General features: G+C 43.2%; 1 protein-coding gene across 1 annotated transcript; it reads right to left on the bottom strand.

The window, feature by feature from the left end:
• Window positions 1–67,355: 67,355 nt before the first annotated feature.
• On the bottom strand, window positions 67,356–212,345 carry LOC126209942 (cytochrome P450 4C1-like). Its single transcript, XM_049939058.1, has 5 exons — window positions 212,196–212,345; window positions 182,193–182,394; window positions 175,141–175,365; window positions 91,836–92,036; window positions 67,356–67,793 (listed from the first exon to the last, which is right to left on the bottom strand). The coding sequence occupies exons 1-5, from the start codon at window positions 212,252–212,254 to the stop codon at window positions 67,356–67,358; spliced, it is 1,125 nt and encodes a 374-aa protein (XP_049795015.1). The 5' UTR covers window positions 212,255–212,345.
• Between the last annotated feature and the right edge of the window lie 76,013 nt (window positions 212,346–288,358).

Raw genomic sequence — 288,358 nt, 5'->3', positions numbered from 1 at the left:
AAAATGTGTGATGGAATGGCACTGATCAGGTTCAAGTCTGAAATAGTACTCTGCTGTAATTCACAGCTTGACTTGTCTTCAAATATCTGAAACTCCATAATACACAGGAGACGTACTTGTGTTGGAGATAGATGCTATTTAAGCCTGTGGATCTCTTCATATGTTGGGTGAACTGTGAGGTGACGAATTTGATACCCTTCATGGTGAGAAAATCATTGCAGATGGTGATAGTGGAGAGAATGAAATCGAGATTTCCATTACGTGTTGACAGCCTGTTCCACGTGGTAGCAGTTGACAGTTTCAGCTGTCGACTCTATTTACGTAGTTGCTCGCTTAACAACCGCAAATAAGAACACACTTCATAAGCATTACAACTCCGCTCGCTATAGGGGCTGATTCAGCTGCCCCTACATATGGATTTATGCAACCCAAAGTGTCTTCAGATACTACTTGCACGATTTTCACATTCTTTATTTCGCTATGTGCAACCTGGTAGTCCCACAATAAAAGCGATAAAGACCTTTTTGTAAGAAATTGATTGCAGTTAAGTTCCTAATCAGGGGCAAATTATTTAGTTTCACCTGAGTGCTTTGGTAGTTAGGTTTTTGAACATCTGCTTATTACTGGGCACAGTTCGTACGTTTTCGTCAGGGTCTACAGTAGATTTGCGCAGCACGTGCTGTTAGTCCGTTTATCTGCATAGTTTAGTTTCCCACGGTCTTTAGTATGGACAGGGACTGCGATTGTTGTGCGCTGATCCGAGCCGAATTGGTGACAGTTCGCTCTCGGCTTCAGGCTGTGATGGCTTCGATTACACACCTTGAGGCTGCAGTGGATGGGCACCACTGTTGTGGGCCGACCTTGGGGATCCAACGGACGTCCAGCACGTCAGAGTCCTCCGATCGGTCCTCACCAATGGCAAACCCAGTTATTGCTCGCACTAACGCTGACCCCTCACCTGTAGTCGAGAGGGAGGTCGCCCCAGGGCGTGGCAGGCGGCGAAAGACTTCGCAGGTGGCCGCACGTAAGGCTCCCCGGTTTGTCTGACAAACAAGTTCCAGGTGCTGTCTGTGACTGACACTGTGGCTCAGCCAGCTGCTGTCGCCTGTCCTGTTTCAGAGGAAACCACTCAGTCTGCAAGATCCGGGCAATCACACAGGGCAGGATTATTTGTAGTTGGGAGCTCCAACGTTAGGCGCGCTTGGGGCCCCTTAGGTTTTTGGCTGACAAGGAGGATAAGAAAACCAATGTGCACTCCGTCTGCATACCGGGTGTAGTCATTCCAGATGTGGAAAAGGTCCTCCTGGAAGCCATGAACAGCACAGGGTGCAGCCGGCTGCAGGTGGTTGCTCACGTCGGTACCAATGATGTGTGTCACTTTGGATCAGAAGAGATTCTCTCTGGTTTAGAGCCGCTAAGAAGTGGTAAAGGTTGCCAGTCTTGCTTGCAAGATGAAAGCAGAGCAGACCATTTGATACATACTCGACAGGACCGATTTCGAACTGGTACAGAGCCGAGTGGGGGGTCAGAGGCTCAGACGAATCTGCAACCGTGTAGGCTGCAGATTCCTCGACTTGCGCCAAAGGGTGGTTGGGTTTCGGGTTCCGCTGAATAGGTCAGACGTCCACTATACGCAGGAAGGGGCTAACGGGTAGCAGGGGCATTGTGGCGTGGACTGGGCGGATTTTTAGGTTAGAGGGTCTCGGGAAGACACAAGAAGGGCTTCAGTCACAAAGGGTGCAGGCAGCACACAGGAAGAAAGTGGGTACAGGAACCATTGGTATATGTTGTTGTTGTTGTGGTCTTCAGTCCTGAGACTGGTTTGATGCAGCTCTCCATGCTACTCTATCCTGTGCAAGCTTCTTCATCTCCAAGTACCTACTGCAGCCTACATCCTTCTGAATCTGCTTAGTGTATTCCTCTCTTGGTCACCCTCTACGTTTTTTGCCATCCACGGTGCCCTCCAATACCAAATTGGTGATACCTCGATGCCTCAGAACATGTCCTACCAACCGATCCCTTCTTCTAGTCAAGTTGTGCCACAAGCTCCTCTTCTCTCCAATTCTATTCAATACCTCCTCATTAGTTATGGGATCTACCCATCTAATCTTCAGTATTCTTCTGTAGCAACACATTTCGAAAGCTTCTATTCTCTTCTTGTCTAAGCTATTTATCGTCCATGTTTCACTTCCATACATGGCTACACTCCATACAAATACTTTCAGAAACGACTTCCTGACTCTTAAATCTATACTGGATGTTAACAAATTTTTCTTCTTCAGAAACGCTTTCCTTGCAATTGCCAGTGTACATTTTATATCCTGTCTACTTCGGCCATCATCAGTAATTTTGCTCCCCAAATAGCAAAACTCCTTTACTACTTGAAGTGTCTCATTTCCTAATCTAATTCGCTTAGCATCACCCAACTCAATTCGACTACATTTCGCTATCCTCGTTTTGCTTTTTTTCATGTTCATCTTATTCCCTCCTTTCAAGACACTGTCCATTCCGTTCAACTGCTCTTCCAAGTCTTTAGCTGTCTCTTACAGAATTACAATGTCATCGGTGAACCTCAAGTTTTTATTTCTTCTCCATGGATTTTAATACCTACACCGAAAGTTTCTTTTGTGGCCTTTATTGCTTGCTCAATATACAGATTGAATAACATCAGGGAGAGGCTACAATCCTGTCTCACTACCTTCCCAACCACTGCTTCCGTTTCATACCCCTCCACTCTTATAACTGCCATCTACTTTCTGTACAAATTGTAAATAGCCTTTCGCACTCTGTATTTCACCCCTGCCACCTTCAGAATTTGGAAGAGAGTATTCCAATCAACATTGTCAAACCTTTCTCTAAGTCTACAAATGCTAGAAACGTAGGTTTGCCTTTCCTTAATCTTTCTTCTAAGATAAGTCGTAGAGTCAGTATTGCCTCACATGTTCCATAATTTCTACGGAATCCAAACTGACCTTCCCCGAGGTCGGCTTCTACCAGTTTTTAATTTTTGAGACGTTTGTATTCCTTTTTGCCTGCTTCATTTACTGCATTTTTATATTTTCTCCTTTCATCATAAATTCAATATTTCTTCTGTTACCCAAGGGTTTCTACTAGCCCTCATCTTTTTACCTATTTGATCCTCTGCTGCCTTCATTATTTCATCCCTCAAAGCTACCCATTCTTCTTCTACTGTATTTCTTTCCCCCATTACTGTCAATTGTTCCCTTATGCTGTCCCAAAACTCTGTACAACGTCTGGTTTAGACAGTTTATCCACGTCCCATCTCCTTAAATTCCCACCTTTCTGCAGTTTCTTTAGTTTTAATCTACAGTTGATAACCAACAGATTGTGGTCAGAGTCCACATCTGCCCCTGGAAATGTCTTACAATTTAAAACCTGGTTCCTAAATCTGTGTCTTACCAGTATGTAATCTATCTGATACCTTTTAGTATCTCCAGGGTTCTTCCATGTATACAACCTTCTTTCATGATTCTTAAAGCGTTAGCTATGGCCGGCCGAAGTGGCCTTGCGGTTAAAGGCGCTGCAGTCTGGAACCGCAAGGCCGCTACGGTCGCAGGTTCGAATCCTGCCTCGGGCATGGATGTTTGTGATGTCCTTAGGTTAGTTAGGTTTAACTAGTTCTAAGTTCTAGGGGACTAATGACCTCAGCAGTTGAGTCCCATAGTGCTCAGAGCCATTTGAACCATTTTTTTGTTAGCTATGGTTAAGTTATGCTCTGCGCAAAATTCTACCAGGCGTTCTATGGATCGGAGGGTGTAATGTCAGATCCCTTCATCGGGCAGGTAGGTTAGAAAATTTAAAATGGGAAATGGATAGGTTGAAGTTAGATATAGTGGGAATTAGTGAAGTTCGGTGGCAGGAGGAATAAGACTTTTGGTCAGGTGAATACAGGGTTATAAATACAAAATCGAATAGGAGTAATGCAGGAGTAGGTTTAATAATGAATAAAAAATAGGAGTACGGGTAAGCTACTACAAACAGCATATTGAACGCATTATGTAGGGAAAGAGGAAACCATTGGTATAAGAGTTGTAAATTGTCGTAGCTGTGTTGGGAATGTACCAGAGCTCCAAGCGCTAACAGAAAGCACTGATTGTCAAATCGTTATAGGCACTGAAAGCTGGCTAAAGCCGGATATAAGCTCAGCCGAAATTTTTGCGAATTGTTCCGAAAGGATAGCCTAAACACGGTTGGCGGTGGCGTGTTTGTTACTGTCAGAAGTAGTTTATCTTGTCACGAGATTGAAATAGATAGTTCCTGTGAGTTAGTATGGGCAGAGGTAATTTTTAACAACCGGAATAAAATAATAATTGGATCCTTTTGCCGACCTCCCAATTCAGGTGATACAGTTTCTGAAAGGTTCAAAGAAAACTTGACTCATACGATAATACTTGGTGGTGACTTTAATTTACCCTCGATATGTTGGCGAAAATAATGTGTAATTCCGGAGGTACGCATTCTCTGAACATTATTTCGGGCAGTTATTTCATGTACCCACGCGAATAGTAAAAGCACACGTGACCTCTTAGCAACAAAAAATACTGAGTTAATAATGAGCATCAAAACCGATTCAGGGATTAGTGAACACAGGTTGTCGTAGCGAGACTGAATATTGCAATCCCCAAATACTCGAAAAATAAGCTAAACATTTACCTATTCAAAAAAGATGATAAAAATTCACTTGACGCCTTCCTGAGAGACAATCTCCAGTCCTTCCAAATTAGTAATATAAGTGTAGACCAGATGTGGCTTAAATACAAAGAAATAGTTTCGGCAGGAGTTGAGTGATTTATACCAAATAAATTAACAAACGACGGAGCTGATCCTCCTTGGTTCACAAATCGGGTTAGAACACAGTTGCAGAAACAACGACGCAAAATCCCCAAGATTGGCGATCTTTTACAGAAGCTAAATTAGCACGGACTTTAATACGAGACTCTTATAACAGTTTCTACAACGAAACTTTGTCTCGAAACCTGACAGAAAAATCCAAAGAGATTCTGGTCGTATGTGAAGTAGGTTAGCGGCAAGAAACAATCAATGCCTTTTCTGCGCGATAGCAGTGGAGATACTATCGAAGACAGTACTGCCAAAGCAGAGTTACTAAACACAGCCTTCCGAAATGCCTTCATAAAAGAAGACGAAGTAAATATTCCAGAATTCGAACCGAGAACTGCTGTCAATATGAGTAACATAGAAGTAAATATCCTCGGAGTAGTGAAGCAACTCAAATCACTTAATAAAATCTAGTCTTCTGGTCCAGACTGTAAACCAATTAGGTTCCTTTCGGAGTATGCTGATGCATTAGCTCCATACTTAACAATCATATACAACCGTTCGCTCGACGAAAGATCCGTACCCTAAGACTGGAAAGTTGCACATGTCACAAGAATATTCTACAAAGGTAGTATGAGTAATCCACTAAATTGCAGGCCCATATCGTTAACGTCGATATGCAGCAGGATTTTAGAACATATATTGTGTTCGAATATTATGAATTACCTCGAAGGAAACGGTCTGTTGACACACAGTCAACATGGGTTTAGAAAGCATCGTTCCTGTGAAACATAACTAGTTCTCTACTCACGTGAAGTGCTGAGTGCTATTGACAAGGGATTTCAGATCGATTGCGTATTCCTGGATTTCCGGAAAGCTTTTGACACTGTACCACACAAGCGGCTCGTACTGAATTTCGTGATTATGGAATATCGTCTCAGTTATGTGACTGGATTTGCGATTTCCTGTCAGAGAGGTCATCGAGTAAAACAGAAGTGATTTCTGGCGTTCCCCAAGGTAGTGTTATAGGCCCTTTGCTGTTCCTTATCTATATAAACGATTTGAGAGACAATCTGAGCAGTCGTCTTCGGTTTTTTACATATGACGCTGTGGTTTATCGACTAGTAAAGTCATCAGGAGATCAAAACAAACTGTCACCGATTTAGAAAAAATCTGAATGGTGCGAAAAGTGGCAGTTGACTCTAAATAACGAAAAGTGTGAGATCATCCACATGAGTGCTAAAAGGAACTCGTTCAACTTCGGTTACACGATAAATCAGTCTAAACTAAAAGCTGTAAATTCAACTAATTACCTAGGTATTACAATTACGAACAACTTAAATTGGAAAGAACACATAGAAAATGTTGTGGGGAAGTCTAACCAAAGACTGCGTTTTATTGGAAGGACACTTAGAAAAGGTAACAGACCTACTAAGGAGACTGCCTACACTACGCCTGTCCGTTCTCTTTTAGAATACTGCTGCACGGTGTGGGATCCTTAACAGATAGGACTGACGGAGTACATCGAAAAAGTTCAAAGAAGGGCAGCACGTTTTGTATTATCGCGAAATATGGGAGAGAGTGTCACAGAAATGATACAGTATTTGGGCTGGAAATCATTAAAAGAAAGGCATTCTTCGTTGCGACGGAACCTTCTTACGAAATTCCAATCACCAACTTTCTTCTCCGAATGCGAAAATATTTTTTTGACACCGACCTACATAGGGCGAAACTATCACCACGATAAAATAAGGGAAAACAGAGCTCGTACGGAAATATATTGGTGTGCACCGTTTCCGCGCGCTATACGAGATTGGAATAATAGAGAATTGTGAAGGTGGTTCGATGAACCCTCTGCCAGGCACTTAAATGTGATTTGCAGAGTATTCATGTAGGTGTAGATGTAGATGTATGGGGACACATTTTTGCAAAAGCCTATTTTTTTCGAGTTATTCAAAATGTGTTTGAAGAGCACTTTTGTACGTGTTTCTCGAATAATTCGAAAACTGCAGCCCTTAGCGAAAACGTATTCCAGAACAAAATTTATGCACGATAAATTTGCTACAAAAAGATCATGTTCGCGTTTACTGTAGGTCTAATTGCTTGCGCATAGTGAGCAAGAGAATATGTAAATCGTGCACGTGGTAGTAGAAAGCGTTGCAGGTTGTATAAAACCCCTCAGGTAGGAGCTGCTAAATAATTGAGTAATACAATGACTGGATGTCATTGTAGCTGATGTGTCTTCCTGGCTGTGCAGCCTGGTTAATGAAACTTGTCGGTTCCTGACGTTTCACCCACATCTCAATGGCGGTGTTGAGTCTGGGCAACTGAAGGGTAGGATGTCGAAGAGGAACATAGTACTGTGTAAAGTGGGCGCGATCGAGTTTGTGCGTGAACAGGAAAGATAATCCTTTTCAGAGATAAAAGGTAACTACCGACTGTCACCTGTCAAAGCCACTGTCCATGCTTCTTCTTTTATGTTAAAATTATGCTTACATACGAGGGTTTTTCGGAAACTAGGTTCCGATCGGTCATGAGGTGGAAACCACTGTGAAAATAAGAAGTTTTATTTGCAACTGTTAGCTACACCTTCTAGCTACTTCTTTACATGATCACCATCCGAGTTACCTTTGTTCTGGCGTTGCACCAACTTTCCAGTACCCTCGACAAAGGAGGCAGTCGCCTGTGCTTTCCCCCAATTCTCTACGCTGGTCTGCAATTCGTTGTCTGTACCAAAAATGTTGTCTTCATAGCCAGCGCTTCAAGTGAGCAGAGATGAAACTCAGGGAGATTCAATTACGAGCTGTATTGTGGGTGATCACTTTCCATGGAAAACGCTGCAGAAGTATCTTCGTTGCCTCTTCACTGTGCGGCCGAGAATTGTCACGAACAAGAAACCGCATTGCATTTATGTTATGTGGGCTGCATAACATCAGGCGGCATCTCTCACCAGGCCCTCATACTTCCTGGGAGACACTATTTTCTAGAGATATTTGCGCACTCGCCATGCACTCAGAACTAAGAAGAGCGACGTGACGCAATTGACGGGCATACTAGAGACACTGCCCAACACATATGTGCAAAGCTTCATCGGATTTTTCGACCGATTAAAAATAACTTTCCGAATAGCCCACATATTTAGATGACTTCTCTACATAGTTGCTGATAATAGTTTTAGTAGACAATTCTTTTTTTCGGAGATCTTCACTTCATGATTTCCTGACTGAAGAGCATGCTGTGCATCAGCTCATTTTTCCATTTTCCTCAGTCGGCAAAGGCTTCTGTGTGCTTTCAGTCTTGTATTCAGCCTTTTCTCCAAGGTCTGACTAGTCAGCCGGCAAGACTCAGTGCCATCAAGAGCACCTCCAAGGATGTGCAGCGCAGTTCTGGACAAAACGTCAGGAACCAAAACATTTCTTGCGGTTGTAGGGGATGCACCAGAAGAAACGGTTACTGGAGAATATGGGTTTGGAACCAGGAGTGAGAAAGGAGAGAGACTAATTTTCTTTAATAAATTTGAACTAGTAATAGCGAATATTCTACTTAGGACTCACAAAAGGAAGAGGTACGTTTGGAAAACGCCAGGAGATATGGTAAGGTTTCAATTACATTGTATTATGGTGAGGCAGAGATTCCGAAGTCATGTACTGGATTGTAACGCGAACCCAGCATCTTCATCTCCCAGTACCTACTGCAGCCTACATCCTTCTGAATCTGCTTAGTGTATTCCTCTATTGGTCTCCCTCTACGATTTTTACCCTCCACGCTGTCCTCAAATACCAAATTGGTGATGCCTCAGAACATGTCCTACCAACTTTTACCTTCTTCTAGTCAAGTTGTGCCACAAACTTCTCTTCTCCCCAATCCTGTTCAATACGTCCTCATTAGTTATGTGATCTACCCACCTAATCTTCAGCATTCTTCCATAACACCACATTTCGAAAGCTTCTATTCTCTTCTTGTCCAAACTATTTATCGTCCATGTTTCACTTCCATACATGGCTACACTCCATACAAATACATTCAGAAACGACTTCCTGACACCTAAATCTATACTCGATGTTAACAAATTTCTCTTCTTCAGAAATTCTTTCCTTTCCATTGCCAGTCTACATTTTATATCCTCTCTACTTCGACCGCCATACAGCGGAAGGGGTCGAAATGGCCCCTGTCTTACGTTTTTCGTTCATTGTCATATCCAATGTATTTACTTCGTTAATGAAATTATATGACCTTTTCTCATTTTATCTCCTCTTTCTCAAGATCTTTTAGAATTTACAAAATATTTTAATTTTTTTTGCCATTTCATTCAGTATACCTAGAACGGCGGAAGGGGTCAATTTGACACCACTGTAATATCTCTTCTAAATATGAGTAAAATATCTAACAATACAGTGGCAACACTGGTCAGTAACACAAAGCAGTTGCTCCTGATTATTGCAACTTGGAACGTGTACATTGCAGTCCGCCACAGCTTATATTATGTCACTCAGGCAGTCTTTGTCCTTAAAACACGTTTTCGAACATTTACCGTCAGCGTGGACTTTCTGATGAAGAAGTGTCACATCTCTCAGAGAATTCCGAAGTTGAATCGGAAATTGACTTCACTAATGAAGATGATGATTATGTACCTGGCACAAGTGAAGATGAAGACATTGTGAACGAGGGGCGATTGGTGGAAGAGGACTCAGATGCTGACATACGGCAATCATCACCTCTTTCACCACTGCAGGGACTGTTGGAAGCGTCTACAAAGGTGATTGCAAGGGATGGAACCGTGTGGGAGATTTAAAGTTATTCATCTTTTGGAAGCTGTCAGCTGTGAATGTTCTGAAGGAGAGATGAGGCCCCACTGCTTATGCTTGCCAACGAGTAGACAGCTCTTTCATCAGTGCCATCCGTCTTATTGTTGATGAAGCAATACTGCATCTCATGAAGAAATACACAGAATGAAGTGCTCGAAAAGTACTCGAAAACAATGACTGGAGTGTGTCACTTGAGGAACAGGAGAAATGGATAGCCATCATGTATGTTCGGGGTGTATTGTGCGCAAAAGGTATGTCTGTGGACGATATGCTCGTACTCTTGCGGGCCTGCTTTTATCAAGGACATTATGCTGAGGGACAGGTTTCAGGAGCTTCTCAGGTTTCTCCGTTTTGATGAAAAATCAACCTGGGCTGAACGCCTGGCAGCCAACAAATTTGCTCTTGTATCTGAAATTTCGGGAAAGTTCATTGAAAACATTATTCGCACTTACCGCCCTGGAGAAAATATGACGAGCAACTGTTACCAAGCAAAGCAAGATGCAGGATTACTCAATTCATGTCAAACAAAGAAGACAAATATGGTCCTAGATTCTGCTTGGCTGTTGATGAAATTACAAAGTATATATGTAATGCTTTACCATACCTCAGCACAGAGGACATGCATAGAGGGAAACAACTGCATCTCATGGAGCCATTTGAAAATCAAGGAAGAAATGTGACCACAGTCAACTTCTTTACGTCTTTTCAAGTTGCTAAAAAACTCAAAGAAGAGAAAACTTCATTAGTTGGAAGAATGAACAAGATCCACAGTTAAATCCCCGATGAAATGAGGAAGCTGAATGCTGAAATACACTCCACCGCAATCAAACAACTGCATCTCATGGAGCCATTTGAAAATCAAGGAAGAAATGTGACCACAGTCAACTTCTTTACGTCTTTCAAGTTGCTAAAAAACTCAAAGAAGAGAAAACTTCATTAGTTGGAAGAATGAACAAGATCCACAGTTAAATCCCCGATGAAATGAGGAAGCTGAATGCTGAAATACACTCCACCGCAATACTGCACCATAGTGGCAACACAGACTGCACCTTGACTGTATATCAAGGAAAGAAGAATAAAAATGTCATTCTTCTGAGTACGCTGCATGCTGAAGTAGCAATAAGCAAGGAAGGAAAAAAAAAACCTGAAACAGTAACGTTCTACAATGCAAAAAAGTATGGGGTGGACGTGGTTGATCAAATGAGCCGTAAATATACTAGGAAGGTTGCATGTAAGAGATGGCCCATGCATATCTTCCACAACAAACTGGGCATGGTAGCAATAAATGCATCGGGCATCTAAAACATAGTAACGAACAAGAAAATGGAATGGAAGGAGTTCGTACATCAACTGGAAAATGAACTTATGGCAACGAAAGAGCAAGAACATCAGGCAAAGCAAGAGGATATGGGACTGAAATCACCTAGAATGCGGAAGAGGTGCCAAATCAGCCTCTGTAAAGGCAACAAGACCAGCGAAGAATTCCCTAAGGACTTCCGAAATGGAATGTTCCTTGCATCTACATCCAACTACCATTCTGTGTTCAAAGCCTGTTAATTTCCGTCGTACGTACATGATACTACAGCCGTGTGTATGTGTAAATATCGATAAATCATCAATTTTGTCATGTAAGTGTATAGCAGTATTTGATGGCTCTACTTTGGAAACGAGCGGTCTGATTGCATGCCAGGATATGGCTCAAGAATGACACATTTTATGGAAACTGGTAGCTAGTGGGGAAAACTAAAAATTGCTGTAGTAGACTAAAACATATATTATTTCTAAAGTGTACTGGCCGGTTTTCCAACAGCCAGTATGTATAGAATATGGGGTCCTACTACGTTGGTCGACAAATGGAAAAGTAGCATGCCTTGCGACCACACGGGCAGCCAGTGGACAGTGGCTCACCTTGATGATGCTCTCCAGCACCCCGAGTCTACCTAGGTCTGCAGGGCTGGGGGCTCGCAGGTAGTCGTCACCCTCGCCGAAGACGTCCTTCAGCTCCTGGTGGGCTGCATCCTGCCACTCAGGGTGGAGGGCTAGCAGTGCCAGAACATAGCTGACAGCCATGGATATCGCCTCTGTGCCGGCTATCAGCAGATTCACGAGCTGTTGGGCATTTCAGTTAGATTAGCTTGTATGTTCTGTTTATTCTATAGGCCCACATCAAGAAATGTTGGAGAATGTGGGAAATCCAGAAAACAACATTAGCCTAAAGCTACCCACGCACAGAGGGATATTGTAAAACAAGTCAGATGATCGAACAGTCCACGGGTGTACTGCCAGTTCATAGCGTTCTACGGGCACAGCACGTCGGCGCTCAGACACCTTGCCTTCGTCAGGTGCGCTGACGACCTGAGCTCCTGAGGGCGCGCTGCCGACCAGTATCCCCTGCCGCCACGGCCAGCTTCGTCCGAGTTCGCGGAGCGCTAGCGTCGGCGTCGGTGGTAGCGTTGATGTACGTTCTCTGTCCGCCCTGGTTGCCAGATCGTTTTGTACGCCGAGAGCCTTCTTAATTAGTGCTGGTTCCTAAGCCTTCCTAAGACTATCATCGCCATCTCGGTTGATGATATCGTCCCTCGTGCGAATTTCTGTGGCCTCTGTCCCAGTACTTGCAAGTCTGTGCCGAGATCCTGAAACGTTCGTACTCCATCGAATGATTCTCGGACGAACTGTGCTCTGCGACCGCTGTTGGTTGGGATTAGTCGAGTGTACCTGTGGTGTTCTCGACAAGGATCTTCGGCAGTGTACACCAGTGGACTGTTAGACCAACAAATACGTTACAAGAAACTGAAGAATGACAATAAATCATATGTTTAAGTTTTATTTGCAAACTAAGAGTTTGAACTGCTATTGTACGAATGTTGTTCAATAAAAAACCCTCGAAATTTTTTTACAGCTGTTAACATATCGGGTTGGTCCATAAGCTCGTATCGTTTCTCCATAAGTTTAGTAAACACAACATACACACGTAACAGAGACTTTAGTCATCAATAATGCATTCTCGTTCACTATTTCTAACAGTCCGTCAATGATGGGATAACTTTTCTATTCTGCGACTGTACAAAATCACACGGTTTTGAGGCGAACATCTTGGCGAGGCTTCTTCGGAGCGCAGTTTTATCCGCGATGCTAGTTCCTTGAAGGTTGTGCGACAGAGAGCTGAAAAGGTGAAATTCTGAGGCCACAAGATCAGAGGAATGTGGTGGCTGCTCAATGATTACCGCATAGTGTTTTTTTGTGAGTCTAGCATGATGTGGTGGGAGGGTGCGGAGTTATCGTGGAGTAGCTTCACTTCACACAGTCTTCCTGTTCTTGGACTGCATCTGGAAGACATCCCAGTTATTGACAATAAATGTCAGCAGGGATGGTTACACCTCGGGAAAGTAAGTCTTAGCAGATCACACCGTCTTCTGTTCCACCAGACACATAACATTATGTTTTGTAGATGTATAAAGGTCTTTGTATAGGGACTAGCTGCTTTTTTTTGGACTCAATCATTCCGGGATTTTAGTTTTGTAAACATAAAGACACCATTTCCCGTCTCCAGTGACGATACACCATAGGAGTGGTCGGTGTTGTTCACAAAACAGTTGGTGACGAGCAAGCGGAGGTGCACATTTGGCAACTCACTGACTTTTGAGAGTTTTGGCTTAAAACATGCGGTACCTATTCACTCAAGTTTTGAACCTCCCCCTCTGCACACAAATATCCCTCACTAGTGGAATGATTGTAGTCCATCACATCTGGCAGTTCTAGAGTACACAGAAGTGGGTCATTGTGGACTAACACGTTTAGACAGTCTTCATCAAACCCTGAAGGTGTTCCTGAACGTGGAGGGCCACTAATATCAAAACGATCCTCCTTAAAACGAGAAAACTGTTTTCATGCCGTGTTCTCCAATGGCATTATCCCCACACGCGCCATACACCTCTACTTCTGTCATCCCTCCACTGAACTCAAGAATATGTCGCAAATGTTCCGATTTCTCCACTTGGCACTCCATTTTTTAGTGTCCACAGCCCCACTCACTATCTCCAAATGACAAAATAATAATATATAAAGTCAAACAGCAACAGTGAACCACAAATAAAAAATTACATTCGATAAATAAACCCATAGCAACCGACATGCGACATGGTGTATCAGGAAGATGCCATTACTGGTGCAGACTGGCGCATTACAACTCGACAATAGTCAGTGCGACCATCAGTGAGTATAGTCTAAGTGTGTGTCCAATGACTGAGACTCTTGGATGTTCGAAGTTCTGCTCCACAAGAAACCACTAGATAAAAGAGCCTCTTCATCTGTATTATTGGAGCAGTCTGAGGGGAAAGGAGAGGCCTCTCTCGGAGCTTCGAATTGAGCCAGAAATGAATATGCAGTCACTGTAGTGGCACCCCATGCATTCACGAAAGGAGACAAAATAAACCCAGCTCTCTCTTGCAGCGGTATTTGTTGTTGTTGTCTCTATCCTATCACAGAGTAGAACCATCCTTCTCTTTCCTCTCCTCCTGCTCCTCTTCCTGCTCTTTTTTCGTCCCCATGTAGCTTATAGAACCAACGGGGTTATATAGCGCTGCAAATACCCAATCGCAACATCACATTCCCGATTGATCAATTTATTGTTTCTGGTAGTTATATTGCGAGCACACATCAGTCCAACCCCTCCCACAAATTCTTTAAGGACACAGCATGTTACTTAGCTGATATTTGAAAATTTCAGTTTCTTCCAGTGTAATAGGCTTCCTAACAAATGACCCAACTGCCCCAGTATCCACAAATAGCAGGCAAGGGGAAAAATACAGTAGGGTTTGGAAACCAGGTGGTTGCAGGATCGAATCCCACCAAACATCCCAGTCCTAGTATGCACCAGCAGGATGCAAGGAAAAACTGTCCCACACAAAAGGAACGAATTTAATGAATTAGTCAATCAATCTGGTACAGTGAGGAAATATTTTTAAGACATGCACAGCTGGTGGTTTACCAGTTAAATATTGCTTTATTTGCTGTTCGGTCCGACCGCGACTGACGTAGCGTGCAGGCCCGGGAGTGGAATGTGAGAGGATGTGGCCATTTGACAGACAGCAGAGGTGGTTTCCCAGGTATCAATAGCAGAGGCTTGCCACCACCTGAAGCTTTTGTTCAGGGGATTAGCAGAGGCTTGCCACCACCTGAAGCTTTTGTTCAGGGGATTAGCGCCGTCTGGCGACTGCTGCGGTGGTGTGAGTCAGTGCCATGTGTAGGCTGGCGGATGGCAGACGGCTCGTGCTTCGTGACTGAAAGATATTTAACAGTGCAATTATATTTGGTGCATTATGTTCACAGAATTCCTTGTGTGATCGGAATAAAAAAAGCGCCGCAATTTCATACTGCCTTGTCAGCTATAAACTGTTTACATAAACAGCATTCCACGCACTGCATTCAGTTTCCTGACAAATTCCTTAAATAAATACGTAAACTATGTCACAAACACTGTGTTTAAATAAACAATACTCCACACATTGCATTGTCTACCTAAAATTATTTAAAAAAATATTCCATACACTGCATTCAATTTTTAATCAAATAGCCAGTCAGCTGTCTTCTTCCCGCCAGTTTCGAGGTGGGGGAGAGGAAAGGAAACATTTGGGAATTTCCCAGAAGAGGACTGGTTGATAATTGATCCATTTAATTAATTACACAATTAATGTGATATCAAGCCAGTACTTGTGTTGGTGAGAGGACTTCGCAGAGGGATGGGGGAGGAGAAGAGGGAGGAAGAGGAGTGATGGGATTTCTTGGAAAGATGGATTATCTATCCCCAGGGAGTCATAATCCACTTAGCAGAACAATAGGTTAAGGACCTGTCAATCAAAAGAGAACAGTTGGTTTGCCCTGAATGTATGCTTGCCCTGATGTAGGCAACCCACACTACAAAATGCACTTGTTCCAGTTTTATTCCACTATTAACCTGTGGTAAATAGCCAAGGAGAATATATTATTGATGACTGAAGTCTCAGTAAGCGTATGTGTTGTTTTTATTAAACTTATGGAATAATGATACCAATTTATGTACCAATCTGATATTTCAGTATTTTCAGTATCGTATACTAGTATGATTACTACCACTACTACTATAACTAGTGCAAAAAATAGCAGATTTTTCTCAATTGTTGTACACTTTTACTGACAACACACAGATATTGTTATCTAAGTGAGGTCCAGACCTGTAGACAATGACATTTGTTGTGAAAAGTCACACCTACTGCTACACATTAATTACATTTCAGCTTTTGGATTAAGTTTAATTCAAAAATTAAAACAATATAAGATCAGGGAGGAATATTCATTGAAAGGAATAAATAGTTTCTTCAAAGTTTCGTAGTATGTGAGTACATTCAAATATTCACAAAGGGTGGAGACAATTCCCCCCTTCTCCTCTTTGTGTTACTATGATTAATTTAGAAGTCTGTGTGTAGACACTAACGATTCGTTTACGACGTTTTAGGTCTGACAGGAACCTTAACGAAATCTCATTCCAACACGATAATGCACGCCCATATCCAAGTGTCACCCTGTGAACACATCCCCAAATAGTTTTCGGCGTCATTGTCTTATAGACCCTATATCACAGAGTTGGCACAGTCGGATTTTCCTCTGCTTTGACCACTTACGAGTTCTGGACATGAAATATATTTGGCACATGGTGAGAACGTAATTCACGCAGTAGGAACATACATATGAGCATAAGATGAGAGCTTTTACCGACAGGGAATACACGCTGTTACAATCACTGACGTAAGCGCATAGGACATGATGGAGACTCTGTATTAAAAGTGCACTGTCACCAAATTCTAGCTGGCCAGGGTGGCCGAGTGGTTATAGGTGCTACAGTCCGGAACCGCGCGACCGCTACAGTCGCAGGTTCTAATCCTGCCTCGGGCATGGGTGTGTGTGATGTCCTTAGGTTAGTTAGGTTTAAGTAGTTCTAAGCTCTAGGGGACTGATGACCTAAGAAGTTAAGTTCCATAGTGCTCAGAGCCTTTGAACCATTTGAACCAAATTCTAACGCCTAAGAATCAAAAAGTTCTCTGAAAAAACTGTGGCGCATTACTTATTGAATGTAATGGAAGTCTTCATGTTTCAAATAGTAACGTTCTTTAAAATTAATGAATAACAACGCATTGGACCCATAAACTCTGACTCATGTTGTCCTCTTCCGTTCTCATTAGAGTGTACAGCCTTCTTGAAATTTAGAACTTAGCGCCATAGTGTCGACGTCTGGAAGCAGCTGCCAGACTACCCACCCCTCGGATTCTTCACAATGTGACTTAAAAACCGTCAGGCATCAACCAGTGCAATATCCAGCACCTTCCTACGACGGAAGAGGTGTGGAACACAATGATGGCTTCAAGACCAATTTTCCTGGAGTTTACTGCTACCTAAAGTGCTATGATAGAAGGAATAGATAAAATTTCTTCGGAATTTCTAAAATCATTGGAGATGCGGCAGCAAAGCAAGAACTTAGGTTGGTATGTAGAATCTGAGAGACTGGGGATACACCACAAGAGTTTCGAACAAACAGCAGCCATACAATGTGGAAAATTGAAGGGCCAGACAAATGTGGGAACTACAACACAATCAGCTTAACAGCTCATACACTCAAGTTGCCGATGAAAATAAACCAGGGAGCCCCTTCTGATGTAGTGATTGATAGTGGAAGCAAAACTTTATAAAAAGCAAGTTATCTCCATAGTATTTCTCGAAGTATAAAAAGCGTTTGACAATTGAAAACGGCTTAAGATCTTCTAAATTCCGGGTAAACAAGCGTATACGTTACAAGCCCCCAAGCTCAGGGGTTGTAATTTGTCAAAACGACTGACTGGTGGTTTGGGAGAGAGGGGTGACTGACGCCAAAGCATGCAGAGAAAACAATTCCATACATTTCTATTAGTAACATTACCAGCTCATACTCTATCTCTTCCTAGTTAGACTTAAATGGCTTTCAACGATACAATCATCTTGTCAATCATCTCATTATTCCTCCTCATATAGTCCTATTTCCTTAGGAGTAGGCCTAACTGAATCAGTCATGAATATTTCTGTTAATCGATTTCTAGTTAAATTGTTAATATAATCAAATGGCTCATTTATATTTATAACCATTAATTTAACAATCTCAAGTAGCGGAGTGTACAGTAAAACAAAGATTCCCTCGTACTCCTTATCTCTAAAATCATCAACTAATTCACAGATCTGTTTTTCTGCTTTATTTACATCATACACTTTATCATGTTAACATACGTAAAATTTTATCTTGTTCGTTGTGTGAAGAACTAAAATTAGAGCTCCTAATAGACAAATCGTCTCTTTTTCCTACTTTAAAATTATCGATTAAAATATACATTTTTGAGGTAGCTATGTGTAAGCATTTTTACTTTTTTGGCTAAGCTCTTCAATTAATATTTTTGTTGTGTCGATTCCCTAAGGTCTCGACACAATGAGTGGCTAGGTGCACGCGAAACTAACGCAGACGGGCGTAAATTCTGAAACAGGAGACTGGATGAAAAACTATAAAGAAAAGAAGAGAGATTGTCATCTACTTAACTTTTAATAATGTTCTTCTTGTTGAAATACATCTCTTGCATAGTAGTAAGCAATTAGCAATGATACACATGGCGCCTTGCTAGGTAGTAGCGATGGACTAGCTGAAGGCTATTTAATATGTCTCTCGGCAAATGAGAGGAAGACGTGATACGTGTGGTCGCAAGCTATGTCGTCCGTACAACTGGGGCGAGGTCATGTCCGTGTCTTGTGACCTGCCCTGTGGTGGCGCTACGTTTGCGAATACCCAGTGGCGACACGCGGGTCCGACATGTACTACAGGACCGCGGCCGATTTAAGTTACCACCTAGCAAGTGTGGTGTCTAGCGGTGACACCACATTCCTCCCCCGCAAATCGGCGAACGGTCGTGAGATAAGGCTTCCGCCCGCCGTGGGGAGGACCCCATGTTGACGTATGCGATGAGGTGGGGAGCCTAACAACAGGCGAGGCTGTGCCACCCGCACCCGGCCATTCGGTCCGAGGGGAGCTAGGAAACGCCTGCAAACCTAGTCCAGGGTGCACGCCAACATGAGGTGTTTGCGCACGTAATGATATAAGAGGAGCCGCGGGGTCGACCTCCATGTGGTCGGAGCACCCGACGGGCGAAGACGACATCTGGTCCGGAGCGGGCAAGAGGTCCATGGCGGAGGACGGCTGGTCACGGGAAGCAAGCGGCGGCGCGTGACCCAGGGAGGCGCGAGGCGGCTGCAGCGAAGCGTCCGCTGCTGGCGGCGCCGGCGGCGGCTGCGGCGGCGCGACGCCATGAGGCAAAATGGAAGGCATCGTCGGTAACACCTGGGGATGAGGCGAGCCAGTAGATGGGTCCCCAAGGCGCTGACCGGACGGCTCCGTCGCTGAAAGCAGACGGGGAGCGGCAGAACCCAGGCGACGACAGAGGCGCAGCTGATTGAGATGCCGACGCACCTCACCAGAGGCCCCCAAAACCAAATACATCGCGCGGCCGAGGCAGCGAAGAATGCGCCCTGCGAGCCAACGCTGTGAACCGCGATAGTTGCGATAATAGACAACGTCGCCAGGAGCAAAAGCAGGAGTCTGCCGCTGCACAGGAACCTGATGTGGCGGATGCAGCAAAGACATCAGAGTTCGATGAGGACGACCATGGAGCAATTCAGCCGGCGAGCGACCATCGCGGGGCTGAGAGCGATATGAGGACAAAAAGAGCAACAAAGCGTCCTCCCGAGAATGCGACTCTTTCAACTTCAACATCTGTGACTTGAAAGTCCGGACCAATCGTTCAGCGGCACCGTTTGACTGAGGCGAAAACGGCGCGGACGTCAGATGTTGAATACCATTGGCCTGGCAGAATGACTGAAATTCTGCGGACATGAATTGTGGGCCATTGTCGGAAACAATAGTCTGCGGAAGACCTTCAATGCAAAAGATAGCAGACAAGGCTTGGATTGTGGCAGAAGACGTCGTGGAAGACATCCGGACAACAAAAGGAAAATTACTGAAAGCATCGACCACAACCAACCATCGAGCATTCCAGAATGGACCAGCAAAATCGATGTGCAAGCGTTGCCAAGGGGAAGTGGCTTTCGGCCATGCAAAGAATTTCCGCGGCGGTGCGGATTGTTGTTCGGCACACGCCACGCAAGAGGAGCACATATTCGCAATCGCAGCATCGATTCCGAACCAAGTACAGTGCTGTCGAGCAAGTTGTTTCGTTCGCACTATACCCCAATGTCCTTGGTGAAGAAGCCGTAAGACAGAGGACTGTAACGAACGTGGGACTACGACTCGGGATTGATCATTATCGGAACGCAACAACAAAACACCACGTCGTACAAAAAGTCTCTCCTTGTGAGCAAAAAAACGGCGAACCAAAGGATCCTCGATCCGTGACTTTGACAAGGGCCATTGCGTAGCAACAAAACGCAAAACGGGAGCAAGGACAGGGTCAGCAGCTGTGGCTGTAGCTACACGACGAAAATCAATCGGAAACGATGCGACCACGTCATCGGCTTCCGAATCAATGAACATGCAAGCAAGTTCGGAAGAATCGAATGCTTTATCCTCAGCAACAGGCAAACGGGACAACGCATCAGCGTTTCCGTGCTTAGCAGTGGACCGATACAAGATATCGTAGCGGTACTGCGAGAGAAAAAGAGACCAGCGAATGAATTTCTGCGCCGTACGTGGAGGTACAGGTTTGTTCGGATGAAAAAGCGATGTCAACGGCTTGTGGTCCGTGATGATGGTAAAGTGACGACCATACAAGAAGTCATGGAACTTGGTAACACCAAACACGAGAGCTAAAGCTTCTTTCTCTATTTGGGAATAATTTCTTTGCGCAGATGAGAGCAATTTTGACGCAAAGGCAATAGGGCGATCATGCGAACCATCTTTGTGCGCAAGCACAGCACCGATCCCGAAATCCGATGCATCGACCATCAACAAAAGGGGTTTTCGGGGATCGAATGGCGTAAGGCAAGTATTTGAAAGTAACGCCGATTTCAACTGGCGAAAGGCGCGTTCGCATTCCGTCGTCCAGACGAACGGAACACCTTTACGGCGTAAGCGATGAAGCGGAGCTGAAATGGAAGAAGCATTGCGCACAAACCGATGATAATAATTTACCTTACCCAGCACACTCTGTAGCTGTTTTAAGTTCTGCGGTGACGGCAAGTCCTGAATGGCACGAAGGTGCTCTGGACTCGGATGTATTCCTTGGGCATTTATGACATGCCCCAGGTACGGTAAGTCACGAGCAAAAAACACACATTTGTCCTTCCTCAAGCGAAGACCATTCCGACGCAAGACCTGAAAGAAGGTCCGGAGATTCTGCAAATGTTCGGCTTCTGTCTTTCCTGAGATCACAATATCGTCCAGATAGTTCGCAGCAGTAGGGACCGACGCACAAATAGTTTGTAAATATTGCTGAAATAAAGCAGGGGCGGATGCACACCCGAATGGCAGTCTTTTGAAGCGATACAAGCCAAGATGCGTGTTAACCACTAAGACGCGCTGGGATTCTTCGTCCACAGGTAGTTGCAAGTACGCATCTGCTAGGTCCAATTTTGAAAAATATTTTCCCGGGCACAGTTTGTCAAAAAGATCTTCCGGGCGGGGCAAAGGAAAAGTAGCAGTCACAAGTTGTGGATTCACAGTGGCCTTGAAGTCCACGCAAAGTCTCAGTTTTCCGGAAGGTTTTGGCAAAATGACTAAGGGTGAGGCCCAGAGAGAAGCCTGCACACGTTCAATTACACCTTGAGATTCTAATTCGGCTAATGTTCGTGCGACCTCATCACGCAATGCGTGGGGAACATTGCGCGCTCTGAAAAATTTCGGTTGCGCGTTGTCTTTCAGTTCCAAATGCGCTTCATAGTTCTTAGCGCAACCAAGGCCCGGTGCAAAAATGTCTGCAAATTCTTCACAAAGACTAGAAACACTGGCGGAAGGCACAGTCTGATTCACTGATAGGACCTGATTTACAATAGACATATTAAACAATTGAAACAAATCTAAACCAAACAAGTTCACTGCACTAGAAGAACGAAGAACATAAAATGACACAAGTTTTGTCTGTCCCTTGTATGTGGCAAGAAGGCTGCACTGTCCTAACACAGGTATATGCTGTCCTGAGTAACTAGTTAACGTAACATTTGCGGCACGCAATGGCGGGGCGCCCAGTTGTTTGTACGTGTCGTGATTGAGCAATGAAACAGCAGCTCCGGTATCGAGCTGGAATGGGATCACTTTTCCTACAAAGTCTAAGTCCACAAAAAGTTTAGTGTCTTGTTGACGACAAGAGGGACTGTCTCGTGCAATGTGAACTGAGACAGGTACAGAAGCACTGGCGACTTTACGGGATTTCCGGCGACGTCGACGCACACTTTGGGTGGGACGAACACAGTCACTGTTAGCTAAAGTGTCACTGGACGGGTGGGAATGAACCACATGGATGTCCATGGGTGAAGGTCCACGATCCTGATTGTCCTGGGTTCGATTCCGGCGCGAAGCAAAAGGCCTGGAATTATTGCGATTGTCTGTTCTAAGCTTTTTCTGGCAAACACTTTGTACATGTCCTTTCTTTTGGCAGTAAAAGCAAATAGCTTGGCGTGACGGGCAATTTTCACGCGAATGTCTAGTGGCACACCGCGGGCAAGATTTCACTGCATTTGCTTGCTTACGCGGCGCACGTGGTTGCAAGCTAGGCTGCCGCTGCGAAGTCGGGCGCGAGGGCCGCTTAGCGTCCCGTGCAGCGGGCCCGGCGGGCCGATTAATGTGACACACTGCTGGCGAAGTTTCAAATGATTCCTGAGCAAAGTCAAGTGTGTCTTGCCTGTCCAATATGTCTATCACTTGTTGCAGGGAGGGATTAACTAGCTTCAAAATCTGTTCCCTTATGCGAACATCAGAAACGTTCTGTGCAATTGCATCACGCACCATAGTATCTGAATATGGGAGGCCACATTCACAGGCAAACGCGCAGTCTCTAGTAAGTCCTTGCAAAGTTGCTACCCACTCCCTATTAGTCTGACCGGCCGTACGTTTTGTACGAAAAAACGTATACCGTTTTGCAACTACATTTACTGTTTCTTTGAAATAGGCATCTAAAGCCGACAAAATTTCCTCGTAGGTCAGAGTTGCTACGTCGCGTCGGGGAAACAATTTCACTATCACACGGTAGGTAGACACACCGACACAAGAAAGCAAAAACGGCTGCCGCTCTTTACCTTGAATTCCATAAGCAGTGAGGTGAAAGTTGAACTGATCGGCCCACTCAGTCCAGCTTTCGGTTGTGGCCTCGAAGGGCCTAAATGGCGGTGCGACAGCGTTGTGTGGCTGCGGTAGCGAAGAAGCGGCTGCCGCCGCATCGGTTTGCAGCGCACGTTGACCCTGGACGAGCTGTCCAAGGGCTTCCAATAACGCCTGCGTCTGCTGATTCTGCAAGCGAAAAAATTCGGACAGTACATCTGGAGATTGCGGCGAAGCCATGACACAAGCAAATTAGAGCAAGTATAACACAAAGACTGCAACGTGGGCGCGGCATCCCATCCTCGTCGCCAAAATATTGTTGTGTCGATTCCCTAAGGTCTCGACACAATGAGTGGCTAGGTGCACGCGAAACTAACGCAGACGGGCGTAAATTCTGAAACAGGAGACTGGATGAAAAACTATAAAGAAAAGAAGAGAGATTGTCATCTACTTAACTTTTAATAATGTTCTTCTTGTTGAAATACATCTCTTGCATAGTAGTAAGCAATTAGCAATGATACACATGGCGCCTTGCTAGGTAGTAGCGATGGACTAGCTGAAGGCTATTTAATATGTCTCTCGGCAAATGAGAGGAAGACGTGATACGTGTGGTCGCAAGCTATGTCGTCCGTACAACTGGGGCGAGGTCATGTCCGTGTCTTGTGACCTGCCCTGTGGTGGCGCTACGTTTGCGAATACCCAGTGGCGACACGCGGGTCCGACATGTACTACAGGACCGCGGCCGATTTAAGTTACCACCTAGCAAGTGTGGTGTCTAGCGGTGACACCACAATTTTCATATTCATATTGAATCGTTCTACCATTTTATTTTCTTCATGTGTGATTTTTAATTGATTTTGAAATTCTATGGCTAGTTTGTTTAGATTTTTCTTTTCTAACAGATGCTATATGTCATAAAAAATCAAAGAACTTTTTTCTTTAAATCGACAATATTTTTATCTGTTTGCACTATTTTGTACAAAACATCATTACTGAGTCTTCAAAATCATCTACTGTTAAGAAAATCCATGTCTTTTGAACATGATTATTTTGTCGTAAAGTTTTAATTTTGTTTGAATATATAAATGTTATAGAGCTGATGGATTATTATCACACATAGTTTTTGTTTCCTTTGAGAAATGTAACATATTCTCATTAAATTAGTGCAGAATTATAGGCAAGGGATTTTTCCACATCTGTAATATCATACAGAAAAGATAATATGTCATTTTTAATCAAAACACTCTTCTCTTCAAACAATGGAAGCCAAATATTTTTATACCAAGCCCCTAAAATGAGTTGATAGTTAATTTGTTAATAAATTCCATTACATCCTTGTATGTTTCTAAAGTAGTGACAACTGCATTAGAAGTATTGGAATTGCTGCTTTTATTAAGAAATAATTTTATTAGATTTTGCAATAGAAATTATGTCTTTTCTAATACTTATTTCAGTGGTCATAATATTAGATTGCTGACATTATTATGTAAGTTATTTGGTGTTATTTTTCAAGGACAAAATGAAATTTGACTTGATTAATTAAGGAAACAAAATTCGGTGTAAGAATTAAAATCCATGGAGAAGAAATTAAAACTTTGAGGTTCGCCGATAACATTGTAATTCTGTCAGAGACAGCAACGGACCAGAAAGAGCAGGTGAACGGAATGGACAGTGTCTTGAATGGAGGCTAATGGGGAGCAAAATAACTGATGATAGTCGAAGTAGAGAGGATATAAAATGTAGACTGGCAATAGCCAGGAAAGCGTTTCTGAAGAAGAAAAATTTGTTAACATCAAGTATAGATTTAAGTATCAGGAAGTCGTTTCTAAAAGTATTTGTGTGGAGTGTAGCCATGTATGGAAGTGAAACATGGATGATAAATAGTTTGGACAAGAAGAGAATAAAAGCTTTTGAAATGTGGTGCAGAAGAATGCTGAAGATGAGATGGGTTGATCACATAACTAATGAGGAGGTATTGAATAGGATTGGGGAGATAGGAAGTTTGTGGCGCAACTTGACTAGAAGAAAGGATCAGTTGGTAGGACATGTTCTGAGGCATCAAGGGATCACCAATTTAGTATTGGAGGGCAGTGTGGAGGGTAAAAATCGTAGAGGGAGACGAAAAGATGAAAACACTAAACAGATTCAGAAGGATGTAGGTTGCAGTAGGTACTGGGAGATGAAGAAGCTTGCACAGGATGCATCAAGCAAGTCTCAGAACTGAAGACCGCAACAACAACAATTAGTTTTTGACTTTTCACTCTGAAGGCCAATAATACCATCACGTGACGCCCCATAATATTATAACAAGCATCTAACTATTTACACACTTGAAAATATTCATAAATAGGGTATAAATTTTCGTTTGTCTAAAGTTTTTAGCAGTCGAATAATTGATCACGACAATGACATATGAACATAATAAAATACTGTTATTGCTTAATTGGATAAAACTTTTAATTTCTGGATTTCGACATAGAAATATGAAGTTAATTCCATATGTTTCAAATATTTTTCAGTCTTCAGCTTCCCATACCCTGAAATAACATATCAAAAAAGTCTAAAATTTTCACAGAGATAACTGGATATCATTGAGAAAAATATTACTTTCCTGATTTTTCATTATTAATCAATATAATCTTTTTCATCTGTCTAATGTCTGAATGGTCTGTGCCCATAGGCCCTCAAATACATGCTTAATGATGTATAAAATATCATTTGTTTAAAATAGTCAGGCAGTAAACACTTATGACATGAAACCCATACCAAAAAAATAAAATAACATCATCAATCGATATAATCTTGTTTCATTTGTTTTATATTTTCAGTTGCCAAATATATAGCTCCTGAAATTCCATACAGGAAAGGTGATAAAAGTTGGAATCAACACACTTTATTCAACATTCCACAGGTCGTTAACTCGACCCCACAATTTTATAAATCTATACGATTGTAGATGATTAAAAGTTTACATATTCTTTTTACAGCTCTAAACAAAATTTATTATTAAATGGCATGTCTAAATAGTCTAAAATTCAATGAATTTAAAGATGTAGCATAACAATTAGGACCTAAAGGTTACTCAGAACTGAGGAAACACTTATTAATAACTATTGTAATGAAGAAATGAGTTACAACAACAGTGAAGCGATAAAGTATACAATATACAAATTGAAAGTTACAGCAAAAGTATTAGGAAGTAATGAATTTCTAAAATGGGAAAGGAAAAACTTGATGCATTGAATAATTATAATTTTGAAAATATAAATTTTAATAAATTATATAAACTGATTCAACAACAATAAAATATATAAATATAAAATTGTTTTGTATATTAAAAATAATGATTCATTTGGTGAATCCGATTGGAAATTCATATCAAGACATCTTGTATTACCTGTAGATGTTGTGGGAGAATTTAAGGACAAATTACACTGGAACCTTATATCAATTGATCAATCATTATCTGAGAGAACTGCAAAATAAATTAATTAGGAAGATAATATCATATTGTAACTTAATCATTAATTTCATGAGAAAATTTCAAGGCAGATTAAATTGGGGAAATATACCACAATCTAAAGTTTCTAAAAATTTCTTCAGAGAATTTCGAGACAAATTAGATTTGAATATTATATCAAAAACGAGATCTTATGTAACAAATTTATAAAAGATTATCAGAATATTTTATGAAAAAGAAATTTATCTGAAGATTTTATGGAATATTTGAAAGCAGAATATACTGGGGTGATATAACATGCCAAAAAATATGTCTGAAAATCAAATTCAGGAATTTCAATATAAATTATATTGGGGATATATACCTACATCTACATCTACATGGTTACTCTGCAATTCACATTTAAGTGCCTGGCAGTGTGTTCATCGAACCATTATCATTCTACTTCTCTACCATTCCACTCTCAATTGGCGTGTGGGATAAAGGAACAGCTAAATCTTTCCGTTCGAGCTCTGATATCTGTTATTTTATTATGATGATCATTTCTCCGTATGTAGGTGCCTGTCAACAAAATATTTTCGCATTTGGAAGAGAAAGTTGGTGATTGAATTTTCGTAAATAGATCTCACCACAAAGAAAACCGCCTTTGTTCCAGTGACTACCACCTCAACTTGTATATCATATCAATGACACTCTCACCCATGCGATAACACGAAATGAGCTGCCATTCTTTGCACTTTTTAGATGTCCACCGTCAATCCTACATGGTAAGGATACCATACTGTGCAGCAATATTCCAGCAGAGGACGGACAAGTGTAATGTAGGATGTTGCTTTAGTAGGTTTGTCGCATCTTCTAAGTGTTCTGCCAACAAAGCGCAGTCTTCGTTTTGCCTTCCCCACAATATTGTCTATGTGGTCTTTCCAATATAAGTGGCTTGTAATTATAATTCCTAGGTATTTAGTCGAATTGACAGCCCTTAGATTAGTGCAATTAATCGTATACCCAAAATTTATGGGATTTCCTTTAGTACCCATGTAGATGACCTCGCACTTTTCTGTGTTTAGTGCTAATTGCCAGTTTTCGCACCATACAGAAATTCTCTCTAGATCATTTTGAAAATGGAATTGATCATCTGATGATCTTACTAAATGGTAAATTACAGTGTCATCTGCAAAAAATCTAGGGAGGTTCCTCAGATTATCACCTAGATCATTTATAGATATCAGGAACTGTAGAGGGTTTACGACACTACCTTCAGAATGCCAGATATCACTTATGTTCTACTCAATGATTTACCATCTATCACCATGAACTGTGACCTCTCTGAGAGGAATTCACGAATCCAGTCACACAACTGTGGACGATACTCCATATGCACACAATTTGATTAATAGTTCCTTGTGAGGAATGGTATCAAAAGCCTCCTGGAAATCTAGGAATATGGAATCGATCTGAGATCCCTTGTCGACAGCACTCATTACTTCATGGGAATAAAGAGCTAGTTTTGTTGCACAAGAACGATATTTTCTGAATCCGTGTTGGTTATGTATCAATAAGTCATTTTTTTAAGTGATTCATAATGTTCGAGTACAGTATACACTCCAAAATCCTACTGCAAATTGAGGTCAGTTATATGGATCTGTAATTCAATGGGTTACTTCTATTTCCTTTCTTGAATATTGGTGTGACTTGTACTACTTTTCAGTCTTTAGGAACAGACCTTTCATCAAGTGAGCAGTTGTATACGATTACTAAGAAAAGCGCTATTGTGTCTACATACTGCGATTGTTATGTCCTGAAGAAAAAAATTTGGAAACAGTTATAAAATATAAAGATGTTTTTAGTGTCCTGTAGTGGTTCACAACATTCGAAAAACAGGGAGTTGAATTAATGGACAGCTGTCAGGGCAATCCAGAAAATTCGTATACAATGAAATATCAGAAACATAAAACAAGTGGCTTCTGTTACTATATTAAATATTTAATAGACATTATGAAGATCATGTTATTTATGAAGCGTCAAATTGTCATAAGAAATTTATTGGATGTATAAAACAAGAAGTAGAAGACATTGGAAGAATGTATTCTGTAATAGGAGAAATGAGACCATAAACTCCTGAAGAATAATCAAGATAGACAAGGTCACAAAAACTTACAGTTTGTGAACACTTTGTCAACAGAAAACTAAAGGTTCGTCATGACCATTGAACTGGAATATTTCTAAATTAATTATGTAATAATCGTAATTTACATTGAAACATCTTACTTATGAACCAATTTATTTCTATAATCTATCAGGATATGATTCGAATTTGTTTGTGAAAGAACTTGGTTATGATAAAAGAGAAATAGATTTAACACCTACTAATTAAGGCAGTTTTTATTGAAACATTTAAATATACGATTTTGTCACTTGACACACTTTCAGAAAATTTGGAAAAGAATCAAATGAAAAACATGAAAAATGTTTTCTCATAAGAGTAAGTCAATCTAGCGATAAGAAAAGGTATATACCCAACTGATCACATGGATTCTTGAAAAACAGGTTGAAGAGACACAGTTACCAGCACAAGAAGAATCTTTTAATAAACTAAAAGACTGTGAAATAAGTGATGAAGGCGCAAAATTAGTCTGGGAAAAATTAAATATGAAAAATGTTGGTGAATCACATGATCTATATCACAAAGCTAATCTGTTGTTATTGGCTGATGTATTTGAAACTTTTAGAAAAACTTATATTAAAGCTTATGATTTATATCCATCTTGGTACTTTACAGCACCAAGTTAATCTTGGGACGCAATGTTGAAAACAAGTAAATAAATACTTGATCATGATATGATTTTAATGGTTGAAAAGGGAATATGGGGAGGTATATAGGAGTGTTGTAAAAGATATGTTAAAGCAAACAATAAATATATGAAGGATTTTGATAGTAAAAAGATTTCAGATTTCTGGTATATTTATATGGGAACAATTTACATAGTAATTCATTGAGTCAATATTTACCATATGGTGGATCTGAATGGGACGAAACAAATAATTTTGATTGTACCAAAATAAGTGAAATGTTAGATACTGCTAAACTTGGATATGTTTTTGAGATGGATTAGAATTTCAAAAAGAATTACATGGTTTATGTAAAGATTTACCATTAGCCCCTGAAAATAAAGTGGTGCCAGGAGAACAAAGTAAGCAAGTTGTTGACTACTCTGAATGATAAAAATAAATATTTAGTTCATTATAGAAATCGGAAACAATATATTTCATTAGGATGGAAACTACAAATATTCATTGAGTGTTAAATTTTACACAATCAGAGTGGTTGAAGAAGTATATAGATTTAAAATACAGCACTGAGAACTAAAGTTAAAAATTATTTTGAAAATGATTTCTATAGATTGATAATAATTCAATGTTTGGAAAAACTATGGGAAACATAAGAAGGAGAGTGAATATAAAATTAGTGTTACATGGAGATAAATGTGATAAACTAATAACTTCACCAAACTTCAAAGAACTATATTTAAAGAAAATCTTGTTGCTATTCACTTGAATAAAACAAAAACTGAGTTTAATAAACCAACTATATTGGTATCAGTATACCTGATTTAGCTAAAGAACTGATGTATAATTTTCACTATAGAATAATGAAACCGAATTATGGAGGAAATATTGAGTTGTGTTAGCAAGATACAGACAGTTCTACCTAGAATATAAAAATTGAAGTTTTCTGTGAAGTCATTAAATCGATAATTGATTACTTTGATACCAGTCATTATCCTGAAGATAATATTTATGGTATTCCAAAAGTAAACAAGAATGTTTTAGGGAAAATGAAAGATGAATGCCATGGAAAAATAATGGAGAACTTTGTGGTTTGAGAGCAAAAGTATATATATATAATGTTGATGATAAAATAGAGAAAAATCTAAAGGAGTCAAGAAATGTACTGCTAAAATAGAAAAGCTTGGAAGTACATGTTTCAAAGTAAAAAGGGTATACAGTTGAAATAAACAAGAAAGCTCTGTGTCCTTATGATGACAAAAGATACATTTTGGAAAATAAAGTAGAGACCATACAGACATTACAAATTACAAAAAGTGGTACTAAAAATTTTTTTCTATATAAATAAAGCCTCTAATCAAGTAGGTCACCAACGGAAGTATCTCGAAGGAGATTAAAAATTAAGTGAATTAGAGATAAATTTTACATAATGTACTCGATATGAATATTTAAATACTAGACATGGAGAAAAAATTTGCATTGAAGTTAATAATGAGTTTATAGTTATTTTGGCAAATAGATATTAAAATTTAATTACTTATTGGGATTTACACTTAACTGAAAGAGAACAGACGAAACTGAAACATAAGGGAACTAAGAAACTTTAAAATGGAATTAATTAATGTCATGATCTGGAATTCACTCTGTGAAACTTTTTAAAAAATTTTATTTTTCGTATTAAATTTTTAGCTTTTAAATAGGCAAGCCGAAACAGATAAAGCAGTTTAGTAATTGTGCAGATGGAAACAATATTGAAGAATTTTATAAAACTATCAAAAAGATGGATATCGTAATATAAGTAAGGAATGCTATAAAGAATACCTGAAAATTAAAGTTACATACGAATTAGGTAGAACTCTAGTCAAGGATCAACTCAAAAAACATTTGCAAACAACTGTTTATAAAAGTATTATGGCTGCTCAAGAAGAAAGAATTCTGAAAAATTTAGATAAGGAATGGATTTCTTAAGTACTTATTTTTTTACATTCACCTTTCTTAAAAAATATATTAAATTTATTTTCTTACATTACTTATTTTTTTACATTCACCTTTCTTAAAAAATATATTAAATTTATTTTCTTACATTCATCTTTTGTGAGAAAAAAATTAATTTATAATGAATGTTTGTGACAATAAATATTCATTTTTATAAGTGTTTCTAAGTTGTTTAATATAAAACAGGTTTTTTTAAATGACCTAAAATTTAGGGTGTAGTAGAAGTATTGTGTAGGTCATGACTAACTTTTCTACATTAGAGTGAACATTTTTTACTCACAAAGTAAGTAAAAAGATGACCTAGCTTGGGAGAAAGTGAGCCAGAACCTACACAATGGTTCTACTCTTGTGCCATATTACAGTCTACAGGAACTGCCTCTCAACGACTGAAGCAATCCCATTTGCTTTTAACAGTGGCTTTCGCTGCTGGTGCTTTTCACCCTTCCCACCTCAACACTCAAATGCCCGGTGGCCCACTATACCACAGGCATAGCACTCTGACTGCTTACACTGTTTCCTTACATGCCACTTCCAATCACATCTATAACACTTCAGAAACAAACATGCAGTGGTCCACTCTCTGGCTTGTGACCATATCCACCTTCTCTATGAGTGTTGCGATCCTAAGTGATGAGCTACGTCCTCTGGGTTCTCCTTGTAAAACATTTCAGTGGGTATCCACGCAAAAACCATCCACCACTCTATTTTATGCCTCCTGTAACAGTACTCTACTCGCTTCTGCATCCTTGGTCTGTACATATGAATTTGCATTTAGCTAATGGATTCTATCTGAGAATGCTCCCACAGACTCGTTGCGCTGCATCAAAAACGTACTTATTTTCTTCCAAGAAAACGGCGTCCTTTCTGCTTCTGGTACTGCTGGCACAATCCAGAGGCCCTCTCCGGGAACGTATGTGCTTTACTAAATGTCTCGTATAGACAACATATGATATGCCCGATAAACCCACTAGGCAGAACAGGTAATTAGGATTGTGGAAAGGACCAACTAAGGTTGGGGTCAGTTTCACCTTCTAATTGTATGTTGTTGTTGTGGTCTTCAGTCCTGAGACTGGTTTGATGCAGCTCTCCACGCTACTCTATCCTGTGCAAGCCTCTTCATCTCCCGGTACCTACGGCAACCTACATCCTTCTGAATCTGCTTTGTGTATTCATCTCTTGGTCTCCCTCTACGATTTTTACCCTCCACGCTGCCCTCCAATACTAAATTGGTGATCCCTTGATGCCTCAGAACATGTCCTACCAAACGATCCCTTCTTCTAGTCAAGTTGTGCCACAAACTTCTCTTCTCCCCAATCCTATTCAATACTCCCTCATTAGTTATGTGATCTACCCATCTAATCTTCAGCATTCTTCTGTAGCACCACATTTCGAAAACTTCTATTCTCTTCTTGTCCAAACTATTTATCGTCTATGTTTCACTTCCATACATGGCTACACTCCATACAAATACTTCCTGACACTTAAATCTATACTCGATGTTAACAAATGTCTCTTCTTCAGAAACGATTTCCTTGCCATTGCCAGTCTACATTTTATATCCTCTCTACTTCGACCATCATCAGTTATTTTGCTCCCCAAATAGCAAAACTCATTTACTACCTTGTCTCATTTCCTAATCTAATTCCCTCAGGATCACCTGATTTAATTCGACTACATTCCATTATCCTCGTTTTGCTTTTGTTGATGTTCATCTTATATCCTCCTTTCAAGACACTATCCATTCCATTCAACTGCTCTTCCAAGTCCTTTGCCGTCTCTGACAGAATTACAATGTCATCGGCAAACCTCAAAGTTTTTATTTCTTTTCCATAGATTTTAATACCTACTCCGAATTTTTCTTTTGTTTTCTTCACTGCTTGCTCAATATACAGATTGAATAACATCAGGGATAGGTTACAGCCCTGTCTCACTCTCTTCGCAACCACTGCTTCTCTTTCATGCCCCTCGATTCTTATAACTGCCATCTGGTTTCTGTACTAATTGTAAATAGCCTTTCGCTCCCTGTATTTTACCCCAGCCACCTTCAGAATTTGAAAGAGAGTATTCCAGTCAACATTGTCAAAAGCTTTCTCCAAGTCTACAAATGCTAGAAGCGTAGGTTTGCCTTTCTTTAATCTAGCTTCTAAAATGACCCGTAGGGTCAGTCTTGCCTCACGCGTTCCAATATTTCTACGGAATCCAAACTGATCTTCCCCGAGGTCGGCTTCTACTAGTTTTTCCATTCTTCTGTAACGAATTCGCGTTAGTATTTTGCAGCTGTGGCTTATTAAACTGATAGTTCGGTAATTTTCACATCTGTCAACACCTGCTTTCTTTGGGTTGGAATTATTATATTCTTCTTGAGGTCTGAGGGTATTTCGCCTGTTTCATACATCTTGCTCAACAGATGGTAGAGTTTTGTCAGGACTGGCTCTCCCAAGGCCATCAGTAGTTCCAACGGAATGTTGTCTACTACAGGGGCCTTGTTTCGACTCAGGTCTTTCAGTGCTCTGTCAAACTCTTCACGCAGTATCGTATCTCCCATTTCATCTTCATCTACATCCTCTTTCATTTCCATAATATTGTCCTCAAGAACATCGCCCTTGTATAGTCCCTCTATATACTCCTTCTACCTTTCTGCTTTCCCTTCTTTGCTTAGAACTGGGTTTCCATTTGAGCTCTTGATGTTCATGCAAATGGTTCTCTTATCTCCAAAGGTCTCTTTAATTCTTTGATCTTCCTGTAGGCAGTATCTATGTTACCCCTAGTGAGATAAGCCTCTAACTCCTTACATTAGTCCTCTAGTCATCCCTGCTTAGCCATTTTGCATTTCCTGTCGATCTCATTTTTGAGACGTTTGTATTCCTTTTTGGCTACTTCATTTACTGCATTTTTATATTTTCTCCTTTCATCAATTAAATTCAATATATCTTCTGTTACGCAAGGATTTCTACTGGCCCTCGTCTTTTTACCTACTTGATCCTCTGCTGTCTTCACTACTTCATCCCTCAAAGCTACCCATTCTTCTTCTACTGTATTTCTTTCCCCCATTACTGTCAATTGTTCCCTTATGCTCTCCCTGAAACTCTCTACAACCTCTGGTTTTTTCAGTTTATCCAGGTCCCATCTCCTTAAATTCGCACCTTTTTGCAGTTTCTTCAGTTTTAATCTACAGGTCGTAACCAATAGATTGTGATCAGAGTCCACATCTGCCCCTGGAAATGTCTTACAATTTTAAACCTGGTTCCTAAATCTCTGTCTTACCATTATATAATCTATCCGATACCTGTCAGTATCTCCATGCTTCTTCTATGTATACGGCCTTCTTTTATGATTCTTGAACCAAGTGTTAGCTATGATTAAGTTGTGCTCTGTGCAAAAGTCTACCAGGCGGCTTCCTCTTTCATTTCTTAGCCCCAATCCATATTCACCTACTACGTTTCCTTCTCTCCCTTTTCCTACTACCGGATTCCAGTCACCCATGACTATTAAATTTTCGTCACCCTTCACTATCTGAACAATTTCTTTTATTTCGTCATACATTTCTTCAATTTCTTCGTCATCTGCAGAGCTAGTTGGCATATAAACTTTTCTAACCTACCTGCCCAATTAAGGGATCTGACATTCCACACTCCGATCTGTAGAACGCCAGTTTTCTTTCTCCTGATATCGACATCCCCTTGAGTAGTCCCCGCCCGGAGATCCGAATGGGGGACTATTTTACCTCCGGAATATTTTACCCAAGAGGACGCCATCATCATTTAATCATACAGTAAAGCTGCATGTCCTCGGGAAAAATTACGGCCGTAGTTTCCCCTTGCTTTCAGCCGTTCGCAGTACCAGCACAGCAAGGCCGTTTTGGTTATTGTTACAAGGCCAGATCAGTCAATCATCCAGACTGTTGCCCCTGCAACTACTGAAAAGGCTGCTGCCCCTCTTCAGGAACCACACGTTTGTCTGGCCTCTCAACAGATACCTCTCCGTTGTGGTTGCACCATACGGTATGGCTATCTGTACCGCTGAGGCACGCAAGCCTCCCCACCAGCAGCAAGGTCCATTTAATTCATTGTAATTTAAAAACACTTTTACAGCCAAAGCAGCACATAGCCAGACCTTTACCGAATGCAACTCTTTCATGGCTAAAGGCCTCCAAAACAAGAAATCTTAACAAATCAACAAGACAAAAAAAATCCAATTAAGATAGCAATAAAAGAATTACCAAAAACATCACAGCAAAGTAGATAGAACAAACATATGCAAGGTGCAATTCCAATTTTTGAAGGCCACGATTAAATTTAAGAATTTTTGAATATATTACCATAATCTTTTAAAAGCAGAAGGCCACAATGTTTAAGCTTGAAAGATAAGCTAAAGAATTGGTTTTGCAAAATTTTTAAGAAAAAGGAAAAAGGAAAAAGGAAAAAATAACCATAGCCTTAAACTTTAAGTAGCTGGAAACAGATAATTCAACATCAGGGCACTCAGAAGCCTCCATGGAGATCGGTCTGCCCTCGTTCACTTAGGCGAGACAGGTAGTGAGTCCAACTGCATTTGATCCGGCGGAGCCCAACCAGGGGACAGCCACGGACCGACGGACACAACGACTTGCTTCCCGCCAGTCAGTACATGAGAACTCAAACAGAAATGCTTACAAACGTGAAAATCCACAATGGAGTATGTATTAGCTGCCAAAATTACTCATCATGTTGGACAGTGACAACAGGCGAGGAAAGGACGCTGCCTGAAATTACGTTAGTTGCCAGGGCAGGTAACTAGAACACTAACAGCCACAAGGCAGAAAATTCCACTGGTGCACTCGAATTGTAGTCAACCAAAATAGTTATTTACACCAGATGGCGGCTAAATTTCAGCAGTAGGAGGACTCGGTGTTGCTCACGGGAAAACCTCCTCAACAGCAAACCACTGAAACGAACCACCACAAAATGAACGGACGTGGCTTGGGTAGTTGAAACCACTACTTAACTTTGACGTCCTGGGTCGGTGATCCACGAAGCTCGTAGCGATCGGACAGCTCCACACACGTTCCGACACTGTGCAGGGACTGCCAGCAGGCCCAGCCGACTGCACTACGCGCAGATAACTTGCCTCGTCCTCAACAACCGACCGATTCACTGCCAGTACGCCGACAACATTTAAAACAAGTTGTCAGTGGAAATGACACCAACTCCACACACAGTTTGACAAACATTCGCAAGAAAAGTTGAACGACACAACGGGAACTAAGCACGCACAAAGACGAATCGGGAGTCGATGCACACACACACACAGCCGACTCAGGAACGATCGGAGAGCCAAAACTCGAGATCCGGTAGGACTACTGACCGACGATCCACCAAGACCGTGGCCGGGCTCAAGTGAAGCGTGGCGGCAATGGTCGGACGAGGCATGTGGACGCAGACCTCACTGCTGCTCCAACCAGACTGCACTAGTGCTGCAGTGCAACTCCCTGACTGGCAGACCTGAAGTCGCGACCTGAACACCCGACGCGAATTGCCTTACAATAGACAACGACGGGGAAGTAATAGTAGTCAAGCAAAGATACTACGAGAGGGGGATTTGTCGATATGCGCTGCTAACGCCGGTCACGATCAGGAAAGGCAGGAACTCAGTGGCAGTAATAATTCAAAATAACTTAGTGAGGTGGAAGTACGTTAAAAACAGGATGTAAAATACGTTATGGCGGGAACACGAGCCACGCATGGCTGAACATATATCTTGGCGTTTCCCACCAAACGCATGTTACCAATATGCAAGATTACTTCACCTGACCACCCATGTGCTTCTGCAGCTTCCCAAGCTTCCTTAAACTAAAATCGTGACCACCACGTGTGTTGGCTGCGCCAGTAGCCCGGGACGCGGCTGGCTGTTTCGTCAAGCGCAATTCGTGGACCCCATGCAGAGCACTGAAGGAAATAGCCGACCGCCATCATTGTAGTGAGCAGTTCCAGTCGTCCGCCCAGTTCAGCTCAGTCCATGACAGATAGCTCTGCACCTTGGAGACCATGAGTTCGAGTCCCTGGACCAACCCCTGTGGATGGTAGCTAGCAGTCTATCTACCTCAGAGCGGTGGCTAGGAGCCCTCTCGCTCCTCACGGCTGTGAAGATCCACAGTGCGGCCCACCCTGCCCCAATTATGGTGTGTCCAAGTACAGGGTTATTACAAATGATTGAAGCGATTTCACAGCTCTACAATAACTTTATTATTTGAGATATTTTCACAATGCTTTGCACACACATACAAAAACTCAAAAAATTTTTTTAGGCATTCACAAATGTTCGATATGTGCCCCTTTAGTGATTCGGCAGACATCAAGCCGATAATCAAGTTCCTCCCACACTCGGCGCAGCATGTCCCCAGCAATGAGTTCGAAAGCATCATTGATGCGAGCTCGCAGTTCTGGCACGTTTCTTGGTAGAGGAGGTTTAAACACTGAATCTTTCACATAACCCCACAGAAAGAAATCGCATGGGGTTAAGTCGGGAGAGCGTGGAGGCCATGACATGAATTGCTGATCATGATCTCCACCACGACCGATCCATCGGTTTTCCAATCTCGTGTTTAAGAAATGCCGAACATCATGATGGAAGTGCGGTGGAGCACCATCCTGTTGAAAGATGAAGTCGGCGCAGTCGGTCTCCAGTTGTGGCATGAGCCAATTTTCCAGCATGTCCAGATACACGTGTCCTTTCTCGGCTCTTGTCGCCATTTTGTCTCACTGCGCTCTCGAGCGCTCTGGCGGCAGAAATCTGAAGTGCGGCTTCAGCCGAACAAAACTTTATGAGTTTTTCTACGTATCTGTAGTGTGTCGTGACCATATCTCAATGAATGGAGCTACAGTGAATTTATGAAATCGCTTCAATCATTTGTAATAGCCCTGTAGTGTAGGTGGGTGATAGTGTTAGTGGGCCAGTTGTCCACTGCTATCCACCATCAGAAAGTCGTCATGGTTGGCATGCAACTTATACAATCCTCTCCAATTCTAGACGCAGACAGAACGGCGACACGACTGCTTGCTTTGAGTCTCCAGCCCCGCTTATTTATACGCTTTTTCCCTACACTTCTTATGTAGGCCTCTGGAGGGGACAAGTGGAGTGCCCTTTAATAATTACAACTTCAGTTTTCCTCAGCGCGCTTCGGCCCCTACAAAGAGGTCACTAGGCGCTGTTGTAACTGCAACGTATGGGTTCTTCACAGCACGTCAGTGCCCTGTGCTGTCCTAATTACTTCACAGCATAAAGAGACCACCCATCACTTCCATTTCTTTCCCATTCTCCGTTTCGTATGAAAGTTTTGGTATGGCTGCCTCTTCCAAACTTATCAGCATTTCTGCGGGAACGCCAGTTACTCCTGAGCCCTTATTTTGGCTTATCTCTTTAAGTGCTCTGTCTCAGTACCATATGTCCCATCTTCTGTGTCTACAACACTGCCTTCAAGTTCATTTCCCTTGTATAAAACCTCCATGTATTCCTTCAATCTTTCAGCTTACCGACCTTTCCTAAGTACTGGTTTTGCGTCTGAGCTCTGGATACTTATACAACTGTGTCCCTTTTCTCCAAACGGCTTTTTAATTTTGTTCTACGAAATATCTATCTTTCTCCTAGTTATACAGGTTTCTACAGATCTACACTTGTCCTCGTGTCATTCCTGCTTATCCACTTTGCACTATCTATTAACCTCGTTTTTTAGCCATTTGGGTTACTTTTCTTCTACTTCATTTGCTGAATTTTTATAGCATCCCTTTTAATCAGTTAAATTCAGTATCACTAAGATATTCAAGGGTATCTACTAGGCCTCGTTTCTTGCCCCTATTTGATCCTCTGCTGTCTTCACTATTCCATAATTCAAAGCTACCCATTCTACTGTATTCGTTTCACTTCTTTTCCTTTAAAACTCCCATCCATTTCTCGTTCTTTTTAGTTTATCTAGGTCCCATCTCCTTACTTTTCTAAGTTTCTGCAAATGATTCAGCTTTATTCTACACTCCCTAACCAATAAATTATGGTCAGAGTCCATAACTTCGCCTGAAACTATCGAATTGTTTAAAATCTGGTTCCAAAATCTCTGTCCTACCATTATTATAATCAATCTCACACCTTCCGGTGTCTACAGGTCTGTTCCACATATACGACCATTTTTTATGATTCCTAAACCAAGTGATAGCGGCGGTTAAATTGTGGTCTTTTAATAATAGTATCAGGCAGCTTCCGCTTTCATTCCTGTCCCCCAGTCCATATTCTCATAATACTTATCCTTGTCTTCCTACTACCGAATTCTAAACACTCGTCACAAACTTTTCTCTTCCTTAACTAACTGGATAAAGTCTTTTCATTCATTATACATGTTTCATGATCTGCAGAGCTATAAGGCATACAAACTTGTACTATTGCGTCGAGTGACTTGGCTACGATAATGCATTCACTATGATACTCATATTAGCAGACCTGCATTCCTATTTTCTTGTTCATTGCTAGCCTACACCTACGTTACCTCTGTTTTTGTATATATGGTCCTGTATTCAGGTGATGAGAAGCTCTATTCATCCTGAGCTTTAGTAATTCTCATTATAGCTTACTTCAACCGATCCATTTCCCTTATTAAACTTTGTAGTCTACGTACGCGGTTAAGGAATCTAACACCACTTCCTATCCATAGAATGGCACTTTTGCTGTCTTGACGACATCCTCCTGAGTAGTCTCCACATGGAGATATAGCTGGGGGACTATTTTGCCTGTGTAATATTTTACTAACACGATGCCTTCATTATTTTACCATACACTAGAGCTGCATCTTTCTCTAATATGTAACATCTGTGGTTTCCCACAGCTTTCAGCTGTTCACAGAACCAGTACGGCAAGCCTGTGATGGCTAACGTTACAAGGCCAGTTAAGTGTCTCATCCAGCATCCAATGTTTCCTTGACGTCTCCACAGATGTTCCTTTGTACAATGTCGCTATCTGTATCGTTGAGGCATTCAGGCCAACCCACATCAGCAATGTATTTGACACATGAGACTGAAGATATAAGACAACAACTGCTGTTGGCCTGTGTGCTGGAGACGTAGTTATTTATGTAGCATTAAGGGATAGATAACATTCCATCATAATTTCTAAAATCATTGGAGGAAGTGGCAACATAACGATTATTCACGTTGGTGTGTAGAATATATGAGTCTGGCGACATACCATCTGACTTTCGGAAAAGCATCATCCACACAATTCCGAAGACGGCAAGAGCTGACAAGTGCGAGGATTATCGCACAATCAGCTTAACAGCTCATGCATCGAAGCTGCTTACAAGAATAATATGCATAAGAATGGAAAAGAAAATTGAGAATGCCCTAGGTGACGATCAGTTTGGCTTTAGGAAAAGTAAAGGGACGAGAGAGGCAATTCTGACGTTACGGCTAATAATGGAAGCAAGGCTAAAGAAAAATCAAGACACTTTCATAGGATTTGTCGACCTGGAAAAAGCGTTCGACAATATAAAATGGTGCAAGCTGTTCGAGATTCTGAAAAAAGTAGGGGTAAGCTATAGGGAGAGACGGGTCATATACAATATATACAACAACCAAGAGGGAATAATAAGAGTGGACGATCAGGAACGAAGTGCTCGTATTAAGAAGGGTGTAAGACAAAGCTGTAGACTTTCTGTGGTGTCACCGCCAGACACCACACTTGTTAGGTGGTAGCTTAAATCGGCCGCGGTCTATTAGTACATGTCGGACCCGCGTGTCGCCACTGTCAGGATCGCAGATCGAGCGACACCACACGGCAGGTCTCGAGAGACTGACTAGCACTCGCCCCAGTTGTACGACGACTTTGCTAGCGACTACACTGACGAAGCCTTTCTCTCATTTGCCGAGAGACAGTAAGAATAGCCTTCAGCTAAGTCCATGGCTACGACCTAGCAAGGCGCCATTTGTAACGTTGCATGTATCTAAAGAGTCTCACTTGTATCGCCACAATCTCCAGATGGCTCATCAAGAACGATGTATACAAAGGATGAATTAAAAGTTAAGTATTCAAGAAGCTACGTACTTTTCTTTATAGCATTCATAACGTATCCTGTTTCAGACCTCACTCCATCCTTCGTGCGTTAGCGCGTGCATCTTGGCCGCCTCTTTCAATTAGTGTGCGTAGTGTTAGCAAGTCTGCCGACACTACACTTTGACACATACTCTTCAATCTGTACATCGAGGAAGCAATGATGGAAATAAAAGAAAGGTTCAGGAATGGAATTAAAATACATGGTGAAAGGATATCAATGATACGATTCGCTGATGACATTGCTATCCTGAGTGAAAGTGAAGAAGAATTAAATGATCTGCTGAACGGAATGAACAGTCTAATGAGTACACAGTATGGTTTGAGAGTAAATCGGAGAAAGACGAAGGTAATGAGAAGTAGTAGAATTGAGAACAGCGAGAAACTTAACATCAGGATTGATGGTCACGAAGTAAATGAAGTTAAGGAATTCTGCTACCTAGGCAGTAAAATAACAAATGACGGACGGAGCAAGGAGGACCTCAAAAGCAGACTCGCTATGGAAAAAAAGGCATTTCTGGCCAAGAGAAGTCTACTAATATCAAATACCGGCCTTAATTTGAGGAAGAAATTTCTGAGGATGTACGTCTGGAGTACAGCATTGTATGGTAGTGAAACATGGACTGTGGGAAAACCGGAACAGAAGAGAATCGAAGCATTTGAGATGTGGTGCTATAGACGAATGTTGAAAATTAGATGGACTGATAAGGTAAGGAATGAGGAGGTTCTACGCAGAATCGGAGAGGAAAGGAATATGTTGAAAACACTGATAAGGAGAAGGGACAGGATGATAGGACATCTGCTAAGACATGAGGGAATGACTTCCATGGTACTAGAGGGAGCTGTAGAGGGCAAAAACTGTAGAGGAAGACAGAGATTGGAATACGTCAAGCAAATAATTGAGGACTTAGGTTGCAAGTGCTACTCTGAGATGAAGAGGTTAGCACAGGAAAGGAATTCGTGGCGGACCGCACCAAAAAAAAAAAAAAAGGGGGGGGGTATCACTGTTGAAATAGGTATTATTTATCGTGAAGCCAGCAATGGTTAGGGTGGGTTTTTGTTGGCATCTCGCTACTCACTGCGCGCCGCTCGCCGGCTTGGCCTGGCGGCAGTAAGGCTGGTATTACACTATCAAATTTCTTTGTCAAAGATTTGATCAAAGATGTGATCCAATATTCCGTCCAATATATTTGACAAAGATCTTTGACGTAGCGCTACAAGGGGTATTACACTGTCATCAAATTTTTCGTCAAAGTTCAAGATGGCTGACAACAACTTGTTATTAACCGCAGCAGTTCTACGTACTCCAATTGCATTGTGTGCACATGCGGAAAAGAAGTGGGGGGAAAAAATGGAACCATACATACGAGGTTGACAGTCTTAAAAGTCCTGGGATTACAACTTGATAATAAATTCAGTTGGGAGGAGCACAGCACAGAACTGCAGAAACGCCTTAACAAATCTGTATTTGCAATTCGAGTGTTAGCAGACATAGGCAACATAAAAATGAAAAAGCTTGCATACTTTCATTCCATAATGTCATATGGGATAATATTTTGGGGTAAATCTTGAAGTCAAACAAAAGTTTTCAAGGTCCAAAAGCGTGTAATACGTATTATTTGTGGAGTAAATTCACGGACCTCCTGCAGAAACCTCTTCAAAGAACTGGGTATACTAACTACTGCCTCTCAGTATATTTACTTCTTAATAAAATTTGTCGTAAATAATATATCTCTTTTTCCAACAAACAACTCAGTTCATACATACAATACCAGGAACAAAAATGATCTGCACAAGTACTTAAAAGCACTTACTTTAGTTCAAAAAGGGGTCCACTACTCAGGAACACTCATCTTCAATAATTTGCCAGGAAACATAAAAAATTCAGTTAGAAATAAAGATCAGTTTACAAGGAGCCTGAAAGACTTACTACTGGCCAACTCCTTCTACTCCATTGGCGAAATTTTTAATAGAAACAAATGATGTATTTATTCATACTATTTGTATTTTTATTTCAGCTTAAAAAAAATCGACATGTTCCACATCCACGAGGATCTCCTCAGCACCGATCTATGGAACGAAAAACTAATCTAATCTGGGTGAAGCCGTGGGTTTTACGACGACACGATAAAAGCATTCAACAAAACTTGTTACGTGAGTTTACAGTGGAAGACGTCAAGTCGTACATCAATTACTTAAGAATGGATGAGCATACATTTCTGTATGTGCTCAATGAAGTGTATCCTAATATCACAAAGCACAATTTTCACTTAAGAACTGCTACATCTTCAGAAGACAGGCTCACTATAACACTCCGATTCCTTGCTACAGGAGAGGGTTATGTTAGGTTAGGTCACCAAACTTCTTAATCTATTTTTGTATTCAGGGTGCCTCACGTTGTAAAGCGCCTCATCAGCTTCAGACATCTCTATTAATTCTGTAGTTGTCGGCACACACCAATTGTATTTACCGGCAATGGTTATAAAAACACTACAGACGACAGAACGCTGCAGCGATGCTAGCGCTCCGCGTGGTAACATATCGCATTGCAGTGAACAGAAGACAAGCGATTTCTTTGATCAAATATACGGCCTCGGCCTAGATTTGATCAAATATTGGACGACATTTGTCAAAGATCCCTATTACACTATCAAATATCTTTGACTAAGATATTGGACAAAGATATTGGACAAAGAAATTTGATAGTGTAATACCGGCCTAAGATAAGCCTGCAGAGTCTAATGCTCGGTTTACACTAGCAAGTTATTGCAGCAATTTACTTGCGCGGAGGAACTTGCCGCGCGATTTGCGAGTATAAACACAGTCTATTATGTTAGACTGTGGTATAAACATATCGCCAAGTCGACTTGCGACTGTAGCAATTTATTGCGGAAGTTACTTGCTGCACGTTTTCCGCTTCCAGTGTGAACACCACGCAAGAAGTATCTGCAAGTAACTTGCAGCTTTTAGGATTTATTTCTATTTCCTGCAAGTAGGAAGCGCAAGTTATAGTAAGTATGTCGTCTGCATAACATTCATATTTAACATTTTACTTAATGTGGTGACTTAATTTTATGCAACCATCTTACGTATTATATGCAAACAAATTTCAGAAATGGAGAAGAAACGGGAAGCAGGATACAGAACATTTTATTGAAGCCGTGGAGAGCTACCCCGAAATACGGAACGTGCATAACCGAGACTTTAAGGATAGAGTGAAGAAGATGAGCGCTTTAAATGAAATCTCGTCGATATTCGACACATCTATAAAAGAAGTACATAGAAAGTAGCATAACTTGGAGACACAACCCCTTTGCCACCTGCATCCACTCGCTTGTTGTTTTAGGAGTCTAGAAAAAGACGATGTGTAATTATTACATGTTCTATTTACTTAGCTATTCACTTTCTATTTTTGAGCATTAGAAAAAAAAAACATTTTTATAAGCATATCATTCTGTAAAATGCAGTTTATTTTAATAAAAATTCAATTTAATTGTTGTGTTTTCACATACCTTCAAATAATTTTCCCTTTTCAAGATTTTAAAAAAGGCTCTACATACATCGGGTACGATCAGAGAAATCGTGCAGACGGGAATATGAAACAAGTACATTAGGGACTTGTATGAGTCTCCTACAAAGAAAATATTTCAAACTTTTTTTGATTGTTTGTTTCACATAAATAAATGAAATGCCTAGTTTATTCGTAGCTCACCTGTAGCTATAAATCATAGAGTGACTAGCAAACGTTCCTTTGCTAAAATAGCAGTACCGAAGTTTGTGTCTCGTTTTGATATGACGGGCGCTATTAACATCAACAAATACTCAGGATCATTTGAGGACATTCTGCAAAAGTATCCATGCTCTCGATACTAAGTTCTTGCAAAAGGTTATTACAGGCACCATTTTGCGATCTTCTCATTATCTACTCTCTAACCAAAATACTTCTCTTTTTGTTTTTCACGTTTTGCATTACAATTACAAGAGCTGCAGCATATCTCACCCGCCTACTTGTCATTTTACACTTCGGTTGACACACGTAGTGGTATTGAAAGCCTATGTAAACAGTATCAGCAAGTTATTGACGCACCCCTCTTATGGGTCTTCTCCATTGGCTTCTTTCCCCCCCTCCCGCCCTTCACTTTTCCTCTCCTCCCCCCCTTTTTTTTCTCCATCATCTGTCCAGTTTCCCCCCCCCACCTGCTCTCGGCTGTGGTATGTCATATTTGTGCAAACTTTTTAGTGCCGTGTTTAATTGAGTGTTCAGTGTTGTGCGTCTTTCCACAGTGTTGCGAACAGAAATCATGCTGTCGCTGGGTGTGCATTTTATATCTTGCGAACAGAAACCAGACTGTCGCCATGTTTTTTTAACTGTCTGTCTGTTATTTTTCTGCTTCTTGTGTATTACCTTAGCATCATAAACCATGTGTTTTATGTTTTAAGTTCTAGAATTTTCTGCCATTTTTTCCTTTAAGTCACCGATTTTATTGCCAACTATTATTTTTTATTATCTTCATCTTTTTAACACAAATTCTGTAGGCTGAAGAGCGGCGTAGTAAGCTGCTGCCAGCCCGCCCCCTTCGGGGGGGGGGGGGGGGGGGGAATTGAAATTCAATAAAGAAAAAAAAAAAAAAAAGTTATTGACGCAGGTTTCTTGCCAAAGAACTTGCGGAAGAATCTTGCTTAATTCTTACGCTGCTGTGTAAACACAGCTGCAAGCGGCTAGCAATAACTTGCAGCAATAACTTCATAACTTCTGCAAGCGACTTGCTAGTGTAAACCCAGCTTAACGGCCCATTTAAACCACAACATCGCTGCTCGCTATTACCCCTCGCCAGCCGCTGACATGAAGATGGTTTGTGTTCCGTGACGCGAACTTTGCACATGTCCTGGAACTTGAGCCGTGATCCGGTTCTTCAGCGTCATCACAGTATTGCCATGTTTGACTCTTCGAACTATGTGAACAGGTGTGGGGTAATTACTCCAGGCGAATAGTGAGCAGGGAAGCTTAAGCGTAGATGTAACAACGCTACTGGCGAGGTGTGATGTGGCTGAGGTGCCAACAGCATGGCTACAACATAAATGTGCCCTCATAATAGGGTGACCAAACGTCCCGGAAAACCGGGATTGTCCCGGTTTTCATCCCTGTATTCCGATGTCCCGAAAATTTGTTTCGGGACGCTCAAAAGTCCCGGAATTCAGTTTTTAAATACATTTCATGAAACTTTCTCAAATTTTTGGGATTTCGCTACATTAAAGGAAATACAACACAAGAAATTACTATATTTTAGCTTATTTGTCTAAAACCTCCATTGTCCCATACTAGTAATCACAGTATCAGTATTGATACACTCAGGCAATAATTTACTTTGAGCAGTACTTTGGCCAGCAAGTAGTAAGTTGTATTATTGTAACAGAGCTATGAAACCGTACGATTGTCGCGCCACTTACTCACACACTCATTGTCAGAACAGTGTAGTAGTTGATGTTTTGTCAGTCAAACTGCAATAGTTTTTCCTGCAGTACTGTGAAACGCAATGCCGAAACGTGCCTGCAAGTTCAGTGACAGTTATTCCAAAGAATGGAATTTCATTAAGAAAGGTCGTTTCGATTACGAAGCAGAGTGTTCCGTATGTAACTGTTTTGTTACGTAGTATAAGTCATGGTGGACGTTCTGACACTGTTGATCACATCAGGTCAAAGAAACACATTAACAGATACAGTCCACCGAGTTGCAGAAACGGGTGGTTCGGGCAATAAGTGGTGTAAGTTTGCTAACCTATTGTCGACCCCTATTCACTAGACTAGATATTTTGACATTGGCTGCTCAATATATATATTCTTTACTGTCGTTTGATGTTAATAATATTAGCTTATCCCAAGAATAAGCAGCTTTCACTCAGTTAATACTCGGCAGAAATCCAACCTGCATTTGGATCGGAATTCCTTAACTCTTCTGCAGAAAAGTGAGCAGTATACTGCTGCATCCGTTTTCATTAAACTACCACAAGAATTCAAAAATCTTAGCAGTAACGCACGCGCTCTCAAATTTGTACTGAAGAGTTTCCTCGTGGGTCACTCCTTCTACTCTGTTGAGGAGTTCATCTACATCTACATACATACACCGCAATCCACCATACGGTGCGTGGCGGAGGATACCCCGTACCACAACTAGCATCTTCTCTCCCTGTTCCACTCCCAAACAGAACGAGGGAAAAATGACTGCCTATATGCCTGTGCGAGCCCTAATCTCTCTTATTTTATCTTTTTGGTCTTTCCGCGAAATGTAAGTTGGTAACAGTAAAATTGTACTGCTGGTTCACTAAATTTCCTCAGCAGCGATTCACGAAAAGAACGCCTCCTTTCCTCTAGAGACTCCCACACGAGTTTCTGAAGCATTTCCGTAACACTCGCGTGATAATCAAACCTACCAGTAACAAATCTAGCAGCCCGCCTCTGAATTGCTTCTATGTCCTCCCTCAATCCCACCTGTTAGGGATCCCAAACGATCGAGCAGTACTCAAGAATAGGTCGTATTAATGTTTTATAAGCGGTCTCCTTAACAGATGAACCACATCTTCCCAAAATTCTACCAATGAACCTAAGACGACTATCCGCCTTCCCCACAACTGCCATTACATGCTTGTCCCACTTCATATCGCTCTGCAAAGTTACACCCAACTATTTAATCGACGTGACTGTGTTAAGCGCTACACCACTAACGGAGTATTGAAACATTACGGGATTCTTTTTCCTATTAATCTGCATTAATTTACATTTATCTATATCTAGAGGTAGCTGTTATTCTTTACACCAATCACAAATCCTGAAGAAGTCATCTTATATCCTCCTATAGTCACTCAACGACGACACCTTCCCGTGCACCACAGCATCATCAGCAAACAGCCGCACATTGCTATCCACCCTATCCAAAAGATCATTTACGTAGATAGAAAACAACAGCGGACCTACCACACTTCCCTGGGGCACTCCACATGATACCCTCACCTCCGATGAACACTCACCATCGAGGACAACGTACTTGGTTCTATTACTTAAAAGTCTTGGAGCCACTCACATATTTGGGAACCAATCTCGTATGCTCGCACCTTAGTTAGGAGTCTGCAGTGGGACACCGAGTCAAATGATTTCCGGAAGTCAAGGAATATGGCATCCGTCTGATACCCTTCATCCATGGTTCACAAGGTATTATGTGAAAAGAGGGCGAGTTGCGTTTCGCAGGAGCGATGCTTTCTAAAGCCGTACTGATACATGGATAGCAACTTCTCTGTCTCAAGGAAATTAATTATATTCGAACTGATAAAATGTTCGAGAATGCTGCAACAAACCGACGTTAAGGATATTGGTCTGTAATTTTGAGGATCCGTCCTTCTATCCTTCTTATATACAGGCGTCACCTGCGCTTTTTTCCAGTCGCTCGGGACTTTACGTTGGGCAAGAGATTCGCGATAAATGCAAGCTAAGTAAGGTGCCAGTGCAGTAGAGTACTCTCTGTAAAACCGAATAGGTATCCCATCAGGACCTGGCGATTTATGTATTTTCAACGCATTCAGATGCTTCACAACCCCAGGGATGTTTATCACTATGTCCTCCATACGGGAATCTGTACGAGACTCAAACGGCGGTATGTTTGTACGATCCTCCTGCGTGAAAGATTTCTCAAATGCTAAATTTACAATTTCAGCTTTCGTTTTGCTGTCTTCCGTTGCCAGGCCAGACTGATCAGTGAGTGACTGGATGGAAGCCTTCGACCCGCTTACCGATTTTACGTAAGACCAGAATTTCCTTGGGTTTTCAGCAAGATCTTTGGCTAAAGTATGACGGTGGTAGTGGTTGAATGCTTCGCGCATCGCTCCTTTTACAGCAGCACGAATCTCTACTAACTTTTGCCTGTCCTCATTCTCCCGATCTTTCTTGTACCGCGAGTGCAACTGCCTTTGCTTCCTGAGCATTCTCCGAATTGCGCTGTTAAACCACGGTGGGTCTTTTCCGTCCGCAACCCACTTTTTCGGCACATACTTGTCCAATGCGTGATTTACAATGAGTTTAAAATGTGTCCATAATTCTTCCACGTCCATCGTACCGGAAGTAAATGAAGTCGATTCATTTACTAAGTGGGATGCTAACAACTGCTTATCTGCTCTTTCTAGTAAGAATACTCTCCTATCCTTCTTGACCGACTTTTTAACTTTCGTAAACATAGTCGAAATGACAACATCATGACACCGTCGATGAGGTCTGGTCTGTTCGTGGCTACCAGATCTAAAATATTTCCAATACGCGTTGGCTGATCAAGACAGTTTTCGGATAATGTGTTCAAAAGTAATTCACACAACGGCTTGTCTGTACCACCTGTAATGAATCCATAGACATCCCAGTCTATACTAGGTAGGTTGAAGTCGCCTCCGATTAATATAGCATGATCCGGGTACTTCTGCGATACAGAGTGTAGACTCTCTTTGAATGATTCTAGAACTGTCACGGTGGAACCTGGTGGCCGGTAATAGCACCCCACAATTAACTTTATTTCCCCTAGCCCTGTTAAACGTGTCCAGATAACTTCACAATCACACTCTACTTCGACCTCAGTAGACACAATATTTTTGTCGACTGCAATGAATACACCACCTCCTACGGTGTCTAATCTGTCTTTCCGATACACGTTCCAACCCTCACTAAATATTTCAGTACTTCCTATCTCAGGATTCAGCCAGGTCTCAGTCCCGAGAATAACATGCACGCCACACGCTTCCGAACACTCTGAAATTTTACTGCTAATATCTTGATAGCTGAAGTGTCTTTGCACTGAGCGCGTCCTGATTTCCCTGCCTGCACGTCGACTGGTGAGTGTTCATCAGGACACCTCGCACTCCTACCTAGCCTAAAAACCCCCCATGTGCACGCCACAAGTACTCTGCTACCCGAGTAGCCGCTTCCTTTGTGTCGTGCACCCCTGACCTGTCTAGGGGCGTCCTACAATTCTCCACCCAATAGCGCAAGTTTACAAACCTGCAGCCAAGACCGTCACAGAGTCGACGAAGCCTCTGGTTGAGACCCTCCACTGGGCTCCAAACCAAAGGACCCCGATCCACTCTGGGAACGATGCTGCAAATAGAGAGCTCTGCTTCCACCCCGCGTGCGAGGCCAGCGGTCTTCACCAAATCGGCCAGCCGCCTGTACGAACTGAGGATCGCCTCAGAACCCAAGCGACAGGCATCATTGGTGCCTACGTGAGCAACTACTTGCAGACGACTGCACCCCGTACGCTCGATAGCCGCAGGCAAGGCCGCTTCCACATCTTGGATGAGGCCCCCCCGGCAGACAAATCGAGTGCAAGTTGGATTTCTTGAAAATTGAGGCCAGACAAACGTGTGGTTCCTGAAGATGGGCAGCAGCCTTTTCAATAGTTGCAGAGGCAACAGTCTGCACGATTGACTGTTCTGGTCTTGTAACACTAACCAAAACGGCCTTGCTGTGCTGGTACTGCGAACGGTTGAAAGCAAGGGGAATCTACAGCCGAAATTTTTCCCGAGGGCATGCAGCTTTACTGTATGGTTATTACCGAACTATCAGTTTAATAAGCCACGGCTGCAAAATACTAACACGAATTCTTTACAGACGAATGGAAAAACTCGTAGAAGCCGACCTCGGGGAAGATCAGTTTGGATTCCGTAGAAATCTTGGAACACGGGAGGCAATACTGACCCTACGACTTATCTTAGAAAATGGACTAAGGAATGGCAAACCTACGTTTCTAGCATTTGTAGTCTTAGAGAAAGCTTTTGACAATGTTGACTGGAATACTCTCTTTTAAATTCTGAAGGTGGCAGGGGTAAAATAAAGGGAGCGAAAGGCTGTTTACAATTTGTACAGAATCCAGATGGCAGTTATAAGAGTCGAGGGGCATGAAAGGGATGCAGTGGTTGGGAAGGGAGTGAGACAGCGTTGTAGCCCACCCGCGATGTTATTCAATCCGTATATTGAACAAGCAGTAAAGGAAACAAAAGAAAAATTTGGAGTAGGAATTAAAATCCATGTAGAAGAAATAAAAATGAGGTTCGCCGATTTCATTGTAATTCTGTCAGAAACAGCAAAGAACCTGGAAGAGCAGCTGAATGTAATGGACAGTGTCTTGAAAGAAGGATATAAGGTGAACACCAGCAAAAGCCAAACGAGGATAATGGAATGTAGTCAAATTAAATAGGGTGATGCTTCGGGAATTAGATCAGGAAATGGGACTCTTAAAGTAGTAAATGAGTTTTGCTATTTGGAGAGCAAAATAACTGATGATGGTCGAAGTAGAAAGGATATAAAATGTAGACTGGCAATGGCAAGGAAAGCGCTTCTGAAGAAGAGAAATTGGTTAACATCTAGTACAGATTTAAGTGTCAGGAAGTCGTTTCTAGAAGTATTTGTATGGAGTGTAGCCATGTATGGAAGTGAAACGTGGACGACAAATAGTTTAGACAAGAAGAGAATAGAAGCATTCGAAATGTGGTGCTACAGAAGATTAGACGGGTAGATCACATAACTAATGAGGAGGTATTCAATAGAATTGCAGAGAAGAGAAATTTGTGGCACAACTTGAGTAGAAGAAGGGATCGGTTGGTAGGGCATATTCTGAGGCATCAAGGGATCACCAATTTAGTGCTGGAGGGCAGCGTGGAGGGTAAAAATCGTAGGGGGAGACCGGAAGATGAATACACTAAACATATTCAGAAGGATGCAGGTTGCAGTAACTACTGGGACATGAAGAAGCTTGCACACGATAAAATAGCATTGAGAGCTGCATCAAACCAGTCTCTGGACTGATGACCACAAGAAAAACAACATCCTCATATACTTCCTATATCTTTCCATTCTCTGCCTGCGGCCTCGGCATATATATCTGGGCTATTGTTGTTGGTGTTTGTTTCTGTTCTCAAGAGAATCAACAGTAGACCAACACCAACACGATAGATGCTGACGTCTAAGCACAGGAGAAGATATAGCGAAAGTAGATGAGGATATTAAACGGGTAATTCAGTAGGTAAATGGAAATGAAAATCCAATAGTCATGGGGGATTGAAATTGTAAGGGAGGGCGTAGAAGGAAAGGTTACGAGAGAAAGAATCAGTGAACAAAGAAGTGGGATATGGACACACTAAGGAATGAAGAACTACGATTGAAGTCCACTGAGCCTCTAGACACTGCGATACTGAATAGCTCTGTAGGCAAATTAGTTGAAGACGAATGGGCATCTCTAAAAAGTTTGATCACAGAAGTTGGAAAGAAAACCGTAGGCACAAAGAAGGTATCTATGAAGAAACCGTGGGTAGCAGAAGAAATACTTCAGTTGATCGATGGAGGAAGAAAATACAAAAATGTTCACGGAAATTCAGGTACTCTGAAATACAAGTCACGTAGGAATGAAATAAAGAGGAACTGCAGGGAAACTAAGGCAAAATGGCTACATGAGGAATGTTAATAAATCGAAAAAGAAATGACTGTTGGAAGGACTGACTCAGCATATACAAAAGTCAAAATAACTTCCGGAAAAATTAAAAGGAAGGGTGGAGGAGGAGGAAATTAGTGTTTAAAGTCCCGTCGACAACTAGGTCATTAGAGACGGAGCACAAGCTCGAATTAGGGAAGGATGACGTAAATCATATACTGAGGAATGGCTAAGTAAATTGAGGATCAGTTAGATGTCAACCAGTTTGGCTTTAAGGAAGGTAGAGGCACCACAGAAGCAGTTATGACTTTGCGGTTGATAATGGAAGCAAGCCTGAATAGAAATCAGGATACACCCATAGGATTTGTCGACCTGGAAAAAGCATTCGACATTTTAATATGACGCAAAATATTCGAAATTCTGAGAAAAATACGGCAAAGTTATATGTAGTACAATATGTACAACAAACAAGAGAGAACAATAAGAATTGAAGAACAAGAAGGAGGCGCTCGGATTAAAAAGGGTGCAAGGCAGGGATGTAGTCTTTCGTTCCTACTGTTAAATCTATGCAAGGAAGAAGCAATGGCAGAAATAAAACAACGGTTCAAGAATGGGATTAAAATTCAAGGTGAGAGGTTATCTGTGATAAAATTCGCTGATGACTTTCCTATCCTCAGTGACAGCGGACAAGACACACACGATGTGTTGCATGGAATGAACAGTCTAATCAGTAAATCGAAGAAAGATTAAAGCAATAAGAAGCTTGCAGCTAAATATGATGTCTGTAAAGCCCGAAATATTACCAGGTTTCAGTTTTTCGGCTTAAAGGCATAAGAATCGGCATAATCCTTGACTGCTGAATGACGTCATAAAGTCCCCATGACACAATTGGGGCAATTATATACGAGAGTACAATTTGGCCTACTAGTACAACGGTGAACCCCTTATTATGACGAAAAGGGGTATTGATAACTTGATATACAAACAAATGTGTTGCGACAAGTCCGCCGAGAAATATTTATGGAAGAATATACATACTATTCGGTATAGTTATTGCTGGTAAACATGTATCTATCGAATGGACAGTCGATGGGTATATTTACAGCACAAGTGGAATCTGGAGCAGACGCCTGTGGAAGTGGATGGACAGGGCTGCACAACATTACCTGGTAGATAACGGTGGGTGCGCCACGTTGTTTGTGGATGGGGCACAAGCAGGTGAGAAATGTCAGAGAATGCTTGCAGAATCTATTGTGTTTGTCCGTAACAGTGGCCATTCAATGAATAAAGCTTTAAGTAGTTACCACACAGGGTGAACTCGAGCACTACGACGCAGCAGTCAGCAACGCCGATTTTCTTCACACATATAAATATCGTTACAGATGTGAACAAAACAGATGGGTATGGCAACGCAGCACTGCACTAGGCTGTCACCTCTGGGAGTGTAGAGTGTATCTCACTCCTCTTAGAAGCAGGTGCAGACGTAGTGGCAAAATCTGATGACGGCTCTGTAGCCCTGCACTTGGCATCGAGGAGTAGCTATGCAGACAGTATGACACTGCTTGTCAGGAGTGGTTCAGACATCAAAGGGCAGAACTGAAATGCTGATACTCCTCTGATTCGTGTGGCAGGCAGTGGCACTTCGAGTCTATGAGGATACTGTTGGATGCTGGCGTAGACGTGTGCACTACTAACAGCCATGGTGATACCGCTCTCTGTATTACAGTGGATGGTGGCGATGCAGAATGTGTTGCGCTGTTGGTAGCTGCAGGTGCAGAAGTCAATGTACGGGACTCGGGGCTTATGACCTGGCGCACACTGCAGCTGTGTCGGGGAGTGGGGAGTGTGTCAAGTTGCTGACATATACTGGTGCAAGTGTCCAAGTAGAGGACAATGCAGGCAACCCGCCTCTCTACTTTTCCGTTGGTATGGGAAACACAAACTGTGTCAGGCTGTTGATCGAGTTGGGTACCAGTGTGCACGAGCAGAACTGTGACAAGGCCACTCGGTAGCATTGTGAGGCAGAAGAGGTTCACGCTAATTGCATAAAACTTCTCATAGATGATGGGTATGATGTGAAGGCAAAGGAGTAATGACGGCTGCATTCCAATGCACTTTACAGCAGAAGGTCGCCATACTGAGTGTGTGAAACTTCTTATACAAAAAGGTACGGCCAAACTTTCAGGAAACATTCCTCACACACAAAAAAGAAAAGATATTATGTGGACATGTGTCCGGAAACGCTTAATTTCCATGTTAGAGCTCATTTTAGTTTGGGCAGTATGTACTGTACTTCCTCGATTCACCGCCAGTTGGCCCAATTGAAGGAAGGTAATGTTGACTTCGGTGCTTGTGTTGACATGTGACTCATTTCTCTCCAGTATTAGCATCAAGCACATCAGTATGTAGCATCTACAGGTTAGTGTTCATCACGAACGTGGTTTTGCAGTCAGTGTAATGTTTACAAATGCGGAGTTGGCAGATGCCCATTTGATGTATGGATTAGCACGGGGCAATAGCCGTGGCGCGGTACGTTTGTATCGAGACAGATTTCTAGAACGAAGGTGTCCCGACAGGAAGACATTCGAAGCAATTGATCGGCATCTTAGGGAGCACGGAACATTCCAGCCTATGACTCGCGACTGGGGAAGACCTAGAACGACGAGGGCATCTGCAATCGACGAGGCCATTATTCGTGCAGTTGACGATAACCCTAATGTCAGTGACAGAGAAGTTGCTGCTGTACAAGGTAACGTTGACCACATCACTGTATGGAGAGTGCTACGGAAGAACCAGTTGTTTCCGTACTATGTACGGCGTGTGCAGGCACTATCAGCAGCTGACTGGCCTTCACGGGTACACTTCTGCGAATGGTTCATCCAACAGTGTGTCAATCCTCATTTCAGTGCAAATTTTCTCTTTGCGGATGAGGCTTCATTCCAACGTGATCAAATTGTAAATTTTCACAATCTACATGTGTGGGCTGACGAGAATCCGCACGCAATTGTGCAATCACGTCATCAACACAGATTTTCTGTGAACGTTTGGGCAGGCATTGTTGGTGATGGCTTGATTGGGCCTCATGTTCTTCCACCTACGCTCAATGGAGCACGTTATCATGATTTCATACGGTATACTCTACCTGTACTGCTAGAACATGTGCCTTTACAAGTACGACACAACACGTGGTTCATGCACGATGGAGCTCCTGCACATTTCAGTCGAAGTGTTCGTACGCTTCTCAACAACAGATTCGGTGACCGATGGATTGGTAGAGTCGGACCAATTCCGTGGCCTCCACGCTCTCCTGCCCTCAACCCTCTTGACTTTCATTTATGGGGGCATTTGACAGCTCTTGTCTACGCAACCCCGGTACCAAATGTAGAGACTCTTCGTGCTCGTATTGTGGACGGCTGTGATACAATACGCCATTCTCCAGGGCTGCATCAGCGCATCAGGGATTCCATGCGACGGAGGGTGGATGCATGTATCCTCGCTAACGGAGGACATTTTGAACATTTCCTGTAACAAAGTGAAGTCACGCTGGTACTTTCTGTTGCTGTGTGTTTCCATTCCATGATTAATGTGATTTGAAGAGAAGTAATAAAATGAGCTCTAACATGAAAAGTAGGCGTTTCCGGACAAATGTCCACATAATATCTTTTCTTTCTTTGTGTGTGAGGAATGTTTCCTGAAAGTTTGGCTGTACCCTTTTGTAACACCCTGTAGATGGCAGCTCTGAGCTGTCTCAGAGTGCTGATGGGTCGACTCCTTTGCACTACACAGCACTGAGTGCTGGCAATGTCGACTGCATGTGCCTCCTGTTGAACGCTGGTGCTAGTCTAGCAATACTGGATGGCGAAGGCTGCACGCAGCTGCACTGTGGAGCAGCCAATGGGAACGTAGAGTGTGCCGACCTGCTGGCGGCTGCTGGCTCAGTCGTCTGTGCATGGGACTCAGACAGCTACACATACAGCACTTTGCTGCAGTGAACGGCAATGCGGAGGGCGCGGACGTGCAGGCTCAGACCGTACATGGTGACATCTCTGTGCACCAGGCGGCTGGTAGAAGTCATGCTGATGTCACCACCCTTCTACTCCGAGCAGGTGCCCCTGTAGGGGTGCAGGTCAGAGCAGGAAAGACGGCCCAGCAAGTATTGCAGGAGGAAGAGAACGTTTGCTGTGTGACATAGCTCCTGCTGCAGGGTGCTGAAGTGGTCGCGGTGGGTGATGATGTCGTCCACTTCAGAGGTACAAATTGTCATACTCGTCAAAATCAAAGGTGGTTGTGTTCACTTTTATAATTTCTGCAGCGTAACTGCAACTACTTTTGCTACAGACAGTCGTTCGTGGAAGCTGATATTCAAATGTTTCAAACATTTTGGGCTGAAACTATTCAGATGAAAGACACTAAAATGAGTGTTTTTAGATGGAGTTTGTTGGGCTATAAATTATACAATGAACACTACCCATGCTGTGTATCTTGGTAAACTGGCTTGCTACTCATAACACAACAACATGCCTACATTTCGAAGTTGCTGTCTTCCTTAATAGTACAGAACTGTGACTACAAAGTTTCACCAGTGGTATTAAGAGTAGCATACTTGTTGTCAAGAAGGCACATTACTCCTCAGGGGAAACTGAAGACAAGTTTGTAATTAATGGTACTATATTATGTGGTATAACTGTACATGCACAACAGGCATGTCATCTCATGTATGTGTGTTTGGAAAATTTTCCATTTAATTAATAGTGGTGTTGTGACAGTATATCGTTTACTATATCTGATATAATTATGTATCTGTGCTCGCTCTGGGCAGTGTACCACTCAATATAACATGTTAATTACACTATATCTGTTCCACATAGCACACAAACATGAAGACTGTTTCTTCACCTGACTGCTTTCTTCTGCTGTCTGTGATAAAGCTTTCTGGGTAGACAGGTTACTACCTTAACATGAACTTGTTGTCAGACAATAAGCAGAACATGAAAGTCTCAAAGACACAGAAATTGTACAACTGTCACAGCTAAATCATTCATCTGATTTGCTTCAATTATGAAAAATGATTTGCTCATGTGGCATGTGTATACATGGTTGTACTATGAGAAAAGTGTGGTGGTATATGGAAATGGTTATAGATTCATTTTAATTGTACAAAACTGATGACAACTCGGTGATTTGATACATTCAAACACTTTTATATATTTTGTACAGGCATTAATGAACAGCTTTCATAAAGGATAGGGACAGCGTCATACAGTACATCGCATTATTTTTTTAGTCAGAATCAGTACATTTGTATCAGATACATTTGTATCAGAGGAGCAGTCAGATCAAAACGAGATAGACAGAAAAAAAGTAAGTAAGCTGTTCATTATTTCAAAAGAAATCGCCACAGCTGTTAATGAACCTGCCCAGATGTCCCCACAATTGTTACGAGTATGCTGCAGAAGTATTCCTGAGAAGCCCTTAGACATCCTCCACATAGACCGATCTGTCCTCATGTGATTTCCATGTTTTAGGAGCCCTGGAGAAATATATTTGTAGCCATCAGTTTGCTTTGGATGAAGAGGTACATGTCTGGGTAAAATCATGTTTCCATACACAACTGAAAACATCTTCCAATTAAGGCATTGACCATTTTGTCTCACAGTGGGATAAATGCATTAACAGTTACGGCGATTACGTTCGAAATAATAAACAGTTGGCTTACATTTTTACATGTGTCTCATTATCATTTGAGTGCCTCGCACACATAATGTGCATACACTGACTGTGCATAGTTCTGATAAAACATTTTTAATCTTGTTCAAATGCATTATACATAGTGTGTCCGTTATACAAAAGATGTAATAATGTTTTACAAGACACTATGTACAGTCAATGCATGCACTTCATGTATAGTTTTTCCCCTTTGGTACAAATAACTGGGAGATGCTCAGTGTATGAGCGAAATAGATTAAAAAATAGTAATAATACACTTCCCAAGCCGTAATTTATATTTTCGAACTAACTACTTTTCTTGACAAGGAGCGAAATTCTTGATCAATAACAGTAACTTCAAAGGTGTAACACTTGACTGATGAAACACAGAAATAAAGTTCTTATTAATTGTATAATAAAAATATAGTTTTTATGACCACATTATATATATGTAACGTTAATAAACATTTGTAATTTCATAGAAATGGAATTTTTTCAATAAAACTGTGTTACTTTTCCAATGTTAACACATGTACACAAACAGTTCTTACCAAAAAAGATTTGTTTCAACCCAATTATCATTCCATTTCTCTGACTCAAAATTTCCTTTGTGCGACTCAATTAATTTGTTTGTCCAAACATATTCCACAAAAGTGAATGTTGAAATGTAACAGTGGTTATTTACAATACATAGTGAATGATGCAGACTGGAGATTCAATGTTGTTCATATGCCTTACAGGTGCAAGTGTAAAGGAGAGAAACAGATTGTAACAGCCATTAGATTGAAGAGTCAGTTTTAGTACTTATACATTGTGTATTGCTGGCCGAAGTGGCCGTGCGGTTAAAGGCGCTGCAGTCTGGAACCGCAAGACCGCTACGGTCACAGGTTCGAATCCCGCCTCGGGCATGGATGTTTGTGATGTCCTTAGGTTAGTTAGGTTTAACTAGTTCTAAGTTCTAGGGGACTAATGACCTCAGCAGTTGAGTCCCATAGTGCTCAGAGCCATTTGAACCATTTTGAGCCATTGTGTTAAAAATTATTCCATGGTGTGAAATACATCTCTTGTACTGCATGCTGTATGCTGTTACAAACGACCTACAGATTCCAGCTAACAAATGAGAACACATTATTCTGCCCTTGTGAAACTTCAGAGATTATAATCTAATTTACTTGCTATTACACTGAACCTGCATTTGTGAGCCATTGCTACAGAGATGTGTGTAGTACGGTGTCCATTATTACTAAGGCATGTTACCATCTGATGTCTTACGGACTTACGCACTTCTGAAAAAGCATTTTGCAAACTTATCAAAACACAAACTGGTTCCATTGGAACTAATGTATGCTCTATATTTATCCCAAACTGTAAATACAATTTACAGTAGCAGCACTAACAGATTTTTACTTCATGCTGTACCCATGGACAGTAACTGAAAAATGAGTCTTTATCTATTTACTGCATTCTGAATCTGAAGAAAAAAAGAGATAATTTAGCAATGGAAAACAAATGTACTGGAGCTGAAGTAACTAAAACAAATAAAAAAATAAATAAATAATAAACGTTTAATCAATTTTTTTTACAGGAAATTTTGCTAAAGAACTAAAAGTTAAACATTTCACAGGCTTTTTATGATTGATTAATTAAAAAATAACCTAAAAATTTGTATATGGTATATTTAATGCAGATTTTTCTGATGATATATTTGTTACTATAAAAGAAATAATAAAAAATAGTTTTTGATTCGTTTGTTGGAAATGCACCAAATAATTAAGAATTAAAAGGGTAAAATTATTAACATTGTAATGTTGGAAGGAAACAAAATCCTGTTGAATTCATTTTGGTCTTTATATGGCCTTGTTACAACTAATAACAGATAATTATAAATATCGATATATTTTAAATTTAATAAATGGACGTTTGTGAACATGAAATAAAAATAATAAATGAAGAATTAAAATAAATCATAAATCATAAATTAATGAGAAGTAGGATTCAGGGAATTAGAATAGAAATTTATTACATATATGATATGGTGGTTAGGGAGAGAGATAATGTGAATTGTATCGATGCTAATGAATGTTTAGCCACACCAGAAGTTAGTAGTAAGTTTAAGTTACCCACTTTCACACAATTCTGTTGCTGAACAGTTAACCATTAGAGATTCATAATTTCACAACTTGATTCAACTAGCAAGGCTGTTGATGTTTCGCGATATTGGCAAAAATGGATTAGGTGATTTCTTGAACTGTCTCCACCTGAGCAGCTTGGTCAGGAAGAAAACAGGCCACTCCATCTTGAACAGTGTTATCTAGCCAATTTAGTAAACAATACTAAGTTTCAGCTTTATGTATTTATTGTGCATCTCTTCAATAACATGTGCTTAAATGGAGTCTGTATTAAAAACCTGTAAGTCCTGAATATGGATACAGGAATGATTTAAATGTGACTGAACTTCTAAGACCTGCAGAAATTAAAACACTGCATACAGCAGAGTTGGTAGTCCAATGCACTGTGCGAACACTGCCTTAACAAAGTGATGTTGCCTTCTCTGGATCAACAGCATATTATCAGAATGTACTGGAGTTGTTTTTTCTTTAAATATGACATTCCACCTAAGCTCCCTTGTCCATGGTGAACAAACACTACAAACACCAAAACAATCTCTTTCCCTATCAACTTCTTTTATTTACAGTAACACCATCTACTAAAAGGACCACTCTATACTAGCTACTGAATGGCAAAGGTCATGGAACTGGAAGTGATAAGGAGCACAGTCAACAACAGGACATTCAAGAATATATATTTTTCTCAATAGCATTTTAACATTGAGTGTATTAACTATTAAGAAGCACTATATAATATTTAACAGATACTACAACGAAATTTTAGAAGTTTGTCGCTTTTTTTTACAAATGATAAATCAATTTTGACAAAATTTGAAATAGGAAAAAAACGGTAATTAAGGCTTGAGACACATATATCTAGTCATTAAACAGACGTGAAGACAAGGTCTCCAGCCTGAAATTAGACCAGAGTCTCTTGAATACACAGACAAATCTAAAACGATAACAGAAATTAACTGTAATATGCACAACAATAAATCTCATAAAGTCCTTTGAAGTTCGACATGTAGGTTTTCAAAAGAGGAATTCTTTCAGAGATTAACTTCTTTCAAATTTTAACATATGGGTCTTTAAACGAAAATTTAAGACATTAATTTCTTGTTACCAAATAAATACTGAAATGAAACTTTCACAAAACCACATACACTAAAATTTAGATTGTGTTTGCCTTTAAAAGTAAGTTAAAATTACTCAACCTTGGTAGCCTGGAATGCTGATCCACACTGAGGGACGAAGATCAAAATAACGGACGTTACTGAAAGCCAGACAGGGTTGCAGGCGAGAAAAAAAAACTGTTTCTGTAGCAAGAGTCAGTCAAAGCGCAATACACACTTTATTCACACGTAACATAATGTACTCACCGTTTTTATTTCCATTCCAGTTCTAGGCTGAATACTAAATATTGCCAACTCAGCAACCACCAACCAAAGAAATTGTAACAAGAAATGTACCCATTCTGGAGACAGAAACCCACTATTTGAGACCAGAGGAATACAGTAATTTTACATATTTGGCAGGCACACTTTCCTCAGACATCCAGAACACAACAAAACAGCTCTCAGTGCTCGTTAATCAACCCAAGGTTTTGTGCCAAACAGTTGGCACTCACTGAGACCATGAGGGAATGTATGTGTTTGGCCAGCAGACACATGTCCTCTCTCAGCATGCTTGTGATACAGTCGCTAGAATACCACGAACATTAAGAAGACTTAATGAGTGGTAGGTATCGATTGTAACGCAGTCATGGCTCAAAATTAAAATTGAGTACCAGGCTGGGTGTAGGATTGGAGACGTCTGCCTTTTGTGATCAAATGCTCTAACGACTGTGCTATCCAAGCCGTACCGAGAAGCCATCATCACAGCTTTACTTCCGCCAGTATCTCTTCTGGTGCCTTACGAACTTTACAGAGTTTCTCCAACAAACCAGAGGAAGTACCATTCTTGAAGGAATTGATACTCTGTAGAAATGGCTAGTACCGCATTTATTCCATTTTAAAGTGTTTAATTTAGGCATTTTGCATTCATATGATCTTGCCTGACTTCCATAAAACTGATCTGTGTTTGTTTAGAATCTGTGATCTGGCGCTCATCAGACATCAAAGACACTGACATGACAGCAATATAATCAGTGTGTAGCTTATGTAGTCGATATGTTACAAGGAATGATGTATGCTATCATTGTTTTAATATGCGAAGCTTCAATTTTTTGTGTTATGGTTTTACAGGTAGAGACTGAAGTACTTTCCTGAAGATGACAAATGATGGTGTTATCCTCATTTCTACAATTAAAGGTATTCATGTAAACTAATGTAGTTATCATCGAAAGGAAGGTGGAAGTACTGCGGATGCTAAGTAATTCAAGGAATTACAGTCTGCATTTGTTTGCAGCTCAGCACCGTTAGTTTCAGTTTTTTATTTGGAGGAAGAGGGGCAGTTGTGAAAAACTATGACCAGTATGATGTGGCCCACCGTGATTTCCTTTTCTGTGTCAATATCTTCATCTCAGAGATGCACCTAATTCAATATTCTAGTCTTTGTGTTCAGCTACAATTTTAACGTTTTACATTCTCTTATTTCTGATTGCATATTACGTCACCTGTCCCATTTGAAATGTAATGTTTTCGTCACACTCCTGGCCTCATCGATTATGCACAGAATCTCTTCATTTCTTATCTTATAAGAACAGATGTTTGTTTACATGAGAACGCTGAAAATTGTTCCAGCATCTTCCCGATACGTATCTGTTCCTTCGATTCTCTTGTTTCCCAGTGTCATGCAAATGTAAGTAAATGTCCCTCACTGTAGGAGCAGAACCAACTGTGATTTAGGTGTTAGTTGTTAATTTTTCAGACGTTATCGTTTGCAGAGGCATTCAGTGTAATCTTCCCCCCAATCCACTGTCTCCTCATTTCATTCCTAAGTGACTTGTATTTCAGTATACCTGAAGTTCTGTGAATATTTTTCTATTTCCTTCTTTCATCTAACAACTGAGGTATTTCTTCTGTTACCCATGATTTCTTCACAGTTATCTTCTTTGTCCCTGTGATTTTCTTTCCTACTTCTCTGATCAGACTTTTCAGAGATGCCCATTCCTCTTCAACTAATTTGCCTACTGAGCTATTCAGTATCGCAGTGTCTAGAGCGTCAGTGCACTCTAACCATATTTTTTCATTCCTTAGTACGTCCATACCCCACTTCTTTGTTCACTGATTCTTTCTCTCATAATCTCTCCTTCTTCTCCCTCCCTTACAATTGCATTCCAATCCCCCGTGACTATTGGCTTTTCATCTCCCTTCATCTACTGAATTACCCGTTCAGTATCCTCATATACTTTCGCTATATCTTCATTCTGTGCTTACGACGTGAGCATCTATTGTTGTCGGTGTTGGTCTACTGTTGATTCTCTTGATAACAGCTATCAACGCAGACACAAATAGTTCAGATATATATGCCGACGTCGCAGGCAGAAGACCGGAAGATATAGAAAGCATATCATGATAGTAAATGGGTAATCCACTGCAAGCAATTAGTAGTACAGGCATCAAATAATGAAACAGCGTCGGATATTTTTTTCTACGACCTATCTACGGAATTTGACAGTGTAACTCACAGTATTCTCCTAAACAGATTTGAGGTTTGTGGGATTATTGTACAGCCAACCAATCGATAATATCATATTTAGCCAAATTAAAGCAAGGACTCATACTTAGTAAGTCAGTCAATGTCTTCTGGGGAAATTAATCTGACTAGAGAAAAAGTTTGAGGTCTACTATTGCTCCTCACATATGTAAAGCATCTTCCATCTATTACACAAAATGCAGAGTTAGTTTTTTTGTGGATAACATTGGAATCAACACAAGCATACAAACAGAAACCAAATAAATGGTAAACAATGTTACTAAAAGTACCACTGACTGGTTTCACCCTCAATTTTAAAAAGTCAGAACATATTCATTTCTGCACATCTATGGGTGCTAGACAAATGATAAGAGTAACACATGGTAAGGGAATAATTAATAGGGTGGATACAAATCCTTAAGTGATATCGTTGATGAGAATTTGAACTTCAAAAAGCACATATGGGAATGGCTAAAACAATTTAGTTCAGCCACAATTGCTGCAAATCTTTGAGAGATACAAATCAGTAAGCTGACATATTTTTTTATATTGTCGTGTGAAACCATGTTCTGGAGTACCTAATCTTTAAGAAAGAAAGTGTTCATTACTAAAAAACGTGCTGTAAGAGTGACATGTGGTGCTCACCCACGACAATCTTGTTGACATCTTTGTAAGGAGTTGTGCAGTCTGACTATCGTTTTGCACTATATTTATTCCCTTATGAAGTTTGTTGTAAACCATAAATGGCACTTTAAGAGGAACAAACATGTACGAGGTTACAATGCGACAAGGAAAATTAACATTCATCACTCCACATTAACATCGTCTTTGGCACACTAAGCATAGTACAGTGCTACAACTAAAACTTTGGCAACCTGTATTCGCTTTACCTGTAGTGTAAGATTTGCGTGATGACTCCATAGAACATTGTCTGGCTACATGTCATGCCAGAAACTGAACAGCAAATTGAAAACATTGCTACAGATCATGAGGTTTCAGTGGCTGCACCATCTGTATCTTGTACACGTACCAATGTAAAATAGATCGCAAAAGTTTCCATATTGTTGACCATGGGGGTAGATAATTCTCGTGACACTGTGCGAAAACTAGCACTACCCAGGGCACTTGCTACATGGTGAGTTACAGCAACAGCAACCTCATCAATGTCTTCCACCGCCTTTCCCTTCCAGGTGCCACACAAAACACACACATGTTTTCGAACTTCAGTATTATCATCTTTAACTTTTTAATGACATCGGACCTTTCCTCAGTCCTTTCGGCAATACTCTCTCAATGCAGTACTGTAATTACTGCCATTCACATAACACACTTTCACTAACAGCACCGGGTCTCTCTCCTCTATAGCTGTACTGTTCACTCACGTTATGGCATGTCAAATGAGACGCCATGACGATATACAAACTGTGTACATCGCCATATTTGCACCTGGTGCGTACAATCGGAAATAATTTGTTCTCCAGCGTAAATTGGTTCTGCATTAACGCGATAGTATATCTACCACGTTTCGCTGCCGTAAGATAACCTAGCCCACACTGGACTCTCCGTGAGTAGCTGTAGTTTTATTATAAACACCTGGTATGTAGAACGAAGGCGAGGAAACCTCAGGATATTAGACCTACTAGCTCCAAAAGTGTGGAGGGAGATCCCATGTGCTGAGATATCGTGCAGCCACAAAGAAACCCTGATCAGCTGGGTGGTATGTTGGTTGTGGGGAGCTTGTTCTCCAGGACCTCTCAGCAGCTATGTGGGAGAAAGTGGGGAAAATGTGGGATATGAAACAGGAGGACTTGTCTTGTCCCTCAACGTCATCCAGCATGTGTGCTGTGCAGAAACACCCTCACGACGTTCACGTAGAGCACCTTCAGTTTCAGCAGTCTGAAGGGTGGTCCTATGAGCTGAGGTCATCAACAGGCAGAAAAAAAAATACATTTGCAACCTGATGATATGTAGTGTGGTGGACAGTGGACTGTCCTCCAGGCACTCCCTGTGACCTAAGGATGTTGGCCAGGCGGACGTTACTGGTCAGCAGTGCTGAGGCCCAGCAGGGGCAGGCAGGAGGCTGATCATCTGAGTGGTGTATAGGCCGGTGGTGAGGTCATTGTCCTCAAGCTCCTCCCAGGAGCTGTGCAGCAGCAAACAAAAACATATCGGTATATTGGCTAGAAAATCTTTCAGCTTCAGCAATGTGAAGGTAGTTCTTACGTGCTGGATCTGTGCACAGGGGGACAGGAGACATCAGAACCACTTTGGAATATTTGCCAGAAAGTCTTTCAGTACTACAGAGAGTGGTTCTATATGCTGGAATCCTGCGCAGAGGACCTAAAAGTCTGGACGGTGTGTGGCTGATAGAGACTGCATTGCTTTCCAGGTTCTCACAGTAGCAATCTGGGGAAAAAGTGAAAGCACCACAGAACAATGTTGTGAAGTCCTATAGATCCAGGAGTGTGGTGTATGATCATATTTCCTAGGATCCAGCAGAGGCACTTGGCTTTTTTTGAGATCAATGCAATCCTTTTAATTAAATATCTTTATTTTTATAAGACAGTAGCACATCTCCAAAAAAAAAAAAATTACTGGCTGCCAGCAACTACCTCTGCAACCTCCAAAATTTGAACTTACAAAAACAGAAAGATAAAAATGTTCTCAAGTTAGCAGACCTTTACAAAGCCAACAGACATGTCGTCGACCATACTTCACTGTATGCACGATCTTGCAAGTAGTTACGACTAAAGTTACTGGAACGCACAAAAAACAACAACTTATTAGAGGTTACTAATTTATTTAGTGTGTCATTTTGATTTTAATGTTAGTATAAGTTCAGTCTTTCGAGGTGAATGACTAAGGTGATAGTTGTAGGTGGGCATGCAGATTTAGGAGTTTCAGATGCATTTGTAGACAGATGTACTATACCATGGAAAATATCAATGAAGCTACAGACCATTAAGCTTTCTAGACTTAATGGTCTGTAGCCTGACGGAGAACACATTGAGTCATGCCAGTGGTTGTGCAGCAGGAAGGTGAAGTGTCTCAGGATAACGGCCTGGTTAATCTTAATTTTGAGGGTGGCCAAATGTGCTGGAACCATACAGAAACTTGAAGGAGACAGGGTGTTCACTGACAGAGTGAGTGTTGTCATTCTCAGGAGTTTTGTGCCACGAATGAAAACCGTCTCAGACTTTGGCCAATATGATTATCAGCAATGCTGAGAGTGGTCCTATGTGCTAGGGCCACCCAGAGGCATGCACGACACTCTGATTGGTTTGATGGGGTTTAGGCTCAAGGAGAGCGCGCAGTTCTCCAGGTCCTCCCGCCGGCTACATGGCAGGAAGCGGAAGCGCCTCAGTATGTCTGCCAGGTAGACTTTGAGCTCCAGTCGGCTATACTGGTAGCCCACACAGTTGCGCGCGCCCAATCCAAATGGCAGGTAGCTGCATGTATGCTCTTTGCCAACACGGTCCTCCAAGAAGCGTGATGGGTCGAACCGCTGTGGGTCCGGGAAGAACTGTGGCAGGCGGTGTGTGAGGAAGGGCATCACGAAAAGCAGTGCACCTTTAGGAACCAACACACTCGCTGGAGACCCTCCAGACAGCCAGAGGTCCTCTGTGGCCACCCGAGGGAGTATCGGGACCGTTGGAAACAGCCGCAGTGTCTCCTGCAGGTCACACCAGAAGACAGTTAAGGTACACTGATCCAAAAAAGTCGCAATGCAAAAAAGTATTTATGTAGAGTAATGAAATTTATTGAATACATTTGTCTAGGTAATACATTTAAGTGATTAACATTGCTAGATCCCAGATTAATCTAAGCACTAGATGAGCCATTGCAAATGTGAAATGCTGATATATTAATAATAGACTTAATGGTATGTAGTGTGATGGTGAGCACATTGTCGCCTGAGACAGCCAGAATGTTGAATGCAAGTATGCAAACGTGCACGCGTTGTATTACAGATGCCAAATTTAAATTTTGGGTTAGATTTTCATGTTTGATGCACTTCGACGGTCAATACAGATATGGTTAATGCTGGTTGTGGATAACGTTGTAGATCTTGTCCGATGATGTCACATATGTGATCGATTGCAGACACATCTCGTGAATGAGGAGGCCAAGGCAACATGTAGACATTCCGTAGAGCATACTGGGTTACAACAGCTGTATGAGGGCGAGTATTATCCTGTTGGAAAACGTCTCTGGGAATGCTGTTCATTAATGGCAGCAGAACAGATCGAATCATTATGACGCACATATTTGGAGTCAGGTTGCGTATGATAACCTTGTGAGTGCTAATGGTGTCCCATGAACATGCACTGCAGACCGTAACTCCAAGTATAGGTCAGTGCGTCTATCACTCTAATAGGTTGGTTGCAGGCCCTTAACTAGCCTCCTCCTATCCAATACACGGCCATCAGTGGCATCAAGGCAGAACCATCTTTCATTAGAAAATACAACAGACGTCTAGCATGCTGTTCAACACCATTGAAGTCGAAAAATGACGGAGGTTTGTTGCAAGGGGAATGGACACTGCAGGTAGTCTGGGTCGGAGTTATCCTGGAAGTATAACATTTCTAACAGTTGCGACAAAATCGTTGTCAACTGCTGTTCAAATTGCTGTTTTTCAGATTCAGTATGATACTCCAGAGCTATACGCTGAACACGATGGTCTTTCCTCTCAGTAGTGCCACGTGGCTGTCCAGAGGGCCGGTCTTCTTGCGACTGTACGTTCTCGTGTCCACCGCTGCTAGTAATGAACTACCGTTGGTACATCCCTGTCCAGCCTTCAACCAATATCGCAGAAGGAACGCCGACCTTGTCATATCCCTATTAGTCGACGTCATTCACAGTATGTTTACAATGCCATCTTATTCGCCTGAAAGGCGTTCTTGACTGGCATCACCTCACTACGTCCAATCTCAACGACAAGTAGCTCTCACGACCCTTTCAGCGTTTATTTAAAGTGAACCTGAGTTTTAGCCTCATAGTGGCCGTACTGGTGCCACACTGATGCGACTGGAGCAAAATTTTAATACACACTGTATTTGAGATGTTGAAACACACATACCAACTTTCGTTTATGTCGCATAACTTTTTCTTCGAGCTGCAGTTTTTTTTCCATCATTGTAGATGAAGAAATTCCTTAGTTTTGGATGGAATACAAGTCTTTAGCTGCAAGTGCGTTAAATACGAGTATTAAGTTAGTCGCTAGATTATGTCGTGCAGTTACGACGATGTTCTGTGGGTACAAAAGCCCAATACAGCTGCCGACTGCTGCAGCAGCAGCTGAGACGATTACCTGTCAGCAGTGCGATGCGACGGGAGGAGGGGTGGGGGTGGACCGTCCTTCACCTCTCTCCCTGCTCCTTTCTGCTCCAGAGCTGCCCATGGTGTGTTGTTGGCTATCCGAAACAGTTGCCTTCCTAGTACAGTTCTGTGCCACGCTTTATGTGTTTCGTTGTCGCCCTGTCTGTGTGGTTGCCAGTCTCCATTTGTCTTTCATTTACAACTTCAACGGCAAAGTGGGAGATTCTTGTGAAACACGTATTCAGACATAATGTCCCGTTAATAAACATGAAGAAATCTGGAAACCCCTGCCACTGACGATGTTTTAAAGCAAAAAAAATAAACACATTTTAGGTATTTTACATATGGTATCAATAGTAATAGCCCACACGTGTGGCAGATCCTGAAACCATAGTCACACAAATGATGAACATAATCTCTATTATTCGTGAAGAGTTAGTACGCTGAAAACCTGTGATAATTTAGTGTATTTACATCACTCGAATGTCATCAACAGAGTTACAATGTCGACATAACTGGCTACATGAGAAACTTTCTATAATAATGTGTATTAATCTGCACTAGAGTGCATCGATATGTATAGCTGACTCTCTGCTGCATTTCTGTTGCACGTACGCCTCTCAGCAGTGGACACTATTCATCATCATCAGATTCACATTGTGACCAATATTCGTGGCTGCACGCGGATATAGGTGCTGCAAGTACACGGTGTTTCAGAAAGAATTACCTGACGTCAATACTCCATACTTTGAACATGGGATGAATTATAAAATACACAAAAAAGTTTGAAGTTACAGTTATCCTATTACAAATGCTGCATGTGTGCATCAGCAGTAACATTAACAACATCTAGACGAGAGCTAAATTGGACATAAACTTTACATAATGTATCTGTTTCTTACAGAAGTTGTGGTAAATGTAATTCTGTTCATTACTTCTTCATTGTCATGAGCTAAAGTGGAGATGAACACACTTTCCGTCACATATCCCCACACGACAATATAATGGGGTCATGTTTGGTACCTTGAGGCCAAGAACACAGAACAGTGGCTCGGGGTTCCCTCTAGATGTTGATGCTCCTTCCGGTGGATAAATAGAGCGTTTGTTACAGCATAGGTAAAAGAAAAGGTTTTTTCGAATATTTTGAAATTCATCCGATGTTTGTAGTGTCCACAGCTCGTGGTCTCCCGGTAGCGTTCTCGCTTCCCCAGCACGGGGTCCCGGGTTCTATTCCCGACGGGGTTGCGATTTCACCTGCCTCGAGATGACTGGTGTTGTTTTGTTGTCTTCATTATCATCATTCATCCCCATTACGGCCGGAGGAAGGCAATGGCAAACCACTTCCACCAGGACCTTGCCTCCCAAATCGTTCCCCTATGCTCTGACAAGGAGTATGGGATTTCATCATCATCATCATATTTGTATTGTGATATTATCAATAAACATGGAGTTTTAAAAGCAGGTCATTCTTTTTGATATACCTGTATAACGCGTAGTGTTGTAGTTTCCTATCTTAAATAATTTCAAGCTTTTTTTGCTTCATTTATCGCACTATTGTGTATTATTGATACTCCTGGCCTAAAAGATGGTGTTTCGCTTGCTTCCACAAGATAATCGGCTGGCTCTTGGATCAGGGTGTCACGGTGCCCTTTTAAAATCTTGATTTATGGTTTGAAAAAAATGATGCAAAAGGAACAAATAATGATAAGAAATTATCATACAGAAGAAACAATACTTTTTAGGAAAGACTGTTCGTAACAAACGATCACCATGAGTATACCAGGATGTCAGAAACAACGAGGTGCAAGTGAGATTTCCCATATAAATGTGATAAGTACATCTACAGCATGATAAGGCATCTAAAATTGTTGTGGCAAAGGGATACAAGTGAAATACCACTCTTTGCTGCTCACTGGTGATCAAAAAGGAAACTAGTTACAAGATCTCACGAAACAGCTACGTTGATACAGGCCTATACTGAATTTTGATATGGCGTGTTATTCAAATCTTTTTATGATACATGAGAGATGGTAGTGACCCAGACGATAAATATTTTCAGTAGTGGGATAACGCAGTAAACAGTACTCTTTCTTATTCTGTTTCACTATAGTAAGCCACAAAAGGCATGGTATTCACATAGCATTACTAAAACGTTTTGTTATAGCTCTAAAAACTATTTTTATGATGACTGAATTGATAAAAACCTATGATAAAGCATTAGAGATAAAACTTAAATCACGTTCTTCTTAAATCACAATATTCTGGGAACAATGGGATGCAAGTGCATATAAACTATTACAGTTTATGATCCAAAACTGATGATTTATGTTAACCTGTTACTCCAACATGCTATAAAGTATTTTTGTGTCAAATATACACAAAAAATAGAACTTCCATTTTGCAGTCTCAATCTCCGAGACCTTGTGACCATTAACTGAAGTTCTTTCTAAACTAGAAGAAGTGTACTCATACTCCTTTGTTTCTGACCCACTCCTATAAATTAAAAGAGTAAATAGAATTCAGTGAGAGTTGGCTACGACACGTGTTCAGTTTCACAGTGTTCTTACAGTTTCTAAAATATCTTCAAAAACACGTCATCAACATACAAAACGCAATCTTAATGTCAAGAGTCACAATGTTATCTACCATCGCCTCGCTGCTAAGAAGTCGTCAGCTGATGCAGTGTGAAACAAAGCGACCGTGAGGTAGCTTGTTGTCGTAAAATGTATACCTGTGTGTGTGTGTGTGTGTGTGTGTGTGTGTGTGTGTGTGTGTGTGTGTGTGTGTGTGTGTGTGTGTGAATGAGTGTTTCTGTGTACTGATCATTTTGGAAAAATCAAGGCACTAATGGGCTAAACATGAAGGACACAAAGTTTGATTTCACTTAATCTTTTAGTGCAAATGCAAATAAAAAGCAATATCAGGCTGGTAATAACACCGATTACATTTTCTAGTGTACAATATGATGCATCATTATCTCTTTTGCCCCGGCCCCCTCCAAATGATACTTACTAAGCTGAAACATTACTTAAGAACTTGTGAAAGCACTGGATAACGACTGTTTGTTATATGAACCACCATTTCTTCAGTTGGAAATGTCGACATGCTTAGTTCTTAGAGGTTGCATCTTACAGTAGATCAATAGCCACCTTCCATCTACTGTTACTGAGAACAAATCTCCTGTTGTAATCTGCCTGTTACTTCATGAGAGAGAATTTAAAGAAATGGAAGACCTACAGAAAAGCGTGGATAGCTTCTGGTACTATCATGCAGATATACGATTCGAATTCTTATGAATTAATGATATAGTTCATGAAATTTCGAAATTCAAAAATCGAAGACGACAGCACCCATGTGACAAGCGAGCCTCCTTTAAATATCATGTGACGTGCCACACCCCTCCATTCCCTTCCCTCCACTCTCCAGTCAATGTGAGCATAGTTTCGAAACGACACAGTGAAGCAAAGCGTATTATTTTAGTGCCAATTAAAATGAAATCGCGGTGTAGTACCAGAGCAGGCATATTGACTATGCTCAAAAGTATCTGAGCGAGCTAAATTTTTGCGTCATGTTCAAAAGTATTTATCCAAAAAATTACGTAAATGCAGTATCTTGAAGTATTTCCACAGCTAAAATACGTCAGCACCACATACACAAACCAATTTTTTTTTTTTTGGGGGGGGGGGGCGAAAGATATAATGATGCATCATATTATACACTAGAAAATGTAATCGGTGTTATTACCAGCCTGATATTGCTTTTTATTTGCATTTGAACGAAAAGATTAAGTGAAATCGGACTTTTGAGGAATACTGCAATGATTACTAAATGGTGCTACAGTACCAAGGGCTTCTAAGACGTTTAAAGTTGTTACGCAAAAACCACACACGCAACACAACCAAGAGGGAAACGAATGATGAAACACGGTTTTAGGTAGGAAGGAAGAGAGAGTTTTGATGACATTTTTTGTAAGCTATAACTTAAACTTTACATCTTTCTAATACACAGGTGAACTACATATCACAAATTGTTCACATTCATTACAGCATGACCAAAGATCGTGGATGTTTGTTCAAAAGATTAAATTCTTTATCATTTCACTCTCTCTCTCTCTCTCTCTCTCTCTCTCTCTCTCTCTCTCTCTCACACACACACACACACACACAGGTACACACCCGCACGCAGGTCCCTTATCGTAATATATAATTACACTCTAAGATGAAATGGCACACAACAAAGAAATTATCCGAATAGGACGGAAATCGGCAGCTGTGATGTAGATGTGTCAACTAAAAAATTATAACAATTTCCGAAAAATTGGATGAGAGCTCCATAACTGCACAAGTCAACAATCCGTTGGTCCAATTCTAGCTCTTGTGCAAAACAGTTATTCGGATTGACATTGGTTGACAAAGTTGTTGGATGTCTTCCTTGGGATACCGCGCCAAATTCTGTCCAACTGGCTCTTTAGATCGTCAAAATCGCTAGGTGGTCTGAGGGCCCTGTCCACAGTACTCCAAATGTTCTCAACTGGGGAGACATCTGGCGATCTTGCTGGTGGAGGTGGGGTTTGACAAGCAAGACCACGTGCAGTATAAACTCTCGCTGCGTACAGTCAGGCATTATTTTGCAGAAGTGTAAGTCCAGGAGTCGACATGGCACAGTGTTTTAAAGGGTGCCGTGGATGACAACCAAAGTGGTCCTGTTACGAAAATAAGTCACTCCTATCACTGCTGGTTATTGAGCTGTATGTCCGACCCCGGTAGCTGAGTGGTCAGCACTACAGAATGTCAATCATAAGGGCCCAGGTTCGATTCCCAGCTGGGTCGGAGATTTTCTCAGCTCAGGGACTGGGTGTTGTGTTGTCCTAATCACCATCACCTCATCGTCATCGACACGCAAATCGCCAAAGTGGCATCAAATCGAAAGACTTGCACTCGGTGAATGGTCTACCCGACAGGAGGCCGTAGTCACATGACATTGGGCTGTATGGCAGGCGAGCCGGCCGCTGTGGCCGAGCGGTTCTAGGTGCTTCAGTCCAGAACCGCGCTGCTGCTACGGTCGCAGGTTCGAACCCTGCCTTGGGCATGGATGTGTGTGATGTCCCTAAGTTAGTTAGGTTTAAGGAGTTCTAAGTCTATGGGCTGATGACCTCAGATGTTAAGTTCCATAGTGCTTAGAGCGAGTTGAACCATTTTTTATAGCAGCCGACAGTCAGGTTGGTGTTCAACAGCTCTCCAGGGCATCTCGAGACAAGTCTTAGCCCTGCAGCCCTGCAGTCTCATTGACTGGAGTATCATTATCTTCTGTGGTGAGTTCCGCTTCAAATTGAGTCCTGTTTGCAAACAAAATTTGGCAGCAAAATAAAATTGTATTATTTCTCAAAATATGGAAGACTTTGAACACAAAACAACTGAGGCAATACTGTCCTAATTTATTATGCTATAAGATTTTAAAAAGTACATATGACTTTCATTTTTGACACTACCCATAAAACTCACTTGTGAAAAGCCAAAGTTCGATTGTTGTACCACACTGTCCAAGCACAGTGGACCTTAAAGTTAAATATTTCCATATATAAATTTGTTTCCATTACTTAAAGAATTACATACTGCTTGCTTGTTAGCATTACTGAAATAAATAACAGATTAGTAGATAAGCATAGTTCGATTTTGTACTGTGCATTAGTACCAGACATGAAATTTATCAAAAATATAGGTTCCATAACAGTACAAAACAGACACGACAAGGACAGCTGATCTACGTTACAGCTTAAAGTGCACTTGTTCATCAGAATTACTGAAATAAGCAATGTCATTCCCACATCTAAATTCGCAAAAAACCCATCTGGTCATCAAACATTGTTGTGACCCATACACAGCGCATTCCGAATTGCGACTCTGTCCTGTGTGAACTCTCATTTTCTGGACGCTGCCTTGTGTCGCTGCCTTTGTATGGAGAATTCCGGTCTGGGACAAAAATGGCGTGCCCTCGCTGCTGGGTAAATAGGTTCACATGTGTTAATGTCACTGATCATGAAGACAGCACGCAAAATTGAGCTGTTTTCACCCATACGACATCGTACTGCAAAGAATCCTCTCTATATTCTCCAAGTGTAGGGAAATATCCGAGGGAGCGCCTGTGTCACGGCCCAGTAACCTGCACTGGCTAAAAAAGGGGGGGGGGGGGGGGAACCAAGGCTGTGCTGCCAGTCTGGGACCGCTGCCTCGACTGCCAGGTGATCTCGACTTGTGCTGCCTGATCAGCAGTCAGGTGGGTGAACCTTGACTAGCGCTGCCGTGTCAGAGGTCATCTGGCAGAGAACCACTGGAGCCCACCGAGCCAGTACGCTCATAGCCAGAGCCAGAACCCTTGTTTCTCCACTGTTCGTCAAGTCGCACACCCGCCAGCAGCCGCAGTGTTGCAGACATGACATGAAACCTCCATTGCCAATTAGCAGGCAGTTTTCTACTTCATATGTTATTTACCGACACATTACTTCATCTGTGGTATTATGTTAAAATAACTGATGGCTGTAACACAAGCAACGATATGGTTATTCAAATCACCACTGTTTCTTGTAATTATTAAATCAACTTATTGTTAGATGCATGTGAAAACATTTAATTTTATTAATGGTCATACTACTCATCAGAAAATTTTTGTAATGCTGACCGGAGTATTTAAAAGTCTTTATTGACTAACACGGATGCACCAAAGTATTTAAAAGTTTTTATTGACTAACACATGTGTAAGATCGTTATATCACAGCAGAACTGATCTCGTATGGTGTGACAGTTATCTTCTTATGGCCAGGTACACCCTTCCTTAGGCAATGTCTGCCTTCCAACTGTAGTTCATTTGAAGAAATTTTGATAAGAAGACAGCAGTAGAAATTTGTTACTTCATAGATCAAACACAAGCCTTGCAGGTTGGGAAATCTAATCCCAATCAAATTAAGGACTTTGGTACCATTCGAGATTTCCTGGTAGACACACGTCTTACTTTGTACGAAAATGTCAGGAATAATATTAAGAAAGATTTTAAGGGAATTGGTAAAATTTCAAACAATGTTTCCCTGCTCTATCTAGGAGAAGACAATAGCTTTGAAATCCACATGAAGTGTAAATTGAAATGAGCAGCTACTTGAAACTTACATTGACTAAGTTGCAGAAAATAAATCTTCGCCGCTGATAAGTTTCTGGTTAAGCTTAAAGACAGAAATTCCAATGCTACTGAATGAAGCAATAATAAGTTTATTACCTGTCTCGTACACATATCTGTGTGAACAGGCTTTTCCTTCTTACATGTACATAAAAAATAAATCCAGAAATAAACTTGACACTGAAAGTAATTCGAAACTTTCCTTCCGTGGTTCCTGATTTCAAAATTATGTCAACTGCAAAGCAGGTGGATCCTTCTCATCGAATTCCAAGGATGGGCTGAGCCAGTCAGTTCCATAATGAAAACTTTGTGATTAACAGAACGGTGTAAGATACTTCCAACAGTGTAAGATACCTATTTCACAGGCGAGATAATGCTATGCTGTGCTCACATCAACCCTCTGTCCATAATTATGTTGTATAAATGGAGACGATGTTTTAACTACTGAAGACGCCTTTGGCACAATTGTTTTATGTATCTCCAGTGCAGGATGTGATTTTAGTGTATTTTACTTCTGATGAAGGTATATTTAGATACACTCCTGGAAATTGAAATAAGAACACCGTGAATTCATTGTCCCAGGAAGGGGAAACTTTATTGACACATTCCTGGGGTCAGATACATCACATGATCACACTGACAGAACCACAGGCACATAGACACAGGCAACAGAGCATGCACAATGTCGGCACTTGTACAGTGTATATCCACCTTTCGCAGCAATGCAGGCTGCTATTCTCCCATGGAGACGATCGTAGAGATGCTGGATGTAGTCCTGTGGAACGGCTTGCCATGCCATTTCCACCTGGCGCCTCAGTTGGACCAGCGTTCGTGCTGGACGTGCAGACCGCGTGAGACGACGCTTCATCCAATCCCAAACATGCTCAATGGGGGACAGATCCGGAGATCTTGCTGGCCAGGGTAGTTGACTTACACCTTCTAGAGCACGTTGGGTGGCACGGGATACATGCGGACGTGCATTGTCCTGTTGGAACAGCAAGTTCCCTTGCCGGTCTAGGAATGGTAGAACGATGGGTTCGATGACGGTTTGGATGTACCGTGCACTATTCAGTGTCCCCTCGACGATCACCAGTGGTGTACGGCCAGTGTAGGAGATCGCTCCCCACACCATGATGCCGGGTGTTGGCCCTGTGTGCCTCGGTCGTATGCAGTCCTCATTGTGGCGCTCACCTGCACGGCGCCAAACACGCATACGACCATCATTGGCACCAAGGCAGAAGCGACTCTCATCGCTGAAGACGACACGTCTCCATTCGTCCCTCCATTCACGCGTGTCGCGACACCACTGGAGGCGGGCTGCACGATGTTGGGGCGTGAGCGGAAGACGGCCTAACGGTGTGCGGGACCGTAGCCCAGCTTCATGGAGACGGTTGCGAATGGTCCTCGCCGATACCCCAGGAGCAACAGTGTCCCTAATTTGCTGGGAAGTGGCGGTGCAGTCCCCTACGGCACTGCGTAGGATCCTACGGTCTTGGCGTGCATCCGTGCGTCGCTGCGGTCCGGTCCCAGGTCGACGGGCACGTGCACCTTCCGCCGACCACTGGCGACAACATCGATGTACTGTGGAGACCTCACGCCCCACGTGTTGAGCAATTCGGCGGTACGTCCACCCGGCCTCCCGCATGCCCACTATACGCCCTCGCTCAAAGTCCGTCAACTGCACATACGGTTCACGTCCACGCTGTCGCGGCATGCTACCAGTGTTAAAGACTGCGATGGAGCTCCGTATGCCACGGCAAACTGGCTGACACTGACGGCGGCGGTGCACAAATGCTGCGCAGCTAGCGCCATTCGACGGCCAACACCGCGGTTCCTGGTGTGTCCGCTGTGCCGTGCGTGTGATCATTGCTTGTACAGCCCTCTCGCAGTGTCCGGAGCAAGTATGGTGGGTCTGACACAACGGTGTCAATGTGTTCTTTTTTCCATTTCCAGGAGTGTATATCGAAACCGTGGTCAATAATTTTAATAAATCTTTATCCTGCAACTGTTTGGCTGTTGTCATTTACCGTGAAGAATTTGCTTTAATTACCTCCACCCCAAGATCCTGTATCATTTCAGTGACATTCTCTCGCCTATTTGCGATAATACAAAACGTGCTGCCCTTCTTTGAACTTTTTCGATGTACTCTATCAATCCTATCTGTTAAGGATCCCACACCGTGCACCAGTATTCCAGAAAAGCATGGACAAGCGTAGTGTAGGCACTCTCTTTAGTAGATTTGTTACGTTTTCTAAGTGTCCTGCCTATAAAACGCAGTCTTTGGTTAGCCTTCCCCACAACATTTTCTGTTTCTTGAATATTGGTGCGACCTGTGCAACTTTCCAGTCTTTGGGTACGGATCTGTCGTCGAGTGAACGGTTGTATGTGATTGTTAAGTGTGGAGCTACTGTACTAGCATACTCTGAAAGGAACCAAACTGGTATACAGTATGGACCTCAGGACTTTCTTTTGTTAAGTGATTTAAGTTGCTTCACTACTCTGACGATATCTTCGTCTACGTTACTCATGTTGGCAGCTGTACTTGATTCGAATTCTAGAATACTTACTTCGTTTTCTTTGGTGAAGGAACTTCAGGAGGATATGTTTAGTAACTCAGCTTTTACAGCACTGTCGTCGATAGGATTTTCATTACTATCTCGCAGAGAAGGCATTGACTGTGTCTTTCCGATATTATACTTAACATACGACCAGAATGTCCTTGGATTTTCTGCCAGGTTTCGAGACAAAGTTTCGTTGTGGAAATTATTATAAGCATCTCTCATTGAGGTCCTCGCTACATTCAGAACTTCTGTGAAAGTCGCTAATCTCGAAGACTCTGCGTCCGTTTAAATTTGGCATGTTTTTTCCGTTCCTTCTGCAATAGCGTTCCGACCCGTTTTGTGAACCGAGGTGGATTAGCTCCGTTGTTTGTTAATTTATTTCATATAAATCTCTCAATCGCTGCCATACTATTTCTTTGAATTCAAGCCCCATCTGATATAGACTTACGTTGTTGATTTCGAAGGAGTGGAGGTTATCTCTCAGGAAGCCGTCAAGTGGATTTCTATCTGCTTTTTTTGAATAGGTTTATTTTTCATTTATTTTTGAAAGACTTGGCGTTATAATATTCAGTATCGCTACGACAACCCTGTGTTCATTAATCCCTATATCCACTTTGATACTCGTTATTACCTCAGGATTATTTGTTGCTGAGATGTCTGCCGGCCGGAGTGGCCGTGCGGTATTTGGCGCTACAGTCTGGAACCGAGCTACCGCTACTGTCGCAGGTTCGAATCCAGCCTCGGGCATGCATGTGTGTGATGTCCTTAGGTTAGTTAGGTTTAATTAGTTCTAAGTTCTAGGCGACTGATGACCTCAGACGTTAAGTCACATAGTGCTCAGAGCCAAGTGAACCATTTTTGTTAAGATGTCATAACCTTTTACTGTTCATGTAGGCTCATGAACTAACTGCTCGGAATAATTTCGAGAGAATGTGTTTACCACAATTTCGGATGAAGTTTTACACGTACCTCCGGACCTAAACATGTATTTTCGCCAACGTATCGAGGGTAAATTAAAGTCACCACCAAGTATAATTGTATGAGTCAGGTAGGTATTTGCTATTAAATTCAAGTTTTCTTTGAAATTTTCAGCAATTATATCATCTGAATTGGAAAGTCGGTAAAAGGATCCAATTATTAATTTACTGCAGATCGCGAGAATGACGTCTGCCAACATTAACTCACAGGAACGATCTACTTCAATTTCGTGTCGAAGTAAACTACTTCTAACAGCGACAAGCACGCCACCGACAACTCTTTTTAGCCTATCCTTACGAAACGCATTTAGGTTCTTCACAGAAATTTCGGATGAACCTATCCCTGGCTTTAGCCAGCTTACAGTGCCTATAACGATTTGAGCATCAATGATTTATATTAGCTCTTTGAGCTCTGGCACTTTCCCAACACAGCTACAGTTGTAAAACTGTTAACCAATGGTTCCCGTATCTATGCTCTTCCTGTGTTCAGCCTGCACTTGACTGAAGCCCTTCTTGTGGTTTTCCGAGACCCTCTAACCTAAAAAATCGCCCATTCCACGCCACACAGCCCATGTTAACTGCAAAGCCGCCTCCTGCGTATAGTGTACTGAACCCGAAATCCAACCAACCTACGGCGCAAGTCGAGGAATCTGCAGCCTACACGGCTACAGAACGTTGTGAGCCTCTGATTCAGACCCTCCACTCGGCTCTGTACCAGATCACCACAATCGGTCCTGTCGACTATGCTGCAAATTGTGAGCTTTGCTTTTATCTCACAAGAAAGACTGGCAGTCTTTCTCATTTCTGTTAGCAGCTCGAAACCAGAGAGTATCTCTTCTGATCCAAAGTGACACATGCCAGTGGTGCTGACGTGAGCCACCACCTGCTGTTGGCTGCACCCTATGCACATCATGGCGTCCTAAAGGACCCGTTCCATGTCTGGAATGACGCCGCTCAGTATGCAAACAGAGTACACATTGGCTTTCTTCCCCTTCTTGGCATCCATGTCGCTAAGGGGCCCCATAACGCGCCTAACATTGGAGCTCCCAACTATAACAGAGAATAATCCATGAAAATTCTGGAGGATTATAAAATCCCAGTGAGAAGCACTAAATACCATTAAATCACTCCATGGCACAGGCTACGCAGCCCATTACAAAGCTGAGGCAATGGCAAATAATTTTCAGCGCCAGTCCGAGAACACTTTTTTGACTATGACACCGAAAACTATGAAGAGGAAGTCGGGTGATTAGTCAGAAGAGCACATAGAAGAGTATCATAAACGTCAGTTCAGCCAGTCAGTTGTGAAACATTCAGCTCAACCATAAAAGCATTCGTAACTCCAAACCTACTGGTACCGATGGCGTTAGTCCACCTCAACTCAAATATCCTCCACTCTTAGCCATCGTTTACCTCAGCTCCATCTACAACTGGACTGCATTATTTTCCTACAACCTGGAAGCCAAAGTCATCAACCTCCCGGAACGAAATAAAAATTCCCTCTTTCCACAAAACCACAGACCCATATCCTTCCTAAGCTTTCTCAGAAAAGTCCTTAAACGCTTAATTATCACATCATCGCAAACTTTCCTCAACGACAGGCATATCACCATCTCCTAACATTGTGGCTTTCGTGCAGGGCATTGCACAACAACCCAGGCCAGACTGATGGACAAAGAAATGTGCAAGGCCATGGCAGAAGGGCACAGCATGGCATTGGTCTTCTTGGACACCGAGAAGGCCCTCGACCATGTTTAGCACAATGGCATAATACATAAACTTAATTAAATCGAGTGTCTCCTCCACATTATCAAAATTCTGGCATCTTTCTTAAGTAATAGAAATTTTTTTATTAGCTTAGACAAGTACAAAAGCAACATAAAGGCACAGATGCAGGAATACCCCAGTGTTCTGTCCTGGGCCCCGTACTACATAGTATCTATATTAATGACATCCCCACACAAGGCAACAGTCATCCCACACTCTTTGCAGATGATACAGCTGTCTATGCCAGTCACGCGAACACCATTTACACTGTCACTCACCTGCAGCGGCACCTTGAGCAAATTACTTAAACCTGCAACTTCTCGAAGATCAAGACTAATCTCTAAAAAATTCAGCGCCATAATGTTCACAACCAGGAGGAGACCATCCAGTCATCAGCTCTCTCAAGACAGGCAGGATTTCCCACGGCGTGAGTCGGTAAAATATTGATCACAAACTACTTTGGAGCTTGCACATTACTGATGCATCTAATTGGGGTTTCGGGTAGGTTTCATCAGTTTTAATCGATGCTCAAGAGCAATGGGTTGACAACAAAGCCAAACAGTTAATTTGGAAGACCATAATACTTCGAACTAAAGTGTATGGCTGTGAGGTCTGGGGCACAGCTGCTGATACTCACCTGCACAAACTACAAGTGCTTCAAAACAAAGCACTTACAATCATTAGAGATGAACCCTGGTTCATTCTCAATATATACATACCAAGACACAAACATGCCATCCATGCCATCTATCTTACAAAAAAAATGTTATGACACTACAACAAAACAAGCATATCACCATTTCATCTCACCTCATCATTAGGTACAGACCCAAATCACATTAACTATAAAGCATCCTAAGAATATTACCACTAACCAGGTTCGAGTATAACACAAAGTACATAGCGCCAATAGACAATAACGTACTGAACACAAAATTCAGGAATACACAAAAGAAAATACACATTTAATGAAAGCCTCATTCTCAACCTTTACTTTAGACGTAATGTATCAGGCATAGACATCTACAAGTCAGTTACTGACCCCATTGTATGGTAGTGACTTCCTCTTTTTTGGTTTAGATTGTATGTCATCATTTGTTGTTACAAAGTGGAAAGTACGACAATAGCATATTTAACACTTTCACATAAGTAAGAAAAAAAAGTTGCTATGCACTCAAAGTCACCCAACATTATAGTGCTTCCATGTTAGAGTATTAATTTTGTCCTCCACTATAAAACGTTTGACACCTGATGCTGATGATGCTAAGCAGGAAAGGCAGTGATATTTAACACAGACGAATAAGCATTCTGAACAGACATAGTATTCTAAAGGCTCACTACCATTACCCCAGACAAGTTTCTAAATGTTCCAAATAGCTCTAACTATTTCTGTTTCCAACAAGTCACATTGTCACAGTACAGCAAAATTCTAAGTGATTGCAACTCCCCCATATTTTATTGTGTGGGGGCAATGATGATCATTTGACGAAGTGACTGCCACTATTACCCTAGATAGTATTAGACAGGGCAATCATGGTCAGTCGACAAGGTGACTGTCAATACCTTGCATATGCATGTATCTCAACTTTTCGAAATATGACATACTGGAAGATTGCATCAGTGTACATATGCAGATGTCAGCAACTGTAATCATGATGTCTACTAAACATGTTCAGGCTAGTTCTGGGAGGTTGTGAGTTGTTCCAAAAGCAAGAGTTATTATATCTGGAGTCATTGATGTCTCTGATGAAGATTAAGCGCATTCTGTTCACCTGGCATCACACATTTCCTGATAGACAGTGAGTGTTCAGTAGTGTCTTGAACACACTGCTGGCAATGTCATACCCAATGCAAGCATTGAACTTCATTGTAGCAAGTTATTTACTGAATTTTTATTGCAGTTTTTTTGAGCTGTGATGGCTGATGACAGTGGTAAGCTTCCGTACTAAACAAGTGAGGAATTCTACATAAGCGATAGAGAGAGAGAGAGAGAGAGAGAGAGAGAGAGGGTCATGATTTGCAGGACATACATTTCTTCAAATGCATATCCCTTCTATGCAAATGTGACAATTATCACTTTAAACTAATAATACTGCATTCCTCGTTCGTGCCTTGACCTGTGATGACTGCCATTGTGCGTAAATCAGACTATAGTCAGCAAGTCGAGACTTATCAGTCAAGACTTGTTTCCACAGTGCAGTTAGCGTCATCTATTACGGGGCTCAGCTAGTGGAAATACCTGTATTCCTTTGAGTCCCTCTGTAGTGTACTTTAATGTTGCTGCCTCATGAAAGATAGAAATAGAGAGAGGGAGAGGAAATGTACTGTGTTGTATAAATCAGAGAGATTAAACACCAATTATGATGATGATGATGAGATAGATGTGTAAATATTGTACATTTTCAGAACTGTTCAGCAGCTGAATCAGCAAATGTGTCAGTGCGTGCGTGCATGCGTGTGTGTGTGTGTGTGTGTGTGTGTGTGTGTGTGTGTGTGTGTGTGTGTGGGTGGGTGGGTAGGTGCTGGAACATTTTAGTGCAAGACACATCATTTATGTAATATTTTGGATAAATACTTTTGAACATGGTGCAAAAATTCAGTTCGTGCAGACACCTCTGAGAACAGCCAAGATGCCACACACAGTGTGATTCCATTTTAACGCCCACTGAAATACTACACTCTAATTGGCTGCTTCACTTTAATAGTATTCTTGTATTAGCTGGAAAGGGGAGGGGAAGAGCAGAGGAGGAGGAGAGGGAAGTGGTGTGTCACATGATTGATAATGATAGTTTGATCTGTCATGAGACAGAGAAGGTGGGCATGGCTGTCTTCATTTTGGAATTTTGAATTTCTCACCAATGCCAGCGACTGTGGTGCCCAGCAGTACTGTGACTATAGCGGCGACTAGTGGCGAAAATTTGATCTGTGGCTTGGAGTCCCCATAGATATAGTACTCCTCATGTTACAATTTTCACTTCATCGAGCTACGAGTTTGACTTCAGATCTCAATTACTTTTCTGTACAAATAAAAGTCATCGTCACACAAATGTTTTGAGTAAACACTATTATTCATTCCACTTTAATAAAATATATCTTTTCTGTTAAAAATCCTTGAAATGTTGCCTAGAAGTAACGTCAATCTATAGTGACAACTGTAGATTTCTGTGCATTGTTACGTATTACTAGTATACTTTAACGTGAGAGCGTTATAGAACCGCTACTGTTTGCAGCACATATAAACGATTTTTGTAGATAGAGTTGCAAGCCCCATAACGTTGTGGATGATGGTGCTCTATACAGAGAAGCCACTATGCTAGAAAACTGTAGCGGACAGCAAGAAGACCTGCAGAGGATCGACACTATGCAAGGACATGAGATTCCCCGCACATGAACCATGGACCTTGCAATTGGTGGGGAGACTTGCATGCCTGCGTGCCTTAGGGATAGAGACAGCCATGTGGTAGGTGTAACTACAATGGAGGCGTATCTGTTGAGAGGCGAGACAAAGGTGTGGTTCCTGAAGCGGGGCAGCAGGCTTTTAAGTAGTTGCGGGGGCAACTGGGTGAGTGAATGATATGGCCTTGTAACATAACCCAAACCGGCCTTGCTGTGCTGGTGCTGTGAACGGCTGAAAGCAATCGGAAACTATAGTGGAATTTTTCCCAAAGGCATGGAGCTTTACTGTGTGGTTAAATGATGATGGCGTTCCCTTGGGTAAAATATTCCAGAGGTAAAATTGTCCCCCATTTGGATTCCTGGGTGGGGGCTACTCAGGAGGACACGGATTGGAGCGTGAAATGTCAGCTCCCTTAATCTGGCAAGTAGGTTCGAAAATTTAAAAAGGCTAATGGATAGGTTGAAGTCAGATATAGCGGTAATTATTGAAATTTGGAGACTGCAGAACAAGACTTCTGATGAGGTGAATGTAGGATTATAAATATAAAGTCAAACAAGAGTAATGCAGAAGTAGATTTAATGAAAAAAAACAGGAGTGCTGATAAGCTACTACGAACAGCATAGTGAACGCATTATTGTAGCCAAGATAGAGACGAGGCCCACACTTACCACAGTAGTACAAGTTTATAGGCCAACTAATTCCGCAGCTGATGAAGAGATTGAAGAAATGTATGATGTGATAAAAGAAATGAAATTATTCAGATAAGGGAGACGAAAATTTAATAATCGGCGGGGGGGGGGGGGGGGGGCGGGGCTGAAATTAGATATTAGGAAAAGGAAGATAAGGATAACTAGTCGGTGAATATGGACTGTGGGTAAGAAGTGAAAGAGGAAGCCGCCTGGTAGAATTCTGCACAGAGCATAACTTAATCATAGCTAATACTTGGTTTAAGAGGCATGAAAGAAAGTTGTATACATGGTAGAGGCCTGGAGACACTAGAAGGATTCAGATAGATTATATAATGGTGAGACAGAGATTTAGGAACCAGGTTTTAAATTGTGAGACATTTCCAGGGCCAGATGTCGACTCCGAGCACAATTTATTGGTTATGAACTATTGATTAAAACTGAAGAAACTGCATGAAGGGACGTATTTAAGTAGATGGGACCTGGATAAACTGAAAGAACCGGAGGATGTAGAGAGTTTCAGAGAGAGCATTAGGGAACGACTGACAAGAACGGGGGAAAGAAATACAGTGGTAGAAGAATGGGTAGCTTTGATGGATGAAACAGTGAAGGCAGTAGAGGATCAAGTAGGTAAAAAGACGAGGGCTAGTAGAAATCCCTGGGTAACTGAGGACATATTGAATTTAATTGATGAAAGGAGAAAATATAAAAATGCAGTAAATGAAATAGGCAAAAAGGAATACAAACGTCTCAAAAATGAGATCGATGAGGAAGTGTAAAGTGGCTAAGCAGGGATGGCTGGAGGACAAATGTAAGGATGTAGAAGCATATTTTACTAGGGTTAAGATGGATACTGCCTACCGAAAAACTGAAGACACCTTTGGAGAAAAGAAACCACCTGCACGAACATCAAGAGCTCAGATGGAAAACCAGTCCTAAGCAAAGAATGGAAAGTAGAAAAGTGGAAGGAGTATATAGAGCGCTATACAAAGGCGATGGACTTGAGGGCAAAATTGTGGAAATGGAAGAGGAGATAGATGGAAATGAAATGGTTGATATAATACTGTGTGAAGAATTTGACAGCCCACTGAAAGATCTGAGTCGAAACAAGGCCCCGGGAGTAGAAAACATTCCTTTAGAACTACTGATAGCCTTGGGACAAAGCTCTTTCATCTGGTGAGCAAGATGAATGAGACAGGCAAAATGTCCTAAGACTTTAAGAAGAATATAATAACTCCAATTCCAAAGAAAGCAAATGTTGACAAGTGTGAAACTATCAGTTTAATAAGTCACAGTTGCAAAATATTAATGCGAATTCTTCAGGAACAAATGGAAAAATTGTTAGAAGTCGACCTTGGGGAAGATCAGTTTGGATTCCGTAGAAAGTTGGAACACGTGAGGCAATACTAACACTATGGTTTTTCTTAAAACATAGGTTAAGCAAAGGCAAATCTAAGTTTCTAGCATTTATAGACTTAGAGAAAGATTTTGACAATGTTGACTGGGACACTCTCTTTGAAATTCCTAGGTGGCAGGATCAAAGATGCAAAAGGCTATCTACAATTTGTACAGAAACGAGATGGCAGTTATAAGAATCGAGGGGCACGAAAGGGAAGCAGTGACTGATGAGGGAGTGAGACAGGGTTGTAGCCTATCTATGATGTTATTCAATCTGTATATTGAGCAAGCATCAAGGGAAACAAAAGTATTTGTATGTAGTGTAGCCATGTATGGAAGTGAAACACATACGACAAATAGTTTAGACAAGACGAGAATAGAATTTTCGAAATGTGGTGCCACAGAAATATGGTGAAGGTTACGGGGGTAGATCAGGTAACTAATGAGATGGGACTGAATACAAGTGAGGAGAAAGAAATGTTGTGTCACAGCTTGACTAGAAGAAGAAATCTGTTGGTACGACACATTCTGAAGCATCAAGGGATTACCAGTTTAGTATTGGAGGGAAGCGTTGAGGGTAAAAATCGTAGAGGGAGACCAAGAGATGAACAGACTGAGTCAGAAGGCTGTAGGTTGCAGTAGTTACACAGAGATAGAGAGGCCTGCACAGAATAGGGTTGGATGGTGAGCTGCATTAAACCAGGCTCTGGACTGAAGACTACAACAACAACGCATGAGAGTCAGAAGGCGGTAGATACTACAGCTCAGGCAACGCCATGTACTACCACTTCCAGAAGGTGTGCGACACCGTTCGGCACCATTGTTTCATAAACAAAATACGATTTTACGAAATATCAGGTCCTCTTTCTCATGATCTGTAAACTTAATGGCAAACAGAACACAGTGAAATGAGCGTCGGCATTGTGGGCAGGGAGTCACCCAGTCGGGGAAGTTCGGCCACCGAGGGCAGGTACTTATTGCATCTGACGCCACACTGGGCGACTTGCGCATCGCAGGTGGGGATGAAATGATGATGAGGATAACAGTCCCTGAGCGGAGAAAATCTCCTGCCCAGCCGGGAATCGAACCCCGGCCCCTTGGCGTGGCATTCCGCCGTGTTGACCACTCAGCTTACGGGGGCGGACAAGGAACATAGCGTATTATTCTTAAAGGAGAGAAATCTAGAGACACGAAAGATACTTCAGGCTTACCACAAGAGAGCATTATCGAACTGGTACTGCTCGCAGCATAAATAAATAATTTTGTAGATTGTGTTGGAACCCAATGACGTTGAGGATGATGCTACTTTATATAGAGAAGTCTCTATACTAGAAAACTTTAGCGAACTGCAGGAAGACCTGAAGAGGGTGGACACTTGGTGCACGAATTGGCAGCAGGTTGTCAACCCAAAGTTAATTCAATGTATTAGACATACATAAGCAGAAAAAAATCCGATATTGTGCCGTTTCACAGTTTCTGAACACTCACTGGACGCAGCCTACTTTATTAAATATTTTGGGGGATGCTTATGCAGCAATTTAGAGTGCAACGAACACAGTAAACTTGTTGGGGGAAAGTCAGATGCCAAACTGAGATACACTGAAAGAATCCTAGGAAACTGTAGTCTACAAACGAAGGTGATAGGTTAGGATGATACTAAGCTGGGCTGAAATACTCAGGGAGTTCCTCCAACAACAGAGGGTTATAGTGAACACTCTGGAACGTGGTCCATATATAGAACCTCGGGGACATTCTCTCGTAGCCCGCCTTCTGACGGCAGTCTTGGGTAACAGTAGCCTATGTGAGTGACAGCTCAGCTGGATGTCGCTACATAACACTGCCGTCACAACAACACCATAATCATCACCATCAGCATCAACGGCATCACCACGACCACCACCACCAACAACAACATACTTCACTGAAATCCAAAATATGACTGTAGCCTTGGTACACAGTATATTGCGGGTGACTGCTCATGTAGGTGCAGTTATCCAATACAACCAGCAGCACCACCTCCGCCACTACCACTAACAACAAGAACAACCCAAACTGTAGTGCAAAAGATGCATTCACATGGAATATCGGTGGTTTTCTATCATACCGCACCCTAAGACTACAATCTCGGCCCACGGAAGTTTTTGGGAAAATCCTCACTTAGAAGTTGTTAGCCATCACAACTAACATGACCTACAAGAACAACCTAAACTGTAGCTCAAACTTTCTGGTCATCATATGGGGTGTCGGCAGCAGTCTTGCAGTCTGCATGGTATGTGCAGTGGTTGGACACAGCAGATACTAGCAAACATCTCAACTTGCTGGTGTTAAGGTGTCTAACAAAAATCTAAATGGGTCCTGATACGCAAATACTATTGGTATTAGTCTACACCACGCCCGGGTTCCCGGGTTCGATTCCCGGCGGGGTCAGGGATTTTCTCTGCCTCGTGATGGCTGGGTGTTGTGTGATGTCCTTAGGTTAGTTAGGTTTAAGTAGTTCTAAGTTCTAGGGGACTGATGACCATAGATGTTAAGTCCCATAGTGCTCAGAGCCATTTGAACCATTAGTCTACAGTCGCAATTTTTATTTTGGCTATTGGCTACTGGTTTCCTTACACAGTACCTCGTTTGGGCATCCTCTTACATACAGTCGTTAGGATCACTTTCCAAGTGAAGAAAAGTGAGGTGAAGAAAAATCATACCTCCCAATATCGTGCTGGACCTCCTTTCGCCCAGTGTAGTGCAGAAACTCGAGTTGTGTAATGAACTCAACAGGCTATTGGAAGTCCCCTGCAGAAATAGCCATGCTGCGTCTATAGCCATCCATAATTGTGAAGATGTTGCCGGTGCAGGATTTTGGGCATGAACTGATCTCTCGATTATGTTCCATACATGTTCTATGGGATTCATGTCAGGCGACATGGGTGACCAAATCATTCACGTGAATTGTTCAGAATGTTCTACAAACCAATCGAGAAGAAACGTGATCTGGTCAAATGGCGCATTGTCATGCATTAAAATTCGATCATTGTTTGAGAGCAAGTAGCCAAACATCGCCATTTCTAGTTATTGATTCAGTTGGACCATTGTTATATGTTATCACAACCCACACGACCGAGGAGTCACCACTATCTTGCACTATACCATGTTGATAACTTTAGTCCATTACTTCGCGGGCTTTATGCCACACTCTTACCAATTGCGATCGGGGCTCATCAAACAAGAGCACTGTATTCCTGTAGTCTTGCGTCCAACTCATAATAATATAAGCCCAGGAGAGGCATTGCAGGCAATTACATGCTATCATTAAAGGCACTTGCGTCGGTCATCTGCTGTCACAGCCCATTAGCGCCACGTTTCGCCAGTCTGTCGCAGAGGATACATTCATCATACATCCCACATTGATTTTTGCTGTTATTTCGAACAGCGTTACTTGTCTGTTAGCACTGACGACTCTATGCAAACGTCGCTGCTGTCGGTCGTTAAGTGAAGGCTGTTGGGCACTGTTTTATCTGTGGTAAGAGATAATGTCTGAAATTTGGTATGCTCTGGACACTCTTTACACGATGAATCTCGGATTAATGAATTCCCTAACATATTCCGAAATGGATTGTTCAGTGCATCTAACTCCAACTACCATTCTGTGTTCAAAGCCTGTTAATTTTCATTATATGTACGTGAAGCTACCACCATGTGTATGTGTACGAGTGTCACGTTAGTGTATAGCAGTATTTGACGCCTCTACTTTGGAAGCGAGAGGTCTGACTGTATGCCAGGGGATGGTCCAAAGATGACAAATTTTATGGAAACTGGTAGCCAGTTGGCAAAATAAAAAATTGCTGTTGTAGACTGAAACACACATTATTTCTGAAGTGTACTGGCTGGATTTCCAACCGCCAGTATGTACAGAATAGCCCGCCTGGTTGGCCGTGCAGTCTAGCGCGCGGCTTTCCGGGCGGGAAGGAGCACCTCGTCCCCGGCACCAACCCGCCCGGCGGATTTGTGTCGAGGTCCGGTGAACCGGCCTGTCAGTGGATGGTTTTTAGGCGGTTTTCCATCTGCCTCGGCGAATGCGGGCTGGTTCCCCTTATTCCACCTCAGTTACACTATGTCGGCGATCGCTGCACAAACAAGTTTTCCACGTACGCAAACATAGGGGTTACACTCGTCTGGTGTGGGACGTTCCCTGGGGGGTCCACCGGTGGCCGAACCGCACAATAACCCCGGGTTCGGTGTGGGGCGGCGGAGGGGTGAAGTGGACTGCGGTAGTCGTCGTGTGGTTGTGGACCACTGCGGCTGCGGCGGGGACGGAGCCTTTCCATCGTCCCCGGTTAACATACATACATACATACATACATGTACAGAAAATGAGGTCCTATTATGTTGGTCGACATATGGAAAAGTAGCATGCCTTACAAACACAAGAGCAGCCAGTAGACAGTGGCTCACCTTGATGATGCTCTCCAGCACCCTGAGTCTGCCAAGGTCTGCAAGGCTGGGGGCCCGCAGGTAGTCGTCACCCTCGCCGAAGACGTCCTTCAGCTCCTGGTGGGCTGCATCCTGCCACTCAGGGTGGAGGGCCAGCAGTGTCAGTGCATAGCCGACGGTCACGGACACTGTCTCTGTGCCGGCTACCAGCAGATTCATAACCTGTAAGGCATGTCAATTAGATTAGCTTGTATGTTCTGTTTATTCTATAGGTCCACATCAAGAAATGTTGGAGAGTGTGGGAAATCCAGAACACACTATTACCCTAAAACTACCCACACACAGGAACAGAGGAACGGGTATACTGCCAGTTCATAGCGTTGTACGGGCACAGCGCATCGGCGCTCAGACACCTCGCCGTCGTCAGGTGCGCTGGCGACCTGAGCTCCTGAGGGCGCGCGGCCGACCAGTGTCCCGTGCCGCCGCGGGCTGCTCCGTCCGCGGTCCGAGCCCGCAGCCGCTCGTCGCGGAGGCGCTAGCGTTGGCGGTGGTGGTAGCGTTGATGTAAGTTCCCTGTCCGCCCTGGTCACCAGATCGTTTTGTTTGCCGAGAGTCTTCTTAATTAAACTCAGTGTTGGCTCCCAAGTCTTCCTAAAAATATAGGCACAATCTGGGTTCATGAGATCGTCCCTCGTCCGAATTTCTATGGCCTCTGTCCTAGTACTTGGACGCCTGTGCCAAGATCCTGCTATGTTCGTACTCCACCGCATGATTCTCGGACGAGCAGAGCTCTGCGAACACTGACTAGCTGGGATACATTATGCCAGTGCGCCTGTGGCGTTCTCGGCAAGGATCTCCGACAGTGTACACTAGTGGAGCGTTAGACCAACAAATACGCCGGGAGACACTGAACAATCGCGAAGAATCACATGTTCAAGGTTTATTTGTTAGCTATGAGTTTGGAAGTGCTGTTGTACGAGTGTTATTCAATAAATAACCATACAGTTTTTTTCACTGCGCTTTACATATCTGCAATGTCAGTTCAGCACAGTGGGTGAGGGATTTGGGGGAGGGGGGGGGGGGGCGTCACTTCACGCAATCTTCCTGGTCGTCGTTCTTGGATTGCGCCTGCAAGACGTCTCAGTCGTTGACAATACATGTCAGCAGCGATGGTTACACCTCATGGGGAGTAACTCATACTACACCACACCGTCGCTGTTCTACCAAAACTCACAATGACATACAAACACAAACTCACCTATAAAATCACCAACATTTTGAAAAGACAGGGAATAAACATAGCATACACAACAGAAAAATCTATACAAAAATACACCCCAAAACTGACAAAGAACAGAGACATATACCAGAAAGCAGGTATATACCAGTTACAATGTAACACTTGTGAAGGCACTTACATAGGGCAAACAGGGAGAACATTTGATGTCAGATACAAGGAACACATGAGGGCATGGAAATACGGGACAAACCACTCCACATTTGCAGAACACCTAAGAGAAAATGACCACAAGCTATCCACTAGAGAAGATGACATGAAAATAGTTAGAATCAACAATAAAAAGCATCCTCTGACCATGCAAGAAAATTACCACATACATAGAACCAAAGCAGAGGGGAAAGTCCTGTTGAATGACCAAGTACACATGCCAAACAATTCATTAATTACACTAATAGATAAAATAATAGAATAATGTTCGCAAAAAGGATAAATATAAAAACAGTGTTCAATTTAATAATAATAGATCCCAAAATCTTTACACTAACTCATCCATGATCCCTCCCCAGAATATTGAAACGGAAAGTCAAAACAGCTGTCACCAAAGTTTCAGCCACTCGCAAACAGCTAGCACAACCGCCACCACTTCCCCCCCCCCCCCCCCCAAAAAAAAGTTCTATTCCCCCCCCCCCTCTCTCTCTCACTCATACGCACACAGACGGTATAAACAGCATAAACAGAAGTTAGTAACGAACATATACTTCGTTAGGTTGGCGACAAATAGGTAAACATACCAAAGACGATGAAACACGTAATGGAGTCGCAATATTTACGCTGTGAAAAGAAGTGTACGACGAAATAGTTGCATCGAGTGACAGAAGAACGATAGTCCACCACAAGAAAAGAGTGACAAACATGCTGAACAGTGTGTGGATGGCGAAAACACGAAGAGGTGAATATAGAACAGTCATAAAAGTGGTAGTGCGACCTCCAGACCAGATGTGAGGAAACGCAAATCAGCAAATCGTAAGTAATTACATTTTTTTACAAAAAATCGCGAAGTGAACTGTTTGATGATCTAGAACTAACAAAACTATATCATTATAGATCCCAATGATGATGCCTTAAAACAGTAGAAGGCGAAACGCGTGTGGATTAAATAAAATAAATAGCAGCAGGAAAATGTAGTTTCATTTGCAAAACAAGTATTTATATGCTTGCTGCGTAAGATGGCCACACAAACAAACGTGACATAAGTCATCTTTTGTGGATGTACACGGGTCTTCGTATAGGGGGGTTGCAGCTTTGTTTGGGCTCAGTTATTCATGTCTCTTCCTTGTGTGAACATAAAGACACCATTTCCCGTCTCCAGTAACGATACAGGACAGGAGTGGTCGGTTGTGTTCGCGAGACAGTAGATGACGAGCAGAGATGCACATATGTCCACCCGCTGCTTTGTGTAATTTTGGCATAAAACATGCAGTACCCATACACTCGAGTTCTGAATCTCCCACTCTCTAAGCAAATACTGCAAAATGGTGGAATGATCACAGTTCATCACATCTGCCAGTTCCCGAGTAAACAGAAGTGGATCATTGTGGACTAATACGTTTAAACAATCTTCATCAAACCCGGAAGGTTTTCCTGAATGTGGAAGGTCACTAATATCAAAACGATCCTCCTAAAAACGAGAAAACCGTTTTCCTGCTGTGCTCTGCCCAGTGGCATTATCCCCATATGCAGTGTACGCGTTTCTGGCTGCTTTCGCTTCTGTCATCACTCCACTGAATTCGAGCAGAAGAATATGTGGCAAATGTTCCGATTTCTCCACTTGGGACTCCATTTTATAGCGTTCACAACCCCACTAACTGACAAAGTGGCAATATGTAAATTCAAACAGCAACAGTGAACTACAAATAAAAAATTACATTCCGTAAGTGAACCCACAGCAACCGGAATACCAACATACAAAACAAAAATACTGCGAATTTACGCACCAGCAACGTAGTATATAGAGAATGTTACTTTACGTGCTTCAAATTTGATCTTATCAGAAGGTGTGCGGTATGGCGAATCAGGCAGATGCCATTATTCGTGCAGACTGGCGCATGGCAACTCGACAACAGGGACTACGGCTATCAGTGAGCATAGTATAAGTGTGTGCCCAGTGACTGAGACTCTTGTATATTCGCAGCTCTCGTTCACAAGAAACCACAAGACAAAAAAGCCTCTTCATCTGAATTATTGGAGCAGTCTGAGGGGAAAGGAGAGGCCTTTCTGTCACGGATCATTACAGATTATGCAACTTCAGTGCATCACAGTGAGCTAGAAACGAATTGCAGTCACTGAATTGGCACCACCTGCATTCACGAAAGAAGACATGATCATCCCAGTTCCCTCTGCTGACAAAAATCATGGCAATGTTTTGGGATAATGTTGATATCATACACGTGTATTTGTTCCTAAAGCATCAACCACCAATTCTAAAAAACACAAAGTTCGATAACTGTTTTTCAATTTTATTAACAACATACTTTTTAAACGTTTACTGCTTTATAACTACGATCCAGACTATGAAAATATCTCATAGTACTGTCTTCACAAAACCAGCATGTTAGGTTGGTGTATAGGTTCATACCATTTCTGTTTTCATGTTGGTATTCCGGTTACTATGGGTTTATTTACCGACTGTAATTTTTTTATTTTTAGTTCTCTATTGCTATTTTATTTTGAATATAGTCATTTGGAGATAGTGGGCGGAACTGTGGATGCTAGGAAATGGAATGCTAACTGCAGATATAGGAGTTCTTCAAACATATTCTTCAAATTTAGTTCTCTGGTAAGCTGAATAGCCAAATAATAATACTCAGGATGCGTTGGGCTGTCTCAGCGACTGCATGTGTCGCACGCATTCTCAATGGAAAATTGAGCGAATCAATATCGATCTCTGATAAGTGTTGGCGCTGGACGTATTGATAACATCCGAATTCCTACCGCTCCAATCCTCCCTTTATGCCGTCTTTTGCTCAGGGTGATTCATTCGGGCATACCTATGTGTGCCCTGCAGTAACTGATGCTGCACAATCCCCCGACCTGCAGCACCATGAGGTGCGGGATGTACGAATGTTTCAGCGATCGCCGACATCTAGCCATGACATACTATGGACTGGATCTTGGTTTAAGTGTACGTGTATAGTGATTCTCAGTGGACTTCATCTTGCAGCGGTATTTGTTGTTGTTGTCTCAATCCTATCACACAGTAGAACCATGCTCCTCCTCCTCCTCCCCCTCCTCCTCCTCTTCCTGCTCTTTCCTCGTTCTAGTGTAGCTGATAGAACAAACTTAGTGGTTATACAGTGCTGTAAAAATCCAATCACGACATCAAATTCGCGATTGATCAATTTATTGTTTCTGTTAGTTGTATTGCACACAGCCCCTCCCGCAAATTGTTTAGGGACATAGCATGTAAATGAGCTAATTTTTGAAATTTTCAGTTTCTTCCTAGCAGATGACCAAACTGTCCCAGTAACCACCATCAGGAGGCAAAAGAAAAAAATACAGTAGGGTTTCTAAATCCAAGTTAGTGCAGATCGAATCCCAACAAATATTTCAAACCTAGTGTCCACCAATAGGATCCACGGAAAACTGTCTCACACAAAGGGTATCATTTTAATTAATTTATCAATCAATTTGATATGGTGAGGAAATATTTCTAAGGCGTGCACAGCTGGGCGTTTAATAGTTAAGCAGTGCTTTATTTCTAGTTCGGTCCGACCACGACTGGTGGAGCGTGCAGGCCCGGCAGTGGCACGTGATGGGATGTGGCCACTTGAGAGACAGCAGAGGTGGTTTCCCAGGTATCAATAGCTGAGGCTTGCCACCACCTGCAGCTTTTGTTCAGGGGATTAGCAGCGCGACTGCTCACATGCCAGCGATAAAAAAATGTCTCTCACAAGATTACGTCCGCTGAGTACACCCGGCAGAAAAAGGACGTTAAAGAGTTGCAGTCTGGCAACACTGTAACCACATGTACGGTAATTACCTCTGCAGCACCTATTAGTTCTGCTGTACAGTTGGTGCAGTGGATAGAGCTTTGGGTTAGCATGCAACACGTCGACGGGTCGATCACGGATTGAGGCATGTGTTTTGTACATGGTAAATGTAGTCCAGGTGGTACGGTATCTGGCATCTCAATCGTCAACAGCGATTGCAGCGGGTCCTCTAGAAAACATTTGCACTTACATACTACAATTGCAGAAATGGAAGATTGGTCAGCTTTGAAAGACGCCCTTCCTACTTCATCTACAAGATGCGAAACCTCTTTTCTTTGTAACCTTCTCCAATGGTCCCATAAATTAGTGCCAACTATTATTATAGCCTCGTTCAGGTCCATTACATTTCGTTAGGGCCTTACATTACCAGTAGGACCAGCAACGTGCTTTGCGGATAATGTCTAAACTTGGTTACTATTTGAGTGTGTTATCACCATTGTCTGACTAATTATGCCTTTCAGCATTGAGTCTGGTAACCGCATGCTGTTTAGTACGTATCTCAATGCATTATTAATACTATTATTATTATTCTTTACTTTCTCAGACGTTAAGTCTGGTTAAAAATGGAAAGTGACGCGGACCTTGATCAAGCGTCACTTCCTTTTAACTGTATGGTATGTGTTATATTGCATTTAGGAACTTTCGGGTAATTGAACATGTATCAATAATTACTGATTTCTGTAGTTGTATATATAAGTTTGGATGTAGCTGTATTGCATTGATGTACTGGTGGATATTGTGTGGTATGACTCCTGTAGTTGATAGTATAATTGGTATAATGTCAACTTTATCCTGATGCCACATATCCTTGACTTCCTCAGCCAGTTGGATGTATTTTTCAATTTTTTCTCCTGTTTTTTCTTCTGTATATTTGTTGTATTGGGTATGGATATTTCGATTAGTTGTGTTAATTTCTTCTTTTTATTGGTGAGTATGATGTCAGGTTTGTTATGTGGTGTTGTTTTATCTGTTATAATGGTTCTGTTCCAGTATAATTTGAATTCATCATTCTCCAGTACACTTTGTGGTGCATACTTGTATGTGGGAACGTGTTGTTTTATAAGTTTATGTTGTAAGGCAAGCTGTTGATGTATTATTTTGCTACATTGTCATGTCTTCTGGGGTATTCTGTATTTGCTAGTATTGTACATCCGCTTGTGATGTGATCTACTGTTTCTATTTGTTGTTTGCAAAGTCTGCATTTATCTGTTGTGGTATTGGGATCTTTAATAATATGCTTGCTGTAATATCTGGTGTTTATTGTTTGATCCTGTATTGCAATCATGAATCCTTCCGTCTCACTGTATATATTGCCTTTTCTTAGCCATGTGTTGGATGCGTCTTGAGCGATGTGTGGCTGTGTTAAATGATGCGGGTGCTTGCCACGTAGTGTTTTCTTTTTCCAATTTATTTTCTTCGTGTCTGTTGATGTTATGTGATCTAAAGGGTTGTAGAAGTGGTTATGAAACTGCAATGGTGTAGCCGATGTATTTATATGAGTGATTGCTTTGTGTATTTTGCTAGTTTCTGCTCGTTCTATAAAGAATTTTCTTAAATTGTCTACCTGTCCATAATGTAGGTTTTTTATGTCGATAAATCCCCTTCCTCCTTCCTTTCTGCTTAATGTGAATATTTCTGTTGCTGAATGTATGTGATGTATTCTATATTTGTGGCATTGTGATCGTGTAAGTGTATTGAGCGCTTCTAGGTCTGTGTTACTCCATTTCACTACTCCAAATGAGTAGGCCAATATTGGTATAGCATAAGTATTTATAGCTTTTGTCTTGTTTCTTGCTGTCAATTCTGTTTTCAGTATTTTTGTTAGTCTTTGTCTATATTTTTCTTTTAGTTCTACTTTAATATTTGTATTATCTATTCCTATTTTTTGTCTGTATCCTAGATATTTATAGGCATCTGTTTTTTCCATCGCTTCTATGCAGTCGCTGTGGTTATCAAGTATGTAATCTTCTTGTTTAGTGTGTTTTCCCTTGACTATGCTATTTTTCTTACATTTGTCTGTTCCAAAAGCCATATTTATATCATTGATGAATACTTCTGTTATCTTTAGTAATTGGTTGAGATGTTGATTTGTTGCTGCCAGTAGTTTTAGATCATCCATGTATAGCAAATGTGTGATTTTGTGTGGGTATGTTCCAGTAATATTGTATCCATAATTTGTATTATTTAGCATGTTGGATAGTGGGTTCAGGGCAAGGCAGAACCAGAAAGGACTTAATGAGTCTCCTTGGTATATTCCACGCTTAATCTGTATTGGCTGTGATGTGATATTATTTGAATTTGTTTGGATATTAAGTATGGTTTTCCAATTTTTCATTACTATGTTTAGGAACTGTATCAATTTAGGATCTACTTTGTATATTTCCAATATTTGTAGTAACCATGAGTGGGGTACACTATCAAAAGCTTTTTGGTAATCAATGTATGCATAGTGTAGTGACCTTTGTTTAGTTTTAGCTTGATATGTCACCTCTGCATCTATTATCAGTTGCTCTTTACATCCTCGTGCTCCTTTGCAGCAGCCTTTTTGTTCTTCATTTATAATTTTGTTCTGTGTTGTATGTGTCATTAATTTCTGTGTAATGACTGAAGTTATTATTATGGTTATTATTATCATTATTATTATTATTATTATTATTATTCTGGCGATGGTAATGTGAAAACATCACATCTACTACCGTTAGGAAAACAATGTAATTTTAAACCGAACGTTTCATAATTAGCGGTGTCGGGATGAATCATGAAGAACAATACCTGTCAGAGGTGTAATGCACGTTAGGTGGAACAGTACGCAGGACTGACAGCGGCCGGCCGGGGTGGCCTTGCGGTTCTAGGCGCTACAGTCTGGAACCGCGCGACCGCTACGGTCGCAGGTTCGAACCCTGCCTCGGTCATGGATGTGTGTGATGTCCTTAGGTTAGTTAGGCTTAAGTAGTTCTAAGTTCTAGGGGACTGATGACATCAGAAGTTACGTCCCATTAGTACTCAGAGCCATTTGAACCACTTGACTGACAACGTGTTTATACTATATGCGCTGTCCACCAGACAGTGACTAGTTGCGAGTGGAGTAACGCGCCAGTGGCAGACTCCAATGTAGATGCATACATGCATCGAATTCTATCATTGTAAACCAGTGTGGCAGGAATATGGCATACGCAAACGATGAATATGTGGATATGCTTCTGGTCCTTGGTGCATCTGATAACAGGGCTGGTGTTGCCGCTGGTAAATAAGCTTCTAGATATCCTCGTCACCACCATACAGATAAAAATGTGTTCCGCTGTCTGGAGCTGTGCCTTCGAGAGTCAGGTTCTCTCCTGCCACTGCCGCGAGACAGAGGTCGTTCCGGGCTCGCCGTACCCCAGCTACTGAGGAAGCTATTCTGGAAGTCATACACCAAGAACCTCAGCGACGAACACGTGACATAGCAAGGCAGCTGCGTGTCTCGCAACGCACTGTCGTTAACGTGCTGCACAAGATTGGGCTGCACCCCTATCATTAGGCTTTCACACAACATCTGCATCCTGCAGAGCGCCATCAGCGGATGCAATTTTGTGAATGGTTCCAAAGCTGTTTCACAGAGCAAGACTGCACTGTAGTTCCTTCTCTAGATTGTCGCACAGACGACAAAATGGTAGATATCAAAATACATGAAAGAGGGATAGAAAAACAATTATAATCGCTCAAAAGAGGAAAGGCCATTGGACCTGATGGGATACCAGTTCGATTTTACACAGAGTACGAGAAGGAACTTGCCCCCCTTCTTGCAGTGGTGTACCGTAGGTTCCAAAAGATTGGAAAAGGCCACAGGTCATCCCCGTTTTCAAGAAGAGATACCTAAGAGATGTGCAGAACTATAAACCTATATCTCTAACGACGATCAGTTGTAGAATTTTTGAACACGTACATTATTATGTTCGAGCATAATGACTTTTCTGGAGACTAGAAATCTACTCTAGGAATCAGCATGGGTTTCGAAAAAGATTATCGTATGAAACCCAGATTGCGCTATTCGTCCAAGAGACTCAGAGGGCCATAGACACGGGTTCCCAGATAGATGCCGTGTTTCTTGACTTCCGCAAGGCGTTCGATACAGTTCCCCACAGTCGTTTAATGAACAAAGAGCATATGGACTATCAGACCAATTGTGTGATTGGATTGAAGAGTTCCTAGATAACAGAACGCAGCGTGTCATTCTCAATGGAGAGAAGTCTTCCGAAGTAAGAGTGATTCCAGGTGTGCCGCACGGGAGTGTCGTAGGACCGTTGCTATTCACAATATACATAAATAACCTTGTGGATAACATCGGAAGTTCACTGACGCTTTTTGCGGATGATGCTGTAGTACATCGAGAGGTTTTAACAATGGAAACTTGTACTGAAATGTAGGAGGATCTGCAATGAATTGGCGCATGGTGCAGGGAATGGCAATTGAATCTCAATGTAGACAAGTGTAATGTGCTGTGAATACACAGAAAGAAAGATCGTTTATCATTTAGCTACAATGTAGCTAATCAGCAATTGAAAACAGTTAATTCCATAAATTATCTGGGAGTAGGCCTTAGGAGTGATCTAAAATGGAATAACCATGTAAAATTAATCGTCGGTAAATCAGAGGCCAGATTGAGATTCATTGGAAGAATCATAAGGAAATGCTGTCCGAAAATAAAGGAAGTAGGTTACAGAACACTTCTTCGCCCACTGCTTGAATACTACTCACCGGTGTGGAGTCCGTACCGGATAGGGTTGATAGAAGAGATAGAGAAGATCCAACGGAGGGCAGAGAGCTTCGTTTCAGGATCATCTAGTAATCGCGAAAGCGTTCCGGTGATGATAAACTCCAGTGGAAGACTCTGCAAGAGAGACGCTCAGAAGCTCCGTACGGGCTTTTGTTTCGAGAACATACCTTCACCGAGGAGTCAAGCTCCCTCCTACGTATATCTCGCGAAGAGACCATGACGATAAAATCAGAGAGATTAGAGCCCACACAGAGGCATACCGACAATCTCTCTTTCCTCTAACAATATGAGACTGGAATAGAAGGGAGAACCAATGGAGCTACTAAAGGTACCCTCCGCCACACACCGTCAGGCGGCTTGCCAAGTATAGTTGTAGATGTAGATGAAGCCAACGACGACGTCTTGAACCCCATAATATGGTCGGATGAAGCAGTATTCTCTCGTGACGATTTCTTCAATATGTGCAATACCCACCATGGGTATGGGGTTGGCCCACACGTCACCCGCGACCGTGGATATCTACATCTACATCTACATCCATACTCCGCAAGCCACTTGACAGTGTGTGGCGGAGGGTACCTTGAGTACCTCTATCGGTTCTCCCTTCTATTCCAGTCTCGTATTGTTCGTGGAAAGAAGGATTGTCGATGTGCCTCTGTGTGGGCTCTAATCTCTCTGATTTTATCCTCATGGTCTCTTCGCGACAGATAGGTAGGAGGGAGCAATATACCGCTTGACTCCTCGGTGAAGGTATGTTCTCGAAACTTTAACAAAAGCCCGTACCGAGCTACTGAGCGTCTCTCTTGCAGAGTCTTCTACTGGAGTCTATCTATCATCCCCATAACGCTTTCGCGATTACTAAATGAACCTGTAACGAAGCGCGCTGCTCTCCGTCGGATCTTCTCTATCTCTTCTATCAATCCTATCTGGTACGGATCGCACACTGCTGAGTAGTATTCAAGCAGTGGGCGAACAAGCGTACTGTAACCTACTTCCTTTGTTTTCGGATTGCACTTCCTTAGGATTCTTCCAATGAATCTCAGTGTGGCATCTGCTTTACCGACGATCGACTTTATATGAACATTCCATTTTAAATCACTCCTTATGCGTACTCCCGGATAATTTATGGAATTAACTGCTTCCAGTTGCTGACCTGCTATATTGTAGCTAAATGGTAAGGGATCTTTCTTTCTATATATTCGCAGCACATTACACTTGTCTACATTGAGATTCAATTGCCATTCCCTGAACCATGCGTCAATTCGTTGCAGATCTTCCTGCAGGTCAGTACAATTTTCCATTGTTACAACCTCTCGATATACGCCAGTATCATCCGCCAAAAGCCTCAGTGAACTTCCGATGTCATCCACAAGGTCATTTATGTATATTGTGAATAGCAACGGTCCTACGACACTCCCCTGCTGCACACCTGAAATCAATCTTACTTCGGAAGACTTCTCTCCATTGAGAATGACATGCTGCGTTCTGTTATCTAGGAACTCTTCAATCCAATCACACAACTGGTCTGACAGTCCATATGCTCTTACTTTGTTCATTAAACGACTGTGGGGAACTGTATCGAACGCCTTGCGGACGTCAAGTTCGCTTTGGTATCAACGTCTGGGGCGGAATATTGGGCGACCGATGTTTGGCCCCTGCATGTTGCCTGACCGCTTGACTGCACATACGTATGACAAATTTCTCTCCAACTATCTGCCTGGTGCGCGGGAAGATGTTCCACTACATGTTTGGCAGAGGTTCCAACAGAATGGTGCACGTGCACACACAATTAACGTGCGTAAGTATTTAGACAGAACATTTCCACGGAGATTGCTCAGACGTGGGGGTCCAGTTGTAGGGCCACTGCGTTCACCTGACCTAAAACCCCTGGATTTATTCCTGTGGGAACACCTGAAGAAGAACGTGTACTCAACTCTGCCGACGAATGTGGAAGAATAGGTAGTTCGTGTTCATGCTGCTCTTGTTACTGAGAACGCAGCTTTGCTGTGAAGAGTCCAGCGGTGTATAATCCGGCAGGTTGCGCACTGTTTGGACGAGCAGGGAGGTCGCTTTGAGCATCTTTTGTTCTGAGGTGTGGCTCAAATTCAAAGATATAGTAGTAACAGCAATTGAGAGATTCATACCTTATAAATTGGTAAGAGATGAAACTGATTCCCCATGGTACACAAAACAGATCCGAACGTTGTTGCAGAGGCAACGGAAAAAGCATGCGAAGATCAGGAGAACGCGAAATCCCGAAGATTGGCTAAAATTTACAGACGCGCGAAATTTGGCACGGACTTCAATGCGAGATGCCTTTAATAGGTTCCACAACGAAACATTGTCTCGAAATTTGGTAGAAAATCCGAAGACATTCTGGTCGTATGTAAAGTACACAAGCGGCAAGACGCAGTCAATACTTTCGCTGCGCAGTGCCGATGGTACTGTTACCGACGACTGTGCCGCTAAAGCGGAGTTATTGAACGTAGTTTTCCGAAATTCCTTCACCAGGGAAGACGAATGGAATATTCCAGAATTTGAAACACGAACAGCTGTTAGCATGAGTTTCTTAGAAGTAGATACCTTATCGCTTGATACGGGCAAGTCTTCAGGTCCAGATTGTATACCGATTAGGTTCGTTTCAGATTACGCTGATACAGTAGCTCCCTACTTAGCAATCGTATACAACCGCTCGCTCACCGATAGATCTGTACCTACAGATTGAAAATTGCGCAGGTCGCACCAGTGTTTAAGAAGGGTAGTAGGAGTAATCCATCGAACTACAGATCTTTATCATTGACGTCGGTTCGCAGTAGCGTTTTGGATCATATACTGTATTGAAACATTATGAATCACCTCGAAGGGAACGATCTATTGATACGTAATCAGCATGGTTTCAGAAAACATCGTTCTTGTGCAACGCAGCTAGCTCTTTATTCGCACGAAGTAATGGCCGTTATTGACAGGGGATCTCAAGTTGATTCCGTATTTCTAGATTTCCGGAAAGCTTTTGACACCGTTCCTCACAAGCGACTTCTAATCAAGCTGCGGGCCTGTGGGGTATCGTCTTAGTTGTGCGACTGGATTCGTGATTCCTGTCAGGAAGGTCGCAGTTCGTAGTAATAGACGGCAAATCATCGAGTAAAACTGAAGTGATTTCAGATGTTCCCCAGGGAAGCGTCCTGGGACCTCTGCTGTTCCTGATCTATATAAATGACCTGGGTGACAATCTGAGCAGTTCTCTTAGGTTGTTCGCAGATGATGCTGTAATTTACCGTCTAGTAAGGTCATCCGAAGACCAGTATCAGTTGCAAAGCGATTTAGAAAAGATTGCTGTATGGTGTGGCCGGTGGCAGTTGACGCTAAATAACGAAAAGTGTGAGGTGATCCACATGAGTTCCAAAAGAAATCCGTTGGGATTCGATTACTCGATAAATAGTACAATTCTCAAGTCTGTCAATTCAACTAAGTACCTGGGTGTTAAAATTACGAACAACTTCAGTTGGAAAGACCACATAGATAATAATGTGGGGGAGGCGAGCCAAAGGTTGCGTTTCATTGGCAGGACACTTAGAAGATGCAATAAGTTCACTAAAGAGACAGCTTACACTACAGTCGTTCGTCCTCTGTTAGAATATTGCTGCGCGGTGTGGGATCCCTACCAGGTGGGATTGACGGAGGACATCGAAAGGGTGCAAAAAAGGGCAGCTCGTTTTGTATTATCACGTAGTATGGGAGAGAGTGTGGCAGATATGATACGCGAGTTGGGATGGAAGTCATTAAAGCAAAGACGTTTTTCGTCGCGGCGAGGTCTATTTACGAAATTTCAGTCACCAACTCTCTCTTCCGAATGCGAAAATATTTTGTTGAGCCCAACCTACATAGGTACGAATGATCATCAAAATAAAATAAGAGAAATCAGAGCTCGAACAGAAAGGTTTAGGTGTTCGTTTTTCCCGCGCGCTGTTCGGTAGTGGAATGGTAGAGAGATAGTGTGATTGTGGTTCGATGAAGCCCTCTGCCAAGCACTTAAATGTGAATTGCAGAGTAATCATTTAGATGTAGAGAACAACATATTCTGTTGTGAAGGTCATGCGGTCATTAACACAGACATTATTATTGTCACTGCTTGCTAATGTGGGACATCTGGGCGGGCAGTTACATGTAGTACAAATGACAACTAGATGATGTGTTTTTGTACTGTGCTATCATCTTTTGCATCTCGAAATTGATATTTTTTTGTAATTATTCTGTCCTATGACAGGTCATTTGTTTCAACTGTCTGTTTCTTGTTTGTCCAACCGCCTATCTGTTATGTTCTGCACTACAGAATGTTGAGACCTAAGAAACGGTGTATATTACAGTGTGAAATATCAGAATGAAATTAGCAAATGAAAAAATGCACCCCAACCCATTATAGAACCCACGACCTCCCACATTCCTGCATACTACCCCAAAAGTCTAGCTACTGCACCAACTGCGCAGCGTAACTAATGTGGGTTGACAGTGGTAGTTACCATACATGTAGTAACAATGTTGCCAGATTTCCACTCTTTTTCAATGTCCTGTTTCTGCTGGAAGTACTCGACAGACGAAATTTTATGAGAGACGTTTTTTTATCGTTGGCATATGAGGGGTTGTGCTGGGAAGCCAGAGGGCGCGAATTTCGCTTCGCCCTGTATAATGTTTCCTTCGACAAATCGGAATCCACTGAAACCCACGCTATCTTTCCTGTACCTGCGGGTATTTTATCCCGCTGATCGATCTTTACAGAAAACGTAGCAGTTTAGTTGGTCTCATCCCCGTAACAGGTGAACATTGCGCCATTGTCTCAGTTGCAACTGTTCCCAGCGCTGAAACAAAGTCCCACTGAGTCCCAATGTGCATTCGAGACGACCAAACTTAGTTTGATGTTTTCCAAGGAAGTCTAGCCCAAGAATCACTGAATAACCTTCGCCTACGCATGGCAACACCTCCAGGCGTTGGCTGAACTTAGTTTTCCCTACCAAAGACTCAAGAACTGCTGCACCAAACGATTCCACCCTATTATCGCCGACCCCTGTAACCTATACCATGTTGGCCCAAGACTCCTGTTTACCAAGAGATCCACACTGATAATGGACACATTCGCACCTGAGTCCACCAAAATATCTGTTTCCTGCCACCCTACATTCCTACTAGGCCACATTCCGTATGTGCGCCAACTTGTGCCGCATTACACTCTATCGGATCCACCTCCCCACGGTTGAAGCAATCCCATTTCCATTTAATGGCTCCTTCTCTTGCCGGTGCCTTCCACGCTTCCTACTTCTACACTCAAATGCTCGGTGGCCCACTACGCCGCATACATAGCACTCTCGTCGCTTACTCTGCTTTCTTACATGCCTCTCCCGACCACATCTACACTCCTGGAAATGGAAAAAAGAACACATTGACACCGGTGTGTCAGACCCACCATACTTGCTCCGGACACTGCGAGAGGGCTGTACAAGCAATGATCACACGCACGGCACAGCGGACACACCAGGTACCGCGGTGTTGGCCGTCGAATGGCGCTAGCTGCGCAGCATTTGTGCACCGCCGCCGTCAGTGTCAGCCAGTTTGCCGTGGCATACGGAGCTCCATCGCAGTCTTTAACACTGGTAGCATGCCGCGACAGCGTGGACGTGAACCGTATGTGCAGTTGACGGACTTTGAGCGAGGGCGTATAGTGGGCATGCGGGAGGCCGGGTGGACGTACCGCCGAATTGCTCAACACGTGGGGCGTGAGGTCTCCACAGTACATCGATGTTGTCGCCAGTGGTCGGCGGAAGGTGCACGTGCCCGTCGACCTGGGACCGGACCGCAGCGACGCACGGATGCACGCCAAGACCGTAGGATCCTACGCAGTGCCGTAGGGGACCGCACCGCCACTTCCCAGCAAATTAGGGACACTGTTGCTCCTGGGGTATCGGCGAGGACCATTCGCAACCGTCTCCATGAAGCTGGGCTACGGTCCCGCACACCGTTAGGCCGTCTTCCGCTCACGCCCCAACATCGTGCAGCCCGCCTCCAGTGGTGTAGCGACAGGCGTGAATGGAGGGACGAATGGAGACGTGTCGTCTTCAGCGATGAGAGTCGCTTCTGCCTTGGTGCCAATGATGGTCGTATGCGTGTTTGGCGCCGTGCAGGTGAGCGCCACAATCAGGACTGCATACGACCGAGGCACACAGGGCCAACACCCGGCATCATGGTGTGGGGAGCGATCTCCTACACTGGCCGTACACCACTGGTGATCGTCGAGGGGACACTGAATAGTGCACGGTACATCAAAACCGTCATCGAACCCATCGTTCTACCATTCCTAGACCGGCAAGGGAACTTGCTGTTCCAACAGGACAATGCACGTCCGCATGTATCCCGTGCAACCCAACGTGCTCTAGAAGGTGTAAGTCAACTACCCTGGCCAGCAAGATCTCCGGATCTGTCCCCCATTGAGCATGTTTGGGACTGGATGAAGCGTCGTCTCACGCGGTCTGCACGTCCAGCACGAACGCTGGTCCAACTGAGGCGCCAGGTGCAAATGGCATGGCAAGCCGTTCCACAGGACTACATCCAGCATCTCTACGATCGTCTCCATGGGAGAATAGCAGCCTGCATTGCTGCGAAAGGTGGATATACACTGTACTAGTGCCGACATTCTGCATGCTCTGTTGCCTGTGTCTATGTGCCTGTGGTTCTGTCAGTGTGATCATGTGGTGTATCTGACCCCCGGAATGTGTCAATAAAGTTTCCCCTTCCTGGGACAATGAATTCACGGTGTTCTTATTTCAATTTCCAGGAGTGTATAACACTTGACTTCAGAAGCAAACACGCAGTGGTCCACTCCCTGCCGTCTGACCATATCCACCTCCTCTATAACTGTTGCGATCCTAAGAGCTGAATCTAAGTTCTCCATCCGCATCCTCCGTGACATTTCGGCGTGTATACTACGCTAAAAGCCGGCCACAGCACTATCTTCTGCTTCCTGTAACAGTATTAGCATCTTCATTCTGGTTCTGTACACATGTCTTTGCATTTAGCTAATGGATTCTATCCGAGAATGCTTCCACAGACTCGTTGCGCTGCATCGACAACGTACTTCATTTCTCCGGAAAAAACCGCGGACAGATCTGCTTCTGATAATCACAATCCAGCGGCCCATTCCTGGAACGTATGTGCTTTACTAAATGTCTCGTGATAGACGGCATATACTTTGGCGTCTCCTGCCAAACGCATATTGGTACCATACAAGGTTACTTCACCTGTACTTCACCTGTCCCTAACATGCTGGATGAAAACTGTCACGTCCTCCGTTGTCTTTCCCGAGAATGGATTAATCAGTGCGACCACTGCCAGGTCATATGGAACAGAAGGGACTATCAATTCAGATTTGCTTTCCCATGACTCCGATTGCAACTGATCGTGACTGTCATAACGAGCCTCTAACTCACGATGAAGTTCTAAATTTCTCCGTTTCATTCTCTCACACTGCTCTGTTAGTACCTGGCACTTGCTGAGTTAATGCATCAACTACCTCTAATGTAGTAGCATGTGCTTCCACCATTTACATTACCCTACTTGCACCTTAACTGATTTTATTTTTAAAAAAGACACGTAGTCCTATTTAATCCTACCCAAAGAATTTCTTTGGCGAATCATCATCCATCTGCTACAGCTCCAGTAAACGGTGAGTTTGCCCAGATAAACTACAAAATGGACATGTCAGTGGCACCTCCACCAATATCTGTAAACAATGATACGTCCACGGATTCCTGTGGCTTCAAGAAAGTAACTCTGAACTTCGTGTACCCTAGCTCAAACAACTAAGTCTGAGATGGACATAACGTATTGTGTTGGAAAGCAGAATGACCACTTCCTGTCACCAAATTATTACAACCCCCCTGAGCTCAGGGGGGCAGAAAGACACCAGAATGTTTTACATTGACATCTGTTGCATCGAAGGTACATAGCAGCCTTCCACTGACCCTGTTGCTGGCGCCGCCCGGCATGCCATTGCCGATGGCAGAGTCCGGACGTCCATCCCTGCAGACGTGGCGCTCCTACTCACGCCACGGCTAAGTGACCGCTAAGTGAGATCAGGGGGGCAGAAAGACACCAGGAAGTTTTACATTGACATCTGTTGCATCGAAGGTACATAGCAGCCTTCCACTGACCCTGTTGCTGGCGCCGCCCGGCATGCCATTGCCAATGGCAGAGTCCGGACGCCCATCCCTGCAGACGTGGCGCTCCTACTCACGCCACGGCTAAGTGACCGCCATCAGTGTCAGATGCACCGGTAGCCCGGGACATGGTTGGCCGCTCCCTCAAGTATAACTCAGAGACCTCAAGCAGAGCGCCGAAGGGAAACAGCCCACCACCATCGTTGTAGTGAGCCTTGACAGCTCCGGCCGTCCACCCAGTGCAGCTCAGTCCGTGATAAGAGACAGCTCTGCACCTTGGAGGCCACCACGTCGAGCCCCGGACCGGCACCTGTGGATGGCAGCTTGCAGTTTGGCGGCCGATGTTCCCCACAGAGCGGAGGCTAGCAGCCCTCTCGCTCCTCAAGCCTGTGAAGCTCCACAGTGCGGCCAGCCCTGCCCCAATTATCGTGTGTCCAAGCAGTGGAGGTTGGTGGTAGTTTCAGCGGGCCAGTTGTCCACTGATATCCATCATCAGAAGGTCGTCGTGGTTGGGATGCAACTTAAACAGTCGTCATACTCTCCGGCTCTAGACGCAGACAGTGTTGTTCGCTTTGGGCCTCCGGGCCCGCATATTAATACGTCTTTTCCCTACACCTCTGATGTGGTTCCTCTGGACGGGTCATGTGGAATCAAATGGCTCTACGGGACATAACACCTGAGATCATCAGTCCCCTAGACTTAGAACGACTTAATAATGACTAACCTGAGAACTTCACACACAGCCATGCCCGAGTCAGGATTCGAACCTGCGACTGTAGCAGAATCGCGGTTCCGGACTAAAGCGCCTAGGACCGCTCGGCCACAGTGGCCGGCGAGACAAGTGGAGTGCTCTTTAATAATTACAACGTTGGTTTTCCTCAGCCCGCTTCGGCCCCTACACCGAGGTCCCTAAGCGCTGTTGTAACTGCAACTTATGGGTTGTGCCCTGTGCTGCTCTGATTACTTCACAGCATAAAGAGCCCTCCTTGCTGTGCCTTCTCGCCTGAGAGTGATGTTACGACATCGGATGTTGTTATTGTTGTAGTTCTCAGTACGAAGACTGGTTTGATGCATTACACCGTGCAATAACTTGAAAATTTTGGTCACTTGGTGGTCGTGTCCGGATTGCTGAAGTCGTTAAGGCGAACACTGATGAGCAGTGGTATGTCCCACAGTGAGTCCAGGTCTGCCACCAGTTTTCAGCTTTCGCCATTGCATTACCGCAGTGTCCTGTGCGGCTGGGAGTCACGAATCCCCACCCATCCCTTCCCTTTCTTCCCCATTCTCCAATTCGTACGAAAGTTTTGGCATGGCTGCCTCTTCCAAATTTATCAGTAGTACTGAGGGAATATCAGTCACCCCTGAGCCCTTATTTGGGCTTATTTCTTTAAGTACTCTGCCCAATTCGTATCTCAGAATCATATTTACCATCTCTCCTTCATTTAATTCATCTTCCCTGTCTACAATTAATTTCCTTTGTATAAAAACTCCATGTATTTCTTCCATGTTTCAGCTTACCGACCTTTCCTTGGTACTGGTTTTGTATCTGAGCTCTTGATAGTTATACAACTGCTTCCATTTTCTCCAAAAGGATTTTTAATTTTCTTCTAGGCGATATCTATCTTTCTCCAAGTTATACAGGTTTCTACGGACCACCATTTGTCCTCGTGTCATTCCTGCTTATCCACTTCACACTATCTATTAACTTCGCTTTTCAGCCATTTGTGTTCCTTTTCCTCTACTTCATTTACCACATGTTTATAATCTCTCCTTCCATCAATTAAATTCAATATCTAGGTTTTCTACTAGGCCTTTTTTTTTGCCTGTTTGATCCTCTGCTGCCTTCACTATTCCATAATTCTAAGCTACTCATTCTATTGTATTCGTTTCCCTTGTTTCCTTTGACTCTCATCAATTTCTCTTTCTTCGTAACCAATAAATTATGGTTAGAGTACATGACCGTGTCTGGAACTGTCATATAGTTTAAAATCTGGTTCCGGAAATCTCTGTCTTGCCATTATACAATGAACCTGAAACCATCTGGGCCGGCCGGCGCGGCCGAGCGGTTCTAGGCGCTACAGTCTGGAACCGCGTGGCCGCTACGGTCGCAGGTTTGAATCCTGCCTCGGGCATGGATGTGTGTGATGTCCTGAGGTTAGTTAGTTTTAAGTAGTTCTAAGTTCTAGGGGACTGATGACCTCAGCAGTTAAGTCCCATAGTGCTCAGAGCCATTTGAACCATTTTTTTTAAACCTTCTGGTATCTCCAGGTGTGTTCAATATATACGACCATTTTTTGTGATTCTTAAACCCAGTGAGAGCGGCGGTTAAATTGTCGTCTGTTAATAATAGTACCAGACAGCTTCCGCTTTCATTCGTTTCCCAAGTTAAAATTCTTATACTATTCTCCCATGTGTTCCTACTACCGAATTCCAATCTCTTGCGCGGTCCCAGGCGCCTCGTCACGGTCCGTGAGGCTGCCCCCGTCGGAGGTTCGATTCCTCCATCTGGCATGGCTGTGTGTGTTTTCCATAGCGTAAATTAGTTTAAGTTAGATTAAGTAGTGTGTAAGCCTAGGGTCCGATGACCTCAGCAGTTTGATCCCTTAAGACCTTACCACAAATTTACAAATTTTTTCTAACACTTGTTGCAGTTAAATTTTCCTCTTCTTTAACTGTCTGCATAAAGTCTTTTAATTCATCATATATGTCTTTACCATCTACATGCCTGCATGACATACAAACTTGTACTACTGCGTCGAGTACTGTTTTGTTACTATCTGGCTTACCTTGCATAAACTACACCGGCGTCACCTCTCTTTCATTTTGTATTTATAGCCCTGTAACCAAGTGACGAGAAGTCCTATTCATACTGTCACAGAGCTTTACTTACGTTCACCATGTCTTACTTCAACCTATCCATTTCCCTTTTTAAACTTTGTAACCGACCCAGCAGATTAAGGAATCTAACATGAATTCCGATCTGTAGAATGGCACTTCTGTTTTCCTAATGACGACATCCATCTGAGTAGCCCCACCAGGAGATTCAAATAGGGGACCGTTTTACTTCTGGAATATTTTACTAAAAGAGTGGCATCATCATTTTGCCATAAAGTAGAGCTGTATAGTTTTGGGAAATGTAACAGCTGTACTTTCTCATAGCTTTCAGCCGTTCACAGGACCAGCACAGCAAGGCTGTGATGACTAACGTTGCAAGGCCAGACCAGTGTCTCATCCATCGAACAATGTTTGCTTGATGTCTCCACAGATATGTCTCTGTTTTGGTTCCAACTAAAGTATGGCTATCTGTACCGTTGACGCATGCAGGCCACCCCATCTCAGCTATGTATTTGGTTCATGTGACAGAAGACATCAGACAACAGCTTCTTTAGTATTAGTGGGTAGTCTAGAGGGTAAAACCGTAGGTCTGGACAGGGATTGGAATATGCCCAACAAATAATTGAGGACTTAGGTTGCAAATGCTGCTGTGAGATGGTAGAAAGAGAGAAACTGCTGGCTGGCTGCATCAAACCAGTCAATGCACTGAAGACACAAAAGGAAACCAGCGGTGCTGATTTCTACAACTGTCGATCAGAGGATTACTGCAGTTGGCCTATGCGCTGGAGACATGGTAATCTGTGTAACATTTAGGATATTACTATCTACATCTACATCTACATCCATACTCCGCAAGCCACCTGACGCTGTGTAGCGGAGGGTACCTTGAGTACCTCTATCGGTTCTCCCTTCTATTCCAGTCTCGTATTGTTCTTGGAAAGAAGGATTCTCGGTATGCCTCTGTGTGGGCTCTAATCTCTCTGATTTTATCCTCATGGTCTCTTCGCGAGATATACGTAGGAGGGATCAATATACCGCTTGACTCTTCGGTGAAGGTATATTCTCGAAACTTCAACAAAAGCCCGTACCGAGCTACTGAGCGTCTCTCCTGCAGAGTCTTAAACTGCAGTTTATCTCTCATCTCCGTAACACTTTTCGCGATTGCTAAATGATCCTGTAACGAAGCGCGCTGCTCTCCGTTGGATCAACCCTATCTGGTACGGATCCCACACTGCTGAGCAGTATTCAAGCAGCGGGCGAACAAGCGTACTGTAACCTAATTCCTTTGTTTTCGGATTGCATTTCCTTAGGATTCTTCCAATGAATCTCAGCCAGGCATCTGCTTTACCGACGATCAACTTTATATGATCATTCCATTTTAAATCACTCCTAATGCGTACTCCCAGACAATTTATGGCATTAACTGCTTCCAGTTGCTGACCTGCTATATTGTAGCTAAATGACAAGGGATCTTTCTTTCTATGTATTCGCAGTACATTACACTTGTCTACATTGAGATTTAATTGCCATTCCCTGCACCATGCGTCAATTCGCTGCAGATTCTCCTGCATTTCAGTACAATTTTCCATTGTTACAACCTCTCGATATACCACAGCATCATCCGCAAAAAGCTTCAGTGAAATCCGATGTCATCCACAATGTCATTTATGTATATTGTGAATAGCAACGGTCCTATGACACTCCCCTGCGGCACACCTGAAATCACTCTTACTTCGGAAGACTTCTCTCCATTGAGAATGACACGCTGCGTTCTGTTATCTAGGAACTCTTCAATCCAATCACACAATTGGTCTGACAGACCATATGTTCTTACTTTGTTCATTAAACGACTGTGGGGAACTGTATCGAACGCCTTGCGGAAGTCAAGAAACACGGCATCTATCTGGGAACCGGTGTCTATGGCCCTCTGAGTCGTGGACGAATAGCGCGAGCTGGGTTTCACACGATCGTCTTTTTCGAAACCCATGCTGACTCCTACAGAGTAGATTTCTAGTCTCCAGAAAAGTCATTACACTCGAACACAATACGTGTTCCAAAATTCTACAACTGATAGACGTTAGAGATATAGGTCTATAGTTGTGCACATCTGTTCGACGTCCCTTCTTGAAAACGGGGATGAACGGTGCCCATTTCCAATCCTTTGGAACGCTACGCTCTTCTAGAGACCTACGGTTCACCGCTGCATGAAGGGGGGCAAGTTCCTTCGCGTACTCTGTGTAAAATCGAACTGGTATCCCATCACGTCCAGCGGCCTTTCCTCTTTTGAGCGATTTTAATTGTTTCTCTATCTCTCTGTCGTCTATTTCGATGACTACCATTCTGCCATATGTGCGACAATCTAGAGAAGAAACTACAGTGCAGTCTTCCTCTGTGAAACAGCTTTGGAAAAAGACATTTAGTATTTCGACCTTTAGTCTGTCATCCTCTGTTTCAGTACCATTTTGGTCACAGAGTGAGTGGACATTTTGTTTTGGTCCACCTACCGCTTTGACATAAGACCAAAATTTCCTAGGATTTTCTGCCAAGAACTTTATTTTCGAATTCATTGAACGCCTCTCGCATAGCCCTCCTCACACTACATTTCGCTTCGCGTGATTTTTGTTTGTCTGCAAGGCTTTGGCTATGTTTATGTTTGCTGTGAAGTTCCCTTTGCTTCCGCAGCAGTTTTCTAACTGGGTTGTTGTACCACGGTGGCTCTTTTCCATCTCTTACGATCTTGCTTGGCACATACTCATCTAACGCATATTGTACGATGGTTTTGAACTTTGTCCACTGATCCTCAACACTATCTGTACTTGAGACAAAACTTTTGTGTTGAGCCGTCAGGTGCTCTGAAATCTGCTTTTTGTCACTTTTGCTAAACAGGAAAATCTCCTACCGTTTTTAATATTTCTATTTACGGCTGAAATCATCGATGCAGTAACCGCTTTATGATCGCTGATTCCCTGTTCTGCGTTAACTGTTTCAAATAGTCCGGGTCTGTTTGTCACCAGAAGGTCTAATATGTTACCGCCACGAGTCGGTTCTCTCTTTAACTGCTCAAGGTAGTTTTCAGATAAAGAACGTAAAAAAATTTCACTGGATTCTTTGTCCCTGCCACCCGTTATGAACGTTTGAGTCTCCCAGTCTATATCCGGCAAATTAAAATCTCCACCGAGAACTGTAACATGGTGGGGAAATCTACTCGAAATATTTTCCAAATTATCCTTCAGGTGCTCAGCCACAACAGCTGCTGAGCCAGAGGGCCTATAGGGACATCTAATTACCATGTCTGAGCCTCCTTTAACCGTGACCTTCACCCAAACTATTTCACATTTCGGATTTCCGTCAATTTCCTTCGATACTATTGCACTTCTTATCGCTATAAACACGCGTCCCCCTTCACTGTCCAGCCTGTCTCTGCGGTATACATTCCAATCTGAGTTTAGGATTTCATTACTGTTTACGTCTGGTTTCAGCCAAATTTCTGTCCCAAGTACTATGTGGGCATTGTGACCGTTTATTAATGAGAGCAGTTCTGGGACCTTTCTATAGACGCTCCTGCAGTTTACTATTAGCACATTAATATTGTTATTCCCTGTTGCATTTTGCCTACTCCTACCTTGCCGCGTCTCAGGTGGCGTCTTGTCGGGCTTAGGGAGGGAATCCTCTAACCTAAAAAACGCACATGTGCACTCCACACGTACTCCACTACCCTTGTAGCCGCTTCCTGCGTGTAGTGCACGCCTGACCTATTCAGGGGGACCCTACATTTCTCCACCCGATAGCGAATCCTATTGATCGTGGATCCAGCAATGTTTAGGATAGGTTTCTGTTGCCATGTCGCTACTCACTGCTCGATGCTCGCCGGCTTGGCCTGCTGGCAGTAAGATAAGCCTGCAGAGTCTTAACGACCCATTTAAGCCACACCATCTCTGCTCGCTATGACGCTCCGCAGGCGGTGATATGAAGATGGTTTGTGTTTCGCGCCGCGAGCATCGCCACGTGGCCTGGAACTTGATCGGTGGTGGGCTTCTTCAGCGTCACTCCAGCAGTGCCGTGTTTGACTCTGCGAGCAATGTGAACAGTTGCGAGGTAATTACTCCAGGCGAGCAGTGAGCAGGGAGGCTTCAGAGTAGATGTAACAAAAATTCTGGCAAGCAGAGAGGTGTGATGTGCCCGAGGTGCCAGCAGCGTGGCTGCAGCATAAACGTGTAGGTGTGGATCAAGAAATGGGAGCCTCCAGATCGTTATTTCTTGTGAATGGGATAGAAGAACTTGAGGTATGGGAACTCGAGTTTTTCACAATGTGCCCCGTGCACAATCCTAGGATGGATACTGCACTCCATATCTAACGATTCATATTTGTATTACTATTATTCTAATGTAATAGATGAAACAATCACTGTAAAGCTATATGAAAGAGTACATATTTTATTTGCTCTTAATTATGTGAAACGACAGAAATAGGGTGGTAATTGAACGGTGAATTTACTTTCAAAACTTTGTCTTAAGAATTTACTTTATTTACCAGCAATTCATCAAGAACATTAACACATTTAATCACGCTATGTGAGCGTGGAAGTAGTTGCCACAGGGTAACTGATAAAAACAAATCAAATTCCTTTCAACAAATGGAAATTTTATTCCTAATAACTTTTTTTTAAGAAATAGATTTAAAATTATAATCAGAAGGCACCCTCTAAATATCACGTTACAATTTATTCAGAGGAAGAAAGAACAAAGCTTTGACAGTATGAGCTTAAGGGCTGAGAACCTTGCCGCTCCATTTTGACACGGCCGTAGTCACGACCGCTCACAACAACCTCTGAAAGAATACACTGGTGCAAATCTGCAACACACCACATTACTTTAAACTAAAAATTTTAACAACTCACACAAGCACATAAACTATGCATCCCGTAAGAGGGATGGAAATGGTACAAAACACTAACATTAAAAGATTAACTTGCCACCGAAGGTGCAACTTGAATTTGAAAAAAAGGATCTTACGGTGGAAGGGTGGCAACTTTATATACTAAAATGACCATTTAAATGAAAACCCATGAAATGCAGTCTTACATAAAATATACAAGATTGGCCAAACATGCTCTACATTACACATATACCGCCTCTCAAGATGATAGGCAAGATAAAAACATATTTCAGGAATGCGGCCGTTACACTTCAAGCAATAAATTCGTTAACACCGAATCCGACAAACATGACAGAGGTACTTATTAACGTACGGCAGAGCAACAGACAGACAGACACTAACTGCCTAACAAATGCGGAAGGGAGACAGACGAGTAAGCTGGGAACGAGAGACTGACCAAGAAAACAAGTAGAATTTAACAAGTAAATGAAACAACATATCACGAATCACTTCTAATAAACTGCGATGTCTGGCGAAGACCTGGCGCACCACCCCCCAAAACGCTCTCCCGAACCGTCCGCTGCCAGCCGCTTCAATGGACGCAGGAAGGCGCGCCGATCTCTCGTCTCACGGCGTCGCAGCTCGCCCCGGCCAGACAGATGTCGTGGTTTGACTCCTGTCGCTCTCGTGTCGACCGCGAAGCCACTACCCCTCGCTATGCAACGTAGCCCAACGGACTCACGTGGCGACCTCACATGCGCCGACGCTCAAGGCGGACAAGTCATCTTGTGTCTCAGTGCGCGACCGACCAACCGATCGATCCAACCGCCAATCACCGTTGCCTGAGCAACTCGAGCAGACTGGCGGCCTAACACATACTAGCACTCCGGACGACAGACAGACACTGACTGCCCCACACTGACACGGCTGACCGACTGACAATCGCGAGCTTATAGTGCCCCTTAAATGCACGTGAAGAGGCAACCTTTCCCCTTTTCTACCAGAGGGAGACACCAAAGCTGCGTCTGCCACAGCGGCACCACCGCCAGAAACGGAGGGCGACTGCTTCAAACAACGCGCTGCGGAGCGCTCTTCAAAACAGCAATTTTTTCCACGGCTCAGTAATTAATTTACATTAAATATAGAAGATGACAGTCGGTAAAGAATTATGCAAGAACCTATTTTTGTGTTTGTCTTAAGCAGTGTGGCAGATTTCATAGTATGACGTAGGTGCATTCTTTGCATCATCTCCAGTCAATGCTACAGCGGTAAACGTGATTACATGGACTGTATATAAGAGCCAGATGTTTCACATGGGCATTGCAAGTAAACCTGTACTCCTCAGGCACACTTCACAAATGTTCTGTTCACTCATGTTGCATCATCCACAGCTGTGTCCCTTATGCAAAATGTATCACTTGGTCGTAGTTCCATTGATAACGCTGACCTTGACTGCAGTGAGCGTCGCAATGATTTTAACAGTCTTCTGACCGACTGGCAATGCGTATTTTTGAAGGATGCCACAGTATTTTTCATTAATCGCCACTATCCTTATCAAAGGCCATATGAAAATACTTCCACACAATTGAAACAGGATGTAAAGCACTCTCATACCATGTACCTCTTTCTACGCGCATCTTCGCTCAGACTGGCGCCATCCTTTGTGTCAGTCAGGCTGTCTGGGGTTCTCTGTCCTCGAATGCTAGCCAATAAGAGGCCATAAAAGGCCACGTGTCCCTAAGAGAACATGCTCTCGACAGCCAATGGTAGATGAAGAAACGAATTTCTCAGTCGTTTCGCATGATCGTCCATGCATGTCGATGCATGTGTTGCATGAGTCTACACAACATTCTGCGATATTACAGTTTCAGTATACTGTGTTAGTTGTCTTCTGGTAATTATCTCCCAATAAACTAATGTCATATTTGAGACTTTTTAGATAACAAAAGGCAATTAGCCATAAATATTACACCTTTAATCAAGGAGAGACACACAGTCAGCACGTAAATAGGAATGTGGCCACATGTATGGTTTATATGGGCTTCGATAATCTACCAGGTCTGAGTAGGTACACATGTGGTCTACAGAATTATTAAGATGCAGTAAACCAACGAAGACACCCCTCAGGCAAGTGGTGGACTCATGCCTCTGACTTGAATGGGGGTAGAACGAAAAATAGTGCAGTAGAAAATTACAACACTGTAAGGACGTTTGACATGTTCCGTGAACCATTTCCTGGGACACTCGGTGTTCAAATACTTATAGTGCGAGACCCTCGTGACAAAGAAAATATCTTTTACGGAGTGTTATTAGTGTGAATAAGGTTAAGCTCTCGTGTTATATCAAGATAAAATTTCCATAAACTCCATAACTTCATGTAGAAAGCTTAGGGAAGGCATGTTCTGATTATATGGCTTTCCGTATTGGATCTTTCCGAGGTGTCAGGTATAGGCTTTTGTTGCGATATCATTTGCCAAAGAAGAATTTTGACTGAGTCTCCACAGTAAACTGCTTTATTCCATATTTGATTTTGTGCTTGTCAGCAGACTTAACAGTTTCCCTCGCAGAATTAAATTCCCTGCATCATTTTGACGTAATGAAAATGTCACAAGGGGAAAGCAAGCAGCCTTGATGTTGAATGGAACTGATCAGTCGCTCATTTTCGTTATGTTTTGTACTTGACGATGCACACAAACAGTTGGAGTACTCAGCTGGTCCAAGTCCTCGGAGTATAAAGTACGCTAAGATAACCAGATCGCACGATAGACACACTTTTCCGTTTTATAGTACTTACATTCTTGTAAAGTTTACAAATATATTTAAAACTAATAAACATTATTGCCACTATAGTCATATCTATAATTTAGAATGGATAATAATTTGAAAACATTTGTAAAGTACTCGAACAGTACACCCGTGGACTGTTCCAGCAACAAATACGCCGGGAGAAACTGAAGAATCACATTTTTAAAGCAGTTTATTTCCTATGTCTGACTTTCTAGGACTGAGAAAAGCCGATATGTAAACAACAACTTCTGTGTATTGTAAAATTAGTGTTTTTGGTCGCTTTCATATTGTTGTTCTTCTTGACCTAACATGTGTTGGTATGCGTTCATAATTCAAGCCAGATTTGGGCTGCTGTAACATGATGGCTGGAATCTGTTGTAGAGCCTGTTCTGATCTGTTAGAAGCCTTGTGGCTGTAGTTGTTGCATGTTCCTAAACAGTCTTCATGTGAAGATTTTGTACGTAAAAGTTAATTAAAATGATATGAGCACATCAACTAAAGCATACTGAGTGTTCCAATCGAAATAATCAAAACCGGTTCATACTTCATGGAGACCAAGTACTCTTACAGTGAGCCATATTTTTCAGTGAGCCACATTCTCAGTGAAGAGCCACAAGAAACAGATGAGTTTATCATAGCACTATATTTCTTCTTAGTTATTTATTAGCTGCGCTTTAGTAACGTTTCAATAGCTAAAAAAGTGCATTTCACTAGACATTCTGAAATTCGGACAGTTTACATGATTTTTCGTAATAACAGGGGAGGGTCGTTATAAGAGTGTTCCTCTAATAGGCTAAGCAGGTATGTCTGCAGGAAGACTGCCAGCAGCAGTAAAATTAAGCTGAATCGCTAGTTGAGAAAGGAAACCACTTTTTAAAAAAATTATCTCTTTCATAAATAGAGTAATATGGTCTTATGCAGACCTCAATCAAGAGCTGCTTATGCATTAGTTTGGATTTTAATTTACGCGTTCTACATGAGAAAGCCTATTCATATACTGTATACATGGTCAAAAGTCAAGCACTGGAAAGACATGAAGATTACAGTCTTCTGACAACCAACGTGCACCTGCCGTTTGTCTTTTCCTGTACCTTCCAGTGAATAAACTTTTTATGATCACTAACAAGTTCGCTATCATAAACAAACGAAAGAGTTTTTCTGCTTCTATGCTGGTTCTTCTTATTCTAAGTGTTTCATTAATAAACTCAATGTTACTAGATCAAAGAAAAAATTTCCCACAATGCACGGACAGTGTTGCTTAAAGTGGAAAGATGGTTTTATTTACAGACTTTAATAAGCGGCGCATTTTTAATGGAATCTTCTGAGTAAAATGATTACGTGACCAACATAAAGAAATAAATCTGTTTTTTACTTTAAAAACAGACACTCATAAATTGTCAAGCTGAGAATTTTTCTATGTGTCCATTAGTTTCTTAAGGCATATTTATTTGGATACTAAATATGGAGAATAATCGCAAGATGAAGATTTATAAGGGAGAAAAGGAGAGAGGGAAAGAAGGATGAAGAGGGTGAGTAGGACAACAAAGAGAAATGGGATGGGAGGGAGAATGAAAGATGAGAGGAAAAACCCAGAGAAGTCAAAAGATACAGGGAGAGGGAACATAGATGTGGATAAGGACATAAAGGTGTAAATACTATACATAAGAATAGAAGAATAAGATGAAGAAAAAAAAGGAAAGAAGTGGGAGATGAACGTAGAACAAAATGCGTAACAGACAGCAGAGAAAGATGACGATGGGAATAAAGGGAAGGAGGAGGAGAAGAAGAGGGAGGAGAGAACTGGGAGAGGGAAGAGAAAAGGAGGAGAAGAAGGAGAATGTGGGAAAGGGACGAAAATGAAGCAAAAAAACGATGAGAAAAAACTCAAAGTATTATGTGACGGTAGGCTGAAAGAAAAAGATATATGTTGTTGTTGTTGTCTTCAGTCCTGAGACTGCTTTGATGCAGCTCTCCATGCTACTTTATCCTGTGCAAGCTTCTTCATCTCCCAGTAACTACTGCAACCTACATCCTTTTGAATCTGCTTAGTGTATTCATCTCTCGGTCTCACTCTTCGATTTTTACCCTCCACAATGCCCTCCAATACTAAATTGGTAAACCCTTGATGCCTCAGAACATGTCCTACCAACCGATCCCTCCTTCTAGTCAAGTTGTGCCACAAATTTCTCTTCTGCCCAATCCTATTCAATACCTCCTTATTAGTTATGTGATCCACCCATCTAATCTTCAGCATTCTTCTGTAGCACCACATTTAAAAAGCTTCTCTACTCTTCTTGTCCAAACTATTTATCGTCCATGTTTCACTTCCATACATGGCTACACTCCATACAAATACTTTCAGAAACGACTTCCTGACACTTAAATCTATACTCGATGTTAACAAATTTCTCTTCTTCAGAAACGCTTTCCTTGCCGTTGCCAGTCTACATTTTATATCCTCTCTACTTCGACCATCATCAGTTATTTTGCTGCACAAATAACAAAACTCCTTTAGTACTTTAAGTGTCTCATTTCCTAATCTAATTCCCTCAGCATCACACGACTTAATTCGACTACATTCCATTATCCTTGTTTTGCTTTTGTTGATGTTCATCTTATATCCTCCCTTCAAGACACTATCCATTCCGTTCAACTGCTCTTCCAAGTCCTTTGCTGTCTCTGACAGAATTACAATGTCATCGGCAAACCTCAAAGTTGTTATTTCTTCTCCATGGATTTTAATACCTACTCCGAATTTTTCTTTTGTTTCCTTCACTGCTTGTTCAATATACAGAATGAATAACATCGGGGAGAGGCTGCAGCCCTGTCTCACTCCCTTCCCAACCACTGCTTCCCTTTCGTGTCCGTCGACTCTTATAACTGCCATCTGGTTTCTGTACAAATTGTAAATAGCCTTTCGCTCCCTGTATTTTACCCCTGCCATTTTTAGAATTTGAAAGAGAGTATTCCAGTCAACATTGCCAAAAGCTTTCCCTAAGTCTACAAATGCTAGAAACTTAGGTTTGCTTTTCCTTAATCTAGCTTCTAAGATAAATCGTAAGGTCAGTATTGCCTCACGTGTTCCAATATTTCTACAGAATCCATACTGATCTTCCCCCAGATCGGCTTCTACTACTTTTTCCATTCGCCTGTAAAGAATTCGCGTTAGTATTTTGCAGCCGTGGCTTATTAAACTGATAGTTAGGTAATTTTCACATGTGTCAACATCTGCTTCCTTTGGGATTGGAATTATTATATACTTCTTGAAGTCTGAGGGTATTTCGCCTGTCTCGTACATCTTGCTCACCAGATGGTAGAGTTTTGTCAGGACTGGCTCTCCCAAGGCCGTCAGTAGTTCCAAAGGAATGTTGTCTACTCCTGGGGCCTTGTTTCGACTTCCATTTCATCTTCATCTACATCTTCTTCCATTTCCATTATATTGTCCTCAAGTACATCGCCCTTGTGTAGATCCTCTATATACTCCTTCCACCTTTCTGCTTTCCCTTCTTTGCTTAGAATTGGGTTTCCATCTGAACTCTTGATATTCATACAAGTGGGTCTCTTTTCTCCAAAGGTCTCTTTAATTTTCCTGTAGGCATTATCTATCTTACCCCTGGTGAGACAAGCCTCTACATCCTTACATTTGTCCTCTAGCCATCCCTGATTAGCCATTTTGCACTTCCTGTCGATCTCATTTTTGAGACGTTTGTATTCCTTTTAGCCTGCTTCATTTACTGCATTTTTATATTTTCTCCTTTCATCAATTAAGTTCAATATTTCTTCTGTTACCCAAGGATTTCTATTAGCCCTCGTCTTTTTACCTACTTTATCAAATGGCTCTGAGCACTATGGGACTCAACCGCCGTGGTCATAAGTCCCCTAGAACTTAGAACGACTTAAACCTAACTAACCTAAGGACATCACACACATCCATGCCCGAGACAGGATTCGAACCTGCGACCGTAGCGGTCGTGCGGTTCCAGACTGTAGCGCCTTTAACTGCTCGGCCACTCCGGCCGGCACCTACTTTATCCTCTGCTGCCTGCACTACTTCATCCCTCAAAGCTACCCATTCTTCTTCTACTGTATTTCATTCCCCCATTCCTGTCAATTGTTCCCTTATGCTCTCCTTCAAACTCTGTACAACCTCTGGTTCTTTCAGTTTATCCAGGCCCCATCTCCTTCAATTCCCACCTTTTTGCAGTTTCCTCAGTTTTAATCTACAGTTCATAACCAATAGATTGTGGTCAGAGTCCCATCTGCCCCTGGAAATGTCTTACAATTTAAAACCTGGTTCCTAAACCTCTGTCTTACCATTATATAATCTATCTGATACCTTTCAGTATCTCCAGGGTTCTTCCATGTATACAACCTTCTTTTATGATTTTTGAACCAAGTGTTAGCTATGATTAAGTTGTGCTCTGTGCAAAATTCTACCAGGCGGCTTCCTCTTTCATTTCTTGCCCCCAATCCATATTCACCTACTACGTTTCCTTCTCTCCCTTTTCCTACTACCAAATTCCAGTCACCCATGACTACCAAATTTTCGTCTCCCTTCACTATCTGAATAATTTCTTTTATTTCAGCATACATTTCTTCAATTTCTTAGTCATCTGCACAGCTAGTTGGCATATAAACTTGTACTACTGTGGTAGGCGTGGGCTTCGTGTCTATCTTGGCCACAATAATGCGTTCACTATGCTGCTTGTAGTAGCTTACCCGCACTCCTATTTTTTTTATTCATTATTAAATCTACTCCTGCATCACCCCTATTTGATTTTGTATTTATAACCCTGTATTCGCCTGACCAAAAGTCTTGTTCCTCCTGCCACCGAACTTCACTAATTCCCACTATATCTAACTTTAACCTATCCATTTCCCTTTTTAAATTTTCTAACCTACCCGCCCGATTAAGGGATCTGACATTCCACGCTCCGATCCGTAGAACGCCAGTTTTCTTTCTCCTGATAACGACGTCCTCCTGAGTAGTCCCCGCCCGGAGATCCGAATGGGGGACAATTTTACCTACGGAATATTTTACCCAAGAGGACGCCATCACCATTTAACCATACAGTAAAGCTGCATTCCCTCGGGAAAAATTACGGCCGTAGTTTCCCCTTGCTTTCAGCCGTTCGCAGTACCAGCACAGCAAGTCCGTTTTGGTTATGTTACAAGGCCAGATCAGTCAATCATCCAGACTGTTGCCCCTGCAACTTCTGAAAAGGCTGCTGCCCCTCTTCAGGAACCACATGTTTGTCTGGCCTCTCAACAGATACCCCTCCGTTGTGGTTGCAGCTACGGTACGGCTATCTGTATCGCTGAGGCACGCAAGCCTACCCACCAACGGCAAGGTCCATGGTTCATGGGGGGGGGGGGGTATAAAAAGAGGCAAATAAAGATGATACTGAACTAAGGATTGAAAAGAAGAAACAAAGGAGCAAAAGAAGAAAACGGGATGGAAGCAGGAGTGAAAGAAGGTGAAGCGTCAACATGGGGAAGAAGCTGAGGGGAATAAGGTGGAGGTGGGTGGGCAGGTGGAGGAAGATTTGGATGAACTGCACAAGGAAAAATGAAAGAGGAGTAGAACTAGGAGAGGGATAAGGATACAGTGAGGGTGGAGGAAGAGAACTGAAGATGAGAAAAATGAGATGGAAGTTGAGCAGAAGTAGGAGGAGAATGAGACAGTGAAAGATGAACAGGAAGAGGAAGAGGTGGATGACGTGGTGGAGGAAGAATGAAGGAGAAGTAGAAATAATACAATGATGACGTTAAAGTGAAAGAGGAGGTAGAGAAGCGCACATGAGGAAAAGGAGATGTAAGTATAGTAGAAGTGGAAGGAAAGATGTGGGAAAAACAAGCAGGTGGAACGAGAAGAGAGATGAGGACGAGGAGGAGGCTGCAGATGTGGATGAAGTGGAAAGAACATCGTAGCGGAGAATTAACACGAAGAGGAAAACAAAGAGATACTGCAGGACAGACGACTGTCTATGCCTGTGACTCACCTCGCCCTGAACCTCGTCGAGTGGTAACACAGTCTGACCGCCTGGCTTGACCAGAGCTTCCAGCAGGCGCTGCCGTTTCTTGGTAGGTGCGTCCTCTGTGGCTGCCGACCTTATGGCGATGCACTGCATGGCCCAATTCTCCAGCATTTTCACGATCTTTGACACACCACGTCCTTTGGACGTCAGCTGCAGCAGAAATTTGTTCTGCATCCATGGCCGCAGTATCATCTTCTGTAAAAACCGTGTGGCACTCGTCAGTGCTAGTCTCCACCTGGGAGAGAGTGGGGAGGGAGCGGGGGAACAATAGGCCATGAAACACTGTTCTCTGTTAATCAAATCAAATCGCACAAAATTACGAATACGTGTGAAACTCCCTAAATAAAATCAAGAATATAAGAGCCAAAATTTAATTCATGACAGAAATTAAAACATTGATTAAACGTATAAACTATTACACATCTGTTCCTGGCTCCTCCTTCCCGTTAGTGGTAGACGCTATCGTGAACGCTCATGTCGGTAATCCAGTTTCAGGGAAATGGATACTATTCTCCAGCCTGGAGATAACGGATCAGCATTTCCTCTATCTTGCTAACAGATGCTTGTCTGGCCCGACCCTCCTGTTTTCAGAAGCGACTGATTCCCAAAGGAAACCCAGTAAGGAAACTTGTCAGATGATTGACAGAAATAAACACCTTTCAGTAGGTACTATAAGCATTGCCCGGAAATGGTCGAATGAAGTGCCTATACTGATGAGGCAAAACTATTATGACCATCTGCTTACTAGCTTGTTTATCCGTCTTTGGAACACAATAGAGCACTGATTCTGAGTATCATGGGTCCGACAGTTTGTTGGCAGGTTTGTGGAGGTATATGTCATTAGATAGGTCATATAATTCGCGTAAATAACGGAACGCTGGTATGTATACGAAGTGGTGGCGCCCAATAATGACGTAGGTGACTTCCATAGGATTTACATCGCGTGAATCTCGTCGCCGAGACATCAACGTGAGTTCACTGTAATGTTCCTCAAGCCACTGTAGCGCGGTTCTGGCTCCGAGACACGGACAGTTATACAGCTGAGAGATGAGATCGCCTTCTTCGAACACGTCAAGTATGAAGGGATGCAGGTGGTTTACAGCTGTCAGCGTGTCTTCGATTACTGCCACAATTCCAATGCAAGAACAGGAGAATATTTCCCATAGCATAATACTGCTTCCACCAGCCTGCGTAGATGGCGCGCCGTTCGCCCCGAGGACGGCGTTTGTGATTAGATTAGATTGGATTAGTACTTGTTCCGTAGATCATGAATACGACACTTCGTAATGATGTGGAACGTGTTAGGTTAATAAAAGGTGTCCATACAAGATATTACATTAGACAAAATATTACATGACACTCTTTTTTTTTTTTTTTTTTTTTTTGTGGAGGTTGGAAAATTACCCACTTACTATATCCAAAAATTCATCTAATGAGTAGAAGGAGTTGCCATTAAGAAATTCTTTCAATTTCCTTTTAAATGCTATATGGCTATCTGTCAGACTTTTGATGCTATTAGGTAAGTAACCAAAGACTTTTGTGGCAGCATAATTTACCCACTTCTGAGCCAAAGTCAGATTTAACCTTGAGTAGTGAAGATCATCCTTTCTCCTAGTGTTGTAGCCATGTACACTGCTATTACTTTTGAATTCGTTCGGATTATTAATAACAAATTTCAAAAGCGAATATATATATTGTGAGGCTACAGTGAAGATTTCTAGCTCTTTAAATAAGTGTCTGCAGGATGATCTTGGATGAGCTCCAGCAATTATTCTGATTACACGCTTTTGTGCAATGAACACTCTTTTACTCAATGATGAGTTACCCCAGAATATGATGCCATACGAAAGCAGAGAATGAAAATAGGCGTGGTAAGCTAATTTACTCAGATGTATATCGCCAAAATTTGCAATGACCCTAATAGCATAAGTAGCTGAACTCAAACGTTTCAGCAGATCCTCAGTGTGTTTTTTCCAGCTCAACCCCTCATCAATGCATACACCTAGAAATTTTGAATATTCTACCTTAGCTACCGATTTCTGATCAAAGTCTGTATTTATTAATGGGACATTCCATTTACTGTGTGGAACTGTATATACTGTGTTTTTTCAATGTTTAATGAGAGCCCATTTGCAGAGAACCACTCAATGATTTTCTGAAAAACATCGTTTACAATTTCACCGGTTCATTCTTGTCTGTTGGGTGTGATAGTTATACTTGTATCATCGGTAAAAAGTACCAGCTTTGCATCTTCATGAATACAGAATGGCAAGTCATTAATATATATTCGCCCGGAGAGACGAAGCGTTGCCATTGATGGATGGGCGAAGCCCGATGGTGCCGTGCTCACTGCAGTCATAATTGACGATAATGGTTTGGTCAACATGTGAACTGGTAGGTGTGGTCTGCTGTGGAGCTCCATCTTTAACAATGTACGATGACCGGTGTGCCCCGAAACACTTGTGCGTGCACCAGCATTGTGCTCTTCCGGCAGAGTTGCCAAGGTTCACTATCTATCCTATATTATGCAGCAGAAAATCATCCGAAGCCCACTTCCTTTGAAGAGTCATGTACATCTAACCACTTAGCGCCGAGTGGAGGCTTCACTGTTCTTCTACGTCTTCCATATATGATCACGACTGTAGCATGTGAACATTCGACCAACTTCGCCGTTTTCGAGATACTCGTTCACAGGCTCTGCGTAATAATAATCTGCCCTTTATTAAATTCGCGTATCTTAATGGGTTTCCCAATTCTCAGCCCATATCTTCGCTAGGGTGATCTTCTGTTACCACGTCACGTGCCCGCAACGCCGCCAGGTGGCATCGAAAGTCGCGGTGGGCAGTGGCCATAACGTTTTGGCTTATCAGTGTTTATTGCGCTGTGGAAGCTGGTTAATCGAAAGGTCGGCATCTTAAAATAATTTCTTGGAGCAATGTTAGCTGCTCACAAAGTAGAAGAGTCTGCTCACAACTCTCACAAAGGTAGGACGAAAGTCGTGGGCTCTATGAGCTGTGGTTTAAGAATTGCAGTGTAGTTGTTTTCCGGTTTTTGTAAGAACGAGAGCGACATAACAAGCTAGCATTTCCTAGGTGGACACAGCTTTCATATGAGAACATGTAGAAAACAGCTAGCTGGAGGCAGTGTTTGGTAACACCAAGGCAGACTTGGTGAGGTCTTTGGAAGGTGGTAAATTCAGTTTGTTCCGGTAGAAACTTGTGGCGTTTCCGTGTGTGCACTTCTCTCTTTTAACCATAGATTTTCACTGTAAGGGAAAAGGAACCCCCACGTCTCCCCAAAACAATTACCGAGAAAAGTTCCCAACACCAGACAGTCTGCAGCTCGTGGTCGTGCGGTAGCGTTCTCGCTTGACGCGCCCGGGTTCCCGGGTTCGATTCCCGGCGGGGTCAGGGATTTTCTCTGCCTCGTGATGACTGGGTGTTGTATGATGTCCTTAGGTTAGTTAGGTTTAGGTAGTTCTACGTTCTAGGCTGCTGACCCATAGTGCTCAGAGCCATTTCAACCATCTGAACACCAGACAAATAATTAACGTAGAGTTTTTAAATTTTGGTAATACATTTGTCCAGTAAACATATTTAATTTATTAACACTACAGAATCACAGTTTAATGTAAGCGCGAGCTAGGCCATTGCACCGAAACGAGAAATGGTCCAAACGGCTCTGAGCACTATGGGACTTAACTTCTAAGGTCATCAGTCCCCTAGAACTTAGAACTACTTAAACCTAACTAACCTAAGGACGTCACACATATCCATTCCCAAGGCAGGATTCGAACCTGCGACCGTAGCGGTCGCGCGGCTCAAGACTGTAGCGCCTAGAACCGCTCGTCCACAACGGCCGGCGCGCCACGAACTTATAAGTCTTTTGATCACATAGTGTAGGATGTTGAAATTGATTGCAGGCGTACAACCGAGTGATACAACTGGGTGACGTCGGCGGCACTTTTGCCTCGAGAATGATGGGTCGTTTACATCTCGATACATCGGCGATTGTAGGCGAGGTCACCTGGCTGCATTTCCGTAACGTATTTGAACATTGTTTATCCCCAGAGAAACTCAGGTCCCACATTATTTACTTGTGGCTTAAATAATTTTTACACATACATAAGAATATAAAAGTATACTTTCACTTAAGAATTTGAACAGGGAGTTCGTATAATGCTATGAGAGAAAAATCGAACTAAAAAAAGTAGCAAGGTGAGGTTGATAGGTGGAGCAGCAACATACCTCTAGGAACGAATGAGTACGAAGCTAAATCTGAGTGTTGCTCACAACACTGGGAGTGAGTAGTCGTGGTCGTCATTTTGAGATTCCGGTTTTCATCAAAAAAATGGTTCAAATGGCTCTGAGCACTATGGGACTCAACTGCTGTGGTCATAAGTCCCCTAGAACTTAGAACTACTTAAACCTAACTAACCTAAGGACAGCACACAACACCCAGCCATCACGAGGCAGAGAAAATCCCTGACCCCGCCGGGAATCGAACCCGGGAACCCGGGCGTGGGAAGCGAGAACGCTACCGCACGACCACGAGATGCGGGCCCGGTTTTCATGTTACATCTTTGGTTTCGGCACACATCGCAGACGAGGAAGCTAAAATGAGAACATGTACAATATATATCATAGGCCTACATTTCGAAAAGTTAAATGCAGTCAGTGGAACCACGTGGCTGCCGGTTGGAAGGTCTCCAGTGTGCACAACTCGAGCTTGCATATCGCGGACTGCAAATTTCAAATACAAACACAGTACACTGAGGTGACAAAGGTGATGGGGTACCTCCTAATACCTTGTTCGACCTTTCGTCCAGAGTAGTGCAGCAACTCGATATGGGGTGGACTCGACAAATCGTTGGAGGTCCCCTGCAGAAATATTGAGTCATGCTGCCTCTATAGTCGTCCATGTTTGCGAAAGGGTTGCCTGTGCAGGATATTATTCACCAACTTACCTCTCGATTATGTCCCATACTTAAACCTAGCTAACCTAAGGACGTCACACACATCCATTCCCGAGGCAGGATTCGAACCTGCGACCGTAGCGGTCGCGCGGCTCAAGACTGTAGCGCCTAGAACCGCTCGGCCACCCCGGCCGGCCAAACGAGAAATGCTGTTACAGTAATAACCGTTGTAACCACTAGAATGTTGAATGCAAATATGAAATTGTGTATGCATTGCGTTGTACAGGTGCCGCATGTCAGTTTGTGGGATGCCTGTTGCACTTGTCGGTCAATACAGAAACAGATGGTGCAGTTTGTGGATGACGCTGCAGTTGTAGTCTAATGATGTCCCATATGTTCTCGATTGGAGACAGATCTGGCCATCGAGCGGGCCCAGGCAACGTGTCCACACTATGTACACCATGTTGGATTACTCGTACAACAACAGTACGTGGGCGGGCGTTATCCTGTTCTGAATCACCCTCGGAATGCTGTTCATAAAAAGCAGCACAACAGGTCGAATCATGCGACTGAATTACAGTCCTACATGGGATAACCACGAAAGTGCTCCTGGTCCGATACGAAATAGAAACCCGGACCATAACTACAGGTGCAGGTTCAGGCCGTCTAGCAGGTTGGTTGCAGGCCCTCAACTGGCCTCTTTCTAACAAGGGAACCTCCCCATCCCACCCCCCTCAGATTTAGTTGTAATTTGGCACAGTGGATAGGCCTTGAAAAACGACACAGATCAATCGAGAAAACAGGAAGAAGTTGTGTGGAACTATGAAAAAAATAAGCAAAATATACAAACTGAGTAGTCCATGGGCAACATAGGCAACATCAAGGATGATCTGGGCACAGGAGCGCGGTGGTCCCGTGGTTAGCGTGAGCAGCTGCGGAACAAGAGGTCCTTGGTTCAAGTCTTCCCTCCAGTAAAAAGTTTATATTTTTATTTTCAGACAATTATCAGAGTTCAGGCATAATCAATTTCGCTCTCCAAAATTCCAGGACATGTTCATATTTGCTTGAACATATGCAGGATTTGACGGTCTACACACGGAAAAATTTGAAAACGTTGAAAACATATGTTTTGACAGAGCACAGAGAAAACTGTGCGACTACGAAGCTGTTGCATTCATTTGTTGCAGTTTATGTGACACACTCTTATGTTTTCATCACTTTTTTGGGAGTGATTATCACATCCACAAGAAAACCTAAATCGGGCAAGGCAGAAGAATCTTTTTACCCATTCGCCAAGTGTGCAAGTTAGGTGGGTCGACAACATATTCCTGTCATGTGACGCACATGCCGTCACCATTGTCGTATAGAATATATCACACGTGTTTTCCCGGATCAAATGTTTTCGGTTCCCATTGGAGAGGCAAGTCCTTTCGTCTACTAATCGCACGGTTTTGCGGTGCGGTCGCAAAACACAGACACTAAACTTATTACAGTGAACAGAGACGTCAATGAACGAACGGATAGATCATAACTTTGCAAAAATAAAGTAAGTATACTTTTCACTCGAGGGTAGACTTGAACCAAAGACCTCTCGCTCCCGTGATGACTGGGTGTTGTGTGATGTCCTTAGGTTAGTTAGGTTTAAGTAGTTCTAAGTTCTGGGGGACTGATGACCATAGTTGTCCCATAGTGCTCAGAGCCATTTGAGCCTCTCGCTCCGCAGCTGCTCACGCTAACCGCGGAACCACGGCGCTCCTGTGCCCACATCATACTTGATGTTGCCTATGTTGCCCATGGACTACTCAGTTTGTATATATTGCTAATTTTTTCATAGTTTCACACAACTTCTTCCTGTTTTCTAGACTGATCTGTGTTCAGTTTTTCAAGGCCTATCCACTGTGCCAAATTATAAATCTTAGGGGGGTGCGATGGGGAGGTTCCCTTGTAAGCAGCACACGGCCATTACTGGCAGCGAGGCAGAACCAGCTATCATCAGGAAACAATACAGAGCTCCTCGGTGCCCTCCAGTGAGCTCTTGCGTCACACCATTGAAGTCGCAAATGCTTTGGCGTCAGTGAAATGCACGCTACAGGACATCTGGCCCGGAGCTGTCCTTGAAGTAACCGATTTGTAACATTTCGTTGTCACTGTCGTACCAACTGCTGCTCAAAGTGCTGTTGCAGATGCAGTACAATGCGAGAGAGCCGTTCGCCAAACACGACGGTCTTCCCTCTCGGCAGTGCCATGTTGTCGTCCTGAGTCCGATCTTCTTGCGACCGTGCATTCTCGAGATCACCGCACCAAAATTGTCAACAAGGCATTGTGCAAGCTTTATAATGGTGTGGGCCGTGCTTACACGGAATGGTGTTGGTCATCTGGTTCAACTAAACCGATCATTGTCTGGAAATTTTTATGTTCTGCTACTTGGCGACCATTTGCAGCCATTCATGAACTTCATGTTCCCAAACAACTATGGAATTTTCATGGTTGACAAGACGACGTATGACCATGCCACAGTTGTTCTGGATTGGTTTGAAGAACATTCTGGACAATTCGAGGGAATGATCTGGGCACCCAGACCACCCGCCATGAATCTGATCTGACGTTTATGGGAAAATCGAGAGGTCAGTTCGTGAATAATATCCGGCACAGACAACACTCTCGCAAATATGGACGGCTATAGAGGCAACATGGCTCAATATTTCTCCCGGATACTTCCAAAGACTTGTCGAGTCCACCCCATGCCGAGTTGCTGCACTACTCCGGACAAAAGGTCGGACACGATATTAGGAGGTACCTCATGACTTTTGTCTCATGAGTGTACAGTGTTTGAATTTGAAATTTGCAGTCCGATATGTACTGTAATATGTTTACATTTTAGCTTCCTCATCTGTGGTGTGTGCCGAAATTGTACATGTAACACCAAAGCTGGAGCCTCAAAGTAACGACCACGAACACTCACCCCCACTGTTGCATGCGACACTCAGTTTTAGTTTCTTACTCGTTCGCTCCTACAGGTATGTTGCTGCTCCACCTATCGACCTTACCATGCGACTTTTTTTTTTAGCTCGACTTTTCTCTCGTAGTATTACACGAATTCACTGTTCAAATGCCGGTCGGAGTGGCCGGGCGGTTCTAGGCACTACAGTCTGGAACTGCGCGACCGCTACGGTCGCAGGTCGAATCCTGCCTCGGGCATGGAATGTGTGTGATGTCCTTAGGTTAGTTAGGTTTAAGTAACTCTAAGCTCTAGGGGACTGATGACCTCAGATGTTAAGTCCCATAGTGCTTACAGCCATTTGAATCACTGTTCAAATTCTTAAGTGAAAGTATATTTTTACATTCATATGTGTGTGTAAAAATTATTTACACCACAAGTAAACAATATGGGACCTGAGTTTTTCTGGCATAAACAACGTTCAAACACGTTACGGAAATACAGCCGGGTGACCTCGACGACAAATGGTTCAAATGGCTCTGAGCGCTATGGGACTCAACATCTTAGGTCATAAGTCCCCTAGAACTTAGAACTACTGAAACCTAACTAACCCATGCCCGAGGCAGGATTCGAACCTGCGACCGTAGCAGTCCCACGTTTCCGGACTGCAGCGCCAGAACCGCATGGCCACCCCGGCCGGCACCTCGACGACAACCGCCGACACTGCGAGAGGTGAAAACCCTGTCATTTTCAAGGCAAAAGTGCCGACGACATCACACAGTTGTACGCCTGTAATTAATTTGAACATCCTGTATGCAGGGAGAAAGATTTTGCATCATTTACCTCTACGGGAAGCAAATGTGTCTTTGCTTGCGGAGGTGGGATAAACTCCTTAGTAGTAAAGTAAGATTGCGATGTGCGTTGTCGAGGTGTCGTCATCAAAATAGTGTTTCAAAGTTTGCCAAAGTTGCGCATTTCGTTAATTATCTTGAATACGCAGATTTAACCGTGTTACGGAAAAGTTTCAATTTCTAAACAACTCCCATGCGTTTGCCAAAGGTTGATTTTTATTAGATCTATTGAAAAGGCTGTTTTTAAACTACCTTTTGACTCTGCAGAAGAGGTAAGGAGGCAGCCAGGCCGTGTGCTGGCTGGGGAGCGTTCGCCCAAGCGTAATAGGGCTGTGGCTGAGAGGGCTGCCTTACGTTCACTTTGAGTTGATACGGATACTGTTATTTTACCCAAGGGCAAGGGTAATGTTCCTCTGATTCGCTTCGGTTAACTGAGGCGAGGTTTTTTGTGTTGACATCCACTTACTTTTTATTCAGTGACAAGTACTATTAGCAGACAGATGGAGCTGCGATGGGTAGCCCCTTGTCACCTGTTATTGCCAATTTCTTTATGGAAGACTTCGAGGAAACCTGCGTGTATTTTCACATATTTAGACGATACTGTTGTTGATTGGCCTCATAGCGAGAATCTGAACGACCATCTGGAGCAACTTGAGACATAGCAAGTGGGGATCTTATCTATTCGTTATATTTCCTGGTCCGAAGGAAAGCTAAAAATTTTTCGATTTTAGTTTCTCATTCTGTATCTAATGCAGTTGCACACAAAAGAAGTAATCGGTACAGGAACGTATAAAACTTTATTTAGGCAAAATGTCTATTAAACATGTATGTCTGTTCTTAACATTTTTGTTCATGAGTATAATGATGCAGTTGCATTTACTGGGAGCCTGAATAATTAAAAGTCACATCTAATTAAAGTTACAACAGCGTATTATGAGAAAAACATTGTGAGCAAGTAAGCAGCAGAGGAGATATTGTTAACACTCATTCGGAAGCAGATGCTCCCAACGATTCGAGAACGTATTTGGAATCATCTGACGTTGATTAACTTATGAAATATTGAGACTGAAAGCAAGGATCTTCAAAATTTCAGTCACCCATTTTGCTTCAATGACTGCAAAATTCTGAGCATTGACAAAATAATTTTATTGCAGTATCTTTTCTAAATCAGGAAATACCGCTCACTAATTAATACAGTTAGTAACTAATATGTGCAAAAATTTAGAATTATAATATATTTACTTCCAGGTGGACCCAGTATTTGTAAACTGTTGACTGCAGAAAAAACATAAGAATAATACTCTACAGACTTTTGTGCATTACTAACATGAAACATTTCTCATAAACCAAATAATAGTACAGTCTCAGAGACCATGTAAAACAGTAAAATATAACCTAGCCAAATTTCAAAGCATTATGTACTTTCAGAATCCACATCGTGTTCATATGCTTTGTTGTCATTATTATTTTTATTACAAAAATAATTTGTGAAAAAATTCTTTTATAACTGTTACAGCCAACTAAAAAGTAGAATTTACATTAACTTTGTTAACGGCGATAACATAAAAGAAAGTAGACTTATGACAGCCCTTGACTGACAAGTGCTATTTGTGAATGAAACTACATTAATGAGATGGCCATTCTCCAGCACAAGGCACTATAGTGACTCCATAACGTGATTCAGACTGCACAACAATTTTACAAATTAAGAAATGCATAACATTTATTAACCAGCAAGGCTGTTATAACGAATTTTCCCAGTATTAAAAGCTGTATGATCTTAAGACTACGGTTATCAAGGCAAAAGCGCTTTACTCTTCCCGTAGCGCAAAGGAACATATTTTATTAGTTCTTGTTAAGCACTATGAAACCCGAATAGAAACAGTAAGAAGGTGGGTTCAAAATGTGCTCTGAATTTACGTTCAGAAACTCATTTAGGGAATTACAAACACGCAAGGTTACTGTGCTTATCTCGCGTTGCATTCAAGCGGACTAACAATTTCTACCGAAAGAAAGGCAGGAGCGGAACAAATCACCGATTAAATATGTGGTTCTCCTTATAATACAACCGGTCTAACTCCTACTCCAAGTTTTGACGCGAATCTAAACTTGAGTCACACAACGGCAAGCACACACAAACTACAGCGCTGCATTACACAAACAACTGATGGTTCGTCAATGGTGTATAGTCTTGAGGACAGGCAGGTGTGTTGTAACGGCGACCGGAGCGGTCGCGGGGTTTAAGTGACGGAAACGCGGCGGGTCCCGCGGAGCGGCCCGCGAACAACAACACAACGGGAGAGGACGGACACGACCAACGGAGGACGTTACGACACAAGAACAGACAACAGAGTAACGAACCAAACAAGACAACCACGTCCACTGGAATAGAAACACGAAAGTCAATACGCTGTCTGAGGCGATATGTCGTGAGACGCACGCGATGTTAGACTGCCAGCTGAGCGCGAGGCCGGCGCATAAGTAGTATGCTATCGGTGGCGCCGCTATTGGCCGCTGGGACCACGTGTTCCACGGTGGCGCCCTCGCACTAAAAGCGGGCCAGGAGGCGCGCGCCGCCACAGCTTACGGCGCGATGGTGCAGAGACCTCTAGGGGTCTTCGACGTCCATGAAGTCTGGCGCAGATTCCCCTGAAACTTGCGCGTAGGGGCGGAAACGCCCTTGGACGGTGCTGAGATGGGCGGCAGTGGGAAGAGGAACTGGGCGTATCAACCGCAATTGGCGGGGAGGAGGGGACGCCCGAGGTATCCATGACAGCCGATCCAGAGTTCAGGGCAGGGAAGAGAGCCACCGGTCCACCCGGAGAGGGTCGGCGGCAGGTCCGCGGGGAGACGGCTACCGGTGGCTGGGACGGTAACTCGAGGACCACGTCCATACCTGAAGGAGGTAGGGAAAGAGGCGGCGGCGCGAGTCCCGTGGCGGCACGTGGACGGAGCTGATTATGATGGCGGCGCTCCAACCCTTTTGACGTCTGCGACGACGTCACACGCCACCCATGGGCCGCGACAACCGTGGCGGGTGTCTAACCCACCTTGCGCCCGTACTCGCGGGCCCACACGGCCGTGCCAGGGGCATAACGCCGCGAGGTTCGGGAGTGGGGACGAGAGGAGGACGGCATCAGCAAATGGAGCAAGGTGCGCGGCTGTCGCCCATGAAGGAGCTCTGCCGGACTGCGTCCGTCAATGGACGTAGTGCGATAGGTGCCCAAAAACAGGGTGAGGGCCGACATGGTTGGGAATGTGTCGACCACCTTAGTCAACTGGTGTTTAAAAGTGCGGACAACCTTCTCCGCCGCGCCATTGGACGAAGGGTGGAAATGGTAGGCCTACGGATTTGTTTGATACTGGTGGCCTGACAGAAGTCGTGGAAGGAGGATTCTGTGAATTGGGGACCATTATCGGAGACCAACGTGTGGGAAGGCCCTCAATGGCGAGAACCTGGACCAGGGCCGTGAGTGTAGTAGCCTCCGTGTTGGTGGATGCCAGTCGAACAACATAGGGGTATTTGGAGTAGGCATCAACGATGAGTAACCACATGGACCCCAAAAACGGGCCCGCAAAATCGATATGAATGCGATCCCAGGGCTGGGAGCCACAGGCCAGGGTGCAAACGACTGAGAGGGGCTCGCCTGGTGACTCACACAGACAGTGTACCCACCCACCAGGCTCTTAATATCGCCATCAATGCCAGGCCAGTACACATGCTGGCGGGCCAAAACTTTCATACGGGACATACCCCAGTGCCCAAGGTGTAACAAACTGAGCACCTAAAGCCGCAATTCTGCAGGGATGACCACCCGGTGGGCATCCGACTCCGTGGCCAACAGAAGGACATCATCGACCACAGAGAGCCTGTGGGACAGGTGGCGCCAGGGGCTAAAATCGGACTTCATCCGACGAGTAACATAGGACGGCAACCCGTGGACCACATAGTTGAGAACCTGCCGCAAGACAGGGTCGCCATAAGACAGTCCAGCGCATCCTGGCGGGCGGAATCAATGTGAAAGCAGAGGACCTTCTGTTGGTCAAAGGCAGGATTGGGGCCTGCTGGGAGACGTGACAAAGCGTCTGCATTAGCATGCTGGGCGGTGGGCTTATACCTGATGGTATAATTACGTAAAAACAATGCCCAGCGCTGGAGACGTTGAGCCGTCCACTCGGGAAGGTGAGAGTGGGGCCCGAAAAGTGTAACCAAGGGTTTATGGTCCGTCAGGAGGGTAAACTTTGCCTCAAAGAGATAGGTGTGAAATTTTTGGACGGCGAACACTATCGCCAGGGCTTTCTTTTCAATCTGGGAGTAGTTCCGTTGTGCTGGGGTCAACGTCTCAGAGGCATAAGCGATGGGCTGTTCAGAGCCACTGGCATCCTGGTGCGCGAGGATGGCCCCAATGCTGTATGCCGACGCATCAGCTGCCACAACCAAGGGGCGGTCCAGAGAGAAGGGAGTAAGGAAAGGGGCCGACTTCAGCATCGCCTTTAAATGGAGAAAAGCCTGGTCACAGGCAGGAGTCTAAACAAAAGGTACCCCTTTGCGATGCAACTGATTGAGGGGTTGAGCAACGGAGGCAGCCTGTGGCAAGAACTTTCAGTAATAATTAACCTTGCCCAAAACCACCTGCAGTTCAGATAACTCCTTGGGATGAGGAAGGGCCTCAATGGCCGCAACGTTACGACCCAAACAGCGAATGCCATCTTTGCTAAGCCAATGGCCTAAGTATTCCACTTACGGTTGAAAAAAACAACACTTGTCCAGCCGACAGCGGAGACCAGCAGACTGCAGAGCGTTAGTTAGGGCGATGAGGTTTTGCAAATGTTCCTGGCAGGAACGCCCGGTGACTAAGATGTCATCCAGGTAATTCACACACGCGAATAGGCTGTGTAAGCTGCTCCAGAAATCGCTGAAAAATGGCCGGCGCCGAAGAGACACCAAAGGGAAGGCGCTTGTATTTACACAATCAGAAAGGCGTGTTAATAACCATGATGTTCTGAGATTCGGTATCCATGGGCAACTGGTGGTATTCCTCAGCCTGGTAGATCTTGGAAAAATACTCTCCCCCGGCAAGCTTGGCAAGAAGGCCTTCCTGTCGGGGAATGGAGTAAGTGTCAACGACGGACTGAGCATTGACTGTAACGCCGAAGTCCCCACACAGCCGAAGGGGCCCATTGGCTTTCCGTATGACCACCAGTGGTGTCGCCCATGCACTTCAAGTTACAGGTTCCAGCACGCCAGCGGTCCGGAGCCGATCAAGTTCCTGCTTGACCGCTGGCCGTAAGGCCACCGGAAGGGGCCGGGCCCGGAAAAAGCGAGGCTGTGCATCCGGCCATGGGGTGATGTGCGCCTGAAAGCCGGAAGCACATCCGAGATCCGGCGCAAACAACGAGGCAAAAGCCGAGCACAGATCGTCCAAGTCCTGAAAGGGAACAGCCGTGGAGACGACCTTAACTTCGTCGGAAATTAAAAAGCCAAACAGTTGAAACGCATCCAGGCCAAAAATATTCGAAGCCGACCGATGGTCGACGACGAAGAGGGTATGGAGCCGTGGAACCCGCTTGTACGTCGCCTGGACGACGAACTGCGCACGAAGGGGAACGGAACCGTCTCCGTAGGCGACCAAACAGCGAGAGGAAGGCGACAACGCAGGAGAGCCCAGCTGCGTATATGTCGCCATATTAATCAGGGAGACGGTGGCCCCAGTGTCGACCTGAAAACTGACATCCTCCGTGAAAATGCGGAGCTTGAGGGAAAGCTTCCGCGCTGATGGGTCATCCTGTGGGACGACCGATTGCAGAGCATGGACTGTATCTTGAGGCCTAGGAGGGGCAGGACTGGAGCGAGTCGAGCGACTACGACAAATCGATTGGATGTGGCCCTCCTTGTGACAGCGTGCACGTTTTCCAGCGGTTGGGACAATCAGCCCGCGAATGTGCAGTAAAGCACTGTGGGCAAGACGGAAGTGGGCTGCGCGACCGGCGATGAGGGGCGAACGAAGGCGCCGATGCCATAGAGACGTCGGACAATGAGGAGTCCCGATGGCGCCAGCCTCTGTCGGCCGGGCCACGTCGACGTCGCGAGGGCGAAACCTGTCGTGGCGCCGCGATCGCCGCCACCTGCGGTCGCGCCATAAGACACTCGTTAGCCGCTTGAGTAATTTCAAAGGAGTGGGCAATGCGGAGGATCTCTTCCAAGGACGGGTTGTGTAGTTTCAACGCCACAGTACGGACCTCAGGATCGGGAGCCAGCTGAACCACCACATCCCGGATCAGGGAGTCCGCATATGAAGCCTGATTGGTGCACGTAAAATCGCATCGACGGATGAGACCCTGCAAGTCCATGACCCAGGAACAATACGATTGACCAGTCTGTTTATGGTACTGGTGGAACTCCAGACGAGAAGCGACCGACCACATGTAAGCGTTGTCAGCCAAAGGCAGATCTGGAAATAGAGAGCCACAGGATCGGACAACGGTGCCAACTTGCGGACAAGAAAGAACGTGTCCGGAGAGTCCCAAGACAAAAACAACGACCGCTGAAAGGAGTCGTCCGTGACTTGAAAAGCCGTGAAATATTGTTTCAGTCGATGTAAGTAGGTTTCCCAGTCCTCTTCCGCGTCATTAAAGGGTGGAAACGACGGCAGCCATGGGAAAGCATCGGACACCCGAGGACTCAAGCTGTTACGGTAACGCGTCCCTGGCATCGACTCTGTCCGTTAGCAACTCCAGCGACTTTTGTAAGATATCTAACTGTAGCTGCTGCTGCTGCATGAGCTGCTGCTGTTGCTCCAGCAGACAGACCAACTTCGCCTCCATACCAGAAACGACCGCCGTTTACCTCGTCGCCAAAATGTTGTAACGGCGACCGGAACGGTCGCGGGGTAGTAGTGGCGGAAACGCGGCGGGACCCACGGAGCGGCCCGCGAACAACAACACAAAGGGAGAGAACGGACACGACCAATCGAGAACGTTACGACACAACAAGAACAGACAACAGACTAACGAACCAAACGAGATAACCACGTCCACTGGAATAGAAACACGAAAGTCAATACGCTGTCTGAGGCGATATGTCCTGAGACGCACGCGATCTTAGACAGCTGGCTGAGCGCGAGGCAGGCGCATAAGTATGCTATCGGTGGCGCCGCTATTGGCCGCTGGGACCACGTGTTCCACTGTGGCGCCCCCACACTAAAAGCGGGCCAGGAGGCGCGCACCGCCACAGCTTACGGCGCGATAGTGCAGAGACCTCTAGGGGTCTTCGACGTGCACGACGCCTGGCGCGGATTCAAATTCCGCGGCGCGCGGTGCCAGAAGGTGAATTAATACACCCACACTCTCGCTATGGGTAGATGACATAAAAGTGCATGGAAGCCAGAGAAACCGCTTCCACCGATCAGGACCGCATGATCCGCCCCAATAACCACACATGTTACTCGATCTACGATACTAGGTAAAATAAAAAATTCTGAAGAATAGCACAGAAGGTAACAAAAAGAAACATGCAATTATACAAACAAAAATGAGACTTTTATTCAAAGATAATAATAACACTGAAGTCCCTGCTATTTATAATGATCCATTGGACATCAAAAAATGAGAGACACCGTTCCTCTTAGGATGTGTGGTCACCACATACGGCAGTGCACGTTGTGCAAAGTGCTTGAGCTGTGCTGCGGCTTGCGTTGGTGCTGTTTGTAAGTTCCCACCCTCTGTTTCAGGCCAGACGCTATCGTTTAGTTGACATGGTTGCGGTTGTTTGTTTTCTTCTCGTGTTGACTGGCGCCACTCGATTTCACAAGCGTTGCCTGTCCGCTGATGGCAGCAGCGGTGGTTATCGACATGTAGTAACTGTTGCCCTGTCTTTGGGGCGACGTCGTTGTTTTCCTGTATCGTGTGAGTGTGGCATTTCAGTTGGGGATTCAGGAGGAGCAAGGTCTGCCAGGACTGCTGGCGGTAAGCATGGACTGTCGGATGGAAGGCGTGTGGTCACGACCTCGTCGTAAACCGGATCCAGCAAGCTTTAAGATCATGCTTTTCAATTCAAGTAGAGAAACTTCCACTATTGTGACATCTCAGCGATTCTCCAGTGACTCGGGTTCGTGTCGCTGCTCGGAGTGTCGCCGAGGCGAAGAGCAGCGAGTGGAGTGCTTGCGGAAAGCAGATCTGATTAGCTTTCCTCGACTTCTTATTACTATTTACTGCGTTCAGCTTGTTATCATTTGTTAAGTTCAACCAGCGGTATTTTTCCTGCGTGCTGGCCGCTAACGCTCCAGTAACCTGCTCTGGGGGTTAGTGTATTAACAGCAGTTTGCGTTTCCTTTCCTTGCTGATGCTGTCCGGTAAGGCGTGTGGTTTTGACAGCTTTCTTGATTGTAGGCCGTTTGTGATACTTCTACTCTGGTGTTAGTGATTCCTTTCTCGTTCCGGGCGCTCTAAGCACAGTATTCTGGGGGCGTAGTGCAGTCTGCCGGTACCGGCTTTGGCGTGTAGTTCCATTCTTGCATTTGGTTTATTGGACGTCAGGTATCTTCAGCAAGATTATCATTAGTCATTCGTTAGACTGTCACTAGTCTGAGCTGCCGGCCGAAGTGGCCGTGCGGTTAAAGGCGCTGCAGTCTGGAACCGCAAGACCGCTACGGTCGCAGGTTCGAATCCTGCCTCGGGCATGGATGTTTGTGATGTCCTTAGGTTAGTTAGGTTTAACTAGTTCTAAGTTCTAGGGGACTAATGACCTCAGCAGTTGAGTCCCATAGTGCTCAGAGCCATTTTTGAACTAGTCTGAGCTACCATGCAACTCTCGGCTGCCTATCTCATCGCTCACGAAAGTGTTTGTTGTCGGACCTTCTCCGATTCCTGGAGCACCGTCTGTGAAAGGTCCTTGTGTTTTATTATTGTATTATTTATTACCATGCTGCCGGCCGAAGTGGCCGAGCGGTTCTAGGCGCTGCACTCTGGAACCGTGCGACCGCTACGGTCGCAGGTTCGAATCCTGCCTCGGGTCCTGTCCTTAGGTTAGTTAGGTTTAAGTAGTTCTAAGTTCTAGGGGACTGATGACCTCAGATGTTAAGTCCCATAGTGCATAGAGCCATTTATGAAAACAGAATACGTTCTATGTTCTACCAAAGTTCGTGAACTAGGTTATAACATCCAAGCACAGAGACTGCACCGTCGTTGAAGCTGCAGAGGGCACGTGGTGTCTGTCGAAAGGGCAGCTGGTGGGCAGAGGGCAGTGGCGTCGGAGTGGAGTGGATGTCTGTGTGTAGCTCTGGCTCGACAAGAACTGAGGCTGTACAGCGGTATGTCTCGTGGCAGGATATTGCAGGAACTATTTCAGGTCACGTGAGTCGCTGACGCTAACAGGTACCCGCTTCCTCAGTCCGCGACTCCTGGTGGCGCTGCTAGGGCCACCTAGTGGAACTGCTGCGAAACTGGTGCTGAGAGGTTGCGTGGCATGTAGGCAACCCCCGACGTTGTTGTGGCAGATGGTTGCCAGACGCGCAGGCGGAACACCGCAACGTGTCAGTGTCTTCAATCCCATAATGTCCTAGGAATTCCTTATCGCCCTCTTCAAACATGCAAATAAAGGTATCAGCTATCTGGTTGTCTGAACACTTAATGTGCTCCACAGAGACACGAAATGCGTAAATGCGTGCAGACCAGTGCGCAATAGTCCCCAGTTTTCTGGGACGGGTGAGGACCGAACTTCAGGCCTGATTGTCGGTCTCAAGGGTAAGTTGGCGGTGTTCTAAATAGAACTCGAAAATTTCCAGGGTGACCGTCATCACCAAGGCCTCCCGTTCGTAGACTGAGTACGTCAGCTCAGCTGCGAAAAGGGCATTCGAGGCGTAAGCCACAGCCGACAATTCCCAGTTTGTTATTGCAAAAGATAATCAGCAACTCCACAATTCTAAGCGTCAGTTTGGATCAAGGAGCACTCGAAATTCCGAATGTCAGAGGCGAACTGGACTGCCGACTCTCTCCCCATTGGAAAATTTCTCACTCCTTGCGTGAATTATTCAACGGAGTGTTCCATTGGACGAAATTAGACACGAATTTCCTAAAGAATTTTGCCGTCTCGACGAAACGGATGACTCCTTTCTTATTCCTTGAAGAGGGAAATTTATGAAACTTGTCTTTCCTTTTGAGAACTAATGCGATAAGGTGACAACACCAAATGCCACAAAAAGGAAATCTGTTGGTGGCAAGACTGATCTCGGATGGCTTAGCAGTCTAACCGGACTCCTGGTGGTGGATCACAGCCTGTTTCAGATGTCGGATGTTCTCCTGAGCCGACCACGGTGGCGGTTCTAGGCGCTCCAGTCCGGAACAGATGTTAAGTCCCATAGTGCTCAGAGCCATTTGAACCTTTTTTTTTTTTTTTTTTTTTTTCTCCTGAAACATCGATCTGTTCACAACCATATCGTCCAATTTGTGGTATGTGTTTTTGAAATTTACTTCACAAAGTACCTGTGGTGAGCGTACAGTAAGACCTTCAGTACACACACCATCAGATTATTTGACTTGTCGCTCTAACGAAGTAGGCGAGTGTCAGCAATATGTCTTGTGGTCTTATCGTGGCGTGTTTATCAGGCCGGGTGATACACCAGTATGGCGATGACGAATACACGCTTCCAATGTGCGATCACCGTGATGTCGCCAAACACGGATGTTACCATCATGATGCTGTAAACAGAATCTGGATTCATCCGAAAAAATGACGTTTTGACATTCGTGCACCCAGGTTCGTCGTTGAGAACACCATCGCAGGCGCTCCTGACTGTGATGCAGCGTCAAGGGTAACCACAGCCATGGTCTCCGAGCTGATAGTGCATGCTGCTGCAAACGTCATCGAACTGTTCGTGCAGGTGGTTGTTGTCTTGCAAACGTCCCCATCTGTTGACTGAGGGATGAGACGTGGCTGCACGATCCGTTACAGCCATGCGGATAAGATGCCTGTTATCTAGACTGCTAGTGATACGAGGCCGTTGGGATCCAGCACGGCGTTCCGTATTACCCTCCTGAAACAACAGATTCCGTATTCTGCTAACAGTCATTGGATCTCGACCAACGCGAGCAGCAATGTCGCGATACGATAAACCGCAAACGCGGTAGGCTACAATCCGACCTTTATCAAACTCGGAAACGTGATGGTACACATTTCTCCTCCTTACAAGAGGCATCACAACAACGTTTCACCAGGCAACGCCGGTCAACTGCTGTTTGTGCAAGAGAAATCGGTTGGAAACGTTCCTCATGTCAGCGCGTTGTAGGTGTCGCCACCGGCGCCAACATTGTGTGAATGCTCTGAAAAACTAATCATCTGCATATCACAGCATCTTCTTCCTATCTGTGAAATTTCGCGTCTGTTGCACGTCATCTTCGTGGTGTAGCAATTTTAATGGCCAGTAGTGTAGTTTGGTGGCAATAGGCTCGTTCTGCAGTGTGTTGAAAATGCTGCTTCTCTTAAGTTCTCAATAGTCGTTCGTTAAAAGAACGTCTTACTCTATACACGGATTCCCATTTGAGTTCGTTGAGCAATTCCGTAATCCTAGCATTTTTATCGAAAATACTGGTGACAAATTGAATAGCACACCTCTGAAAGGTTTCCGTGAGCTCCTTCATTCCGACATGGCGGGGATCTAAAAAGCTCCAGCAGTTCTCAAGAGACGGTCGCCCAAGTATTCTCTTTACGGTCTCTTTATTGGACCAATTACATTTTCCTAGAATCCTCCCATCAAACCGAAGCTACGGATTCGCCCTCCCTACAACCGACCTTACTAGACCAATGCACTTCATGTTGCTTGGCACAATTGCACCTACATATTTAGTAAGCGTGACCGTGTCAAGCAGCGCACATTGTTCGAACATTACCGGATTATTTTTCCTACTCGTGTGCATTAACTAAGATTTATCTACATTTAGAGCAAGCTGCCCTCAATCATATCAAGTCATCTTCCTACAACCACATAAATATATATGTATATATTCGCCGGCCAGAGTGGCCGAGCGGTTCTAGGCGCTACAGTCTGGAACCGCGCGACCGCCACGGTCGCAGGTTCGAATCCTGCCTCGAGTATGGATGTGTGTCATGTCTTTAGTAGTTGTAAGTTCTAGGGGACTGATGACCACAGCAGTTAAGTTCCATAGTGCCCAGAGCCATTTGAGCCATTTGTATGTATTCAGTCCAGTGGGAACGCACAGCTGAATAGTCGAGCCTTTACGTATGGTGCATCCGTCAACTGCGAGCATACTGCCTCTGTGTGGCCACAAGGAAGCAGTGGTAAGCAAGACGTTTATGTATCAGTCAGACATTGTACGTAAACATGGGTGAATGTAAGGATGTGGCACAGTGGAGTAAAGGGGAAATCGTGTTTGACGGTGCCCACTGCCGTACGGCCTATGAAGTTGCTGGATTTCTTGGTATTTCGCGGCGGACTCTTGAACGTGTTTGCAAACAGTGGTGTAACATGTGGTGTCACTGCCAGACACCACACTTGCTAGGTGGTAGCCTTTAAATTGGCCGCGGTCCGTTAGTATACGTCGGACCCGCGTGTCGCCACTGTCAGTGATTGCAGACCGAGCGCCACCACACGGCAGGTCTAGAGAGACGTCCTAGCACTCGCCCCAGTTGTCAAGCCGACGTTGCTAGGAAGGGTTCACTGACAAATACGCTCTCATTTGCCGAGACGATAGTTAGCATAGCCTTCAGCTACGTCATTTGCTACGACCTAGCAAGGCGCCATTACCAGTTTATATTGCGATTGTTATTAGAGTACCGTCAAGAGTGATGTACACCAATTATGGATTAAAGTTAAGTATTCAAGCCACTACGTTCTTTATTTGTTAGACTCAACTCCTTTAATTGTTCCAGACCTCACGCCAGTCTGCGTGAGCTTAAACGCGTGTATTTCGGCCTCCTCTAGCAACACGGTGTTGACTCTTCTGCCAACACTACATAACACACGTGGCCACGAAACACAAAGGCGGAGTGTGTCGGAGACGCGTTTCGCGGCTTGTGAATCAAAAGCACTTCCAGACCCGACAGGTATTGCTGCAGGCAGTGAATCAGGGTCCATCCCAACCTACTGGTGAGAGAACATTGGGACTGGAAGCGCATGCAACGAACATTTGGAGTCGGTCGGCTAGCAAGAGTCGATTGCTCACAGAGGCACCTTAAAAACGACTACAGCAAAGTCCACTGGGTTGGAAGAACATGCGACTCGTTTCCTGGTCACTCCCCAACCCTACTACATCTCAAGTAGTCTGCAAAATCAGCAAAGAAAAAATCCATAGAGAATCTGTGGCTAATGCTCGAACAGCGGCTGAAACGTCGACATCAGCGTCTCCGAAATCCTCATCGGGGACTTGACCTGAATGTGACGTGCCTGCACCAACTTGTGAAGTCTCCTCCTAACCGAATCCAGGCGGTCATCAAGTTCAGATGCGGGATTAAATGGAATTAAATTATGGCTGTATTGATATCTCTAGCAGTAACCAACATTTTTTCCGGTGAGATTACACAATGAGGTGACAAAAGGCGTTGGGATCCTCTTAATATTCTATATCGCTGCAGCAACTCGACGTGGCAGTGACTCAAAGAATCGTTTGAAGTTCTTCGCAGAAATATTCTTTGCAGAATATTCGTTTGATGTATAGGAAGTTTGGTTTTCGGAAATAAATTTTTTTTTCAAAATTTTGAATTTTAAATTTTATCGAAACTCGTGTGCTCCTAGAAGTGCGTTTCGTTGCATGCATTTTATAGTTCCCATCATGTAGATATTGGACAGGGTGAAAAAAGTTCCATTTGCCAACTCCTACTATTTTTAATCTCGTATTTTTGAAGTCTAAGCTGTTTGCACTTTTGCGGCAGTTTGCTGATGATGCTGTGGTGCACGGGAAGGTGTCGTCGTTGAGTGACTGTAGGAGGATACAAGATGACTTCTTCAGGATTTTTGATTGCTATAAAGAATGCCAGCTAGCTCTAAATATAGATAAATGTAAATTAATGCAGATGAATAGGAAAAAGAATCCCGTAATGTTTGAATAATCCATTAGTAGTGTAGCGTTTGACTCACTCACGTCGATTAAATATTTGGGCGTAACATTGCAGAGCGACATGAAGTGGGACAAGCATGTAATGGCAGTTGTGGGGAAGGCGGATAGTCGTCTTCGGTTCATTGGTAGAATTTTGGGAAGATGTGGTTCATCTGTAAAGGAGACAGCTTATAAAACACTGTAACTGTCCATAATTGCACAAGAGTTACCAGTGCAGGATTTCATGAACGAATTGACCTCTCGATTGTGTCCCATAAATGATCAATGGGGTTCATGCTGGGTGGTGCGGGTTGTCAAACCATTCACTTCAACGGTCCATAATGTTCTTCAGGCCAATCTCGAACTATTGTGACCCAGTGGTATGGCGCATTGTCGTCCATACAAATCCCACCGCTGTTTGGGAACGTGACGTTCACGAATGGCTGCAAGTGGTCTCCAAGTAGCAGAACATAGATATTTCTAGTCAGTAATCGCTTTAGTTAGACAAGAGAACTCAGTCCATTTCATGTAAACATAGCCTACATTACAATGGAACCCTCATCAGCTTGCACAGTGCCTTGTTGACAATTTGGGCCCATGGTTCGTGGGGTCTCGGCCACTCTCGTACCCTACCATCAGCTCTTGCTAACTGAAATCGGGACTCATCTGACCAGGTCACGCTTTCCTGTCGTCTAGGATCAACCAATATGCTCACGAGAGGAGCTTAACGAGAGGAGCTTAACGTAAAATTTCGCCACACTGTCCTAACGTTCCGTTCGTCGTACGTTTCACATTGATTCCTGCGGTTATTCCATGCAGTCTTGCGTGTCTGTTAGCACTGACAACTTAACGCAAACGCCGCTGATCTGGCACTGCGTTGTCTAGGGCGAGAGGTAATTACTGAAATCTGGCAATCTCATTACACTCTTGATACTGCTGATCTCGGAATATTGAATTCCCTAACGATTTCTGATATGGAATGTTCCATGCATCTAGCTCCAACTACCATTCCACGTTCAAAGTCTCTTAGTTCCCATCTTGCGGCCGTAATCACGTCGGAGAGCTTTTCACATAAATCACCAGAGTACAAATGACAGCTCCGCCAATATACCTTGAGTACACGACACTACCGTCATTAGTATGTTGGATATATCTCTATCCCATCACATTTATCATCTCTGCGTGTACTGTATTCTGTGAAGTTTTCACTTGTTTGCGCCAATCAATCTGCGTCGTTGCTAGGTACGATCTACATCTACATCTGCATCCATACTCCGCAAGCCACCTGACGGTGTGTGGCGGAGGGTACCTTGAGTACGTCTATCGGTTCTCCCTTCTATTCCAGTCTCGTATTGTTCGTGGAAAGAAGGATTGTCGGTATGCCTCTGAGTGGGCTCATAACGATGTCATGTTTGCTTAAATTGTGCTTGTGTGTTCTTCGAGTACACTGTTACTCGCTGGTCAGTTAGTGTATGACAGTCCAGGCAGTAGGTCGTGAGTGGAGGCTGGGATCTACCAAAGCAGAAAAAACCGACATGTTCATCATGTATGGAGAGTGTAGGAAGAACGCAGTTTGTTGTTGTACGCTGTATGTGGCAAGATATTCCAATAGACGTCAATCATCTCGGCAGTTATTTATCAACCTCTTAAACCAGTTACGTGGAGGAGGTAGTATAACACCTAGACAAAGTAACAGGAGGAAACCAGTAACGACAGAAGAGGGGGAAATTAATGTTCTTGCTGCTGTTGCAGTTAGTCTGCACATTAGTGTCAAGAAAGTGTCCTGCACATTCTCCATCTACGTATGTGCCATCTATACAATTTCCATCAGGAGGTGCATGGAGGCGATTGTGAGAATTGTATTAACTTCAGTACATGGGCATTAAAACAGAGTAGTCCAGGTGTATCTTATCTGGTGATGAAGCCACATTTACCCATCAGGGCCAGGTAAACTGCCGAAATTTGCACTATTGGTCTATTGACAATCCCAATTGGCTTCACCAGTTGGAACATCAGTGTCCATGGAGTGTAAACGTAAGTTGTGCGTAGTGAATCATCAACTCGTAGCTGCATTTTTCATAGACAGAACACCGAATTTGCACAAGCATCGCAGCCTCCTAACAGACCATCTTCCACGAACGCCAGAAGACGTTCCTCTGCATGTAGGAAGAACCAGTGGTAGCAATATGATGGCTGTCCATCCCATGGTGAACGAAGCACTACAGCATGTCTGCATGAATTTTTTCCAAATCGTTGACTGGAGACCGATGACCTGTACCTTGGCCAGCCCATTCCCTGAATTTGACGCCCATAGACTTTTTCTGTGGGAAAAGCTGAAAGACGCTGTTACGAGAACATCATATTATTGCAGTCTTCTCAGACATCTCTGCTGAAATGCTGGCACATGCACACCAGTCATCCCATACTGTAAGTGTGTATTGCTGCTGCCAGTGGTCACTTTGACCACAAACTCCGATGGACAATTGTCCCGTTACTGTTCAGAATCCATGTAACTAATGTATGCACTTGTGTTGCTCTTTAGTGTGTGCTACACAAGCACTATCCAAGAGGCAGCGTGGGAACTTTCGAAATACGATAACTCGTAAACGACTCGCACTAGAATCCTGCAACAAACACCACTGACATTCTAATTTACACTACTTTTCCTTTGTTTATGTCAACAGTCACTGTTTCATTTAAAAAAGCGAATGTTTGCACCAAAATATTCTTTACAAGTATTATTACAATATGTTCAGTGGTTAACAGTAAGAACCCCTGACGACCAATCCATTCTGTGAAAACCACACAAGAATTGCACTTTCACCATCCGCAATATTTTCGGTGCAAGTTGCAGGTGATCCAAACCCGTATCCACAGGCTGTCTCTGCTAAGAATCGTCAGGAGCATTTTCTCTGGTGTTACGGCAGTTATTTGCAATTTCGTATTTGCAGTGTGCATATGGAGTCAGCCCAAACAAATACTGATCATCACGTCTTTCACGCGACTCCCATTGTAAACAAAGAACTTCGGTTTGTTTCCTGTGATAAGCAAAATGCTCTTAAGAGCGGTATTCAACGTACCCTTCCGATACAGCGGTTCTAAATTAGTCAAACGCAATATTCGTGTGATAGTTATGTATTAACAGGGACACTAGAACACGAAGAACAAACCCGTATTCCCACGCTGGCCCGTGTGGTCGAGCGGTTCTAGGCGCTTCAGTCCGGAACCGCGTGACCACTACAGTCGCAGGTTCGAATCCTGCCTCGGGCATGGATGTGTGAAAAGTCCTTAGGTTAGTTAGGTTCAAGTAGTTCTAAGTTCTAGGGGACTGATGACCCCAGAAGTTAGGTCCCATAGTGCTCAGAGCCATTTCAACCATTATTTGACTGATGATCTCAGAAGTTAAATCCCATAATGCTCAGAGCCATTTGAACCATTTTTTGACTGATGACCTCAGAAGTTAAGTCCCATAGTGCTCAGAGCCATTTGAACCATTTTTTGACTGATGATCTCAGAAGTTAAGTCCCGTAGTGCTCAGAGCCATTTGAACCATTTTTTGACTGATGATCTCAGAAGTCCCATAGTGCTCAGAGCCATTTGAACCATTTTTTGACTGACGACCTCAGAAGTTAAGTCCCATAGTGCTCAGAGCCATATGAACCATTTTTTGACGATCTCAGTAGTTAGGTCCCATAGTGCTCAGAGCCATTTGAACCATTTTTGACGATCTCAGGTCCCATAGTGCTCAGAGCCATTTGAACCAGCCGTATTCCCACAGTGATAGCACCACGTTAGCCCACGCTGGCTGCTAACGCCATACAGCGCTGCTCAGTCTCCACTGGAGTACTGGTTTGTTCTTCGTGTTTTACCGTCTGTGACAACACACATCGATAGCACGAAAACACATAAGACCAATTTTGGACCGCTCTATATTGGGTGATTTATTCCACCATGTGCAAACTCTAGGGATTGATCGATGAGAGGATACAGAACAAAAAAGGTCTCATGAGCTTATGTCTGGAAACGCATGGTTTCCATGCTAGACACCATTTATTCAATCACACATTGTTACACCGACTGCAGTCTAATACGTGCTGGACCATGCAGCCGCAGTTACAGTATGTGTTGAAAATGGTGTCCATATGCCTCAATGCACACATGTACTTGCTGTAGCATGTTCTGTGTCACACGTTCACATCCTCCAGCCTCCATCCACACAGTGTCAACGTCATCATGAATACGCTGCTACAATGTCTTCACATCTTGAATGGGCTCTGCGCACAGGATACTTTTGAGATGGACGCATAACCAGAAATCGCACAGTTTGAGATCCAGCGAACGAGCAGGCTATGCAACTTGGCCCCCTCGTTCGACCCATCGACCAGGGAACACACAACAATGCATCTGGACGTTAACGGTAGTTAGAGACCTGTTGCCTTACATTTATACCAGGTCGTTCATTTTATAGCTGTTCGTGTAGTTTAGAAAACATATTCCCCATTACAAACAGCAATTATTTTTTTCGACAATTAGGATGGAAGTAACAACAAATAAAAAATACATTAGAAATTGAATAGAACACAAAAACATTCAGATTTTAAGAAAATATGATGAAAGACGATAGCAAAGACGTGGATAGAAAAACGGAGAGAGAGAGAGAGAGAGAGAGAGAGAGAGAGAGAGAGAGACGTTACCCTATCTGAGCCAGCCTGGTGTGAAAGCCTCAGAACTACTTAGAGCCTTGTAGTCACGGTTCGCCACAGTTTAATTTACGGATTAATATTTCTAAACACTATATACAAAAACAATAACTATTATGTATATTGTGGAAAGCGCAGTGGCCTGTGAGTGTAAAGTACGTTATTTCTTGTTAATTAACTTTCAGTTCCTATATTAAGTGTCTTGAATTTTTTACCTATTGTGTTGCTTGTATAGTAACTGTTCAGTACATGTGTTACATCCCAACGGCGGTATAATGGCCACGGGATGGATGTGCCTGATGTTTATACTTGAGCTAGAACACGTTTACAGGTTTGATTCAATTACACTGTTTATTCTAATACAGTTTTAATTATTGTAGCGCGCGTTATTAAAAATGTTTGCTGTTTGAATGAGTGTGTGTTTTGGTATTGCTGTGTGTGTTGGTGTACGAATTGGAGTTCCTGTCTTACGTGCTTCCTGTGTGTTGCAGAACGTATCTGTTTGTATTCTTCATGTAATGTCCTTGAGACATCATCAGTGATTCTATTTATTATCTCCCACTCGTCTTTGTCTCTTACTGCCGGTATCACGTCATTGACGTACTGCGTTGGTATCTGATGTGCTGCTCTGTATCGGTGCCAGTGAAAAAGTATGTGTTATGGGCATCCACGTTCCCCACATGTACAAGTAGCACGCTGATTGCGACCTAAGCAGTGTAAGTGCACAGGGTAAGGGCCGTGATCTGTCGGAATGTGAACCATTTCCTGGATGGGATTGATATGGCTGCCTCAGACGTTCCCTAATGTCTGGGAAGAAATGATATACCCTACGACGCTTATCGCTTACCTCCCATTTCCAATGGCAGGTATCCACCTGACATGTAACGAGTTGGCGCGTCTCGGCGATGAATATCGATTACCCTATGCTGCCCCCCCCCCCCCCTCCTCCTCAGGAAGTACATTGTAACCAAAAACCTAATGGTTATGTCGATAGGGAAGGTTCCAACCAGCACGCAGAGTGATTCCGCTGATGTGGTGTTGAGAGCTCCCGACAGCCTTCCCCGGGCACTTCTCTGCCCTCGCCGCACCATGTTCCTATGCGCCACCAGACGTACTCGATGAGCCCACACACTGGCTGCAAAACAGACCACAGGCTCAAAGACCTCACATTGGTCTCAGTGTGTGTAATGGTACTTGAAATGTGTTATGTTGAGTCTGGCCAGTTTGTGCGTGATCTTGGCAACCCTACAGTCGTTGTTCTGATGTGTTCGTCAAAGGGCAGTTGTTCGTCGAGTTGCACACCAAGGTATCGTGTTATCCGTTATCGGCTTATGCTAATATCGTGTAGTTTTATGGTTGGATTACTTTTTAGTGTTCCTTTGTGAAGTATATGAACTGCTTTGTGGAGAGCTATCTAAAGTTCATTATGTTTGCATCACTGGCTGATGCTTGTGCGTTGTTATGTTGACCAGTGTTCGAGTTGCCCTCTTGAGGTCTCGGATATCACCACCAGGAGGTCATCTGCGTATGCTGTTACCCCGTTCCCACGTTTATCCCCATCCAGTTGATGTAGGAGGCGTTCAAAGGTGATATCCCAAAAGACGGGGCCACAGATTGATACTTGCGAGCGATCTTTGGTGACTCTTTTAATAACTTCCTGACTTCTGCGTATTTGTTTTCTATGTTATGAACAGCAGTTAGTATCGTATTTAGTGCGTCACCTATAGATTTTCCGACCCTGGAACCGAATTGGTGCGGACTAAGGCCAAGGAGGTCCTTGTGCGATTGCGATCGCACAGAAGTCGTTCCTGGACCTTGGCCAAGATATTGACTAAGCATATAAGTTTTTTGGATGGGAGGGATCCTTATCCTGTGATTTTTTTTATTATGACAGCACTTGTTGTTTTCCAGATCGCAGGTACCTGTCCCAGCCGTAGCTCTTCGTTGAGCAGAAACGTCTGGTATTGAACAATCTATCGAACGACCATTTTCATTTTCTCCCAACGGATACCACCTGGCTCAAGTGCTTTTTTGTTCTTTAATTAGGCAATCGCAATCGCGACCTCCTCACATGTAAAGGAAATAATGACGGTACCACTTTCATAGCAAGAGTTCAAGGTTCGCTGTCAAGTATGAATCTTTTCTCCCGACTGTAGCTAGTCATCGGGGAGGAGGTTGTTTAGCAGGAATTCAGCAGAACTTCACTTCCCCTATGTTATGGTGCCGTCAAATCCTCTCAGCTTTGCTAAGACTAGTGGCGTCTTCAGACGTTTCCTTTGTATTTTCAAGGGCTCCTCCCAAATGTTGGCTTGGAGCTGTTTCTGCACGTGAACGTTCCAGTGTTCTTGTCGTGCTTTTTGTAACTATTTTTTGTAGCTTTGTTTTGCTTCCCTCACCTGTATGAGTCTGACATCTCCGTCCCTTGCCGTTGTTGCTCTTTCATACCATTTCCTTATGTTTCTTGCTTCTTTACGCAACCTTGTTAGTCTTCATGAAATGTTTAACTTCCGTCCTGTCAGCGATCGGAATAGCAGCCCTTTATGCTTTTTGTAGGAAGTTAGTCGAAATATATGCTTTATAATCCACTGACCCCTCAACTGCATGTAGGGGGAAGGCATCAATCGTCTGTATTAGTTTTGCCGATTCCGCTTTATGAAATATCAAACGCCGTGTAGGTGTGTGTATCTGTATGATCATGATGGTTGTGTTCATTTAGCACCTCCGGTCGTCTGTTGTGTCAGAGTGCCATAAAGTCGACATTTATGTCAGCAGCTATTAACAAGTTTCCGTTATTGGCATATTCGACAACGTCTTTGATGTAACTGAGATATGGTAGAATGTTGTGCGAAAACTGGGCGTATAACGACACAATAATCCGCTTCTTGCCTTCGTGTACTATTTCCCCTGTTGCGAGGTGTTCGGTACATGGAGGAGCTGTCTGTGTAACTGTGAAGTTTCGATTTGTGACAACGAACGCAGCCATCGCATTGGATGTACATGTTACAATGATTTCTTTGTGATAAAATCCTACTAGTTTGCTGTTTCCTGGGGCAGCGTTCCTAGAAGCAACGTCCGAGTGTATTTCATTCATTAGTTTAAGTAGCTCCATACTAACTGCATTCAGTTGTAAGACTTTCATGGTTCAAATGGTTCAAATGGCTCTGAGCACTATGGGACTCAACTGCTGTGGTCATAAGTCCCCTAGAACTTACAACTACTTAAACCTAACTAACCTAAGGACAGCACACAACACCCAGCCATCACGAGGCAGAGAAAATCTCTGACCCCGCCAGGAATCGAACCCGGGAACCCGGGCGTGGGAAGCGAGAACGCTACCGCACGACCACGAGATGCGGGCAGACTTTCATGGATGTCGGATATATACAAGACATTTAGATCCCTCGAAGTATACTCGTCCGTGGCCCCTCGCAATGTCTTTGTATACATTTTCTAGAATGAGATTGTCGCCCCTTCTAGAGCAGGTTTTGTACAGTAGCGCAGTCAGTTCTTTAATGTCAGTTCGTATATTGGCTTATTTCAGGAAAAGCCTTTTCGTCTGCTCTGTCATCGAATAGCAGAATGAGGCACCTTTTGAGTTGCCAATTCTAGTCATAAGTCGCAATGCTGTTGGGAAGGTGTCTCTGTTTTCTAGTCTCGAAAGGCGTGTTTTGTGTCTTACTCTTGTCTACGTTCGAGCTTTCTGGCTGAAGTTGTGTTGGGTTGTCTGTCTATCTGTGTTCTTTTGGAATCTTCAAGTTTTCACTTTTACTTCCTTCCATGCTGTTTACCATCACGCGTTTTGATATTGTGTGCTGTGTTATTTGTTTTTCTAAACCACCCTGAGATGAACGTCACTGGTTTGTGTGGTTTAGCACTTTTTGGTGTTGCGTACGCTGTTGTGTTTCACTGTGTCATGTTTGTGTTCTGCCACGGTGCGTTCTCCCATGTCTGTGTTCTGTGTGTATCCTTGGGTGTCTGTACAAGTATCGTGAGCTGTGTAGTTGTTGGTGCACATGTCGTCATTAATTTCGTGTTGTTCTTGTTTGTGATGGCTACGCTTTCCACCATCATTACTGACTAATTCTATTTCCTATTTCTCTATTCTTAACAATAAAGATACCTACTTGGTAGCGCATTGGTTTATTTACGTTCTAGGTGCATTGCTACCTCACAGTCCATGACACCTTGCATGCACAGCAGGTCGATGTGTTCCGTTATCTGTTATGTCGCTGAACCGCGTTGCTGGCAACCAATGATGGGAGGGTTTCAGTATCACAGAACGTCCCCTGGTGGAAGCCCATTTGTTACAGCCATGTCACTGCGCGGCGCCATCAGCTCGCCTAGGCTAGAGAGTCTGTATAGGGAGAGAGTGGCCGTAGGTGAAGTTACACGTGATTGGTTGATTAGCTTTGGCAGAAAACTGGCGCCAAACGTCTCTCGCGCTTCCTATGTTCGCCGTGCTTTTGAGTTGAAGTTCAGAGGACTTTTGGAAAGGATTAAAAGGTATTTGTATTATTGAGAGACTTTTTATACATTGTGCATGCATGTTCGATTTAGTTGTGTATCGTTTTTAGTACGTAATTAGCGTTTTCGATTTTAAATACGAGTTAAAATAATGAAGCGTTTTGTTCAAAAATGGTTCAAATGGCTCTAAGCACTATGGGACTTAACATCTGAGGTCATCAGTCCCCTACACTTAGAACTACTTAAACTAACCTAAGAACGACACACACATCCATGCCCGAGGCAGGATTCGAACCTGCGACCGCAACAGCAGCGCGGTTCCGGACTGAAGCTGCTAGAACCGCTCGGACACAACGGCCGGCAAGCGTTTTGTGATGAAGTCGGTAGGCCTACATGTTTGAAGTAAACACGTTAGTAATTGTACAATATTGTTTTTGACATCTGTAATTCGTTCTGCAGACGTTCGTGAACGATGCCAGGTTGTGCTGCATTTGGTTGTTCCAATAGAGGCGAAGGTGGATTTCGCATGTTAGCATTTCCACGCAATGAAGAAAGACGAAAGCAGTGGCCAGTCGGAGTCAACAGGGCTGACAAAAATCAAACAGGAGCCTTGTGGAAACCAACCAAGTACTCTTATCTATGCGAAGTAAGTCGTTTTTGATTTTTACTACGTATAAAACAACTTGCAATATACGTAGTTAAATTTGAAAACCGACCTATAAATTGGCTGTGTGAAAATTATTATAACACATTATTCTTATAAACAAAGGCATTTAACGACTGATTTCGCCATATTGTCTTGTGCTTTTGATTCGGTGAGTGTGTACTCCACTACCCCACTACTGGCCATTCAAAAGTCCCGCCCGCAGTTTGGCAGAAAAATGGCCGCCGTATCGTCCGGTTGGCCACTCTCTCCCTATACAGACTCTCTAGCATAGGTAGCAGGAGACTTTTTGATTTTTACTACGTATAAAACAACTTGCAATATACGTAGTTAAATTTGAAAACCGACCTATAAATTGGCTGTGTGAAAATTATTATAACACATTATTCTTATAAACAAAGGCATTTAACGACTGATTTCGCCATATTGCCTTGTGCTTTTGATTCGGTGAGTGTGTACTCCACTGCTCCACTACTGGCCATTCAAAAGTCCCGCCCGCAGTTTGGCAGAAAAATGGCCGCCGTATCGTCCGGTTGGCCACTCTCTCCCTATACAGACTCTCTAGCATAGGTAGCAGGAGACTTTTTGATTTTTACTACGTATAAAACAACTTGCAATATACGTAGTTAAATTTGAAAACCGACCTATAAATTGGCTGTGTGAAAATTATTATAACACATTATTCTTATAAACAAAGGCATTTAACGACTGATTTCGCCATATTGCCTTGTGCTTTTGATTCGGTGAGTGTGTACTCCACTGCTCCACTACTGGCCATTCAAAAGTCCCGCCCGCAGTTTGGCAGAAAAATGGCCGCCGTATCGTCCGGTTGGCCACTCTCTCCCTATACAGACTCTCTAGCATAGGTAGCAGGAGACTTTTTGATTTTTACTATGTATAAAACAACTTGCAATATACGTAGTTAAATTTGAAAACCGACCTATAAATTGGCTGTGTGAAAATTATTATAACACATTATTCTTATAAACAAAGGCATTTAACGACTGATTTCGCCATATTGTCTTGTGCTTTTGATTCGGTGAGTGTGTACTCCACTACCCCACTACTGGCCATTCAAAAGTCCCGCCCGCAGTTTGGCAGAAAAATGGCCGCCGTATCGTCCGGTTGGCCACTCTCTCCCTATACAGACTCTCTAGCATAGGTAGCAGGAGACTTTTTGATTTTTACTACGTATAAAACAACTTGCAATATACGTAGTTAAATTTGAAAACCGACCTATAAATTGGCTGTGTGAAAATTATTATAACACATTATTCTTATAAACAAAGGCATTTAACGACTGATTTCGCCATATTGCCTTGTGCTTTTGATTCGGTGAGTGTGTACTCCACTGCTCCACTACTGGCCATTCAAAAGTCCCGCCCGCAGTTTGGCAGAAAAATGGCCGCCGTATCGTCCGGTTGGCCACTCTCTCCCTATACAGACTCTCTAGCATAGGTAGCAGGAGACTTTTTGATTTTTACTACGTATAAAACAACTTGCAATATACGTAGTTAAATTTGAAAACCGACCTATAAATTGGCTGTGTGAAAATTATTATAACACATTATTCTTATAAACAAAGGCATTTAACGACTGATTTCGCCATATTGCCTTGTGCTTTTGATTCGGTGAGTGTGTACTCCACTGCTCCACTACTGGCCATTCAAAAGTCCCGCCCGCAGTTTGGCAGAAAAATGGCCGCCGTATCGTCCGGTTGGCCACTCTCTCCCTATACAGACTCTCTAGCATAGGTAGCAGGAGACTTTTTGATTTTTACTACGTATAAAACAACTTGCAATATACGTAGTTAAATTTGAAAACCGACCTATAAATTGGCTGTGTGAAAATTATTATAACACATTATTCTTATAAACAAAGGCATTTAACGACTGATTTCGCCATATTGCCTTGTGCTTTTGATTCGGTGAGTGTGTACTCCACTGCTCCACTACTGGCCATTCAAAAGTCCCGCCCGCAGTTTGGCAGAAAAATGGCCGCCGTATCGTCCGGTTGGCCACTCTCTCCCTATACAGACTCTCTAGCATAGGTAGCAGGAGACTTTTTGATTTTTACTACGTATAAAACAACTTGCAATATACGTAGTTAAATTTGAAAACCGACCTATAAATTGGCTGTGTGAAAATTATTATAACACATTATTCTTATAAACAAAGGCATTTAACGACTGATTTCGCCATATTGCCTTGTGCTTTTGATTCGGTGAGTGTGTACTCCACTGCTCCACTACTGGCCATTCAAAAGTCCCGCCCGCAGTTTGGCAGAAAAATGGCCGCCGTATCGTCCGGTTGGCCACTCTCTCCCTATACAGACTCTCTAGCATAGGTAGCAGGAGACTTTTTGATTTTTACTACGTATAAAACAACTTGCAATATACGTAGTTAAATTTGAAAACCGACCTATAAATTGGCTGTGTGAAAATTATTATAACACATTATTCTTATAAACAAAGGCATTTAACGACTGATTTCGCCATATTGTCTTGTGCTTTTGATTCGGTGAGTGTGTACTCCACTACCCCACTACTGGCCATTCAAAAGTCCCGCCCGCAGTTTGGCAGAAAAATGGCCGCCGTATCGTCCGGTTGGCCACTCTCTCCCTATACAGACTCTCTAGCATAGGTAGCAGGAGACTTTTTGATTTTTACTACGTATAAAACAACTTGCAATATACGTAGTTAAATTTGAAAACCGACCTATAAATTGGCTGTGTGAAAATTATTATAACACATTATTCTTATAAACAAAGGCATTTAACGACTGATTTCGCCATATTGCCTTGTGCTTTTGATTCGGTGAGTGTGTACTCCACTACCCCACTACTGGCCATTCAAAAGTCCCGCCCGCAGTTTGGCAGAAAAATGGCCGCCGTATCGTCCGGTTGGCCACTCTCTCCCTATACAGACTCTCTAGCATAGGTAGCAGGAGACTTTTTGATTTTTACTACGTATAAAACAACTTGCAATATACGTAGTTAAATTTGAAAACCGACCTATAAATTGGCTGTGTGAAAATTATTATAACACATTATTCTTATAAACAAAGGCATTTAACGACTGATTTCGCCATATTGTCTTGTGCTTTTGATTCGGTGAGTGTGTACTCCACTACCCCACTACTGGCCATTCAAAAGTCCCGCCCGCAGTTTGGCAGAAAAATGGCCGCCGTATCGTCCGGTTGGCCACTCTCTCCCTATACAGACTCTCTAGCATAGGTAGCAGGAGACTTTTTGATTTTTACTACGTATAAAACAACTTGCAATATACGTAGTTAAATTTGAAAACCGACCTATAAATTGGCTGTGTGAAAATTATTATAACACATTATTCTTATAAACAAAGGCATTTAACGACTGATTTCGCCATATTGCCTTGTGCTTTTGATTCGGTGAGTGTGTACTCCACTGCTCCACTACTGGCCATTCAAAAGTCCCGCCCGCAGTTTGGCAGAAAAATGGCCGCCGTATCGTCCGGTTGGCCACTCTCTCCCTATACAGACTCTCTAGCATAGGTAGCAGGAGACTTTTTGATTTTTACTACGTATAAAACAACTTGCAATATACGTAGTTAAATTTGAAAACCGACCTATAAATTGGCTGTGTGAAAATTATTATAACACATTATTCTTATAAACAAAGGCATTTAACGACTGATTTCGCCATATTGCCTTGTGCTTTTGATTCGGTGAGTGTGTACTCCACTGCTCCACTACTGGCCATTCAAAAGTCCCGCCCGCAGTTTGGCAGAAAAATGGCCGCCGTATCGTCCGGTTGGCCACTCTCTCCCTATACAGACTCTCTAGCATAGGTAGCAGGAGACTTGTCTTTCCGGCATATATTCGTATGCGTAGTCAAGATATGTGGACTGAAGATCCTCTTGACACGTCCTGATCTCAGTAAGCAATTCTGATAATTGAAGTCGGTGTTAGCTGTCAGTTTTTCAAGTAACTGCTTGTATGTGGGGCTTTCCGGATTGCCTGCTTTGTTGCAAGTACGTGAGCCGTGGCTGACTCGTGTTATGCTTTGCATTAAACCTTGGTTGCTATTCTGTGATTAGTCTCCCACAGTTATCGAAATTATGCTGTTATCCTCTCTCTCCGTGAGCGGTAGCAGCAGCGTTTATCGATATTCGCACCTACTATCTTTGGCCTCGCGCTTATAGTTTCTGACTGTGCCGTTCAAATGGTTCAAATGGCTTTGAACACTATAGGACTTAACATCTGAGGTCATCAGTCCCCTATAACTTAGAACTACTTAAACCTAACTAACCTAAGGACAGCACACACATCCATGCCCGAGGCAGGATTCGAACCTGCAACCGTAGCAGCAGCGCGATACCGGACTGAAGCGCCTAGAACCGCACGGCCACAACGGCCGGCGGCTGTGCCATGTCCGGGCAGTTGGTTGGTTGGCGTGGAGCAGCGAGGAAGTCTCCGTGGCGCGTGTCTGGCAAGGGCCAGTACCGGCCGGTGTGGCCAAGCGGTTCTAGGCGCTTCAGTCCGGAACCGCGCTGCTGCTACAGTCGCAGGTTCGAATCCTGCCTCGGTCATGGATGTGTGTGATGTCCTTAGGTTAGTTAGGTTTACATAGTTCAAAGTCTAGGGGACTGATGACCTCAGAAGTTAAGTCCCATAGTGCTCAGAGCCATTTGAACCATTTTTTGAATGGTGACCTCAGAAGTTCCATAGTGCTCAGAGTCATTTGAACCATTTTTTGGCTGCTGACCTCAGAAGCTAAGTCCCATAGTGCTCATTTGAACCATTTGAACAGAGGCCGCTTTCGGCGTCCACGCTCGGTCGGTGTGAGGGCCTGTACCCATTGCTATGAGGTCCGTGGCTCACCGATCCCAGACACGAATGTTGAGTCTTTACTTAATCTACCAGCCAGCCCCAACTGTTCACATTGTGTCGTTTGAATTTCGTTGTCGGCTGCTGGGACATTCCCGCGAGCAACAACGTGCGTTTTGAAGATGGCGAAATTCTAGCTGCCCTCCTGTGCAGTATAACTTGATTGTTTTTCAATTCAAGTGCACTAGCGGAATCTTCAGCCTTGTAGTCGTTAACGTTCCGATAACCTACCCTGGCTGTTAACGTAAATTCAGGCAGTGTATTTTCCTCGTCGTGTTGTGGCTGTCAAGCACGGCGTCTAGTTTGACAGCTGAATGCGTAATTCGTTGTGGGTGCCGATACCTCCTGTTGTGTGTTCGTCAGGTGGACCGGAAGGTATCCTGTGGCTTGGTCCGTTGACTGTCAGTTGGGTTGCCGTCGGATTAAGAATTATTTGGGCGACTGCCCGTCTCACCTAAGCAAGCGTTAGTGTTTGAATTCCAGAACGACCCTCGTAAACTTCTGAGCGCCGTTTGATGTGCTGCCTTTTCTTATTTGTCCTTGTTGTTTGTTTATGTATGGCTTCTGGCCGACTTTAAATTAAAGTTGTCTTACCCTTAAGGCGTGAGATTGTTTGGGCCTTTAGCCTAATTTAGATATGTGTTTTAAATTCCAATTCCTGTTTTCGAGTTTAAGCTATTGGCCTTCAGCCGATTTTAAATTAAAGTTGTTTTGCCCTTAAGGCGTGAGATTGTTTCGACCTTCAGCCTAATTTAGAGAAATGTTTTAAGATGAAGCCTTCTGCCTTTTCAAATTCAAATTCTTGTTTTTGAGTCTTAAGTGACTGGCCTTCAGCCGGTTTTAAATTAATGTTATTTTGCCCTTTAGGCATGAGATTGAATGGCTCATTTAGCCGGGTAATAAGTTCTAAAATTAATGTTTTAGCTTTCTCTGTTTTTCATGTTTTCCTTCCTGTCGTAATGTATGTCAAATGAATAAATTAGTATGTTCGAGTGCAACTGACAGGCACTCATTTTGGCCCCTTTCCGCAAATTAAACTATCTGCCATGTCCCACGGGTATAGTAGGGGATATCACTGGTAGCAGAGCGTGGTTACGCTTGTGCTTGCCATTCCAGTGCTGTCAGTTTCACTCCTGTTTTGTTTTTGTGTTCTGTTGCACCGTACTGCTTTGGCTGTTTGACTGTAACTTGTTTCAGGTGCTTATTGTAATGGCAGTCTGACAAGTGTCCGGGGATTGGCCTGCTCAGAAAGGACCACCTTGTTTACGAGTTGGCAATAACGCGCCAGCCGATTGAGGGAATTAGTAACCCGTTTGCGCACTGCCGTTCTTCATCCGGTTGACGTCACGTCGGCGGTGGTGGGTGAGACAGGAGCGGCAATTGAACTTGTGTTTGAGGCTGTTAGAGGCCTTGACCACAATGTGTTTTGGTGGGAACCCAACCTAGTGGCAGTCAGCTGGATAGGGTGCATTTAACTAATCAGATAGCGGATTTAGGCACGTTAACTTCGGAAGATCATCACAGGAAATTAACCGGTGAGTTGGGAACTTTGGTGAGCGTATTACAGTTTAAGCTTACGTGTTCGGAGTGTGATGGGGGGAGGATTGAAGATCGCGACTCGCGCTGTCAGGGAGAGGGTGAGGGCCAACCTCGGGGTGGTACTGTTACATCCTCTGTCAAGTTAGATGCCGTATTTGCCAAGCTGCCTAATCCTCTGGCCTATTTATTCCGAGATATTACTGAATTGGTTGTGGAGCGACTTGATCAGGTGGAAAAATTATTATGGTTATTGGTTCGCTTACAACAACATGCGGCTGTCTTTTGCATTCCGCACCATGTAATTTACTCGTTGATGTACCTGTTAGTTAGAGGTGAATTGCAGATCCTCCTCTCGCGAGCCATGGCGGAAGGGTTTTCCTTGCAGACATTAAGGGAGCCCGTAATTAGGCAAAGGTTGACCACCTGAGTTCGTAAACAGCTTGAGTGTCGTTACGTTTGGGAAATACAGCGGGGTGAGGAGCAGTTGTATCAGTATGTCGATAGAGTTCAGACAGCCTCTTTGGCCTTGTTAATTGATTTACCTGAACAAGATTTGGTCTCTATCGTTCGTAGGGGAATGCGCGCGGCGGATAAGTCGCATTTTGTCTACCGTAAGCAGCCTTCAACCTGGGAAGAGCTCCGTGACGTGGTCGTAGCAGCATCCGCATTAACACTTGACAACCATGTACGTCACGAGGTTAACAACGTAGGTCGTCGGCGCTGATTCCGGAGTATCTACATCCGCTGAAGCTATCAGAAGGGAACCCTGGTGTTTTTTCAGGTGCGACAGTACGGCTCATTTGGTGCGCTCTTGTATTCAGCCTCGTGCACCCAGAGCCAATAGATGACGCCGGGCTGGGCCGCGAACTCGGGATCGAGCATTCAGACTTTGGCGTACTCGTGTAGTCGCTCCCTCATCACCGCTCTTGCCCTACGTTTGTTCTCGGGTAGGTGGCGAGCCGATCTGTGCTCTTTTGGATTCTGGTAGTTCCTTCCCATTATTGAGCTTCGAGTGGTTTTTGGAATTTGGGCTTCTTATGAAACTTCGGTCTGTCCCTTCGGCGTTGCAGAGATGTCGGGTGGCCAATGGCCAAGTGTTGCCTCTGCATGGTTGGGTCCCGGGGAGTATATCGGTTGGCGATTTTTCCTGGTCTATGTATTTAGCCTTGAGTAATTAAAACTTCCGGGCTAAGAGGCCGTGGTCCAATAGTAGAAATACTTCTCCCTGACGTTTCGTTGCCAGCTGCGGGCAACATCATCTGAGGTGAGTCTACGACTGGCTGCTAGGCCGTGGAGGTCCTGTTTATATAGAGCGCGTAGAGGGCGCCACCACTCGTCACGTGTTGTCAACAGTAAAACTATCTCTGTTGACAACACGTGACGAGTGGTGGCGCCCTCTACGCGCTCTATATAAACAGGACCTCCACGGCCTAGCAGCCAGTCGTAGACTCACCTCAGATGATGTTGCCCGCAGCTGGCAACGAAACGTCAGGGAGAAGTATTTCTACTATTGGACCACGGCCTCTTAGCCCGGAAGTTTTAATTACTGAAGACGCCGGCCGTGAAAGCCTACACGCTATGATTATTTAGCCTTGGTTAAGAAATTGCCGGTTGATCTAATTTTTGGGTGTTATTTCATTAATAAAACCAGCTTGGTCTTGGATTATTCTGGGCACACCTTTTCCTTTATGTTCACTCCTGACGAGAAGTTTGGCCTTTGCGGATGCGCTGAGCCTAGTGTGCATCGAACTGTCGGCGCGTTGGCCGTTGAGGCCGTAGCTAACAAGTTTGATCTGCCCATCTATTGCCCCATCAGGATTCTCAGTTACGCGGTTTGTTGCACAGTTTTCCCCAGCTCCTCAGTGATAACTTGTGTGCTACTAACGTTCTTGATTATCACATCCGACTGTCCGACAATAATCCGGTCAGGCAGTCCCCATACCACCTCTCACCCCCTAAAGTGAAGATACTCAAGGCTAAGATATCTCAGATGCTCCAACAAGGAGTGATTAGGCCTTCTACCTCTGTTTATGCTTTCCCAATATTTCTTATACCTAAAGATCAATGGCGTGATTTCAGAACTGTGGTTGACTACCGCCGTTTAAGCGCTAAGGTTGTCCTTGAATCGGTACCCCTACCTGATCTGCATCATTCTCTTACTTTGTTTGCCGGCGCTAATTGGTTTACGGTCCTTGATGTGAATCAGGCCTATTATCGGATTCAGTCGGCTGAAGAATGTAAACATGTACTGATTGGAACTTGTTTGAGTTTAGAGTTCCTTTTGGGCTAGCGACTGGTGCGGCTGTGCTTACTCGTTTGCTGGATAATATCCTTGGCGACTTGAAGTTAGTCTGTGTGTATAAGTATTTGGATGACCTAGTTATCTATAGCCGTTCGTTTCAGGACCATTTGGAGAATATCCAAGATGTTCTTTTAAGATTACAGGGAGCCAGGCCGACCGTTAAACCTAGTAAGATGACGCTAGCCAAGCAGCGGGTATTAGGTCATATAGTGCCTATTGGCTTCTGTCTCGGGTTCTTCGGCCGACGTTCATCTAATGATTTTTCTGACGTTTCGCCAGCACGAGTGGCTGGCATTGTCAAAGCTTCACCCTCCATTGCCGGTGGTGAACTGGACCCGAGCTCGCGGGCGCAGACTATATGTACCTGGCGCGCCAACGTCCGAGGGCTTCTCCGCGGTCATTTCCGGTGCGGTTCTCGTCCTGCTACCTGCGACGGTCGTTCGCTGCAGTACGGGAAACCTGGATCCGTTTACCTTAAGGCTTTCCTCTTTCTTGCTCAAACTGTTCGCGTGTTTTTGCATTTCTACAGCTTCTCTGAACAAGCGCGTGTGATAGTGCTTCTCTACAGCCAGAACTTCCGTGTCGGCGAATTTTATTACGTGATCGGTCTCATTCAGTGCGTGCTCTGCCACGGCCGATTTCTCCACCTGCCCCAACCTGCAATGTCGCTTATGCTCTTTGATCCTGGTGTTGATGGATCGTCCAGTCATTCCGAAGTAAACTTTTCCGCATGTGCATGGTATACGGTATATTCCCGACATTGCAAGTGGGTCTCTTTTCTCCTTCGCCGATCTAAGACACTCTTTGATCTTCCTTGTCGGTTTGAAAATCGTCTTTACGCCATGTTTGCGCAATATACGGCCGATTCTGTCCGTCACTCTGGGAATGTATGGCAGAAAGGCCGTACCCGACATTTCTTTTTCTGGTTCCTTACTTCGCCGAGTGTTTGGCTCTGTTACACTTCTAATGTAATTTGTGGAGTACCCATTGCTCCTCAGGACAGTTTCCAGGTGTTGCATTTCTCGTTTGAGGTGTTGTGGCTCACATATTCGTCCTGCTCTCGTTACGAGCGTACTAATCATGCCTCTTTTCTGGCTCGGGTGGTGGTTTGACAGTTTGTGCAGGTATCGGTCCGTGTGCGTCGGTTTTCGATACACGCTGTGTCCCAGGTTTTCGCCGTCCCTTGTGACCAGCACATCTAGAAATGGCAGTTTCTTGTCCTTCTCTACTTCCATGGTAAATGTTATGTTGGCATGGAGGCTGTTCAAGTGTCTTAGGAAGTCACCGAGCTGTTCTTCACCATGGCTCCACACCACGAAAGAACCAGAAGTAAGGAACCAGAAAAAGAAATGTCGCGTACGGCCTTTCTGCCATACATTCCCAGAGTGACGGACAGAATCGGCCGTATATTGCGCAAACATGGCGTGAAGACGATTTTCAAACCGACAAGGAAGATCAAAGAGTGTCTTAGATCGGCGAAGGAGAAAAGAGACCCACTTGCAATGTCGGGAATATACCGTATACCATGCACATGCGGAAAAGTTTACGTCGGAATGACTGGACGATCCATCAACACCAGGATCAAAGAGCATAAGCGACATTGCAGGTTGGGGCAGGTGGAGAAATCGGCCGTGGCAGAGCACGCACTGAATGAGACCGACCACGTAATAAAATTCGCCGACACGGAAGTTCTGGCTGTAGAGAAGCACTATCACACGCGCTTGTTCAGAGAAGCTGTAGAAATGCAAAAACACGCGAATAGTTTGAGCAAGAAAGAGGAAAGCCTTAAGGTAAACGGATCCTGGCTTCCCGTACTGCAGCGAACGCCCGTCGCAGGTAGCAAGAGGAAAACCGCACCGGAAATGACCGCGGAGAAGGCCTCGGACGTTGGCGCGCCGGGTACATATAGTCTGCGCCCGTGAGCTCGGGTCCAGTTCACCACCGGCAATGGAGGGTGAAGCTTTGACAATGCCAGCCACTCGTGCTGGCGAAACGTCAGAAAAATCATTAGATGAACGTCGGCCGAAGAACCCGAGACAGAAGCCAATAGGCAGTTTGTCAACAAGTGGCCACGAAAGCCTTAACAATTTTGTAGGTCATATAGTGTCGGGTCAGAGTATCTGCATTGACCAAGAGCGAACTAAAGCCTTACGGACTTTGCCTCCGCCTACTGATAAGCGGGGAATTGCTAAATTCATAGGCATGGCGAACTACTTTAGGCGTTTCGTTCCCAATTTTGCTCATTTGGTGGCACCCGTAAATCAGTTACGCCGGAAGAGCGCGCTTTTTGAATGGAGACCCACCGAGGAGGCTACCTTTGAGCACATTAAGGCAGCAATAGCAAGTCCTCCGGTTCCTGGAGTACCCGATTTTAATAAAAGGTTTGTTGTTCAAACTGACGCTTCTAATGCTGGTATTTTAGCTGTTCTCCTCCAGGAGTTTGAGGGGCAGAGACAGCCAGTAGCTTACGCGTCTCGTTGGTTAACTGATGCCGAAAAGTACTCTCTCTACGAGTGCGAGGCTTAGGCCGTTTTATTTGCATTAACGAAGTACCGCTTCTACCTTGAACATCGGGTTTTCCAGTTCAACAATCGGGCTTTGAGCTGGGTGTTGGCTAGGCCACGTAAAACTGGCCATATTGCCAGGTGGGCGATACGCATTTCGGCATTTCAGTTTGAAGTTAAACATGTGAGAGACTCTGAAAATATCCTTGCCGATCTTCTCAGCCGTATATTCGCCGAAACGATACCTATTAAGGGCAACCAGCATGTAGAGGGAGACAGTCTTAATTGTATGGTGTTGAGTGAAATTCCCCTCTTGTTTGAGGATGTTGCTCAGCATCAGGATCAGGACCCTGTTTGGGTCCTGATTAAGCAACGTGTGTTGGCAGGAGAGCTGTTGAATGAGTATGTTGAGCGGTATTCTCTGTAAGAGGGTGGGCGATGCTAAGCAGTGCAAGATATGTTTGCCTGTAGCTTCGGTGCGCCCGGTTTTTCGTTATTTTCGTGATTCGTTGGTGGGCGGCCGCTGAGGTTCTTATAAGACTCTGCAATAACTCAAGGAGCATTTAACTTGGCCTTCCATGGACCGGGATGTGAAAGAGACGATATCCCAATGTCGCTTGTGTAATGTTGCCAAGCCCAAGAAAGCTCTTCAAGAGGGTTTGTTGAGTTCTGAACGAGAGTTCTTTCCTATGCACAAGCTCTACATTGATTATTTAGGAGCTTTCCCTCGTACTAAGAAGAGTCATCGATATGTATTAGTTATTATCGATGCGTTCTCCAGATTTACTTTGCTCCTCCCGAGCCGTAACGTTACCGCGGCTAGCACTATGTCTCCTTTAACTAATGTCTTCAGTGTTTTTTGGCCCACCTAAGCAGCTTGTTAGCGATAATGCTTCTGAAACTTCCTGGCAGATTAAAACTGTGTGCCCGACCGAGACTCGAACTCGGGACCTTTGCCTTTCGCGGGCAAGTGCTCTACCAACTGAGCTACCGAAGCACGACTCACGCCCGGTCCTCATATCAGCGCACACTCCGCTGCAGAGTGAAAATCTCATTCTGGAAACATCCCCCAGGCTGTAGCTAAGCCATGTCTCCGCAATATCCTTTCTTTCAGGAGTGCTAGTTCTGCAAGGTTCGCAGGAGAGCTTCTGTAAAGTTTGAAAGGTAGGAGACGAGATACTGGCAGAAGTAAAGCTGTGAGGACCGGGCGTGAGTCGTGCTTCGGTAGCTCAGTTGGTAGAGGACTTGCCCGCGAAAGGCAAAGGTCCCGAGTTCGAGTCTCGGTCGGGCACGCAGTTTTAATCTGCCAGGAAGTTTCATATCAGCGCACACTCCGTTTCAGAGTGAAAATCTCATTCTGGATAATGCTTCTGCTTTTCTTTCGGCTCCTTCCAAGGCCTTCTGTTTTCAGAACAGTGTCAAGCAGATCACGACCACCCTGTATTGTCCTCAGGGGTTCTTTGCGGAGAGAGTTAACCGAAATCCTAAGTCCACGTTGATTATTTATCATCAGAAAACGCCTAGTAAATGGGACTCCAGTCTTCCTTGGTTTAGTTTTGCCTTTAATACAGCCAGCGAGCTACGCCCGACTCCTTGATCCTTTCCAACCCTTTTAATTCCTCTTTTTCGGACTTGCGGGGAATTCAAGCTCTTATTGCAGCGGATATTAGTCCTCAAGTTATCAACGAAAACTGGAACCGGGCCAGACGTAATATACTCAGAGCCCATAATAAACAAACTGAACGTTATAACCGTAATCGATAAACCTTTAAAGGGAGGCCACGGGATCAAGTCTATATCCGCAATTTCCCTCGTTTTCTGGGGCCTTGCACGATCGTGCGTATTATAGGCCTGGTAAATCTGTTGGTCAAGGATCACTGTTCGGGTAGGCTGTATCGGGTTCACCTTAGCCAAGTTCACGTAGCTCAGCTTGCATTAAACCTTGGTTGCTATTCTGTGATTAGTCTCCCACGGTTATCGCGATTATGCTGTTATACTCTCTCTCCGAAAGTGGCAGCAGCAGCGTGTATCGATATTCGCACCCTTGTACTATCGTTGGCCTCGGCTTATATTTTCCGGCTGTGCCGTGTGCGGGCAGTTGGTCGCTTGGCGTGGACAGCGATGAAGTCTCCGTGGCGCGTGATTGGCCGGGGCCGCTTTCGGCGTCCACGCGCGGTCAGAGTGTGAGGGGCTGTCCCTATTGCTACGAGGTCCGTGGCTCACCAGTCCCGGACACGAAAGTTGAGTCTTTATTTAATCTACCAGCCAGCCCCAACTGTTCACATTGTGTCGTTTGAATTTCGCTATGGGCTTTTGGGACATTCCCGCGAGTAACAACGTGTGTTTTCAAGTTGGCGAAATTCTAGCCGCGCTCCTGTGGAGTTCATCTTAACTTGATTACTTTTGAATTCAAGTGCACCAGCGGAATCTTCTGCCTTGTTGCCGTTAACGTTCCGGTTACCCGCTCTGGGCGTTGACGTAAATTCGGGCAATGTATATTCCTCATCGTGTTGTGGCTGTCCAGCTCGGCGTCTAGTTTGACAGCTGAATGTTTAACTCGTTGTGGGCGCCGATACCTTCTACGTTGTTCCACTGAACTCCCTGTTGTGTGCTGGTCAGATGGACCGGAAGTTATCCTGTCGCTTGGTCCGTTGACTGTCAGTTGGGTTGCCGTCGGATTGAGAATTATTTGGCCGACTGCTTGTCTCACCTAAGCAAGCGTTAGTGTTTGCATTCCAGGCCGACCCTCGGGAACTTCTGAGCGCCGTTTGTTGTGCTGCCTTTTCTTACTTGTCCTTGTTGTTTCTTTATGTATGGCTTCTAGCCGACTTTAAATTAAAGTTGTTTTGGCCTTCAGCTTAATTTAGATAAATGTTTTAAAATGGGGCCTCCTGCCTCTTAAGACTCAAAAACAACAATTTGAATTTTAAGTGATTGGCCTTCAGCCGGTTTCAAATTAAAGTTGTTTTGCCCTTGAGGCGTGAGATGGAATGGCGCATTTAGCCGGGTAATAAGTTCTAAAATTAATGTTTTGGCTTTCTCTGTTTTTAATGTTTTCTTTCCTGTCGTATGTCAAATGAATGAAGTAGTACGTTCGAGTTCAATTGACAGCCACTCATTTTGGCCCCTATCCACATATTAAACTATCTGCCTTGTCCTGAGGGTATAGCAAGGGATATCAGTACGGTTTCTCTACATTCATGGTAGCAACCAACTGCCTCATCAGTACAATGGGTTTGAATGTGTCCTGGATTGGCGCATTTGTAGCAGACTGCTGCGTCTCGTCCACATCGCTTAACTCGGTACCCTAAGTAATGGCAAGTGTAGCATTTCTGCACCGTATGGAGGTTTTTATTCTATGTGCTACGAAATCGATGAATACCCGTTCCCTTTGCACAACGGAGAAGTCGGCTGGAGTACCACACAACACTGGGAACCACGAATGGAACTTCTTTCAGCAGGGAAGACAAAGTCACCGGCAAGAAACGCCGATAGTTCCAACCTGTTAGGTGACGTGGAAGTAAGGCTGGTCCCAAAACATGGTCACCAGTTATTCCCAGTTATTCCCAGTTATTCCGACCCACACATTCCGGCTGCACCCATGCTGATGGTTCGCTGTCACCCTACCACGGGGGTTCTGCATACTATCCCACAGATGACTATAATGAAAGTTGAAGATACAACTCTGTGTAAAGGTCGCCTCATCTGTGAATAGGCTGGATGACACAAATCGCGGAATCGTGGTTGCCTGGTGAAGAAACCAGCGACAAAACTGCTCCCAATGTGGAAAGTCCGTCGCTAGTAAGTCCTGCACACGATGTAAGTGACAACGGTAGTAACAATTGTCATGGAGAATGTTCCACACGGTCGTCTGGCTTACCCTGTACTGGCGGCCCAACTGCCTGGTACTGACACATCAGTCGCCTTCCACAGTGTTAATCACATTTTTCTCAAAGTCCGATGTCCGAACATTTCGGGTACGTCCTTCATGATTTCCTGCTTCCTGAAACGACCCTGTCTCAGACAAATGGCGAAACACTGTTGCAAACATTGAATGCTGTGATTGTTGTCGGTGGGGATATATTTTCTGATGCAAACTTGCTGCTGGCCGCCCATTGTCATTTGCCTTTATGTAAGCACACACCATGCCAGATAGCTCTCGATTCGAATCGTAACAATTGTGTACAACGCTTCATCACATCCCCTGCGAGATGAGTCAGCACGACAAGTGAATCGGACACAATATTAGCAATGACTATGGAAGGAGATGGCGCTAGGGCATAACGTATTATTAATCGCTCCACCCTGTACGAGGGAACCGCCCATACTGTAACTGTGTCTGGATGGTCCAGCGCCAAGTAGATCACAGTGTCTGGAACAATTTATGACTGAATAAATTATCTCCAGCGTGGAAATCATGCATTTCCGGAGATACGTTCATTAGATCTTTTTTGTTTCGTGTTCTTTCATCTATCAGTCTCTTGAATTTGTGCACTGTGGAAGAAATCACCCTATACTGCGAGTGCATAAAATTCCGCTTTAAAGATAGTTTTATTTGTAAAGGGAAAAAAAACCTTCGCTAGGGACTCGTGAAGATATCTATGTGTCCAACAACACTCGCCGTGTGGGACAATGGACTGTGTTTCCTACGATACAAATCGTAAGGTGGTTCAAGGGATACATAAATAGCTGCGACAACAGACAGTGCCGTTCTTGGAATGTGAGTCGGTAAACTCATTGCTTTGTTCGATCTTACCTGCACAGTGCTCAAGCCATCGTTCACTGCGGCAGACAGCTCCTCCCCTGCCATGCCGTCTGGTATGAGGTCATGGTTCATGCCAATGATGGTGCTGCAGAAGTTGTGGATGGCTGCCGATAACACTGGAGGGTGAACGTCGGTAGCTGCGCCTCTGGCCCTGGCGAGCCGCTCGCTCACGAAGAGACCACCATCGTGGAAAGCCTCCAGGTATCCCTCCAGAAGCTGTAACCCAGCAGCACATTTTCAGCATGCTTAATCTTTAATTATAGCTGCCACGACTTCGAATTTATCCCATTTGCATGCTAGAAATTAGTCTCTCGCTGGTTTTTCTATACCATAGCACCCATTCTGAACGGCAAGGAATTAGAAATTGTGTACCACAGGGTTCTATCTTGGGTCCTTTGTAGTTTCTAATACTCACTTCCACAAAAAATAAATTAGCACAGATTTTAGAGGTTTCCAATTCACCCACGATTTATTGTTACAACGGTGCATGTAGAGTATATGAAATGATTACAATTACAGATAAATAGCACAGGCAGTTCTGAGGCGCCATGTATTGAGCTTTGCTGAAACATGACATTAGTGTGTGATGTAGCAGCCACAGGCCCCAGTGCTGGTATCCAGTCGACAGTGCCGATGGCTATTACTATGCTAGGATACGTTTCTTAAAAACGAAAAAAACATTATTTTGTCATGCTCTGTTCAATGGCATTTTCCCCATAGACCCTGAAAATGTTTCTGGTTGCCTCCCCAACTGTCACCCTTCTACTGAAATGATACAAAAAAAAAATTTTCGAAAATGTTCCTACTTCTCTACTCACAAGGGACCCTCCCCATCGCACCCCTCTCAGATTTAGTTATAAGTTGGCGCTGTGGATAGGTCTTGAAAAACTGAACACAGATCAATCCAGAAAACAGGAAGAAGTTGTGTGGAACTATGAAAAACATAAGGAAAATATACAAACTGAATAGTCCATCTGCAATATAAGCCACATCAAGGAGAATGTGCGATCAGGAGCGCTATGGTCTTGTGGTTAGCGTGACCAGTTGCGGAACGAGAGGTCCTTGGTTCAAATCTTAACTGGAGTGAAAATTTTACTTTCTTTATTTTCGCAAAGTAATGATCTGTCCGTTCGTTCATTGACGTCTCTGTTCACTGTAATAAGTTTAGTGTCTGTGTTTTGCGATCGCATCGCAAAACTGCGCGATTAGTAGACGAAAGGACGTGCCTCTCCAATGGGAACCGAAAACATTTGATCACGTCATAGGTCAACCGATTCCTCCACAGGAAAACTCGTCATATATTCCATACGACACGGCTGACGGCATGTGCGTCACGTGACAGGAATATGTTGTCGACCCACCTAACTTGTACACTTGGCGAATGGGTCAAAAGATTCTTCTACCTTGCCCGATTTAGGTTTTGTTGTGGATGTGATAATCACTCCCAAAAAAGTGATGAAAACATAAGAGTTTGTCATATGAACTGCAACAAATGAATGCTACAGTTTCACAGTCGCACAGTTTTCCCTGTATTCTGTCAAAACATGTTTTTAACGTTTTCAAATTTTTCCGTGTGTAGACCGCCAAATCCTGCATAAGTCCAAGCAAATCTGAAAATCTACTGGAATTTTGGAGTGCGAAGTTGATTTTGTGTGAGTGCTTGAACTTTGATAACTGTTTGAAAATAAAAAATTAAAATTTTCACTCCAGGGAAAACTTGAACCAAGGACCTTTTGTCCCGGAGCTGCTCACGCTAACCACGGGACCACGGCGATCCTAAGCACTGATTATCCTGGATGTTACATATCTTGCAGATGGACTACTCAGTTTGTATATTTTGCTTATTTTTTTCATAGTTCCACACAACTTCTTCCTGTTTTCTCGATTGATCTGTGTTCAGTTTCTCAAGGTCTATCCACTGTGCCAACTTATAACTAAATGTGAGGGGGGTGCGATGGGGAGGTTCCCCTGTCAGCACCCCATTTTAAAGCGTCCACACAGGACAAAATATTAACTCGTAAACTCAAATAGCAACGCAGAACTACAAATAAAAAATGACAATCGATAAGTAAGCCCATAGAAATTGGAACACCAAAATGGAAAACAAAAGCGTTACTAACTTATGCCCCAAACGTAATATTTTTCATCTTAACCAGAATGACCATGTTTTTGGAGAAAAAATTTAACTTGTTTATTTGGGATTTCAAGCTTACATATTCTGCATATGGTATACAAGATAAGAACAGTGTAGTCGAATAGACTAGAGGACAAATGTAAGGATGTAGAGGCTTATCTCACTAGGGGTAAGATAGATACTGCCTACAGGAAAATTTAAGAGACATTTGGAGCAAAGAGAGCCACTTGTATGAATATCAAGAGCTCAGATGGAAACCCAGTTCTAAGCAAAGAAGGGAAAACTGAAAGGTGGAAGGAGTAAATAGAGAATCTATACAAGGGTGATGTACTTGAGGACAATATTATGGAAATGCAAGAGGATGTAGATGAAGATGAAATGGGAGACACGATACTGCGTGAAGAGTTTGACAGAGCACTGAAAGATTTGAGTCGAAACAAGGCCCCGGGAATAGACAACATTCCATTGGAACTACTGACGGCCTTGGGAGAGCCAGTCCTGACAAACCTCTACCATCTGGTGAGCAAGATGTATGAGACCGGTGAAATACACACAGACTTCAAGAAGAATATAATAATTCCAATCCCAAAGAAAGCAGGTGTTGACGGATGTGAAAATTACCGAACTATCAGTTTAATAAGTCACAGCTGCAAAATACTAACGCGAATTCTTTACAGACGAATGGAAAAACTGGTAGAAGCCGACCTCGGGGAAGATCAGTTTGGATTCCGCAGAAATGTTGGAACACGTGAGGAAATACTGACCCAACGACTCATCTTAGAAGAAAGATTAAGGATAGGCAAACCTACGTTTCTAGCATTTCTGGACTTAGAGAAAGCTTTCGACAATGTTGACTGAAATACTCTTTCAAATTCTAGAGATGGCAGGGGTAAATTTTTTTTTTCTTTTGGTCATCAGTCTACTGACTGGTTTGATGCGGCCCGCCACGAATTCCTTTCCTGTGCTAACCTCTTCATCTCAGAGTAGCACTTGCAACCTACGTCCTCAATTATTTGCTTGACGTATTCCAATCTCTGTCTCCTCTACAATTTTTGCCCTCTACAGCTCCCTCTAGTACCATGGAAGTCATTCCCTCATGTCTTAGCAGATGTCCTATCATCCTGTCCCTTCTCCTTATCGGTGTTTTCCACATATTCCTTTCCTCTCCGATTCTGCGTAGAACCTCCTCATTCCTTACCTTATCAGTCCACCTAATTTTCAACATTCGTCTATAGCACCACATCTCAAATGCTTCGATTCTCTTCTGTTCCGGTTTTCTCCCAGTCCATGTTTCACTACCATACAATGCTGTACTCCAGACGTACATCCTCAGAAATTTCTTCCTCAAATTAGGCCGGTATTTGATATTAGTAGACTTCGCTTGGCCAGAAATGCATTTTTTGCCATAGCGAGTCTGCTTTTGATGTCCTTGCTCCGTCCGTCATTGGTTATTGTACTGCCTAGGTAGCAGAATTCCTTAACTTCATTGACTTCGTGACCATCAATCCTGATGTTAAGTTTCTCACTGTTCTCATTTCTACTACTTCTCATTACCTTCGTCTTTCTCCGATTTACTCTCAAACCATACTGTGTACTCATTAGACTGTTCATTCCGTTCAGCAGATCATTTAATTCTTCTTCACTTTCACTCAGGATAGCAATGTCATCAGCGAATCGTATCATTGATATCCTTTCACCTTGTATTTTAATTCCACTCCTGAACCTTTCTTTTATTTCCATCATTGCTTCCTCGATGTACAGATGTACAGGGGCGAAAGGCTACAGCCTTGTCTTACACCCTTCTTAATACGAGCACTTCGTTCTTGATCGTCCACTCTTATTATTCCCTCTTGGTTGTTGTACATATTGTATATGACCCGTCTCTCCCTACAGCTTACCCCTACTTTTTTCAGAATCTCGAACAGCTTGCACCATTTTATTATGTCGAACGCTTTTTCCAGGTCGACAAATCCTATGAAAGTGTGTTGATTTTTCTGTAGCCTTGCTTCCATTATTAGCCGTAACGTCAGAATTGCCTCTCTCGTCCCTTTACTTTTCCTAAAGCCAAACTGATCGTCACCTAGCGCATTCTCAATTTTCTTTTCCATTCTTCTGTATATTATTCTTGTAAGCAGCTTCGAGGCATGAGCTGTTAAGCTGATTGTGCGATAATTCTCGCACATGTCAGCTCTTGCCGTCTTCGGAATTGTGTGGATGATGCTTTTCCGAAAGTCAGACGGTATGTCGCCAGACTCATATATTCTACACACCAACGTGAATAGTCGTTTTGTTGCCACTTCCCCCAATGATTTTAGAAATTCTGATGGAATGTTATCTATCCCTTCTGCCTTATTTGACCGTAAGTCCTCCAAAGCTCTTTTAAATTCCGATTCTAATACTGGATCCCCTATCTCTTCTAAATCGACTCCTGTTTCTTCTTCTATCACATCAGACAAATCTTCACCCTCATAGAGGCTTTCAATGTATTCTTTCCACCTCTCTGCTCTCTCCTCTGCATTTAACAATGGAATTCCCGTTGCACTCTTAATGTTACCACCGTTGCTTTTAATGTCACCAAAGGTTGTTTGACTTTCCTGTATGCTGAGTCTGTCCTTCCGACAATCATATCTTTTTCGATTTCTTCACATTTTTCCTGCAGCCATTTCGTCTTAGCTTCCCTGCACTTCCTATTTATTTCATTCCTCAGCGACTTGTATTTCTGTATTCCTGATTTTCCCGGAACATGTTTGTACTTCCTCCTTTCATCAATCAACTGAAGTATTTCTTCTGTTACCCATGGTTTCCTCGCAGCTACCTTCTTTGTACATATGTTTTCCTTCCCAACTTCTGTGATGGCCCTTTTTACAGATGTCCATTCCTCTTCAACTGTACTGCCTACTTCGCTATCCCTTATTGCTGTATCTATAGCGTTAGACAACTTCAAACGTATCTCGTCATTCCTTAGTACTTCCGTATCCCACTTCTTTGCGTATTGGTTCTTCCTGACTAATGAACTTCAGCCTACTCTTCATCACTACTATATTGTGATCTGAGTCTATATCTGCTCCTGGCTACGCCTTACAATCTAGTATCTGATTTCGGAATCTCTGTCTGACCATGATGTAATCTAATTGAAATCTTCCCGTATCTCCCGACCTTTTCCAAGTATACCTCCTCCTCTTGTAATTCTTGAACAGGGTATTCGCTATTACTAGCTGAAACTTGTTACAGAACTCAATTAGTCTTTCTCCTCTTTCATTCCTCGTCCCAAGCCCATATTCTCCTGTAAACTTTTCTTCTACTCCTTCCCCTACAACTGCATTCCAGTCGCCCATGACTATTAGATTTTCGTCCCCCTTTACATACTGCATTACCCTTTCAATATCCTCATACACTTTCTCTATCTGTTCATCTTCAGCTTGCGACGTCGGCATGTATACCTGAACTATCGTTGTCGGTGTTGGTCTGCTGTCGATTCTGATTAGAACAACCCGGTCACTGAACTGTTCACAGTAACACACCTTCTGCTCTACCTTCCTATTCATAACGAATCCTACACCTGTTATACCATTTTCTGCTGCTGTTGATATTACCCGATACTCATCTGACCAGAAATCTTTGTCTTCCTTCCACTTCACTTCACTGACCCCTACTATACCTAGATTGAGCCTTTGCATTTCCCTTTTCAGATATTCTAGTTTCCCTACCACGTTCAAGCTACTGACATTCCACGCCCCGACTCGTAGAGCGTTATCCTTTCGTTGATTATTCAATCTTTTTCTCATGGTAACCTCCCCCTCGGCAGTCCCCTCCCGGATATTCGAATGGTGGACTATTCCGGAAACTTTTGCCAATGCAGAGATCATCATGACACTTCTTCAATTACAGGACACATGTCCTGTGGATACACGTTACGTGTCTTTAATGCAGTGGTTTCCATTGCCTTCTGCATCCTCATGTCGTTGATCATTGCTGATTCTTCCGTCTTTAGGGGCAATTTCCCACCCTGAGGGAATTAGATTAGGAAATGAGACACTTAAAGTAGTAAAGGAGTTCTGCTATTTGGGGAGCAAAATAACTGATGATGGTCGAAGTAGAGAGGATATAAAATGTAGACTGGCAATGGCAAGGAAAGCGTTTCTGAAGAATAGAAATTTGTTAACATCGAGTATAGATTTAAGTGTCAGGAAGTCGTTTCTGAAAGTATTTGTATGGAAGTGAAACATGGACGATAAATAGTTTGGACAAGAAGAGAATAGAAGCTTTTTAAATGTGGTGCTACAGAAGAATGCTGATGATTAGATGGGTAGATAACTAATGAGGAGGTATTGAATAGAACTGGGGAGGAGTTTGTGGCACAACTTGACAAGAAGAAGGGATCGGTTCGTAGGACATGTTCTGAGGCATCAAGGGATCACAAATTTAGCATTGGAGGGCAGCGTGGAGGGTAAAAATCGTAGAGGGAGACCAAGAGATGAATACACTAAGCAGATTCAGAAGGATGTAGGTTGCAGTAAGTACTGGGAGATGAAGAAGGTTGCACAGGATAGAGTTGCAAGGAGAGCTGCATCAAACCAGTCTCAGGACTGAAGACAACAACAACAACAACAACAGTCGAAGAGTATCAGTCCTCTAAACTATGATCTAAAGATTTTGATCTTAAACAATCTACAATGTCTGTAGGTTGTGAATAAAAGTTACTTCACGTGCACCCATTGTCACAAGAGGTTCCTTTTTCATTTCCTGCTTGCGTATTTTGCCCATTCCTGCAAGTCCTTACAAACAACGAAAGCTGCCTAGCTCGAACAACTAGTTCACCTCAGAGCTGACTGCATGGTTGTTGAATAGACCGTAGGTCTTCCAGCAGCTGCTGATAACGGATGCACCTTACCTATGCTGATTAACTCACCTCGGAGTGGAACGTGGGGTTGATAAGTTTGCGGTGCAGCTTCCACCGCCTAGCATCAATGTTGATTAACCCAACGCCAGCGAAGGGCCGCAAGAGGTTGGTGACGATGGTGCCACGGTCTACCAGCTTTGATGTCAGCAGGATGTGCCGCACATCGTCTGGGTGCGCCACCATCACCAGCAGCATTGGGCCGACATACAGCCTGCCACAAGGTAACAAGTGTACCCCCTTGTTCAAACAAAACAGCTGTACATATATCACAACTGTAATAAGTGTGACACAACAGTTGAGGAACACGACAATATACCAGTTAGGAGGTTTGCACGACTGTATAAGATATGTATGAGTTCATCATGACGTAATTTCCTCAAATTCTGTAACAAAACTTTCTAAACATCTTGACAACATGTCAGAGACGGAATATATCTGTTCCTGAAGATCACTCTCAATAATTCATACATAAATGGCCACTCATACATAAATGGCACTACATCTGCATCTGCATGGATATTCCGCAATAGACACTAAAGTGCCTAGCAGAGTGTTCATCAAACCACCTTCAAAATAACTCACTAATATTCCACTTTCGAACAGCGCTACGGTCGCAGGTTCGAATCCTGCCTCGGGCATGGATGTGTGTGATGTCTTTAGGTTAGTTAGGTTTAAGTAGTTCTAAGTTCTAGGGGACTGATGACCTCAGAAGTTAAGTCCCATAGTGCTCAGAGCCATTTGAACCATTTTGAAAAGCGCACAATGTCCAAAGAGAAATTACAAAGTAATAGCTATTCCAGAGCCAGTTTTATAATCGGGGTTTTCCTGATTTTGTAGTTTCGAGCGTAGTATCTCTCACAATGTTTATTAAACAAATCACAAACACAGTCTTCGTTCGGCTAGTGAAATCTCTTTCTTTGCTAGAGTCCACGGTGAAATCCATGCCTGGCGTAACGCGTAACTACGTGTCGTAGCTAGTAGTTTGCTTGTTTCCATTCGTCCGCCATAATGACGTCTGTGGAGTAGAAGTCAGGCCAGATGGCTCTGCACTTCTCTGTACGGTTTGACGTGATTCTCGTAGGGCTTGGTATTTGGCAGCCAGTAAAATAGTTTTCCTTGGTTAATACATATGTTAGCCTTGAGGGTGCTGACTTTCCTATGCCTAAAATCCTTTTCATGTAGCCAGGTTTGACTTTTTCTCTTGTTATCAGGTCGCTTAGGGTGAGTTTTTCCCGTATAATGCTGATCCCATAGGTAGCTATTGGGGAAACTTGAAGAGTAACACTGCTGTATCCAGTGATATTTTTTGGTGGCTGTTGGATGTGGTAGTGGCAGCTGTTTCTTTGAAATAATTACTGAAGGATGACAAGGTGGTTCGCAGGGTGACTCCAAGGTAGTTGAATTTTGGCACTACCTCTAAAGGTTTATTGTGCAGGGTCATTGTACTTTCTGGGAGCGTGTTTCCTTCCTTTCCTAAAAGTCATTTGTTTGGTTTTGCTGTGGTTTATTTGCAATCCATTTCTTTCCGCCCTCGATGTGAGCCTGTTGTGAACCCTTTGGAGGTCTCGTGCATTTTCTGAGCCAGTTGCCATGTCATCCGCATAGAGAATAGGTGATGCTGAGCTGTCTCTGATTATGTCTGTGATGTCTGCGGTCATGATGTTGAATAACGTTGGGCTACTTGGATCTCCTTGTAGAACTCCGTTTGCCTAGATTATGTTCGTGGATATTGTTATATCTGAAGATTGAAATTGTGATTGCCAACGTGTGTGTGGCTTCTATCAGATCATTGAGTTTCTGGACTAGTGTCGCTCTGTCTATGGCGTTAAAGGCTTTGCGGTAGTCCATGAAGACCATAAAGTATTTCTTTCATGGATGTCAGAGTATATTTGTAGGGGCTTATTCCTTTTCGGAAGCCGAACTGATTCTCTGGTATTTGTGAGTCCATAATTTTTTGGGTCTGTTTGTTAAGATTATCATGAATATCATGAAGGATGTATTTTCGAGTGCTATACCTCGGTATGAGTCAGGATCTCAGGGGTTTCCTTTCCCTTTGAACACCACCTTCATTAATGATGACCTCCATTGCTCTGGTATTTTCCCAGAGTGGATGTATTCGGTGAATAGTCTTGCATGAAATGAAGCGATTCCTTTAGGTGTTCGATATAGATGCTGTCTGGTACTGGGGCCTTTCCGTTTTGTGCTGTTGTTATTGTCTAAGTATTTCCTGTTTCGTTATGGGGGTGCGATTTGCCGTTGTTGTATCTGTAGTTAGTTCAAAGGCTGTTGACCGACTTTGATGGTTGAGGATGTTTTTGAAGTGGCTTTCCTACGATTCCCTTAAGATAATATTTGTTGCTGGGATTTTGGGTTTCTTGAGCGCTATGAATGGGTCTGTCTGGGCGTTTGTTACGCGCCTCCTGGCGTCTTCTTCAATATATTCTGCCCTCGTCTTCTTGATTTGTAGATATCGAAATAGACGACAGAGGGATAGAGAAACAGTTAAAATCGCTCAAAAGAGGAAAGGCCGCTGGACCTGATGGGATACCAGTTCGATTTTACACAGAGTATGCGAAGGAACTTTTCCCCCTTCTTGCAGCGGTGTACCGTAGGTCTCTAGAAGAGCGTAGCGTTCCAAAGGATTGGAAAAGGGCACAGGTCATGCCCGGTTTCAAGAATGGACGTCGAACAGATGTGCAGAACTATAGACCTATATCTCTAACGTCGATCAGTTGTAGAGTTTTGGAACACGTATTATGTTCGAGTATAATGACTTTTCTGGAGACTAGAAATCTACTCTGTAGGAATCAACATGGGTTTCGAAAAAGACGGTCGTGTGAAACCCAGCTCGCGCTATTCGTCCACGAGACTCAGAGGGCCATAGACACGGGTTCGCAGGTAGGTGCTGTGTTTCTTGAGTTCCGCAAGGCGTTCGATACAGTTCCCCACAGTCGTTTAATGAACAAAGTAAGAGCATATGAACTATCAGACCAATTGTGTGAATGGATTGAAGAGTTCCTAGATAACAGAACGCAGCATGTCATTCTCAATGGAGAGAAGTCTTCCGAAGTAAGAGTGATTTCAGGTGTGCCGCAGGGCAGTGTCGTAGGACTGTTGCTATTCACAATATACATATATGACCTGGTGGATGACATCGGAAGTTCACTGAGGCTATTTGCAGATGATGCAAATGGTACTGAAATGCAGGAGGATCTGCAGCGAATTGACGCATGGTGCAGGGAATGGCAATTGAATCTCAATGTAGACAAGTGTAATGTGCTGCGAATACATAGAAAGATAGATCCCTTATCATTTAGCTACAAAATAGCAGGTCAGCAACTGGAAGCAGTTAATTCCATAAATTATCTGGGAGTGCGCATTAGGAGTGATTTAAAATGGAATGATCATATGAAGTTGATCGTCGGTAAAGCAGATGCCAGACAGATTCCTCGGAAGAATCCTAAGGAAATGCAATCCGAAAACAAAGTAGGTTACAGTACGCTTGTTCGCCCACTGCTTGAATACTGCTCAGCAGTGTGGGATCCGTACCTGATAGGGTTGATAGAAGAGATAGAGAAGATCCAACGGAGAGCAGCGCGCTTCGTTACAGGACCATTTAGTAATCGCGAAAGTGTTGCGGAGATGATAGATAAACTCCAGTGGAAGACTCTACAGGAGAGACGCTCAGTAGCTCGGTACGGACTTTTGTTAAAGTTTCGAGAACATACCTTCACCGAGGAGTCAAGCAGTATCTTGCTCCCTCCTACGTACATCTCGCTAAGAGACCATGAGGGTAAAATCAGAGAGATTAGAGCCCACACAGAAGCATACCGACAATCCTTCTTTCCACGAACAATACGAGACTGGAATAGAAGGGAGAACCGATAGAGGTACTCAGGGTACCCTCCGCCACACACCGTCAGGTGGCTTGCGAAGTATGGATGTAGATGTAGATTAGTGTCTTATATTTCCTTCTCTGCTCAGCATTTTGCAATAGGTCATTTGAGTGATTTCTATCCTTCGCTTGACGTAGTGCTAGCAGGGTTTTTCCTGTTCATTATAGCAGTCCTTATTAAACCATTGTTGGAGTTTCTTCCTTTATTTTGAGTTGGGCAGACTTGTAGACTTCTCGTGCATATTTCTACTGCTTTAGTTAAATCGTGTTGTTATAATAACGGTCTTGCTTTGCCTATTTCTTCGGTGTTGTATCCAAGTTTCTCTGTATCTAATTTCCTGGATATTTTCTTCTTCGGTGGTATGGGCGGTCGTTCTCGGCGAGCTAAAGGTTGTTGAGATTGGTAGATGCTTTGTAATCGGAGCCATGACCGAGTTCCGTACTGCGTTTTTGTTGAGTGACTTGATGTCTGTCCGTCTGTAGAAGACTAGGTCTATGGTGCTGGTTCCATTCGGAGCAATGTCATCTGTTCCCGTTTGTGATAGCGCTTCTGTAATTCTTTCATTTGGGTCTTCTGTTGAAATGTGTGGTTGTGCGTACATGCCGATTATTGAGAATTGGTTAATCTTTACGATGTTTGTGTTTTCTTCTTTTATTATTTGTTTTATTGCTCCTATGCTTGGTTTCAGAAAAATTGAGGCCTCTCCCCTTGCTGGTCTTCCTGCAGCCTGACGCCCGATTGAATGAATTCCGTAACATCCCTGTATATTGTATTCCTCTGATAGGGAAGTTTGTCAGTGTGATGACGTCATAGCTTCTTAGCGTTTCTATTGGGAAGAGAGGCAGGGCGTTCTTCAAACCTTCGATGTTCCATACGACAACACTTGTGAGTTTATTGTATGCCATGGGGTGTTACCTCAAGAAGGAACAGTACATCAAGTTGCAATTCCTCCCTGTAGGAGGTGAGATTGTATTTTACCCCAATCCAGTTCCTTTAGGAGTCCGTCCGCTAAGCCACTGAATAACATATCATGCAAGTCTGCCATCACCATGGTAACATCTTCAGACAAGATGCCTAAGGAAAAGATGATTGAGCACGAGTAACATCATCATCATTTTCGTTGGCCTTCGTCCCGCTTCAACACGGGGTCGGCCTTGTTACTATGGGTTTGGCGATATTAGTGTCTGAGGTTGGCCGGATGCCCTTCCTGTCGTCACAGTACAAGTAACATGAAGGCTGCTATTGAATCAAGGTGTCAAGACACCCAGATGAGTGTTAGCTGACTGTCCATTGTATTACTTTCATAAGAAGATATTAGCTCATATGATTCGAAACTAGAGAAATGTTGTAGCTTCATCCAATGCGATGAAGACACTTGGGAGTAAAAAAAAAAAAAAAGATTTCCAAAGTAGAGGGTAGGGTACTCACTCCTCTGAAAAACAAACAGGTGGATAAATAGACATTTAACATCACATAATGTGAGATGGTAAATGAGGATATCTCGTAAAATTACGTTACCAACTATAGTGGCAGTTTGCGAAGATGCTGTCTTGGATGCACCTTGTAATTTTCAGATTAAAAGATAATCATATGACATGTTAAACAAATCGAGATTTACGTGAGAAAAACAAACGATGTATTTACAACATAAAGTCAAGATAGAGCGGGAAACTTCGATAACATAATCGCGTCTCAAATGGATTGAATTACGCAGACAACTACACTCCTGGAAATGGAAAAAAGAACACATTGACACCGGTGTGTCAGACCCACCATACTTGCTCCGGACACTGCGAGAGGGCTGTACAAGCAATGATCACACGCACGGCACGGCGTACACACCAGGAACCGCGGTGTTGGCCGTCGAATGGCGCTAGCTGCGCAGCATTTGTGCACCGCCGCCGTCAGTGTCAGCCAGTTTGCCGTGGCATACGGAGCTCCATCGCAGTCTTTAACACTGGTAGCATGCCGCGACAGCGTGGACGTGAACAGTATGTGCAGTTGACGGACTTTGAGCGAGGGCGTATAGTGGGCATGCGGGAGGCCGGGTGGACGTACCGCCGAATTGCTCAACACGTGGGGCGTGAGGTCTCCACAGTACATCGATGTTGTCGCCAGTGGTCGGCGGAAGGTGCACGTGCCCGTCGACCTGGGACCGGACCGCAGCGACGCACGGATGCACGCCAAGACCGTAGGATCCTACGCAGTGCCGTAGGGGACCGCACCGCCACTTCCCAGCAAATTAGGGACACTGTTGCTCCTGGGGTATCGGCGAGGACCATTCGCAACCGTCTCCATGAAGCTGGGCTACGGTCCCGCACACCGTTAGGCCGTCTTCCGCTCACGCCCCAACATCGTGCAGCCCGCCTCCAGTGGTGTCGCGACAGGCGTGAATGGAGGGACGAATGGAGACGTGTCGTCTTCAGCGATGAGAGTCGCTTCTGCCTTGGTGCCAATGATGGTCGTATGCGTGTTTGGCGCCGTGCAGGTGAGCGCCACAATCAGGACTGCATACGACCGAGGCACACAGGGCCAACACCCGGCATCATGGTGTGGGGAGCGATCTCCTACACTGGCCGTACACCACTGGTGATCGTCGAGGGGACACTGAATAGTGCACAGTACATCCAAACCGTCATCGAACCCATCGTTCTACCATTCCTAGACCGGCAAGGGAACTTGCTGTTCCAACAGGACAATGCACGTCCGCATGTATCCCGTGCCACCCAACGTGCTCTAGAAGGTGTAAGTCAACTACCCTGGCCAGCAAGATCTCCGGATCTGTCCCCCATTGTGCATGTTTGGGACTGGATGAAGCGTCATCTCACGCGGTCTGCACGTCCAGCACGAACGCTGGTCCAACTGAGGCGCCAGGTGGAAATGGCATGGCAAGCCGTTCCACAGGACTACATCCAGCATCTCTACGATCGTCTCCATGGGAGAATAGCAGTCTGCATTGCTGCGAAAGGTGGATATACACTGTACTAGTGCCGACATTGTGCATGCTCTGTTGCCTGTGTCTATGTGCCTGTGGTTCTGTCAGTGTGATCATGTGATGTATCTGACCCCAGGAATGTGTCAATAAAGTTGCCCCTTCCTGGGACAATGAATTCACGGTGTTCTTATTTCAATTTCCAGAAGTGTAGTTTCAAACTACCAAGGTAATTTTCTATCCTGGCCTATTAAGTATAAAATATAAAACCTTATAAGAAACTAAAAAAATTAGGACACTTAAAATATACGTCACAAGATTTCGTCAGTTGTTCGTTAAATTATAACGTATCTGCACTAATAGTGCTTGCTTAACCGACAGTCACTTTACACATACAGTAGGCACTATACACATAGTACGTAATCACATTGAATATCAGAACTTTTTGTCATTGTGGACGTGTTCACAAAGTGCAGCTGAAATAGGCTAAAGCCTAGTGCTGAAGACAATCCCACAAGAGAATAATTGATATCACTTTGTCTCATTTGGCATCCATGCACGCACCTACAGCTAACAGTGCAGGGCATCTCAAATCAGAACTATCTCCATACAGCGCGTCAAAAATCTTATTCGACAAATAACAATTGGCAATACCTTGCATCATTGTCAAAATAATCCACATGGATACATAACGCAACATGCTCCATCGTCAGAAAATTTTCTGGAACGATTCATTTTTATTTCTGAGTTTGGAGTACTAAAGAGGAACAAATGCTGCTGGTTTTATGTTTCCTGGTATGTGTGCATCCTTGAGATGACATTGGCCACCTTTCTGCACAAACTCACTAGGTGGCGGGTCTGTGATTAGCAGCACACTGTTTGGGCTACTGGCGCATTAGTTACGGTGACACAGTGGATGCTGATTGTGGGGAAAGAGTGAACATTAAGTTCCGCGTTAAGCTCGAGAAAACCCCATGTGAAACGTGAACAATGGTTACGCCGGCATATGCATGCGAGACACTTTCAAGAAGTCGTGGTTACCAGTGGCACAAAAGGTTTCTTGAAGGCAGAGGTTCAGTGCTAGACGATCCCGGAGCTGGTCGCCCGTCTGCAGCACATACCGATGAAAACGTGGAGCGTGTAAGGCAGTTCTTGCAAGAAGACTGTAAAGTAACTGTGCGTACGATTTCAGAAGAACTTAATTTGAATCGTGATGTCTGTGTCACAAGATTTTACGTGAATATTCAGGCAAACGGAAACTTAGTGCAAAACTCGTCCCTTACACAGTAACAGACAAATTGAAAGACGAAAGATGAAGAATTCTTGCTGAACTACAGGACACAGCCACGTTTATGTCAAATATTATTGGTGGGGTGAAAGGTGGTGCTACCATTAAGACCCTCACATGGAGCGTCAAATTGCAGAATGTTTGAGTCGTGGATCACCACCCTCGAAAAAAGTCAAACGACAACCTTCGAGAAGAAAAACAATCTTGATCAATTAGTGAACCAAACTCTTTACATCGAAGTCTTGAAACGTTTGCGACAAGCAGTTCGACGTTACCGCCCAAATTTGAGGCGTTCTCAGGACCGATTTCTACTGCATAACAAGACCCTACACTGTTATGTCTGTTGCCGTGTATCTGGCTAGACATTCTGTAATTGGTATCCCAAATCTGCCATATTCGCCCGACCTCTCGCCTTGAGATTTTTCTTGTTGTCACGAGTGAAAAGGCGACTAAAAGGAACGTTTCATCAAAATATCGCAGACATCCAATGGGCTGTGACGAGCTTACACGCATCGCAGTTCATTACTTCCCTGCTTGCTTTCAAGACCTCCATAAACGTTGGAAACTGTGTATAGATCACCAAGGGCACTATTTTGATAGCACCTACAATCACTACTTGGTAAGTCCAACTTCGTATTTAAAAAAAATCTGCCCTGGAACTTTTATGACAAAGTATATTTTATGCAACATTTTGTGTTAACCAACTCTACAATAGCACAATTCAAACGTCAGGAATAGATATAATAAGTATAATGTTCAGTGGTTCTTGGTAAATGTATTATAATTTTCAGAAAGCTAATAAGACAGGCAGGGATCAACTATGGAATTTGAAAATTGCTCAGTTGTGTGGATGACCTTGGGGCTGAAAAAACCAAAAGGTGACAGCCCCAAGCAGTTAGCCTAAGGTGTGGATCTAGCTGCGTCATGTCTGGCGATGTTAATATTTTTTTAGTACTAAAACTGTGTATATTCGAGTGAAAACTGGGGTGGCGGCGTCATATGTGTCACAAAATTGTCTCTGGATATAGCAAGGTTTGGAACGCATGGTTACCCAACATTAGTCTATGATGGAATTTGCGGCGAACTTAGTAGTAAATTAATTCCGTCTCATAGGATTCGTGAAGAGTCACGGAAATTATCGTTCTGCAATCTGCAGCCACAGCAGAATAACAGCTACACTAAACAAGCCATTTAGCCTTAACATTTGCAATCGTTCTGCCTATATGATTAAGATTTATATTATTTGGATGAATCAATCATTAAATTTTTCCACTGTTCACAACCTCTACACAGATTTATTGATCAGAGGATACAGAACAAAACAATTCTAATGAACTTATGTCCGGAAATGCATGGTTTCCATCCATGCTAGAGACCGTTTATTCAATCGTACACTGTTACAGAGACAGCAGTCTAATATGAACAGTATGATGCAGATGGTTTCCATCTGCCTCAACACAAGTGTGCATGCACTGTAGCATGCACTGTCTCATGCAATCACATCAGCCAAGCTGCATCCGAATACTGTCAAAGGCAGCATGAATACCCCATTAAAGTGTCTCCACATCTGGATTGAGCTCTGCAATAGAGGATACTTTTGAGATGGAATCTTAACCAGAAATCGCATGAATTGATATCCAGTGAACGATCAGGCCATCTGACTGGACAACCTCGTCTGATCCATCGACCACGGAACACACGAGTGAGATGCATCCAAACGTTAGTGGAAAAGTGCGCTGGAGCACCATCATGTAGCAGCCACATAACTGTTTGACTCATCAGTGACATTACTTCAAGCAGGGAGGCAAAGTCACCTGAGAGAAACGCCAATAGTTCCGGGCCGTTAGGCGACGTGGTAGGAAGACTGGTCCCAAAATATGGTCGCCAATTATCCCAGCGCACACATTCCAGCTACACCTATGCTAATGATTCGTTGTCACCATACCATGGGGGTTCTGCATACTATCCCACAGATGGCTATTATGAAAGTCGAAGATATCACTCTGCGTAAAGGTGGCCTCATCTGTGAATAGGATGGATGACCCAAATCCTGGAATCGTGGTTGCCAGTGACAAAACTGCTCCCCGTGTTGAAAGTCTGTCGCTAGTAAGTGTTGCACACACTTTAAGTGACGAAGGTAGGAGCAATTGTCATGGAGAACGTTCCACACAGCCGTCTGGCGTACCCTGTACTGGGGGACCGACTGCCTGGTACAGACATGGCAGTCGCTTTCCACAGTGTTTATCACATTTCCTCCAAGTTCGATGTCCAAGCACTTCTGGTACGTCCTTCATTATTTCCAGATTCCTGAAACGACCCTCTATCAGACAAATGGCGGAACACTGTTGCAAACATTAAATGCTGTGGTTGTTGTCGGTGGGGATAGACTTTCTGATGCAACCTTGCTGCTGGCCGCCTATTGTCATTTGCCTTTATGTAAGTAAACACCATGCCAGCAAGCTCTCGATTCCTGCATGGAACCATTGTGTGCACTGCTGTATCGCATCCACTACAAGGTGACTCAGTAAGAGAAGTGAATCAGACAGAACATTACCAATTACTATGGCAGCAGAGGCCACTGGGGCATGACGTATGAGGAACAGTAGGAGGAAGCCATGCATATTGTAACTGTGGTTGCATGGCGCAGTGGATATTAGACCGCAGTCTGTAACAAAATATAATTGAATGAGTGGTGTCTAGCATGGAAACCATGTATTTCCGGACATAAGTTCATTAGATCTTTTCTGTTCCATATCCTCTCACTGCACAATCACTTGAATTTTTACACTGTGAAAAAATCACCCTGTACATATGTGTGTATTATTTCAAGCTATGTGTAACACAGAACCACTGACATATTTGGACTGAATATAATATATGAACATTCTCACATCTGATAGATGCATGCAACACATATTTTTGTCGTGAAAACATAACAGTATTCCGAAATAAATAGTAAAATACCATAAAGGTGTGAAACCGTTCCGCTTCTCTAACGAAAAATCTCGTCGCTTATGAATCTGCGATCTCTTAAGCCCTGTAGCAAACTCCAGAGAGAAAGCTGTTAAGACACCATGGAATTAATTTTGATAACATCTGAGACTTCATTATTGTATCATGTCAGATATGAACGCATTTTCTGGCGCCAGGAGTTCAGTTCCGACGGCTCGCCTGAATAAGACCGAGAACATTCCCCGCCTCACGAAAATCTTTTATTTGCAGCTCCTACTGACCCTTCATCACTGCACCCATCACTGCATTACACGAAAGTAAGCATAGGTACAACCAATATTTGCGCTGGAGTCGAGTAACACAAATTTATCGGCCTACTACAAGACTGTTGACCTATGCATGCAGCAAATGCTTTGTTACACCAAACTTCGTTATTGCTCCTCCAATGACACTTCATTCCAATAAAAATTTTAGGCTGGCTCATGAAGCTCTGCAATTCAGTATGTGTTGACATTATTCAGAATATTTTGAGGGCCATCAGTACTGCTCCTCAATATTTTTAGTACTGACAGTTCGTCAGCAGGAACTCTCAGACGACCAATATATTAATAGTTTGATTTGACAATACTATTAATATTGAACGTGTGAGTGGCCCTTTAGTGAAGCTGGAAAAGTCTTCTTCAGATCTATGCATATTTATCTGAAATTTAGTAATCGCACACTAACTTAAAATTTACTAACCTTGTAATTTAATTTTCAGTAATTCGTAACTGCAAATCTTAATGATGGTAGCCATTGAGCTACATGCTAAATATCACAGCTTCAATTCATCTTGATTCCAAGCAGAACGCTGCAATTTACTGTTATAAACTAAATTCGTTTCAGTAACAGTAAAATAGTTTCTGTAACAATATAATTATATTGGTCCTTCTAAGCTGGCGAAGGCAAAACTTCGTAGATTTTTTTTTTTTTTTTTTTTTTTTACAGAATGACTGTCGCGCAGAAAGATTACACTGGTCTACAATCCATTTGCAATTGGGATTAGTATAAGACTACAAAATACGCAGTGAACCGATCTATCTGTGAAATATCTTTTGTTGTGTGCCTAAATTATTGAATGGCGAGCCCTGTTATCTTCACTGGGCTTTGACGAGAGGTCCAAGATAAAATTGCAGAAATTAATATGGGGCCTAAGGCTAACGTATCAGTTAAGATAATGCAGCGAAATTTGCTGTTGATGGGCTATGATAGGAGACAACCGGCACGAATTCCTGTTCTAATAGTACATCATCGCCTGCAGAGACTCTCCTGGATCATCACCATATCGTTTGGACTCTAGACGACTGAGAAACCGTTGATTCGTTAGATGAGTTCCGATTTCACTTTGTAAGAGTCGATGGTACGGTTAGAGTGCAGCGCAGACCCCTCAATGCCGTGAACCCAGGTTGCCAACAAAGCACTCTGCAAGCTGGTGGTGGCTCCATAATGATGTTAGCTGTGTTTACATGGAATGGACTGGATCCTCTGAACCAACTGAACCGATTGACTGGAAATTGTTATGTTCGACTACATGGAGAAAATCTGATACTTGGAGACATTTTGCAGCCATTCAAGGAATTCATGTTCCAAAACAATGGTGAAACTCTTATGGATATAGTAAATCATGCCACTGGACCACAATTGTTCGTGATTGGTTTGAAGAAAGTTCTGGACAATTCCAACAAGTGACATTAATCCCATGGATCAATCATGGGACATAATCGAGAGGTCAGTTCATGCACAAAATTCTGCATCAGCAAAACTCTTGCAATTACTGATCGCTCTACAGGCAGCGGTAGCTCAGTATTTCTACAGGAAACTTCCATACTATGTCGAGCAGCTGCACTACGCCAAGTAAAAGGAGACTTTGCACGATATGAGGAGGCACCCAATGACTTTTGGCATCTCAGTGTATACCATCATGTTGAGTATGTTGAAGACACTGCCATCTACCTAGATGGCAACAGCCTGGCGGTGATGATTTTCACTGAAACAACCGGTTTCTGGTCCTACTGGTTCTCGTTCAAACCCAGATTCAAAATAATCGGTTTCTGAAAAATTAATGGAAAAAGATAATATTAATCATTATTCAACTTGAATTAAAAGCACCTCTGGCTGAAGGTTTTAATAGAACTCTTAAAAGTTTTGAAAACAATTTGCTATTCAAAGAAAATAATGAATGGGTTCTGACATTTACAAAATTTGTTGATGAGTACAAGAATACAAAAGATTTAACAATTAAAATGAAACAAATAGAAGTCAGTGACAAGAATTATAAACCTACAACTGTTGTGACTAATGATAATCCAAAGTTTAAAATAGTAGATAAAGCTAAAAACAGTAAACTTGAAGGACTTTTTGAGAAAAGATACACAGCTAATTGGAAACTGAATCTATTATCCATTCCAATCCAATCACATATAAACTGAAAGATACTAATGGAAATTTTTATGAACAAGAACTGCAGAAAACTAAATATCCTGATGTATATCTTGTTCACAAAGTATTGAGAACGAAAGGAGATAAATTATATGTAAATAGTTATTATTTGGTAATTCATGTAATAGAAAAAAAAGAAAAATAGCTACACGTAAATGGCTACACTAAGAGGGAAAACACTAATTTCATTCTTTCTATCCTTATATTTTCCTAATGAAAAATATATCTATATTCATAAATCAAATAAGTGATAAAAATCTAAATTATTTATAATACCTGGAAGGTGAAGAAATTTGCATTGCACACGAATATTTCAAAAATCAGTTTATCGATACTTAAAAATTTTAAAATTCATTGGTCAATTTTCCTGATTGCTGATTTTCTTCATTTACATCCAAGAAAAGAGTTGATTGTTTGCGACTGTAATGAATAACTACCCTCTTCTGTATGTATAAAAATATTTAATAAACTGTTTTTGAATTGTTGTGGAGGGAGTGAATAGCTGCCCTTATTTGTTATAAATTAGAATTTTTGTAAGAGAGCCAAGTACACAGGTCTAAAACTACAACTCGATTCAGTGAATATTTATAATATCATTCACCAGTTCTTCTTGTATGTAATCATTCGAAATATTAAAATAATTATGATAGCAAACGATGAATAAGATATCTTTCATTCTTTGGTACAATATTAGTGAATTAGGATCATAAATTGGTCTTAACATTTCGTCACAATTTAGATGTCTATTTTAAATAATGTGCTACTTTTTCATTAATTTTGCCTTTGTGTTCTAATGACACAGTAAGTATAATCACTGTCATCATGGAATAATTTTAAAACAATAGTTGGTCTTAAATTATTGTCATACTTTTAGGGACAATAGCTAACAGTACATCTAGTTCTTTGTTTCTTCTGTTTTATACATCTAAAACTGTATACTCTGTTTCCTCCAAATTTTTGATTTTCATCCTTTTTTGTTTTTTCTCATAAATATGTTATTTGACATCTGTGGGTGTCTATTATTTCTGTTCTAATCACATATCCACCATGTTCTTTAACTGATAGTGAAAATTCTTTAGTTACACAGTCTGTAAATTTTTCAGCTGCAAACTTCTTATGTTTGAATATAATGTTTTAGAGAGCTGATTCTTTGATACAAACTATGTCTAGTTGTATATTAAAAGATGTTAGTGACTAGCTGCCACATAATTCGCTACATATTTGTGTGTCAGTTTTATCCATATTATCAAAAATAGCATCTCTCAGTGTTTTATATTCTAAAACTTTAGCTACTTCTGTTCCTTGAAACCATGGATTATTCTGATCATCAATTATCACACAGATTTGCTTGCTGTTATATGCATGTTTCTTGACGACCTTGGGTATGATTATTTCCATTTATAAAAATTAAAATATATACCATAAATTCAAATTGTATAATGGGCACATTCAAAACTTCATCATAAATATATTTCATCAGCAATATCATTGGATTGGTCCCATAATTTCTTAGCGACATAAGATACACTATTAAAGTGAATATTGCACATTTCTTTACTTTAGATCTACTCTGCGTACACCAAATAAATATTAAACATATGTTTCACTAACTTATAAGCGATACATTCATACATTCAAACACAATGTATTTTATCTTTTTTATGTGTTCCACTGTTATAACCAGATAACCTTCCTGAAAGATGATTTGCAGACAATACACCACCAATCTAAAGTAACTGTTCTTGGGATAATGCTTAGATGTGGCAATGTAAACAATCTGCTCTTTGTTTATCTCTACTATATCAGAAAGTAGGCTTCTTACTTGTAAACTTTTGCGTGTATGTTTATCACTTCTTATCAGTAATTTTTGGAGATTTATTTTTTCTACAACTGTTATATACTTCAGATAATCGAGTAAATTTTTTTCTGATGTAATGTAATACATTTTACTTGTTTATTATGTTTTGCATTTATGTCTTTACTGAACTTATAAAATTTTCAATAGGTAATAAAAGCCATTTTTCAACCAGATTATTAGCTCTTAATGTTTTAATTTCAATTTTGAACAAATTCATACTGTAGAGCCAAAGGATCGTCATATTTTACTTCTGTGTATCATATTTTGTTGTAAAAAAATTGCTCTGAGCAATATTGGACTCAACTGCTGAGGTCATAAGTCCCCTAGAACTTAGAACGACTTAAACCTAACTAACCTAAGGACAACACACACATCCATGCCCGAGGCAGGATTCGAACCTGCAACCGTAGCGGTCGCGCGGTTACAGACTGTAGCGCCAGAACGTTTCTAAATAAGATAGGAGAGCTTAGTAGAAATGCTGTTGTTGATGTCATCTTCAGTCCTGAGACTGGTTTGATGCACATCTCCATGCTACCCTATCCCGTGCAAGATTATTCATCTCCCAGTACTTACTGCAACCTACATCCTTCTGAATCTGCTTATTCATCTCTTGGTCTCCCTCTACGATTTTTACCCTCCAAGATGCCCTCCAATGCTAAATTTGTGATCCCTTGATGCCTCAGAGCATGTCCTACCAACCAGTCCCTTCTTCTTGTCAAGTTGTACCACAAACGCCTCTTCTCCCCAATTCTTTTCAATACTTCATCATTAGTTATGTGATCTACCCATCTAATCTTCAGCATTCTTCTGTAGCACCACATTTCGAAAGCTTCTATTCTCTTCTTGTCCAAACTATTTATCGTCCATGTTTCACTTCCATACATGGCTACACTCCATACAAATACTTTCAGAAACGAATTCCTGACACTTAAATCTATACTCGATGTTAACATATTTCTCTTCTTCAGAAACGCTTTCTGTGGTGTCACCGCTAGACACCACACTTGCTAGGTGGTAACTTAAATCGGCCGCGGTCCTGTAGTACATGTCGGACCCGCGTGTCGCCACTGTGTAATTGCAAACCTAGCGCCACCACATGGCAGGTCACAAGACACGGACTCGACCTCGCCCCAGTTGTACGGACGACGTAGCTTGCGACCAGGCCTACCAAGTCTTCCTCTCATTTGCCGAGAGACTGATAGAATAGCCTTCAGCTTATTCCATGGCTACTACCTGGAAAGGCGCCATTTGTATCAGTGCTTATAGCGTACTAATATTCAAGAGGGATGTATTCCAGCAAGAGAATAAAGTTAAGTATTATATAACGATACGTACTTTTCTTCTTATTCATTGATAAGTCTCATGTTCCAGAACGTCAAGCCCGTCTGCTTTAGTTTAGCGTGCACCTAGCTACCTCATTGTGTCTATGCTGTAGGAGCTAGACACAACACTTTCCTTGCCATTGTCAGTCTACATTTTATATCTTCTCTACTTCGACCACCATCAGTTATTTTGCTCCCCAATTAGCAAAACTCCTTTACTAATGTAAGTGTCTTATTTCCTAATCTAATTCCCTCAGCATCACCCAAAATAATTCGACAACATTCCATTATCCTCGTTTTGCTTTTGTTGCTGTTCATCTTATACCCTCCTTTCAAGACACTGTCCATTCCGTTCAACTGCTCTTCCAAGTCCTTTGCTGTCTCTGAACGGATTACAATGTCATCGGCGAACCTCAGACTTCTTATTTCTTCACCCTGGATTTTAATATCTACTCCAAATTTTTCTTTTGTTTCCTTTACTGCTTGCTCAATATACAGATTGAAAAACATTGGGGAGAGGCTACAACCCGGATTCACTCCCTTCCCAACCACTGCTTCCCTTTCATGCCCCTCGACTCTTATAACTGCCATCTGGTTTCTGCACAAATTGTAAGTTGCCTTTCGCTCCCTGTATTTTACCACAGCCACCTTTAGAATTTGAAAGAGAGTATTCCAATCAACATTGTCAAAAGCTTTCTCTAAATCTACAAATGCTAGAAACGTAGGTTTGCCTTTCCTTCTATCTTCTAAGATAAATCGTAAGGTCAGTATTGCCTCACGTGTTCTAACATTTCTATGGAATCCAAACTGATCTTCCCCGAGGCCGGCTTCTACCAGTTTTTCCATTCGTCTGTAAAGAATTCGCGTTAGTATTTTGCAGCTGTGACTTATTAAACTGATAGCTCGGTAATTTTCACATTTGTCAGCACCTGCTTTATTTGGGATTGGAATTATTATATTCTTCTTGTAGTCTGAGGGTATTTCGCCTGTCTCATACATCTTGCTCACCAGATGGTAGAGTTATGTCATGACTGGCTCTCCCAAGGCCGTCAGTAGTTCTAATGGAATGTTGTCTACTCCCGGGGCCTTGTTTCGACACAGGTCTTTCAGTGCTCTGTCAAAGTCTTCACGCAGTATCATATCTCCCATTTCATCTTCATCTACAACCTCTTCCATTTCCATAATATTGTCCTCAAGTACATCGCCCTCGTATAAACACTCTATATACTCCTTCCACCTTTCTGCTTTCCCCTCTTTGCTTAGGACTGGGTTTCCATCTGAGCTCTTGATATTTATACAAGTGGCTCTCTTTTCTCCAAAGGTCTCTTCAATTTTCCTGTAGGTTGTATCTATCTTACCCCTAGTGAGATAAGCCTCTACATCCCTACATTTGTCCTCTAGCCATCCCTGCTTAGTCATTTTGCACTTCCTGTCGATCTTATTTTTGAGACCAGAATGAGATTTTCACTCTGCACTCGGGACCTTTGCCTTTCGCGGGCAAGTGCTCTATCATCTGAGCTACCGAAGCACGACACACGCCCGGTACTCACAGCTTCTGTAAAGTTTGGAAGGTAGGAGACGAGGTACTGGCAGAAGTAAAGCAGTGAGTCCCGGTCGTTAGTCGTGCTTCGGTAGCTCAGATGGTAGAGCACTTGCCCGCAAAAGGCAAAGGTCCCGAGTTCGAGTCTCGGCCGGGCACACAGTTTTAATCTGCCAGGAAGTTTTATTTTTGAGATGTTTGTATTCCTTTTTGCCTGCTTCATATACTGCATTTTTATACTTTCTCCTTTGATCAATTAAATTCAATATTTCTTCTGTTACCCAAGAATTTCTACTAGCCCTCGTCTTTTTACCTACTTGATCCTCTGCTGCCTTCACTACTTCATTTCTCAGAGCTACCCATTCTTCTTCTACTGTACTTCTTTCCCCCATTTCTGTCACTTGTTGCCTTATGCTCTCCCTGAAGCTCTGTACAACCTCTGGTTCTTTCAGTTTATCCAGGTCCCATCTCCTTAAATTCCCACCTTTTTGCACTTTCTTCAGTTTTAATCTACAGTACATAACCAATAGATTGTGGGCAGAGTCCACATCTGCCCCTGGAAATGTTTTACAATTTAAAATCTGGTTCCTAAATCTCTGTCTTACCATTATATAATCTATCTGATACCTTCTAGTTTCTCCAGGATTCTTCCATGTATACAACCTACTTTGATGATTCTTGAACCAAGTGTTAGCTATGATTAAGTTATGCTCTGTGCAAAATTCTACCAGATGGCTTCCTCTTTCATTTCTTAGCCCCAATCCATATTCACCTACTACGTTTCCTTCTCTCCCTTTCCCTACTCTCCAATTCCAGTCACCCATGTCAGTTAAATTTTCGTCTCCCTTCACTACCTGAATAATTTCTTTTATCTCATCATACATTTCTTCAATTTCTTCATCATCTGCAGAGCTAGTTGGCATACAGACTTGTACTACTGTAGTAGGCGTGGGTTTCTTGTGTATCTTGGCCACAATAATGCGTTCATTATGCTCTTTGTAGTAGCTTACCCGCAAACCTATTTTTTTATTCATTGTTAAACCTACTCCTGCATTACCCTACTTGATTTTGTGATTATAACACTGTATTCACCTGACCAAAAGTGTTGTTCCTCATGTCACCCAACTTTGCTAATTCCCACTATCTCTAACTTTAACCTATCCATTTCCCTTTTTAAATTTTCTAATCTACCTGCCTGGTTAAGGGATCTGTCGTTACACGCTCCAATCTGTAGAAAGCCAGTTTTCTTTTTCCTGATAGCGACATCCTCTTGAGTAGTCCCCACCCGGAGATCTGAATGGGGGACTATGTTACCCAAGAGGACGCCATCATCATTTATCCATACAGTAAAGCTGCATGCCCTCAGAAAAAATTGCAGCTGTAGTTTCCCCTTGCTTTCAGCCGTTCGCAGTACCAGCACAGCAAGGCCGTTTTGGTTAATGTTGCAAGGCCATGTCAGTCAATCATCCAGATTGTTGCCCCTGCAACTACTGAAAAGGCTGCTGTCCCTCTTCAGGAACCACACATTTGTCTGGCCTCTCAACAGATACCCCCCCATTGTGGTTGCACCTACGGTACGGCCATCTGTATCGCTGAGGCACGCAAGCCTTCCCACCAACGGCAAGGTCCATGGTTCATGGGGAAGAAATGCTAGTGATAGAAATAAAATTACTATTGTAAATATTTTATCTATACAGTGATCTAGTCCACAGCAACATGAAGGATGACTCATCTATTAACATGACTTTTCTTTATATTGTGGAATAAAGTTAATCCTTCAAGTACTACTTGGTTGGCCATAAAAATTAAATCCTGTTTCTAAATCTTCTACTATCTCTTGTATAAAAATCGCTGTAAAAGAGCATGCTAAATCATAAAAAGTTTAGCTATGGTGACTATAATTTTGCTGTTTCTTTGCCCAATATTCAATATGTTTCTCATATGAGAACTTATTCTCTTAATGAGTAATTGTTATACATTCATCTTTAATTTTTCTAATTTCTTTCTCAAAATGTTCCTTAATTTTTGTTTCCTTGATAACAGAACGATGATTTTTTACTTTATATCTTTCTGCATCTTCCTTTACCAATTGTAATAACTTATGCATCTCCATTGTATTTATTAAATAGTAATTTTAACTAAACTAATAAAAATTATCTCAATACATGGAAGCGTTTATATCCAAGAAGTGTAATATTTGTGAAAGGGAAAAGTCAATTGACAACATTCACTCACATTAATATACAAAGAGTAAATATTAGGTGAAGAAAATTTACTAGAAACTATCAAAGAAATAATTGTATTTAAGTGTTTTGTTGTATGTGGGAAAAATATTACATCTGAATTTTATAACAAACATTTAAAACAAATTCCATGTGAGGAGCATTCTAAAATACTGTTATTCCTGAAAATTGATGATTATCATAATACAATTAAAAATGTATCAGTTATGAAGAATTTTAAAGAGGTTAATTTTTTTCATTTAACTCCCACATCCTAGGAGTGGCTCTCAATTAATGCAAGATTTGACAAGACATGCTGAACAGAAAAATGATATGTAAATGTGAAAAAGAAACAATTACAAGTGATCTAAAGGAACATTTATGGACGAATAAGAGTAAAAGTTAAATGAAAACGGAAGCCATTTCCCAAACTCTAATGTTTTCTTACCTCCAATAAGTAGAGCAATTCGCAGTTGCTCAGCTTCATGACTATTGTTGAAGGAATAATTTGTGGGGATATCATAAATTTAGAAAATCTGATTTTATTATATTTTTAACATTCTTATATTCAAAAGACCCTTGGACACTACTACCGTTCCATAAGACAGGAAATGATGATGAATTTTTTCTAGATAAAGAATATAAACTGCTGAAAGGAATATTTCAGTTTTATAATTCCATATTTGAGAGGAAAGAGACAGAAAAGCAATTAGAGATTACCTAGCTGATATAACATTTTAAAACACATTGCAATATTGTAAACTACAACTTGTAAAATATATAACTTCAATTGAGCCTAATCATTTGTTTAATGTGGTCAAATCACAAAAATATGATACTACTTAAGGAAAATATAAAACTATTTAATGCTTCGAAAATAAATTTCTATTTCTTTTGTGAGTACAGATTGCAGACGAATGAAAAAGTTCAAAAATTAGGACAACAAACATAAACGTATACTATTACTACAGAGAAGAATTTGATTGAAAACTTTTAGACTGAAAACCAAGTTATTTTAACAAAATTATCTAATTTTCAAGCATAAGGATCGGGAAGGACATTAAATAGAGCTATTGGCCTTCAGTTAGCATTCAACAGATATATTCAATTGACAGCATCATCTTGCATCAAATCACAAGGAAAAGTAAATGAAAAACAAGTTTGGATTAATGTAAAACATGATGGTGAAAAAGTTGTGTTGTTTATAAAATCTGCATTATATCATGTAGATGAAGAACCACAAAGGGTTAAAAAATATAAAAACGTTAGTCATGGTGTTGGTCTGAAACTAGAAAATTTCGACTTTCCTGCAGTGGTTGATAACATGTTAATGTATGTATTAATGTTTATTTATTTGATGACAAATATCAAATGTATCTATTGAAAATACGAAATGCAAGAAAGAAAAACATATAAATTTATTACATTTTAAAAACAATGGAAACTCACATCATTGTTGAAATGAAAGTTTTTCTGGACTCTTTTCAGCACAAATGTCGAAACACAGAGAATCAAAATATATTTGTGATATGTGTATACTCCACTTTAATAGTAAGGAACTATTAGATAGTCACACACCAAATTACTTATTTAACAAACCATTACCACAGAAACAGTCACATGTGACTTTTGAAAATTATCGAAATACACAGAAAGTCCCATGTGTTATTTGTGCAGATTTTGAGAGTATATTACAAGATGGACGACTGTCAACCAAATACACAAAATTCACATACAATGAAATATCAAAAACATGAACACAGAGGATTTTGTTACTATATCAAATACATTAATGCACATTATAAGGATCCCATTGTATACTCATGATCAAACTGTGAGAAAAAATTACTGAATGTATAAAAAAGAGGTTGATGAAATTGGAGGAAATTCTTTTGAAATTGAAGAAATGCGACCACTAACTCCTGAGGAATAATCAACATGTGAAAGATCGAAAACTTGTAGATTTTGTACTTATCATTATACAAGATATAATAAAGAAAGTCTGTCACCATCATCACTTATCTAAAGTCCATTATGTAGTAATTGTAAGTTACAGTTAGAACATCTGAGTTTTGTACCAATTTGTGTATATAATTTATCAGGATATGATTCTTGTTCGTTTCTGAAAGAACTTGGTTATGATGATAAAGACAAGGACTAAATACCAAACAATGAGGATAGATACAATAGTTCTGAGAAGAACACAGAAATTTTAAGATCAGATTTATTGACATATTTAGGTTCATCGCTTCTTCACTTAACAAACCATTGAAGAGAGTTCAAATGAAAAACATCAGATACTTTTTCACTGAGATTTATTCAATATAGTGATCAGAAAAGCTGTGTATCCATATGATTAAATGGATTCTTGGAAAAAAGTTGGAGAGGAGCTTCTTCCATCAAAAGAATAATTTTACAGTATACTGAAATAGTGTGACATAATGTCTGTAATCATGCACAACTAGTGTGGAAAAAGTTTAATATTAAAGATCTTGGTGAATACCATGATCTGTATCTAGAAAATGAAGTTTTATTATTCGCGATGTATTTGAAGATTTTAGAAAAACTTGTATTAAAGGTTATGATTTACATCCTTCTTAGTGTTTTACTGTACCTTGATTATCATGGGATGCACAGTTACAAATGACTAAACAACAACTTAAATTATTACACAGTTATGATACGATTTTAATGATAGAAAAAGGAATAAGAGGTGTATCTGTGTTGTAAAAGATATGTCACAGCAAGTGATAAATATAAGAAAGATTTTGATGATAAAAACATATCACATTATCTAATTGGATGCAAACAACTTGTATGGTTATGCTATGAGTTCATATTTCACGCATTTTTGACTTGAATGGGATGAAACAAACAAATTGTACAAAAATGAGTGAAATACCAACAATGGTAAAATTACATATATATATCGTAAGTGCATCTGAAGTATACAAAAGAATTACATGATTTGCATAAAGATCACCACTCGTTCCTGAAAATAAAATTGGACAAGGCACATAGGAAAGTAAGTCATTGAATACTTTGAATGTTAAATACAATTATGTAGTTCACTACAGAAATACTTGTATCAAGTCATAAAGCTAACGAAAATACAGAGTTTTAAAATTTAAACAATCTGAATAGTTGAAAAAAAATTTAGATTAGAATCCTCAAATGATGATGCAATCAAAGAACGATTTTGAAAAAGATTTCTGCAAGGTAATGAATAGTTCAGTATTCAGTAAGGCAATGGAAAATATAAGAAACAAAGTGGATATAAAATTAGTGTCAGATAGAGGAAAGTGTGATAAAGCAAACCTTAGGGGAAGAACAATATGTACTGAAAATCTTGCTGCTATTTATATGAATAACATAAAAATCAGTTTAATAAACCAATCGATGTTGGCATGAGAATACCCAATCCATCTAAAGAACTGGTGTACGATTTTCACTACAGATTAATGAAACTGAAATATGGTGGAAGTATTGAATTGTTACCAGTCATTGTTTATTTATCTCTATGGTATGTATCAAAGGTTTAAACCTCAATCATCAGGTGCATTGACATTGACATGTGTGTGTGTGTTGTTTTATCACTTTTTAGAGGAACTTGTGGCATCATCTAGAGGGGGAAACAAGACAATATTTCAGAACATGGTTTTGGGTTTCTTTTGACAGAAACTATATATCTATCAGTAAAATTAAAATAATTAAAATAGAGTACCTCCAGTGATCACAGGTTTCTTTCACTGACATAACACATCATATATATACTGTCATATTTTGTAAATAAATATGGCTCGGGAAATTAATAGGTGGAAGCATATTATAACAGAAGAAGCATAATATAACAGAAGAAAAACATTATCACAAAGTACTAAGAACATGCATCATAACACCATTATTACAGATAAATTTTAAAAGATTTTAGATATGTTTATTTTGAGATGTTTAATACATGGGTTGGAATAAATATTTCAGGTTGAGTACAAATCCGATTCTGTCAAGTTAATATGGCTGAAACTTCATACTCGTTTATGCAATAAGGTGACATGCTGCAACCCTTAGGTACAATAATTATATTGGCTACAGTCATAAAATTATACACATATAACAATTCTGTTTGCGATTCATACACAGAAATAAAAGGCTACTTGCAGAGCGAGGGGAACAGAAAGAGAAAGTTGGAGATAGACAGGGGGTGGACAGAGTGATTGGATGAGAGCAAACTTTCCAAAGTAGGAGTTCTTAAGATTATACCTGTTCCATGTAATAACTGCCTAAAGGTTGGAGCAATTCATTGGTTATGCTTTAAAATACGCAGATGGGTGTACAGTTGGTGCCACTAGTTAATGAACGTTTTGTTTCATAAAAATGGCTCTGAGCACTATGGGACTTAACTACTTAGGTCATCAGTCCCCTGGAACTTAGAACTACTTAAACCTAACTAACCTAAGGACATCACACACATCCATGTCCGAGGCAGGATTCGAACCTGCGACCATAGCGGTCACGCAGTTCCAAACTGAAGCGCTTAGAACCGCACGGCCACACTGGCCGGCTTTTGTTTCAAGCTGCCAAGGAGTAGAAGCTGTTGATATGATGATTTATTTGTAAATGAGGTCAATCCCTTGTACTTTGTCGAGATCTCATGGTAACATAACTAAATATATATGGTAAATATTAATGTGTGTGTGTGGGTGGGTGGTTCGGTGCCTGTCTGTGTGTATGTGTGTGTGTGTGTGTGTGTGTGTGTGTGTGTGTGTGTGGGTGTGTGTGGGTGGGTGGGTGGTTCGGTGCCTGTCTGTGTGTATGTGTGTGTGTGTGTGTGTGTGTGTGTGTGTGTGTGTGTGTGTGTGTGTGTGTGTGTGTGTGTGGGTATGTGTCTGCAGTGCATATTTAATAACATAGACAGTTGCTGAAAATAGAGATGATACTTTTGTAAATGTTGTCATTTTTGTCATTAAAGATGGATTCAGGTTTTTAGGTTGTATATGTAGGATGCTCATACTTGTTTTGTTAACATGGTGTTTTGTTTCATGCAGGTGGGTGGCTACTGCTAATGTGTGGTATTTTTTTGTTTTTTAGTGCTGCTATTTGTTCTTTGAATCTAATCTCAAGTGATCTGCCTGTCTGGCTCATGAAGAAGCAGTTACAGTCCAAGTATTCTATTTTGTACACACCAGTGTAGTGAAGTGGGTTTCATGTGCTGATGTTGTGGGATAAATTCTGTTTAGTCTTGTTTTCTCTGATAAAAATATGTTTATGCCTTTTTGTTTGTAGGCATTGGTAGTCTAATACGAAATGTTACCTAGAAAGAGGATTGTATGTGTTGTGTTAGGCTTCTGACAGATTTCAAACTGTTGTCTGCTATTCTCTATTCTAATGGCAATTTGTAAAAGATTTATATTGTCATATGAACCCACCTTAAATAGCAAAAATGATAATATTTACTATAGTACTCTCCCTGCTTTAGCAACTGCCTATGTTGTTAAATTTGCAATTCACACAGATACACACACAAACATACACAAACACATGCACACACAAACATGCAGACACATTCATATTATCAATAAATAGTTATGTTACCATGATATCCCTGAAATGTACAAGGGGCTAATCTTATTTACTAATACATCATTTCACCAACAGCTCGTACCCCCTGCCAGCTGGAAATTATAAGTACATCATCTAATGGCAGGAACTGTACATCCATCTGCATATTTTAAAGCATTAACCAATGTATTACCACAACCTTGAGACAATTACTACATAAAACAGATATAATCCTAAGAACCCCAGCTTTGGAAAGTTTTCTCTCATCCAATCACTCCTTCCACCCTTTCTCTCTCACTTTTTCTTTCACTTCCTCTCGTTCTGCATCCAGCCTTTTATATCTGTCTGTGAATCTCAAATATAATTGTTATTTGTATACAGTTTTACCACTGTAGTCAACATACTTATTGTACCTAAAGATTGCTACATATCACATTATTATATAAACGAGTATGAAGTTGAAGCGACATTAACTAGACAAAATCAGATTTATATACAACCTGAAATATTTATTCCAATGTACATATTCAATACCTCAAAACAAAAATCTCCCAAATCCTTTAAAATATATTCTGTAATAATGTTGTTACAATGATTATTCTCTGTACTCTGTGATAATGTTTCTCTTCTGCAATATGATCCTTGCAACTAATATTTTCCTGATGCCATAATTGCTTACAAAATATGATAGTATAAATGTGATATGTTATGGCAGTGAAAGGAACCTGTGACCACTGGAGGACCTCTATTTCACTCACTTTATTTTGATCATTAGATATAACATTTTGTTTCTTGTCAAAAGAAACCGAAAACCATGGTCTGAAATATTGTTTTGTTTCTCTCACAACACAATGCCACAAGTTACTCCAAAAATTCGTAACACAACACACACACATGTCATATTAACAGATGTAAACCTACCTGATGATGCAGATTTAAACCTTTAAAGTGCTTTGTGGATATAAATAAACAGTGACTGATAACAGTAAACTTGTTGTTTCATTTAATGTCAATAACAGTCACAGTAAAGCCTAACTAAAATTTTCGTGTTTAAAGTATTCAACTGCTTTACCAAGCTACAGCCAGTTACATGTACTATATACAGACTAAACATTTATAAGAAAATACAAAGTCGATGATTAATTACTTTGATGCAAGTATTACCCAACAGATAATATTTATGGTATTCTACAAGTAAACAAAGAAGTTTTAGGAAAATCGGAAATTTGGGAATTTTTGATAAGATCTTAGGGGATCAAACTGCTCAGGTCATCAGTCCCTAAGCTTACACACTATTTAAAGTAACTTAAACTAACTTACAGTATGGACAACGAACACACCCATGCCTGAGGGAGGATTCAAACCTCTGACAGAGGGAGCCGCATGAACCATGGCAAGACGCCCTAGACTGCACAGCTACCCAGTATGGCAAGAAGTTTTAGGAAAAGTGACACATGAATGTAGTGGAAAAATAATGGAAGGATTCTGCAGTCTGAGACCATAGATAAATGCATATAAAGTTGGTTATAAAATAGTGAATAAATCTATAGGTGTTAAGAAATATGTTATTAAAAACAGAATAAGTTTGTTGTTGTTGTTGTGATCTTCAGTCCTGAGACTGGTTTGATGCACCTCTCTATGCTACTCTATCCTGTGCAAGCTTCTTCATCTCCCAGTACCTACTGCAGCCTACATCCTTCGGAATCTGCTTAGTGTATTCATCTCTTGGTCGCCCTCTACGATTTTTACCCTCCACGCTGCCCTCAATTACTAAATTGGTGATCCTTTGATGCCTCAGAACATGTCCTACCAACCGATCCCTTCTTCTAGTCAAGTTGTGCCACAAACTCCTCTTCTCCCCAATTATATACAATACTTCCTCATTAGTTATGTGATCTACCCATCTAATCATCAGCATTCTTCTGTAGCACCACATTTCGAAAGCTTCTATTCTCTTCTTGTCTAAACTATTTATTGTCCATGTTTCACTTCCATACATGGCAAACTCCATTCAAATACTTTCAGAAACGACTTCCTGACACTTAAATCTATACTCGATGTTAACAAATTTCTCTTCTTCAGAAACGCTTTCCTTTCCATTGCCAGTCTACATTTTATATCCTCTCTACTTCGACCATCATCAGTTATTTTGCTCCCCAAACAGCAAAACTCCTTTACTACTTCAAGTGTCTCATTTCCTAATCTAATTGCCTCAGCATCGCCCGAATTAACTCGACTACATTCCATTATCCTCGTTTTGCTTTTGTTGATGTTCATCTTATACCCTCCTTTCAAGACACTGTCCATTCCGTTCAACTGCTCTTCCAAGTCCTTTGCTGTCTCTGACAGAATTACAATGTCATCGGCGAACCTCAAAGTTTCTACTTCTTCTCCATAAATTTTAATACCTACTCCGAATTTTTCTTTTGTTTCCTTTACTTCTTGCTCAATATACAGATTGAATAACATCGGAGAGAGGCTACAACCCTGTCTCACTCCTTTCCCAACCACTGCTTCCCTTTCATGCCCCTTGACTCTTATAACTGCCATCTGGTTTCTGTAGAATAAGTTTAGAAGAGTGTAAATATTGTTTATTTAACAGTGTAGAACAATACAGAACAATGAAAATGATTTGAAGTGAAAAACATGAACTCTACACATTTAGGGCAAACAAGAAATTGTACAGTCCTCATGATGATAAAAGATATGTATTGAACAGTAAAATAAATACATACTATATGGCAAATTACACTTCGCTATTTCTTTGACAGTCATAAAAAAGAGGAAAAATCTCATTTCCCTATTTCTTCCCATATTTCTGAATCACTTTCCTCATAACTATCAACTCTTTTTATATTGTTCTTCTCTATAAATTTGCTTAAATACATCATTACTGTCAGTATGGTCGTTCTCAAATGTTCTATAATTAAATATGGTTTAAAATAGTCTATGCAAATATTACATTCAACTTAGTTTATTATTTCTCTCAACAAAAACGTGAAATTTAAATGGGTCCACACATTAGTCATATTTATAAGATTAAAAATTGATAAACATATTAAATTTTCATGTAAATAAACGGATACTCTACTGAAGAAGCTTAATAATGTAAGCAATTGTAATTTGTTTAAGAACATTAGTCAGCTAGAAGTAATAAATTCTATTAGGTTATGGGTTGTGAATATTTAAAAACTAGATATGGGAAAAATATTTGTATTGAACTTCATAAATAATTTAAGAGAAATATAACAAACTGTTACAACAAATAAATTACTGGTTGTGATTTTCAGTTTCTTGAACATGGAACTATTAACTTGAGACACAAAGGAATGAAGAAGCTTAAATATAGTGATAATGAGTATCATGAACTGGAATTTTTACCCTTAATATGGCTTTACATTGAAAGTAACTGAAAGAACAATTTCATCTACTTGTCTGTTTGCGCTCATAGGTAGGATGAGTGAGGAAATCGAGTTTTTGTGGTTATTTATATACAAAAATGTCGCTTTACATGCGTATAATTACCTTCTCTTTTGTGTAAAAAATGGGACATTTGATTTTTACTGTTATTTGTAAATAAAATGCCCCTATTTGTAAAACTGCGTCTGTGTCCCCAATACAAATTCACTTAGGTGGGCACAGTCACCATAAAATGGCCTCTGTTTTTTGAAGATCATCAAACCTTTAGGACTACATGTTAGGGTTGTTAATAAAAGAGATGTATCATAACAGAACCTTGAGAGCTACTCCACTTTGCACCACTTCAGTATCATTCACTTTCAGTTTTAGTTTATAGGTTTCAAAAGAATCATTGTTCACTTCATTAATATCGTAATGCCTCAAGTTATGCAAAAGTATCACATCATCCAAAATTATACTACTGATTTCCAGAGATTAGATATAACATTTCAGTCCATATGTCTTGTTGTGGCCGATCATTCTCCTACCAGATGCCATAAACTCACCTCACCAAGTTCCCATACTGGTGATGCAGGTCAAACACCTTATGGAGGGTCACTGGCATTTCAAGGAAGTCCAGAATGTTCCCGATGATGGGCAGTGTGGGTGGCCCGGGAGCGTCGATGTGGGGCCTGGTGGCCCACTTCCACCACAGCACAGCCACCAAGCCAGTGCAGCACGACACCACCAACTGCACCAACAACCACGGCCACCACGCCATTGGTCGTGATGAGGGCTCCCAATAACCGACCTGCAGTAAGAAGCACAGCTGGTCACATATTCTAATGTTTCTTGGTATTGTATACAGAGAAGTTGAGAAATAATGATCAGCACCAGATAATTTGTCAACAATACTGGCATTTTAAAAGTACTGTGTTCATGTAAGGGGCAATCAAAAAGTTTCCATTATAAGGGAAACAGTCCATAATCAGTCTGGCAGTCAGGCAAAAGTGCCATGGTCATTCAGGCAATCATCCAGCCTTTGCACCAGGCTGAGAATATCCATTTGGTAAAACATCGTGTCCTGCTGTGTGAATAAGTCGGTAACTGCCAAGTGTACAGCCTCTCTCGAAAGGAATCGGCGAACCTTTAAGGCCTTTACTAAACGACCAAAGGCGTGGCAGTCACACGGTGTGAGTTCAGGACTGCAGGGCGAGTGCTCGTCTGGCTCGCCCTTGAGTTGACTGGACGGGGCTGGCGTCCCAGGCCAACTGGCATCCTTTGTCGAACAGTGACCAGCGCAGCAGGTGTCACACCATTCCACAGCGGTGGTTTCTGACAGATGTGCTGTCCCATACACATTCTTCATCCTCTAATGGATGTCTACCGCTGTTTGCCTTTGGCAACCAAGAAAAGAATAACAGCACTCTGGCCCTGTTTGGAAGCTCCTGATAACGTCACCATAGCTCTTGTTTCTTCATTTACTGCAAATTCACCTGAAAAAGACATGAATACTGTGCTAATCTCTTGCCTAAGTATCGGTGCTTATATATCCTCATGGACATCACGCTACGTTACATATGTGCTGCAAAAACGCAACCAAACGGAATCATTTTAATTTCACCTTATAAATAGTGCATGTAATGAAAAATATTTTTGCGAATAAAAAGTCACTTAAGTCTCGAGGGGAGGTAAACATAATATTTTATTATAGGGGGGGGGCATGAATAATGATTTACATATTTTAAATCTTCTCTGTATACTACAGCATCATCTGCGAAAAGCCGCATGGAACTTCCGACACTATCTACTTGGTCATTTATATATATTCTGAAAAGCAATGGTCCCATAACACACCACTGTGGCACGCCAGAGGTTACTTTAATATCTGTAGACGTCTCTCCATTGAGAACAAAATGCTGTGTTCTGTTTGCTAAAAACTCTTCAATCCAGCCACACAGCTGGTATGATATTCCGTAGGCTCTTACTTTGTTTATCAGGCAACAGTGCGGAACTGTATCGAACGCCTTCCGGAAGGAAAATGGCATCTACCTGGGAGTCTGTATCTAATATTTTCTGAGTCTCATGAACAAATAAAGCGAGTTGGGTCTCACACGATTGCTGTTTCCGGAATGCATGTTGATTCCTACAGAGTAGATTCTAGGTTTCCAGAAATGACAAGATACGCGAGCAAAAAATATGTTCTAAAATTCTACAACAAATCGATGTCAGAGATATAGGCCTACAGTTTTGCGCATCTGCTCGACGACCCTTCTTGAAAACTAGAACTACCTGTGCTCTTTCCCAATCACTTGGAACCTTGCGTTTCTCTAGAGACTTGCGGTACACGGCTGTTAGAAGGGGGGCAAGTTCTTTCGCGTACTCTGTGTTGAATTGAATTGGTCCAGTGGACTTTCCTCTGTTGAATTATTTCAGTTGCTTTTCTATTCCTTGGACACTTATTTCGATGTCAGCCAATTTTTCGTTCGCGCGAGGATTTAGAGAAGTGCGGTCTTCCTCTGTGAAACAGCTTTGTAAAAAGGTGTTTAGTATTTCAGCTTTACGCGTGTCATCCTCTGTTTCAATGCTATCATCATCCCAGAGTGTCTGGATATGCTTACTGATTTAACATAAGACCAGAACTTCCTAGGATTTTCTGTCAAGTCGGTACGTACTGAGATGATAACTCATTTTTATATACAGAGGATGACGTCACAGCCACTAAAACTAGTTTTGGAGCTAACAGGCTTTTTTACATCTCTCGATGAAAGTGAATTTCGAATAATTCTCATGACTTTTACCATTGTCAATACCGTTGTCACTAGTAGGAATTTCATCAATTGATATTTGATAACCTTTATCCTCCATTATTCATTTTTGGCGAAACATAACAGATGGAGAAGAACTGGGATGGTTAGCGCCACTAACCACACAGAAATCCACCTTTGAAGTAAAGAAAAATCTCTTTGAATAAAAAGTAATATTAATGCAGATTTATGGAAGGTCAGCATGTACATAGACATTTACTACCATAATAGCGGTATATAGAAGAACTACAGAGAGAAATGCCCGACATTTCCACGAACGACACCAACAATGCATGAAATATCAACCCGTGCCATAAATTCAGTGCAAAAGTACTGCACTCCGATTCTCGAGCCATCTAGGTAAACTTTCTACAGTGACTACGGCTCTTTCAAAGCGTCTACATATATGGTTGTTGGAATAAGGCGTGCTGTCTAACAATGAGGAGCCAAAACGCCGTGGCCACACGCTCCGTAGCGTACAGGTCCATTTTCGGAACACAGTGCAGCGGCGAACTCGCGTGGCATGTCCGTGACTGCCAAGTCCCCGGTAGGTTTCTAGATGCCTGCGGCGTCAGACACGTCTACCAACATGTCAAGCAGTGCCCCGTAAATTATGCCTGACGACTTTTCGGGGTGGAACTGACGCCTATAGCGCTGCAAAAGGGTTCCATGCGGATGGGATCTGACGAATCTCGTAGCCAAGACACCAAAGTGAGTTCACTATCATGCTCCTCGAACCAGTGCAACGAGATTCTGGCTTTGTGACAGGGACAGTTTTAAGGCATTCTTTTTTTCATCTTTAGGGTTCCGTGCCTCAAATGGTAAAAAAGGAATCCTCATAGGATCTCTTTGGTGTTCGTCTGTCTGTCTGTGTATCTGCCTTTCTAGGTGACTCTCTTGAAAACCCGTTTTCTCAGGAACGGGTAGGTGTGTCAAATTCAGATTCATGTCACAAACTGCGGTCAATAGTCAATAGTTCCAGTGTAAAAAAGCTGAAGCTCCTCAGTAGGTTCAGTCAAATGGAACAGCCGTTTATGTCGCACATTTTGATAGTTGGAAACTCACTCATCAAAACATATAGGGTACTTCCTGCTGATCTACAATGTCGGAAGTTGGTAAGATGTCAGGTTTCGCAGTACAAGTAAAGGAAAAAACCCGAAAATTATTGTTTTGTAATTAAATCACACGAAAAATATTCTTTTGTTATTTGTTGTTGTTGTTGTTGTTGTTGCGGTCTTCAGTCCTGAGACTGGTTTCATGCAGCTCTCCATGCTAATCTATCCTGTGCAAGCTCCTTCATCTTACAGTACCTACTGCACCTTACATCCTTCTGAATCTGCTTAGTGTATTCATCTCTTGGTCTCCCTCTGCGATTTTTACCCTCCACACTGCCCTCCAATGATAAATTTGTGATCCCTTGATGCCTCAGGACATGTACTACCAACCGCTCCCTTCTTCTAGTCAAGTTGTGCCACAAACTTATATTCTCCCCAATCCTATTCAACACCTCCTCATTAGTTATGGGATCTACCCATCTAATCTTCAGCATTCTTCTGTAGCACCACATTTAAAAAGCTTCTATTCTCTTCTTGTCCAAACTATTTATCGTCCATGTTTCACTTCCATACATGGCTACACTCCATAGAAATTTCAGAAACGACTTCCTGACACTTAAATCTATTCTCGATGTTAACATATTTCTCTTCTTCAGAAACGGTTTCCTTCCCATTGCCAGTCTACATTTTATATCCTCTCTACGTCGTCCATCATCAGTTATTTTCCTCCCCAAATAGCAAAACTCCTTTACTACTTTAAGTGTCTCATTTCCGAATCTAATTCCCTCAGCATCACCAGACTTAATTCAACTACATTCCATTATCCTCGTTTTGCTTTTGTTGATGTTCATCTTATATCCTCCTTTCAAGACACTGTCCATTCAGTTCAACTGCTCTTCCAAGTCCTTTGCTGTCTCTGACAGAATTACAATGTCATCGGCGAACCTCAAAGTTTTTATTTCTTCTCCATGAACTTTAATACCTACTCTGAATTTTTCTTTTGTTTCCTTTACTGCTTGCTCAATATACAGATTCAACAACATCGGGGAGAGGCTACAACACTGTCTTACTCCATTCCCAACCACTGCTTCCCTTTCGTGTCCCTCGACTCCTATAACTGCCATCTGGTTTCTGTACAAATTGTAAATAGCCTTTCGCTCCCTGTATTTTACCCCTGCCACCTTTAGAATTTGAAAGAGAGTATTCCAGTTAACGTTGTCAAAAGCTTTCTCTAAGTCTACAAATGCTAGAAACGTAGGTTTGCCTCTCCTTAATCTTTCTTCTAAGATAAGTCGTAAGGTCAGTATTGCCTCACGTGTTCCAATATTTCTACGGAATCCAAACTGATCTTCCCTGAGGTTGGCTTCTACTAGTTTTTCCATTCGTCTGTAAAGAATTCGTGTTAGTATTTTGCAGCTGTGACTTATTAAACTGATAGTTCGGTAATTTTCTCATCAGTCAACACCTGCTTTCTTTGGGATTGGAATTATTATATTCTTCTTGAAGTCTGAGGGTATTTCGCCTGTTTCATACATCTTGCTCACCAGATGGTAGAGTTTTGTCAGGACTGGCTCTCCCAAGGCCGTCAGTAGTTCCAATGGAATGTTGTCTACTCCGGGGGCCTTGTTTCGACTCAGGTCTTTCAGTGCTCTGTCAAACTCTTCACGCAGTATCATATCTCCCATTTCATCTTCATCTACATCCTCTTCCATTTCCATAATATTGTCCTCAAGTACATCGCCATTGTATAGACCCTCTATATACTCCTTCCACCTTTCTGCTTTCCCTTCTTTGCTTAGAACTGAGTTTCCATCTGAGCTCTTGATATTCATACAAGTCATTCTCTTATCTCCAAAGGTCTCTTTAATTTTCCTGTAGGCAGTATCTATCTTACCCCTAGTGAGATAAGCCTCTTCACCCTACATTTGTCCTCTAGCCATCCCTGCTTAGCCATTTTGCACTTCCTGTTGATCTCATTTTTGAGACGTTGGTATTCCTTTTTGCCTGCTTCATTTACTGCATTTTTATATTTTCTCCTTTCATCAATTAAATTCAATATTTCTTCTGTTACCCAAGGATTTCTACTAGCCCTCGTCTTTTTACCTACTTGATCCTCTGCTGCCATCGCTACTTCATCCCTCAAAGCTACCCATCCTACTTCTACTGTAGTTCTTTCCCCCTTTCCTGTCAATTGTTCCCTTATGCTCTCCCTGAAACTCTGTACAACCTCTGGTTCTTTCAGTTTATCCAGGTCCCATCTCTTTGAATTCCCACCTTTTTGCAGTTTCTTCAGTCTTAATCTACAGGTCATAACCAATAGATTGTGGTCAGAGTCCACATCTGGGCCTGGAAATGTCTTACAATTTAAAACCTGGTTCCTACATATCTGTCTTACCATTATGTAATCTATCTGATACCTTTTAGTAGCTCCAGGGTTCTTCCATGTATACAACCTTCTTTCATGATTCTTAAACCAAGTGTTAGCTATGATTATGTTGTGCTCTGTGCAGAATTCTACCAGGCGGCTTCCTTTCATTTCTTAGCCCCAATCCATATTCACCTACTATGTTTCCTTCTCTCCCTTTTCCTACACTCGAATTCCAGTCACACATGACTATTAAATTTTCGTCACCCTTGACAATCTGAATAATTTCTTTTATTTCATCATACATTTCTTCAAATTCTTCGTCATCTGCAGAGCTAGTTGGCATATAAATTTGTAATACTGTAGTAGGTGTGGGCTTCGTATCTATCTTGGCCACAATAATGCGTTCACTATGCTGCTTTACTGTAAGATTAAATGACGATGGCGTCCTCTTGGGTAAAATATTCCGGAGGTAAAATAGTCCCCCATTCTGATCTCCGGGAGGGGACTATTCAGGAGGATGTCGTTATCAGGAGAAAGAAAACTGGCATTCTACGGATCGAAGCGTGGAATGTCAGATCCGTTAATCGGGCAGGTAGGTTAGAAAATTTAAAAAGGGAAATGGATAGGTTAAAGTAAGATATAGTGGGAGTTAGTGTAGTTCGGTGGCAGGAGGAACAAGACTTTTGGTCAGGTGATTACAGGGTTATAAATACAAAATCAAATACGGGTAATGCAGGAGTACGTTTAATAATGAATAAAAAAAAATAGGAGTGCGGGTTAGCTACTACAAACAGCATAGTGAACGCATTATTGTGGCCAAGATAGACACAAAGCCCATGCCTACTACAGTAGTACAAGTTTATATGCCAACTAGCTCTACAGATGACGAAGAAATTGAAGAAATGTATGATGAGATAAAATAAATTATTCACGTAGTGAAGGGAGACGAAAATTTAATAGTCATGGGTGACTGGAATTCGTCAGTAGGAAAAGGGAGAGAAGGAAACATAGATGGTGAATATGGATTGGGGGGAAGAAATGAAAGAGGAAGCCGCCTTGTAGAATTTTGCACAGAGCATAACTTAATCATAGCTAACACTTGGTTCAAGAATCATAAAAGAAGGTTGTATACATGGAATAATCCTGGAGATACTAAAAGGTATCAGATAGATTATATAATGGTAAGACACAGATTTAGGAACCATGCTTTAAATTGTAAAACATTTCCAGGGGCAGATGTGGATTCTGACCCCAATCTATTGGTTATAAACTGCAGATTGAAACTGAAGAAACTGCGAAAAGGTGGGAATTTAAGGAGATGGGACCTGGATAAACTGAAAGAACCAGAGGTTGTAGAGAGTTTCAGGGAGAGCATAAGGGAACAATTGACAGGAATGGGGGAAAGAAATACAGTAGAAGAAGAATGGGTAGCTCTGAGGGATGAAGTAGTGAAGGCAGCAGAGGATCAAGTACGTAAAAAGACGAGGGCTAATAGAAATCCTTGGGTAACAGAGGAAATATTGAATTTAATTGATGAAAGGAGAAAATATAAAAATGCAGTAAATGAAGCAGGCAAAAAGGAATACAAACGTCTCAAAAATGAGATCGACAGGAAGTGCAAAATGGCTAAGCAGGGATGGCTAGAGGACAAATGTAAGGATGTAGAGGCTTGTCTCACTAGGGGTAAGATAGATACTGCCTACAGGAAAATTAAAGAGATCTTTGGAGAGAAGAGAACCACTTGTACGAATATCAAGAGCTCAGATGGCAACCTAGTTCTAAGCAAAGAAGGGAAAGCAGAAAGGTGGAAGGAGTATATAGAGGGTTTATACAAGTGCGATGTACTTGAGGACAATATTATGGAAATGGAAGAGGATGTAGATGAAGATGAAATGGAAGATAAGATACTGCGTGAAGAGTTTGACAGAGCACTGAAAGAACTGAGTCGAGACAAGGCCCCGGGAGTAGACAACATTCCATTAGAATTACTGATGGCCTTGGGAGAGCCAGTCATGACAAAACTCTACCATCTGGTGAGCAAGATGTATGAGACAGGCGAAATACCCTCAGACTTCAAGAAGAATATAATAATTCCAATCCCAAAGAAAGCAGGTGTTGACTGATGAGAAAATTACCGAACTATCAGTTTAATAAGTCACAGCTGCAAAATAATAACGCGAATTCTTTAGAGACGAATGGAAAAACTGGTAGAAGCGGACCTCGGGGAAGATCAGTTTGGATTCCGTAGAAATGTTGGAACACGTGAGCCAATACTAACCTTACGACTTATCTTAGAAGAAAGATTAAGAAAAGGCAAACCTACGTTTCTAGCCTTTGTAGACTTAGAGAAAGCTTTTGACAACGTTAACTGGAATACTCTTTTTCAAATTCTGAAGGTGGCAGGTGTAAAATACAGGGAGCGAAAGGCTATTTACAATTTGTACAGAAACCAGATGGCAGTTATAAGAGTCGAGGGACATGAAAGGGAGGCAGTGGTTGGGAAAGGAGTGAGACAGGGTTGTAGCCTCTCCCCGATGTTATTCAATCTGTATATTGAGCAAGCAGTAAAGGAAACAAAAGAAATATTCGGAGTAGGTATTAATATTCATGGAGAAGAAGTAAAAACTTTGAGGTTCGCCGATGACATTGTAATTCTGTCAGAGACAGCAAAGGACTTGTAAGAGCAGTTGAACGGAATAGACAGTGTCTTGAAAGGAGGATATAAGATGAACATCAACAAAAGCAAAACGAGGATAATGGAATGTAGTCAAATTAAATCGGGTGATGCTGAGGGGATTAGTTTAGGAAATGAGACACTTAAAGTAGTAAAGGAGTTTTGCTATTTAGGGAGCAAAATAACTGATGATGGTCGAAGTAGAGAGGATATAAAATGTAGACTGGCAATGGCAAGGAAATCGCTTCTGAAGAAGAGAAATTTGTTAACATCGAGTATAGATTTAAGTGTCAGGAAGTCGTTTCTGAAAGTATTTGTATGGAGTGTAGCCATGTATGGAAGTGAAACATGGACGATAACCAGTTTGGACAAGAAGAGAATAGAAGCTTTCGAAAAGTGGTGCTACAGAAGAATGCTGAAGATAAGGTGGGTAGATCACGTAACTAATGTGGAGGTATTGAATGGGATTGGGGAGAAGAGACGTTTGTGGCACAACTTGACTAGAAGAAGGGATCGGTTGGTACGACATGTTTTGAGGCATCAAGGAATCACAAATTTAGCATTGGAGGGCAGCGTGGAGGGTAAAAATCGTAGAGGGAGACCAAGAGATGAATACACTAAGCAGATTCAGAAGGATGTAGGTTGCAATAGGTACTGGGAGATGAAGAAGCTTGCACAGGATAGAGTAGCATGGAGAGCTGCAGCAAACCAGTCTCAGGACTGAAGATGACAACAACATGCTGTTTGTAGTAGCTTACCCACATTCCTATTTTCCTATTCATTATTAAACCTACTCCTGCATTACCCCTATTTGATTTTGTGTTTATAACCCTGTAGTCACCTGACCACAAGTCTTGTTCCTACTGCCACCTCACTTCACTAATTCCCACTATATCTAACTTCAACCTATCCATTTCCCTTTTTAAATTTTCTAACCTACCTGCCCGATTAGGGGATCTGACATTTCACACTCCGATCCGTAGAACGCCAGTTTTCTTTCTCCTGATAACGATATCCTCTTGAGTAGTCCCCGCCCAGAGATCCGAATGGGGGACAATTTTACCTCTGGAATATTTTACCCAAGAGGACGCCATCATCATTTAATCATACAGTAAAGCTGCATGCCCTCGGCAAAAATTACGGCTGTAGTTTCCCCTTGCTTTCAGCCGTTCGCAGTACCAGCACAGCAAGGCCGTTTTGGTTATTGTTACAAGGCTACATCAGTCAATCATCCAGACTGTTGCCCTTGCAACTACTGAAAAGGCTGCTGCCCCTCTTCAGGAACCACACGTTTGTCTGGCCTCTCAACAGATACGCCTCCGTTGTGGTTGCACCTACGGTACAGCTATCTGTATCGCTGAGGCACGCAAGCCTCCCCACCAACGGCAAGGTCCTTGGTTCATAGGGGGGGGGGGGGCTCAATATACAGATTGAGTAACATCGGTGAGAGGCTACAACCCTGTCTCACTCCCTTCCCAACCACTGCTTCCCTTTCATGCCCCTTGACTCTTATAACTGCCATCTGGTTTCTGTACAAATTGTAAGTAGCCTTTCGCTCCCTGTATTTTACCCCTGCCACCTTTAGAATTTGAAAGAGAGTATTCCAATCAACATTGTCAAAAGCTTTCTCTAAGTCTACAAATGCTAGAAATGTAGGTTTGCCTTTCCTTAATCTTCCTTCCAAGATAAGTCGTAAGGTCAGTATTGCCTCACGTGTTCCAACATTTCTACAGAATCCAAACTGATCTGCCCCGAGGTAGGCTTCCACCAGTTTTTCCATTCGTCTGTAAATAATTCGCGTTATTATTTTGCAGCTGTGACTTATTAAACTGATAGTTCGGTAATTTTCTCATCAGTCAACACCTGCTTTCTTTGGGATTGGAATTATTATATTCTTCTTGAAGTCTGAGGGTATTTCGCCTGTTTCATACATCTTGCTCACCAGATGGTAGAGTTTTGTCAGGACTGGCTCTCCCAAGGCCGTCAGTAGTTCCAATGGAATGTTGTCTACTCCGGGGGCCTTGTTTCGACTTAGGTCTTTCAGTGCTCTGTCAAACTCTTCACGCAGTATCATATCTCCCATTTCATCTTCATCTACATCCTCTTCCATTTCCATAATATTGTCCTCAAGTACATCGCCATTGTATAGTCCCTCCATATACTCCTTCCACCTTTCTGCTTTCCCTTCTTTGCTTAGAACTGGGTTTCCATCTGAGCTCTTGATATTCATACAAGTGGTTCTCTTTTCTCCAAAGGTCTCTTTAATTTTCCTGTAGTTGTATCTATCTTACCCCTAGTGAGATAAGCCTCTACATCCCTACATTTGTCCTCTAGCCATCCCTGCTTAGCTATTTTGCACTTCCTGTCGATCTTATTTTTGAGACGTTTGTATTCCTTTTTGCCTGCTTCATATACTGCATTTTTATATTTTCTCCTTTGATCAATTAAATTCAATATTTCTTCTGTTACCCAAGGATTTCTACTAGCCCTCGTCTTTTTACCTACTTGATCATCTGCTGCCTTCACTACTTCATCCCTCAGAGCTACCCATTCTTCTTCTACTGTATTTCTTTCCCCCATTCCTGTCAATTGTTCCCTTACGCTCTACTTGAAACTCTGTACAACCTCTGGTTCTTTCAGTTTATCCAGGTCCCATCTCCTTAAATTCCCACCTTTTTGCAGTTTCTTCAGTTTTAATCTACAGTTTATAACCAATAGATTGTGGTCAGAGTCCACATCTGCCCCCGTAAATGTGCTACAATTTAAAACCTGGTACCTACATCTTTGTCTTAGCGTTATATAATCTATCTGATACCTTTTAGTATCTCCAGGATTCTTCCATGTATACAACCTTCTTTTATGATTCTTGAACCAAGTGTTAGCTATGATTAGGTTACGCTCTGTGCAAAATTCTACCAGGCGGCTTCCTCTTTCATTTCTTAGCCCCAGTCCATATTCACCTACACCATAAACACCTGTTTCCCTCTCTCCCTTTTCCTACTCTCGAATTCCAGTCACCCATGACTATTAAATTTTCGTCTCCCTTCACTACGTGAATAATTTATTTTATCTCATCATACATTTCTTCAATTTCTTCGTCATCTGCAGAGCTAGTTGGCATACAAACTTGTACTACTGTAGTAGGCCGGCCGCGGTGGTCTAGGCGCGCAGTCCGGAACCGCGCGACTGCTACGGTCGCAGGTTCGAATCCTGCCTCGGGCATGGATGTGTGTGATGTCCTTAGGTTAGTTAGGTTTAAGTAGTTCTAAGTTCTAGGGGACTGATGACCACAGATGTTAAGTCCCATAGTGCTCAGAGGCATTTGAACCATTTGAACTACTGTAGTAGGCATGGGCCTCGTGTCTATCTTGGCCACTATAATACATTCACTATGCTGTTTGTTGTAGCTTACCCGCACTCCTATTTCTTCATTCATTATTAAACCTACTCCTGCATTACCCCTATTTGATTTTGTATTTATAACCCTGTATTCACCTGACCAGAAGTCTTGTCCCTCCTGACACCGAACTTCACTAATTCCCACTATATCTAACTTAAACTATCCATTTCCCTTTTTAAATTTTCTAACCTACCTGCCCGTTTAAGGGATCTGACATTCCATGCTCCAATCCGTAGAATGCCAGTTTTCTTTCTCCTGATAGCGATGTCCTCTTGAGTAGTCCCCGCCCGGAGATCCGAATGGGGGTCTATTTTACCTCTGGAATATTTTACCCAAGAGGACGCCATCATCATTTAACCATACAGTAAAGCTGCATGCCCTTGGGAAAAATAAGTGCTGTAGTTTCCCCTTGCTTTCAGCCGTTATTTGTCATCCCGCCGCAAATCTTGAAATTAAAAAGATCAATACTTCTGCATTCATCCTGACTGGGTGGCAGTGCTAAAAGTCAAACGTCAGACAAAGTTCAAATGGCTCTGAGCAATATGGGACTTAACATCTGAGGTCATCAGTCCCCTAGAACTTAGAACTACTTAAACCTAACTAACCTAAGGACATCACTCACATCCATGGCCGAGGCAGGATTCGAGCCTGTGACCGTAGCGGTCGCGCGGTTCCAGACTGTAGCGCCTAGAACAGCTCGGCCACCCCGGCCGTCGTCAGACAGGGAATGACTTCATTGCTCATAAGACGCGTTTCGCAATTTATCCATTGTCAGAGATCCAGGAGGGATTACTACACATAAATATGGCGTTTCAAGACTCTCTGCAAATGTTGTGTCATATACAACGTGAAATGCCGTATCTACGCACAGTATTCGCTCCTGGATATCTGATGATAGATAAATTCTGAAACGTGTCGCATGAGCAATGAAGTAATTCCTTGACTGACGTCTGACTTTTACCGTTGCCACCCAGTTAGCTTGAATGGAGAACTACTGATTATTATAATAATGGTTGACTGCCTCCTGCATGACATTATGCCATATTTATACTTTTGAAATTAAAACATTCTTGGAAATCTTGGAATCCCTGTGACCGATATCGTGCCAGTATATGTGTTGAAAACAGGCAAAACTGGTAGAGTTCCTCGACTCCTGGAATGGATAGACTGTCTGTATACATAAGCACGTGTGTGCAGTGCTCTCAAAGCTGAGTTCTACACGCATCTGGCCAACTTTCTTTTGAACTAAACTGCCTTCAGTGAAAACGTCCTGAAAATATACCAATTTTTATGGAAAATTTTTATCCGAAGAATAATATTGACGTGATCTGGCTTCGATCTGATATTCAGAATAAGAAAGCGCTTTCATAGAGCGACGAAGAATCGATGTAGGGCCAGAAGCATTTTAAATGCGTGCAACATGATAGTCACGTCTAATTTCCTGGAAAAATCTGTAAGAGTATCACTATTTTGCCTTACTGCAAGAACACGTGTTATCATGACGTAAAACCTCATTATCGTAAGCCCTAACACCTGTTCATGAATGAATCCTAAATAAAGTAAGCTCTCAAAACATATTCAGGATCAGCTTGAAGTCTCGACGTTGTCGCCAACACTGACTTAAGCCTGTACTAGCTGTAATAGTGCATTCAACGGAGGAATCTTGGCCAACAAATCGTGCAGGCTCTAATTTTTGCACAGTGATAAGAAGGAGTGTCGTGAACAACATACCAAAAAACGTGACCGGTGCTGAGTGGGGTTTACGAGCGGATGGGGGATAGGCGTGTAGGCTTTTAAGGTCACATTGATGTGTTTTTCTCGAAGAACTCGTAAACTGCGGCTCCTAGAGAAAATGTTTCCCAGTACGAAATTACTCTGCATTACATTTCCTACAAAAAATGTTCTATTCATTTTTTATCTGTGGCTAGTAGCTTCTGCGTTGCAGGGGATGGAAAAATTGCATATTAGTGTAAACATTGTAGGATTCGCATGTGTCTTTAAAGTGGGTTAAGAACAAACATCAAAATTATGTAGAACATTTAAGTGCAATAGAACCATATTAAGAGATAAATTGTGTTCCAGAGGTGCCATCAGGTAAAGAGCGGCATGTGTGGGGTAGAGGCGCGAGGTATGGTAGGTCACCACACTGTGTTTATACACTCCCTCCTACAAAAGCAAACTGAAAATAAAGCACGTGATTCCCCGTTCTGCTTACCGCACTAAGTCACAAGAAACTGTCGTGGTAGGAGTCGGCAACTGTTATCTTCCGAGGAGCCAAACATACTTGATAATGATAAATAGGTGGAAGAGATCTGTCGCCATAGAAATCTGGGCAGACAAGAAAAAGGTTAGATGAAATGAGAACACTATCAATAAATACACAGGGTGAGTCACAAACGACTATACAACTTTGAAATGATACAGAAGTGTACTGAGAAAACTTGCAGCAACGTTGGATGATAGGGAAGGTATCTAGCAACACGAAACTTATCTGGAGGCATGATATGTTGCCAAGGTGGCCATCACCTTTAACACCGTCTTGGCGGCCCGGAGACTCTTCATTGTTCGGGTCATCCTAAAGTGCGTCTCATTTATGTTGGCGGCCGAGTTTAGGTTCTTTCTGCGCATCTGACGTCACAAAACACAGTCAGCCAATGAACAGAGAACGACGTTGCCAGATCTCGACTGGAGAGCAGAGCTGGGACGAGTGTCTTCAGTTTTAGAAACGTTCAGTCATAAATAAAGTAATTGAACAAAAGCAATGCTTGATAGCAGACTTTGTTTTATAGAAAGTTTGGAAAAAGCATTCTTTATACCAATGGCTTCATATTCTATTAATTAATTAAACCAAACAAGCAATAAGACTCCTAATTCAGGCGATAGCGAGGAAAGGTGTTTGTATCAATCTCACAAACCTCGTTTTCGCAATAAAGAACAGCGGTAATTGTTTATTTCCTATTGTACTTCGACGGAGTGTGCGTAATTCATAGTCATACCAATAGTGTTTGTCAGTATTTTGCGTGAGCTGTTAGAGTCCTCATGGAGTAACAGTGTCGGCTGAGCTGCGTTAGCGTAACTGTTTAAGTGTTGGGATAGTAAGCGAAAAGTGAAGAGTTCAAACCTTGTGCGGTGCTTAACATTTTCTTTATTTAAAAACAATATGAAAGTGTCTTACATCACGAATTTTATTGTTTGAATGCAATTTTTTGAAATTTCTAGTGCTTTGTCTCTTCATTAACCCTCTCGCTGCTGCAGACATGTGCTCCCTGCATTCTGCGCTGTGCGCGATTTTGTCATCACTGCACTGCTCGCCTGTGCAGACACATGGTGTTCCCACTGCTTTGACACACTTATCATTCGATTCCACAAAAACTATTTGGCCCAAAAATTAGATTTTTACACATCTTCTTGAGTGATACCTTCCCCCCATAAATGACTTAATTTTTTTTTCGATGTTCAACCCAGTTATTGTGCAGCATTAAATGTAGTAAACCATTGCACGAAATTTTTAAGAGTTTGCAGAGTTAAAAGTCCATAGTGTATATTTTCCATATGGTCGATTTTAGTTGCCACAATGTTGAGAATGAAATGTGGACAAGATACCTAAATTTCAAATAAAATGTACTGTATAACAATATCTTATTTAATTTAAGTACCACATAGCTGTCGTATGTAATATTGAGAAATATTCCGTCTTTCGCGACTGTAATAAAAGTTTTATTTACACTGGGCGCATTTGGCTTTATTTTACAGCACTTCAATCAATGAAAGATATGGCACACACACAATGGTACTCATGTTCTCTTTTTTGCTTTTGTTCCACAGTCGGAGTTTTACCAATGGTATTGAAATATATTCCTCTTGTGCAACTGTAATAAGCGACTTATTTAGACCAGACGCGTTTCTCTCTTTTGAAGCATCTTCAGTGGACAGTATTTTGTCTCCTCCATTACCAAGTCACCTATCGTAGTTTTGTGCTGCGGTAACACAATATTCAACGCTTGTGTCGGCTGATCAGTGTTTTAGCAAATAAGTGCTGTTTGTGTGTGCCACACACAAAAATTATATTCGACGTAGCTCAGAGCACTTCACTGATAGACGGTATATTCAAGTCCTAATGTTTTTGTAAGTCCACAGTTTTGTTTAATGTATTTTGCCTAATTCCTTTTGATTGATTGAAGTGCTTTAAACTAAAGCCAATCGTGCCCGGTGTAAATAAAACTTTTGTTACAATCGCGAAAAACGGAATATTTCTCAATATTACATATGACACATATGTGGTACTTAAATTCAATGAAATATTGTTATACAGTAAATTTTATATGAAATTTAGGTATCTTGTCCACATTTCATTCTCAACATTGTGGCAACTAAAATCGACCATACAGAGAGTATACTCTATGGACTTTTACCTCTGCAAACTCTTCAAAATTTCGTGCACTGGTTTACTATATTTAATGCTGCATAATAACTGCGTTGAACATCGAAACAAAATTAAGTCATTTATGGGGGGAAGGTATCATTCAAGAAGATGTGTAAAAATCTAATTTTTGGGCCTAATAGTTTTTTTGGAATCGAATGATAAGAGTGTCAAAACAGTCGGAACACCATGTGTCAGCACAGGCGAGCAATGCAGTGACAAAATCGCGCACAGCGCGGAATGCGGGAAGCACGTCTCTGTAGCAGCGAAAGGGTTAATGCGGCCGTGGTGGCTTTACTTCATGAACTGCGCGCTCCCCCCTAAACGTAAGCCTGCGAACTATACTATACTATGGCGCTGCTTCTCTTGGCGCGCGCGTCGTGTGCAAATGGCAACGCAGCAATCTCCTGCGTCTGGGCGGGCATGCGCGAGCCGCCAAGATAAAAGAATTGAACTATAGTCGTGGCGATATTCAGAGCGCCAGCTCCGGCACCATCCATAAGTTACACTGCTACAGAAATAATGACAGGATGTCTCACGAAGCTATGCCGACCATCCACATCGCACTTCATGAAGAATTTACATCTACATCTGCATACACACTCTGCAAGCCACCATATGGAGGAGGGTACCCTGTACCACTACTGGTCTTTTTTTTTTTTTTTCCTATTCCACTCGCAAACAGAGCTAGACTTCGGTATGAACCCCAATTTATACGAATCTTATCTTAATGGTAATTGCGCGAAAAGTACGTTGCCACCGTAGAAACATTCAGCAGTCAGCCTCAAATGCCTGTTCTCCAAATTTTCTCAACAGGGCTCCTTGGAAAAAAAATTCTTTCCTCCAGCTATTCCCGTTTGAGTTCTCGAAGTATCTCTGCAGTTCCTTCGTGTGGTCCGAACCTACCGGTAACTAATCTAGCTGCCTGCCTTTGAATTGCTTCGATGTCTTCCTGTAATCCGACCTCGTACCCATCTCAAATAATTTAGCAGAAGTCAAGAATGTGTCGCACCAGAGTCCTATATGCAGTCTCCTTTACAGATGTATCACACTTTCCTAAAATTCTCCCAATAAACCGAAATCGGTCATTCGCCTTCCCTATTACGGCCCTTAGATGCTCATTCCACTTAATATACTTCTGCAACGTTACGCCTAGATATCAAATGGACGTGACTGTGTCAAGCAGCACATTACGAATGCAGTAGTCGAACACCATGGGTTTGTTTTTCCTTCTCAACTGGCTTAACTTATTTATGTTTATTTCCCACAAAATGGCTCAACACTGTATGGAATGTAGATATATACTAATAATATTAATGTGGCGGAATCAAATTGGTTCAAGTTGTGAAAATAGGACTGTGGGCGTACTCTTTCTCTCTGTCTCTCTCTCCCCTCCCCTTCCCATTCTCATCTGATACATTTTTGTGATGTATTCTTATTGCTTGTACTCTGAAGAAAGTATATAATAAATCGAAGTAAGTTCAGTATATTTAATAGTGATTATTCGTTGGTATTACGTAGTCAGTCTAAAGTGGTGATCCTGACAGGGTGCGAGTTTGCTGGGCAACAGAACCGCCCTAACATGTTGTGGGAGCCTGCACATCCAAAAGATTTCTAACGGAGCGTCAGCCAGCAGCTCGTTATCTGTGAGCACGTGAAGTGAGCAAACAATTTAAGATGGGGAATCACCACACATACGTACACTCTGAACTCCGTCTCGCTTTCTACATCCGTTTTCCTTCCCCCACATGGATCTCCTACCATCTTATGTAATAACCATCCATCCTCGCACGAATTGAACACCTCCACATATCCAGTACTATCTGTAAATTAGATTCCGGTAACTTCAATGTCTTGCCTCTGATCACCAACCCTGATATCCTGTTGCAACTACACACACACAGTATCCTATCTCACTGCAACGTCAATCAACTCACTCTCACTGGCAATGAAATCTGCTCTGATATTTATCCCTCCTACCAACTTTATCCCTTCCCCACCTGTCTCATTCTACATCAGGGCTCCTCTCTGCTTTCCCCTCTCTGTCCACCCCTGTCCCTTTCTTCTTGTACCACTACCCTTTCCACCATCATTAGTCCTCCTCACTCTCTATCCTCACCAAAGTTTTTATTCCCACTACGCACTTCACCTCCTACCTGTCATCTCCATAGTTTCTCCACAAAATAGACCAGGGCTTCACAACATACGTGCTCGCAGAGCAAGCTGTGAGCAGCAAGGCACGAGCACGGAGCAGCGTGAGCACGCTACCCCCACTACCGGGCCAGAACGGAGAGTGGGGAGAGTGACGTGGGGCACACAACAGCTGCCGCCAGTCAATGTAAATCCGCGGCCACCTGCAGGGATATCACTCACGAATTATTACTGCGACAATTGAAACAAATAAAGGAGAATGTACATGTGCCACATAATTTTATTAGCTTAGTGTACACCTCTACATTCGTATTAATTTGTGAACTATTACACAATAAAAGGTGTCACTGAAGTGTGGGATTCTCGGTTATCTTGTACTTTTTGCCCTTTACAATTGCGTCTATGTTCGGAGTAATTGTTCTTGTGCATCGTAGGCGCAGTGTGCAGTTTAAATTTCGATCAGACAATGCGTTTCTCAGGCACGTCTTGTTACATTTCATTGCAGAGAACAGTTGTTCACAAACATATGTGGAACCGAACATTGATATTATTGTAGCCGCCATTTTGTGCAAACGAGGAAATCTATCCTGAGGGAAGTGTCTGTAGAATTCCCAAATGTTTTTCTTGTTCTGAAATTTGTCTCTGTATTCTCTGTCACACTGCAGGTCAATTATTTCTAGTTGCAGCTCAGGACGAATCTCTTCAATATTCGCTGAATATGGAGAGGAGAACAGATCAAAATCACTGTCTAGTGCTGTCAGATCTTGAAAGCGTTGATCAAATTCTTCCTTAAGGGCAGCTAAACTATGTGAATAACGTTCACAGTCTTTGTGAACATCTTGCATGGATGATAGTTTAGGAAAACGAGCTAGATTTCCTGTTTCCAGCTGATTCACCCAAAGTGTCAATTTCATTTTAAAAGCTCGTACTCGATCTATGAAATGAGTAATTAGCAGATCTTTACCTTGTAGTGAAATGTTCAAAGCATTCAGATGGCTAGTTAAATCTGCTAAGAATGCGAGATCACATTTCCATGAAGGCTCTTTAAATTCAGGAACACACATGTTATTTATTTCCATGAACATATTTATCTCATCTAATAGGCAAAAAAATCGATTTAAAAATTCGCCTCGACTAAGCCAGCGGACCTCGCTGTAATAAGGTAGGCTACCACACTGTCTTTCTACATCCTCAAGAAAGCTTTTAAATTTCCTGTGTTGTAGCCCATGCTTCCTTATATAATTGGTTGTACGAGCAACAACACTCATTACAATTTTTCGAGTAAAACTCTTTGCACATAAGTTTTACTGGTGGATCACACATTAAACGCCCCATATTTCATTCGGCACAGTCAGTTTCTGCATTTTCTCCTTCAACAGCGCAACGACACCGGATTTCTTCCCTGTCATCGCTGGTGCACCGTCTGTAGACACTGAAACTAAAGAATTCCACGACAATCCTATATTTTCAACACTTTCTTCAATACTACTTAAAATATCACCCCCGGTTGTAGTGTTCTTCATGGCTACTACATCGAGGAGCTCCTCCCCCACCTGAAGATCTCTTTTAACACCTCTAATAAATATGGCAAGCTGCACTGTTCCAGTGATATCAACACTTTCGTCCAGAGCTAGAGAATACGCCACAAAATCTTTACATATATTTGCAAGCTGGCTCTGGACGTCGTCTGCCATGTCCTGTATGCGACGCATAATGGTCATCTTAGATAATGGCACAATCCGAAACTGTTCAACTTGAGATGGACACAAATGTTCCGCTGCAACTACCAAACATACTTTTATTAAATCGCCATCAGTGAAGGGGCGCAGGGATTTTGCTAAAAGCAAAGCAAAGAAAAAGCAAAGCAATCTGAGAGCTGCCTCAGTTGATTTTTCTTCGTCGTCCAGATCTTCTTCGGATAGCTTTCTTTTAAGTTTAATAACTTCCTGTGTACGATCTGGTCCATCACATTTTCCACTTCCGTATTCTTTCGCGTTTTCGACATATAATGTCGCTGCGAATTAAATTTCCTAAAAGAATTCAGCGTTTTGCAACACCATATTTTTCTGTAAACAGATACAATTCCTCCCAACTGCGAAAGCATGTTTGGGGTTACACAACGGTGACTTGGAATGATTCTTAACCAGCGAAGTGACTGTTACAGCTGATCGTTGTACTTTAAACGTTACACAGTCGGCGCGATTTCAATAGGCAAGCTCCGGCCCTATTCAAACGTGCGCGAGCATTTCCCCTCCCTCTCCTCCCTCCCTACGCCATGACCTTGCACCTGCTCGCGAGCACGTGCCTGAGCAGACGTGAGTACTCGCGCTCAAAACCGGCCAGTTGTTAAGCCCTGCAATAGACCATCATCGCCGGCCGGTATGGCCGTGCGGTTCTAGGCGCTTCAGTCTGGAACCGCGTGACCACTACGGTCGCAGGTTCTAATCCTGCCTCGGGCATGGATGTGTGTGATGTCCTTAGGTTAGTTAGGTTTAAGTAGCTCTAAGTTCTAGGGGACTAATGACCACAGATGTTAAGTCCCATAGTACTCAGAGCCATTTGAACCATTTGAACCAAGACCATCATCTCTTTACCCACACCCTCCAACATATTGTCTCATCCCACAATACTTCTCAACCAGTTCAAGTATTTCAGATACACGCCAAATTGCAATCCCCCAATGCTTTATTTCATAGAAAAATATCACATCACCACAAATGTGTTTTTAAACTGTATATGTTTTTCGTCCTTTTAGCTGTCCATCCTCAATTTTTTAAATTTAAAATGTGATAAGTCTTCATATTTTCATTTTTCTATTGCCTTTCTTATCTCTTTATGAATGCTCTTGGCTGAAGAGCGGAGTGTTGTGCCACTGACAGCCTACCCTCCACCCACATGGGGTGTGAGGGATGAAATTGCAACAAAGAACGATAACAAGTGTTTCAGCACGAAAATATTTCTTTGTACCGTTTTCTTTTTTACTTGTATACTCCGTTTCATTATACGAGTTGAAGCATTCCTAAGGCGAAACACAGAGCGAGGAAGTTCATGCAAGTGCAACGCTCTTGACTTATCATCCCCTCTCCCCTGTCCTATCCAAGCCTTCGCAGCAACACAGCACAATAATGCGTACGTTTATTGTTAACTTCTCAAAAACGAGTTTTTTCATCATAGGCCTGTAGTTCCCAGCGCTTGATCTGGACTTAGTTTAGTGCCTTAAGTCGGTGCAAATAACTTTTAAAGTAGAGTAAATAAATCGCTGAAAAGCGTAAATATGAAAACGCTAAGGTTATTGTATAATGTTCTTCAGTTTTCCTATTTCGTCGGATCGGTTCAAAATATGTACAATTTTGCAGGTGAGTATACAGCATTATAAATGATGCATATTACTGTTCCTTGTAAAAAACACACTTGAGTCCGTTTGCTATGGTAGGGTGGGGATCCTCCGAAGGGGATTACTGTGTACTTATTCTGAAGTTAAATTTCATTTTATTTATTTCAGAGATGGATATCATGAATTTGTTTCAACAGAAAGGTGTTCTGCTACACAGAAAACGAACATGCATGACTCATTAGAAGTTGCATCTGCAGTACTTTCGGAAGTGCGTCGCAGAACAACTAGATTATTAAATGATAACTAACTGAAACCTTCAGCTCCCGACAGGTGTTGTTGATATACCTCGATGTGGACAGCTGAAAATGTGTGCCCCGACCTGGATTCGAGCCCGGGATCTCCTGCTTACATGGCAGACGGTCTATCCATCTGAGCCACCGAGGACACAGATGAATAGCGCGACTGCAGGGACTTATCCCTTGCACGCTTCCTGTGAGACTGACATTCCCAACCGTCCACAATTCTACATATGTAGTGTACCTTATAGACATTTGCCCATCCACTCATTACTAGCGCACGCTTTGGCGATTCCAGTAAGAGTTTGGGCAACCTGTGCGCATTCGCACAGACGAAGGTCAATGGCTGGGTAGCATTTAAGTATGTATATGAAGACAATAACTGTTCTCGAAAGAACAGAATACTGTTGATGACCGTGCAGCTTTTCCCTGGAATAAATGATGACTAACTGAAACCCTCAGCTGAGGTCATCATTTATTCCAGGGAAAAGCTGCACGGTCATCAACAGTATTCTTTTCTTTCGAGAACAGTTATTGTTTTCATATAACTAGTTTATGTTCAAATGACTTAGGGGTTTGCTGCCGGGTAACGACGTCAACCGCCGCCCATATTTCGACAGGAGCACACCCTGCCATTCTCAAGGCACAAATACAAGGAGGAAGCAATGTGCAAGGGAATTATTTCATTTAATGATGGCGTCTAATGTTTCTGAATTTTATTGGGATTGGGTGGACGGTGCCTCTTGGTCGCAGTCTGACTGGGAATTTCAGTCCGTAACTGCTCGTTATTCGGCGAAGTTTGAACGTTTCCTTGGCTCATTGTCTAATTCTAATTTAAATTCTCAGCGTTCTGTGATCAGTCTCACGGGGAAAACGTTTGACGACGCAGCTTTGTCCGTGCTGGGGAAAGGTTTGAATTTCGCACCGACGCCTCAGAGTTTGCCAGTCGTTGATTTTATTAGTTCTATTGAACAGGCTGTTTATAAACTACCTTCCGAGGCTGCGGAAGAGGTTAAGAGGGAAGCTTGTCGTGTGTTGACTGGTGCCCGTCCACCCAAGTGTAACATTACAGCTGCTGAGGCGGCTGCTTTACGTTCACTCAGAATGTATCCTGATATTGTAATTTTACCTGCGGACAAGGGAAATGCAACGGTATTGTTGAACAAGCACGATTACATTCAAAAGACGCAGTGTCTACTTTCTGATTCGGCGTATCGCAAAATCGGTACTGACCCTACTAAGAGGGTTGAGCGGAAGACTAATAACCTCCTGAAGAAAAGTTCTTTGTCACAGGAGACTATCAAGAGTCTTAACTTGGTTCAAATGGCTCTGAGCACTATGCGACTTAACTTCTGAGTTCATCAGTCGCCTAGAACTTAGAACTAATTAACCTAACTAACTAACCTAAGGACACCACACACATCCATGCCCGAGGCAGGATTCGAACCTGCGACCGTATCGGTCGCCCGGCTCCAGACTGTAGCGCCTAGAACCGTACGGCCACTACGGCCGGCAGTCTTAACTCTTACTGTGCTGTACCTCCTAGATTATATGACCTGCCTGAGGTCCATAAACAGGCTGTCCCATTGAGGCCTATTGTTTCTAATATTGGTGCTCCGACATATCGTGTAGCTAAACATCTTGCTAATTCGTTGAGCTCACTATAGTTCAATTCTTTTATCTTGGAGGCTCGCGCATGCCCGCCCAGACGCGGGAGATTGCTGGGTTGTCAGTTGCAAACGACGCACGCGCCAAGAGAAGCAGCGCCATAGTATAGTATAGTTCGCAAACTTACGTTTAGGGGGGAGCGCGTAGTTTATGAAGTAAAGCCATCACGGCTGCATTAACCCTTTCGCTGCTACAGAGACGGTCTCCCCGCATTCCGCGCTGTGCGAGACTTCGTCATCACAGCACTGCACTGCTCGCCTGTGCTGACACATGGTGTTCCGACTGCTTTGACACACAAAAATTTGATTTTTACACATCTTCTTGACTGGTAGCTTCCCCCAATAAATGACTTAATTTTGTTTCGATGTTCAACGCAGTTATTGTGCAGCATTAATTGTAGTAAGCCATTGCACGAAATTTTGAAGACTTAACAGAGGTAAAAGTCCATAGTGTATATTTTCCGTATGGTCGATTTTAGTTGCCACAATGTTCAGAATGAAATGTGGACAAGATACCTAAATTTCATATAAAGTTTACTGTATAACAATGTCTCATTTAATTCAAGTACCGTCCGCAGCTCGTGGTCGTGCGGTAGCGTTCTCGCTTCCCGCGCCCGGGTTCCCGGGTTCGATTCCCGGCGGGGTCAGGGATTTTCTCTGCCTCGTGATGACTGGGTGTTGTGTGATGTCCTTAGGTTAGTTAGGTTTAAGTAGTTCTAAGTTCTAGGGGACTGATGACCATAGATGTTAAGTCCCATAGTGCTCAGAGCCATTTGAATTCAAGTACCAGATAGGTGTCGTATGTAATATTGAGAAATATTCCGTATTTCGGGACTGTAATAAAACTTTTATTTATACCAGAGTCATTTCGCTTGTTTCTAAAAAGTTCTCATTAAAACAAAGTTGGCGAAGTACACAAAACTGAACTGTGGACGTAATAAAACATAGAAACTAAAATATATTGTCAGTGAGGCGCAGTGCGCAAACAATTTGTGTTTGTCAGAATGGACAGCAAACATTCAATATGATGATGTTGCCAAAGCAGCGAAGCAAAGAATTACGTCAGACAATCAAGTAGCTCGGCAACGTACGAGCCGAAATTCTGCTCTAAATAATACTTTTAATTCTGTCGCAAGAGAATATATCTCAATATGAATAGTAAAACAGCGACTGCGGAAGAGAAGATATACAAACAAAACAGATAACATGAATATTGTATGTGTGCCTTTTCATTATTTTTAATTGCTGTGAAAAGAAATATTTGAGGACAAAATTAGAAAAACCGAAAAATTTTTTATGATTATAATGAAGAGACAAAGCACTAGATATTTCAAAAAAATACATTCAAACGAATAAAATTCATGAAGTAAGACACTTTGACATTGTTTTTAAATAAAGAAAATATTAAGTACCGAAGAAGATTTTAACTCAGAACCTCCCGCGCGGAAGCCGTACACCTTAACTATTTTTTTCTTTTTAAATCTCATTTTGTTCGTTTTCGCTCGTTGTATTTGCTAGGTGCGGTCGTCGCAAGAGACCCGTTTCAGTTCGTCGTTAACCCACTAACTCAGTTTTTTTTATTAGAGTGGGCAGCTAACCCTGTGACCGAACACGCTGAGTTACCGTGCCGGCACCATTAGGCTGACGCAGCTCGTATTGGAACAGAAATCGTGGAGGACTCTAAAACATTACACAAAATACCGACAAACACTGTTGTTATGACTATGAATTACTCACGTTTCGTCGAAGTACAATAAGAAATAAAGAATTACCGCTGTTCTTTTTTGCGAAAAAGCGGTTCGTGAGAATGATACAAACAGGTGTTTCCTTGCTATTGCCTGAATTAGGAGGCTTATTGCTTGTTTGGTTTAAATTAATTAGTACAATATGTAGTAACTGATATAAAGAAATGCTTTTTCCAAACTTTCTATAAAAGAACGTCTGCTATCAAGACATTGCTATTGTTCAATTACTTTATGACTGAACGTTTCTAAAACTGAAGACACTCGTCCGTGCTCTGCACCCCAGTCGAGCTCTGGCAACGTCGTTCTCTGTTCATTGGTTGACTGTGTTTTGTGACGTCAGATGCGTAGAACGAACCTAAACTCGGCCGTCGTCGTAAATGATGCGCACTATAGTAGGTAGGTGTGAACACCACATTAAGAACCCTGCAGTCAGTTTTGATGTGGTTTCTCTTTTCACTCACGTTTCTCTCTCTCTGATTCGTTGCAGCTAATTGAGGTTAAGTTTGGTGTAGATTTAACAAATTTGTTTCGACATATGCTGACTTCCACTTATTTTTTATTCAATGGTCAGTACTACGAACAGACTGATGGAGTTGCAACGGGACTCGTTGTCACCTATTGTGGCTAATTTGTTTATGGAGGACTTTGAGGAACGTGCTTTGGAGTGAGCGACCTTGAAATCAGCGTGGTTTTTCAGATATGTAGACGATACTTCAGTTGTTTGGCCTCATGGTAGTAAGAATTTAAACCGGTTTTTGGAACACCTGAATTCAATCCACCCGAATATTCAGTTCACTATGGAGGTGGAAAAGAATGGATGCCTTCCCTTCCTTGATGTGTTGGTCAGAAGGAAGACTGATGGTACGTTGGTACATTCTGTTTATAGGAAGCCTACTCATACTGACTTGTATCTGCGAGCTGATAGTTGTCACCATCCAGCTCAGCATGATGGAGTACTTCGCACCTTAGTTCACAGGGCCCACGTTATCTCAGACCCTGAAAGTTTGGCAGCTGAGCTATCACACCTCGAAGTCACCTTTCGTCAGAATGGTTATAGCGAGAGGCAGATCAAACGTGCGTTGCGCTATCAGCCTTCTGTGCAACGGGTGAGTGACGATAGCAACGAAGTGGCACCTAAGTTTACGGCCTTTTTGCCTTATTCAGGAAGCATTTCCAACAGGATTGGAAGTATTGTGCGGAAATGTGATATGAAATGTGTTTTTCGACCACCTTCTAAGATTAAGGCCCTGTTGCCGTCCGTAAAAGATGATCTTGGTTTGCGTAAGGCTGGTGTCTATCGTATTCCTTGCAGTTGTGGCATGTCATATATTGGTCAGACAAACAGGACTGTGGAAGACCGGTGTATTGAACATAAGCGTCACACACGCTAGCAACAGCCGAACAAATCCGCTATTGCAGGACATTGCCTTGATACCGGTCGTCCTATGGAATACAACAACACAGAGATTCTGGCTTGCACGTCGAGCTATTGGGATAGTGTTATTAAGGAAGCTGTTGAAATCAAACTACACTCCTGGAAATTGAAATAAGAACACCGTGAATTCATTGTCCCAGGAAGGGGAAACTTTTGTGACACATTCCTTGGGTCAGATACATCACATGATCACACTGACAGAACCACAGGCACATAGGCAACACAGCATGCGCAATGTCGGCACTAGTACAGTGTATATCCACCTTTCGCAGCAATGCAGGCTGCTATACTCCCATGGAGACGATCGTAGAGATGCTGGATGTAGTCCTGTGGAACGGCTTGCCATGCCATTTCCACCTGGCGCCTCAGTTGGACCAGCGTTCGTGCTGGACGTGCAGACCGCGTGAGACGACGCTTCATCCAGTCCCAAACATGCTCAATGGGGGACAGATCCGGAGATCTTGCTGGCCAGGGTAGTTGACTTACACCTTCTAGAGCACGTTGGGTGGCACGGGATACATGCGGACGTGCAATGTCCTGTTGGAACAGCAAGTTCCCTTGCCGGTCTAGGAATGGTAGAACGATGGGTTCGATGACGGTTTGGATGTGCCGTGCACTATTCAGTGTCCCCTCGACGATCACCAGTGATGTACGGCCAGTGTAGGAGATCGCTCCCCACACCATGATGCCGGGTGTTGGCCCTGTGTGCCTCGGTCGTATGCAGTCCTGATTGTGGCGCTCACCTGCACGGCGCCAAACACGCATACGACCATCATTGGCACCAAGGCAGAAGCGACTCTCATCGCTGAAGACGACACGTCTCCATTCGTCCCTCCATTCACGCCTGCCGCGACACCACTGGAGGCGGGCTGCACGATGTTGGGGCGTGAGCGGAAGACGGCCTAACGGTGTGCGGGACCGTAGCCCAGCTTCATGGAGACGGTTGCGAATGGTCCTCGCCGATACCCCAGGAGCAACAGTGTCCCCAATTTGCTGGGAAGTGGCGGTGCGGTCCCCTACGGCACTGCGTAGGATCCTACGGTCTTGGCGTGCATCCGTGCGTCGCTGCGGTCCGGTCCCAGGTCGACGGGCACGTGCACCTTCCGCCGACCACTGGCGACAACATCGATGTACTGTGGAGACCTCCCGCCCCACGTGTTGAGCAATTCGGCGGTACGTCCACCCGGCCTCCCGCATGCCCACTATACGCCCTCGCTCAAAGTCCGTCAACTGCACATACGGTTCACGTCCACACTGTCGCGGCATGCTACCAGTGTTAAAGACTGCGATGGAGCTCCGTATGCCACGGCAAACTGGCTGACACTGACGGCGGCGGTGCACAAATGCTGCGCAGCTAGCGCCATTCGACGGCCAACACCGCGGTTCCTGGTGTGTCCGCTGTGCCGTGCGTGTGATCATTGCTTGTACAGCCCTCTCGCAGTGTCCGGAGCAAGTATGGTGGGTCTGACACACCGGTGTCAATGTGTTCTTTTTTCCATTTCCAGGAGTGTATAAAGCAACCTTATAAACAGAGATGCTGGATTTGTTTTAAATGCTGCTTGGAATCAGGCTCTGTTTCTCATCAAAAAACAGAGGGACAGAATTACTGCTTCCTCACCTGTCGATTAATGGTCACCATCGATATTTCTGATGTTGGTTATCTTTGGTTGTGTGTTGACTCTACGGTTACTTGTTCTGTGTGTGGTATCTTCCTTGTTTCTCCTCTGTTAACCGAGGTATTAAATTCCCTTGCACATTGCTTCCTCCTTGCATTTGTGCCTTGAGAATGGCAGGGTGTGCTCCTGTCGAAATATCGGCGGTTTTGGACGACGTCACCCGGCAGCAAACCCGTAAGTTATTTGAACATTCAATTCGCCGGGAAAAGTTACGGTCTCACAACTAGTTTATTGCCAACACGAACTAACTTCACATTATTTGTCTAAAAGAGTATTCACCACTACCGGTCACTGAAGTGTCATTGCCGCAGTGTTCACCCACCATTAGCTTTGAGTCTCCTGATATCACTACTCTCGAAGCGACTGCGTCAGATGACGTCACCCCATCAACTTCAGTGTCTACTGTCAACAAGCCAGGGAAGACTCATTCATTAGCAATCAGTCACAGCTTTGGTTCAGGCGAATGCGTACACATGTCAGTGACAGGCGATGTCAAATATCTGTTGCTAACACGCCCATGTGCTCTAAATTTGTCTCGTAATGTCAAAAAGGATGTTGACAACAAAAAATATATAAAAAGGCTCTTTTTAGAAAACTTTACTAGAAAAGTATTCATGGCTAATATACTCACACAGTTGATGGGAGCGCTTTGTAACTTTTTTACTCTTTCCAAATCAGTTTTAAAGAGAGGAATATCCGGTGCTTTCGTGTTTTTTTAAGGATCATCAACATTATATACATTTTCATGATGATGCTCGAGGCCATGGAAAGAGCAGTTGGCGCCTCGAGTCTACATAAGGCCATACGTCTTTGCGAATCCATAGAAATGAGAGAGAGAAACGTGATCGAACAATGTCGTCTTATAAATGTCAATAGAACAAACTGAAATCAATTCTTGCTACTTTAATGTTTTGTGGTACATGAAATATCCATTACAGGAAAGTATTGGAGTGAAGGAAATTTTCAAGATTTACTTTTGTTTAGAGTTAGTGCGGGCAACAAAGTGTTGGAGGGCCACTTACAAAACCACAGTGCAAAAGCAAAATATATGTTGCATAGAGTTCAAAACAATTTAATAAGCATATTTGCTTCTATGTTACAACTCGAGATAGTTGTAGAGGTAAACAGATCAGCAGCGGTTTCATTATTGGAAGATGTACGGCTGATATTAGCGGAAAAGGACAACTGTCGGCGAGAGTTCGATTTTTAGACAAGAAATTGAACTTTACAGTAAAAGAAGCGTTTTTAGCTTTTGCAAAGCTAACTGCATTGGACGTTGAGAGAATTTCTTCATCTATGTTAAAATGATATGATTAAGTTACTTAGCTTAGGTTTTGACGGCTGTTCGACAGTCGCAGGCCACCAAACTGGAGTCCAAGCCAGGATCAGAGAAAAGTATCCTTGAGCAACTATTTCTAATGTGCATTGTACATACTTAACTTAGTGCTGATGACGTTAACAGGTTCCAGGATATTTGTAAACTGTCGGAACAGTAAATGTAGTTACTAGTTTCTTTAGAGAAAGGGCATTGCGTACGAAAACAGTGCAAACATTACACTGTTCTGTGAAACTAGGTGGTCACACAACTATATATCAATAAAGGTATTCAGAGAAAACTTCTTGGCAGCAAAGGGTAGCCTCAGTCACCCTGAAAACGACAGTGAAAAGAATCAGGACATCAGACCACGTGCTAGGCGACTAAATAGCGCAACATCGTCAGCTGCTTTTTATTATTTGCCTACACATTACCTCAAGGTAGTCCTCGTATCTAGGGCCAATAGTGAACACGGTCGAATATACTGACATTGGACATTGGTCACCACTCTGTCTGCAGATACAACACTGAGACGCTAGCCAATTTTCAAAAGCAGAGAGAAAGCAATGACGAATTAACAAACATTTTCGAGCCAGTGGAAAAAAAATTGTAAGGATTTAGACACAGATATAAAAATCCCAAGATTGCCTTGAAGGCAGCCCCAGGGATGCAATTTGAATGTCAAGTTCTCAACGCCCAACGACTACTTCAAAGCGACAATTTACAATCAATACATCGAATCTAAAATCACGTACTTAACACAAGATTTGAAAAAGGTAAAGACATACCTTTCTAAGGTGGAATTTTTCCCCCATGTTTAATGAAAATGTAGCAGAAAGAAGATTTAATGAGAGACTAAAACGTTTGCAATAGTTTTATCAAATCAATAACGTTGAAGCAGGAGCCAGATTATGGTACGAAGCCTGGACCAATAAAGAGTGTTTGAAACAAAAAAGCAAAGCTCCGTGATATACTTGCAGAAACTGGCTTTTGCTCAGCAGTTAGAGGACTGCATATATTCTGCAAAATTATACCCCCCACAGCCTACACGTAGAGCGTTCCTTCAATGCACTGCGTAGAGTGAAGACGTGGATCGGAAGTGCAACTGTCGCGGACCGTCTGTCATACTCTTCTTAGTGTCCACAGCAAATGAGCGAAAAATACTGATTCTGAAGACAACGTGATTGACTTGTTCAGCCAAAACAAGAGAAGTTTGCAGTTTTCTTCCGCAGATAAGTATTAGTGTCAAATCCATAAAGTAACCAATGCTTTTTGATAGATACTCATGTAAGATCTAGAGAAGTTTGCATTTTTAGTTTGTTTGCTGTATAAAGTACAAGGGCCTTTCTCCTCGACTTGTGTTGCTAAATATTCCCTGGTTTCAATGAAATGGTTAAAATAACTTACTATTTTTTTATAAAAAAATGGCTCTGAGCACTATGGGACTTAACTTCTAAGGTCATCAGTCCCCTAGAACTTAGAACTACTTAAACCTAACTAACCTAAGGACATCACACACATACATGCCCGAGGCAGGATTCGAACCTGCGACCGTAGCGGCCGCGCGGTTCCAGACTGTAGCGCCTTTAACCGCTTGGCCACCACGGCCGGCTATATTTTATAGAGTGTGGGTACCGTGGCCTAGTATTTTTGTAACGGGACAAAGTTTTTAACCGAGGCAGAACTATAATCTTATATGGCTGCTTAGGAGTCGCCATTCGTCTTCCAAAATATTAAAAACTGGCAACCCATTAGTCATCGCACGGGCTGCGCTAATGGTAAGTATCTACGATCGGAAGAGTTGTCTGTCGTGGCGGTAAATCTGTTTACGGACCGCTGTGTAGGGTTGTGTATATATTCAGAGAACAATGCTAGGAAAGCGAATATAAACGCTTTCGTATAACTGAAACGTTTCACGCAATGCACGCTAGGAAAGTTCCATACGTTAAGTGGCGTATGGAGTGAGTCTCGCGCAATGATGAGAGCACAGCACGATTTAATTTATAGGGTTCGAACGCACGTAATTATTCTGTGTGATTAGTCGTTCCATGTTTGTGTGATCGAATAAAATGAAAAAATTCGTAACGCAAGGTTTCTCCGGACTACGTAGTATCAAACAACGACTTCTGCATGGAAGGAGACGTCCAGGGAAGCAGCAGTGTGATAGTGAACAATGATAAGACAGCTGGAATAGACCATTTGACGTATATGACCAGCTGGAGTGTAAAGATTTATCGCAAATGTATATGTCGAATCACAAGCCCAGGTGTGAATAAAGGTATCGGTAACTACATTACAAATTTTATAAAGTGTCCACACATGCGACCAAGAGAAACTGTTACATACCTCTTGGCTAAGCAACACGGTATTACCAGACTGGAGGCTACAACTGCAGAATGGATTGTGTGTCTGACCCTCTGTAAAACTGTTGAAGTCTTTTAAACTATGACTAAGAGTACTTACAATGTGGTCCACTGTACTCTGTGCCAAACGCCCTCATGTGGTGTCAGCTAACTACTAACTTACAGGACAGTTGCTGTGTGGTATTTATCAACGTTCTGCTGGTTGTCTTCTGGGGTAATAAGAATACCCGAAAATTGACTGATGTGCAAGTAAGTCTGCCCGACTCTCATGAATGAGACGAACTTATAAGTTATGCTCTGCCGGCATACAATTTTAATTATCCACCTGTAAATTACGTGGAGACTCTTAAAACTGACTCCAACATAGACAATATAAGTACTGTCCAGAAGTGCAATATTACAGCAGTAGAAGTATATTTGTCCCAATCCAGGACATTGTTCTCTAGAATACCGTCGGATACAGACATCGCCGAGTTGAGATTTGTTCCTACAAATAGTATTATACCACAAGTCTTATGAAAAATAAGCAATCTATCAAACGGGCTTAAATCATTCATCATTAAAGAAATTACTCCATTCTGTTGTGTTAATGTCTTAAGTGCACAAAAAAGAAAACTGGAAATACAAGAGGTCGAAGCGAAAAAACGAAAACTGGAGTACATGGCGAAAAGAATTATCACAAAGGAGGAGTATAAATTGTTCCTAGAAAGAAGAAGAAGCCCCTGGGATGGACAGGCAAAACTAACAATTTACTTTACACTCAGAATACAGGAAAACCAGGATGCAAGTGGAGAATATCAGCTGTTAGAATTTTCTGTAAATAGCTGCGGTAAGAGGCAGTATGTTGGAGAACTGGCCGAAAATGTCGGCACCAAGAACATATACTACATTAAGGGACAGACGAAAAATCTGTTTATAAAGCCCCATTCTCATCTGGATCTGAATAAAAGGGATGGTTACATTGTTTCTGAATCCTGTCGACTCAGTTTTGTGTACTTAGTAACAAAACAACCGTTTGCAAAGGTTCAAACTGATGGAGTAACATCATTCAAGAGGAATTAGCTTGTAAAAATTGAGTTGAAGTTCAGTACGGAAATTCCGAAAGAATGTGGAGCTGATGATCTGTCAACATGTACCCAGGATACTATGGAGTGTTTAAATAACTGTGTTATACCGGAAATGAGAGGGAAAATTAAAATTCCCGAATGCTCTCGGCTGTAAGAACTGCAAGAAGCAATAAAGGAGATAGTTTACAGGAAAAAATCTAGGCATATATTACAAACCAACAACATAACTTCTTTGTACTTGTCAAATTACTGACTGGAGAGTGAAACATATGATTCACATGTAGACATAAATAATAGCTTAAAATTTATGTGGGATGTTATTAAAACTACACCAAACAAAAATAAGAAATAGTTATTTCTGTGTGAATGTATATGGAAAAATTAATAAAAGTTTTTCTACGAGAATATTTGCTTTCGTATTCTCTACTCAGTCCTAAGACAGTGTCTTATTTACAGTGATTTGTGTATGTGCATTTGGATGCATAGGGCAAGGCAGTATAGGGTCAGGCTGACCTTGAAAAGTAGTTGAACGCATAGTAAACTTTGTTTCTTACATGTATGGAATGGCCGATCAGCCCACAGTGCAGTATACAGCTTCTTCAGATTTCGCAACCCCAGACAGAATGAACCAGAGCCGCTCGGCTTGGGTTTTGCTCCCCTTTCCGATCACGCGTGTGTATATGTTCACCTTGCTGTGTGCTTCTGTCCACAGTACTACTCAAACCTACCCTACAGCTACCCTTAATTGTTTAACAATTTACAAGAGTCAAACAGATCGCTTAAGGGTAGCTGCTGCCGGAAGAATTGCCTCCTACCGACCTACAAGTGTATAGCTACTGAGGATACGTGGTAAGAAGGGGTAGGGCAGAAAACTGCGCATAAAAATTTTCATGAAAAATAAAAAGAAAACATAGTTGTAAACAGCAGATCATAATGCTACACATGCGCTGGGAACAGAAAAATCATTGTAATAACACAAGTACCTAAAAACTGGTCCCAAACGATCTCACCAGGAGAGATTGGCGGTAGCTGCTGATGCGTTCAGCTCGATGTGCAGCTACTGACTAACTCGCTCTTGCCTCCTGCTATACCTCCCCTCCTTCCTCCTACTGCCCTCCCCTATCTAGAGAAACCAATTTGTCAGGTGTGAACTAGCCTGTCGCTGATTGTACACAAAGAGAGCTAAACGAAATCCTTTATAAATGCACAACACGTGATTACACAAGAACCCGACTGCGAGACCGCAGCAATTTCTACATCTAAAATGGCTGCAAGTAGTCCGTTTGCACTATCCAATCAGATTAATTGTTTAACAATTTACAAGAGTAGTGCCATGGGAGCACTATGGGACTTAACATCTGACGTCATCAGTCCGCTAGAACTTAGAACTACTTAAACCTAACTAACCTAAGGACAGCACATAAATCCATTCCCGAGGCAGGATTCGAGCCTGCTACCTTAGAGGTCGCGCGGTCCCAGACTGTAGCGCTTAGAACCGCTCGGCCACCCCGGCCGGCGGCTGATAAGTGTTTGATTTGTAAGTGTTATGTTTTTCAGTGACCTTGTAGCGCTGGTGGGAAATGGATGGGATTGGTAAATGTGGCACCTCAAGTACAATAATTTTCCCACAAAAAGTTTTTGTTCACTTTTTCTGCAGGACTAGTAGCTTGCGCACAGTGAGCGAGAGAATATGAAAATCGTCCACGTGGTAGTGGAAGGATACTGGATGAATATAGTCTGGATAATTTGTGCATCGCGCGTTACACTCCCTCAAAACAGAGAGACAGATTCTAACTTAAATAATAGTCTAAATGTGTTAAACCTGTAACATAAGACTGTAACTTCTCATCAATAGATTTTGTCAGCATTTCAAATTTTTAATTCGGTCAATAGTACTAGCCAATAAAATTTTACTTTTTTTCTGCTGCTTTTTCGACTGTCCCTAATCACATTCCTTTAAGGATGAGGTGGAGCTGCTTGTCACAATTAGTGATCCACCACTCACATGTATATGATCATCGCTGGCATGTAGATGTCTTTCGTGACTCTGAGTAGTTGTTTGTAATCGCCAATTTAACTATGTATCTCGATTTGAAATGGCCGTTCTCGATTACGATGGTGTGATAACAACATCTTCAGTGGCAAACAACCATCCAGAGCAAATTTTGTTGTAATAGGTACGTCCGTCTGGAGCACCCATCTTCTTCAGTCTGTGATTTCCTTTGTCACATGCAAGAAGCCCCATCTGAGAATAACATTCTGTGAAAATGACAAATTCGATTGGCTGTGTTCTCTCACTGATATTTACTCATGCAACACATATTCCTGTCAGTTGGATGTATTTCCCACTTGCAGCCTTTGGCACAGTCGCTTTAATATCACGAAACATAGTCTTTTTTAACTGGCGACAATAAGCATTTGATACTGCAGTAAAGGAAGCCCCTGGGTCGACTAGAGTCTGACCTAGATGGCCATCAATGATGACATCGATAAGTTCATCTAGGTGACTGTCGTCCGTGGAGGATTTTCATCTTGGACCGCCCCACCTCCGTAGACGGGGGTCTCGCTTCGTTTTCTTGAATACAGTTGGTGATTGGCTGGTACCAATGTCAGCGACAGGGAACAGGTACGTAGTGTTGCAAAACTAAACTCCTGGAAATTGAAATAAGAATACCGTGAATTCATTGTCCCAGGAAGGGGAAACTTTATTGACACATTCCTGGGGTCAGATACATCACATGATGACACTGACAGAACCACAGGCACATAGACACAGGCAACATAGCATGCACAATGTCGGCACTAGTACAGTGTATATCCACCTTTCGCAGCAATGCAGGCTGCTATTCTCCCATGGAGACGATCGTAGAGATGCTGGATGTAGTCCTGTGGAACGGCTTGCCATGCCATTTCCACCTGGCGCCTCAGTAGGACCAGCGTTCGTGCTGGACGTGCAGACCGCGTGAGACGACGCTTCATCCAGTCCCAAACATGCTCAATGGGGGACAGATCCGGAGATCTTGCTGGCCAGGGTAGTTGACTTACACCTTCTAGAGCACGTTGGGTGGCACGGGATACATGCGGACGTGCATTGTCCTGTTGGAACAGCAAGTTCCCTTGCCGGTCTAGGAATGGTAGAACGATGGGTTCGATGACGGTTTGGATGTACCGTGCACTATTCAGTGTCCCCTCGACGATCACCAGTGGTGTACGGCCGGTGTAGGAGATCGCTCCCCACACCATGATGCCGGGTGTTGGCCCTGTGTGCCTCGGCCGTATGCAGTCCTGATTGTGGCGCTCACCTGCACGGCGCCAAACACGCATACGACCATCATTGGCACCAAGGCAGAAGCGACTCTCATCTCTGAAGACGACACGTCTCCATTCGTCCCTCCATTCACGCCTGTCGCGACACCACTGGAGGCGGGCTGCACGATGTTGGGGCGTGAGCGGAAGACGGCCTAACGGTGTGCGGGACCGTAGCCCAGCTTCATGGAGACGGTTGCGAATGGTCCTCGCCGATACCCCAGGAGCAACAGTGTCCCTAATTTGCTGGGAAGTGGCGGTGCGGTCCCCTACGGCACTGCGTAGGATCCTACGGTCTTGGCGTGCATCCGTGCGTCGCTGCGGTCCGGTCCTAGGTCGACGGGCACGTGCACCTTCCGCCGACCACTGGCGACAACATCGATGTACTGTGGAGACCTCACGCCCCACGTGTTGAGCAATTCGGCGGTACGTCCACCGGGCCTCCCGCATGCCCACTATACGCCCTCGCTCAAAGTCCGTCAACTGCACATACGGTTCAGGTCCACGCTGTCGCGGCATGCTACCAGTGTTAAAGACTGCGATGGAGCTCCGTATGCCACGGCAAACTGGCTGACACTGACGGCGGCGGTGCACAAATGCTGCGCAGCTAGCGCCATTCGACGGCCAACACCGCGGTTCCTGGTGTGTCCGCTGTGCCGTGCGTGTGATCATTGCTTGTACAGCCCTCTCGCAGTGTCCGGAGCAAGTATGGTGGGTCTGACACACCGGTGTCAATGTGTTCTTTTTTCCATTTCCAGGAGTGTAACTTCCCCGGGGTATGGCTATGAGATTCGGCTCACAGGTCGACTATAATCGCCTGTGAATAACTGCTGTGAGGAGAACTGTTGTGATGGATGAGGTCTGGCGGCACAGAAATCGTAGGACTGTCGTCTTGTTTCTCTTCAGAAGCGTACTCATCCACAATGAGAATACATTGGGATGTTGTTCAAGACTGTCCAATTTTCTGTTCTCCTGCTAGGCGTTTTTCTTGGTGAAGGAGATGGTTCCGCCCACGTTGGATACTGTTTGGCAGTTTGACCGCGGCGGCAGTCTGAGTTGGTTGAGACCACTCCTCATGGTGCATTCGGTTCGTGGTGGGGACTCGTGCTATTATCTCGTAACGTATCAGGTCAACATTCAAGGCTGCTACCTGTGGTGAACTCGACCCGACGTTTATGGCTGCCATACGCTGCTGAATCTCTTCCTTTACTATCTTGGAACAAGTGGACCATTTCCTCTACCTGGGAAGCATACTGTCATCCAACTGCTCATCTGGAAAAGATGTGGAGAATGGATTACGTGCTGCACATGTAGCAGTTGGTCGTCTTACAAAGCGTCTCTTCCTGAATAAAGACCTAACACTGTACACCAAACTGATGGTGTACAAAGCTGTAGTCATTTCCACCCTTCTATATGGTTGCGAAACCTGGACGTTATATCACTGCGATCTGAAGAAACTAGAACGCTTCAACCAACAGAAGCTAAGATATATCATGAACCTGAAATGGGATGACTTCATATCCAACACGGCTGTTCTAGAGAAAGCAAAAATGCATAGCATGGAAGCTCTTATCATTGGGCATCAACTCAGATGGGTCGGACATGTCCAGCGGATGAAAAATGACTGACTTCCACGCCAAATGCTGCACAGCGAAGTGAGGACAGGTAAAAGGCCACGAGGTGCCCCTCTCAAACGTTACAAGGATCAGTACAAGAAAAATCTGAAAAACTTGAACATCGATCCGAGTAACTGGTCCACAATAGCAGAAGACCGAAGTCGCTGGCGCTCAGTTACCTCAAATGCTCTTCAAAACTTTGAGCTGGAACGTCGAAGAATGGAGAATGACAAATGCCAGAGACGTAAACTCCTCCAGGCTCAGCCACGTCCTCCACCTTCCATCAGCTGTAATGTCTGTGGCCGCCTGTTCCACGCTAGGATTGGATTGCTAAGCCATCAACGACACTTCCACGCCTGAACCGTGACAAAGGAAATCTCAGGAGAGAAATGAAAACTCGGATACGAGTATCAGCCGACGACGATAAGACCATCCCTGTTCTTACTGAGGGCGAAGTAATCCCCTTGTGATCTTTAAGTTGACACAAATTCCCTATCGAAGCCCTCCATATAAGTTGTGATGATGTAAGCTTACGTGAGAAGAGGTACAGGGACTGCCAATGACCTTCGACACGCTGGTGCAGAGTTGCGCCGATGGCTTGCTGGCTGGCAGCAACAATTATTGCCAGTCGCGCCTGAGGAATTTGGTGTGCTAACATGATTGCCTGACGCAGACAAACCTTGACCTTATCGAAATCCATCAGTATCTCTGTGTCCACTGCAAAGATCGTTTGCCCACTGCGTCCTTGCCGGCTAGTGCTGACGTCAAAGGTGTCTTAATGGCCGCCGAATTAGACAGATGTCTGTAGAAATTAAATGCTCCAAGGAACCGGCTTAGGTGGTGATACTTGACGGGACGAGCCATCTCTTTGATCACTTCAAGTTTATCTTGCAGTGGGGTGCCAGCTGTTGTCACTGTATAGCTCAACCTGATCGAGCGAGGTAGCGCAGCGCACACTGGACTCGCATTCGGGAGGAGGACGGTTCAGTCCCGCGTCCAGCTATCCTGATATAGGTTTTCGTGATTTCCCTAAATCGCTTCAGGCAAATGCCGGGATGGTTCCTTTGAAATGGCACGGCAGACTTCCTTCCCCATCCTCCCTTATCATATGAGACCGATGACTTCGCAGTTTGGTTCAAATGTTCAAATGTGTGTGAAATCTTATGGGACTTAACTGTTAAGGTCATCAGTCCCTAAGATTACACATTACTTAACCTAAATTATCCTAAGGACAAACACGCACAACCATGTCCGAGGAAGGACTCGAACCTCCGCCGGGACCAGCCGCACAGTCCATGACTGAAGCGCCCGAGACCGCTCGGCTAATCCCGTGCGGCCGCCGTTTGGTCTCCTCTACCCAAAGTCAACCAACCAATAGCACCTGATGTCGTCGAAGTAAACACTATGATTCACTGACCGAAATGCATATGCACCAGTGCGTTGGTGAACAGTCTGTAGTTGCAATTCATGCATTTTCTCGGACGCCGAAAAGATCAGGACGTAAGAACCTTTAACATCGCAACGCGTCAGCAATCGTTGGTTAATATATTAAAAAACTAAAAACCCGCCTCGATTGCGAAAAAAATCACCTAGTGTTAAGTGTTAACCCTGGTTTCGGCGTAGATAACTACACCTTCTTCAGAACGACAATAAAACACAAAAGTGCCTAAAAAGACCTTTGTCAATGATTAAAGGAACACCATAGCTATACATTTATAAACCAAAAAGAGAAGGAAAACACAAACAGTACATGTGTACAAAGTCAAAACCACTACTAAAGTTAAAGGTGTACCCTCCACCTCACACCGGCCTATGTTCGATGGGCCATGACCCGCCATAAACTGCAGCTACAAACGGTCGCTCACTTACAAGCCTGACCCGCTATGTATAAGTTTATTTACTAGCATAAACAATCGTGTGCGGTTATTTTTAGGTTTCATCTCCTATTTAGCTCGTCTCTTGTTCTATCCATTTAATTTTTGATGTACATTGATACACGGTTGGGAATATATGGGCTATTTAGCCCCGACCCATGTATAAACTTTCTCGTATTCGTATGCGCATGCGCATTCAAGTAACATCCCTTGTCTTGCGCATGCGCATTCAAGTAACTTCCCTTGTCTTGCGCATGTGCATAGACAGCGGTTCAGGCTTGTAAGTGAGAGACCGTTTGCAGCTGCAGTTTATGGCGGGTCATGGCCCATCGAACATAGGCTGGTGGGAGGTGGAGCGTACACCATTAAGTTAAGTAGTGGTTTTGACTTTGTAGACATGTACTGCCGGCCGAAGTGGCCGTGCGGTTAAAGGCGCTGCAGTCTGGAACAGCAAGACCGCTACGGTCGCAGGTTCGAATCCTGCTTCGGGCATGGATGTTTGTGATGTCCTTAGGTTAGTTAGGTTTAAGTAGTTCTAAGTTCTAGGGGACTAATGACCTCAGCAGTTGAGTCCCATAGTGCTCAGAGCCATTTGAACCATTTTTGAACATGTACTGATTGTGTTTTCCTTTTCTTTTTCGTTTATAAATGTATAGCTATGGTGTTCTTTTAATCATTGACAGAGGTCTTTTTAGGCACTTGTGGGTTTTATTGTTGTTCTGAAGAAGGTGTAGTTATCTACGCCGAAACCTGGGTTAACACTTAACACTAGGTGCTTTTTTCGCAATCGAGGCGGCCTTTTAGTTCTTTAATAAAGACCAGGACGTCGTCGAGGTATGCGAAGCAGTACGGTAAGCCTTTTAGTACTTCGTCGACTAACCGTTGTCAAGTTTGGGCCTCACTTTTCATGCCAAACGGCAGACGGAGGTATTCGAATAAACAGAATGGAGTCGTGACAGCCGTCTTCGGGAACAGTCAGACGCTACCGTTACCTGGTGATATGCTTTCCGGCTATCAATGACTAAAAATGGTCGCACCTGCCAGAGTGTACGTAAAATTCCTAATATATGGTATCGATTAACGATCAGGAATGGTAGAGGCAAAGGTGGAAAAATGGGCCCCTGCTGGTATTATTGGCCCCCTACATATTTGGAAGTACAGGCCACGAATTCTAGCGGAGAGCACATGAACTACTACAACTAGTTGCCAAACTTCACTGTACAGTGCGCAGACGTAGTAGCTGTCATGGTTTGTGAGTAGTTCTGCTGTGAATTTTTTCGCTGTCATCAAAAGTTTGAAAGGTTAATGTTTACTTGAATAAAACTCAAATTTCTAACATGTTATTAGTAAAACTAAGGTAAGGTACGTGTTTGGCTTGCTGTTGGGATACCGTTTTACGTTAATTAACGTCGGTTGCCAACCAAACTAACCGTAGGCAAAATCGTTTTTCCCAAGATGGCGAGGGTGGATAAATGGGCCCCTTTTGCTGCTGGTATTATGGGCCCCGTAAAATCAATCATATTTTATGGGACCATTTACAAATATTGCTACTCTTTATGTTTCAGATGCCTCGAACACATCTTGTACCACCAGAAAAACGAGACGGCAATCGTGGGGCAGATCAAATATGGCAAATGCTATTGTAGCTATTAAAGAGAAAAAAATGGGGTTGAAAAAAGCGGTTAAAGTGTACTCTGTCCCTCGTTCTACGCTCCAAAGGCTTTCCACCGGTTTTCCCACAGGGACTTGAGGACGGACTGGTTAAATATCTTCTCATTATGGAATCCAAATTCTACGGCCTTACCAGAAATGACGTCCGGCGCATGGCCTACCAGCTTTGCACAAGAAATAAAAAGTTGGTGTTTCTGTCCCTGATGTTGACGACGCTGTATGTCTATTTTGTGAAGGGATTTTTTCAAAGGACACACAAGGTGAACTTGAGGTCCAGTGTATAGCCTGTGAGATGTGGGCTCACAACGAATGCGCTGGATGCGAGAAAGATGCTTATGTGTGTGACTACTGTAAATAGGCTAGGCGTAGGCTGTGAAAATTATCCCACCAGTAGACTAATTAAAAATGTTCAGAGTGAATCTTTCTTTCATTATACAGAAAAATTTAATAAAATTATTTTTTTCCAATTTTTGTTTCTTTTTATTTCAAACTACCTTGGGGCCCATATTACCAGCACAAATTCTTGACGCAACAAAATGCAGAGCATAAGGAAAAAAATAAAATTTTGTTTTAAATATTAAAAAGTTGAACCAAAACATGTCGTAACTATTGCAGGACATACTAGAGAGATGTTTTATGTTAATTTCAGGTGATTAAACTAAAAATAAAAGGTGTTATACAAAAAAGACAGAGTGGGGGCCCATTTATCCACCTTTACCTTTAATGGTACTGAGGGCCCGATAGTCTCCACGTGGTCTCCAGGTCCGGTCTTTTTTCCTTACTGGATGAAGTGGCGATGACCACTGACTGTCGCACCTATGGACGGATCACGAGCGCCATAGTTCTTGGAATTCTGCCTTCGCTGCGGCGAAGCGATCAGGAGCTAACCGGCGCGGCCGCTGAGACACTGGTTGACCGGGTGCAGTCCTGGTGTCATGGACAGTGTTGTGCTAAACCGCCTGCGAACACGGTACGTATTTACAGTTCGCTACGTGTGGCGTCACTACCTGTCTCTCATAGAACCTAGGCAAAGAAGCTAGTTCTAGGGTGCCTTTAATGCACTGCGTACCCTGGCGGATGTCCGACGAACCAACAGTTCCTTCAGGTGCGTGATGAAACAATAAATCCGCACCCAAAATTGTGTTTGACACGTCGGCAGTACGAGATGAACCGGACAATCGGGAGTTACGGAAAACGGGAAGGACCGGGCCCACAAGTACATTGGTTATTATTTCATGCAAATAACAATTTATTGATAAGTTAAAATTTAACCTAATATCAAATAAATAAATACTGAAATTTAAATCTTAAGGCCACATTTTAAAAGAAATATAACATCCTTTTAATAGTAATAATAATAATTATTATTATTATTATTATTATTATTATTATTATTATGATAATAAAGGGGCCAACTACGCAGAAGATCAGGTTAAGGCCACAGTTTGGGGAAATATAACATGCTTTTAATAATAATAATAATAATAATAATAATAATAAGGAGAAGAAAGGTCACATCTTCGTAGAAGTTCAGCCGAAATATGTAGTGTAAATCTTAAGGCCACAGTTTAGAGCAATATAACATGCTTTTAATAATATTAATAAGAAAAGGGCCAGCTTTGTAAAAGTTCAGGTGAAATTTGTAATTTAAGTATTAAGGCCACAGTTTGGAGGAATGTAACATGCTTTTAATAATTACATATTTTCCCTGAGATATTGAAGTTTCTTCTTTATTGCGACAATAAATGAAGCAGAAGAAATTGATTAAAATTTGTGTTGCGGCCGGGAACAGAACCCGGGTTATATTACTTTTTTTTTTTTTTTTTTTTACTCATGTTGTTCGATTTTGTTCGTTGCATCTGCTCGGGGCGGACATGACATCCGTTTAAGTTCGTTGTTGATCGATTAACTCAGTTTTTTTTTTATTACAGAGGGAGCTAACCCTCTGACCGAACACGCTGAGCTACCGTGCCGGCTATTACTTGATAGGCAGAAATGCTAACCATTACATCACCACAGCAGTGTGGTAGACACAGTGTGGTAGACACTGCTACACGAACTACAAACTACGAGTCCCGGTCGCAGCACAAATTTTAATCCATTTCTTCTGCTTCAATCATTATGCTTTTAATAATAAAAAGAAGAAGAAGATAAGGGCCAGCTACGTAACAGTTCAATAGACATTTGCAATTTAAATCTTAAGGCCACAATTTGGAGAAATACGACTACAAGGTTACTCTTTACGGACCACTGTAGTCAAACGAAGCCACACTTAATACTTATCTTGTGTAAGTTGTCGGCGCTGAATGGATGCAAGAGGTGAGATGGTAATTTTTGAACAAACAGTCGGATGGCGTATCCGGCAGATCGACCGAGGGTGAAGCAGACGAAGCAGGCTACGAGTAACGTGAAGCGGCAGTGTGAATTACGGTGTCACTAACCAACGATCGGACTGCCACAAACTTGCCCCTTTCCACAGCCGCGGTCCCGCACTAGCTGGCGCACGCGACGAGGGCAGACCCCCACCAACCGACCGATACGCCCCACATACCACTCGTACAACAGCCAATTACCTGTGTCAGGTGGAGGCGGCTTTCGTGACCAACCTGACTCAAAACAGCCCAGCTTAACACTCACAGAGGAACCCGGTGCCCCAAACAACTCAGCTCTAACTGTCCATCACCGCTGTCTTAGACCAACTGTCTTCCTCCCCAGAGACATACCACACAGACAGGACTTACTCCTTGTTCGACTTCGGCCAAAGATGCTTACTGAACAAATAGCAAATCGATAGCAAACATGAACCAGTGGCGCCAGGCGAGACCCAAGGGAAGTAAAATATGGTGCCACGGCTCACGACAGTCCACGGCAAACGTTCTTGGAAACCGAGGTCTACGTCTGTCTGGCATTTTCCTTAAGTCATTACTAAAATCTGGTTTGCTGCTGTGAGCTTCGATTGAGATGTAGGAAGCTTCCCATCCCAACTTCTAGCAGGCAAGCGCGGCCATATTTAACGTCTGTGACAAAAAGTCGGTGGGGCAGCGAGGGTAAAGGAGAAAGGTCACTCCTGTCGACGCTCTCACCTCGCAGTGGTAGGCGCCGGTGCTCGAACTCGAGACCGGAGGCGCCTGTCGCCGACCGCTAATGCCATTTGGATGAGCGCATGGTGATGTGCATCGCGTCACCTCGTTTCTGAAGCTCCTGCGGTACCAGCAGCTACACTCCTCAGACAAGTATCTTCCTCATTCTTACTGCACGTGGCTACCCTGCCTCCGAGCAACATCGATATCTGTCGTCGCAAGCCGCATATGTGATTTCGTAACTCGTCAAGTACCGTTCATCTGGTGGCGTCGTTGTATCACTGCAAGGTCAGTACAGCTGCGTTCGAAAGTCACACACGACGTATGCCCTGCATCTAACGAGGCACAACCTTGTCCGTTAGTGAGACCTTGGCGGTGAAAGCTGCGTGCGTCGGAAACCGGTAGAGCCGTTCTAACTGCCTCTGGCAACTGTACGCACCGTAATGTTGCAGTATCGTATCTGCGACGTCGTCGACTAAGTTTCGCCAGCCGACGTAGCTGTTTGAGGAGTAACTGTTTAAAATGCGTCTGCTTCTACGTGGTGAACGGATGGAGTATTGTACACACATCAAAAAAGTTTTGCATCACCCCGGTTCCCAGAACTCCTGAAGATAGACGTTAACTGTGAATACTGTATGACACACACATCCCCTTCGACTGTTCGGAAATGTCATTAAATCCGTCCAAATATGTAAACAACTATGCATGAACACCGCCTATTAGATGGAGGGAGTCCGACAACCGATCAGTTCTAGTCATCCCACCAGGAAGGAGGTACACGGATCGTGTTGTCTGTAGTTCAACCGTGCCTAGACGGTCAATACCGGGGTTCGATCGCGTCCGCATTGTTACTCTGTCCCAGGAAGGGCTCTCAACAAGTGTCCAGGCGTCTCGGAGTAAACCAAAGAGGTGTTGTTCGGACATGGAGGAGATACAGAGGGACAGGAACTGTCGATTACATGGCTCGCTCAGGCCGCCTAAGGGCTGCTACTGCTGTGGATGACCGCTACCTACGGATTATGGCTCGGAGGAACCCTGACAGCAACGCCACCATGTTGAATAATGCTTTTCGTGCAGCTACAAGACCGTGTGCAATAGGCTGCATGATGCGCAACTTCACTCCCGACATCCATCGAGAGCTCCATCTTGGCAACCACGATACCATTCAGCGCGGTACAGATGCACCTAACAACATACCGAATGGACTCCTCAGGATTGGCATCACGTTCTCTTCATCAATGAGTGTCGGATATGCATTCAACCAGACAATCGTCGGAGACGCGTTTGGAGGCAAGCCGGTCAGGCTGAACGCCTTAGACACACTGTCCAGCGAGTGCAGCAAGGTGGAGGTTCCCTGCTGTTTTGGGATGGCTTCATGTGGGGCCAACGTACGCCGCTGGCGGTCATGGAAGGCGCCATAACGGCTGTACGATACGTGAATGCCATCCTCCGACCGATAGTGCAACAACATCGGCAGCATATTGGCGAGGCATTCGTTTTCATGGACGACAATTCGCGCCCCCATCGTGCACATCTTGTGAATGACTTCCTTCAGGATTACGACACCGCTCGACCAGAGTGGCCAGCATGTTCTCCAGACATGAACCCTATCGAACATGCCAGGGATAGACTGAATAGAGCTGTTTATGGACGACGTGACCCACCAACCACTCTGAGGAATCCACGCCGAATCGCCGTTGAGGCGTGTGACAATCTGGACCACCAGTGCCTTGATGCACTTGTCGATAGTGCGCCAAGATGGATACAGACAGTCCGCAGCTCGTGGTCGTGCGGTAGCGTTCTCGCTTCCCGCGCCCGGGTTCCCGGGTTCGATTCCCGGCGAGGGTCAGGGATTTTCTCTGCCTCGTGATGACTGGGTGTTGTGTGATGTCCTTAGGTTAGTTAGGTTTAAGTAGTTCTAAGTTCTAGGGGACTGATGACTATAGATGTTAAGTCCCATAGTGCTTAGAGCCATTTTTGAATACAGACATGCATCAATGCAAGAGGACTTGCTACTGGGTATTAGAGGTACTGGTGTGTACAGCAGTCTTGACCACCACCTCTGAAGGTCTCGCTGTATGGTGGTACAAGATGCAATGTGTGGTTTTCATGAGCATTAAAAAGGGTGAAAAAGATGTTTATGTTAATCTCTGCCGGCCGAAGTGGCCGTGCGGTTAAAGGCGCTGCAGTCTGGAACCGCAAGACCGCTACGGTCGCAGGTTCGAATCCTGCCTCGGGCATGGATGTTTGTGTTGTCCTTAGGTTAGTTAGGTTTAACTAGTTCTAAGTTCTCGGGGACTCAGTTGAGTCCCATAGTGCTCAGAGCCATTTGAACCATTTTTGTTAATCTCTATTCCAATTTTCTGTGTATGTTCCGGAACTCTCGGAACCGAAGTAATGCAAAAGTATTTTTGATGTGTGTATAGCCTCGCGGAGTGGCCGCGCGGTTTGAGGCGCCACGTCACGTACTGCGTGGTCCCTCCCGCCGGAGGTTCGAGCCCTCCCTCGGGCATGGTTGTGTTTGTTGTACGTAAGTTAGTTTCAATTAGGTTAATTAGTGTGTAAGTCTATGGACCGATGACCTCAGCAGTTTGGTGTCTCAGGAACTCACGCACAGTAGATGCGTGTGTATTTGCGCTGATCGTTGCTGTTTTGTTGTCGAGCGTACTAGCGGTGATCGTAAATTTGGTATCTTCCTTTACTATGCTGTGGTGCTGGAAGGTCAAATCGAGCATTGCAGGCCGTAATTATGGTTTATCAGGAATGAACTGCGGTGGGCGTATCTTCATCTTGTTACTGTCATCCGCCGAACGACCGTTACTTGATGCGTTAGAAAAGTTTAACGCAGCGTTTTTCTGGTTTCCAATGTCGCGTCGCTAATCTTCGATGTGCTTCAACAAAGCGTCTCGCCGTCTCTGCGTTTGTTCGTCTACAACGTAATTCAATATACGGGGTTTCCACTTTACCCGACTAAAGTATATCTCTATCTGCTAAAGAGATCCAACGAAGCAGTCAGGCAATAACTTTTAATTTTAAGCTCATACATCACGAACTGAAAAATCTTTGTCAATACAAAGAATAGTATTAAAAATCAAAGACTAAAGAAGATTGTCCGTACGCTTGTGGCCACAGAATAAATGCTAGGCTTCACTGTGCATTCACAGATGTTCTTCTGGCGGTTCCCACGACTGCTTATAATAATTAACTTTTACTCACGACATATTGTTCTCGGCATTTGTCGCCTTTGTCGAATACCTGAGAATACAATTTTAGCGAGTCCGTGTATAAATGTGTCACGTAAGTGTGACGTCCATATTACATCGTTTGTGGACTGTCTTGTAATTGTCACTATTTTGATAAGACAGTAAATAACGTAAATATATTGAAATAATACGTTAATTATGGTTTTACAGTAGTTTGATAGTTCACTCTTACGACGTATAATGTATACAAAGATTAAACAGATGACCAAGGATATTATTTTATTAAATAAATTTTGTCACGATTATCTTCGGTTATTGCCATAGAGTAGAAACATGTTGTCAACATTCACTAAGGATACCGCCGTTTGTTTGTGCTGTCTGCAGATTTCTTAACTGGTAATATTACACTATTTATTGCGTTTTCACCATATGTCTATTCATAAAAGCAGTGTGAATTACTGTTGTTGCTACAGGTGCAAAGAGAAATCCGTGGAAGGGGAAGAAGTTTACGTTATATGAATACTTTGATGAATGGTGCTCTTCAAGTTGCATTTTGAATAAATGTTTTAAATCAGTTATTGTCTGCGCAAAATGTGTTTCATTTCTTATCAGTGATACACGTAAAAGATTATTTAAAGTTCGAAAAACAGCCATTTCTTTTGATTCTGTGAACCTCAGAAATGACATAGAAGTTAGGCTTTCTTCCCTCACTGTACATTTCCGACATCCCACTCCTGCGTAATTTGTGGCCGCTTGTTGTGTTTTAAACTGTCCCTCATTATACATTTCTGACAACACAGCGTAATGCGTGGTCATTTGTTTGTTTTAAACTGAAATAGCCAGCCGGTGTGGCCGAGCGGTTCTAGGCGCTACAGTCTGGAACCGCACGACCGCTACGGTCGCTGGGTCGGATCCTGCCTCGGGTATGGATGTGTGTGACGTCCTTAGGTTAGTTAGGTTTAAGTAGTTCTAAGTTGTAGGGGACTGATGACCTCAGAAGTTGTCTCATAGTGCTCAGAGCCATTTTAACTATAAACTGAAATCCAGAATGAGATTTTCACTCTGCAGCGGAATGTGCGCTGATATGAAACTTCCTGGCAGATTAAAACTGTGTGCCCGACCGAGACTCGAACTCGGGACCTTTGCCTTTCGGGGGCAAGTGCACCTCCGCTAAGCCATGTCTCCGCAGTATCGTTTCTTTCAGGAGTGCTAGTTCTGCAAGGTTCGTAGGAGATCTTCTGTAAAGTTTGGAAGGTAGGAGACGAGACACTGGAAGAAGTAAAGCTGTGAGGACCGGGCGTGAGTCGTGCTTCGGTAGCTCTGATGGTAGAAAGGCAAAGGTCCCGAGTTCGAGTCTCGGTCGGGCAAACAGCTTTAATCTGCCAGGAAGTTTCATAAACTGAAATACACTTAACATGTGGTACATGAAGAACCAGTGTTTTATTCAAAAGCAAAATGTTCACGAAATATCCCGCTCTTGCTTAGCTAGTATTTTCTTCAAGATAGATAGAGAGAGAGAGAGAGAGAGAGAGAGAGAGAGAGAGCGTGTGCGTGTGTCTAGTATTTTCTTCAAGATTGAGAGAGAGAGAGAGAGAGTGCGTGTCCGAGTGTGTGTGTGTGTGTGTGTGTGTGTGTGTGTGTGTGTGTGTGTGTGTGTGTGTGTGTGTGTGACAGAGAGGAGGAGTGGGAGAGTGAGAGAGATAGAGGGGGAGGGGGAGGGAGGGAGGGAGGGAGGGAGGGAGAGAGAGAGAGCAAAGACTTTTTAGAGGATAGAAAGTTGTAACAGGAACTTAAATATAGGCTAATAGGCTTGTGAAATGAAAATATGGTAAGAACACAAAAGGTGAAAAATGTGGTACGTTGCATTGAGTAAAATTTCAGCATTTATTTAAAGTACATTTCCTTCAAAAGTCTAGCATCGTGCGCGCCCAGAACGCCGCAACCACTTTTTTTTTCTGTTTGGTCCATACGAGATAGTTGACTGACGAAGTAAATGTATACAAGTAAACAAAATCCCTTCTTTTGGGGTTGTGGAAAGAAAATAGGTCCGCTACATTCTTCCATCATTGAGCGGGAGCGATTTTGATAGGAGAGCCAGGCGTACTTCAGTCTGCTGGCGTCTCATGTTTGCGTCAGCAACCTATTAGTGCTGCTATGCGAGGGCAAAGGGTAAACGAAATAGCCACCTTGTTGGCGTAAAATGAATGAGAAACTTAATAGATGATTTCATAAAGAAAAAAAAAAAAAAAAAGGAATCCTGAGATTGATTAAAATGTCGTTCGATCGTTCTTCAGCTCTGTCGGTAAGACAAAGTTCGGTTCAAGAAATTTGCGTATTTTTCTTTGTATTTCTTTTGTCGTTCGAGCTTTTGATGTTCTGTCATCAGGTACATCCAATAATCTGCTTCACTCTTCGTCATAGCCGTGGAGATGTAATGGACTGTCAGTCTTTTGAGCCAGTTGGCTGGCCTTCTTTTAGTGTTAGGATATGGCACGTCATCAGTCAGAAGGACGTGTGTCGGTGTAATCGTGTTAGGTGACGTGCGGAGCACATGTGCTAGTTTTTGCCTGAAGAGATTCAACACGTCTTTCACATCGTCACAGACGAAGCCATGTTCTTCAGTGTCGACGACATTGCAGCTGGCACAGTTTGGTGTGTCTGCCAGACGTCTCGCGTGCAGTTTGGAGTTGGTGGGGATTTTTCTATTGACTGCGAGGTACCACGTCGATCGCACATTGGATGGTAGATGGGGGTCAGATATGTTGTCCCATATGTTTTTCCAGTTATAATGTCGAAACTTGTTTTCTATTCGATTGCGCAATTTTCCTTCCAGCAAGGTGTTGTAAACCTCCTTAACCCGATATATGTCCTTCTCCGGTATTCTTTGGCGTACATAGCTGTATTCCACAAGAAAGTGTTTATAGTGGTACAGCTCGTGGGAGGTGTGATGCACATCGATTGGTGGATCTCTGCTGACTGGGGTGATTTCACGTAAGAGATGAGCCACTGAGGTCCGCGGTGATCGTTGCCACTGTTTATAAGTTTTGCTGACGTATAGCGCTTGCGCTTTAAGGTAGATGTCTGTCAGATGTAGCCCTCCATTGCGTGTCGGTAGCGTCAAGGGATCATATGAAACCTTAAATATCTGACCTCTGCTGACAAAATAACCAAGCGCTGCTTGCATTTGGTGTGCTATGGTTCGTGGCAGAGGCAGCACTTGAGCAACATAGTTTACTTTGGAAGTGATATACGCATTGGCCAGTTGCACTTTTTGTATTACGTTTAAATTACGCAAGCTGTGTCGTTTTATGCTTGCCCGTAATGTGGCAAGTAATTTTCTATAATTGAGAGCGGCCGTGCGGCGGATATTACTCGTATATTCTATTCCAAGGCATTTTATTTTTTCCACAGTGTTGATACGTCCAGCGGCTCTGATCTCTATACCCCGACCAAGATTCATAATACCAGATTTATTGCGGTTGAGTTTAGCTCCTGACGCCAGTTCGTAGGTCGCCACAACTTCAAGTACTGTTTCCACCTCGCTTTCGTCAGTCAGAAGTACCCCTAAATCGTCCGCGTAGGCTTGACATATGATCTTCGTGTATATGTAGTCCACGGAGTTGCCGAGTCAGGGATACTAAGAGAGGTTCAAGCGCAATCGCGAAAAGCGTCATGGACATGGGGCAACCTTGTCTTACCGAACTGTGAATATTGATCGGGTGACTGAGTTGTCCGTTGACACTGATTCTTGACGTGCTATTCGTCAGTATGTTTTTCACGGAGGCTATAATTTTCTGTGGGAAGTGCATGGATGTCATACACCGGAACAGGTACGAATGATTAACTTTATCAAAAGCTTTTTCAAAGTCAAGCGACATCAGGGCACAGCGAATGTTGCAGGCTTCCGATATCGCTATAATGTCTCTGTAGTCACAAGGTCTGAAATATCGTTCTATCCTTTCCCACACTTGTCTGGTAAGCTCCTGTCACTGTACGAATAACTGAATTGAACCTTTGCACCATGATACGGGCGAAGATTTTATAATCACTATTGAGAAGTGTTGTAGGTCGAAGATTCTCCACGGTTTTGCCTCCTGGTGTTTTGGGGACTAAGACCACTGAACCTTCACAGAATTCCTTCGGAAGGTCAGTGTCGGCATTTAGTATTTTATTGCAGACGAGTATCAATTTAGCAATTATCTGTTCGGGAAAAGTTTGATAAAATTCAGCGGGTAGCCCATCTGGTCCAGGTGATTTATTCTTTGGGCTCCTCGAGATGGCATCTTCGACGTCTTCGTTCGTTATTCTTGCTGCGAGCACATCAGCTTCTTCTGGAGTGAGTCGCTCTGTCATCCTAGCAGTGAGAGCTTGCTGCGCTGTTTCATCTGTCTGTGTATTGGCCAGCAATGCACTAAAGTGTCGATGGATCACGTCGCGTATTGCAGCTTGATCTGCCAAGAGTCTCCCGTCTGAAGTTTTGAGTTCCGTCAGAATTTTCCGTTTTTGTCTTTTGTTCTCTTGGAGGATGTGGTACATCTATGTTGTTTCTTCTCGTGTATCGTTCTGCAAACGCGTTCGTATTTTACAGCCTTCGAGATGGTGTCTCTGCAGGGGGAGTAATTTTGCTTTTATTCTGTTGATTTGCCCATAATTTGTTATGACCGTAGCATCCCGAACGCACAAGTCTCTCAGACAGCTGAAGTTAATGTCCGCCTCCACCAGGCGACTTTTTCACGGGAGTAAGTTTTCATTGTCTTTATTATTGCGGGCTTCGCGCAGTTTAGCCACCAATTCAGCGCCGTACCGTACAAGTGGAACTTCCTTTCACATTCTGCCCAAGTGGTGTGGAAGGCGGCGTGACATCCAGGATACGAAAGATGAGCAACGTTGAGCTTCCACTGACCTTTTGCCCTGAAAGTTCCTTGTTTCTCTAAATTTACCGTACATATGTACGCGATATGATCAGAGAAGGGATCACAAATTTAGCATTGGAGGGCAGCGTGGAGGGTAAAAATCGTAGAGGGAGACCAAGAGATGAATACACTAAGCAGATTCAGAAGGATGTAGGTTGCAGTAGGTACTGGGAGATGAAGAAGCTTGCACAGGACAGAGTAGCATGGAGAGCTGCATCAAACCAGTCTCAGGACTGAAGACCACAACAACAACAACATGATCAGAGAAAATAGTGGGCCATAGCTCGGACTGTAAAACGTGTCTTCTTAAATTGGATGTTGCGTAAATCCTGTCGATACGACTGGCAGAAGGGCTGGTGATATAGGTGAAACCTAGCCTATCACCGTGTTTTGTTCCCAAGTATCAAACAGATGGAAGTCTCTGACTATGTTCTCCAGCTCCAGAGATTCGTTAAAATTTGGCGTCTGATCTTTGGGACTCAGCACGCAATTAAAGTCACCCGCAAATATTATTTGCTCAAATCGCACCGCGAAAAGGGGGGCGATGTCCTCCTTGAAAAATTCGGCCCTGCGGCGCTTGTTTCCGGTTCCTAACGGGGCATATATGTTGATAAACCTGGTGTTGTTTATCGTGACAGCGAGACCTCTACTGTTCGGCAGTTTCGCCACAAGTAGGATCCCCTCTTTAGTCATAATCGCTGTGCCGAGGCTATTGTCATTGCCAGGATTGATGACGGCGTTGTAGCCAGTGATGTCGTCCAAACGGATAGCCGTTACTTCTTGCAGCATTAAGATGTCAACATCAGCGGCGTACAGAAAATCTTGGAGATTTCTCAGATTGAGGGTGCTGCTAATTTTATTTATATTCAAGGTCGCAATTCTGTACGCCTGCAAGGACGTCGTGTCGACAATACCGTGTCAGTTGGGATACTGTTTGCCAGGTGAAGTGGATGTTTGCTCCACTTAGAAGAAGTCGGCATCATCATCTGCTGCACGAGCGTCTTTGATGGTGGTTTGTTGCCGGGTGGACACATCTTGTCGACGGTCGGGTGCCGTCCGTCCTGAACGTTGTGGTATGTCTGCCATCTCTGCATCATGGTTTTGCTCCTCCATGTCACCCGCCCAGTCTCGCGTGCACGTAACTTCCCGCGTGTCCGTTTTTGGTACAGGTGGAGGGTCCTTCGGACTAGCTGTACCGTCTGGAATGTGGATTCCACGGTCGGGTTCTGTGTCCTCATTTCGGGTCTTCTTCTTTGTTGTTCGATCTTCCAGAGGAGTTGCCTGTGTCGTCTCCGTCAGTTCTTGGCCTATCTGTTTCGCCTTTTCATGCAGGATTGGCGCGATTTCTGCTGCTCTCTGACGGGCTATTCGACGCTTCTTCCGTTTCTTTGGTGAAACAGTTGTAGGCTGCTGGTCATTATAATCCGACGTGGCAACCGTGTCCTCTTTGTGTTGCCCGACTTCTTCGAGTGGTTTGCACATGCCTTCTTCTGCCGTCTTAGCCTGGTCTTGTTCCGCACGCCTGTCAGTTTCCTCGTGAGTGTGCTGGACCTGTAGCTTCTGTGTTGCTAGAATCCATGGCTACGTTACCATCGGGAACGTCGGCATATGCAACCACCGCCCTGTCGAAACACATGTCTGGGGCGACGTCACTGAGAATTGCGGCGGCGAACGTCACGAGCAGCGTGGCCATCTGACTAGGCGAGTCTCGCTCCCCAGTCGGCAGTTGCGTCACACGCCGTTGAACACACTGCGCGAGGACGTGTTGGGTCGAACCACAACCCGAGCAGGTTCTCGGCTGGCCATCGTAAATGATGATCGCTCGATATCCACCAATCCAGAGATACGATGGGATATGTTTCAGCATGTCAATCTTAACTTGCCTGACTCCATTTAATACTGGATACTTGTGCAAGCTAGACCATTTATCGGCGACATTGCTGATAATGGTGCCATAGTCTCTCAGTTTGTTGTTATTTAAAAGGGGAGCTCAAAGATTCGAACCGTTCTTATTCCCATTCCGGCACGCGAAACCGAGACCTGCCCTATGTGTCCGTCTGAATGTTTGAATTTTGCAACCCCACCACATGCTTCTACAATTTGGTCGCACTTGCCAGAACTGGATAACTTAAGGAACGCAGTCGTACTGACAATCGACAGGTGAATTCCAATCAATTCATCCACTTTGATATGAAAATCAAAATATCAACGGGTGTACTGCCGGTCTACAGTGTCCAACGGGCTCAATATTTCGGCGATCATACATGTCGCCACCATCTGGTGAACTGACGGACTGAGCTCCTGTGAACGTGCCGGCACGGAAATCCGTACACTATGGCTGCTCAGGGGGGACTGGATTCGGTCGCGGCGGCGGCCGATTTAAATACCCTCCGCCCGCGGCGCGCTCACTCCGCCGTCCGCGCCACGGTCGCGCGGTGGAACAGATTGCGACGGCGTCTGAGATGACGTCGGTGTAATGGCTCTGTCCGCCGTGGTCGTCACAACTATACATTTGCTCGATTTACTCTTGATTAACCTAATCGCTGGTTCCCAAGCCTTGCTAAGATTATAGCCACAGTCACGGTTTATGAGGTCGTCATTGGTGCGAATTTCGATGGCCTCTCTAACAACGCTGTCCCAGTATCTCGACGTCTGTACCAGAATCCTCGTGCGTTCATACTCCATAGCGTGATTTTCCGACAAACAATGTTCAGCGACCGCCGACTTGCTCGGATACATCAGTCGAGTGTGCCTCTGGTGTTCACGGCATCGATCCTCGACGGTACGCATCGTCTGACCAATATACGACTTGCCACATTGACACGGAATCTGGTACACGCCGGCCTTCCTCAAACCGAGGTCATCTTTGGCACTCCCCACCAGTGCACGAGTTTTATTCGGAGGACAAAACACAGTTCCGACCCGGTGTTTCTTCAAAATGCGGGCGATTTTCCCCGAGAGTGCGCCTGTATATGGGATAAACGCAGTGCCTACCTCCTCCCTCGTGATTTCATCCATCTCCACAGGTTGTGCTGTAGTGGGTGGGCGGAGAGCACGTTGAATCTGCCACTCTGAGTACCCATTTTTTCGAAATACAGTTCTCAGATGTTCCAATTCCTGGGGTAGGCTCTCTGCGTCAGAGATAGTGCGCGCCCTATGTACTAGAGTTTTAAGCACCCCATTCCTCTGTGAAGGGTGGTGGCAGCTGTCTGCGTGCAAATACAGATCAGTGTGCGTTGTCTTCCGATACACTCCATGGCCTAGGGTGCCGTCAGGCCATCTCTTCACCAAGACGTCAAGGAAAGGTAGTTTACCCTCCGTTTCAGTCTCCATGGTGAATTTGATGTTGGGGTGTATGGAGTTTAGATGTATAAGGAAGTCAAGGAGTTTATCCATACCATGTGGCCAGATGACGAACGTGTCGTTCACGTAACGGAAAAAGCAAGTAGGTTTCCATTCGGATGACGACAGGGCTTCCTCCTCGAAGTTCTCCATGTACAAATTCGCTATCACCAGTGAGAGTGGGCTACCCATGGCGACCCCCTCCGTTTGTTCGTAGTATTCTCCATTAAAAAGAAAATACGTGGAAGTCAAGACATGCCTAAAAAGTTCAGTGATCTTCTCGTCAAGCTTCTGACTAATCAATTCTAGTGACTCTCGCAGGGGTACCCTCGTGAACAAGGAAACGACGTCAAAACTCACCATGCTATCTGACTCACCCAACGTGAAGCTATCAAGGCGTTTAACAAAATCCACGGAATTACGGATGTGATGAGGGCATTTACCCACATAAGGACTTAATATTCCCGTCAGGTATTTTGCCAACAAATATGTAGGTGCCCTGATGTTGCTGACAATGGGGCGTAATGGTACCCCCTCTTTGTGAACCTTCGGGAGTCCATATAGTCTAGGCGGTACCGGACCTTGGGGTAACAATTTCTTAGCGTCACCCTCCGGTTAATCTGCGTCCTTGAGAAGCGACCTCGTCTTGTTGTCCACCTTCTTTGTAGGGTCAACGCTGATCTTCCGGTAGGAATCGTCATTTAGCAGGCTGTGCATCTTATCAGTGTAGTCCTTATGGGAGACAACAACTGTAGCATTGCCTTTGTCGGCCGGTAAGACAACAATTTCAGAGCGCTCCCTCAGATCACGAATGGCCGCCCTCTCTTTACTAGTGATATTTGACTTCATCGGCTTGGATTTCGTCAACGCACGACAAGTTTCACGACGTATTTCCTCAGCTGATTCAGGCGGAAGTCGAGCTGCAACCTGTTCAACAGCACTAACAATTTCTGCGACCGGAGTGAACTTGGGGGTGGGAGCGAAGTTGAGACCTTTCTGCAAAACCGAGACCGCATCATCACTTAACACCATGCCACTCAAATTTATGACAGTCTTGCACGGAACCTGCAGAGATGGTTTGTCAAAGAGACGTGAGAACTTAGCTGTTTGACGTCCCGTTGCCTTGTTATGGGCGGAATCAGCTGCAACCAAGGTGACACCATCAATCCAATCCCAGGAAAAAGAAGTGAAATTACTAGCCAGTTGCAAATGTAGTTTGAGTAATTCCTGTAAGATAAACTCAAGACTCCGGCGGGTGAATTGCACTCTCTCACGTACCAATGCGAGGCTGGCTCGTTTCTTGATTCTCTTAGCTGCTGCAGAATCGATGTGATGCATAACCTTAGCAAAATTTGGAACAACATTCTCGGAACGACATCTCTTTAGAAACGCAAGAGTACTTAGCAAACGCCCGCATCGCGTGGTCGTGCGGTAGCGTTCTCGCTTCCCACGCCCGGGTTCCCGGGTTCGATTCCCGGCGGGGTCAGGGATTTTCTCTGCCTCGTGATGGCTGGGTGTTGTGTGCTGTCCTTAGGTTAGTTAGGTTTAAGTAGTTCTAAGTTCTAGGGGACTTATGACCACAGCAGTTGAGTCCCATAGTGCTCAGAGCCATTTGAACTTAGCAAACGACATCTACGGTGGCGCAACTTTTCAAATTTCTTCATGCTGCGGCACATCTCCTCCCCGTAAAGGTGTATGATGTGATTCTTGAGTTTCTCCCGGCGTATTTGATAATCAAAATATACACGGGTGTACTGCCGGTCTACAGTGTCCAACGGGCACAATATTTCGGCGATCATACATGTCGCCATCATCAGGTGAACTGACGGACTGAGCTCCTCTGAACGTGCCGGCACGGAGATCCGTACACTATGGCTGCTCAGGGGGAACTGGCTTCGGTCGGGGCGGCGGCCGATTTAAATACCCTCCGCCCGCGGCGCGATCACTCCGCCGTCCGCGCCACGGTCGCGCGGTGGAACAGATTGCGACGGCGTCTGAGATGACGTCGATGTGATGGCTCTGTCCGCCATGGTCGTCACAACTATACATTTGCTCGATTTACTCTTGATTAACCCAATCGCTGGTTCCCAAGCCTTGCTAAGATTATAGCCACAGTCACGGTTTATGAGGTCGTCATTGGTGCGAATCTCGATGGCCTCTCTAACAACGCTGTCCCAGTATCTCGACGTCTGTAGCAGAATCCTCGTGCGTTCATACTCCATAGCGTGATTTTCCGACAAAAAATGTTCAGCGACCGCCGACTTGCTCGGATACATCAGTCGAGTGTGCCTCTGGTGTTCACGGCATCGATCCTCGACGGTACGCATCGTCTGACCAATATACGACTTGCCACATAGTGACGGAATCTAGTACACGCCGGCCTTCCTCAAACCTAGGTCATCTTTGGCACTCCCCACCACTGCACGAATTTTATTCGGAGGACAAAACACAGTCCCAGTATCTCGACGTCTGTAGCAGAATCCTCGTGCGTTCATACTCCATAGCGTGATTTTCCGACAAACAATGTTCAGCGACCACCGACTTGCTCGGATACATCAGTCGAGTGTGCCTCAGGTGTTCACGGCATCGATCCTCGACGGTACGCATCGTCTGACCAATGTACGACTTGCCACGTTGACAAGGAATCTGGTACACGCCGGACCTCCTCAAATCGAGGTCATCTTTGGCACTCCCCACCAGTGCTCCATACACCCCAATATCAAATTCACCATGGAGACTGAAACGGAGGGTAAACTACCTTTCCTTGACGTCTTGGTGAAGACATGGCCTGACGGCACCCTAGGCCATGGAGTGTATCGGAAGACAACGCACACTGATCTGTATTTGCACGCAGACAGCTGCCACCACCCTTCACAGAGGAATGGGGTGCTTAAAACTCTAGTACATAGGGCGCGCACTATCTCTGACACAGAGAGTCTACCCCAGGAATTGGAACATCTGAGAACTGTATTTAGAAAAAAATGGGTACTCAGAGTGGCAGATTCAACGTACTCTCCGCCCACCCACTACAGCACAACCTGTGGAGATGGATGAAATCACGAGGGAGGAGGTAGGCACTGCGTTTATCCCATATACAGGCGCACTCTCGGGGAAAATCGCCCGCATTTTGAAGAAACACCGGGTCGGAACTGTGTTTTGTCCTCCGAATAAAACTCGTGCACTGGTGGGGAGTGCCAAAGATGACCTCGGTTGGAGGAAGGCCGGCGTGTACCAGATTCCGTGTCAATGTGGCAAGTCGTATATTGGTCAGACGATGCGTACCGTCGAGGATCGATGCCGTGAACACCAGAGGCACACTCGACTGATGTATCCGAGCAAGTCGGCGGTCGCTGACCATTGTTTGTCGGAAAATCACGCTATGGAGTATGAACACACGAGGATTCTGCTACAGACGTCGAGATACTGGGACAGCGTTGTTAGAGAGGCCATCGAAATTCGCACCAATGACGACCTCATAAACCGTGACTGTGGCTATAATCTTAGCAAGGCTTGGGAACCAGCGATTGGGTTAATCAAGAGTAAATCGAGCAAATGTATAGTTGTGACGACCACGGCGGACAGAGCCATCACACCGACGTCATCTCAGACGCCGTCGCAATCTGTTCCACCGCGCGACCGTGGCGCGGACGGCGGAGTGAGCGCGCCGTGGGCGGAGGGTATCTAAATCGGCCGCCGCCGCGACCGAACCCAGTCCCCCCTGAGCAGCCATAGTGTACGGATCTCCGTGCCGGCACGTTCAGAGGAGCTCAGTCCGTCAGTTCACCTGATGATGGCGACATGTATGATCGCCGAAATATTGTGCCCGTTGGACACTGTAGACCGGCAGTACACTCGTGGATATTTTGATTATCAAATACGCCGGGAGAAACTCAAGAATCACTTGATATGAAAAGTTTCTTCGATAAATGCCTCAACTTCGTAAGATTTCGGTCGGGCGTAGTTCGGATCGAAAATCAACTTCAAAGTATCGCGTCGCGTTGTCTGTTCCATTATGTCATTCTAGAAATATGATCGTGGACTACGACTAACGCAGAAAGCGCTCACTCACCACACAGCGCCGGCCGCTCGCAGCGACGATGTAAACACCGCGACACCCGCTCCACACGTCCACACAGCACGGCCGCCTGCGGCGGAATGCCACTAGACGCGCAGTGGCAGGGCACACGTGTGGAGAGCGGTGGGCAGTGGCATCGGTCACAGGCAGCCGCTGTAGCGGAAATGCTGAGTGCGCTGGAGGGGAAGAGCCGTTCTAACCTCAAGCCTACACTCACATTTTCTGTAAATATTAAGTGGGGGCCCTCCACGCCAACACTTGGATGGTGGCCGTTCAACAAGATCTACTGTCACCTCTACTTTGGTTAGTATCTAAGAAGAATTTCGTAGAAAACGCAGCGATTATTTTCGCCTGGCTTGTTAACCATTTGTAACTTCCGGAGAAGCGTCAAGAATGGCTCATTGTGACAAGGGAACCTCCCCATCGCACCCCCCTCAGATTTAGTTATAAGTTGGCCTTGAAAAATTGAACACAGATCAATCGAGAAAAATGGGAGAAGTTGTGTGGAACTATGAAAAAATAAGCAAAATATACGAACTGAGTAGTCCATGCGCAAGATAGGGAACATCATGGCTAATGTAGAAATAGGAACGCAGTGGTCCCGTGGTTAGCGTGAGCAACTGCGGATCGAGAGGTCCTTGGTTCGTCGGCCGCGGTGGTCTCGCGGTTCTAGGCGCGCAGTCCGGAACCGTGCTACTGCTACGGCCGCAGGTTCGAATCCTGCCTCGGGCATGGATGTGTGTGATGTCCTTCGGTTAGTTAGGTTTAAGTAGTTCTAAGTTCTAGGGGACTGATGACCAAAGCAGTTGAGTCCCATAGTGCTCAGAGCCATTTGAACCATTTGTCCTTGGTTCAAGTCTTCCTTCGAGTGAAAAGTTTACTTTTTTTAAAAAAAGTTATGATCTGTCCGTTCGTTCATTGACGTCTCTGTTCACTGTAATAAGTTTAGCGTCTGTGTTTTGCGACCGCACCGCAAAACCGTGCGATTAGTAGACGAATGGACGTGCCTCCCCAATGGGAACCGAAAACATTTGATCGCAAGGTCATAGGTCAACCGATTCCTCCACAGGAAAACACGTCTGATATATTCTATACGACAATGGTGACGGCATGTGCGTCACATGACAGCAATATGTTGTCGACCCACCTAACTTGTACACTTGGCGAATGGGTAAAAAGATTCTTCTACCTTGCCCGATTTAGGTTTTCTTGTGGATGTGATAATCACTCCCAAAAATGTGATGAAAACATAAGAGTTTGTCACATAAACTGCAACAAATGAATGCAACAGTTTCACAGTCGCACAGTTTTCCCTGTGCTCTGTCAGATTTTTCCGTGTGTAGACCATCAAATCCTACGAGGGCTATTCCGAAAGTAAGGTCCGATAGGTCGCGAAATGGAAACCACGGTAAAAATCAAAAATGTTTTATTTGCAACAGTTAGATACACCTTGCAGCTACTTATCTCCATAGTCGCCGACCCGACTTAGACGTGTATCGTAGCGTTGTACCAACTTTCCCATACCCTCGCTATAGAAGGCAGCCGCCAGTCCTCTCCGCCAATTCTCTACGCTGGCCTACGGCTCGTTGTCTTGTGCCGAAATGTTGTCTTCATAACCAGCGGTTCATGTGACCAGAGCTGAAACTCAGAGGGAGACAATTACGGGCTGTATTGTGGGTACTCTCACATTTCCATTTGAAAACGATGCAGGAGCATCTTTATTGCCCCTGCAGAATGCGGCTGAGAATTGTCTTGAAGACGAAACAGCACGACAGTTATGTAATGTTAGCTGCATAGCTTCAGGGGAAATTTCTCACCAGGCCCCCGTACTTGGCGGCAGACACTATTTTCTAGACATCTTTACGCACTCACTGCGAGCTCAGAAATGAGAAGAGCGACGTGATGCTAACTGGGGTTATACTAGAGACACTACCCAACACATCTGTGCAAAGCTTTATCGGATTTTCATAGTCGTTTCCATTTCGTGACCGATCGGACCCTACTTTCGGAATAGCCCTCGTACATATGTCCAAGGAAATCTGAACATGTCCTGGAATACTGGAGAGCGAATTTGATTATGTGTGAGTGCCAGAACTTTGATAATTGTCTGAAAATAAAAAATTAAACTTTTCACTCGAGGGAAGACTTGAACCAAGGATCTCTCGATCCGCAGCTGCTCACGCTAACCACGGGACCACGGCGCTTCTGTGTTCCCGCTAGCCATGATGTTGCTTATCTTACGCATGGACTACTCAGTCTGTATATTTTGCTTATTTTTTCATAGTTCCACACAACTTCTTCCTGTTTTCTCGATTGATCTGTGTTCAGTTTTTAAAGGCCTATCCACTGTGCCAACTTATAACTAAATCTGAGGGGGGGTGCGATGGGGAGGTTCCCTTGTGAGTAAAACCTACACTTTTTTTTTCTAGCTGCCATGTTAAAATTTGCTTCTTTTGCCAAAACACAGCGGAATTAAAACCGTCTCACCTTACTAACATATTATGTAGTTGCAAAAGAAGTCAGACAAACCGGTTTATTAAGTTTATTAAGTGAGGAACTGAGGAAAAGTAAGATCAGTAACTAATGAAAAAGCACGTTCTCGGTACAAAAGAAATATGTAATGTCTTCAGTTAGGTTGTTGCAAACCCCAAAGCATTTCTCGTTTCACCAATTATCGATGGGCCTTAAAAATTAAATTTTTTTCATCGAAAAAGTTTGTAGCTAGTGGAATAACAAAGTAGGCAATCAAGTTTTGCACAATAACTATGTCGCAAAACAAACTCCTCTTTGCGTGCTACTATTTACCAAATTCTCATTCCGGTATCTGAAACCGTTTATGAAAGCTGAGGAATTGTAGGTATTTCACTCAAGCTTTATCAGTGGAGCAACGCGATCGCAAAACGTGTGTGCTATATCAGATTAGTTTTCTCAAAATTGTTGACAGACAGACCCTAAACCAGGTCTAAAGAAACATTCAACACAAGGGTGGTTTGAAAAGTTCTCGGAATCACCACGAGAGGTCAGCGCTAGGGCAACGAGTTGTTCACGTAATATTCGTTGGACTGTTGCCTGTAAACACGTGCCACGTCAGAGCTCTTGGCACACAGCTCTGGCAGTGACATTGCTCTCGTGTTCCCGCGTAGTGATTTGCGAGGATGGGAAAGATCGAGATTCGAGCAGTGATTAAGTACTCCGAAAAGAAAGGTCTGAAAGCAGAGGGCAGTCAAGCTGATTTCCAGAATACACTGGGGGACTCTGCTGCTTCACATTCAACTGTTACCAAGTGGACAAATGAATTTAAATTTGGTCGGGAGAGCTTAGATGATGATCCGCGCAGTGATCGGCCAAAATGTGTCACTACTCCAGAAATCGTTGAAAAAGTGAACAAAATGGTCATGGACGATTGCCGATTCAAAGTGCGTGAAATTGCTCACGCTTGCCAGATGTCATCTGAAAGGGTATATCACATTTTAACTGAAGAATTAGAATTGGAAAAATTATAGGTGCCGCGACTCCTAACGCTGGATCAAAAACATATGCCGTCGCCATAGCAAAATCACACGAACTAGGTGTGAATTTTTGTCACCCCCCCCCCCCTCCGCCTTATTCACCTGATATGGCTCCGTCAGACTTCCTTTTCTTCCCAAAACTGAAAATTTTTCTTGGTGGACGAAGGTTCACATCAAACGAAAAACCGATAGCCGGATTTGACAACTATTTTGCAGGCCTGGAAGAAACTCACTCTCGAGATGAGATCAAGGCACTGGAACATCGTTGGGCCAAGTGCATTAATCTACAAGGAAACTACATTGAAAAATAAAAAAAGATCAGGGATGTAAGTACTTTCTTTCTATTCCGTTCCGAGAACTTTTCAAACTACCCTCGTATTTTAGCTAAACTTCGTATGCAACAACATGTTAGGTAATAAGCACCAAACGCAAAATCATAGCGACCTCTACTTTCCATTTCCTACTTTTACGAATTTCGTGCAGTGTACTACTTCCACGTATATACCACATGACCATTAATGATGGGCTCGCCATAATGAAGCTGACATACAAAGCTATACGAAAAGCACAAGTGATTTTTTTTTTTTACCGATTACTTTCTGTAAGGTCGTTTCAGAAGGATTGCAGGGCGTGCGCCTCGATTCTGTCATCACTGACCAGCCGAAAGGTTTCAGACACTGTCGACCCTAACTTCCGCACAAAGGAATGAACGCGACCAGCGCTTTGGACAAAAACTGGTCTCTGCGCATCGGCCACTGCATCCTGCGCAGGCTGTACACAGCAACTGCTCTGTTTGTTTTCATAACACTGGAATACTCAAGCGTAAACCGCACATTCTACTCTGGAAATAAGTCAATAAGAAATCAACAGACTGAATGTGAATTGCAATAATGGGGAACAAAAATCTGACAAAGACACACACACACACACACACACACACACACACACACACACACACACTCCCACTCCCACTCACAATGTAACGAAAGTACAAATCCAGCTGCTTTGTTGAACTTTACTTTCGGTTTATTGCCTTAACCATCTGATTAACGAGCACAAAATAATGTTACATAAGCTGCCACCCATGTGTATCGCGCACTTCCCTTGATGCTGTTGTATGGTCCGACACTGAAGAGGTAAAATAAATGTCACAGGAGCAACGGTGTAATAAGTTCAAGCAGTGCACTGTGATTCAAGGGAATGACGGGATAGCGGCGAAAGCAGAGGGCAACTTGTCATATACGAGTATATTTGTAATATGTGGCAAACATCTGACTTTGTAGTGCATTTAACCAGCAATCGTATTTTTTATTCACTTATTACTTAGCCTGTAATGCGGTGGGAAGCAAATGCGCGAAATATATACGCCAATTTGTTACCAGTAAACAGAACTGTAGGCTAGCATACAAGAAAGAGGAAACTAAATCTACTGAAGCTGGAAAAAATCTATGAAGCAGATGGTATAATCGCTAATACGTGGCAAATTACGTGGTTTTCTGACCCTTTCAAAGGCACTGCCATGCTATCAAGTCGTTTTGCAATACTATCTGTGGTGTCACCGCCAGACACCACACTTGCTAGGTGGTAGCCTTTAAATCGGCCGCGGTCCGGTAGTATACGTCGGACGCGCGTGTCGCCACTGTCAGTGATTGCAGACCGAGCGCCGCCACACGTCAGGTCTAGAGAGACGTCCTAGCACTCGCCCCAGTTGTACAGCCGACTTTGCTAGGAAAGGTTCACTGACAAATACGCTCTCATTTGCCGAGACGATAGTTAGCATAGCCTTCAGCTATGTCATTTGCTACGACCTAGCAAGGCGCCATTATCAATGTATATGTTGTGATGCCTGTACCGTCAGACCGACGTACACCACTTATGTATTAAAGTTAAGTATTACATCAACTACGTTGTTTATTTGCTACTATTAATTCCCTTAACTGTTCCAGACCTCACGCCAATCTGCGTGAGCTTTAAAAGCGTGCATTACGGCCTCCTCTAGCAAAACGGTGTTCGTTCTTCTGCCAACACTTCACATGGCGACGAGTATGAAAAGAGTCTAAAAAGGGTCTTCTTTATATTTGCTTACATTACTTGTGTCATGGCTTCGCCACATTCTCTAGATGTACTGTCCGAATTTTATCGCTTGCAGAATCAGCAGACGCAGGCCTTATTGGATGCCCTTGGACAGCTCGTCCAGGGTCAACGTGCAATGCAAAACGATGCGGCCGCCGCCGCTTCACCGCTACCGCAGCCACAACATGCTGTCGCACCACCTTTTCGTCGTTTTGATGCGGCACTGGAAAGCTGGACGGAGTGGTCACGCCAATTTGGATTCCATCTCGCCACCTATAGAATTCAAGGTAATGAGTGGCAGCCTTTCTTATTGTCCTGTGTAGATGTCCAGACATACCGTGTGATAGTGAAATTGTTTTCCCGACACGACGTAGCAACTCTGTCCTACGACGAAATTTTGTCTGCATTAGATGCATATTTCAAGGAATCAGTCAATGTAGTTGCAAAAAGGTATACGTTCTTTCGTACAAAACGTACGGCCGGCCAATCTAATAGGGAGTGGGTTGCAACCTTGCAAGGCCTTACTAGGGATTGTGCTTTTGAGTGTGAATGTGGCCTCCCTTATTCAGATACTATGGTACGTGATGCAATTGCACAGAACGTTTCTGATGTTCGTGTAAGGGAACAGATTTTGAAACTAGTCAATCCCTCCCTTCAACAAGTGATAGACATATTGGATAGGCAAGACACACTTGATTTTGCTCAGGAATCATTTGAAACTTCGCCAGCTGTGTGTCACGTTCACCGGCCCACTGTACGAGCTGCACGGAACAGTAAACAGCCCTCGCGCCCGTCCGCGCAGCTGCCGCCAAGCACTCCGCTACGTTTGCCGCGCAAGCACGCAAATGCAGTGCTAAAATCATGCCCGCGGTGTGCTACTAGACATTCGCGTGAGAATTGCCTGTCACGCCGAGCTATTTGCTTTTTCTGTAATAAAAAAGGACATGTTCAGAGTGTTTGCCAGAAAAAGCTCAGAACGGACACTAACAAGCATTCCAGGCCCTTTGCTTCGCGCCGGAATCGGAATCGAACCAAGAATACTCAGGCTCGTGAACCTTCGCCCATGGACATTCATGTAGTTCATTCCACTCCACCCAGTGCCACTCTCTCTAACAGTGACTGTGTTCGTCCCACAAATAGTGTGCGTCGACGTCGACGGAAATCCCGTCAAGTCGCAAGTGCTTCTGTACCAGTGTCTGTTCATGTTGCACGAGACAGTCGCTCTTGTCGTCAGCAGGATAATAAACTTATTGTAGACTTGGACTTTAATGGCAACGTGGTCCCATTCCAGCTCGATACCGGAGCTGCAGTTTCATTGATCAATAAAGACACGTACAAACAACTGGGCACACCTCCGTTGCGTGCCGCAAATGTTACGTTAAATAGTTATTCCGGTCAGAATATCCCTGTGTTAGGACAGTGCAGCCTTCTTGCGACATACAAGGGACAAACAAAACTTGTGTCTTTTTACGTCCTTCGTTCTTCTTCTGCAGTAAACTTGTTTGGTTTAGATTTAGTTCAGTTGTTTAACTTGTCTACAGTAAATCAGGTCCTATCAGTGAACCAGACTGTGCCTTCAGACAGTGTTTCTCGTTTATGTGAAGAATTTGCAGACATTTTTGCAGCGGGCCTAGGTTGCGCTAAGAACTATAAAGCACATTTGGAACTGAAAGTCAAAGCGCAACCGAAATTTTTCAGAGTGTGCAATGTTCCCCACGCATTGCGTGATGAGGTCGCACGAACGTTACACGATTTGGAATCACAAGGTGTAATTGAACGTGTGCAGGCTTCTCTCTGGGCATCACCCTTAGTAATTTTGCCAAAACCTTCCAGAAAATTGAGACTTTGTGTGAACTTCAAGGCAACAGTGAATCCACAACTAGTGATTGCAACTTTTCCTTTACCCCACCCGGAAGATGTTTTTGACAGACTGTGCCCGGGTAAATATTTTTCGAAGTTGGACCTGGCAGATGCATACTTGCAAATACCGGTGGACGAAGAATCCCAGCGAGTCTTGGTGGTTAACACGCATCTTGGTTTGTATCGCTTCAAACGACTGCCATTTGGGTGTGCATCCACCCCTGCATTGTTTCAGCAATATCTGCAAACTGTTTGTGCCTCGGTCCCTACTGCAGCAAACTATCTGGACGATATTGTGATCTCCGGAAAGACGGAAGAAGAACATTTAGCCAATCTCAGAACATTATTTCAGGTCTTGCGACAAAATGGTCTTCGCTTGCGGAAGGACAAATGTGTGTTTTTTGCTCGTGACTTACCATATCTGGGACATGTCCTCAATGCCCAAGGCATACATCCCAGTCCAGAGCACCTCTGTGCCATACAAGACTTGCCTTCGCCGCAGAATTTGTAGCAGCTACAGAGTGTGCTGGGAAAAATCAACTATTATCATAAATATATCCCACACGCCTCTTCCATTTCAGCTCCGCTTCATCGCTTACGCCATAAAGGTGTTCCGTTCGTCTGGACGACGGAATGCGAACGCGCCTTTCGCCAGTTGAAATCGGCGTTGCTGTCAAATACTTGCCTTACGCCATTCGATCCCCGGAAACCCCTTTTGTTGATGGTAGATGCATCGGATTTCGGGATTGATCCTGTGCTTGCGCACAAAGATGGTTCACACGATCGCCCTATTGCCTTTGCGCCCAAATTGCTTTCGTCTGCGCAACGACATTATTCACAGATTGAGAAAGAAGCTTTGGCTCTCGTATTCGGTGTTACTAAGTTTCATGATTTCTTGTATGGTCGTCAATTTACCATCATCACGGACCACAAACCTTTCACATTGCTTTTTCATCCGAACAAGCCTGTACCTCCACGTACAGTGCAGAAATTCATTCGCTGGTCTATTTTCCTCTCGCCGTACCGCTACGATATCTTGTATCGGTCCACTGCTAAGCACGGAAACGCCGATGCGTTGTCCCGTTTGCCTGTTGCTGAGGATAGAGCATTAGATTCTTCCGAACTTGCTTGCATGTTCATTGATTCGGAAACCGATGACGTGGTCGAATCGTTTCCGATTGATTTTCGTCGTGTAGCTACAGCCACAGCTGCTGACCCTGTCCTTGCTGCCGTTTTGCGTTTTGTTGCTACGCAATGGCCTTTGTCAAAGTCACGGATCGAGGATCCGTTGGTTCGCCGATTTTTTGCTCACAAGGAGAGACTTTTTGTACGACGTGGTGTTTTGCTATTGCGTTCTGCTAATGATCAGTCCAGAGTTGTGGTCCCACGATCGTTACAGTCCTCTGTCTTACGGCTTCTTCACCAAGGACATTGGGGTATAGTGCGAACGAAACAACTTGCTCGTCAGCACTGTACTTGGTTCGGAATCGATGCTGCGATTACGAAACTATGCTCTTCTTGCATGGCGTGTGCCGAACAACAATCCGCCCCACCGCGGAAATTCTTTGCATGGGCACAAGCCATTTCCCCTTGGCAACGCTTACACATCGATTTTGCTGGTCCATTCTGGAATGCTCGATGGTTGGTTGTGATCGATTCTTTCAGTAATTTTCCTTTTGTTGTCCGGATGTCTTCCACGACGTCATCTGCCACCATCCAAGCGTTATCCGCTATCTTTTGCATTGAAGGTCTTCCACAGACTATTGTTTCCGACAATGGCCCACAATTCATGTCCGCAGAATTTCAGTCCTTCTGCAAGGCCAATGGTATTCAACATCTGACATCCGCGCCGTTTTCGCCTCAGTCAAACGGTGCCGCTGAACGATTGGTCCGGACTTTCAAGTCACAGATGTTGAAGTTGAAAGAGTCGCATTCTCGGGAGGACGCGTTATTGCTCTTTTTGTCCTCGAATCGCTCTCAGCCCCGAGATGGTCGCTCGCCAGCTGAGTTGCTGCACGGTCGTCCTCGTCGAACCTTGATGTCTTTGCTGCATACGCCGTATCAGGTTCCTGTGCAGCGGCAGCCACCTGCTTTTGCTCCAGGCGACGTTGTATACTATCGCAACTATCGAGGTTCACAGCGTTGGCTCGCAGGGCGCATTCTTCGCTACCTCGGCCGCGCTATGTATCTGGTTTTGGGGGCCTCTTGTGAGGTGCGTCGGCATCTCAATCAGCTGCGCCTCTGTCGTCGCCTGGGTTCTGCCGCTCCCCGTCTGCTTTCAGCGACGGTGCCGTCCGGTCAGCGCCCTGGGGACCCATCTACTCGCTCGCCTCATCCCCAGGTGTTACCGATGCTGCCTTCCATTTTGCCCCATGGCGACGCGCCGCCGCGCCGTCGCCGCCTGTTCTCCCGCCGGCGACGCCCGCAATGGACACTTCGCTGCAGCCGCCAAGCGCCTCCCTGGGTCACGCGCCAACGATCGCTTCCCGTGACCAGCTGTCCTCCGACATGGACCTCTTGCCCGCTCCGGACCAGATTTCGTCTTCGCCCGTCGGCTGCCCCGCCCTGATGGAGGTCGACCCTTCGGCCCCTCCTGTCTCTCTACGGGCGCATACACCGCATGTTGGCGTGCACCCTGGACTAGGTTTTCAGGCGTTTCCTAGCTCCCCTCGGACCGAATGGCCGGGTGCGGGTGGCACAGCCTCGCCTGTTGTTAGGCTCCCCACCTCGTCGCATACGTCAAAATGGGGTCCTCCCCACGGCGGGCGGAAGCCTTATAACACAACCGTACGCCGATTTGCGGGGGAGGAATGTGGTGTCACCGCCAGACACCACACTTGCTAGGTGGTAGCCTTTAAATCGGCCGCGGTCCGGTAGTATACGTCGGACCCGCATGTCGCCACTGTCAGTGATTGCAGACCGAGCGCCGCCACACAGCAGGTCTAGAGAGACGTCCTAGCACTCGCCCCAGTTGTACAGCCGACTTTGCTAGGAAAGGTTCACTGACAAATACGCTCTCAAATGGTTCAAATGGCTCTGAGCACTATGGGACTCAACTGCTGTGGTCATAAGTCCCCTAGAACTTAGAACTACTTAAACCTAACTAACCTAAGGACATCACACACATCCATGCCCGAGGCAGGATTCGAACCTGCGACCGTAGCGGTCGTGCGGTTCCAGGCTGTAGCGCCTTTAACCGCTCGGCCAAAATACGCTCTCATTTGCCGAGACGATAGTTAGCATAGCCTTCAGCTACGTCATTTGCTACGACCTAGCAAGGCGCCATTATCAATAGATATATAAGTTGTGATGCCTGTACCGTCAGACCGATGTACACCACTTATGGATTAAAGTTAAGTATTACATCAACTACGTAGTTTATTTGCTACTATTAATTCCCTTAACTGTTCCAGACCTCACGCCAATCTGCGTGAGCTTTGAAAGCGTGCATTTCGGCCTCCTCTAGCAAAACGGTGTTAGCTCCTCTGCCAACACTTCACTATCACATCAAAAATATACTTGTCGCAAAGAAGCTCTTCAGACTTCAGCTCCTTGGATTCCTTTGTTTCTCTTCAAACTAGTTTATTCCAGGTATAAAACACAAATTGTTAACATCTCCACGAAACATCTAAGCCAAATCCACGGCACCTACGAAGATAAAGTGTCTGTACTAGTGATGTATGATATTCTCGTAATCAAATGGTTCAAATGGCTCTGAGCACTATGGGACTTAACATCTGAGGTCATCAGTCCCCTATAACTTAGAACTACTTAAACCTAACTAAGGATATCACACACATCCATGACCGAGGCAGGATTCAAACCTGCTACCGTAGCGGTCGCGCGGTTCCAGACTGAAGCTCCTAGAACCGCTCGGCCACTCCGGCCGGCCTTCTCGTAATCGTACAGTGCCCCTCAAGGACAAATCTACAGCATCCCGAGGTCACGTGAACAGGCTGACTACACAAAACCTGTTCTCCGTAGCCGAATACTCACTCTTGAGATATTTCTACCCAATGGTTGTTGCCCTTGTTATTTTTGATTTATCCATTTTCCTACTCTAGGAGCTCAATAAATTCTGTAGGCTCGTTTAATATTTGTTGTCTGTATTTTCTCGCCTGTATATAGATTTCCATTTCTTCAAGAATGATCATTGCAAATTCTTTTAGTATTCTGTGCAGACTTTGGAGTGTAATTTCCATGGAATCAGCAGTGCGGTTTTGATTTTTCAAATGTGGAGAGAAGCTCGATTGATTATTCTCGCTGTCTACAATGTGTTCGTTATATCTGACTTTAAAACTGCTTCCTGTTTGGCCAACGTCATAGCTGCAGTGTAGTTAGTAGACTAGCTGCAGTATGCAAGTGTACTTGATCGGAATATGAACCAGAGTCACAACTACGACTGCAACTGATTCTACCACGAATTACAAACGGTAGCTTCAGTTTGTTGTTAAACTTGTCATGACACTGTTAACTGTTTTAAACAGTGTACTACTGTCAAACTGTAATTGAGGTATTATCTCAATATATTTACGTCATTTACTATCTTACCAAAACAGTGATAAGACAGTTCACTAACGACGTAATATGGACATCACATTATTCTAAACGTTAGTACAATACAGTCACTTTAATATAAATGATAATCACATTTATATACGGTTCCGACAAAATTTTATTCGTAGGTATTTGAAAAAAAAAATGTTGAAACGGTATGTTGTGAATGAAGATTAGATATTATATGCAGCTATTCTTGTGCATCTTCCTAATGATCATGTCATTATCTAATGTATTATGCTACTGCCCCTAAAGAAGGAAAATTGTTGAACTCGCTGATGTGGTTGTAAACTTTTCCGGTCCATGCCTTATGACTCATGAACTGAATCCTGCGCATTATATTACTTCAACTGATTTCGTATGAATTCTCCACTGGAAATTACTTAAGCAATTGCAGTTTACTACCAGTACTGAAGAACTCGAGATAGTTGGCGTTACAGGTGGTGCTGTCCATTGTTCTTACAGACATGTCGTTGTCAACAACGGATTAATGGCCACTTAAGACGCTAAAACTGACGAATCGTACATAACAAGTTCTGATGTGAATAGCCATTACAGCTTCTAATGCCAAATATTGTGGTGGTGGTGGTGGTGGTGGTGGCTCTGAGCACTATGGGACTTAACATCTGTGGTCATCAGTCCCCTAGAACTTAGAAATACTTAAACCTAACTGACCTAAGGACATCACACAACACCCAGTCATCACGAGCCAAATATTGTATGGCTTTTTCCAGACAGTGTCGAAAACGTAACAGACTATTCCAAAATAGGGCACGTTTTAGAAGAGAATGTCGAATATCTTGACAGTATTCACGTCTTTCTTTCAAATTTGCCCTTATGTCCAGCAAAAATGTCACGAACACTCGACGGTAACAAAGCTAAGAAATTATTTTCGATCTTTATGTTATTCATTATACAGCTCTGAGACAATGTCAGATTCATAGACAGATTCTGAGACAATGACAAATTCATAGAATTTTATCATTTAGGTAAGCTCCCTGGGTGAAGTCATATTTGGAGATCAATGCACAAACACGATTGAGTAAAAGCAATAGTGTGTTTGGAAAAACGACGCAAAATATGTGAAACATACACGACTTAAGACTAGTGATACCCAGTAGGCAGATATGAAGCAGGTGCATTAACTGCAAAACGACATTTTCAGAGAATTGTTATTTTTAACGAAAATTTTGTCAGAACTGGATTGATCAGGTTTATAAAGTCTCTGATAAACGCATTAGCAATTTTGGATATTTTGAACACCATTCTTATCGACTGTCATTATGGATATACGTTAAACACGTTTCCAGTGAAACATGTACTGCTGTGATACATAGACACTGATAGCTTAATCTATCACATTACAACTCCAAATAGTTATGAGGATGTTAGGAATAATGTCCACGCAAGGTCTGATACTTCAAGTATCAGATATCGTATCCCGCTGGCGAATAAGAAGGGGTTGAATTATGGCTCTGAACACTATGGGACTTAACATCTATGGCCATCAATCCCCTAGAACTTAGAACTACTTAAACGTAACTAACCTAAGGACATCACACAACACCCAGTCATCACGAAGCAGAGAAAGTCCCTGACCCCGCCGGGAATCGAACCCGGGAACCCGGTCGTGGGAAGCGAGAACGCTACCGCATGACCACGAGCTGCGGACTGGTGTGGGGGGGGGGGGGGGGGGGAGGGCGGTTCAATTAATCGAAGACAAAATGAATGGTGTACCTGTTGTAAAATTTGTTGGTCTGTGACCTAAAATATAGGCACTTGAGACAGTATGGACGTATAATGTGCAAGGAAAACGGTATAAGGGTATTGGAAGAATCTAATATAATCAACCCTGTCGGAGGAACATCCGCAACTGAGCCTTATACCAGAGGTTGAAAATACCGCTACGGTTGTACGGTTGTAAGTTCGTTTATTTAGGACACCACGGGTTTTGGGCTCCTATATGCTCATCTTCAGGTGTCGTACTGAAAATAGCAAGAGACGGAAGATACTTCTTATACGCAGCAATATATATGAAAAAAAAGATTACATAAGATTTTTTTTTAAAACTACCAGTCGTCCTAGGTGCTGTAAAACCTAAGTCAATGCCGATGTGACACCAGACAGTACTAAAGACGACTGCCTGGGTAAAGAAGTATGCCAAGAATACCAGGACAAGTCTTACACCTCCTGCTGTGACTCCGAGCGTCTCAGTGGACGAGTACAAGACGCGAGCGCAGAGCATGGAGTAGCCTACGTGAAGGAGGAAGCAAAATGGTAAACCAGAGTGGCAAAAGTACTGCCATCTGCCGATGGGAAGAAGAACACGGGGCCACTAGCCCGGTTATTCACAATTTGAATTAGTGATTTACATTTAAAATTTTCATGTAACTTTCTATATAATGTTCCTTTTTTTCATCTTTCATTTTAAATGAATGTCGTAGTGTGGCCATGTCGGGAATGTGGGTCTCACGGGGTGCGTGCAAGGAATAAGTCCTTGCAGGCGCACTATCCTCTGTGCCCTCGGTGGTTCAGATGGATAGAAGCATCTGCCATGTAAGCAGGAGGTGCCGGGTTCGAGTCCCGGTCAGGGCACACATTTTCAACGTGTCCCCAATGATGTATACCAACGCCTGTTTGCAGCTAAGGTGTCGATTTAATTATCATTTCATTCTAGAGAATCTGCACGGTCATCAATGGTATCTGTTCTTTCGGGAACAGATGCTACCTTCATATATAGTTAAAATATGGCAACCCAGCCACTGACCACCTTGCGCGAACGCACTTCGTAGATTAACGCACTTCATAGATTAACCTGCCACGAGTAATGATTATGATGGACAAACGTCTTTTAGGCGCACTACAAATGTTGTGTGGACATGTTGGGAATGTGGCTCTCAGGGGAGCGTGCACGGGATAAGTCCCTGCAGCCGCACTACCCTCTGTGCCCTCGATGGCTCAGATGGATAGAGCGTCTGACACGTAAGCAGGAGATCCAAGGTTCGAGTCCCGGTCGGGGCACACATTTTCAACATGTCCCCAATGATGTACATCAATGCTTGTTTGCAGCTAGGGTGTCGATTTAATTATTTCATTCTAGAGAAGCTGCACGGTCATCAGTGGTATCTGTGCTTTCGAGAACAGATACTACCTTCATATATAGTTAAAACAATTGCGCAGTATGTAATTCAATCAAACCACCAAATAGCTTCTACGTTTATCTACACTGAATGCTGAATGCTATTCTTCTGGTTACAGCGAGTACATTGGCTTGGGTTCAGTGCCACTTGAAAAATGATAGTGATGAAGATTTGTGTAAATACCTGAAAAAATGGGAATAATGTTACTAGCTGAAAAATGTAGAAAATGAGAAATGGGAGAGTACGTTTAAAAATGTAAATAATGAAAGACATGAAAAACTTTGTGTGTGTGTGTGTGTGTGTGTGTGTGTGTGTGTGTGTGTGAAAATATAAACTGTGGATTGCAGTTGTAAATTTTAACTGATGTGAATTCACGTACTTAACCTGATCGATTAGATTAAACTCGCTAATACCAGTTTAATATGATGTATTTTATCCATAATGGATGTAGTTGAACTCCTTGACTGTTCCTTTTCAGGGTGTACAATAATAACGACTGCCAGTCACAATAGATGGTGTTCCTTTTTTCTTTCCTTTTTTTTTAACATATGACCGGTTTCCAGCTTGTGTGCATCTTCAGGCGACTTACATACATGTACATGTTTGCATACTCAGTGCTGTAGATCACTGTTTAAATCAAAAACAAACCCATCATATTTGATGATGACCAGATAGACAAAATGAAACATTTGGATGTGGCTAAGCGACATCTGTTGTAAAATATTCTAGTAATTACA

This window comes from Schistocerca nitens, chromosome 10 (genome assembly GCF_023898315.1).
Source record: "Schistocerca nitens isolate TAMUIC-IGC-003100 chromosome 10, iqSchNite1.1, whole genome shotgun sequence".
In the NCBI taxonomy this organism is placed as follows: Eukaryota; Metazoa; Arthropoda; class Insecta; order Orthoptera; family Acrididae; genus Schistocerca; species Schistocerca nitens.
The sequence above is the reverse complement of the archived record's forward strand: the minus strand, read 5'-3'. Positions and strand labels throughout refer to the sequence as shown.

What these genes read in the sequence shown, in the direction of transcription:
- LOC126209942 (XM_049939058.1), bottom strand. Translation starts at nt 212,254, where the DNA reads ATGCCAGTGACCCTCCATAAGGTGTTTGACCTGCATCACCAGTATGGG. An exon ending in ACCCCACGTTCCACTCCGAG is followed by an intron (nt 175,366 to 182,192) that starts GTGAGTTAATCA and finishes GCTGGGTTACAG; the next exon opens with CTTCTGGAGGGATACCTGGA. An exon ending in TGCTGGAGAGCATCATCAAG is followed by an intron (nt 67,794 to 91,835) that starts GTGAGCCACTGT and finishes TGTGACCTGCAG; the next exon opens with GAGACACTGCGGCTGTTTCC.